General features: G+C 41.3%; 1 long non-coding RNA gene across 2 annotated transcripts; it reads right to left on the reverse strand.

The window, feature by feature from the left end:
• Positions 1–102,541: 102,541 nt before the first annotated feature.
• Positions 102,542–220,942, reverse strand: LOC126263101 (uncharacterized). 2 transcript variants are annotated; one of them, XR_007546835.1, is made up of 3 exons: positions 220,818–220,942; positions 219,871–219,992; positions 102,542–103,639 (listed from the first exon to the last, which is right to left on the reverse strand). It is a non-coding gene; the product is annotated as an uncharacterized LOC126263101 (long non-coding RNA). The 2 variants fall into 2 exon arrangements; XR_007546836.1 differs by lacking the exon at positions 102,542–103,639 and adding an exon at positions 113,126–113,571.
• Between the last annotated feature and the right edge of the window lie 67,416 nt (positions 220,943–288,358).

Genomic DNA, 288,358 nt, shown 5'->3' on the forward strand with positions numbered 1-288,358 from the left:
GATTTAGACTCTGGAGAAGCTGCCCAGAACAGATCATCACATTAAAATCATTAATGGATGCCTACAAAAGGAGACAGAAACAATTAGTCATAACCTTTACAGACTTCAAAAAAGTTTGTTTTTGCATCCATTCTATGCTGTACATATTAAGAAGTTTTTGACTTCATCCCAAATTAATAAAAATGATAAAATTAACTCTTAAAACATGAAGTCCCAAGTAAAATTCAGAGGCAAGGAGATGGTCTGTCACGACTGCTCTTCAGATGTGCTCTTGACTACTTGACGGGAGAATGGTACAAAGAGAATCCTAAAAACATAACAATTGGAACCAAGAAAGATGATATAAACCTAAATTGTTTGGGATTTGCAGATGACTTGGCATTACTAGCTAATAATGTACAAGAAGCTAGAAATCAAATAATGAGTCTGCAAAATATAGCACAAAAAGCAGCACTCCAGATATCTTTCAAAAAGTTCGAGATGATGGTAACACACCTGCTAGTAATAGACCATGTAACAGTAAACCAAATAAGATGGCAGAGATGTTGTGTGTACAAGTGAGTAGTGTTCCTGAGAAAAACGAAAATAATATCGGTAAAAGTACAGTGTGTGCGAATTGTAGGGATGAAATTATGAAGTTAAATGAGCATATTTCTAGCCTTCAGCAAATCATCAGTGTATTGAGTAGTGAGATGTCAGAACTTCGGAAAGAAATAAGTGGGTCATTAGTCAAACAAAAGGCCAGTTCTCTTCCGCAAAAAAACTAACGAGGTGTGAATACGAAAGCATCACCAGGGAGTAAAAACACCAAACAGTTGGCGGTTAAAAACAAATTTCAAGTTATTTCCGTGAGTGAAGAGGCGGATTTAGGCCTAACATCGGTAAGGGAACATGAACTTTTGAACAAACTTTGTAATCAGAATGGTGATACAGGCTCTGAGTTCTGCATTAATGCAAACAATGAAGGTGCGAAATTGAGCATTGTACATAATAACAGGACATCTATTGCACGTAGTAATGAGAAAGACACTATCGACCAAAACGTACAACAGTGCAAACATGAAAGTAATGTAGGGGAGAGTTAGGTTAACTGGTCCTTGCTTGTAAATTGTATCAGAATCTGTTTTCTGTGTCTTCCAGCAGATGGCTCACGTAACTACTCAGGTCAAAGATTTTCAGCTACCAGTAACAGCTGAAAAGCAATAAACAACTGTTTTGTGTGGCTTTCTTTGCTTACGAGGTCCCACATTTTTATCCCACTCATATTGTTTGTTGTTTATTTGTGACATCAGGAAGAGTTTTGGAGAAGTCAAATACACCATAGCAATTGTGTTTACCCTTTACCACAGATGGTTCTGTTTTTGACTAACGTTAGTTTAGCAGTTGTTTTAGCGACATTAAAAGAAAAATGTGTGGTTAGGTTAACTGGACACCAAGGCAGTTAGGTTATGTCGACCGGTCCAGTTGACCCCAACATAACTATTTACTTTTGTAACTTACACAGCTTTAAATTTCAAAATATTTCATGTAATATTTAGTTAGAATAGTGATGAACTGTACTTAAGGCCTGTTTTAGCTGAGGTGTAAGTTTTTCTTTCAGATGCCACGAGTTCGTATTCGTACAACTAACCACCGGTCCTATTCAGCTGAAGATCTTAAACTAGCAGTGACAGCTATCAAAGAAGGAACTAGCATTCGTGCAGCATCTAATTGGTTTCAGATTCCTCTAACAACGCTAAAACGTTATGTCTGCAAATCTGCTGATGACCGTGAAGTAAACTTCAGGCCATCAAATGAGCACAAAAGGGTGTTTACACCAGCAGAGGAGCTTTCTTTGTGTTCCTACTCAAAAGAAATTGCTGGTACGCATTACGGTTTATCATTCACAGTTACGAGGAAGTTAGCATATGAATTTGCTGCAGCTAACAAGAAGAAACTTCTGACAAACTGGCAACAACAAAATATGGCTGGGAAGGAGTGGCTTCGTTCTTTTGTGAAGAGGCACCAGCTCTCTCTTAGACAACTTTAAGCTACTAGTCTGAGTCATGCTACTAGTTTCAATAAGTCAAATGTTGGTAAATTTTATACCAATTTGAAGGAAGCTTATAGAAACTTCAAATTTGGTCCAGAAGACATCTACAACCTTGATGAGACTGGCCTCACAACAGTACAGAAGCCTGGAAAGGTAGTGTCTCAATGTGGCCAGAAGCAAGTGGGGAAGATAACTTCGGCAGAGAGAGGCACGCTTGTAACCATGTGTGGCATAATTGGGAGCACTGGAAAAGCTGTTCCTCCATTTTTTGTGTTCCCACGTGTCCATTTTCATGATAACATGCTCCACAATGCACCACCTGGAAGTGCAGGGGCGGCTCACACCTCAGGATGGATGACTGGGAACATATTTATGGACATATTGGCACATTTTGTCAAACATGAACGACCAAGCAAAGAAAAGCCAAAACTTTTTATCATTGACAATCATGAAAGCCACATGTCCATAAGGGCAATAACATTTGCCAAAGAAAATGGCATAGTTTTGTTAACAATACCACCACACTGCAGCCATAAGCTGCAGCCTCTGGATGTTGCCGTTTTTGGGCCTTTCAAGTTCTTTTACAACAAAGCTTGTGACAGATTGCAACTAAATCATCCTGGTCAGACACTGTGTTTCTGTGATGTAGCAGGACTAGTAGGTGAAGCATTTCCATCTGCTTTCACTCTGTCTAATATCAGCAAAGGTTTCAAAGCTACATGAATAATGCCTTTCAATGATGAAACATTTAGTGATGCAGATTTATTGTGTTCATCTGTGACAGATCGACCATTTGAGCTAACTGAGAATGAAGTTGTTTCAGAAAGTAATGTTCCTAATACAATTCCAGGTTCAGTTCCTCCACCTCCTCCTGCATCTGCTTCTCATCCAGTTCCTTCAACTTCTGCTGATAATCTCATTCCTGATTGTCCTCATGAACAAGAATTCAAAGTAGAACTGTTTGTGGCTCCAGAAGCCTTGCTTCAATATCCAAAGTGTGGTCCCCGAAAGAGAGATAATCGTGGCTGAAAGAAAGGAGAATCTCTTATTCTTATAAATTCACCAGTGAAGGCTTGCCTGGAAGAATAAGCCTCTGCCAGAGATGAAAAGAAGAATAAAAAGAATAAAAATAGAAACCTACTCCACAAGAACCAGATTCATCATCAGAAGACAGAACTCACTTGGTTGTAGAAGAATCCGATTGTTAATGGGATGAAGACATTGAAGCAGATGAGGACATTTCAGAAATTAAAGCTGGTGACTTCTTAATTGTTAAAAGTCCATGGAATTAAAAAAAAGACTCAGGTAGCAATTATGTAACTGTTGTGAAAGAAATCTCTTAGTTCTGGGGCTGAAGTGATTTTCTATAAGCGGCACAAACCGTCTAACAGATTTTCCATAACAGATGAAAATGCATTTGTTGCCACTGCAGACATTATTATGCAACCACCCCAGCCCCTTGAAGACTTCCGTCAAAGATTTGAAGACATGATTTATTTCAACGTCGATTTATATGAATACAGCCTTCACTAAGACTGCTTTTATTTAAAATTTCAATCAGTACATTTGACATGTAATGTAATAAAAACTAAATGTTGGTGAAATATACTTTAAAACATTGTAAAACTCAAAATTAAACGTATTTACTGTATTTCTATTGATTTTACTATCTGGACCAGTTAACCATACCACCTCAGACCAGTTAACCTTACCGGTTAGGTTAAGTGGTCATTTTGCAAAGAAGTTTATTACCTCAGATTTCACAAAAACTGGAAGTAATACAGTGTCCTTGAACACTACATTGCAAAGAAAACATGTATCCTAGGCTTCCCATAAAATTAAACAGTGATAAGTTGTACAGAAAATGATTCAGACCAATTTTAAAAAATGTGGCCCAGTTAACCTAACTCTCCACTATTATTTTTAACGGACAGTCACGGCAGAAAAATGACGAGACTATTCAAAGAAAACACGAAATACGACGCAACCGGTTTTGTGAAGCCAGGAGCAACAGCAAAAAACATTATTGGTGTTGATTTACAAGACAAAATGTCGGGAAAAGATGACTATGTCGTGTGTATAGCGGGTGCAAATCACATTGCAAAAAATGAAGCAAATAACTGTCTTACTGAACTAAGGAAATTCCTGGAATGCAGTAAACAAAAAAATACTATAGTTGCAACATTATCACACAGATATAATCTAATGTATCACTTCTGTGTAAACCAAGAAATTCGAAAAACTAACATTAAAATTAAGCAGATGTGTTCTTTGTTTGGAAAATGTAGGCCTTGATATAGGCAAATTGGACAGATGCCAGCATACCAAACATGGAATGCATCTAAATTATGAAGGAAAAAACTTTGTATGTAAAATGATAAATGAGGGTTGGGGTTGGGTTGTTTGGGGGAAGAGACCAAAATGTGAGGTCATCTGTCTCATCAGATTAGGGAAGGACAGGGAAGGAAGTCGGCCGTGCCCTTTCAAAGAAACCATCCCGGCATTTGCCTGAAAGGATTTAGGAAAATCACGGAAAAGCTAAATCACGATGGCCGGACCCGGGATTGAACCATCGTCCTCCCGAATGCGAGTCCAGTGTGCTAACCACTGCACCCCCTCGCTCGGTCCCAATGACAAATGAAATCATTGCAAACAGAGAGAGAGCGAACAGAAAAATTCCATGTACCGGTATGGGACCAGTCTCAGCAAAAGAAAAAGAAGCATCCTCAAAAGCAGCAGAATCGTCAGTGGTGGAACCAACAGCTAAAACAACATATTCAGCGGTAATTATTGCCCATCCTACACGCAACAGGAAACAAAATCAGCATTTTTTATTGTAACACAAGAGATGAGGATTCAAAGTTGCGTGAAGCATCTCTCTCGTGTGTTCAATATGAGTTTTCCACACCTCAAGAAATACTATCAACTAATGTACTGAAAAAAGCCACTCCTAGCAAACATCACGCAAATGCAGACGTGAAAAAAAATCAAACTTTGTCTTTATTCCACCAAAATATATGTGTAGCTTCAAGAATAAAATAGACCAGTTGCTAATAAATTTAAAAGACGAGTGTGAAAGTGAGCCTGATATACTGTGTTTCTCAGAACATCACGTTATGAGTGGAATCCACATGCTACAGATTGAGAACTTTAGTTCAGCTACTCATTACTGTACATCTGTTATGGAAAAAGGTGGCTATCACTAGATTTAGGCAAATACTGTGATGAACAACATTTTGAGGTGTGTGGCATCAAATTAACAGCAGACAGTACAACTGTTATTGTTCTGGCTTTTTACAGGGCACCTGCTGGAAATCTAAATGTATTTCTAAGACAAACTGAATCACTTCTGTCCCACCTATGTAGGGAAACTAAATCCATCATTGATATGGGTGACTTCCATGTGGACATTTTAACAGAAAATAGAAACAAAACAGACTTTGAATATTTAATGTACTGTTACAATTTAGTACCAGTGGTGGACACTCCAACTAGAGTAACTGCCAGCTCTAGCACTTTAATAGATAATGTATTTGTAGATAAGGATATTTGCAATAATTTAACCATGAAAAATATTATAAATGGTCTCTCTGATCACGAAGGGCAATCCCTCACCCGAAACCAAATTAATGTACAAAGAAAAGAAAATTTCATTTGGAAAACATTTAGGATTATAAACAGACACACCACTGAAACCTTTAATCAGCAATTACAGTTTGTGGACTGGTCTCCTGTATATGCTACAGTTGATGTTAATTCAAAATTTAAAAAATTTATCAATGAAGTTACAAGCCTTTTTGAAGAAGCATTTCCTAAAAAAAACAGTGGGAGAAAACCTGGTAAGATGGCGACGCATGTAGATGTGATAGTAAATCGGTCCATAAATTGCGAGTATTTAGCTTCTGTAAGATGCAAGTTATGTGACAAAATTGTATCAAGTGGCATTAGACGTTGTTCAGTGTTGCATATTCCGTATCATTCGCATTGCATCACGAAAATAAATCAAGGAAACATTTCGTGTAGGTGTGGAACAAAGTGTAACAGACATCTGGCAGCGAGTGAAATGTGCCTTGAAAATCGTGAAATCATAGTACTCGAATTACTGCAGAAAGAACTGAAAGCCACAAGAGAACATGCTCTGTTGTTGGAAAACATTATTAAAAGCCTATCTGACCCATCACATAAAGAACTCTGTGAACTTCAGGAGTACAGTGAACCAAAGAAATGTGCAAAACCTAAATTTGTTTCCAGTGAGTTAAACGTTCCGTTAAGAAATCGATTTCAGCATCTTATTACGGATTGTGAACTTAAAAATGTTGAAACAAGCAACTCACACCAAGACTACGAATCGGAATCGGTGGGCAGGATATTTACAAAGCGAAATAAGTCAGTAAAACGTAACTGTCTCGATGTTGCAAACAAAGTGACTCCTAAAAACTTTAGTAGGCCTACAGTCTTGCTTGCTGACAGCCACAGAAGAGGAATTGCAGGAATTCTTCATTTCCAGCAGGATCTCAATATTACAAGTGTTGTGAAACCTGGAGCAGGCCGAAAAGAAGTTTTGAAAGACTATAAAAACAATAATTACGTGACACAAAGTTAATGCATTGTAATATTGGGCGGCGCAAATGATGTGTATAAGAATGAACTAATAGTAGCAAACAGAGTGCTAACAGATGCGCTGTGTACAACAGAGGATCAAAAAGTTATTGCTGTAGGCATACCACACAGACATGACCTTACTGAGTCTTCTTGTGTGAACAGAGAATATCCAAAAAGCAAACAGGCTGTATAAAAAGATCTGCAAGACCACTTCAAATGCTTTTTTCCTCAGTATTGATGATCTTGAAAGACAGCACTTCACAACACATGGAATGCATTTAAATAAGTGGAGAAAATCGTTGCTCAGTCAAAAAATCAAAATGTTTGTGGATAGTGTTTCTCCCAGATGTAAGAAAAGTGATCCTATTCCACTACCACTGGTAAAGGACACCTGCAAAGTATCTTCTCTATCATGTACTCCAGTTGTAGCAGTAACACAACATCAGGTATCACTGATTACAAAAGAATGTGTTGGGAGAAAAGAAGCTGTAACTACAGTTACAACAGGTAGAACACCCCATTCAGGAACTCAGATAACAGAAACAACAAAGGTGGCAGCGTATTCAGCAACAAGTGTACCAACAGGTGATCCAGCTGTCCATTCTGCAGCAACTTTTGAACAACCTACAGTGGGAACCCAGCCACTTAGATCATGTCATGAAAAAGAAGAAGAGAAGAGACCTCCAAGAGTAGCAGCAGTATCAAGTGTAGCGGGCAAACTGAAAACTGTACCTCCATTACGTCTAAATGATTTTTTAGTAGAAGGCATCAAGGGGAAGAAGCCCATAAGATAAAAAGTGCCAGAGATTTAATAGCCTCTCAGCAAAATAGTGCATCTGTAAAGAAAGACAGGTTTGATTTTATAATCTGTTATCTTAACATTGAAGGAGTAAGGGATAAAGAATTTATTGTCAATGAATTTGGATTAGAAAATAAGTTTGATATCTTTTCTTTAAGTAAACACTGGCCAAGTGAGAGTGAACTTACATTACTTAAATTTGATAATTATAATCTAGCCAGTAGCTACTGCAGAAAATTGCATTTAAGAGGTGGTGTGGCAATATATGTTAACAAGTCACTTAGCGGCACAGTCAATAGATTAGATCTAGATTTTCTGTGTGATGAACAAAACTTTGAAGCTGCTGGTATAGTAATAGACAGTTTTAAGTTAGTTGTAATTTCCCTGTACAGGTCACCTAAGGGTATAACCAAAGTATTTTTAGAAAAACTGGGCCTGCTGTTACATGTACTTACATATACTAGATGGATTCATTATGATATTGTGATAGGTGGAGATGTGAATGCTGATTTCGATGTTACAACAGAAAAATGTACTGACACTGAACTCCAAAACCTACTAAGACAGTGCAACTTACATTCAATCAATAACAAGCCTACCAGAGAACATGCATGTCTTGACAATATTTTTGTAAATTTTAAAACAACAGAAGAATCATGTTGTGTGACTGTATTTCCATATTCTGATAATGATTCGGTATCTTGAAATTATACAAGTAGGTTCCCTCTTGATAAGAGTAATGTAAATAAGCCTGTCCCAGAAGTTGTGGTCACTAGACCAGTCACATATGAGAAAATTGACAGGTTTCGTATGTCCCTTTCTAACAGAGATTGGTTTGGCCTGTGTTATGATGACACATATTATATTCTAAACAATTATCTGCCACCAGAGGTACTATTTGATAGGTTTCTTAAAGCATTTTTGGGACACTTTAATGACTGCATTCCAATAAAGAAATGCAAAGTAACTGACAGAGTCCTAAAAGCAAAAGTTCCAAATAGACAAAATACATGGTATACAAAACAGTTGTCTACTATGAAAAATCAAGTTATGTTGTTGTACAATATTTATAGAAATCTGAAAACCAACCATGCTAAATTAGCCTATGTTAGATCTAGGAATGAGTACAAAAAAGCAATTATGGAAGCCAAACAAGCACACAATCTCAGAAGTATTGAGAAATTCACCAGTAAGTGCAAAGCAGCATGGACACTAATAAATAGTGTCACCAAAGATAAAAGAAGTGACAAAATTAGTATCTCTCCCAAGGAATTTAATGACTTTTTTATTAAATCAGTTGAAGTAGGAAGTGCTATAATTAAACCTGAAATCAGCTCATCACAGTTACTGTCAAAAAATGTTGCTAGGTCATCAACAAACCCAAGTACTTTCAATTTTTCTGATGTCTCACCTGATTTTGTGTTAAGAATAGTGAAGCAGTTAAAATCATCAGACAGTGTAGACATATATGATCTGTCTTGTAACATGTTGAAGAAAGTAATAGACTGTATAGTTTACACCCTAACATATTGTATAAACAAATGTATACTGGAGGCTTTTTTCCCCGATGAGCTTAAACTCTCTAGGGTAGTTCCAGTACATAAAAAAAGGATATAGAAATTCTGTCTTAAGTTACAGGCCAATATCCACAGTCCCAGTTTTTTCAAAAGTTCTAGAATGCATAATTTACCAACAATTATGTCTACTTTGATAACATAGGATTAATAAGTGGATCACAGTATGGCTTTAGGAAAAACCTGTCAACCATTGATGCCATAGACAATGTTGTTAAATACATCCATCAAGTATTTGAAGATAAATGCTTTGCTCAAGTGACTTTTTGTGACCTAAGCAAAGCCTTTGACTGTGTAGAACATACACTACTACTCGAAAAAATTTACTTCTATGGTGTTAAAGGTAACAGCCTTAAGCTATTAAGATCATATTTACAAAACCGTAAGCAAGCCGTCTGTGTTGGGAAAGAATTGTCCAGTATAGAACAAGTTAAGGTAGGTGTTCCGCAGGGATCCGTGCTGGGCCCATTCCTTTTCCTAATAATGGTTGGTTGGTTTTGGGGAAGGAGACCAGGCAGCGAGGTCATCGGTCTCATCGGATTAGGGAAGGACGGGGAAGGAAGTCGGCCGTGCCCTTTGAAAGGAACCATCCCGGCATTTGCCTGGAGTGATTTAGGGAAATCACGGAAAACCTAAATCAGGATGGCCGGACGCGGGATTGAACCGTCGTCCTCCCGAATGCGAGTCCAGTGTCTAACCACTGCGCCACCTCGCTCGGTTCCTAATAATGATAAATAATGATAAATGACCTTCCATCATTTATTAAATCCAGAACAGTACTCTATGCTGATGATACAACATTTCTGAACATCATTACTGATCTTAATAGCCTGAAAACATGTGTTACAGAGACAATTGAGCAAGCTTCACTCTGGTTTAAAGCAAATGGGTTCTTGCTTAATGAAAGCAAAACCCAGCAGATGGTATTTAGTTTAAAAGATAAGTTTCCATCAGATGATCCTAGTTGTGTTAAATTTTTGGGGGTATATTTGGATGATAAACTTTCTTGGAATCCACATATTAAGTATATTAGTGGTAAATTGTCAAGGGTAATATATTTGTTAAGGCGATTAATGCACTGTGTACCTAAAAATTATGTTAAGAGTATCTTACTACTCATTTTTCCAAAGCATCATATCCTATGGTATTATTTTATGGGGAAACTCCATTTGCGTGCATGATATACTTTTGCAGCAAAAGAAAGCTATTAGGATAATTACAGGCTCACCATGCAAGGCTCATTGTAAACCTTTGTTTACTCAACAAAAAATCATGACAGTAATAAACCTATATATTTATTATGTTTCAATCTACAAAAAAACAACTTACCTAAAGTAAAATGCAGGGCAAATATACATTGTTACAGCACTAGGACAAACAGCTATATCTATACTCCCTACCACAGACTGTCAAAATCAGTTAACAGTTATGAACTTATGGGCCAGAAATTATTTAACAAACTTCCACAAGCTACACAAAATTTACAAGAGCAACAATACAAACAAACACTTTATGACTGGTTAGTTGTAAACCCATTCTACAATATAAAGGATTTCATGACCTGTGATATTAAACTGTCACATTAATAACAATTCTGTTCTTTTATAGCATGTACTGTATCGTATTATGTGTATGACTTTATCTATAGCTGTAATGGCTTAAAGACAATAAAATTATTATTATTATTATTATGTTCAAATCTGGAAATAAGCATTGGCTTACTAAAGGCATCAAAATCTCTTGTAAAACAAGAAGGGAACTATATGCTGCAGCCAGGAGTTCAAGATTACACATTATAAAATCTACAATAAAGTTCTGAATAAGACCATTCAGGCAGCAAAGAACATGTGCTTGAAGGCAGAAATTGGCAACTCGAGCAATAAAGTAAAAACTATCTGGAAATTTGTAAAGAAGGAAACGGGGAAAAATTCAGTTTGTAGTGAAAATATCCAAATCAAAAGTGAGGGTAATCTTGTTAGTGACCCAAAAACAGTTGCAGACACATTCAACAACAATTTTTAACAGTAACAGAAAAAATGGGTTTACAAGGGTCCATGAAGCAAGCCATCAATCTTTTGAAAGCTAGAATACCTGGTTTAGTACAACACATGAAGGTAAAAGCAGTCACTGTTCAAGAAATTGCAGGAGTTATTAAATCCCTGAAAAGTAAAAACTCTGCTGGAATTGACAACATTTCTAACAAATTATTAAAATACTGCTCCAGCCATGTAAGTAAAGTCCTCTGCCACATTTTTGATGCATCACTTAAGCAAGGAATAGTTCCTGAGAGGCTTAAGTATGCAGTTGTAAAACCGCTGTATAAGAAGGGGGAAAAGACAGATACTGCTAATTATAGGCCAATATCACTACTGACAAGCTTTTCAAAGGTTTTCGAGAAACTAATGAATGCGAGGATAGTTAAGCATGTGTGTGAACACAATATCTTCAGCAAAAGTCAGTTTGGATTTCAGAAAGGTTTGTCAACAGAAGATGCAATATTTGCATTTACTGGCAAACTCTTGGAATCTATCAACAAAAACTGAAAGTGATTGGCATATTTTGTGACCTAACAAAAGCATTTGACTGTGTAAATCACCAAATTCTTTTACAAAAAGCTGCACATCTCAGTATAAGTGGTGAAGCAGGGAAATGGCTTGACTCATATCTGTCAAACAGGAAACAAAAAGTTGTAGTAGATAGTCAATATGGTGTCCCATTATCTTCAGAATGGGGTACCATCACATGTGGAGTGCCGCAGGGCACAGTTCTGGGCCCCCTACTTTTTATTATATTCATAAATGATCTCCCTCTCTGCACGGAATATTGTAGATTCACCATTTTCGCTGATGACAGTACACTACTTACTGATAATTCACTAGATAAACTTGAGGTAACAGCAAATAAGGTTTTAAATGAAACGGTGAACTGGTTTAACATTAATGGTCTTTCTTTAAATTACTGTAAAACAAACTACATTCAGTTCCACACAACATCCAAAGATGAGGAAATAGTAGTAAAAATAGGTGAACAGACAATAACCAGGGTAGATTCCTCAAAATACCTAGGCTTGCATATTGATAGCAAACTGGATTGGTCAAACCACATTCTGGATCTATGCAAAAGATTAAGTTCAGCAACATACGCACAGCGCATTGTTTCTTCTTATAGAAATGTGGAAACCATGAAGTCAGCATATTATGGTTACTTTCATGCAATTATGGCATTTGGAATTATATTTTAGGGACATCAGCCACTGGCTAAAAAAGTACTGTGTGTACAAAAAAGAGCCATAAGGATCATGGGTGGAGTCCATCCTAGAGCCACATGCAGGAATCTTTTTAAGAAGCTTGAAATACTTACATCCACTGCGCAATATATATTCTCTTTGATGTGCTTCATAAGGAAAGAAAAATCCATCTTTAAGCTGAATAGTGCATATCACAGTCACAATACTAGAAGAAAACATGATATCCACTATGAACAGCCAAATCTAAGTATGGTGCAGAAAGGAGTCCATTTCAGTGGCTGTAAGATTTTTAATTCCCTCCCTTCAAGAGTTAAGTGTTTGGTAGATGATGATCTCTTGTTTAAAAAAAACCTTAAGGCAGTTCCTATTGCAAGGATCATTTTATACAATAGAAGAGTTCCTGAACTACAGTGTTTAACATTTCTTGTATTGTAAATTGCAAATGTATGCCCAAACTTGTATTTGTAATACCGAATATTTTTATTGTAAACATATATTTTGCAATATTAATTTCTCTGTAACACTTATTATTTTGTAATCTTTATCTATCTCTAAGACGTATTTTTTGTAGTGGGACCTAAGTTACTGTTTACTGTCTTTGTTTTGTTTTATGTATTACCATAAATTCTGGCCAAAAGCTTGTAAAATTGACACGTTCCATATCCTGTGATATTGTGACAACATGGATCACCGGAACACAAGATAAATAAATAAAATAATAAAATAAATAAATAAAATAAAGACAACAGAAAAATTAAAATAGTGAAGCAATTTAAATATCTTGGAGAGATTATAACACACAACTTGGATGAAAAACCTGCTTGGTAAGAGAGCACCAATAAAATGATAAAGCTCAAAAACTAACATGATCTACATACAAAAAGAAATTCAAACAAAATTAAGACACTACAAGACAGTGGTAACATATGCAAGTGTGGCTTTTTTTAAAGTCAATCAGGGAAACAAAGTCAATAAAATACTAAAAGTAGAGAGAAGAATAGCTGTAACATGCATAAATAAAAATTACCAGATGGAAGGACAATGGCGGATAGTGCCGAATGAAGTAGGGTACAGGGAACTGGAGCCCATCACAGATATTATACGTAAAAAGAGGATTTCTTTCTTTGGCCACACGATGAGGATACCAGAAACCAGATTAGCAAGAAAAATTATGCAGAAAGTGTGGAATCTGAAGCAATAAGTAGGATGGATCAAGGAAATTAAAGAGGACATGGGAGAACTAGATATAACCTTGAATGATCTGCAAAACAAGACAGAAAATCTCAAGAAACTGAAAGACAAGAAAATATGATTTAAATCAAAAGTAGACAAACGACACACAATGAAAAGGGTGTTTACTGATGAGGAAAGATCAGAATGAATGAAAATTAAGAAAGAACAAAACATGAGCTTACTGAAGAAGGGGACCAGGAGATGATTCACCAAAGTGGTCCATTGAGGCCGTAAAAGCAAATAATAATAATAATAATAATAATAATAAAACAAACTAAACACAAAGGCTCCTGTAGTCCAATATTTCAAAGTCTTATTGTACTTACTTCACCTTGATTATATATCTATGAAACATCCCTCTTCACAAAAGGATGCACCTTAAAAGAAGAAAATATCTTTAAACATAGCTGTGACTTTCACACATGATACTAGCCAGAAACATGTCCTACACATAATACAGTAGGTATTTAGTATAAACATTCATAAAGGAGGAGTGTATCAACTACATATCATCCCATTTGAAACAAAAGTGAAAGTGAAGCAGTACTTGCTTGTCCACTGCTTCTACTCTGTTTCTGAATTTTTTGCAGCAGCGTACAAAAATGAGTATAATACTGATCATACTTATTGTTGTCAGTCACATTGTATGTTTTTATAATTGATACACATATGTGAGATGTACTGGATGATTATTTCACAATCATACTATATATAACTTGTATCTACTATCTCAAACACGACTTGCCCTACATCATATGTGCGAACCATGTACCAAATCACAATTAACCCTTTATAGGATACTGGTAAGTATACTTACGACCCACCTCTTTGTACAGAAGCATCTGTTTACATAGACCTTTATTGTAACAATTCACTTCCTTTAATGATCTCTGGCAGAAATACGTGCCACTTTTTGAATTCCTGCATCACCGTCTTCTAAATATGTAAAAAGAAGTGAAAGTGGTACGCATTCTTACCAAAGGGCGTCTCTGGTCGTAGTGTTGTTGACAGAAGTCAACAGTCGTCAATTAAATGTTCTGCAAGACAGAAACATTTCAGATTTGTGCATTGCAAGGTAAGGCAATAATTCTATGCTTAATTCTGTGTATATTGTGGTATAAATTATTCACTATCGTTATGTGCTGAAATATTTATTACGATAAATAGCTTCTGCTTTGTGCGAGCCAGAAAGAATAGCTGACAATGGGTCATTTTCAAACTAACATTTCCTTCTAATGAAATTGTCGATTACAATTACATTTTGTTAATACATTGAAGAGTATTTTCTTATGTGGTGGGTACAATTTCATTCTCAAAATCACGGCTGAGATGTTACTGCGTTGTAATCATACACGGGTCACCAAAAGGTAGGTTACACACGATTTCAGTGACAAATGTTAAAAGTTCCCCTTTATTTATTTACTAGTTGAAACACCATTAAAAATGTGTTAGTGTTTACTGGAGGGATTATTTCTTAGGTAACAGTCCCATTTTGATGGCTCTAAACAGAAGAGGTCTGACAGAGGAGGGAATTATAGACGAGTTAAATAGAGTGATGGATGAGATGGCTGACGATTCAGAAGAAAGTGGGGTTGAAGATGCAGATGATTGCCTACCAGTTCAACTACACACATCCACAACATCCAGCAATGATGTCCGGTTGTCATCTGACAAGGATGAAACTTACTTTTCAGTTGTTGACAAAACTGAAACAGAAAGTGAAAATGAAACTGGCCATGCTGTAAGTGAAACTTTCTCATGGTGCAGAGCAGGGCATGTACCCTAACTGTTCTGCAACACTGTTTTTTCAATGCCTTTTGGCATATCGAACATGGATGAAGTGAATGTGAGTAGCCCAATGGCAATTTTGAACCTAATTCTGACTGATGAGTTCTTGGAGCAGATCACTGCTCAGTCATATTTGTATGCTACACAGAAAAATAACCAATTAAATTTAACTGTTGATGAACTGAGAGCATTCTTAGGAATACTTGTTTTTATGGGATTCAATCCATTACCTAGTGTTGGACTGTACTGGAGTAATGACAGAAACTTTTATAACAGTAGAGTTGCACAAGTGGTGCCTGTAAAATGTTTCTTGAAAATTATGAGATTCTTACACCTAAATGATAATTCCAAAATGCCAAAAAAGTGGTTTTGACCAGTTATACCAGATTATACCAATGTTGGATCACCTCAACAGTTGTTTCAAGAGTTTGTCCCATCCTGCCAGATATCTGTCAATTGATGAATCTACAGTAAGATTCAAAGAAAGAAGTTCCTTGAAACAGTATATGCCAAATAAACCAATTAAAAGGGGGTTTTAAAATCTGGGTGATTACATGAGCTGGTACAGGGTACTGTCTAGGAATGTCAGCGTATGAGGGCAAAGAAGAGGGAGGCAACAGTAACAAGCCCTTAGGTGAACGTGTTATAGAAAAACTTGCAGCTCCTTATGAAGGTCTAGGATACTGCTTGTTCTTTGATTGATTGATTTATTTATTTATTTTTTTTTTCCAAATGTTGTAATGATGAAAAACCTGCTGAGAAAAAATCTGTTTGCTTGTGCCACAATCAGACAAACACGAAAGTTCTTTCCTAAAGATACATTAGCTGTTGACAAAACTCTAAAAATTGGAGAATCTGATATAGTTATGGCTGGAGACATGGGAGTATCAAAATGGAAAGACAGGGGAAAGAAGTATGTTATTGTAATAAGCACACTGCATAATGCTGAATCCAAATGTTTTGTTCTGAGAACTAATAACAAGAGTGTTAGGGAAAGCATTCCTTCTCCAGAATCAATCAGGGATTACAACTTATATATGGGAGGGGTGGATCATTTTGATCAGCTTCTCTGTACCCACAACATATCAGGGAAATCACGACAATGTTGGCTAAAATTATTTTATTATTGTATTGATGCAAGCATTGTAAACAGTTACATCCTCTACAAAGATACAGTCAGGAAATGTGTGTGTGGCACAAAACCTTTGAGTCACCTGAAATACAGGTCATAGTTAGCAACTGAAATGATTGGTTCCTTCTCTGCACGTATCAAAAAAGGTCCAGTAATTCAGATTGGAAGAGGAAGGAAGGGAAATGCTCCTGTTGGCCGAGCAACTGTAGCCAATACAATTCGTCTAACAAATGTAGAGCAGCATCTACCAGCAAAAGGCCCTACCTTTCGACGATGTGACCATTGCAGCACTACAAAGAATCAAAAATGCTCCACCACAGTTTGCATAAGATGCAATGTAGCCCTGTGTTTGCCATGCTTCATACCTTTCCACATGCCCAATTCGTAATTATGAGTAAAATTCCATTCAGTTGGTTTCCTCAGTGATTTTGTTCTTAACAACAACAATTATTCCCACATCATCCTTCAGCTATTTGTAACAGCTGTTCATGATGTAGATTTCTCAAGTATATCATTTTTTTATGTTTGAAGGTGCACATGGCTCCTCCTCCTCTGCCCCCCCCCCCCCCCATGCCACTTCTGCACAGGCTAACAGACAACTGTTGTGGGAGAAAAGTAATCCGGCCACAAGGTTAATATGTCAAATTCTGAAAGTGGTTAAGCCCACATGAATGGATAAATGCCCAGGTGGGTTAAATTACTCCTTTAGAATGTGTGTCATAATTTCAGTTTTGGAAAGTATTTTATTTGTTAAAAATAATTCAGTTAATTATGAATCATTTACGTATTTCACTAATACTCATGCATCTCACAAAAACTCTTGTTGTTTAAGACATAGGAGACTTTATCAAAAAGATTTTACAATCAGAAAGGGACTTCAACTGGCGTATGTACTGGAAGAGATGCAGTGTGAATCATTTGTATTGAAAGGGTTTTTACAATACTGTTACATCATGTTTTCTTTTATACATTTGTCACTGCACAAATTTTAATGACAAAGCACTGCTTTACAGGTATTAGTTCAATGGAACTAAAGGTAATTATCTGGTTATATGTAAATTAGTAAGTTGAGCATGGTGACAAAAATGAACTAATTTGTTTTAGTGTTACGGTACTTATAATGGATGTAAATCTGATACAATCATAGTATTTATTTTAAATATTTATGTTTTTTTTTCTAGAACACTATTACCCATTATATGTAAATTGCAGGTGGGGAGGGGGGGGAGGGGAGGGGGGGAGGAGGAGGAGGAGGAAAAAGAAGGGATTACCGATGTCAGCTGCAGTGGGACATTATCCGGAATCAGTGGTGACGAGTGAAAATATGTTGTAGACCGGGATGTGAAACCAGGATCTCCCTTAGGCGATAGTAGAAGCAGTAATTTACAAGATGGCATCTCGTATAGAAGTTCTTATGAACCGCTCTGTGGAAATTAAATTCTGTGGGTCTGTAAAGTGTATATCGTGCCGCGGAATTGTTCGTAAAGGGATCAGAATTTTTTCTACATTCCAAAACGTACCATACAGAATGTTTCAGCGTTGGTACCTTTAATAACTCTATTTGCGAGTGTGGTGTGTCGTCGTTAACGGTCGTCAGGCAGTAGTCAAAATGTTTACTGAGGGACAAAATGAAAGTGGATGGACTTCTCTGCAACGTGATATGGAAATGTGTGAATGGTATTCAGATATACTAAAAAAATATTATGAAAGCCCTTCATAGTAATTATGACAATATGAGAGACGATAACAACTGTGAATATGTTAATACAAATGACACCAACAACTGTGACTATGTTATGCATCGTAAACCGTGTGAAAACACATTCCATACAGTAGTAAACAGTCATCTCGGTGCACGTGAAACAGAAATAAGTGCACGGAAGACTGAAACATATACTGAAAGCAGTACAAACATACATGTGCAAGTGACCACAATGTTAAGTACGCAGAATGTGAAGAAGACAATAACACCTAAAGGTACTGTGAACTGTGTACATAAACAGGTTCAAATAACTTCGCAAGCTCCCAGATATAATGTGACTATACACTGATAGCCATGGATGTGGCCTTGCTGAAATTTTACGCAATGATTATTGTGTAAACGCTTCTTGCGTTGTAAAAACAAGGGCACCCATGGCAGAAATCACACGGAACATAAATGATGAAAAATTCTCCCACACGGAACATAAATGATGAAAAATTCTCCATGTCGAGTCAATACACAGTCATAATTGGGGGCGCTAATGATGTGTACATGAACAAGTTATCCAAAGACACTAAAAATTTGAAAAAGACTTTGAGCACTGCAAGAAGAATACCAGCAATTGTTGTTGTTAGAATTCCACATAGGCATGACCTTATGAACGCTTCTATCGTGAATAAAGAGATCACTAAGGCCAATCGACACTTTGGGAAGATCTGCAAAGCATTCCAGAATTCACATTTCCTGTCTATAGTTTCCCTGGAGAGAGAACATTTCACACAGCACAGTCTACATCATAACAGCAAGGGAAAAACACTACTAGAATGGAAATTTCAAAACTTACTTCACTCATTAAACAGATGCATGAACAGTGAACCTTTTGCTATTCTGTCTCTGATAGACCAGTCCACAGTCTTCTGCAACACAAAAATTGTCATCAGAAATGGAACAGGTTATACCATCGGTATCAGCAACGACAGTATCTACTACACCTCCAGAAGTGTTAGAAACCACCCGCCCCTTGAGCAAAAGAGGAGTACAAAATTGTTAAGGCTTTCGTGGCCACTTGTTGACAAACTGCCTATTGGCTTCTGTCTCGGGTTCTCCGGCCGACGTTCATCTAATGAGGAGTGTCTCCACCAGGCCATCTGAAGGATTTTTTATTCAAGACAGGCAGCAACCAAACAACAAGGTGAGCAGTGTGAGGGATTCGAAAGACAACATATCATTACTACATTATATCAAAATGTCCAGGGTCTAATTAGTAAGACTGCTGAACTAGATGTGCTTTTGATGGATCAGTTAAAGGATATTTCAGTTTCATGTATAAGTGAGCACTGGCTAAAAGAAAACCAAGCTTGTACAGCCAAAATAACAGGATTCGAAATGATCAGTAGCTCTGGTAGAGAGAATTTTAAAGATGGGAGGACCGTACATATGTGCAGCAAGGAATTGAATGTAAAGAAATTAAACTCAGTAAGATACAACACATTGAAAAAGAGTTCGAATACAGTATGTGCAAACTTACAGAACCCAAAATAATTATTGCGTGCATATATCGTTCCCCATCAGGGAACTTTATAACATTTTTAGACAGTGTTGAAAGACTTTTTACTGAATTAAGACATTTTACAGAGAGCATTATTGTACTTGGTGATTTCAATGTCAAAACTAAACAATTTGCTACATTCACAAAATTTAGCACCATCTGTCCATGAATGTACTAGATATAGAAATCACTCTGAAATGATGATAGATCAAATATTTTTTGACTTGCAGAAGTTAGATCATGTTATTGAAGTAACTGACACAGGGTTCTCGGACCACAAAGCAATAAAACTATATATAAATAATGTACTGGGCAAAAATTCTAGAATACATGAGAAATATATCTACAGAAGATGTATCAATGAGAACAATATTACGGTTTTTAATTATTTATTAAATAACTCAGACTGGGATTTAGACAAACTTTACACCGTGGATATGAAATCAGAGTCATTTTTAACTTGTTATAAACATAACTATGAAACTGCATTCCCTCTTAAGAAAATTAATATAAAAAGCAAGCCTAATACTTGGGTAACACAGGGGATACGGAAATCTGGAGAGCGACTTAAAAAGCTAAGTAAATCAGCCAGGCTAAATCCAGCTCTGAAACAGTATGTCACCTGTTACAGAAAATTGTACAGGAAAGTCATTAATGCAGCAACAAAGTTACATAATGACTCATATATCAGTAGAAGCAAGGGTAACGAAAATGAAATCAGTTTGGAATGTGATAAATACAACTGTAGGCAGAAGTAAAGTAAGAGACAGCAGCTTTGTTATTAAAAGTGAGGTCAGAACTATAAGTGATTCTTTATGTATTGCCAATATATTCAACTTTCATTATGCAAGTATTGTACAAAGCCTCATAAAAACCCAAAGACAAACAAAGATTAAACATAACATCTCCACAAATCCTAGAACTATGTTCTAATACCCTGGTAAGTGTACAAGAAGTACAGAATGCACTCAACAAACTAAAAAATTGTCTTGTGGCACTGATGGCATTCCAGATAAAGTACTTAAACACAGCATAAATACTGCTTGTCCCATTGTAGACATAATTAATGCCTCTTTCAACACTGGCACTTTCCCTAAAGAACTAAAGCTGTCAATAATAAAACCATTATATAAAAATAGTGATCCTCATAATATAAAAAACTTCAGACCCATACCCTTGATATCCTGCTTCTCAAAAGTTATTGAAAGAATAATGCATGAAAGACACTCTGCTTTCCAGAACACAAATAGAATATTAGTCAGTGAGCAAAATGGCTTCAGAAAAAATAGGTCAACTGAAACAGAGCTGTATATAATTTCTTAAAACTTCTCCTGATCTCTATAGATCATAACGAAGTAAACTGTGGGGTGTTTTTAGATTTATCAAAGGCATTTGATGTTACTGATCATGAATTATTGCTTGAGAAACTATATTGCTACGGTATACGTGGTACTGTCCACAGCTGGTTTAAATAATACCTGTCAGACAGATACCAGAAAGTAGAAATAGTTCACGAACCAACCTCTTACTTTTCAGAACATAAGAAAGTTAGTAATGAAGTGCCATAAGATTCGGTGCTGGGACCCCTCGTTCTTGATTTTCATAAATGACCTACCAAACTTTTTAACACTAGCTTAACACTAGCTAATGCTGTATTGTATGTGGACGATACAAGTCTTTTTATTAAAACTCAAAATCTGACTTGCAACACGAAGTAGAAATAACAAAAGAAGAAGCAGGAAAATGGTTTTGAGATAACTATTTATTTGTAAATGAGAAAAAAACATTATGGATGAATTTCAGCCACGAATCGAATAAAGTAAAGCCCAATATACTTTTGAAACTTCGTGAACAGAAGATTTTACAAACTTCAAACACAAAATTTTTAGGTATCTGGTTAGACGAGCATCTAAATAGGGATAAACATATTGAAATGCTCAATAAAAATCTAAGTAAATGCTGGTATATACTCAGAATGCTGAAAAACTGCTGCAGCGAAAAAACAGTAATATATGCTTATTATGCTCTTGTGCATAGTCTATTGCGGTATGGTGTCTTATTTTGGGGTAATTTGAAGGGGCAGAGGAGACCCTAACAGCTGACTTGGAGAAGATGGGAGAATATTTCCGAAAATGGCACCTGCAACCTAACGCCAACAAAACAGAAATATCATGTTTTCACCTAAACAATAAAGCGGCTAAGAGGGAGCTCAGAATAAAATTCGAGACCACATGGCTTACCCACAATAAAACTCCAAAGTACCTAGGTGTGACCCTCGATAGAACACTCTCTTTCAAAGGTCACCTAATGAAAACAGCAGAGAAACTAAAAACAAGGAATAACATTATAAAGAAGCTCTGTGGAATGACATGGGGAGCGGCAGCTACTACGTTACGGACATCAGCCTTAAGTCTCGTCTTCTCAGCTGCCGAATATTGTGCGCCGGTATGGCTAAACAGCCCCCACACCCATAGAATCGATGCACAGCTCAATAACACAATGAGAATGATCGCTGGTGTAATAAAGACTACACCCGTGGAATGGCTCCCAGTACTAAGCCACATACCACCCCCTAACCTACGCCGCACAAACGCTCTTATAAGAGAGTACAAAAAGATAATGAGCAATCGGAATCTACCCATCCATGAGAATTTTGAAGATGCCACCCAAAGCCGCCTCCACTCCAGAAGGTCACCCATCAGAACCGCAATAGCCACATCTGCAACAGAGGAAGAATTCAACATAACCAGTGCCTGGCACCAAGAATGGTCCTTAAAGAACATCAGCAAACTTCCATGTATCTCCCAGAAGCCTCCAGGTTTTGACTTATCACGCAAAACCTGGGCAACTTTAAACAGAATTAGAACTAAACATGGCAGATGCGCCTATTCCCTCTACCAGTGGGGCATGACAGAATCGCCGCTATGTCAATGTGGAGAAAATCAAACTATCCAGCACATAATAGAAGACTGCCCCAGGACAGCCTATGATGGGACTCCAGAAGATTTCCTGATGGTGACTCCAGAATCAATTGCATATATTAATTCATTAGATGTTTGTTTGCAATTACTTCCAAACTACTATAACTTTGTATAACTACTGTAACATGTGTATTATGTGTAATTTTGTATAATTTTGTATAATTCTGTATAACCATTGTAATAACTGTAAGAATATCTAATGCCAGATTATTACAATTTTGCATATTGATTGTAATAACAATTGTGTCTAAATGCCATACGCTAAATAAATTTGGGGTAATTCAAGTCTGGCAAACCGGTCATTCATTATTCAAAAACGAGCATTAAGAATAATGAAAGGAGCTGCACCAAGAGAGCCCTGCAGGGAAATTTTCAAAGAATTTCAAATAATGTCGCTTCCATCTTTATATATCTACGAAAGTAGATGCTTTTTCAAATCTCACCCCAATTTTCTTCTTTAAATAGTGAGTGCCATGACTACCCAACAAGACACAGGAATGATTTCCACAGAGAAACACACAAAACAGCCAAATGTCACAAAAGTGAAATATATCACCCCAAAATCCTTTTTAGTGCCCTTCCCTTAAGCATCAAAAATATAGAAAAGTTTTACATTTTTAAAAATGAGCTTAAAAATGTTAATAAGAGAATTTTTTGCAGTGTTACAGAGTACATGGATTTTCAGAACATAGTCATGTAGTGGTCAACGATAATGATAATTCATATTTGAACAAATGTATGAAAATAGTCTGCCTGTACACACTATAATTAATTAATTCTTGTTTGTTCTGTTATTCTCTACTACAGTGGTCAATGATAATGATAAGTCATATCTGAAAAACAAATGTATGAAAATAGTATGCACTATAAATAATTAATTATTGTTTGTTTTGTTATTCTCTACTATACGGTGCACAAGATGGCGCCTAGTGTACATAGGGAGTATGTTAGCTCCGTACAAAAGTCAAAAAATAACGAGGAAAAGTGTTCGATATGCAACAAATTCTGTGTGTATTATGACAGTGCATGTATGCCATGTTATATTATCGCAAAAGTAGACGCCAAAAAAACCTGGTAACAGGAAAATGTTATAATCAGGCATCTCATCCAGCAAGTACTTCGACTCATTCGTGGGAAATGGTGAACTCTGATACAACATGCCATTGCAAGAAACGTGTTGTAAAAGGTATAATGTGCTTAAATTGTAAAACGGTTTTTCATTATTCGTGTGTTAATGTCAGTCCTAAAAGGAAACTATGGTTCTGCAATAGCTGTTTCAAAGGCGACTTAGGCCAAAAACCTAATGTGAGAAACACCAAAGACGAAGTTATCAGTGCTCTACTGGAAGAGTTTTCAGTTATAAATCATCACGAACACGAACAGTATGAAAAAGAAGCAAAGAAGCTTAGCGTTTTACCTCAAGATACTGTAACTTTTGTTAATAACAGTTCTGTTATTTATGTTTGTAGAAAGTGAGGGAAAAACACAAACAGTGGTGTAACCTGTTGCGAGTGCGAAAGAAAACATCAGTCTAAAACTCCCGACCATGTTCCAAAACTTTACATTTTAGGCGATAGCCACAGCCGCGGTATTGTCTCACGCATAAATAAAGCTTCAAATGTGAAATCGATGAGCTTTGTAAAGCCTGGGGCGCCCCTCTCAGAAATAAGAAAACTAGTTTTTTCTGAAGAAATAAAAAAGCTGTCTTCGAAAGATTTTGTTGTTCTCTTTGGTGGATCTAATGACATTTATCAAAATGATACATCTAAAGCCTGTTGCGAATTAAACAAGTGCTTATCTGAACTAAGTCATACAAACGTTATCCTCGTAAATATACCACAAAGATACGACTTGATGTCCTGGTCGTGTGTCAACAAGGAAATTAGTGCCGCCAATGAACTTTTTTCCAGTATATGCAAACAATATAGAAATGTTTCTGGTGTTAATATTAATACCATTGGATGCAGATTCCACACTACTCACGGGCTGCACCTAAATGGCCTTGGAAAGCAACTTGTTACATTAAAGCTAATGGAAACTATTCAGAGACTGCAATACTTACCAACAACATCATCAGTGGTACCTGTATCATCATCACAGAAAGTATCTCTAGGAGTGACTAATGCAGAATCAGATACAGTAACAGAAAATGCAGCAGAAGTACCTAAAGAAGCAATACTAACAGAAGTAGAATCAACAGCAGCACCAGAAGAACCACACTCAGTAGCAGCAGAAGTAACTCCTCCAGCATTAGAACCAGCTCTTACAGCAGTAACACCATCTCCCTCACCAGCAGTAGCAGCACAAACTACTTCACCAGCAATAGCAGAAGAAACACCATCAGCAACAGCAGAAGCAACTCCTCCAGCAGTAGAACCAGTTCCTATAGCAGCAGCACCATCTCCCACACCAGCAGTAGCAGAACCAACTCCTTTACCAGTAATAGCAGAAACAACTCCTCCACCAGCAGCAACTAAACCAACTTCACCAACAGCAGAAACATCAGCAGCTCCTCCTCCATCACCTTCAAGAGTAGCAGAAAAGAATAGACCAGTCACAGTAAGTAAAGTATCACCTTTGTCTCATGATGAAGTGATACCAAATGATTTGGGAAAACATGTTCCTATAAAACTTGTGGACAGTAAAGTGAAACAAACTTCCAACCGTGTTTCAAACAGACCCAAAAAATTACCAAAGAGAAATGAAGATTTTTTATGGTTTATCCCAAGGAAGTCCAACCGCCACCTAACGTAGATTCCAGGGCTGAAAAAACAATTAAATGTCCTCCATTGTCCCATAATACTGTACTCCTCCCCTCCTGTGACATCGACAAAAACCACTCACCAACTTTGTCTTTCAAGATAGGTTATCTCAATATTGAAAGTATATGTGGAAAACACATAATTTTAAATGAATTTGCAAATGAGAACTTATTTGATGCATTATGCTTAAGTGAGCACTGGTGTAAAGGAAATGAAATATCTTTTCATGTACTAGATGATTTTCACTTAGCAAACAGTTTTAGCAGAGAGCAACATATTCATGGGGGTGTATCAATTTACATTAAGAAGGGATTAATAAATTGTAGTAATGAACTAGATCTAGGATTTTTGTGCAGTGAGATACATTTTGAAGCCACAGGCGTATATCTGGATCATTTAAAAATTGCTATTGTATCCCTTTATAGATCACCAGATGGAAGTCCATTAATATTTTTAGAAAAACTTGAGACTTTACTAAACTTCTTTCCTAGTCCTCAGTGGAAGAAATATAGTATCGTGATTGGTGGTGACATCAATGCCGCATTTGATGTAAACAAAGATGTGCACACTGTAAATGAATTTAAAAACCTGTTACGACAATTCAACTTCATTTTTACGAACTGCAAACCCACAAGACAGTCCGCCTGTCTCGACAACATACTTACAAATGTCAATAGAGAGTTACTGTCTTCAGATGTAGCTGTCTTCAATTTCTCAGACCATGACTCAGTTTGGGTAAAAATAGGTACAGATAGGCCTAACATGGAGTATAAGGAGTTTAAAGAGCCTAAAGTAGTCGTCACAAGACCAATAACGCAAGATAAATTGTCTAATTTTATGGTCTCACTCAGTAATTATGACTGGTCACATCTGTTTAACAATAATGCTCAGGACTCTGCCAATACATTGTTTGATAGATTTTTTCATTATTTCTTAAATATATTCGAGACTAACTGCTCTCAATACAAATGTAAAGTTAACCCTAAAAGTAACAGTAATAGACATAGGGATAAGAGTCCATGGTATACCGCTCAACTAGCCAATATGAAAAGAAGGGTGTTGTTGTATAGAGATTCTTACAGACTTAAGAAAACTGATATGGCTAAACAAAGGTACTCAAGAGCACAAAAAGAATATAAGTATGCTTTAAATGAGGCCAAAAAACAACATAACCTAGTCAGCATTGAGTCATCAAAAAATAAATGCAGAAAAGCATGGACTATAATAAATTCAGTGGCCAAAAGCAAGCAGAAAGTTGAGGTAGTAATTTCAGCAGACGAATTTAATAACTACTGTATAAAATCTGTTAACCAAATTAGGGAAAGCATTGTGAGGCCACAAGAGACTGTTGTTGATCTCATTAAATACCATAATGTGTTCTACACCCTGAACGATAAATTCCTTTTAACAGAGGTCACACCAGATGTTGTTTTAACTCTTGTAAATAACTTTAGACCCTCTGATAGTGAAGATATATATGGTATTTCTTGTAATATGTTAAAAAAGATAATTGGCTACATAGTATATCCTCTTACTAAATGTATAAATAGATGTCTAATTGAAGGAGTATTCCCAGAAGTATTAAAATTATCCAGGGTAGTGCCCATTTACAAGAAAGGAGACAAAAATTGCCCATCTAGCTATCGCCCAATATCCCTGACACCTATTTTATCTAAAGTTTTGGAATCCATCATCTACTCCCAGTTGTGTGATTATCTGACATGTAATAACATTATTACTCCGGTACAATTTGGCTTTAGGAAGGGCAAATCCGCAGTCCATGCCATTGACTCCCTGATTAAAAAAGTGTTTAATGCTTATGAAAGAAAAAATTTTGCTCAGGCTACATTTTGTGATCTGAGCAAAGCTTTCGATTCTGTGGAGCATATTTCACTCCTCAACAAACTAGTTTATTACGGAATCACAAACAGTGAAGTCGACAACATTTTTGAATCTTTCCTCAGCAACCGTAGACGAATTGTTTGTATTGGTAAACAAAGATCACAGCTAGCTGAAGTTAAGTGCGGTGTGCCACAAGGCTCAGTATTAGGACCTCTGCTATTTATCCTAATGACAAATGATCTACCATCCTACATAAATACTCACTCCATTCTCTATGCAGATACCACTTTTTTCAATATCAGCTCAGACATTGATATGCTCCAAACTGTGGCAAATGACACAATATCACAGGCATCAGTCTGGTTCCGAGCTAATGGGTTCCTGCTTAATGAAAGTAAAACTCAAAAGATTGTATTTAGTTTGAGAGATCCGCCAGCAGAAGACTTCAAGAATAGTGTTCAGTTCTTAGGTATTGTTATAGATACTAAACTGACTTGGGAGCCACATATTAAATACATGAAGAGGCAAAGTTAGTTCTCTTTGCTGATGATACAAGTATAATAATCACACCTGACAAACAAGAATTAACTGATGAAATTGTCAATACTGTCTTTCAGAAAATTACTAAGTGGTTCCTTGTAAACGGACTCTCACTGAATTTTGATAAGACACAGTACATACAGTTCCGTACAGTGAATGGTATGACGCCATTAACAAATATAGACCTTAATCAGAAGCATATAGCTAAGGTAGAATATTGCAAATTTTTAGGTGTGTCCATTGATGAGAGATTAAATTGGAAGAAACACATTGATGATCTGCTGAAACGTTTGAGTTCAGCTACTTATGCAATAAGGGTCATTGCAAATTTTGGTGATAAACATCTTAGTAAATTAGCTTACTACGCCTATTTTCACTCATTGCTTTCATATGGCATCATATTTTGGGGTAATTCATCACTGAGGAATAAAGTATTTATTGCACAAAAGCATGTAATCAGAATAATAGCTGGAGTCCACCCAAGATCATCCTGCAGACATTTATTTAAGGATCTAGGGATATTCACAGTAGCTTCTCAGTATATATACTCTCTTATGAAATTTGTTATTAACAACCAAACCCAATTCAAAAGTAATAGCAGTGTGCATAACTACAATACTAGGAGAAAGGATGATCTTCACTATTCAAGATTAAATCTAACTTTGGCACAGAAAGGGGTGAATTATACTGGCACTAAAGTCTTTGGTCACTTACCCAATAGTATCAAAAGTCTGACAGATAACCAACAAGTATTTAAGAAGAAATTAAAAGAATTTCTGAATGACAACTCCTCCTACTCCATAGAGGAATTTTTAGATATAAATTAAGAAAAAAAAACAAAAAAATATAAAAAAAAATTAAAAAATAAAAAATAAAGAAAAACAAAAAAACACAATAAAATAAAGTTGTTATATTAACTTAAGTATGTTGTCAAATTAACCTAACTATGTCATGTATTGGAAAATTCGACTCGTTCCACATCATTATGAAATATCGTATTCATGATCCATGGAACTAGTATTAATCTAATCTAATCTAATCTAATCTAATTAGTGCAAGGCTGTCTAGACTGGTGTATTTGTTAAAGAATTTAATAAACCATGTACCTGCGGCCTATGTAAGATCAGCCTACTTTGCTTTTTTTTTTTCAAAGTATTATATCTTATGGGCTTTTAATATGGGGCAATAGCTCACACCTTCAGGACATTCTGGTACTTCAGAAGAAAGTAATTCGAATTATCACAAACAGTGATAAACTGGCCCATTGCAAACCACTGTTTATCAACTTAAAAATATTAACTGTGATAAACATGTATATTTACACTGCCCTACTGCATATAAAGAGCAACTTATCAGAATACCAGCGTAGAAGAGATGTACACTTTCATGGAACCAGGAATAGTAGCAATCTTGACATACCTTACTACAGATTATCCAAGTCATTGAACAGCTACGAAGTGGTGGGTATGAAGATGTTTAATAATTTGCCACTAGAATGGGTAGAAGCTCCATTTGATGTATTTAAAGACAAATTGTTCAGTTGGTTAGCTGCAAACCCATACTACTCACTTCAGGAATTTTACGACTGTAAAATATCATAGTGGTACCGATATGGAGAGTGTAGCATAATTTCTTTAACTGAATCAGTTATGATGCAATGTTTTCATATTATTTCATTTTAAATATTGTATTTTATGTAAAACTTATGTCACATATTGATCTTTAACCCATGTATATATGCTGTATAACTTGTATATGTGTAACTTGACTTTGTCAATTGCTGTAATAGCTAAACGACAATAAAATTTCATTTCATTTCATTTCACAAGATATATATTTATATATTTTTTACCACCGTAGGCCTACATTATTAATTTACTGTATAATTACAAACTCATATAATGTAACGTGACAACTCCTGTATCATTGTATATGATAAAATGGATGCTCAATAAATAACAAATCTATCATGTAGAAGTGTGAACAAAAGATCTGTGCCTTCTTCCCATCTGTTGTTGTTGTGGTCTTCAGTCCTGAGACTGGTTTGATGCAGCTCTCCATGCTACTCTATCCTGTGCAAGCTTCTTCATCTCCCAGTACCTACTGCAACCTACATCCTTCTGAATCTGCTTAGTGTATGCATCTCTTGGTCTCCCCCTACGATTTTTACCCTCCACGCTGCCCTCCAATACTAAATTGGTGATCCCTTGATGCCTCAGAACATGTCCTACCAACCGATCCCTTCTTCTGGTCAAGTTGTGCCACAAACTCCTCTTCTCCCCAATCCTGTTCAGTACCTCCTCATTAGTTATGTGATCTACCCATCTAATCTTCAGCATTCTTCTGTAGCACCACATTTCGAAAGCTTCTATTCTCTTCTTGTCCAAACTATTTATCGTCCATGTTTCACTTCCATACATGGCTACACTCCATACAAATACTTTCAGAAAAGACTTCCTGACACTTAAATCTATACTCGATGTTAACAAATTTCTCTTCTTCAGAAACGCTTTCCTTGCCATTGCCAATCTACATTTTATATCCTCTCTACTTCGACCATCATCAGTTATTTTGCTCCCCAAATAGCAAAACTCCTTTACTACTTCAAGTGTCTCATTTCCTAATCTAATACCCTCAACATCGCCCGACTTAATTCGACTACATTCCATTATCCTCGTTTTGCTTTTGTTGATGTTCATCTTATATCCTCCCTTCAAGACACCATCCATTCCATTCAACTGCTCTTCCAAGTCCTTTGCTGTCTCTGACAGAATTACAATGTCATCGGCGAACCTCAAAGTTTTTATTTCTTCTCCATGGATTTTAATACCTACTCCGAATTTTTCTTTTGTTTCCTTTACTGCTTGCTCAATATACAGATTGAATAACATCGGGGAGAGGCTACAACCCTGTCTTACTCCCTTCCCAACCACTGCTTCCCTTTCATGTCCCTCGACTCTTATAACTGCCATCTGGTTTCTGTACAAATTGTAAATAGCCTTTCGCTCCCTGTATTTTACCCCTGCCACCTTTAGAATTTGAAAGAGAGTATTCCAGTCAACATTGTCAAAAGCTTTCTCTAAGTCTACAAATGCTAGAAACGTAGGTTTGCCTTTCCTTAATCTTTCTTCTAAGATAAGTCGTAAGGTCAGTATTGCCTCACGTGTCCCAGTATTTCTACGGAATCCAAACTGATCTTCCCCGAGGTCGGCTTCTACTAGTTTTTCCATTCGTCTGTAAAGAATTCGTGTTAGTATTTTGCAGCTGTGGTTTATTAAACTGATTGTTCGGTAATTCTCACATCTGTCAACACCTGCTTTCTTTGGGATTGGAATTATTATATTCTTCTTGAAGTCTGAGGGTATTTCGCCTGTTTCAAACATCTTGCTCACCAGATGGTAGAGTTTTGTCAGGACTGGCTCTCCCAAGGCCGTCAGTAGTTGCAATGGAATGTTGTCTACTCCGGGGGCCTTGTTTCGACTCAGGTCTTTCAGTGCTCTGTCAAACTCTTCACGCAGTATCGTATCTCCCATTTCATCTTCATCTACATCCTCTTCCATTTCCATAATATTGTCCTCAAGTACATCGCCCTTGTATAGACCCTCTATATACTCCTTCCACCTTTCTGCTTTCCCTTCTTTGCTTAGAACTGGGTTTCCATCTGAGCTCTTGATGTTCATACAAGTGGTTCACTTATCTCCAAAAGTCTCTTTAATTTTCCTGTAGGCAGTATCTATCTTACCCCTAGTAAGATAAGCCTCTACATCCTTACATTTGTCCTCTAGCCATCCCTGCTTAGCCATTTTGCACTTCCTGTCGATCTCATTTTTGAGACGTTTGTATTCCTTTTTGCCTGCTTCATTTACTGCATTTTTATATTTTCTCCTTTCATCAATTAAATTCAATATTTCTTCTGTTACCCAAGGATTTCTAGTAGCCCTCGTCTTTTTACCTACTTGATCCTCTGCTGCCTTCACTACTTCATCCCTCAAAGCTACCCATTCTTCTTCTACTGTATTTCTTTCCCCCATTCCTGTCAATTGTTCCCTTATGCTCTCCCTGAAACTCTGTACAACCTCTGGTTTAGTCAGTTTATCCAGGTCCCATCTCCTTAAATTCCCACCTTCTTGCAGTTTCTTCAGTTTTAATCTACAGGTCATAACCAATAGATTGTGGTCAGAGTCCACATCTGCCCCTGGAAATGTCTTACAATTTAAAACCTGGTTCCTAAATCTCTGTCTTACCATTATGTAATCTGCCTGATACCTTCTAGTATCTCCAGGGTTCTTCCATGTATACAACCTTCTTTCATGATTTTAAACCAAGTGTTAGCTATGATTAAGTTGTGCTCTGTGCAAAATTCTACCAGGCGGCTTCCTCTTTCATTTCTTGGCCCCAATGCATATTCACCTACTACGTTTCCTTCTCTCCCTTTTCCAACTACCGAATTCCAATCACCCACAACTATTAAATTTTCGTCTCCCTTCACAATCTGAATAATTTCTTTTATTTCATCATACATTTCTTCAATTTCTTCGTCATCCGCAGAGCTAGTTGGCATATAAACTTGTACTACTGTAGTAGGTGTGGGCTTCGTATCTATCTTGGCCACAATAATGCGTTCACTAAGCTGTTTGTAGTAGCTTACCCGCGTTCCTATTTTCCTATTCATTATTAAACCTACTCCTGCATTACCCCTATTTGACTTTGTGTTTATAACCCTGTAGTCACCTGACCAGAAGTCTTGTTCCTCCTGCCACCGAACTTCACTAATTCCCACTATATCTAACTTTAACCTATCCATTTCCCTTTTCAAATTTTCTAACCTACCTGCCCGATTAAGGGACCTGACATTCCACGCTCCGATCCGTAGAACGCCAGTTTTCTTTCTCCTGATAACGACATCCTCTTGAGTAGTCCCCGCCCGGAGATCCGAATGGGGGACTATTTTACCTCCGGAATATTTTACCCAAGAGGACGCCATCATCATTTAATCATACAGTAAAGCTGCATGCCCTCGGGAAAAATTACGGCCGTAGTTTCCCCTTGCTTTCAGCCGTTCGCAGTACCAGCACAGCAAGGCCGTTTTGGTTATTGTTACAAGGCCAGATCAGTCAATCATCCAGACTGTTGCCCTTGCAACTACTGAAAAGGCTGCTGCCCCTCTTCAGGAACCACACGTTTGTCTGGCCTCTCAACAGATACCCCTCCGTTGTGGTTGTACCTACGGTACGGCTATCTGTATCGCTGAGGCACGCAAGCCTCCCCACCAACGGCAAGGTCCATGGTTCATGGGGGGTCTTCCCATCTAAAGGATATTTTAATAGAAGGAAGGAAGAAGAAGCACCCAAGATAAGCAACTGTAATTATTTAACAATATTTCACCAGAATGTTCAGTCAATAAGGAACAAAGTGCACCAGTTACAAATTGAACTAGAAGTTCTGCATTACTGAACACTGGTGCGAAGGATCTGAAATTGAATACATAGTTTTACCTTCTTATGAATTAGCATGTTATTATAGCAGAACATTAAATAGGGGTGTGGCTCACGTATTTATGTGAAAAAAGGACTACAGTTCATAGTTAGGAAACATTTTGAACTTTCAGTAGTACAGTTAAAAGAACAAAATACCCTTAAAAATTGTATATACTGTGTTTATAGAGGTCTCCTAATGGTGATGTCGAAACCTTTTTCACTAAATTAATACAAGTATTGGACAAAATATGTAATCCTAAAGTACATATTATTATTTGTGGAGATTTAAATATCAATATGCTGAAAATGGGTGAAGTCAGCACGAGGTTCTTCAATATTTTGTACAGTTACGGTATCTCACAATGGGTAATAAATGCCACAAGAGTAACCAAACACTCATCTTCAATAATTGACCATATTCTAACAGATATTAACCATAAATGCTATGAAGTAACTGTTAAAAACCTTAGAATATCAGACGAATTTGGTCGAAGTGCAAAACTTAAAATATCTACAAAGTTACAAGTAAAAGTGCTTAGCTACAGAAGGGTTTTTTCTAAATCAAAAGGGTGTGAATTTGCAACACAGATGACTGACCAGACATGGTGAGAAGTATATTCAGGAACACATGCAAATGAAAAAGTCAACAAATTTATGGATATATTCAAGTTAAAATTTGAGGAAACATTTCCTAAAGTAGTACTTTCTGTTGGGGGATCTAGTATGAAGACTTGGGTAACAAAAGGTATCAGAAAATCCTCTGAAACACTCAAATATCTGAGATCTATCAAAAATGATAAGAGTGACCCAGCATTCTTACAGTTTTTTCTCAGGTACAAGAGGACGTACAGAAAACTGTTGCAGGAAGCCAAGAGAATCCAAAATGAAAAGTCCATACAGAACTCAAACAATAAAAGCAGAACCATTTGGAATAAAGTAAAACATGAAACTGGTAACTCAAAACCAAAGCAGATCAACATAAAAATTAGAAATAAAGGTAGTTTAATAGATAATCCTAAGAGCCTGGCAAACTTTATAAACAACTACTTTAGTAATATAGCAACAAATCTGCAAGAAAGGCTTCCTAAAACACAACACACAATGGGAAAGAACTATGTATCCCACACAATGCTACTGCTACCCAACAATGGAAAGGAAATCAGTAGCATTGTACATAAATTCAAGAGTAAATCATCCACAGGTTTAGATGAAGTTCCAATGTGTATAATAAAAGTTTACATTAGAAGCATATAAGAACCCTTAGCAGACATTATAAATGAGTCGTTCTCATCAGGTTGCTTCCCTAATTATCTAAAGCATGCAAAAATTCTTCCCATACACAAAAAAGGGTGATATAGAAAATATATACAATTGCAGACCAGTTTCATTGCTGCTTTCGTTTTCAAAAATAATGGAAACTATCATGAAAAACAGACTTATGGACTACTCCTCCTATGCAAAGAACAGTTGCTTTCAGGACTGGAAAGGGAAGAGAAGCAGCTATAGAAAAATTTACAAGAGTAGATCTAGAAGCCCTAGATAAAGGAGAACAAGTAACAGGCATTTTCCTAGATCCCAGTAAAGCATTTGATATAGTTGACCATGAAATACTACTAGGTAAACTTGAAGCACTAGGAATATCGGGTTGTAAATAAATGGTTTAGATCCTACCTTGCGGAGGAGGAGGAGGATATTAGTGTTTAACGTCCCGTCGACAACGAGGTCATTAGAGACGGAGCGCAAGCTCGGGTGAGGGAAGGATGGGGAAGGAAATCGGCCGTGCCCTTTCAAAGGAACCATCCCGGCATTTGCTTGAAGCGATTTAGGGAAATCACGGAAAACCTAAATCAGGATGGCCGGAGACGGGATTGAACCGTCGTCCTCCCGAATGCGAGTCCAGTGTGCTAACCACTGCGCCACCTCGCTCGGTTCCTACCTTGCGGGCAGAGTGCTGAAGGTGAAGATATCTCAAATTTCAAGTAGCTCAAATTATTTAGTGAAACATCTTTCAGATGAAGAATATTTCAATATTGGACTACCTCAAGGGAGTGTGTTAGGCCCAGTACTATTTCTTATTTATATTAATGACTTCCCACAGTGGGGAACGCAAGGTGAAACAGTGTTATTTGCTGATGACAGCAATATAATAATTACAGACAGGACACCAGAAATGTCAAATGTAAAAGCTGAAAATACACTAATGGCAGTTCATAACTGGTCAAATAGCAACAAAGTAACCCTTAATGTGAAGAAGACTAATAACAAAAACTTCTACATAAAGAAAAAACCGAATATGACAAAACTTAAAGTTCAAAATAAAACCATGGAGTGTGTAGCCAGCACAAAATTTTTGGGTATATATGTTGATCAACAATTAAAATGGGATGAACATATTAGGATGCTTGGGAAAAAAGTTAGCACAGCATGCTATGCCTTACAAATATTAGTCACTGTGTGCAATAGTTCATGCCAGAGAATGACATACTTTGCACACATAAATTCTATAAAAAGTTACGGCATAACATTCTGGGGTGCAAATGTCCAAAATGTGAAATATGTGTTCAGATTGCAAAAAAGGAGCTATCAGAATAATAAGCAAGAGTCACAAAAGAGCACACTGCAGTGAACTATTAAAAAATTTGGGTATTCTGACAATCCCAAGTGAATATATCTTGCCAACTACAGTTTTTATTCACAAAAATATTGAGCAATATTTAGCAAACAGCTGCATACATGATCACCAAACCAGAAACAGGGACTGCTTGTACGTAGACAGAATGAATAAAACTAAAGCCCAAACCACTATGTTTTACCAAGGTGTCAAGATATACAATAAATTGCCAAAAGAAATCAACATAAAGGAACTCTGTAAATTTAAACATTCCTTAAAGACTATTTATTAAAAAATTGTTTTTACACGAATAGAGAATTCATGCAGCATAAAATTGGCATAAATAAATAATCAGGTTAATCAATTACAAAGTGGACATTCTAGATTGTAATTTTCCATGCAGGTATTAGAGGAGTCTTGTGATCTATTTCTTTTGATTGAAGCAGGTTCCTCTGCAATATGTAATTCAATGATAGATTGTGTGTGTTATACTGAATTTATTATATATAGCTTGTATTTCATTATCTTATGTGACAAAATAATGTACATATGTATGTATAATGACGACATCAATACAAAGAAATTTGTTTACGGGTGTTATAGCAACTATGTGGACTATCTTGGCAAGCTTCATGGCTGACCCACATCCCCACAGAGCGCAACCTATCCGCAGTTCCTGTCCATTTCCTCCATGCTCGTTACTCAAATTCCTGCAGGTGGTCGGACATACTTGGGCAACTGCATTGAAGGGATCCATTATCCATCTAGGCAAATCAATTATACGAATTCGGGATGTCTGTTCTTTCGGACATGTTAAGTGCATGAACAGTTTGTAAATCCAGCACAATGTGAGACTTCAGTGCATTCTTCATGTCTGTGGCAACCTGGTGTTGGGTAAACGACAGTCAAACGACCTATGATTTAAGAAATTCATCACACATTCTCACAGTCGAGTTAGCGACGTCGGAAGGAGAGGACGTGCTACTCCGCGCACGTGCGCCAGTAACGCCCGTGCCGGCGGGCCTCGACTCGATGGGTCTTGGACCGTCGGCTGCCCCATCAGCCGGCACTTCTATGACGACCCGACCCGGCGCGAGGGGAAGTATTAGTACCCCCGCGTCGGAGCTGCCTATGGATTCTGATATGGACTGCACACCGGACCTGCCTGCTGATGATGTTCCACGGAACAAGCTGACGTGCCGAGAGACGGAAAACACAACAGAAGAAGAGAGAGTGACCTCTCGGAAGCACAAGCGGCGACGACTTTCAACTGCCACCACGTAAGAAGCAAGCCCGGCTACAACCGGTCATAGTCGCTCGAGAGCTGGACATTTCTAACAGATATCAGCCTCTACAAGGGACGGGGGCCACCCTGAACGCTGCAATAGCAGATCTAATTGACAGGCAGCGGCAACGAGCGGCGCAACAACGTGCGCGGAACGAACAAGAAAACCGACAAGACGACGAGTCGATGGACGCCGAACAGCCAGCTGCGCCACAACAGACAGCTCCTGCAGCACAGAAGAAGATTCCGCCAATAATTCTGCGCTTCAAGGAATCATACAAGACTCTTCATACGTGGCTGAAAGGGCATTGCAAGGCGTCATTTCACCGTGAAGCAGACGGGCGATGCGACGCTAAAACTCCTTCTCAACACCACAGAAGACTACGTAACGGTCGCCGGGAAGCTCGGGGGGAAGGAATCCCGATGTACACAGCACCAGCAGTATGACCACCGACGCTGAAGACGTTAATCAAAAGAATACATCTGTTACACATGCAGAAGTAAAAGAAGAGCTCGAAGAACTTGGGTTCGTCGCAACACTGACTGAATACCATAGAATGCCTGGAACAAATCAAATGACAGGACACCGGGTCGTCATTCTGCCAGATGCGCCGGATCACCGGAACATTTTCCAACTGACGCGTCTTTACGACCTGTCTATCAAGGTTGAACGACTACGCCGCTCGCGCGGCCACATTCAATGCTTCAGTTGTCAGGGCTGCAACCACGTCCCAGATATTGCACTATGCCACCTGTCTGTGTGAAATGCGGCGCCGATCACGATAGCAGGGAGTGCAAGAGGCCAAAAGAACAAGCTCCAACCTGCAAATTATCGCACCTGCCCTAAGCACAAGGAGTCCAGCCCAGAATTCCGTGGCCTTCCACCTCTGAAGCCTTCTGTTCGTCGGCAACGCCCGCCGCCTCCTCCAGCACCGACCACAGACCACAGACCTCAGAAGCTGGCCTACAGCAATCGTTTGCGCGCGGAGCTCACCGCAGCAGAAGCATTGAAACAGGGCCTCCATCCCGCTGCACCACCACCACCACCACCACCACCACCACCACCACCACCTCCTACAGCACCACAACGACAGGCAGCACCCATCACACATCGACAGCAGCCACCCTCAGCACCACGACCGCCGCCACCTACGACGGATCAACCTGGCACATATGTTCTGCTTGCGCAAATCGCATCATCGCTTGCGCAAGTGAGCAGGACGCTAGCTCAACTTCCAAACACCATCGCTGCCACTATCGAGGCAACGATCAGCAGGGGCTTACCGGCAACTAGAGATGTCACATCAGCGCACCAGAATCCCTAGAGCGCCACGACTTGACGAGCTACGCATCATGACGTACAAGGCGGACAACTTGACACACGACATTCCCGAGCCGCAACAACTCCTCATCGATTTCAACATAGACATCTGAATAGTTAATGACACGTTCTTGAAGCCAGGAATCCGATCGAACATACCAAACTACAGATGCTACAGAACAGGCAGACCGACGCACGGAGGCGGCACGGCCATTTTCATTTGCCGCTCCATCATTCATCATGAAGTATAGCCACCCATCTCTCGCCACATCGAAGCCAACGCTGTTTCTGTGGAGACGCAGACTGGACCCATCACTTTCATTGCAGTATATCGCAGCCCACGACAGCTTCTTGACCTGGACGACTCTCGAGAACTGCTCCGCGTGCCCGGAAGACTTTTCGTAGCCGGAGACCTAAATTCGAAACACGCAGCCTGGAACTCCTTGGTCACCAATATGAGCGGTCGCCTTCTTCTGCAGGCAACTGAACAGGCAAATGCCTATGTTTGCGGACCGCAGGAACCGACGTGCTACCCATCACGTGGACGCCCAGACATCATTGACATTTCCATCACGAAAGGGATCCCTCACTTTGACCGCAGAAGTCGTCCACCCGCTCAACTCGAATCATCTTCCAGTCATCTTTTACTTACACATCGCGCCAGAACATCACGCCGGCCGCCTCAACCTTCGACGTACTAATTGGGACGCTTTCCGAGAACACGTTTCCTTCTCTGTGGACTTGTTGCAAAACGAGGAGGACATCACAGCATTCACCGACTCCATCACTGAGGCTCTCACTCACGCCACATCGCCACCGAAGACGCCACATCTACCAACGCCGGGGCTGCCTCCAGAAATTCTAGCATCCATCCGACAAAGGAATCGGCTCTGTCGTGAATGGTGCGTCACACGGGATCCACGCCTCAAGCGGCAAATCAACCAATTAAGAAGAGGCATCAAGGCCGCCAGAGTCGCCCACAAAAACCAGCAGTGGGCCGCAAAACTCTGTGCATTCACTCCCGATCCAATGCACTGCCACATGATCCGATTCTTCACCAACCGCAGGACGACAATTCCACCACTTCAGCATCCAGACAGAACAGCTTACCGACCAGAAGATAAGGCCAATATGCTGGCAGACACATTTGAAGCAAACTTGCAACCGCTCAACGACAGGGCTGACCCGCAACGCATAGAAACCATCGAACGAGAAGCAGACGCAATAATTCAAGAACCTGACGACGACGACGAGGACGCAGACGACGACCACATTCCGTCTATCAGTGCAGAAGAAGTACAGGCAGGCATCCAGGTACTACCATCGAACAAAACTCCCGGCGTAGATGACATCCAGGGTCGTGTTCTGAAGCAACTACCAAGGACTCGCAGCCATATTTAACTGGATACTCACCACAGCCGTATACCCCTCACAGTGGAAGCATTCGATAGTTGTCGCCGTGCCTACACCAGGAAAGGATCGTCACCGCCGACAGAGCTATCGACCCATAAGCCTACTACCGCATATTAGCAAACTGTTTGAACGAATTCTCCTACCAAGGCTGCAGAACATCATCACCCGGTACGAAGTATTACCTCAAGAGCAGTTCGGATTTCGTAGCGGACATAGTACGACCCAACAGATACTGCGAGCTATCGAATATATCACGGAAGCTTTTAACAAGAAGGAATTCTGCGGCGCAGTACTGCTGGACGTTACGAAAGCCTTCGACACTGTCTGGCACAAAGGCCTTATATGGAAGCTCAGCCGTCTGCAATTTCCGAAGCCTTACATCAGATTACTTGCCTCCTTAAGATTCGCACCTTCGCTGTTCAGATTGAAAATGCACTTTCAACAGCTCGCCGTATCAACGCCGGAGTGCCACAAGGATCTGTCCTCGGACCTGTTCTGTACTCTATCTTCACGTCCGACATTCCATCACAACCACAGGTGGAGAAAGCCATATACGCCGATCTTCACGAGAAGCCGCTGGAGAGAAGTCCTCAGAGCGCTTTCAACCCCCTCGAGCAATGGGCTGCCAAGTGGCGCATCAGTTTTAATCCGACAAAAGCTCATGCTGTCATCTTCACCAGACGAAAAACCATGCCTGCACGTCACCTGCGACTGTAGAACACTGAGCTACCATGGGACGTCTCAGCAAGGTATCTCGGAGTCATCTCAGACAAAAGACTCACCTGGAAACTCCACATTGAAGACGTTCGTGCAAAAGTCAACCAGAGGACAGGGGCCCTGTACCCCCTCATCAATGAAGGCTCAGATCTTTCAATTGCAAACGGCCTACCGGTATTCCGGATGTACATCAGGTCTTTAATGGGTTACGCTTGCGAAGTCTGGGGATGCGCAGCCAGGACGCACATACGCCGTCTCCAATCACTGCAAAACAAGATCTTAAGACGCATATTCCATGTACAGACACAGTTTCCCCACCGTTATCTGCAAGAAGCAGCAGAGAAACTAGAAGTACTACAAAGACATCAAGGACTCGCAAGAAGATTCTTGAACAAGACTCAGGACGCCGACAATCCACTTATCCGAGCACTCTGAGCACCACAAGAAACCAAGACAACGTTACAGAAGACCGATTGCACTACTCGACCGATAAACTGACGTAACAAGAAGACAAACTATCTATCGCAGCCTTAAAAGGCTCCGGAGAAACTCGCCTTGAAGATAAAATAAGTTCCGCACAGCAAAAAAGCACTGAAGTTAAACCCCCGTCACACACACACACACACACACACACACACAAAGTTACACATAAAGATGAACAAACCCTACACGATAACCCCAGACGAAGCAGGCAATGCTACAAAGTAAAACCTGCACAATATAGCTGTAAGTTAGGAATAAGAAGGTGGACGGAGCACATTTTCATACGCAATGTAATTCATCTTGCGTAAAAGGATATTTACATTGACAGTGACGCTTTTCAAAACACCATTCGCAATATTTTCCCGCAAGCTATTAGAAACAGGTTCGTTTCATCAACTGCCATTGGCCGCCAGGAAACAGTTGTTACTGCCCGTACGCAGCCTGTATGTTCGTACGTTTAAAGCATTAAGAGAACTTACATAACATAATCAAAGAAACTGAATATCAAATGATAATGCAAGAGCATCGGAATTTCGTAAACCATACGAAAATACCCAATTCCGCTTAATGTGTACGTATGTCCAGATTCACAATGAAGTAGGCCCCAACTTGGTATTAAGCTTTCCAGTGTGGTTTTCTGGATGTAAATTTTCTTGGAGTACCAATAATGCATGATCTCGAGTTTGGTTCTTTATTATCGTGGCGGCCGAACTTCCCCGAATAGGGGCCTTCCGGCCAACGATGCCATACGCTCATTTCATTTTATCGATAATTCCATACGCGCCAGAAGATGAAAACGTACACTTGAAATCCAGCAAATAGTTGAACCTAGCCAATAGCACGATACGAAACACTTCGTTTCAAATAAATTGACTGCCTCAGCGGAAAAGATTAATAACAACCAAATTTCTTTAGCAAACCGACGAAAATAACTTCAACGTTCTGCAAGGCGATTAATGCTTGACAGTTAAAAACCTGGAAATAAAATAAAACCAAAAAACTGAAACAAATAACGTATTTTAGTCTTCCATAATCATGTGAATCTATTTTATCTATGAATTGATGGCTCCCGGCCGCAGAAATCCGTTTTGTTTCCATGACGTGAGATCTGTAAACGAAGAGGAAACAGCAAAATAACTAAATGTAAACACTGCGTGTCAGAAAAAATTTTCCGGGTAGAATATGGCTGCTTGCTACAGCCACACTTCCAAGTAGCCAGAAGCGGGAGAATGTACTGTTCATAAGCGACTGTCATCTTCTCTAACGAAGCTAACGTAAACAATTGCGACGTCACGCTCATCGCAAGCAGTTTGCTGAAATAAAGTACTGCATAGTCTTTCGTCCTCATGCCTTTTGTTGTTTTGTTGTTGGCAGACGTTTGCGTGTGCAGCTTGTTTTGTTGTAAATGACGCATTTCCTTTGCAACTTAAGTTTTACTTAATTTTCTTCTCTCGTTTATGTTTTACTGTTGCCATATAACTCTGCAGTAGCGAGGTAGAGTAATATTCTTTGTTAGACTATTAGTTATTAGCAATCAAAATTACAAAAATTTAACTGAAAACTAAAACTCTGAAAAATTCCCGGAGTTCTAAAAAATTCCCGCGTTTTTTCCGGTTTTCTCCCGGTTAAAAAAATTCCAGGATTTTTTCCGGATCTCCCGGGGCGTTTACACCCTGTTTTTTTGACCAATGCATCATGTTACACGAATTCTTTCACCATGGAAAAATAGCGGCTTTGTGTGGCGGAGAAAGGTTTGGCCGGATCCTCGAACGCGTTGTTCAGGACACTTGGTGGTTACGATAATTATTCATCGATTTTGAAGACTTGAGATCAAATTAAGAAGACAGATCTAAAGGTGAAGGCATTGCCAAGAGTGTCGGTAGTGAGAAATGTTCAATTTGGAATACCGAATTGGCATTGTTGTGGAGCAAAAAAAAAAGAATCTTCTGCCTGTAGACGCAGATTTACAAGCCCAATGCGCAGGCTTGAAAGACGCCGTAACAATCATAATTAATGATAAGATGAAACGTATAGCCATATTTCGAAAGCAGCTGAGTCTATGAAAAGTGGTGATTCGGAAAATAGAACCCAGACTCAGAAGAGGCAACTCAAAAAATCAAATCGGATGGATGTATGGCCCTTCCTGTTCCTCCGCAAGACACTATGCCCAGCCATTTAAATTTGAGACTTTCGGAACATTGGACACAGTATTTGCTGAATTACAACGAAAATTTACAGACAGCGACGATTTACTAAATTCACTGGCGTGTCTCAATCAATTGAATGCAAAACAAAATGGTACCACTGAAAAATTTAGGCAAGGATGAGAAAATTAAACAACACTATGTTGCTGCCTGTAAAATATTAGTCTTGTTTATTTATGTTCAATTCACAGTTTCAACTGATTTTTCAGGTCTAACAATTCTATCAAGGGAAGAGGCTGCTGTTGTCAAAGCTTACCTGAGTCGCCGTGAGGATAAAATGCAAAACGCAATGCAAGCTTTGTACAAGCAGCGAGAGGCATTCTCAAAGTTACATATAAAGTTTCTGTATCTGTGGCAATCATAGGATGTAGCACTTCCGTGTGCAAATCTATGTCTTCAGCTCTGACTGCAATCAATAAGCCTCAGAGACTTCACTGAAGGAAGTCCTCCGCATTTTTAATAATACGGCGGATTGAAGAATTCATCCGTTTTAAGGAAAGACTTTTTATTATTACACTGAATATAGGTTAAAATGTTTGGAGATGTAATCTAAACCTGATAAATGAATTTTTTGCCCTTATCCATAACCTCTCCCGTACTACGACAGTCAGTCACACTCACAGGTCAAGTGCGGCGAGAATCGATTGATCTGATTAGATCAAGTAAAATTTTTACTTCCGCCCTACCTGTAACCACCACTGCCCTACCTTAAATTCAAATCTAGTACAGTACGGCCCTGGTGAATATACGCACTACAGAATATACTAGCATGGATACAAACAGTTTCACAAACAAGGCCACTGCAATTACTAAACATCAGGTTGTCAAGAAGAGAGGCAGCAGGAGGCTGCCTCAGATTCACATGTTAGCTGCCGCAAGTGCCCACTTGCCAAAGCAAAAAGGACCTATATGTATGACGAGAGCAGTCTGCTGAAAATATCCACAAATGTCAGATGGCTTGCTCTACTGCCAGTAACTCGACACTGTAGAACTCATGAATATTTTGTAAATAGTCAATGGTTCCAATAGCACCCTCAGCAAATGACTGAGCATTACAACGTACTTTCAGCAAGCAGTAAGCACTCAATCTCAAAAGCAATAGTGTAATTGTTTTGCATTACATTAACAATCATAATACTGACAACAGGTAAAAAAAATTCTTCCCAACTGTAGAGTAAAACGCTAAGAGGTGAGAAAGCAGTGAGAAAAGTGCTCAACCAACTTCAATAACACACCACATTTACCTGATTGTAAGACGAGGTTTTTCCTGAACTCACCATTCGAAAATTACAAGGTTGTCTTACATTCATGTATTAAATTACTGATGCTGTGGTCACCATTTTTATGTTGTATACTCAATTAAGTACAGGTTTATATGACAAAGTAGTACTTTTTACCAGATTAGCAGAATAACAGTAACAAAACCGACGCGTTTTCAAGAGATCTCTAATGTGTTTCATTGAAACTGCATACTTTCGTAATACGCAAGTGCAAATACGAAAACATTCAAGTACGGCATATGTTAGCTTCATAAGCAATAAAATCAAAATGGCGGCTGATTTGTTTGTATCAGCCAATCACAAGAGAGGGCACGTGACCTTTTCAGCCAATCATATTGCAGAGCATAACGCATGCAGCACGAATAATGTACGGACCACAGTCTAATATATACAGTCGCGACACACTCGCTGATTTTTGTTATACACCGCGACAACAGCGCCACAAGCGGTGGAGAAGCTACGTTACTGAATACGGTATTCAGTAAATGTAAGCAGTATCGTTTATATTCATTTTCAACATGGTTTTTATGAAAGGCAGCGTATGTAGCGCAATCAATTGCAGTAATAATAGGAAGAAGACACCAAATTTGTCATTCTTCAGATTTCCTAAGGACCCTGAGAGGTATGAAACATCACATTAGAGCGTTACTGAATTTGTTTTTCCTTTTTTAGGAGTAAGAAATAGTCAATAAATGGTAGAAAACAGGACCTGCTGCAAAAAGATGTCATTTATATTCACAATAACGTGACGTTTTGTGCGTTACATTTCGAGTCAAACCAGTTCATGAGCGCAGAAAAGAAGATATTGGTATGGAATGTAGTTTCTACGTTATTTGACGTGCCGAATAAGCCACAACTAGTGACGATGAAGAGAAAAATGCCATACAAACGTGAAAGTGTTACTTCAAAAAAAAAATAAAACTGTCTCCTCACACAGAAGAAACAGCTACCACAAGTGTTCCTACACGAAAGACATATAAAATCACTAACAACGGAATCTGCAACACAGACATCTTTTGAAGATGAAATGCTTAGATTACATGAAATTATTCGCGTGTTGGAAAATCGTGTGAAATCTAAAAACGTGCAACTCATTAGACTTCGTACAAAATTACTACGTGACAAGGAAAGTGCCCATCGTAAGAATAAACTGCAACCACAACGTCACAAGATACAGTACAAAAGGGGACAAGCTCATTTAAAAAGTATTGGTTCCAAGTACTTGAAAAAAGATGCTCTCGATTTATTGATAAGCCAAATCAGTGTACCACTGAATGGAAAACGTGGTGCGAGATGGAAAGATGAAACTAAATTATTTGCACTTAATTTGTTGTATTATAGTACTCAGGCATACAGTTTTTATCACAATGTTTTATCCGTTCATCAGTACGTACCTTACAAAGGTATGTGGAAGATATACAATTAAATTGTGGGATAAATAATAACATATTTCATCTTTTAAAGCAGAAAGTGCAGCTGTTACCAGAAACTGATATAATTGTTAATTTGTCTATGGATGATATGTCACTAATGGAAAATTTGTTCTATGACAGCTCTAGGGACCAGTAGGAGCCACCCACCTGATGCGCATATTTTTTGAAGTTGTCAAAAAACTCACAGAGATTGGTTTGGGTGTAAAAACGTGTGGCTGACCAAGGCTCGAATTTTGTGGAGTGGAGGCACAGACTGGGAATCACACCAGTTAATCCATGCTTAGTACACGAAGGGGGTAAGATCAACTTTTTTATGACACCCCACACTTGATGAAAAGCATATGTAATAATTTATTCAGGTATAACATTATCCACACAACAGATGAAGGCTGGATGGGCACTGCTTCATGGAAAGACATTTTTCAGATGTACTCAAGTGATTGTGAAAGGAAGTACAAGTTGGCCCCCAAGCTAACTAAAAGAGCTGTCCAACTGCCAGCATTTTCAAAAATGAAGGTAAGCACTGCAGTTCGTTTGTTGAGTCATACAGTAGCAGCAGGCATTGAGACACTTGTTACTTGTGGCACCATATCATCATCCGCTACTGCTACTGCAGATTTTTGCCAAAAAGTAAACGATATTTTTGATATATTTAATGCATATAGTGTTAAAGGGCCTGTATCCTTAAGGAACTGTATTACAAGTGCCTCAAGACATTTGGAAATATTAAAGATATGGATACAGTCATGGAAATTTGTAGATGTTGATGGGAAAGATTTTTCATCTAGGATTAAGTGTGTTACGGACTTTTGGGTAACATAAGCGCTTTGAACATGTTTGTTGATGTTTTGGGAGGAACCAAGTTATATTTATTAACACGCAAAATTAATCAAGATCCACTGGAAAACGTTCTCAGTGATAAGGCATAAAGGTGGTTTTTGTAGCAACCCATCACCACGACAGTTTTGTGCTGTTTCAATAATTGTGCTTTAAGCAAATTAATGAACACACACAGTGTAGCTACCTCCAATTGTGAGGGGATCAACTGGGGTCAGACAATAGTGGATATGAAAGCAGCGTCCAAATTAATTGTTTCACCACTGTTGGACATCAGTGACACGAGTTCAGTGATCAGACTACCAAATGTGGAAGTCCAAGCAGGCCTCTGAGAGGCAAACAGCATGAGATACTTGTTTGGTTATGTATTAAAGAAACTGCTTACTATTCATGACTGCTATAAATGTAGGACGGTACTTGTAGACGGCAGCCAATACTTAGATGCAAATGACAAAGTTTATTGTCATTTTAAAAGTTACGAAGGCAGCTTTGGAAGTCTATTTATTTGTACAGAAGATGTCAAAGAATGTTTAACTCATTGTGAGACTAAGATGAGCAACTTTTGATGAATATGTAACTGTGGTGCTTTCTTTGAGAACATGTCGATGGACATCCCCAATTTTCCACCTGTGTGCTGTGCTAAAACCAAGCTGCTATTAATAAGACTGTTTGTGAAAGTGAGGCTCTTTTACATTATTAAATTCAGGAATCAAGACTTAGTCGGTAGGAGAAAGAGAAGAAATAAAAAAAAGTGATGAAGCTGGCTCATTTGGGTTGCTAAAGTGTTAGGACTGACTCATTCATTTAATTTTATTTTCCTTAAATGTATCAATGGGACATAACAAAGTTTTAAAAGTCATGCTTTTTATTGAGATAACCTGATACCACAAAAAAATAAGATGGAAATTGTATTTTTGGAAGCAGCCTTCCTGCAAAGCACAACGTAATGAAAAGTGGTGTGTCGCTTCAATTTTACACAAGGAAGAGCATCTATGTACTTCATATGTGGGATATACAGTGTGTATTCTCTTACTTTCTCTCATTTATGATCTAATGACAGTATGGTACCAGCTGAAGAGTGGTGTACTTATGAGACTAGGGGAAAAAGTCAAACCTTAACGTTCAAAACCAGATCAGCGTCCTCACTGCCTCGTGTGCAAACAATAACGATCCCGGTGAGCCACGCTTATGCCGTCCCAGGTGCATCAGGGAGCACTGGCTGTCATGTCGCAGACCCTCAAGGAGCAAGTGAAGGATGTCACTGGTCGATGCAGGCACTCCATTATATTCCATCAGTACTCGGAGCGCCTGAAACATGTTAAAGTGCTGAAAAGCTTTCAAGGTCATCTACCAGCTAACCCCCCTACTAGCATCTTCACTGTTGCATTTGGCTTAAAAATTTCTGCATCCCGAGCAATAATGTATGCATATGTCTACAAGCATAGTAATAAGATTGTTACTGTTTTGTCAGTAATAGCGTTACTACAAGCCACAAAAATTCATTATTACTAGTAAATCAAATAAAGCTAGCAGCATTTAGAAATATCTGTGTTACTACATTACCTGTGCATTATACGAACCAGAATACTGCCTGGAAGTCTACTGCCATCTTCAAATACTCTGTTTTACACGTTTTGCTGCATCTGTTGAGAAACTTCTAGCTGCAGACAATTACCCCAATAAAAATTATTATTGTAACACATAAAACGCCAATCATATCCAAATGCAGAAAAACAGAACTTATGATAGGAAAGTCTTCCTCCTACGAGCCAACGTGCTGTCATTTTGACAGCCAATGTACTAAAGTGTGCTCTAAACAATTGTGAGGAAACTCCTTTCACGCCCGACAGAAAAAATGGACAATAGCAACTGGCAAGGACTGAAGTGAAAAGCAGTCAAAACTAAATTATTTAAATCCCGGTACACATTGCTGAGTGAAGATGAAAATCAAAAAGGGTACAAGGTGACACTGACGTTGTCTGTAACAGCCATACGCTAAGGGCGAATACAGGCTACTCTGACGTGACGTGGAAACACGTGGGCTCACGTCATAACGCGCGTGGTATAAAAATCCACACAGGGTTTTCTGCGCTTATGTTTATATTGAGCTGACGTGACGTGGGAATGCGTTGGATGATGCAATCTGACGCTACACGCCTTATGACGCGCGGAAAGAATATGTAAAGTTCTAGATTTTCGTCAGTCGTGGGAAGGCGTCAGAAGTGTGAAGTGGTTTCTCCTCTACCGTTTGCAGTTATTATTTGAAGATGGAGGAGATGATTGAATACGTTCGGTCAAATCCGGTGCTGTATGACCCTACAAACCGGGACCGGGAATATCGTAACCAGCATTCAAGGAAAGATACTTGGGACGAAATAGGAGAAAAACTCGGCGTTACAGGTTAGTGAAAACAGTTACTTTTTCCATATTTATTAGTTTTTCTTTTTTACAATTTATAGTAGTTCAATAGGCGTTGTATTTTATATTTATAGGAAAAAAGTATCAATCCATAACAAGTATAACCAGATATGAATATAACAGATATCCATTATATAAATTGGATTATATGAATTGTAATTAAAAATAACACCCAATTGAACTTAAAACGGTCGGTTATAACGAATGCGCATATTAAGTAAATAATACTGGACGTGTAATGGAGCAACTCTACCCTTTCGAATGGAGTGCCATTGCCAAGGACAACTTGCTGAACCATAATCAGAAACGAAGTACTTTTTGAACTTATCTCTGGTGATTGCCGCTTCTCTCACGAAATTTCGACGAATGGGTTCGAGGTTGGCTACGCCATGAATGTGTTCGCTTTCCATTCTGATATGTTCCTCGAAAGGGGAGATATTTGTTGATGTATTCCGAAGCATGTTGTGTAGACAGGTGGAAGCTCAAACTATTAGATCGGCAGTTTCTGATTTAGTTTGAATAGGCTTTAGAAATATTCTCCAGCGTCCGGCTACAATTCCGAACTCATTTTCTACAGTCCGTCGAGCTCTTGAATGACGGTAATTGTATACCTTCTCTTCGTCACTTGTAATGGCTGCTTTGCTGTATGGACGCATCAAACAGATTTTAAGAGGAAAGGCTTCATCTGCAATAATTACATAAGGAATCTCCATTGCTGGTAGTAGCTCTTTGTCTTTTGGAACGGCGTATTTGTTGCTTTCAAATCTTTTCCCTATCTCATATCGCTCAAAAGTTCCTCCATCGCTACTTTTGCCGTAAGCTCCAACGTCAACAAGCGTGAATTTGTAAATTGTATCTACCAAAGCCAATAAAACAATGGAATATATTCCTTTGTAGTTATAGTACAATGAACCAGTACCAGCTGGATATCGGATTTGAACGTGCTTGCCGTCCAAAGCTCCTATGCAGTGTGGGTAATTCCACTTATCATAATCCTTGGCTATCTGTTCCCATTCATCTTTGTTTGGTTCTGGCATGTAAATCGGTCGTAGAGTTTTTCAAATTACCTCACAACACTCTTTAACTATTTCTCCAATAGTTGAAAATCCAATCCGAAAAGAAAAACCCAATGTTCTGTAAAAATTGCCAGTTGCCAAGTACCTGTGAACAGTGAAAAAAAAAGCCCACTTATTGAATTATTAATCTTCACGTTGTCCTTTGGCAACTAAGCGACCTTTGTCTTTGAGCGCCAAAGGAGAATAAATGAATAACTAATAGATAACTATGGTGCGTTTAAAATTACTTACGACTTTTGACAGTTCGGTACGGAGCGAGTGGAGGGGAGTGTTGTTTCCAACGCGTGCCAGCAGGCGGCGATATCGCCACGCCTAAAAGGAACCTGCCGCCAGGTAAACATTCTTTAGCGGTAGAGAAACGACAATAATGAACAGAGAACGTTCTTTGGCGGCAAAGAAACAATTGTGGTAGTGTTTACCTACGGCCTGGCGACAGGAATGCCTTACAGGCCGACACCGGTGGCGGCTCGGGGGGAAAGCCTGGCTCGCCACTGGTGTTGCCTGGGTAACGGAGTCACGTCACCTGCGACAAGCCAAACGTCAAAATTCTCAACTAATTTTAAACGCACTATAAAAACTAGCCTAGAATTCTAAACTAATTTCTCTGTTCTAGGTAATGAATGTAAAGACAACTGGAATAAACTGCGGAATGTGTACATCCAGGCTAAACACCGTAGAGGCACAAAATCAGGTCAGGCAGCAAAGAGTTTGAGCAAATGGAAATTTGTTCTGTGAATATGTGAGGCTGAATGCACAGCTTCAAACGTTGGTTCAAGATGTGGAGCAAAATTTTACATGCGTGAGATATGAGGGCAACAGTTCGGTAGCTGGAGTTACTGACAGACCCTTTCTTGTGTAAGAGGGATAAAGAGATACTTTGACCAGTCATCCGGCCACTACCCAGTTTCTTTTACATAACAAATGCAGCACAGCAATACCTTCCTGTCCCATTTCTTTGATCATTTCTCCAGATAATATACCGTCTACACCAGGGGCTTTATAATTCTTCAGATGTTGACTCGCATACTCTATTTCAGTGCGTAAAATTGTAGGTTCGTAAGTAAGCTGCTCAACTACTTGATTGTCCGTACTGTCGTTAATTCCAGAGTACAGCTTCTCACAGTACTGTTTCCACCTCGCAACAACGTCTTTCTTGTCTCCGATAGGATTACCTTTCTCCTCATATACCACCCACGTACCAGGATATATCAGACATATCCACATGAAAAAACCTGGACGCAGATCTCCACCTGAGTGGACTAGCGTCGGATCACCCTCCCCCCCCCCCTTCCAGTAAGTGGATATATCGGCGATGCGATCGAGCCACCAGGACTGGGCCAAAACACAAATATCGACTGGGAACAAAACAAAAGGTGGCTAAACAATCACTGACGTCAGGTCTCACCTACGAATCAAGGAAGCCATAGGAACGTTGACCTACAATAAAAACCGGCCATAAACGCGCACCATCAAGGTGATGTTTCAAGATCCAAAATTCCAAATTCCACACTTCCACCCCTAAAATCGAGCAAGCAGGATTTAGACCTGGGAGAAGTTGTAACGATCAGGTACTATCTCTCACTACGCACATTGAAAATGGGTATGAGAAGAAATCAGTAAGTGTGGCTGCCTTTTTGGATCTATCTGCTGCCTATGACACTGTCTGGCGAGAAGGACTCCTTTTAAAATTTGTGAGTGTTATCCCATGTCGTAAACTCACGGCCTTACTCAACAATATGCTAAGCAATAGGTACTTTCAGATCTACTCAGATAATGATAGGAGCAGAATGTTTAAACTAAATGACGGCTTACCTCAAGGGTCTGTTCTGGCTCCCCTCCTTTTCAATTTGTATACACACGACTTACCAGAAACATCTTCAAGGAAATTCATATATGCTGATGATATTTGTCTGGTGACTCAGTGCTCCAACTTTGCTGATGCTGAAACTATTCTATCCACTGATCTGGAAGCCTTAGACAAATATTTCAAGAAATGGTGCCTCCACCTAAATCCTCAGAAAACAGTTATATCTGCATTCCACCTACGTAACAGACAGTCAAATTACAAACCAGAAGTTGTATTCAGAGACCAAGTGTTGCCATACTGTAGTACACCAAAGTACCTGGGATTAACACTAGATAGAACTCTGTCTTTCAAGCAGCATTTATCAAATGTGGCTGCTAAAGTTAAAACTAGAAATAATATTCTTCAGAAGCTTGTTGGTACATCATGGGGAGCCAATACTAACGTCCTGAGATCTACAGCATTAGCTCTGTCATATTCTGTTGCTGAATATTGCTGCCCAACCTGGATCAACAGTGCTCACACTAAGAAGATAGACGTGCAACTCAATCAGGCAATGCGATTAATCACAGGATGTATTCGGAGCACAAACACGCTGTGGCTGCCGGTTCTAAGCAATATCCCACCTCCAGCCCTAAGAAGATCAGAAGCTCTCCTAAAGACGTGGAAAAACATTCAGCAGAACCCCCAGCTCCCCATCCATCAAGATATTGTACAAGGAACACACCAACGCTTGAAATCGAGGAAACCACCATGGCGCACAGCACTCGACCTTGAAGGATCTGCTTTCAACATTAACAGTTCATGGAAACTCCAGTGGGATCAGTCTTCAGTAGCCAATAAACATCTAGTCGAGGACCCTTCCAAGCAGACGCAAGGATTTGATCTTCCAAGGCGTCAGTGGAGGATCATTAACCGTATTCGAACTGGACAAGGCAGATGTGGCTATCTACTGCACAAATGGGGATGGGTTGGCTCTGCAAATTGTGACTGTGGTGCCCCCTCACAGACGATTCATCACATTGTTGCTGACTGCCCTCATCGTACTTTCAGAGGAACTTTAATGGACATTCATCGTACATCGGATGAAGCAGTCAAGTGGATTGTAGAACTAGACATAGAGCTGTAAAATTGTACGAACTTGTGATTGTACATTTTAGTCCTGAAAATATTGTATATAAATGTAAATCAATGTACACATCATATGATAAATAAATAAATAACCCCTAACCCAGGCGCTCAACCTCCTAAAAAACAGCGCAAGCTACAGATGGCTGCAAACTCGCAACTCACGGGACAGAACACAGGTGAACAAGCTGACCATGGAAATCCATCACAGAGTCAAAGAATGGAAAGGGGAAGGATGAGAGGACCGAATTAGTGCACTCCGGCTCGTAAATAGAGAAGATTGTAAACTCATTATAAACATCAGAGGTTCCAAACAAACAGAGAAAATCGGAGCTCATACGAAACAACCCTTCGACGCACATCATGCAGAACTGTTTGCAACAACATATGAGCAGCAAAACAAGATAGAGGATAATCAAAATATCCACGGGTGTGCTACCGGTCTATAGTGTCCAACGGGCACAATATTTCGGCGATCATACATGTCGCCATCATCAGGTGAACTGACGGACTGAGCTCCTGTGAACGTGCCCCTCTGAGCAGCCATAGCGTACGGATCTCCGTACCGGCACGTTCACAGGAGCTCAGTCCGTCAGTTCACCTGATGATGGCGACATGTATGATCGCCGAAATATTGTGCCCGTTGGACACTATAGACAGGCAGCACACCCGTGGATATTTTGATTATCAAATACGCCGGGAGAAACTCAAGAATCACAAGATAGAGGAGGTTTGACTCTGTAACTCACTCTAACTGCCATCTAGCGGCAGCTTCCAAACTGGGCAGGTCAGTATAGTCTGTTCCCTGCCGGAAGCGTGCAGAAGTGCATATCCCAAGTCCTTTGTGCATGCAGTTAAGATTAGCGCCGTTGTAACGGCCAAGCAGCTGGCTTCGATGCCCCGTAGCAGACGGGCGTGTATGTCGCTCAGCTAAGCCAGGAGCCACACACAGTTGGCGCGCTGCCTGTGCACATTGTAAAGGTTATTAGAATAAACATCTATACCAGATATTGCGTTCCGTCTAATTATTGTGAGCGGAAATAAGGGGAGGACAGTGCTCTCGCACTATACGCTCAAACTCGAATGTGCTAACATGGGAGGAAGAGCCCGTGCGTACATTTTTTGGTCCTCCGGGCCGGATACTGTGACCACGCGGAATTTACGTTGGCGCGGATTTTTTTCCGGTATTTGTGAACTTTTAAAAAATCACGAGTGAGTTGCGCACATTATCGGTTTCGTTGGTGACCGCTATCTAGTGTCCCTAGGCCTGGTTCAAATGGCTCTGAGCACTATGGGACTTAACTTCTGAGGTCATCAGTCCCCTAGAACTTAGAACTACTTAAAATTAACTAACCTAAGGACATCACACACACCCATGCCCGAGGCAGGATTCGAACCTGCGACCGTAGCGGTCGCGCGGTTCCTGACTGTAGCGCCTAGAACCGCTCGGCCACCCCGGCCGGCTCCATAGGCCTGTTCGGGACTTACACAATAACAGCTATAACAACAGTGATCGGTATATTTGTGAACGTTTAATGTGTTTCGAACTCGAAACGCGAGGAGCACAGAAACGTGTCGGTGCCAGCATCATTTACATCACCTGCTGCTCCCGCCGAAACTTCGCGCCGTCGGAGACTGCAGCGCCTGCCACGCCACCTGCCAGTGCCCGTGACGCCGCTGCAGCTCCAGTCCGTACTGCCTCGTATTGCCGCTGCAGCCTGGTAAGTGCAACTGTTGGCTTGTTTTGTGCAGTCTGCGGCCAGTACCAGCATCGAGATGCTGGAATCAAAACTAAGTCGACTGACTCGGATTCAGACTGATTTTGAGTCGTCTCAAACATGGCTAGAAACTGAAGACGAATCAGGAGATCATGGTAATGACTGGGCTGAATACGATGACTCGTGGGACTTCGTTTGTCTTTCGCAGCCTTTCGACTTGAATCCGTCAGGTTCAGTCTCATTATGAATAATAATTCAACTGATGACGTTCAAAAACTCCATTACCTTAATTCGTCTTTGGGAGGTGAAGCTAAAGACCTATTGAAACATATACCTGCCACAGCAGGAAACCTATCGATAGACTGAGGACTTATTACACAGATGTATAATAACCCAAAAATAATTGTAGCCAGACATGCTAAGGCTTTGTTGACCTTACCTACGGCCGGCCATGGCGCAGCGAGCGATTATAGGCAACTAATTAACCACGTACATAGCCATCTGAAGGCCTTAGAATCTCTCAAACCTGAAACTTCATGAAGTGATTCTTTCGGAAGAGATTCTGTCTAGTGTGCGACCCACGGATCGTCATGAGTGGGAGGTACAGATGTCTGGGTCGACATTCATCACATTAAATCAACTGATAGATTTTTTGGAAGCAAAATGTCAGGCCTTTGAGTTGATCAGGTTGAGGGATAACACCTCAATGGATCCGCAAGGAAATGCCAATAATTCAAATCAAACGAGACATGTGAGGAGGGCTCATCTGGCTAATGCTGATGCTGAGGAGTCATGCAATTTTTTTAGTGAACCTCATGCTATCACCAAATGCAAGGGGTTTCAATCACTGAATATCGATGAGCGGCGTGCATAGGTGACAAAAAATGAGCTTCGTTTTCTGTGCATCCACTTTGTTCATTTCTCGATTAAATGCAAGATTTCTCCTTGTAAGACCTATAAGGGAAAGTACAACATACTGCTCCACAAGCCTGCTGATCCACGGAATGGGCAGAATAGTGAATCCGGAGACCATTCCTTGGCCCATCAAGTTACGAAGGGGAAAGCAAACCTAAATTGTAATGTTTTGTTCGCAACAGCTGTTGTCAACATTAAGGGCAGCATGGGTAGACAGCAGATCTGCAGAGTTCTGCTAGACAGTGCGAGTCAGCTATCCTTTATATCTAAGGGCATGGCAGAGAAATTAAAACTGAAACGAAGAAAACATTCACTTCCTGTGAAAGGCATAAACAATACCTTTGCAGCCTCACTGTCTTACACCCGTAATGTTGAACTGTCGTCTAGGCTCAACAACTTTCATGTTAGAATCACTTGTGCTATCGTAGACAATGTCGCCAGTGACGTACTAGCGAGCAAGATAGACACAAGGTCCTGGAGAGTCCCATGTAATCTTCTGCTCGCTGATCCAGAATTCAACAAGCCTGCCACAGTAGATTTAATTCTTGGTGATCAGGTTTTCTTTGATGATGTATGTAAGGAAAGGCTGGTGAAACCAAGTCATCCTTCACTGATCGAAACAAAATTTGACTGGATTTTGTCTGGTAGGATGCCATCAGCTACGTGCAACATGCCTCGTTCTACAGTGACCTCGTGATTTGTAGAGGCGACACGACAATTTAGATGTCAAACTGCAAAGGTTTTGGGAGCTACATGAACTGTCTAGGAAAACGATGAGTAAGCAGGATAAAATATGTGAGGTTCACTTTCAGCACCACATGGCATGAGATGAAGAAGGGAGATTTGTGGCTCAACTGCCAGTGAAACCTAACTGTAAACCCTTAGGCGTATCACGACACCAAGACTCTCTGAGACTGGCTCATCTTGAGAGATTTAAAAGGCAACCGAATCTGCAGAAGGAATAAGCTGCATTCAGGCATGAATATGTTGAACTGGGACACATGGAGGTCTCTAATTCTCGATGTATTATTGGTCCAAAGTGTTACCTTCCACATCATGCTGTCTTCAAGGGATGCAGCTCCACTACTAAAGTTGAGGGTAGTATCTGATGGCTCTGCTGCCACTTCTAATGGAGCATCTCTCAATGATACCTTGATGGTTGGTCCCACTGCCCAGATAGATGTATTTTCCACTGTTATAAAATTTCGCTCCTTTAATGTGGCTCTGTTAGCTGACACCGCAAAAAATATATCACCAAGTGTGTCTCCACCCTGATGATAGGAACTTCCAGAGAATTCTGTGGCGGGAATCACTGTCTGAACCGATGCAAGAATATAGACTGTGTACACTAACTTATGGAACTGCTCCTGCTGCCTTTCTTACTACTAGATGTCTTCAACAGTTACCTTTGGAAAATCAGAACAGGTTTCCAATGGCATCGCAAGTGTTGATGTCTAGTTTTTATGTAGACGACTTCTTAAGTAGATCAGCTACAGAATCTGAAGCTCAGGAACTTCAAACCAAGCTGACTAAACTACTTGCTTCTGGAGGGTTTCCCACTGAGGGAATTGTGTTCCAATAGTTACAACGTCATGGAAAAAATTCCTGTGCAGGACAGAGAAACGTCTATGCCTTATCATTTTACTGGTGAACAAGCCATAAAAACGTTAGGGGTATTATGGCACCCTGGCTCTGACACATTCCAGTGTCATGTGCAGCTGAAGAGTCATTGGCTCTCAAAAGTTACCAAGTGCAGTGTCCTGTCTACAATAGCATCAATCTATGAACCACTGGGGCTTCTAGATCCAGCAGTCGTAAGAAGTAAATTGTTCTTGCAGCGCTTGTGGCAACTAAGCCTCGATTGGGATGAAATTCTCCCATCCGACCTCACTGATGAATGGAATGCCGTTTGTGCGCAACTGCCTTTCCTAAATGGTATTTTGATTAGCAGCAAAACCATTCCTTGCACCCATTACGCTAAATTATAAATTAGAAATACATGGTTTTTGTGATGCTTCACAGTTGGCATATGGTGCGTGTGTATATGTCAGATGTGTTCTTCCCAATCACAATGTGCCAGTCTCATTGGCTGCAGCCAAATCTCGGGTTGCCCCTGTAAAACAACATTCTGTTCTACAACTGATATTATGTGGTGCTCTGCTTCTTGCTCGACTTTTTCACAAGGTGGTCAATGCCTTAGACATAATAGATAGTGGCGACATTTATTTGTGCACAGACCCACAATAGTTCTGTTGGCTGCAGCGTAGTCCTGGACATTGGAAAACTTTTGTTCCCAACAGAGTCCCTGAAATTCAGGAACTTTCTTCAGCTGGAGACGTGTCAAATCAGAGGATCATCCTGTTGACCACTTATCATGTGGTATTAATCCAGCTGCTTTGAGTTCACTTGTTCAGTACTGGTCTGGACCATTATGGCTATCCACTTGCGACCTCAACTGCAACACCTGTACTTCCCTTAGTGTACAAAATGGGCCGGACAGAAGGTATATACAAGTATCCTTGCTGTCAGTCTTTAAACTTGATGATGTACTGCTGTGTAAATATTCGTCATTCAACAAAACTTAAATCGTTTTGGCCTATGCACTGAGGTTTGTTAATAATACTCGGCTTCAGCAATCAGACAGGATAACTGGGCCACTCACACCACAAGAATGCCAAAACGCTATCAAAAGGGCCTTTGGCACAGCTCAACATAGTGAATATGGTAATAGAGATCGCTTTGTTGAAGGCCAGTTTCCCTATTCCACATAATAGCAAATTGAGGGATTTGCCGGCCGGAGTGGCCGTGCGGTTCTAGGCGCTACAGTCTGGAGCCGAGCGAACGCCCCGGTCGCAGGTTCGAATCCTGCCTCGGGCATGGACGTGTGTGATGTCCTTAGGTTAGTTAGGTTTAATTAGTTCTAAGTTCTAGGCGAGTGATGACCTCAGAAGTTAAGTCGCATAGTGCTCAGAGCCATTTTGAGGGATTTGCACCCGTTTGTTGACGCCGAAGGTATTTTACGAGTGGGAGGGACATTAATGAATGCTGATGTACCATATGATGAGTTCCATCCTATTATGGTACCGACTAAGCATCATTTGACAAAAATTCTCATAATGTATGAACATGAATGTCTTGTGCACACTGGCTCACAGCTTTTGTTGGCTATGTTGCGTAGGAGGTTTCGGATCCCCAATGGGCAAAACACATCAAAGGGGTTAACAGGAAATGTTTAAAATGTTTTAGGCTTAAGTCCAAGACAGCAGTTCAACTCATGGGTCAGCTATCTGCAGCTATAGTAAACCAGTCTCGTGCATTCCAACACTGTAGAGTAGATTATGCAGGCCCTGTTGCTGTAAAACATGGTGGAAGACGGAGTAAGGTTACCAAACAAGGCTTATATTGCTTTGCATGGCAAACAAGGCCATCCACTTAAATTAGTTAGTTACTTGGTAACAAGTTCAATTTTGGCCACCCTCAGGAGATCCATTGCAAGAAGAGGGAAACCTCACATTTTCAGTGACAATGGCACCACATTTCCAGATGCAAACAATGAACTTAAACGTTTTCTCTCTAATGATGCTACTGTTGAAAGTGTGGTGAATTTTTCGACTTCAGAGGGAATTAGTTGGAGATTCACACCACCTCGTGCCCCTCACTTTGGTGGACTCTGGGAGGCAGGAATCAAATGTATGAGGTCACATCTCAAACACGTGATAGGCAATGCGGTATTGACATTTGAAGAACTGACTACTGTGTTAATTCAGGTGGAAGCATGCTTGAATTCAAGACCTTTGTGTCTTCTCTCTGAGGACCTAGATTCTCCTGCCACTCTCACTCCTGGTCATTTTATAATCGGACAGCCCCTTTGTGCTCATCCTGAACCCTCTGTCCTTGAGGTTCCTGCCAACAGGCTGCAGAGATGGCAACTTATACAACCCTCTGTCCTTGAGGTTCCTGCCAACAGGCTGCAGAGATGGCAACTTATACAACCCTCTGTCCTTGAGGTTCCTGCCAACAGGCTGCAGAGATGGCAACTTATACATCAGTTGCATCAGTCCTTTTGGAAGAGGTGGTCCACAGAATACATACACGATCTGCAGCAACGCAGGAACTGGACACTGGAAGCAGCATGGCAACCCCAGATCGGCGGTCATGTGCTGGTCAAGAAGGATAACTTGCCCCCCTTAGTGTGGACGCTGGGTATCACTGACCAGCTGTTTCCTGGGCCTGATAAGTGTGTGCGTGTTGGTGAAAACTGCTAATGGGAAGATTAAGAGGCCTATACCAAAATTGTGTCCCCTGCCTAAGCAGTGAATCAGGTAAATATTCCCTCAGATCTGTGGCCCACTGCCCACTGCCAAATTGCTATTTAGAGGAATAACCTTTTAATTCATAAGATCAGCTTGAGAAGCTGTGCATGTTTTCTTGTGGACTGACTGCTCTTAGTACTGATTTTCATGTCTTTATGCAATATGACATTAATATTTTATTCTTTTGTGTCACACTGTAACACCTATATCGATTGGAAGTAGATTTATACTATGTACATGTGTATCTATGATTATGAAGTGTCCGCGTGCATTCAACTTGGCAGAGCGATCAGCTGGCCGCCGTGAGGCTGCAGTAGCGGCAGTAGGAATAGATGACGTCGCATAGGAATTCAGTGGACCTGTTTCGGTGGAGAATATTACCGAAATGAAAAGAAAATCGGACAGAGTATTAAGTAAAAGTGAAAAGGTAGACAATTTGTGTGAAGGGGAGTCGTCAGGGATCGCAGAAGGGCGTTGTCCGAAAATGAAAAGGAGGTGGAAGCAGGTAGATTTAGATGAATATATATGCGAACCACTGAAATCCATGACGATTATACTAAATATTGACGTCATCTGAAGTCGTATTGAAGAAACGCCTGTGAGCGAAAATTAAACAGAAATTTTAAGAAGTGATCGTAAAAATGAAAATAACGAAAGATGAAAAGAAGAGCTGGCTTGTCGTCTTAGAGTAGCATTCATGCTAGAATCAGACAGTGAATGTGAAATTATAGTTCAGGCGAAGAAAACATAGAAATAGAGGAAAGAGAGCAAAGCATAACAGAAAATATAATCTGAAAAACAAAACGAGGGCTTTTCTAAACAAAATCCGGCGATAGATACCGAACCGGAAAAGAAAGAGCTACTCGATTATACGATACCGGGGCAGGATCTGGTTTAGAGTCGTGAAAGACTTCAAAATCAGAAAACTGAAAGAGCCACCAGATATGGATGACGGTTCGATATGGTGGCAAGAGTTGACAAGAATCGTGCAAGACGAAGACATTAGGAATCCGAAGAAGCCACCAGACATCGGTGATTGGTCACTAAATAACAACTTACTGCCACCACAATCATGAGGCATGGGGCAGGTTTATTGCAGACTTTGAAAATGTAATGAATTCTCTAATGAATTCCCTCCATCATGAAACTACACGATTTACACCTGAGGAAATTCTACTTAATTACAAGAGCAAGAGTATAATTGAAGAAGCCTTACAGTTTCCACCCTATGTAGAGCTAGATCTGAAAGAGAAAAAATACTTAGTAAGAAAACGAATGGAAGAAAAAGTGGAAGCCAGATCTAAAAGGCACGATAAGGGCCTTAAAGTGACCAAATTCAAAATTGGTGATTTTGTTATCGTAAAACTCACGAAAAATCTAGTGAAATACACCAGGAAATTTCTAAATTCAAATATATACTTATAATGGCCCCTTTGAAGTGCAAGGAACTCGCACACTAGTGCCTATTATCTTCTTCATCCCAAGTCAAAGAAGCCATTGGGTGCTCGTAATATTGTAGATTTAAAACTTTATGCCCACAGGAGTGAATAATAAGGGTCACAAGTAAAAAAGTGCCTATGTACTTTATACGTTTACTAAGTGTTGTCATGTTGGAAAAATCTTTTCTGTTGTCAGACTACTGATGCATGTCTCTAAGTTTCAGATTAGGTATAACATAATGATATATGCAGTTTATGTTAACTCCAGGCTATGATTTGTATGAGAACCGCAATAATGGAATATTGCAGTAAAGTGTTGATGATGAAAATAACAAAGGACTGCCTTGACTACAGAGTAGGCAGCATAAAAGACTTGCCAAACTGGGGCAAGAACGTATGTCTGAATATGGTAAAATGTTGTGAATCATGGACTGCCGTTCCTCAGTGATTGGCAGTGTTCGATATTGAAGTTTCCTTTTGTTTAAATTTGTGTCTGAAATGAACTGCCATAATATCCAAAGTGGGCAATCAAAGGTCTAAAGCATCCTGAATATACAGTAGTGAAGTATTTGCAAACAAGGTCTGGGTTGTTTTGCGGGAGGAGACCAAACTGCGAGGTCATCGGTCTCATCGGATTAGGGAAGGATGGGAAAGGGAGTCGGTCGTGCCTTTTCAAAGGAACCATTCCGGCATTTGCCTGAAGAGATTTACGCAAATCACGGAAAACCTAAATCAGGAAGGCTGGACGCGGGATTGAACCGTCATCCTCCTGAATGCGAGTCAGTGTGCTAGCCACTGCACCACCTCGCTCGGTAACAGCGACTGCAAAATGCTATTGCGGGCAGCAAAATTATTTGGTTATTATCTTAATTAATGTTCTGTGCGTTTTGCTATGGTTTTCAAAAATGGACTGTCTGGTTGAAGTGAGAAAATAATACTAGCTTCAATTTAAATATGTTTATATGTCTATGTAAATATCAAGGAATGAACTGCTATTATTAGAAGCTGCATTGAAAATTTCTTGCTCAATAATTTCAAAACTATGCTACAGGATGTATAGCGTGTACAATGTTAAAATTTCTTGTGATATTGTTATGCGTGTACTTGTATATGTATACATACATTTCTTTGAATGCTTACAACATGCTATGCAATATTCCTGGTGATGTAGAAAATCTTGATTACTGCTTATCTTATTGTTTCATAAAATAAGAGTCAATTATCATAGATCTACAGAACTGAATATTGATGCTTATGTCTTGTTTTTGGTACTGATGTGAATGAAGCGCATTGTGTTTTAGTGTATTTTGTGACTTTTTTTCTATGCCCAACTCCGGTTGGATTGATTATTTTTTTGACTGCTCGACACCACATAGGTGTTGGATTGTTGTATCCCTGTCAAGAAATCTCAATGAAACATGGGGCATGTGTAGCACGTATATCGATTGGAAGTAGATTTATACTATGTAAATGTGTATCTATGATTATGAAGTGTTTGTTCTTTCTTAGTTACGGTCATTGATTTGTGGCAGGAAAGTAAAAGTTCGTAATATATATATATTGTAAAAATGATGTTTAAAAAAAGAAATTTTATAATATATGTATGTTCACAAGGAAAAATTTGTATACTGGAAGTTAGTTCATGCTTAGGGAATTTGTATTGTGAAATGTAAAAGCTGTAGGGAAGTCCCTCCGCAAAGGAAGTGGCTTGGCGCCATGTAAAAGGTGGTTTCGGCGGTCGAACTGGGTGGCTACTTGGTGGGAACGATATGCAGTCAGTGGCTAGCCATTGTACAGTATATATCGAGGGTGCGTAGGGAGGCATTTGGAAGCCGCCGCTGTTCGCTGCGTTATTTAGGAAACTAGTAACACGTGTTTCGTAAATAAGGAATATGCGCGACCCTCCAAGTAAGTTTCTAAGTTTTCCAAGTTTATTGTTAAATTTTTATTGCTTATTAGTAGAGACCCGATTATACGCATTTGCATATTGAATATTTGGCTCCTTTTCACCGGTTATTGCATATTTTAACTAAAAACTGGGGCCGATGCATATTTTCGCTCTGTGTTTAGAATATTTTAAAAATTTTGGCGGGCTGTCTCTAGCTTGATCTAGTTTTGACGTCTCACAGATTGGCTGCGACCTAGAACTGCGTCCAGTCGCTAACCGAGAGGCCACAGCCTGGGGAAACCATTACAGGAGAGTGAAAGACGTGCATCTACCTTGCACTTTTTTCATTTATTTACGATACTGTAGTCACATTATTATCATTACTAATATGGCAATGGCATGCTTGCTATTCTGCTGATTTTTCAGTATCGACAGCGTAATGAAACTAGAGAGAGGACTGGAGCAAGTTACTTTTATTTTATTTTCATATTCAGAAGTCTCCATCAGTTGTCTTTCCGTTTCCCGTGCTGACCTCTGAGCTTGGAAGCATGGGCCGGTAGTTTGAATGACTTGGAAAAGCCAAAGTAGTCCTCCTCCTTATTCTTCTAAAACTTAGTTTCTCCTGCATGTTTGGCTCTGTAAAGAGGCCTCCCTGACTAAATTCTATCCAATCACGATTCACTCCGCCAAGTCAGGAGTGTCTGCTTGAACGGCAGCTAGTTCGGAGGCAGATCCCTGCCCCCTGATTGGCCGGCGAAATGTGCGCCAATCCCCACTCCCACAATGCCGCCTCCGCTGGAGCAATGGCAGTAAGCGAAATCCAGAAGAAGGCGGTTGCAAGCTGGTAAACATGCGTGCTCTTGCTAGGTTCAGAAGAGTGCATTTACGTATTAGCTATTGGATCCCGTCTCTTACCTTTCACTAATTATTAGAGTAAATTCTTCTCAGGATGGTCAGTCCCACCTTTCCTCGTCCATTTCGAACGCTAGTATTGTGGGTGACTGCTGAATTTAGGCCATATCCCCCTGTGCTCCCCAATCTTAACATCCATATGTAATGAAATATGTATACTCAAAAATTATACTTCGCTTGTACAGGTGTAACCTCGATTTATAATAAATTGGTGTGCTTTTAACCCGACTTTTAATGAAAATTGTTAACCCCATTTATAGAGAAATCAATGACATACTAGCATCGCAAAGCCCCCTGTTAAAAATGCTCCTCTTAAGAAGGTAAAATTAATTGTAAACTCAATGAGTAGTTTTTGTTTGATCGTGGTGGATATTTTTATGCAGTCAGACGATCCCTGCGCCAGGCCCTAATCCTTCCTGATGCGCCGACGACTCTTGCATGTGGTTATCTGTATGAAATTCAACTCCAGTCCTCCCTTCTAGATAGGGGAAAGTCACACTGATAGTACAGTTGTGAGCAAAATCCACGTTATGTGGTGAAAGGAGAGGTCCTGCTATTCCCAATCCCTTTTACTGGACAAGACACCTCTCTTAAACCCCGTCTTCGTGGTGCGGCCTCTGTGACGCGTTCCCGTCCCGCAGGCGGCACAATCTTTCACTAAAATTTTGCTAATCGTTCACACTGTCTCGCCTCTTCTCACGTTCATCGCAGTGTCTATTGGCGGCCGACATTCTACCCTGGACTGCCTCGCTACGCCCACACATCTGGTGCAGTTTATGTAATGCTCTTCGATTTGTTTTGTTAATTTCGTTTTGATCCTCCTTGACGCGAAGCAGCGACGGAATTTCTGCGCTGACTCCCGTTCCTACTGGCAGCGTCCTATCGCAGTCCTCACTAATTTTTGTGGACAGGTGTTCTAACGAGGCTGAGATCGATTTAACTGTTCAATGACCTTACCAACCTCTTGTTTGTTGCGTAAGACCTTTTGGCATATTTTCTGCACTAATTCAGCTTGTTCCTTTCTTACTTCTACTGCACTTCTCGAGTTTTATTGGAATCTACATCCGTCACTACTCCTTCACTGCCGCCTGCATTACTTTCAATGGCAGTTATACGGCTCTCCAGCAGTTGGTTCACGCTAACTTGCCCGGCGCATTCAACTGCTCTGCAGTCACACTGGAAGCAGTGAGGCAGTTTTTGTCTTGCAGCTCGTAGTGCACGTATCATGGACACTACAAAGACTTATAGAGGAGGTGAGAGAACCTTTTTGTATGATTCACGTGATCCTGATGACAAGAAAAGTCTGAAGAAGGCTGAAGCTTGGAGGGATATAGCCGCTAAGCTGAATCAAAATGGTAAATATTTTTGCAAAATTTTAAGTTCCACGGAAGCACAAATGTAGTAAAGTATATTATTAAGTTCTGGAATTCAAAAAAATTGGTTCAAATGGCTCTGAGCACTATGGGACCTAAGAGTTGCTAACACATGAGTATGAAGGAGAATCTCAGGAGCAGTGCACCGAGGTTTTGGAACCATCTTGTGCACGAAAGAAGCCAGCCGCTAAAAAAATGAGAAAGCAGGGACCAAGTGCTGATGCTGAGTGTGTGATTAGTTACTTGCAAAAGAAACATCAGTACAAAGATAAGATGACGAAGTTGATCACTTATTCTTAAGCTATGCAAAAACATACAAACGCCTTACAGTTAGATCACAAGCTAAGCTTAAAGTGCTACTGGCACAGTTATTTGCGGAGGCTGAGCTCGCGGAGTTACTGTAGATGAGCAACAGCGAACACATGTGTCTCATCAACGTTTTTCAGTAGACTAGTAGACTCGGCCCACGTTGATTTCCGTGAACCCGCTGCATTTGGTGGTGCAGAATACTGGCACATCATGTGAAGACGTCGGTCAGGACATGATTACCGATAAAATCACCCTCACACAACTTTGAGCACTTCCTCCTCTCTTAAGGTGGCCAAGTGGCGGCGGTGTGGCTGCATCCGGACTCGGCTTTTCGAAGCGCGGTTTTGATGTAGTCGTGCTGCTGCTGCGAGGTGCCTTCCTTGGGTTGTAGCTACAGGGAGAGTGATGCGCAATACATGGGCCTAGTCCTCTTAGCCTCTCCTCTCCTGCGGTCTTCTCCCCTTCACGTGGGCCCGCTGATTTTCGCAGAGTGGAAGACCGCACCAGGGGCTTGGGGGGTTACCAGCGCCCCCTCACATTATCCCTTATAGTTGGGGGCAGTCTACAAGGAAATAATAGTGGTAGCCCTTCCGCTGAAGGTGCCACCCCAGCTTCCCCAGCACCTATCCGGCCAACCGGCCCTGACGAAGATGTGATAGCACGTGTAGCTACTTTTGCCTGCAGTGAGTGCCACCGCACTTTCACCACCAAGAACGGTCTCGTGGTCCACCGCCGCCGCCAACACCCAGCGGCCGCCAACGCGGAGATCGTCACGGAGAGGCATCGCGCGAGGTGGACGGAAGAAGAAGTCCTATCGCTCGCCAAAGCGGAGGCCGAACTGTTCCTCGAGAGGGACGCACGGTTCTTTGTCAACCAAGAGCTGACCAGGATGTTCCCCGACCGAACGCTCGAGGCAATCAAGTGCCAACGGCGGAAAGCTGCCCACAAGCAGCTTGTCCGCGAATTCATGGAGGCGCTTGAGATCGGTCGGGGGGAAGAGCAGGCGTCCCGCCGGGGAGCGGCGAGGCCGCTGCCTGGCGCGGGCGATGGCGCTGCGCCGCCCGACGACGCAGCCGAGGACTTCGCGGCCGACACCACCGGGCCGCCGCCGGAGGGGCCGACTGACGCCGTCATCTGGGAGCATCTGGCAGGGCTACCTGCTTCTGCCCAGCGTTTCTCTGCTCTGGACCGAGTCATTGGTCTGGGGCGGGGCACGCCGCCCGAAGTCATCCTGGGCATGCTCCCGGATGCCCTTGCGTCGGTCGGGTCCAGAGGGGAGAGGACCAGCACGAGGACGCAGAGGCCGCGTCAACCACCGAAGCGGCCGCCTGCCGCTCCGCCGCAGCAGAGGCGCAAGCGGCACCGCTGGGAGTACGCCAGGACGCAGGACGCCTTCCGAAGGTCGCGCGCGCGTTGCGTGCGTGGCCTCTTGGATGGCACCCTGCTACAGCCGCCACCCGACATCCCCGGTCTGCTGGACTTCTGGGCGGACCTCTTCACGAAGAAGCCCATCTCCACCGCGGGCTTCATCCGTGACCGCCTCCTGCCGCACTCGGAGCCTGTCGCTCTTGAGTGCGTGTGGGGGCCGGTCACACGTGAGGAGGTCGCGGCTGCCTTGCCGCCCAGGGGATCAGCGGCCGGTCCGGACGGCCTTACTCCTTCGGAGCTGCGGCGCCTGCCGCATGAGGTCCTCGAGAAGTTGATGAATCTCTTCCTTCTGGCCCGTGCCCTTCCTCAGCGTCTGCTTCGCGCGCGCACGTCCCTTCTCCCCAAAACGGCTGCACCAACATCCCCCGCTGACTTTCGCCCCATTACGGTCTGCTCGGTGCTGGCGCGGACCTTCCATAAGGTTCTCGCGTCGCGTCGCGCCTGATGCGTGCTTGTGCTGTGGACGAACGTCAGCGGGCATTCATCCCCCGGGATGGGATGTTGGAGAACACCTTCATACTTGACACTGCTCTCACCGACGCAGTCCGCTCCTGCCGCTCTGTCTTTGTGACGTCGATCGACGTCTCTAAAGCATTCGATTCGGTGGATCATGCGGCCCTTCGCCCTGTGCTGAGGGCCCATGGCCTGCCGGATTGCTTTATCGAGGGCAGCAAGACAGTGATAGCGGGCGGCGTGGGCGTGTCTGTGCAGCCGTCAAGGGGCGTTCGTCAGGGCGATCCCCTCTCCCCCCTCCTTTTCAATTTTGCGGTGGACTATGTTTTAGGTCAACTTCCCTCCCACATCGGAGCTCGGATACTTGGTCGCAGAGTCAACGCTGCGGCCTTTGCAGATGACGTCTTGCTGTTCGCATCGACCGCGAGGGGCTTGCGGTCCCTCATCGACGCAGCCGTCGCAGCCCTCGCACACCTGGGGCTGCAGATCAACGCCCGGAAGTGTTTCAACCTAGCCTTGGTCGCGTCTGGACGCGACAAGAAAGTGAAGGTAGACGGAGACGTTACCTTCAAGGCAGGCAACACCACCATGCCTGCCCTACGTGTGGGTGAAACCTTCCGGTACCTGGGGCTGCAATTTTCCACCGCGGGTCGCTGCGTCTTCAACCCCCGACGCCACCTGGGGGAGCAGCTTGACGTCATCTCCCGAGCTCCGCTCAAGCCACAACAGCGCCTCCACACTCTCACCAATGTACTTCTACCTGGCCTGTACCATGGGCTGACCCTCAGCCGCACCCGAGTGGGTGCCCTGAAAGCTGCGGACGTTACCATCAGGGCCGCCTTCAGGAGATGGTTCCGCCTTCCGGCGGACACTCCCCTGGGCTACTTCCACGCTCCTGTTGCCCAGGGGGGCCTCGGCATCCCATCATGCCGATGGATGGGGCCAACCCTTCGCCGGTCCCGTCTCCTGGCTTTAAAGAAGATAGGGCCAGCCTTCGACGGTGCAGGCCTGGACGAGGTGCAGCGTGAGATTGAGGTGCTGGAGCGGCACCTTACGTGGGAGGGCCACCTCCTCAAATCGTCGACGCAGGTTGGAGAGATGTGGGCCGCGCGCCTGCATGTTGCCATTGACGGTGCGGCGCTGTCATCTTCCGCCGCCGTCAAGGGGCAACACCAATGGGTCGCCGACACCAGTCGCCTGCTATCTGGGCGTAACTACATCGACGCCCTCCGCGCCCGCATCAACGCCTTCCCGACGAGGGCACGGCGCAGTCGGGGGCGTGAGGCGGACACCAGATGCGCGGGCTGCCAAGCCGTGGAGACCGCCAACCACGTACTACAGGCTTGCTTCAGGACGCACGGGTCCCGAGTTAAACGACACGACGCGATCGTGCGCTATGTCGCTCGTGGACTCGTGCAGAGGGCCTTCAATGTCTCGGTGGAGCCCCACCTCCGGACACCTGAGGGAATCCGCAAGCCTGACGTGGTGGCGGTTAAAGACGGCATCGCCCGCGTGATCGACGCCCAGGTAGTCGGAGACCATCTCCGGCTGGACTGGTGTCACTCCCAGAAGGCGGCCTACTACGACACGGCGTCCATCCGGCGTGCCATCTCCAACCTGCACCGAGGCGTCGAGGAGGTTACAGTGTCCACCGCAACATTGAATTGGAGGGGCGCATGGTCTCCAGCGTCGGCGAGGGACCTCTCTGCACTAGGATTTCGACCCCGAGAACTGGCGGTACAAAGCACGAGGGTACTGCAGAGCTGCTGCACGAGCTATCGCATCTTCGAACATATGACGGCGCCAAGGCTGATGGAACGAGCCGGCGTCGGATAGGCTGCTGGATATCTCTTCGCCTTGACTCCTGGGGCCTGTCAACAGGAGGCAGACCCGTCTTTGTTCCTTTTCCATCTCTGTTCATTTGTGTTTTCTTCCTATACATAAGTTTAAGGTGTTCGCCCTGTAAGTCCCCACTTCGGTGGCGGACATTGGCGACGTACACACCACCTAATGTATCATGCTATTAATGTACTTATGTATTTACTTGTATTATTCTTCGGAATAAAGACGGCTAGCAATAGATGAGCAACAGCGAACACATGTGTCTCATCAACGTTTTTCAGTAGACTCGGCCCACGTTGATTTCCGTGAACCCGCTGCATTTGGTGGTGCAAAATACTGGCACATCACGTGAAGACGTCGGTCAGGACATGATTACCGATAAAATCACCCTCACACAACTTTGAGCACTTCAGATTTTTCACATGTAAAAGCTCCGTACTTGTGTAATTTATACCTGTATAGAAATAATACTTTGTAAACCAATTGCTGTAGTAAATGGAATACACAAAACATTGAACTTTTCTAAAGAATCTGTTAGTCTTTTTGTTCTCACATACTGGCCCTTTCATAGTTTATCATAACTTCATTGATTTTGACAGAAATGCGTTGTGTTGACAAACTGGTCGAAACACTTGGTAGGTATTCAAAAGTAATCTCACAATAATATGTTTATAACATAATTTGTAATTAAAATTTGAGGTAATCAAATTTATGTCCCTGTCGTGTAGCTTATCTTCTGTTGAAATAATCAGCAAAATGTTCACGAACTTGAAATGCAGCAATAGGTGACCTTCAATTAGTTGATCCAATATCTACGAATGCACGTATTGGCTTGCACTCTTCTTCACTTCCAGAAGGTGGGTATTCTTTGTTATTACTTGATATAATGTAATCGTACAAACAGCAAGCCGTTTTAACAATACGTTCTGCAGTTTCAACATCGGTTTCTATGGCTACTAAAAATACGCGCCATTTCATTGCCACCATACCAAAGGCTTTTTCCACTACACGACGTGATCGGCTGAGCCAGGCATTGAATTGCTTCTTCTTTGCATTGTTGATTACTGCAGGTTTTCGATATGGTCTCAGTAAATAAGTCTGAAGTGGAAAACCTTCATCACCAACGAAAACACGAGGAACAGGGATGTCTGTATCTGGTAGTGGCTTTGGTGGTAGAATACTTTTGTCCTCGATATACTCTAGATAGAAAGCTGAATTCCCAAAAATAGTGTCGTCACTGTGACGTCCATAACATCCAATGTCAACTACTGTAAACTTGTAGTATGGATCAACGATCGCCAGGAGAACTAGCGAAAAGAATTCTTTATACCAGAAGAAAAGGGACCCACTATCCTTTGGGCATTTTAGCCTGATATCGTCGCTAGGCAATGAAAAAAAAGTAGTTACTGTAGAATATATAGGATTCTGTTAAGTTCATCTGACGATGAAATCCACGTCAACTCCATTACCAAATATAGACAATTATGCCACATAGCCTGTTGAAACCTTCCTTCTTCGAGTTGTACGGTGTCGCCATCTAGCGGCAATAATGAAAAACTCACATCTCCAGCTATACGTAGTTTGTGCTGTAAACCTCGGATCTCCGGTAATCGCCATTGTTAGTGAGCAGCACGAACACATGTTCGGAAATGAAAACGTTTTTTGATGTGATAGTAACCTTTTTGACTGACAGACCCAACACTGCTTTATTGCTACAGGTACGTGTTAGTATTTCTAGGTATTTACGTATTGTATTTTAATATACAGGATTAATTATGACCTCGTTAAACACAATATTGATTTACGAGTTTTTCATCGCGCGTAAAGCAGACTGCACTCGGTACATACGAGGTTTTAATTTTAGAACTTAACAGAATCCTATACATTCTACAGTAACTACTTTGTTTTCAGCTATGGGTAAAATGAGTAAATTCACTCTTCACCTTGAGAAACCAGCCGACAACGGGTCATATCGTATAAAATCACTGGAAGAAGATTCTAGTCAGGTTCCTCCTTGTCCTGCACCAAAGGAAAGAGTAGACCCACAAAATGAAGGTAAACCGTAGTTTATATTGTTGTAACTTCAAGTAATATTCTTGTTTGAAAGTTGAGGTGATTAAATTATTTAAATAGTATTGATGACATTTACACTACAGATAAAGCGGAAAAAGAAGCCAATACAGAGGCGAATTCCACTTCTGAGTTTGAAAGTCGTTTTCGAACACAACGGCGAGGATGATATCTCCAGTGGCAGTTTGGAAGCACAGTATCGATTGTTACTAGGTCCTCCTTTCTGTCTTTGTACTGCATCCTTTTAGACTAACACTCTTTCTATAGTTTCCCGAAACTAAAAAATAAATCAGTCCGCTCCACACAACCACTGCTACCCGTCTAGCCACCTGCTGTGTGTAGCGGGCCAAAAAAAAAAAAGGTTCAAATGGCTCTGACTACTATGGGACTTAACATCTGAGGCCATCAGTCCGCTAGAACTCAGAACTACTTAAACCTAACTAACCTAAGGATATCTCATACATCCATGCCCGATGCAGGATTCGAGCCTGCGACCATAGCAGTCGCGCGGTTCCAGACTGTAGCACCTAGAACCGCTCGGCCACACAACCCGGCCGACTTGTCAGTATGTGACTTTTCTCTGTGGGGGTACCTTAAGAACTGTGTCTATAACCACAAACGACGAAATTTGGACGAGTTGAAGAATGCAATCATTCAAGAAAATGCTGCTATCCCTGCAGAGATTTTAGTGCGTGTGATGGAGGATTTTGAGAAGATTCTTGAGTCCTGGATTCGAAATATGGACATCACCTTGACGACATTATTTTTCACAAATAACTTTAACTAAAATGGCAAATAATGAGCTTTGATTTTGTGTAAATAAACATATATTAATTTTAAAGTTGGCTAGGTAATATTTCATTAGAAAACGTCCATCTCCCGTGTGTCACATTGTACATGTGGATTGTCAACGGGAGCGTGAAAGCAGTTGTATTTCTACCTTGTTAGTGAATCAGGGCAGAAGCTCAGTCCCCGCGTGAAAACGAGCGACTGTTTCGACCGCTACAGCGTTTTCTGTATAGTGTGCTTTCCTTTTGCGTGTGAAGTGACTTGTGTTGTATTTATCTACTTTTATATTTACGAGGGAGATAGTATTCGTGTACATTTGCTGGATTTGACTGCAAATTACATAAATATTGTAAGGTAAGTTAGTGGTACTATTTTTCCCACTGAACTTGTGTGAAGTGCAATGCATATGGTGGCGCAGTCGGCATCGTAGTTATTGTTTGTTTCTTATTGTTTAGAATGCCTGGACTGACTGCAGAAGAGGTTTTCAGAATTCAGGATGTAGAAGATACAGATATAGATGCTGACTCTGATGATGATTTTGAGTCGCCGAATACTTCACAGATTTTGAACGAAAATAGTGATAACATTATTGTTTCAAATGAAGACAACTGATTCAATGTGACAATAGACACTAGTGAAATTGGGAACATGTCTCCTTGTCAGACAAGTTTATCTGATTCAACCCCTAGAAACAGCTGCTGCAACATTTTCTTCAAGTGATAAAATGTGGAATGAGAATATTTCTTATTTTGAAAATCTTCCACTGAAACAAGAAGAAAGCGCAGAAAATATTGCAAATTTCTGAAAGTCTGATAAAGAAATAAAATACTTCGACTCTACAGAACAGCTGTTGCTTCATATTTGCAATCAGACGAACTTATATGCAAGACAGGAAAGGTGTGTTGTGAAGTCAGGGAAGAAAACAACCAAAGTATCTTCCAACTGGCAGGACATTACTGTTCCTGAGCTAAAAGCTTTTTTGGGAATACTTATTTTGATGGGTGCTCATCAGTTTCCACAACTCGGAAATTATTAGAGCAGTGATCCTATTCATGGAGTAACTGCTATCTCATCAGTCATGACAAAGCTTCGATACAAAAAAACTGTTGATAACCTGCATTGCAACGACAACAGCACGTGTGTCAAAAAAGGAAAACCAGGTTATGACAAGTTAAACGAAATTCGACCTGTCATCAGTGCAATATCAAATAAGCTTTGGAAAGTGTACAAACAATCTTCTGTTTTAGCAGTTGATGAATGTATGGTGACCTTCAAAGGACGGTCAACACTCAAACAATATATGACAATGAAACCAGTGATGCGTAGATATAAAGTGTGGTGCGTAGCTGATGCTAGTACTGGGTTCATCATAAATTTCGACATCTACACTGGAAAAAGAGATACAAATGATACGTCTGAATTTACTTTGGGTGAAGAAGTTGTGCTTACTCTAACAAAGGCAATGGCTGGCAGCAAAAGGCTGGTGGCATTTGACAAATATTTTACAACAGTACGAATAATGGAAGAGTTACAGTCTCGTGGACTTTATGGCATTGGAACTGTTCGTTCAAACAGGGAGGATTTGCCTGATATGCTGAAAAAAAATTCTAGACTTAGCAGGGGAGAATTTGAATATGCTGTCAGGTCATGTGTTGCAGTAGTTAAGTGGCAGGATAGTAAACCTGTTTGTATAATATCATATTACCACAATCCCAAACACATTACAACTGTTTTGAGAAGAAACAAAGATGGAAGCAGAAGTGAAATATTCTGCCCATTGGCTGTGTCAGAGTATAATAAAATATCGGGAAAGAGTGGATAGATTGGATCAGCTGTGTGAACGGTATGCTGTAGGCCGTCGTTCATGGAAGTGGTGGCACAGACTGTTTTTCTTACTAGTAGATTTGGCAGTTGTCAATTCCTACATTATGTGGAAGCTACAGAAGCAGACTAGCTAACATTTAAATTGCACTTGGCAAGAAAGCTATCTCTGGCTTCTCAAGTCGTAAGTGAAGAGGAAGACCCGTTCATTTTCAAACACCAAAAAGATATGCGTCTGGAGTACCAGATGAAGTTCGTCTGGAGAAAGTTGGAACACATTTGCCTACAAATGGTACGACAAACAGAAGATGCCGCCAATGTAGCACCAAGAACAAAGAAAAGAGAAAAAATGTAATGTGTAGCAACCTTTGTGTGTAGCACCATGCTTCTCTAAGTTCCATAGTACATCACCTTAGTGAACTCAAAGGACAATATGAACTGATACAAATATAAATGTAATGTTTAACATGTTTTTTGTACTAAAAAATAAAGGACATACATTTTTAGGCTGAACTCTCACTTTCAATATTTAAACTATGATTTTATGAATGGTTTCTTAGCCCAATAAAGTGTTCATAAAAAGTCTACAACTTCTGGAAATAATTTGGTCACTAAAGGGTTAAATAGAAAAGAGTTACTGATAAAGAGGAGAACGTATTGGAAAGAGATGGAGCTTCTGAAGCGTATATGAGTGCTCAGTCCAGTTCAGAAGATGAGAGCAGCCAGTCGACATTTCAAGCTGTTCACAGAAAAAATACTGTAAGAAAATAATCGAGATTTGACCACGGCAAAAAAACTCGAGGAACAGGCAGAGACTAGCTAAACAAAATATTTTACTTCATTTTCCCACAGTAATCGGACCAGAGAAAACCTTGACTAATATTCTTGATTCATGCAAATGCCTCATTTCTGAGGCAATGATTCAACACATTCTAGAAAACACAAACAAATTTATTCTTAAAGTACAAAGTAACTATTTTTGTTCAAGGAACAGTGGAAATGAAAGTCTTATTTGCGATACTTTATCTCTCTGTCGTGTGCCACGCGAACGGTCTGACTCTCGGCGACTCATGGAAGATGGATGACTTCCTAATCGTCATGAGTATAAAGAGATTTCAATTTTTAATGCGATCTGCTTGTTTTGATGACAGGGAAACGAGAGGAGAACGAAGAAAAACTGACCGCCTAACTCCTATAAGAATTATGTTTGACGACATCGCTTGGAACTGCCAAATGTGGTTTTATATAATAAAAACAAAACAAATATGGCTTAAAAATTTAGGCTTTGGTAGACTATCGACTATATTATACTTATAATATGGGAATATAGCCCGAAACCCAACCAAAACGCCCATTTAGTGTAAGCAACAAACCATACAACTTCGTAAAAAGGTTAGCAGCACCAATTTACTACAGTGGGAGAAATACCACTGCCGATAACTGGTTTACGGATCACGATTTGGTAAGGGAATTGGCATAAAAAAATTTCATAAGTTGGCACTTTACTTAAAAATAAGCCTCCGATTCCTCCTGAATTCGCAGCGACCATTAAGTGACGGCCCCACCCAAGTATCTTTCATTTTTGCAAGGAGGCAACACTTGGTTCAGACGTGCTAAAAAAGTATAACAATGTTTTGCTGATATCCAGCGTCCACACCGATGAAAAAATCGATGAAAAAACAGGTGATCTCAAGAAACCAGAAATTATTTTTTTATACGGTAATCACACACAAGGGCGAGTTGACAACGTCGACAAACTTTGTGGGTCCTTAATGTTGCGAGAAACATGGCCTCTGGTGGCGTTTTTTCTATGATGAAAGTTGCTGCCATAAATCCATTTTTGTTCTGGAAAGGAATCGCCAACAATTATCACAAGAGAAAAAAAATATCTGAGAAATCTCTCGAAGGAACTTGTGCTGGAACATGTAAAACGGAGAAGAACTACAGTAACAGGAGAACTCTGCAAGAAGTTATCAATGTGTCGCACACAGAAGACGAGCACCAACTGCAACAAGGAAGAGGAGAAGAAGATCAACCTTAGGAGCCTCAAAAGAAAGGATGTAGGCCACGTTTAGTTAGTATGGAAACGATAATCACCCGTTTCAAATGTGAAGTATGTAGACTGTTTCTTTGTTTACAACATTCAAGAAACGTTTGCAATGATTGTATTTCAAATTCTAAATAATATCCTGTTTCAAATGTGAGATATATATAGATAGTCTTTTTTTGTTTACCTCATTCAAGAAATGTTTGCACTGATTGTATTTAAACTTCTAAATACCTTAAGTATATTGAAAAACCAAAATTTCAAACCTAATCTTCTATAAATTTGACATTTGCGTATGGGAAGCATGTGTCTGTACCTCTAGAAGCTGTGGTAGGAAATATCTGTTATGAAACAAAGCTTTAACAGTGATTTCCACGTGGTGTTGTTCTTAATGCCCTTTTCACCTCAGCGAACGAATAACCATTCTTGAGCACCGCACTGGTGAGATGTTTTACTTCTGCGTCAAGCAGGTGTGGTTCGCAGATTTTCCTTGCCCCATCCGCCAACGTTTTTATGATGCCTCGTTTTTGCTGTGGTTGGTGGTTCGAATCCGGGTGTTAGGCAACGGTCTGTGTGCGTCGGTTTACGGTAAACCGTGTGGCCCAAGCTACCATCTTCTTTCTTGAAAACTAGCACATCAAGAAAATGTAATCTTCTGCATGCCTGCTCCTCTTTGGTAAACTCAGTTTTCGGATTGATCCCGTTCAGATGTTTGTGAAAACGATCCAGTTCCTCCCTGCCATGACGCCACAAAACAGATGTATCATCCACGTTAACGGAACCAAATATCTGGTTTCTTGTTCGCAGTTTCCAGTGCCTGCTCCTAGAATTTTTCCATAAAAAAGTTCACTATAACCGGGGTTAAGGGGCTCCCCTTAGCGAACTCTTCGTTCCATTTGAAATGCGGCAATATTTAAACAGTACTGCAACATTGGGAGGTCAAATCAGATTCAGCTGTTGCAACACTTGATTGAGTGGAACCATAGTGAATAGCGACGCAACATCAAAACTCATTATTACGTCCTCCGGCTGTACCACTATGCCATTTAATTTACTGATAAAATGTGCCGAATTCTTGATTTAGAAGTAAAACATCTCACCAGTGCGGTGCTCAAGAATGGTTATTCGTTCGCTGAGGTGAAAAGGGCATAAAGAACACCACGTGGAAATCACTGTGATGCTCAAGCGCCGGTGAAATCGAAAGTTTTCCTGCCATTCATTAAGGATGTGATTGACCGCAAAGGAAAAATCTTGAATAAGCGGAACATCGCAGTCATTTACACACCCAGACGGAAGATACACGATCACTTGGAAAATGCTGGAATTTATAAGATTCCGGGTAGTTGTGCGAATGTGTACGTGGGTACTACAAGGAGTATCAAAAAACGACTCGAAGAGCACAAGAGCAATTGCAGAAGAGGGGAAATTGACAGATCAGCTGTTGCGGAACATGCTTTACAACCAGGAGACCACCACATTTCTATTGATAAGACTAAAATACTGGCAGCACAAACGGATACCACGAAAGCCTATACAGAGAGGCCATAGAGATTGTGAAACACCCCTCGAATTTGAATCGGGAGGAGGAGGGCGTGAAAATGAATGAAATTTGGATTCCCGTGTTGAAGGTGTGTACCAGTCTTCCACCATGGGGTGATAGGAACAGCGGACGACGGCAGTCGACAACAGCCAATTGCGCTCGTGTATTCACAACATGTGACGTCATGCCACTGCCCGGAAGCGGAATTTTGGTGTAGTCTGTAGCAAGCCAGGGCGTGAATCGGACATTCCACAACGCTACGATTCCCCTTGAAAATGTCCTCCGCAGATGGGGGACTAAACGTCGAGTTTTAAAGTAAAATTCCATTCGACAACCGCATAATAGACCGGTATAATTTATTAACCGTGGTTACTACGGGAACTATACGACTTATGTCGGTAGCGAGTTGGATGTCTGATGTCGCAGAACTTTCTTAGGCCGATTGCCTGACGTGGAAGAATCCAATTCCATGCTTAGTAATGTAGAGAACTGTTTCAATTTTTGTCGGAAATATGGACCAATGCCGGATGACGAAAGGAGAGATTGTGCAGACTGCGGTGGGCCGAAGTCTATGCGAATTCGTTGTGTAAACTGTGGCAAAAGAACGAGTATCAGGAAAAATATATGGTTTGGCTATTTAAAATTACCGATCCGGACTAGCATAACTCTTCTATGTTGCTGGGTTAGAGAGCACACTCTGCACGCGACAGCATCAGAAACTGACTTATCTGCGACTATTTCGGGTTCTGCAGAGAAACCTTAAGTAATAGTGACGAACGATAGTGTACCCATCGGCGGACCAAATAAAGTTACTGAAGTGGACGAGTCGCACATAGCAAGAAGGAAGAATCAGGGAGGACGACCTTTAAATAATGAAATCGAACACATTTCGGTATTCAGTGGCATAGAACGAGACACATGGAAGTGCTTTGTCGTAAGAGTGTTCTCCAGTGACAAGATAATTTTAGTCTGTTTGATAAAGTATTTTATACTGCCGTGGTAGCAAAGTGATTACAGACGGCTTTCAATCCTACAAGGCATTAAAAGCAGCAGTATTCAACCACGAGTTCGTGAACCATTGTGTAGAGTTCGTGTCTTCCGATGGTCCAAGAGTGCACACGCAGAACATCGAGCGGCTTTGGAAATCAGTGAAATCTTCTATTAAAAGAAAAGGGCGTTCAGGTGAAAGAGACAAACTCTACTTGTTTCAATATTTGTATTTGCATAACTTGCGGTTGCAAGCAAAAGTTGACGCATGTGAAACTGTGTCCATAATTTTACTTGACATACGCAGGTTACGGGAAAAACTGAATGCTCCCAGTGGCATACACATGAAATTGATTTTTTGATGAGGTAAGCAATTTCCTTCGTAATTACAAGTCTTTTAGTCTACGTTCTTCTTCTGTCGATGCTTTAGTGGCCACTGCTCATAAGCTCCCGCCACCACAGTCACGAGGTCGATTTAGAATCGCACGTTCGATATCTATCATTTGGGACCCACAGCTTTGACAGGCGTTCTTGGAAACTACGTTTACATAACAAACATATATTTTACATAAGTTTGTTCGTTGCAGGTACTTGAAGCAAACAATAATGTTTACATAACATAAAAGTATTTAATCTATTTTTGTTTATAGCAGATGCCTAAAAGCACAACCGAAAGTGGATCGAGTTTGCGTGCTGTTTACAGTCCAAAGGTGTATTGATCCTATCTTCTGAAATTCTGGATCAGTCAAATCAGACAACAGCAACAGATGAGGATGTACCCAATGAGGAGCAACTTAAGGCTGCTGTGAACGTGGAACACTCATTTTCGAAGAAATTATTGAGGTAGGTGTATTTGATTACATTTAGTTTTAGGAAATGTGATTGTCTTGCCATGCCACTTCCCCAGTAGCATTGTGAAATGTTTTAAATTGTTCCCTAACCCGTCTCCCATGTATTGGACGTCTTGAGGCAGCTCGGCATACTATACGTTCCATTCGTTGTATGTTCTCACTGCTTTGTGAATCAAACTAAGTACAGTTTCCTGCTACTGCAGACACTGTTTCCTGCGAGTGTGCATGTGTGTTCTCCTCTTCGTGAGGAAGTTACACAGCGTGCAAACAGCTAGTGTTGTTGTACACACATCAAAACAAGTTTTGCATCAGCTCGGTTCCGAGAGTTCCGGAACCTGTACAGAAAACTGGAATAGAGATTAACATAAACATCATTTCCGCCCTTTTTATTGCTCATGAAAACCACACATTGCATGTTGTACCACCATACAGCGACACCTTCTGAGGTGGTGGCCCTGATTGCTGTCCACACGGGTACCTCTAAATACCTACAAGCACGTCCTCTTGAATTGATGCATGCCTGTATTCGTCGTGGCATACTATCCACAAGTTCATCAAGGCACTGTTGGTCCAAATTGTCCCACTCCTCAACGGCGATTCGGCGTAGAACTCTCAGAGTGGTTGGTGGGCCACGTCGTCCATAAACAGACCTTTTCAATCTATCCCAGGCATGTTCGATAGGGTTCATGTCTGGAGTACACGCTGGCCACTCTCTTCGAGCAATGTCGTTCTCCCGAAGGAAATCAGTCACAAGATGTGCACGATGGGGGCGCAGATTGTCGTCTATGAAAACAAATGCCTCGCGAATATGCTGCCGATATGGTTGCACTATCGGTCGGAGAATGGCATTCACGTATCTTACAGCCGTTACGGCGCCTTCCATGCCCACCAGCGGCGTACGTCGGCCACACATAATGCCACCGCAAAACAGCAGGGAACCTCCACCTTGCTGCATTCGCTAGACAGTATGTCTAAGGCGTTCAGCCTGACCGGGTTGCCTCCAAACGCGTCTCCGATGATAATCTGGTTGAAGGCATATGCGACACTCATCAGTGAAGAGAATGTGAGGCCAATCGTGAGCGGTCCATTCGGCATGTTGTCGGGCCCATCTGTTCCGCGCTGCATGGTGTCGTGGTTGCAAAAGTGGACCTCGCCATGGAAGTCGGAGGTGAAGTTGCGCATCATGCAGCCCATTACGCACAGTCTGAGTCATAACATGACGCCGTGTGGCTGCACGAAAAGCATTATTGAACACGGTGGCGTTGCTGTCAGGGTTCCTCCGAGCCACAATCCATAGAAATCGGTCATCCACTGCAGTAGTAGCCCTTGGGCGGCCTGAGCGAGGCATGTCATCGACAGTTCCTGTCTCTCTGCATCTCCTCCGTGTCCGAACAACATCGCTTTGGTTCACTCCGAGACGCCCGGAAACTTCCCTTGTTGAGACCCCTTCCTGGCACAAAGTAACAATGCGGACGCGATCAAATGGCGGTATTGACCGTTTAGGCATAGCTGAACTACAAACAACACTAGCCGTGTACCTCCTCCTTCCTGGTGTAATGATTGGAACTGAGGGCGGCTGTCGGACCCCCTCCATCTAATAGGCGTGCATGGTTGTTTACATCTTTGGGTGGGTTTAGTGACATCTCTGAACAATCAAAGGGACTGTGTTTGTGATACAATATCCACAGTCAAAGTCTAGCTACAGGAGTTCTGGGAACCGGGGTGACGCAAAACTTTTTTGATCTGTGTAGAAACTTTTTCTCGGAGGTACATTAAGGGTAGAAATAAAGATTCTGAAGCGACTGGCAACAATATCAAAGGTGCTTCCCATCAGTCGTCTTCCTCGTGACAACTTGTGGTTGAAAACCTTTTCTGTCTTAGTGTTACCCTTGAAGGGGGACAGCTTCATAGCGTTTTAACTCAGAGCAAAAGCATAGGCGACAGCAGAACCACTAGAGTTGTAATATTTGTAATCTCTAGTTTTTTGCCTTCATGAATATTCAAAATAGATCCGTCAATAAGACACTCCCATAGTCTGTTAACACTTCAGCGTCACCAACACGCTCATTAGTTCCTACACCGACAAACAACGACTTCTCGGTAGTATCTACCAGGGCACACAAAATTATGTTGTTGAAAGATTCGTAATTGTAAAGATTCACTAGAACTCTTACTTAAAAGTCTTTGCAGGGAACTGTGCAAGCCATGTTTGAAAAGCCTCTGCTGCTGGCAGCGGCGGACTCACATATTGGCCCACTAGGCACGGACCTAGGGCCGGCATTTTTTTGCTCTGTACACACTTTAACCTTTAGTTTTAACATAACTGCGCTTACAAACGACAAAAAATGTTAATATTGTTAAACAACTTTCTAGTTCAAACAAGTATGAAGAACGAAATTCCACAATACAAGCTTGAAAATATACATAGTTTACTTGGTGACTGAATGGAAATTTAGCATCTGTTTTCTGTCTGATATCATCTTCACGATTGTTCAAAATATTTTGAAGCAAGCTATCAGGGCGGCAATCTACAATACAATATTTGAAACGTTATTGTTCCGAGAATGTTGTTAACCTACCAGTTTCTTAAATACTGTAACATGTGTGGACCTCAGTATGTAAAACACGACACTACTTAAATTTCTTGTAGAAATTACGGGGAAGTATCAAGTCAACATTCCATTACTGTAATTAATATGAAAGCTCTAAGGTCTTCAATATCTGAGCTTTGATTTAATGACACCGTTTAACAAAATATGTTGATACTGGCAATGTTTTACATTTTTAAACACATGTTTACACGAAAAGAACATAAGCAGAATATCTAATAATGTATGAAACACACCTCACAACAGTTTAAAAATTTTATTTATTTGTTTATTTACTTAGTTACTTTTTCTGACGAAAAGAGATGAAGAAACCAACTTTCGTTTGTCTCATTTATAGTGCTGCAGCCTGTACAATGTCAAAGTTCTCACTCTGTGCAATCGAATAGTACGTGGCTTTGCATATTTTACATTAAACTTCTTAACTAAGCTTTTTTTTCTTCGATGAAAGGTTATTTTTATTTTATGTTGGAGCAAAAGGTGCATTTGCGTGTAGACATACCAGCAGTGTTCACACAAATGACAACACACATCAACTTCCTTTGTAGTCTATCTTCTCTACCTACAGAAACCGCTAAAATGGTGTAAGTGGGATAAGAGTCGATCCAGCACACCTCACTGCAAGAAATTTCAAAACTTATTTGCTTTTTAAATTAGATTGTCAAGAGTTTCCAGAACATATTTGCGTCCCAGCTAAAATTCCGGCGACGCGGGAAACAGAAGCCAAAAAAGGAACTGTCCCGTTTTCCTTACGAGACGAATTTCAGCCTGCAGGTGAGTTTCTACCGTTCACTGACAGCAAGGAAACAGGCGACAAGAAATTAAATTATTCTGCATTGTCGTTTTTTCATAGCACAGTTACGTCGAGTAATAAGAGTTGGTCAGTTCGTCGCTCCGTGTTTAAAGTAAAAGACTTTGTGCTCATGTGCAGTGTAGTAAGATTGGAACTAGATACAGTGTTTCTTTCCTTTTTCAAAATTTTTCTTTTGTTTTGACTGTTGGATGACAATTTTGTAAGTGCCTTAACATGAATAAGAGTGAAAAAAGCAAACGTGCAAAATTAAGTGGGGCGTCATTTCGGAAATTATCGAAGGAAAGGCGAGAACGAGAAACCTATGTTCTAAAAACGTTTGGCAGAGTAGATACATTTTTCGCAAGAAATGTTGCTGGTTCGACTTCAAGTAGTATGGATGATATTTCTGGCACTGCAGCTGTTGTAAAATAAGTAAATACAGACGAAACAAAAGTTAAAAATGAAGAAAACCAAATTGTTCCTGATTTCGAGTTTCACGAAAAGCTAAGTGTCTAGTCAGACATTACAAAAACAAAAAAACCTCGTTAGTGATGATCCTGCAGAATGGTGTTTCAATGAATCAACAATCGACAGTCTCTTACAACGTGGCATTAATCAAAATTGTAACGGTGATTTTTCTAATTCAAGAAGATCAAACGCGATAAAACCAGATATTCGAACAAAAATGTATTTTACCGTAAACTCCCTGTTCTTCGCTCATAGGCAGAACACCTCGCCTATTACACGCGGCGCTCAGGGACCACAGCATAGTACGACACCTGAGGAGGGGCTTGTAACAGTCCGAAACCGGTCGTGTGAAAATAAAGTAATTTACAACTTACGCGATGTTTTCAACCTCTGCAATAATGCTCAGTTGCGGATTGTTTATATAGTTTTTTTTTTAAATTTCCCAACAAACAGGTTTCTGGAGTTATTTCCTTCTTCCTACAGCCGATTCAATTATAAAAAGAAGAAGCAACGCTCGGAGGAGACCAATGACTATAAATCAACTGCGTTCCTTCCATATGCCGGAACGTGTCTTCTAAAATAGGCAGATTGCTTAGGAAGAATAATGTTAACGTCATCTTCCATCCACCAGCAAAGAGCAAGGCCTTAGTCGGATCCGTTAAAGACGATTTACATTTGAGGAAGGCGGCAGTGGCAGAACATTGCATTTCCATGGGACATTCAATGGAATACAATATTACCAAAATTTTAGCAACGGTTTCCAGCTTCTGGGACTCTGTAATTAACAATGCAGTGGTCGCGTGGATTACACATGTCATCCACCTGTGGAAATTCAAATAAATCTGGAAGTGCACAAGCGACAATGCTTCGAGCTTCTGTGTACTTTAACTCTTCTAATACCGAGTGTTTTTTGTTACACTGAGTACCATTGGGGTCTTCAGTGGCCCTAACAGAATTTATTTTTTATTGAGGATAGTTTTAATAATGGTAGAATAAAATCACATTCCTTATTTTTTCCACAATCTAAAACATGTCAGTGACATTACATTAAATTAAATTGAATATTTATTAAATTGTTTATTTCCGTAAAATGTACAAACGATTCTCATGAAACTACAAACATTTCTGATTAAATTACGAATTGATATTTATGACGCATTACACTTACAGCAATAAATTGCAGAGTGGTTTTTACACACAGGACATCCACATTTTGAACATTTATCGGAGATTTTTCTACCCTCAGACCTTTTACAAAACGGACACCTTCCCCCCTTTTTTTGTCTGTACTGTTGATGGAAGTAATGGGGAAATAATTTTGTCTGGCTTTCTTCCGACGAGCCGCTTTCCTAATTCTATGAGAAATCCCTGTCTCTTGTAATTGGTCCTTTCTGCCCAGTCTGGTGTAAGATGTAGCCATATGATAAATGCATTCAGTGAGCTGATATCAATCATGTTGTAAAATAATACCATTGGCCACCTTCTGCTCATCCTCTTTGTAGTGTAGTGTACCGGCTTGTCCATGGTATCTACTCCTGATTTTGTTTTATTATAATCCAGAATCGTTACTGGATTGCATTCTTCGTGACCTTCCACTTCCTTCCTTGAATGCATTGTACCGAGCAAAGTTACAACTTTTCCCTTTTTCGGACAATATGAAACAATTGAAGCATGCTCTTGAAATCCAAAAATAGATGAATATTTGACTCGACCTCTGTTCTGAGTGAAAGCTTGTGGTAGTTCTCCTTTATTTTTTCTAATTGTTCCTAAGAGAGTGAGATTGATTTTCAAAAGTTCTCTCGCCAACTAAGGCTAGTGAAAAAATTGTCGGTTGTTACATTACTAAGCCTTTCACAAGATTCATTTTCTTGTCGTCCGGTGTAAACTCGGAGATTGAGAATGTATGACGTTGCACTATCACATACAGCCCATAATTTCAACCCATATTTTCCTGGTTTTGAAGGAATATATTGCCAAAATGGACATCTTCCACGAAATGCCACAAGCTGTTCCTCAATTGTTACGTTGCTGTGAGGAACATATGCGTCTTGAAATGTGTGTACCCATATTTCAAATATTTCTCTAATGGGAGCCAGCTTGTCGAGAGCACGGTTGTGACGTCTCACATCTGCGTCATCAAATCGGATGCACCTTGAAATTTGCATAAAGCGATTTCTAGCCTTTGCTTCACTAAAAATGGGTCTACCATCCTCTTTGTTCCACAGATGTGTAACTGCTTCATTATGGGCCTTGTAAGCACCTGCTAGGATCAAGACACCGATAAAGCACTTCAGTTCAATGGCATCTACTGGTTTCCATTTACTACCGTAAACAAAACTAGCCTCTTTGTTAGTCCACTTTAGAATTACATCAACGTTTCTCCTAAGAAACAACTGAAAAGCTGATTCTATAGAGTCTACATTTTTCCCTGCGAATTTTGTTGGACCTAGCTTTATTCGCGTTATGCTCCATCTCTCTTCTCTTCCACAAGCTCTTCTCAACTCGTGTTTGTGCCACAATTCTTCTTTGTTTTTAGACCTACACAAAATAAAAAGAATAAAAAATAGAAAGGGTATATATTGGCGCTATACCCTAACGCACATTTACAAAAATACACTGTGTACTTACATATCACAGTCAGAAATATGTGTTACTTTCTGTTCAGCCTGGACATCAGTGCTGTTCAAATCTTGTTCTGAACTTCCGTCTGATTGAAGAATATTCTCTTCTAAGAGAAATCCACCTGCGTTAGGTTGGTGGCGGAAATGGCATCTTTGGGTTTTCCGGTCCACGCGGAGCGTGGAAGAGGCTGGAGAAGAAGCGGGAGGCAGTCTGCCGCCGGTACGGGAAGCGTCCACAGCTGTGCTCCAGTCGAAGAAGGGCGAGTTAGACCAACACCGACTCAAAGGAGGTGTTGGTTAGACTGACCGCGTGGCGCGTTGTTACTTGGCGAGAGGAGAGCTGTTAGCTTTTGGTCTCGCTTTTCAACTCTGAAAGATTGCTTTGCCCTGACGCAGCAAGGAATGCAAAACTTTGGCAGATTTTTCTTTTAGTAAATCTCTATAGCAGACTTGGATCCGCAAGAGGAGCGCCACACAAAGGTGTCGATAAGAAATGAGCACTCGCTTCTGTTTGAATGTCTGTTTGCCTTCAGCTGTGCCTGTATAAGCTTTTATTTTTCTAAATATTAATATCTTTGCCTTCTCATAAATTTTCCTTGCTTTATGTATCTTTCGTCCGTGGGGAGCCAACCACGTGGTTGAACATTAGAGTTTGTTGAGCTACCGTCATCACCAACTGTCTGATCTCATGTTTGTGTTGAAGAAAAAATGGTTCAAATGGCTGTGAGCACTATGCGACTTAAGTTCTGAGGTCATCAGTCACCTAGAACTTAGAACTAATTAAACCTAACCTAAGGACATCACACACATCCATGCCCGAGGCAGGATTCGAACCTGCGACCGTACGGTCGATCGGTTCCAGACTGTAGTGCCTAGAACCGCACGGCCACTCCGGCCGGCTGTGTTAAAGAATGTTAACTGTTCATGACTGTGTGATGTGATATTGTTGCAACTTGATACCAAGAAATTGCGTCTCCACAAACCACATGGGCACGCGGGTGTACTTCGAAACCGTTTCACGAGTTATTGCGATCAGTTATCAGGCAACAGCAGTTGTATGAATGACTCACACCAATGATTTTAGGTGTAGATTATAACGGTGAATGTATTGATGCTTTTCTTTAATGTTTTAGGAATTAATGTTATCAGGAATTGTGTACATGCCTCACATCCATATATTAGGAATAAACGATTTTATCGACAATTTTCTCTTGTATTCCGAGGTTACGTTTTTGCACCTAAGCTACTCACCTCATAGCTTTCCCGTTAGCACATCCAACGCGTTTCCTTATGCACAGGTCCAGCGATTAGTTTCCTCTTTTATTTTAAAACAAATGCATTAGATTAAGTCTTATTTTCATGCGCGTTGCTGGGAGCTGATCTTATGCACAGTGTTAATTCATTTTCTGTTTTATTCTAAATGTTTGGTTCTCGCGTACAGTGCACGGGCAATACTATTAATTACATCGCATCCGCTATAAGCGACATCACAACGTATGCATTTTTATGAGTTTTTGGTCTGTGATCAAATTAATTTATTTTCCGACTCGGCAAACCTTTGATTAGTTGTATGGTTAGAGGCGGTGGCGACCCTAATCTTAACGTAATAACCCGTAGAAACAGGTTAGTTACATCATCAACTCCTACTACACCAACACAGACTAGCATTTCCGACGAAGCTGTTCCATTGAGTTCTACAAAGACCTTTCCTCTTGCTTGTCCAGAAGGCGTTCCTTCTACATCCACACAGACTTGGCCAACACCAGAAGAAATTAGGCCTTTAGAGAAAGCGGCACCTAGGAAGCAAACACGACATGGAAGGAAAAAAAAGGAAGTCAGTTATATTGACTGATACTCCAATTAAAAATCACCTGAAAATCGATAACGATTTATCTAAGGCCGGCCGGGGTGGCCGAACGGTTCTAGTCACTACAGTCTGGACCCGCGTGACCGCTACGGTCGCAGGTTCGAATTCTGCCTCGGGCATGGATGTGCGTGTCGTCCTTAGGTTAGTTTGGTTTAAGTAGTTCTAAGTCTAGGGGACTGATGACCTCAGTAGTGAAGTCCCATAGTGCTCAGAGCCATTTGAACCATTTTTGATTTATCTAAACTGCAAAAGGAAGCAAATAACAGACGATAAAAAACAAAAGCGAATCCCAGCCAGGAAACAAATTGTATCATCCACTTCGAACGTAAAAGGCAGTAAAACAAAATCTCACGAAGGTATTGAAGGACTAAATTCCACTGATGATGATGATGAAGATGAAGATTGTTTATGCATTTATTGCCTTGAGTCTTACGCCAACTCTAAAGCAAATGAGAAGTGGGTACAGTGCATGAAATGCAAGAAATGGGCGCATGAAAACTGTACGAAAGGGAATATTGCTTTTTTTGTTTGCTTACATTGTGATTCACACAATGAGTATGAGTATAGTTAAAAAAAGTCTGTCTTTGTAAAATATGTGACATATTTTGTAAAACGTTGAACTAGCATTTGTTTTTATTTAATGTGGTTACTTTTGCTTTCCTTCTTTTGTAATGTATTGTAAATTCATAATAAAAATACATATTCAGTGAAATCAAGATAATTATCTCTGTTTTACCAATTAAAGTATAGTTGGAAAATTTGCCCCTGTACATTTTAAGTAAGTTGGAAAACTTGCCCCGCATACGGGGCAAATTTTCCAATGCAACATCGTCAGACAAAAATCATTTGCTGCCACAGAGGATATTTACTATTTTCAAAAATATTTGTACAAGACTGTAGATAAAGGTATAGGAAATACAATGATCCGCTGTTTACCTCAAAACTGATAAAAATAAAAAGTACAAAAATAAAAATGTAAAAAGGTGGAAAACGTGCCCCGGTCTCCCCTAGTTCTGTGGGTCGCTGCTACGACTGCGGAAGATCAAGAAATAGAAGTACAAGAAAAGAGTGTAACGCGTGTAAAAAATTTGTTTGTCCCGATCATTCCAAGATCGTCTGTATTTCTTCTTCAGAAAATCATGATTAGATTTGTTTTTACACAAATATGTGTTTTTTGGAAGTAAATCGAAGCTAATGATGCTATCAATCTTCCTTAAAATTGTGACTTGCTGTGAAAAGTTTTTTTTTTCTTCAATTATAAGGTCATATGTGTCATTTTTTTTTGATACTTTATAATAAACAATGCTATGAACACCGCCGCAAGCCGGTCCCAAGCCCGGGCCCATCTAAAAACAAGAGGATGGGGAAGTGTGGAGGGGGAGGAGTAACAACCTCGTAAAAAAACCAGGGTCCGTCCGGCTCCAGATGGTAGCACCCTGTCATAGGGCCCCTGCCTAGGGTTACTAGGTGAAACCCAGCCAACGGTCTCAATGGCGGAAGAGGAACATTTTCCCAACGGCAGACAGAGCGGATGAGCTAACTCCAGGGCTTACTACCTTGGTTTTAATTTCGGATTCGGGGCAACCCGATCCCCTAATTTATTATCCAACAATTACTGCAAAGCAAGATGGGAACGTCGTCAAAGATAGACACTACTCCAAGAGGTAGACCGAATGGCAAATCCTCCGTTGTTCGTAGAAACAATGCAAAGGGGTCAAAGGATTTTGGAGGACCCCGACCAACACGTATGCAGCCCTCAACACTGAAATTTAAGAAAGCAACTATGTTTGCAACCCTAAATGTAAACTCTCTAATTAAAGTAGGAAAATCGAAATTATTGATTGAAAAGCTGAACCAGAAAGAAATTTTAATATGTGCATTGCAAGAAACAAGGTTTTTAGATGAAACTGCTTTAGATTTTGAAAACTATCGTTTATTTAAAGGAAAACCAGGTAAAATCTTAATGAAACAAATGCCATACCTGGGAACAGCATTTCTGGTACATCATTCAATTTTAGATTCAGTTACTAACTTCTACTCGAGTTCTGAGAGACTATCCATTCTTGAGATTAAATGTAAAAACAAAGGATACTCTATAATCAACTGCCATGCACCCATAAACCAGGACAACAAAAATAACCCGGAGAAAGTTGAAGAATTTTGGGAGATACTTGAAATGGAACTGGATAGGTGCTCAAAGAAGAACATCAAAATGTTAGTAGGCGATTTTAACGCACAAATAGGAAGGGAGAAAAAATACCATGGAACAGTAGGCCTCTTCCCAGGTCACAAAAGAACTTCAAAAAATGGAGAAAGGCTTATAGAGGTATGTAGGCATTTCAACTTGAAAATAATGACAACACATTTCAAAAAGCTGAGCCGAAAAACTAAAACATGGAGATCACCAAATCCACTTCTCGGAGAATTCCAAATTGACCATGTGGCTATCTCACTTCATTGTCAAGAAGAAATTCAAAACACTAAAGTGCTGAAAAGCCTTGATGTTGATTCAGACCACTATTTGACTACGATTAAATTCAGACCACTCCCATTTCGAAAAGAGAAGAAAACCTTTTACAAAATTCCAAAATATAACACAGAAACTTTAAAAAATGAAGAAATTAAACAACGGTTTCAAAGAGCATTGCACAAAGATAGCGATGGCATATCCACAATAAATAAGGAAGCGGGATGGGAGGAGATCAAAAACGAAATAGTTGAAATAGCAAAAGAAAATTGTCTCGTGAAAAGAGTAAGAAGACATCCATGGTGGGACAATGAATGTGATGAGAACCTGGAGAAGAGACAGAAATTGTGGCAGAAATGGAACTCCACAAAAGATCCTCAAGATCTTGACAATTTTAAAATCCAGAGAAGAGAAACAGCTAAGCTTTTCCGTAATAAAAAAAGAAGACAATTTCAGGATAACCTAGAACAGATTGAGGAAGGCTTTAAAAGAAATAATTCTAGAGATTTCTACAAAACTTTTAGAAAACAGCTAACCAAATACCAATCCCCAAATTTATGTTTTAAAGATGAAGAGAACAAGCTAGGTTTGACAAACAAGACTAATTGTGAAATATTAGCAAAATATTTCGAGAATCTACTAAATTGTGAACCCCCCAAAGATAAAATGAGTTTTGAAAACCACCGAAATACTAATACCGAGTCAAAACCTCCAGACGCTGAAGAAATAAAACACATAATACACAGTCTAAAAAACAATAAAGCCCCAGGTGAAGACTCCATAGTACCAGAAATCCTAAAAATAATGGATACCAACCTCCCACAAGTTTTGGAACATATGTTTAAGAAGATCTGGGACGAAGAAAGAATTCCTGAAGACTGGCAGTGTGCCCTGATACACCCACTACACAAAAAGGGGGATAAGATGAATGTTAATAATTATAGAGGGATCTCGCTACTACCAGTAGGATACAAAATTTTGTCAAGGAAATTACTTCAAATCGTGGAGCCAGTTCTGGATAAAAAAATAGGTGAATATCAAGCAGGTTTTAGACAAGGTAGATCCTGTGTTGAACAAATATTTAACCTGAAAACACTAATTCGTTACAGAATCTCAAGAGGCCAGAGATTTGCAATAGTATTTGTAGATTTCAAAAAAGCATACGACTCGGTAGATAGAGAAACACTACTGAAAGTATTGGAAGAATTTGGGGTCGATAAGAAAACAATTCAAATTATCAAACAGACGCTAACAAACAGTAAGGCCAAAGTTAAATTTATGGGTGAAATTTCAAGGAAGTTCGAAATTAAAACAGGTGTTAGACAAGGTGATGGTTTATCCCCAATCCTCTTCAACTGCGTACTGGAAAAGATATTGAGAATATGGAAAGAAGAACTCAAAGGCACCAAGAATGACATCAGAATTGGAACAAAAAAAGAAAAAATAGAAGTGGACTGTTTAGCTTTTGCAGACGATCTGGCAATAATTACAGAAAACGAAGAAATAGCTCAGAATTACTTGGAGAAACTACAAGAAGTTTCGGCCAGAGCTGGACTGCAGATTTGATTTGAAAAAACCGTGTATATGTCTAATCATAGAAATAACAAGAAAAATCTTATTACTAAATACGGCAATATTAAGAGAGTAGAAAAATTTAAGTATTTAGGTGAAATAATCCAAGTGAATGGTTTAGACAAGAGTGCAAACCAGGCGAGAGCAAGGAAAATGGAATTTGCTTTTCAAAAAACCAAAGACATATATAACAAAAAAAACATTTCGATTCAAGCTAAATTAAGACATTATAAAACTGTCATTAGACCAGAATGCCTGTATGCATCGGAGTGCCTAACTCTTAACAAAAAGGGGGAAATAGAAAACATGGAAAGGAAAGAAAGGAAAATTTTGAGAAAAATATTAGGACCGAGAAAGATTGGAGAAGAGTACAAGCTAAAGAGTAATAAGGAAATATACAAAACTATTGAGAAAGTGAGTGATGCAATGCGTAAACGCAGACTAACGTTTTATGGTCACCTGTCGAGGATGGATGGAAACAGACTAACAAGAAAAGTGTTTGAAGATAGTAACAGGAACGAAAAAACCAACAATAAATGGATACAGATGGTGAAAAAGGATTTGGCCTATTTTAATGTCACCCGTGAGTCAATCAGGGACAGGAAAAAGTTTAGACAAATAGTGAACGAAATTAAGTGTTTTCCAGAAGAAACGAAACTAAAGAATAATAACAGGAAATGGTCGGAAGAGCGGAGGAGGAACCATTCGAAAATGATGAGGAAATATTGGGAAGAGAGAAAAAAGATCAAAAAGCCGGGCAAGTGAATTGTTGAACGTGGTCCAAAGATGGCCGAAATCGAAAGAAAAAGAAACAATGCTATGGGCAACACACAAAACACTCAATAAAAATATTTGAAAATTCAATGGACTCTATTTTTAGTTGAGAAAATGGCATACATATGTTATCCATGCAACCACTTACGCTTCTTTTTAGAGCGCGACCACTGCTGGGTTAAAGAATCCCTGGAAATACATCTTGCTGATAATTTGATGAATCGTGATAACGACTTTCATCTGGAAAAAATTGGAATCCAATAATTAAAATGGTTCGGTCACAACGGAATCGACATGCTCAGTCGATATTCAGCGATTAGTTTGTTCTTGCTTCACAACTGAGGGCAGCACACACAACTAGGGACAATGAAAAAGTATCGATACTTTACAGTTTCGAGTACATTTACATCGATACCTATAGTCTTTTAGTCGATACATCGCAATCGATTCTATTACCCAATGAGTACTTCATGGTAGGTATCCAGAATATTTTCTAGAGCTCAGACTGTTGACACTGGCGCGATTCGACTGCGGTGCCACAAAGATAGGCTGGCAACACCGTCGCGACGTTGCCGGCTACCGGCTGTTCGAAACGCAAACGAAATACTATACGTCTGCACGTCGTACTTAGTGTTAGAAACGTTAAACGAACAATTTGGCTTTCTTGAAAATAAACATTGGTTTGTCAGTTGTCAGTAAGTGGTTTGTATGTACGCCTACGATGGCGCCTGTGAAAAGTGAACTGTGGAAGTATTACACTCGATTAAACACCAATCAAGTTAAATGCAAAATTTGCTTCAAAACCTTAAAATCATCGGGGAATACGTCGAATATGAAGAAACATATTCAAAAGCATTGCACAAGTACAATATCAAGGTAAATTTACTAATTTTCTTAGAATATTATACTTTAGATTTTTACTTTTTCTGAAACAAGTTTATTTTGATTTAGAAAAAAAAACTAAACCATCGTCTACCTGAGAATACAGGAAAAAGCACATGTCTGAGGTGTTCTACACTGGAAGTTTTTATTTTTTGTTTCATAAAAAAATCACTCATTCTGTATTTTTCAGTGAAAAGGAAATCTGGCACAGGGACAAATGACAATCGAGTTACCACCAAAATGCCCGAAGATAAAAGAGCAACAACCATCATCGCCATCGCCCAGTGAGCCTATCGACATCAACGTCACTTCTGTGGATAAAGTCTTCAACGCTGTGCAATCATCAGAGAATTCAACGGACGCAGAAAGCAGACCGTCTAACAAAAAGAAGCAACTTTCCATCGAAGAAACACTACAGAGAAAGCTATCGTATGCGGAGCGAACCCTCTGTTATGCAAATTGTTGCTTTATTTTATTTGTGTGGACAAATGACCATTCGACATTGTTAAAGGTTGTTGATTTCGGAAACTGATGCGTCAGGTTTGTCCATCTTTTAAAATTCCGAGCGTAGACACTTTTAAAGAAAATCTAGAGTGTTTCTACAGCGTTATGCGATCGAAAATTGAACTGAAATTCGAAACATTAAATCGTATCTCGATAACCTGTGATGTATAGACCGAGATAATGACTTATGTGTCACTGTCCACTATTCCGATAACAATAAACTTATTTCACTCTGCATTGTTACTGTTGCGCTAGATCAACGGCATACTGGTGACTACATTTCTGAACAGATGCAAGAAATTTGTCGAGGAATTAATATCAAATCACCGCTATTATTACTGACAATGGTGCAAATATGGTAGTCAGTATTACGAAATTCATAGGTAGAGGGAAACATCTTGTTTTGCCATACCATTAATCTTACTGCTGAATCGACTATGTCGATGAACGATTTTAATTTATTGTGTAATAAAGGAAGATATGATGTTAAATATTTCAAGCCAAGCGTTATTCAAAGTGATTTATTAAGGCAAAAACAAACTGGAACTACTTTGAAGTTGATCTTAGATGTAAAGACTCGTTGGAACTCTGTATAATATATGCTTGAGAGGTATATCGAACTGGCTCCTTTCGTGCATCAAATTTGGATGCTTAAGGCGAAAGCACCGCCTACTCCATCGGTCATAGGAATGCAGAATATTACAGATCTGCTTCACGTTTTGAAGCCATTGGAATACGTTTCTAAAGAAATATTTGGAGACCAGCAAGTGACCATCAGTAAAATTATACCGATGCTCAACTGTTTAAAAGCGCGAATAGGATCTTTGAATCTGCCTAGTGAGTGTGGCAGGAGCCCTCAGAAGCGAAGTCATGAAACAGATTCAGCGCAGGTTTGTACAAGTGGAAGATAGTCATTTAGTAGCCATGTCTTGCTCACTCGATCCCATTTTCAGAACGCCAGAGCTAGTGCCCGAACAATATCTATGATAAGGCGACTGACAGCAACAAATCCTGTCACCACCAACACTAGTAGTGAGATAGATAGTGACTCGTCGGCTGACATCTTATGACTTTTGGAGCCATCACAAAACGTTGGCCTGTACAAAACAAAAAAAGCGAAGCCACTTCCTCTTTCACGAACCCCCAATCTTCAGTAAATCTGAAGGATGAAATGACGCTATATTTAGCAACATCCGCAACATCCGTGTCGCCACTATCTACGAACCCATTTGAACAGTGGGAAGATATGAAAAGTGTATTTCCACAATTATATAAGCTGGCTACAGGATACCTGGCAATCCCAGCTATGTCCGTGCCATCAGAAAGATTGTTTTCGAAAGCAGGCAGTACTATGTCTAAAACGCGAAATTGGCTATCACCAAGGCGGTTGGACAAACTATTTTTAAGTGATTGTACAGAGGAAGAACGGGAGGTTTCAAATATATAACCATAATTTGGATTTCATATTGTGAAACATTTATACTAAATAAAGTGTTTGATTACTTGAAATATTGCTAATTATTTTCGACGTTAAAACATTCATAGGGCTTGCAGTGTCTCTTCTACGTAGGTATGTATTATGCTATACGGAGCAGACTGTACTGTGCCAATTGTATCTTACGACTAGACTGTGTGAAGACATCGTTTTTTTTTTCTTTTTTCCGTCTGTTCATATATCTTTGATGTAGCGCATTTTTCGTTTGTTCCGTAATATACAGGGTGTTACAAAAAGATACGGCCAAACTTTCAGGAAACGTTCCTCACACACAAAGAAAGAAAATCTGTTATGTGGACATGTGTCCGGAAACGCTTACTTTCCATGTTAGAGCTCATTTTAGTACTTCTCTTCAAATCACATTAATCATGGAATGGAAACACACAGCAACAGAACGTACCAGCGTGACTTCAAACACTTTGTTACAGGAAATGTTAAAAATGTCCTCCGTTTGCGAGGATACATGCATCCACCCTCCGTTGCATGGAATGCCTGATGCGCTGATGCAGCCCTGGAGAATGGCGTATTGTATCACAGCCGTCCACAATACGAGCACGAAGTCTCTGCATTTGGTACCGGGGTTGCGTAGACAAGAGCTTTTAAATGCCCCCATAAACGAAAGTCATGAGGGTTGAGGTCAGGAGAGCGTGGAGGCCATGGAATTGGTCCGCCTCTACCAATCCATCGGTCACCGAATCTGTTGTTGAGAAGCGTACGAACACTTCGACTGAAATATGCAGGAGCTCCATCGTGCATGAACCACATGTTGTGTCGTACTTGTAAAGGCACATGTTATAGCAGCACAGTTAGAGTATCCCGTGTGAAATCATGATAACGTGCTCCATTGAGCGTAGGTGGAAGAACATGCTGACGAAACTAAAATGAGCTCTAACATGGAAATTAAGTGTTTCCGGACACATGTCCACATAACATCTTTTCTTTATTTGTGTGTGAGGAATGTTTCCTGGAAGTTTGGTCGTACCTTTTTGTAACACCCTGTAGAGATAAAAGTTGTTTTCTAGATGTAATATGTAACTGGAAATTATTTCTTTTTTGTAATTAGATAAACATGTTTAGCGTTTATTGATTGTGGAAAGCTTTAATTTTTTTGTTTATCGTTTACTGTAATAAGTTTGGTAGAAAATAGTTGTGTAAAGATATAAGTAATTTACTTTGATGTTGTATAAACTGTGGGCGGGAGTATTGAGAGAGAGCAATATCGATGGTCGATCCAACAAAGCGGGTGTGTGTTGTTAGGTAACGAGAGAGGCGGACACATGTTTTACTGTGGGAGTCGTGACTTTTACGAGCTGGTGGAGATTGAGTTTAGTACCAAGTTATGTACGTTTTTAATGACTGTTTTATACCAGGACGTGATATGATAATAGTGAGTGTAGAAACTGGGCGAAGTAAATACGGAGACTGTGCCGTGAGACGAAGTAACTATGACTATGCAACCGAGAATGGACGGTATTGTAGCTCTGTGCCTGTGAATTGAACTGCGCTTGTATTTTGACTGTGTTTTCGTACACTCAAGTACTGTGAACTTACGTATTTATTCGCGTTTCGATGAACTCAAAGGGGCTCTGAGCACTATGGGACTCAACATCTGAGGTCATTAGTCCCCTAGAACTACTTAAACCTAACTAACCTAAGGACATCACACACATCCATGCCCGAGGCAGGATTCGAACCTGCAACCGTAGCGGTTGCGCGGTTCCAGACTGAAGCGCCTAGAACCGCTCGGCCACACCGGCGGGCTTTCGATGAACTACTGGACGCCTATAATCAATAACAGTCGAACTGAACTTATGCGAACTGTCTATTGTGTGCGAGTACATTCCCGCCCAGGACGGTTTTTCGCGATCGTGCACTCATAATACGAATTGACTTTCTACAGAATTCGCGGTCGGCAAGTTTTATAAACTGAGTGTGGCATAAGTAAACTTAAATTGTGTGCGTCAGAAACATTAAAACTGTGCACATACGAACATCTGTAACAACAATTACATCGACCAGCCTGCGGCCTGCAAAACGCCATTGTAATCAGATTCGCAGCTTCAGGCTACGGCCACACGAGCGTTTTTTTTATTTTTTTTATTTTTTATTTTTTTTTATTTTTTATTTTTATTTTTTTTTTCACGCGCGTTTCTGCCACAATTCACGCAACACGCGCGGCCACATGGCCGCCTCTCTCACACATGCGGCGTGAAGCCCAGCGAAACGCCAGTAGTGCTTTGGTGCAAGCTGTGACATCTACTGTGCGCAGTTTAGTATCAACTATGAGCGGAAATACATTAAACAAAAACGCGGCTCTAGCAGTATGTGCTGCGTTAGTTGTACGTAGGCGTCGGAAACGACGGAAGGAAAAAAAATACTGGATTCATCCCATATTAAGCGACAGATCGACTAAAGGAAAGTTCGTGCTTCTACACAACAAACTGAAGGCAAATCCAGACAGGTTCTTTGAATACTACAGGATGTCTGTTAACTCATTTGAAATGCTTCTGAATATGATTGGAGAGAAAATTTCTAAAAGGAACACGAACATGAGGGAATGTATCAGTGCACAAGAAAAACTCGCAGTAACCTTAAGGTACGTTTTATTTTTTAATTCTTTGTCTGTTTAGACATTAATATTAATTAAAAATGTTTATGCCAAGGAAAAAATCTAGATCTGAAAGGCCAGTATGAGAAGACAGCAGACTTTCCTCATTGTGTGGGATCCATAGATGGAAAACACATTAGAATCGTTGAACCATGGACATCTGGCAGCGAATTTTATAACTACAAAAAGTATTTTTCTATTGTATTGATGGCCCATAGTAGACAGCAAATATTGTTTCAGATTCATAGATGTAGGGGCATTTGGTCATCAAGGAGACTCCAATATATCCAAAGCAACTGAATTGGGTAAAAAACTTTACCAACAAGCCTTGAATTTGCCAGAAGCTGCGCCACTTCCGAATGATCCTTGTGGACTGAAAATTCCTTGTGTGTTTGTGGCTGATGAGGCTTTTGCGATGAGTGACCATTTAATGAGACCATATCCCGCAAAAAACCTTACGAATAAACAAAGTGTTTAACTACAGACTGTAGCACGACGTTATGTGGAATGTGCATTTGGCATTTTATGCAATAAATGGAGAATTTTCCATCGTCCAATCGATGTTAACGTGGATGTGGCGAATACTATTGTTCAAGCATGTTGTGTACTTCACAATTTTGTGAGACAACATGATGGTTACAATTTTGGAGACACACTGACTTGCACAATGGAAAGTACTCCGGCACATGGGACAAAAGGAACGGTCAGTGCCAAAGTATCAGAGATCATTTTGCTGATTACTTCTGTTCCCCTCAAGGATCTGTACCATGGCAAGATTATGCAAACTTCTTCGGATGAAGACTAATTTTTGTATTGGCTTGTTAACATTTTATTCATGTATAAATTTCATTGTACACTGTTTATAGCAATTAATAAAATATTTACTATCTGTAATAACCTAGATCTGATTTTTGCTTGTTATCCATTCCATCCCATTTTTCTCCCAGAACGGCCGCTGTAAGTGCACGCCACGATTCTCTTTTTCTTTCTCTAATTTTGTATTCCGGATCCCTTGTATTGTACAGCCATGGATGTTTCTGCACTTCCATAATAATGATTTCACTGTCCAGACGCTCCCTTCTGGCACTTTCTAAAATACAAGAAGACTGCTACAATGACAACGAAGCGAGGAAGGCAAAGTCTGTCCGTAAACTGAACAGCGAGCTGCCGAGCAGGGTTGCCAATCATAGAACTTTTTTCCTCGTACATAAACAACTAAAATCTCGTACATTGGTTCTCAAACCACGTACATTTATCACATATTTGACATGTTATAAAACCAAAAATAAGACATGTGTGGCTACTTCATTATGAAACACCTCCTTTTTATAATATCGCACCACGCATTGTTAGACTGCATATGTTCTTTATTACGAAATTCCTATTGAAATAATACCGCTCCACGCATTGTTGCATATGTTGGCATCGCTACGATTTCAGTTCGGTAATAGTCGGTAATAGAGATGGGCAAACTGAAACACGTAACTGTTTCGAAACAAATGAAACAGTACAATGTAATGTTTCGATACGCTGTTTCGAAACAGTGAAACAATTTGTGTTTTGTAATCTAATAAACCTACACATTTTATCACCTTCAATGTCTACTGTATAAGTATGTCCATATAAACACAAATGAGGTGCGAGAGCACTAATCATGTCGCAGAAAGTATGAAACTATCACTTAGGCGTCTTGGCAGTTTCGTATTTCCTGCAGCAAATGCACTGCTTTCGTGTCGTGTGACTTTCATACTTTTCAATTGGCTGAGGACAGCCATAGCTGAAGACAGAAGAACCACCACGAACGGAACTGGAGGTGGGAGCAAACTGCAGAAACAACGGATATGCTACTGGGGTTCCCACATTCCATTAGTAAGGGTAATATACCCATCCTGCTTCTTTCCATGCACACAAAGGGAATCATTGAGGATAATAGGCACAGTCACTATAGACTCACAAATAACGCCAAATAATTCGAATAAATAACAAAATATAACAAAAAATTTTGTCTTTCAAGGTGTTTCGAACCGTTACTATACATTCACCATGCTTCCTAGTCCTTCCCGTTCACCATTACACTATCAGTGATATGTCAAACACATGCTTGCAATTATATCTACATCAAATTTATGTATATGTATAATAACTGTCACTCTACGCCTTTTTTATTCAAAATGTTGCAGGCTTACTTGCGTTTCTTAATATGATTACAGTACATGAACAGAGAAGAATATGTTATAAAAAATTGTAACTTAACTGAATGATTTTCACATATTTATTATTTTGAATGTGAATAGTATGCGTTGTTTTATTGTTTAGTTAGTGTTTATAAAGCAGATGTTACGCCATTTCGGAATAGGATAGTCAGCTAGAAACGAAGCTTTATTTTCGGACATCTTAAGCTTCATGCTATTGCTTGTCAAAAAGATTTAGACACTCTTGAAAGTGTTTCACGAAGTGTTATGCTGTGTTTCAGTACCTGTGCCGAGCCCGAATCTCGTCCGACACAGAGCGGAATGAAACATCACTGTTTCGATACAATCAGTCCGTTCCAAGCACAGGTGGACTGAAACAGCCTTATTTTGAAACAACGATACAGTTTCTGTGTCTGGCTCGAGATCGAGACAAGGGCGGAATGAAACACCGCTGTTTCGAAACAGTGAACCACAGCCGTTCCGAAACACTGAAACAGTTCCACGTATCGATACACTGTATCGAAACATAGAAACAGTGGCCAAGTCTAGTCGGTAAGCGTCGGAGGAAAGGGCTGAGGTTCCGGACTGCCGCAGCGTGTCTCCCGCCCGTTTGGCCAGCGCCCAGCGTGAAAAACACGCAGAACGAATGCACCCGAGAGCGTTCGCGCAGCGTGAACGCCGAAGTTTGCGGGCCCGCGGCGTGCGAAAACGCCTCGTGTGGCCAGCCCCATTCAACACGTAGTGGTCTATAATGTCGGTGTGAACGCCAGCAGAAACGCGCGTGGAAAAAACGCTCGTGTGGTCGTAGCCTAAAGCTCGTTTCACACTGGGACACTTGTGACGGTCACCGGTGACGGTCACTGATAGAGATACATTCGTTTGAACTGGAGCATTCACACCGGGACACTGCACTGAGTCACCGAGTCACGGTGACCCAACAGTGACTCACCCTCGCCACATGTGACGGACACCAACACTGTGTTCGCTGCGGTCACCGCCGGACATGCATTAGCTTGCATTGGAGTGTTCATACTGGGACACCGATCACAGACACAGCAGTGCAGAGTTGCCAACAGACAGGCAGCCTTTGCTGAGCCCAGTGGTTCTCCACACAGTGCAGCCATGAGTTTAGAGTTCATCAACACAGAAGATTTTATAAGTGAATTGGAAAGTCGTCCCGTTATTTGGGATATGAAAAGCGATGACTACAGTAACAAAGTCATGAAAATGAAAGCGTGGCAAGAAATTATTACGAAGTTTGTGCCTGATTTCGATGAAAAGAGCATAGATGAAATAAACAAAATTGGTAAGTTCTATATTCTTTTTTCACTTTAATACCGTATTTTTCGGACCACAAGAATAGCGAAATATATTTTCTACCCCTGTACGAGGCTAGGAGGTTAATAACCTACAAGGAGAATGCTATCCCTCACCCCTTTTCTTTTGCATTACCAATAGCAAGTGTACTGTTATGCAGTCTCAATGCGAGAAGAATGGACAAAATGGATGAGCGCAGAAACCATGTACTCACCCCTACAGGGCGAATGAAAGTAAAATAAAATAGTTTTACTTCAACATTTTCATAACAAAATTAAGGGTACGTCTTTTCGTAGTCTAATAAGGCGCTCCGCCTTATGGTCCGAAAAATACAGTTAAAATATTATTCAAAACAACAATAATTTACGCATATATTGTTACTATAATAATGAATTTTATTTATTTACCATAATACTATTGACTTACAAGTTTTTGACACCCGAATGAGAACAGTGCTCGTGCTTGGGTTCTGTTCAATTAGGTACACATAACTGTAATACAAAAAAGTGCATTGTAATTATAATTTTAATTGCAAGTTTTAATCAGTTCAGTGAACGCAACAGTATGGTTTGTTACAGTTAACATGGTAATAATTGAACACTGCACATTTCAAATACAATTCCAATGAACATTTAGGCCTAACGACATTAATGTTCACATAACATTTCTAGCACTTAGATTTTTTGCAGCTGCCATGGCACTTCGCCTTCAGCGGGCTGATGAAGTAGTTTGCGAAATCTTCTCTGGTACCGTTAGCAATATTTCCTCCACGGACCAAGCAAGGTGACATGTCCTGCAATCCCTGAATAGTTAACGTATCCTCAAACTGTATTCCATCACGATCATGCACAAAGTTATGGAGGAGGCAACATGTCTTCACAATAGACTCTGCCAAATCTAATTTAACATCCAGTGGTCGATAGAAAATGCGCCACTTGTTTGCAAGAATTCCGAAAGTACACTCGATGTACATTCTAGCTCTGCACAGTCTTTAGTTGAACACACGTTTTTTAATGTCTAAATGCTTTCCACCATAAGGGCGCAAAATGAATTTTGACAATCCGAAACCTTCATCTCCTACTAACATGAATGGCATAGGTCTTTCAAACGATAATGACAGTTGTTTTGGTGCAGGTAAATCTAGCGTACCATCTTGTAGTTTATTATTTAACACTGTAAATAAGAATTTGTACGTCGAATCACAAATAGCTAACAACAGAATGGAAAAATAGTTCTTATAATTATAGTAGAGTGAACCACTGGAAGTGGGTTTTACAATTCTGATGTGCTTCCCGTCCACTGCACCCACACAATGAGGAAAGTTGGCCCTCTTATGGAATCCTTCAGCTGAGGCAAGCCATAGATCTTTCGAGAGGTCGGGAAAACATTTTGACTTCGTTTTACGCCATATGGCAGAGCAAACGTCTCGTATAATATACGAGATAGTTGATACTCAAATTCTGTACTGAAAATGTAAGTCCATCATGGATGATCCGGCCGCCAAGTACCTGTAAAAAAAAGATAAAGCATACGGAGCAAAACTACAAAATTATGCAGGTTACACACAAGCATACACACGCACGCACAAGTAGACATTATAGGTAACCAGCTGAAACACCCGGCAACTATAATTTTAATAAATGTTAATAATTGTACTATGCCTATAACTTTCGAGCAAGTGACAAAGTTTCATCGCAATCGGATGAACGGTACGGCTGCGCATAAAATACGAACAAAACCAAACAAACATTCATTTTTATATATTAGATATTACAACACTATGGTGGTTTTTGTTTGTTGCAGGGACAATCCTTAAAAGGAAATGGAAGAGCTTAAGGGCCTGTTATACCAGAGAGTTATTAAGGCAAAAAACAGAAAAGAGTGGTTATGCAGCAACTGGTAGGAAGAAGTATATCTACTTCGATCAGCTGCGATTCCTAACAACTGACTGTAAGAACACTACTTCTAGTATTGACAATGATGATGATGAAGACAGAAATGAGTTTGATGAAGGAGAAAATTTAGAGCAGGAGGCAAGTGAAAAAACTGCTGAGCGACGGCAAAAAAGGCCACGTGAAAAGAAGAGTCTTGAAGAAGAAGATATCCTATATAACATTTTGAAGGGAAAGTACGCCAGAAAAGACAATTCATCACAGCAAGCCGACGAAGATAGCTTGTTTATGCAGTCTTTAGGACCTGAATTAAAAAAATTACCCAGTCATGCAAGACTGAAAGTGAAATCAGATTTGATGAATGTCATTATTAATACCCAACAATATTACAGCGCTTCTGCTTCCTCTTCGTCCCAAATAGGATTTGCGCCGGTACCAAATTACGTTACGGGGATCCGCATCACGACCGTGCATATCATGGAACAGTTCAAGGCTACACTGGATGACAGTCGAGGTTGTCCGACCAGTTACCAGCTGTGTGCTGGCCAGCGGCCTCCGAGTACAGTGACGAGTCCTTAATATACTTTTCAACAGCACAGGCAGAGAAACAATGAACTTAAAACTATCAGTGAAAGTTTTACAATATTTTGTAATGTATATTAATACCAGTTAAAATCTGTAAAATGTGCTTTCAATAAAATAAAATAATACTACAGTACCTACCTTAATGTAAGAGCAAGTTTTTCCTCTGGTGGGATAGCCTTCCTTAGTATATTGTCTTTTCCTGTGATTGTTTCTTTCACATTTTCTAGTAGTTCATCAAATGAAGTTTTTGACGTTCGAAAATACTGAAAAAACTTCTCAGATTGTCTCAGATCGTCATAAAGGGTGTAATACAATCCTTTCTCCAGCCGATTACGTAGCAGTGGATGTATGTGTAATGAACGTTTTGTCTTCATTCTCCTCCTCCTCCTCATTACAAGTACTAACAACAGTTCCTCCTCGCTCGAGTCCATTTCACCAACTAAGTCCATTTCACCAACTAATCAGTTGGCACCAGCTGCAGTGTGGGACACCAGTGACCCAGGAGTGTTCGCCACAGTCACCGGTGACCGTCACAAGTGTCCCAGTGTGAAACGAGCCTAATGAATACCACCGCCCGTCCGATTACGAGGAAAAATCATCAGCTGCAATCACACGACCGTGGGAGCAGATCTCAGCGTTCCACCAGGACCAGCAAGCTGCCGTCGATATCGCGACCATCGTCACAACACACAAGATACGATTTTAAAGCAGCGCTCTCCTCTCAAAGACTCAAAATTATTGCAAACAATTTTAATTTGTAATTTCTTTTCCTTTTGGCTGACATTCACATAACGTTTGTCTTCTTTAGAATAAAAGTGTTCTCCACGAAGTGGTGTGTTCTATGTAGACAGAGTTGACTTTCTTTAGCAGTAGCCATTTCCCTTTTAATTATTTCATTTTTTTTAAATCCGCTGCCGCTGCATGTATATTTTTTTATAACTTTTGGATGGTGTGTGTCTAAATTCGTGTGCCGTAACATTTACCAGAAGTATTGTAATGTCTTGCTACTTGGACAAGGGCGGCCGCCATTAATTTCTTAAATGTCGACCAATGACAGTGAAGCTCGCTTGCTATTGGTGCTAACATTCTATAGTGGGTAATTCAAAGGTGGGTAGCTGTCAAACAACACGGATTGTGATTACTTTGAATAAGAGTCGTGTAAAATTGTGGGTTCATCACTCAAGTTTGCTATTGTTTTGTTTATTGATGTTAGAAGCAAAATGTTTTTTTTTTGTCAATGTCATTAAATCATCTATAATATGGTTATTCTATGCTAAACTGGGATAAATGCACGGTCAAATATTGTGTTGGGAAGTAAAATTAGGGGAAACGTCTATTTAGATACGACCTGATTTTGACTGCATTAGTTAACACGGGACTTTTCGAGTATTTTGGTGATACTTAGTGACAGGGTAGAATCGCAGTCATCATAACTGGAAGTTGTAAAGTTCATTTAAATTTCTCAAATCTCAAAATATGGATAGATGTTGAATTTGTATGAGATGAAGTACAAATCATACAAAAAACTTCATAGAAAATTTGAAACCATATCCTGAAGTATTGATACTTTCAGTTTTTCTACGATGATGTTTTGTAAACGTTCGTATATTTTCGAAAAATCGATCATGCCCAAAAGTATCGATACGGATGTATTGATACTTCAGTGAGTACAATACTTTCCGACCGATACTACTCGTTCGTTCAATATCGATACTTTTCATTCGATACCGTGTCCCTACACACAACTTGGCTACCTCGCGCATGTCATTTTCTAACATATGCGCCGTAAACCGCCAGTACGATTCGCATGCGCAGAATTCGTTACAAATACCATGGGGGGAGGGGGGGGGGGGCAAATGGCCTGCGCAGATCGGCGAATATTTTGTAATTCTGCTCATGACGTCAGCATAGGAGCACGTTGTGTGGAGGTGCCAAAAGGGCTTTTTTTTCGTAGTGTTGTTTTGCTTTAGTCTGTGGTGTTGTTGCGGTGTTCTGTAAAAGTTTTGCTTTAAAATGCCTGGGTGTTCTGTAACTGTGTCTGTCGTACAGCAGAAAGACAAAAGGCGCGGATATTATTTATCATTCGTTCCCAAAAGATGACAAAGTGCCACCAAAATGATCGCTTCAATGTTGCGACGTCAACTGTTTGTTCGTTACATTTCACATCAGAGGATTAGCTCCGTGACTTGCGAGCAGAACTTCTTAATCTACGAGCAGAACTTCTTAATCTACCGCCGAAGAAAACACTTAAACCAGACGCAGTGCCGAGTGTAAATATACCAGGAAGTGTTCCCAATGTTATTGGAAATTCAGGCGCTGATGATATAGTTTCTCCGAATAGGGCAGACAGGTTGCAGGCAAGAAAGAGAATGAAAAATGTAATTGAGTAGCTGGATAGTGTGTCTCCGAAAAAATGAAAAATAGACCAGTCAACAGCGACAGATGACTGTTGCACTATTAGTAAACAGATCAGCGAACTCTGTAAACGTACAGAAGAATTAGAATACAGGAACTGCAGACTGCAGCTGTGTGTGCAAACCTCAGGTACAGTGAGAAGTGCTTTAAACTCAAAGTGAAAGCTTGTGGTGAGAAAATCAAATATCAACAAAAGTGTCAAAAGAAGCAAGTGCAGGAGGAAGTGACATAAATAGTGGGCGAATTGTTTTCAAAAACACAGATCAACTGCTTGTTGAGTGGAAAGAAACGAGTAATGTGGCAATGGAAAGATATTTCTAAAGCGGTTACACTTCGTGCTGTGTCTAGGAAGTGTTATTTGTTTTTAAGGAATCAGGTCGGTTTCCCACTTCCAGGACTGTCAACACTTAGAGCTGGACGTCACGTTCTTTCAGGTGCTTTCCTGGTGTGCTGACAGACGTTTTGCAACTAATAAAAGCCCACTCATCTGTATTGACAAAAACCGAAAGTGTGTGCCTGCTATCATTCGACGAAATGAATGTAGATAGCAACATTACTTATGATCGTGTTGTGGGGCCACACACTAATGTGCTATTTGTTATGTTACCTGGTTTGTTTTCTGGATAGAAGCAACCCATTTACTAAGATTTTGACACACAAATAACAGCTGATCGGTTAAACAGTATTATCTGCTCTGTACAAGATGTTGTTGCGGTAGTGTGCGACCTTGGAACAAAAAATCGATCTGTGTGGAAAGGTTTTAATGTGACAAATTCCTGCTTTTCCAATCTGCAGTATGAAAAGTAACGAATCTGGGTGTTTTCAGATGTTCCACATTTGTTTAAATTAATGAGGAACCACTTTCTGGATGACGGGTTAAAGCTTACAAGTGGGAACATTGTTAATAAATCCATTCTAGAAAGACTGCTTGCATTAGATAGGAGTGAAATGAAGTTGTGTCCTGAACTGTCACAGCTTCACCTCAGTGTTGGGAGAGATAGTCAGAGGGTTTATTTGGCAATGCAACTTATTTGGAGTACCATATCTACAGCCATAATGTGCCTAATGCTTGAAGGAGAGGAAGCAGCAAATTTTTTTGTTCGCAAACGACGCATTTGACATTCAGAATGCTTGTAGGTACAACAAGATTGCGTTATTATTTGGTTGTTGTTGTTGTGGTCTTCAGTCCTGAGACTGGTTTGATGCAGCTCTCCATGCTACTCTATCCTGTGCAAGCTTCATCTACCAGTACCTACTGCAACCTACATCCTTCTGAATCTGCTTAGTGTATTCATCTCTTGGTCTCCCTCTACGATTTTTACCCTCCACGCTGCCCTCCAATGCTAAATTGGTGATCCCCTGATGCCTCAGAACATGTCCTACCAACCGATCCCTTCTTCTGATCAAGTTGCGCCACAAACTTCTCCCCAATCCTATTCAATAAGTCCTCATTAGTTATGTGATCTACCCACCTTATATTCAGCATTCTTCTGTAGCACCACATTTCGAAAGCTTCTATTCTCTTCTTGTCCATACTAGTTATCGTCCATGTTTCACTTCCATACATGGCTACACTCCATACAAATACTTTCAGAAACGACTTCCTGACACTTAAATCTATACTCGATGTTAACAAATTTCTCTTCTTCAGAAACGATTTCCTTGCCATTGCCAGTCTACATTTTATATCCTCTCTACTTCGACCATCATCGGTTATTTTACTCCCTAAATAGCAAAACTCCTTTACTACTTTGAGTGTCTCATTTCCTAATCTAATTCCCTCAGCATCACCCGATTTAATTTGACTACATTCCATTATCCTCGTTTTGCTTTTGTTGATGTTCATCTTATATCCTCCTTTCAAGACACTGTCCATTCCGTTCAACTGCTCTTCCAAGTCCTTTGCTGTCTCTGACAGAATTACAATGTCATCGGCGAACCTCAAAGTTTTTACTTCTTCTCCATGAATTTTAATACCTACTCCGAATTTTCTTTTGTTCCTTTACTGCTTGCTCAATATGTGGATATGGGATACATAAGGATGTTCAAGAAAGAATATGAAGAGAGCTGTATATGTGTGCCGAAAAAATGCGCGTAGGCAATACAAATCACTTACTCCCATTCCATAAAGGCATAATGACAACTGTTCGGTCATTATTTGGACTGTTTTCAGACCTTCACCTACTACAAATGACATATTTTAACTGCGAGATTTAATCAGGATACACTGGAAAAATTTTTCTCAGAAATCAGAGGAATTGGTCATTTCCATTTGAAACCTTCTCCAACAGAAGTAAAATATCGACTGCGGCTGTTACTGCTGGGACACAATGTTCATGATATTCCTTTCTGTCAAGTGACATCAGTAGACGCAGATGAGTGCGACGGATTTTTGACGTCACATCTGTTCACAAGCATTTTGCCCGACATGAGTGAAGCACTGCAGATGGTAGATGGTGAAAAAGAGCTACAAGATTTAAACTTTCCTCTTCAACCTGCACCAGAAGAATCTGCTGTCAAAGAGGGATGTGACTGCTCTGGCTACATTGCATATTGTGCAAAGAAATGTGACAACACACTGGGAACGCCGTATGGTGATATTTTAAGTGCTCCAACAAATGAAAATTGTGGTTGGATTGAAGCCCTATCTCGCGGTGGGTTTACAGTTCCAAGAGATGACTGGCTACATAAGATGTCTCAGTGTGAACTAACTTTTAATGAATTTAGTGGCTTGGATAGTATTTCCAAGGAAAAAAATATAGTGAAAACAATATGCACTGCTGTCCAAACTAAATATCCGAAGTTTTCTTCAAAAGTTATAAAACTGCATGTCAGAACACGGCTTTTTATTCGGAGGCGGTTCCTCAATATGATGCATAAAATGCAGAAAGCACCAGCAGCACGAAGGTGAAAATCAAGACAGTGGCACTCTTCTTCCACGACAAACATCTAAACAGGTAAATCAACTGTTTTAAATAATTTCCTGAGAACTTATTGCTGTTATAATTAGTTGCTTGTCTTTAATAGGAGTCACTTGCTGCGCTAGCCGCTGCCTCGCTTTGCTCCTACAGTGTCGTCACTGCGCCAGCCAATCATAGCCGATTTAGCTTCGGGCCCAACCTCCCTTTTAAATGACCTTGGTACTTCGTCTACTCACCTGAAGATGGCCGGACGTCTCTGGGCCGAAATAACGTGGCAGAATGTTGATGGGATCCGGCTGCAAACCCGAAAATTACTGTAAGAAGAAAAACGCCGCGAATATGTCAGAAGTCACACGAAATGGGATTATTCAGAATGCAATACAGAAGGTCAAAGACTGAGTACTTGGGCTTATGGGAGAGATCGCCACCTCCTATGCGATCCAAAAGACCGAGCGACCGTTTCATCAGCAGCATGGGGATCACAAGCAACACCTGACTTGACTTTCGTTACAAGGGGAGCAACAGGAGACGTGCTCCAAGCGGAAAGAAGGGTATTATCGAAGTTCCCTGGAAGCCAAAACCGGCCTGTGATCGTCCAAGTGGGATTGTCAATTCCTGTCAAACAAAGCCCTGCAATCACACAATGGAATCTAAAACAGGTTGAATGGGAGACATTTCGGAATCTCACAGAGAGAACAGTGAACCATATTCCTCCACTACCAGTAACTATTTGCGGTTCACTGATCTGATATATAAATCTGCACTGAAAAGTATTCCGTGCGGTGTGAGGAAAGAATATACTCCGTGCTGGACGAGGGAGTTTGAATCAGTATTTGAAGAATACCAGGAGACTGAAAACTGTGAGGTTACGAGACAACTGGTTCAAACAATGAACGAAGAACGCAGGTGTAGCTGGATGGAAATGATAAAGAGCATGGATTTCACCCATTCTGGCCGCAAGAGCTGGAGTCTGCTAAGAAGATTAGGAGGAACTACAATCCTACACAGACCACAGACGAGAATGACACCCACCCAGATAGCATTGCACATAAAACAAACCTCGAAAATCCATTTAAGAACACCTGAAAAGAAAGACTTAAATCATATGATAAAAGAGGTAATGAAAAAGAAACAGGAAAACACAAATCCGATAAAGGATGAGGTGTTTCAAGAGATCAATGACGCACTGACATGAGTGAAAGCCGGCAAAGCAGCAGGAGTAGATGGAATCCTACCAAAATTCCTTAAAAATCTAGGACCAGCAGGAAGAAACCGGCTATCAGAACTATTCTCTGAGTGCATCAAGCAGAACAAAATACCTACTATATGGAAAGAAGCAAAGGTAGTCGCTGTCCTGAAACCATGGAAGACTGGGGAAAACCCCTAACATTTTAGACCAGTTTCTCTTTTATACACTGCGTATAAATTATTTGTGAGAATTCTGATGACCAGAGTCTCCCCACATGTAGAACCCTCCCTATCAATGGAGCAAGCAGGTTTTAGGCCTAAAAGAAATTGTTATGATCAAGTCCTTGCCCTCTCAACCTTTGTCGAAAAGGGCTCTCAGGATAAGAAAACTGTCGTTGTCCTGTTGGATCTAACCTCGGTATATGATACAGCATGGAGGGATGGCCTACTTTATAAACTGATGTAAAAACTCAGAGAAGCCAGACCTATAAATTCATGAAGAACATTTTAACTGGAAGAAATATTAGAGTAACTCTTAATGGCAAAACCACCATTTGCGCAGCGCTCAACAACGGACTCCCACAGGGCTCGGTACTGGCCTCCTTTTAACTTGAACACTGCGGATATCCCAGAAACAACGTCCCGTAAGTTTAAATACGCTGACGATACGACAATAGCTTATCAAAGGAAATATTTTGAAAAAATAGAGCGGAAACTGAACGAAGAACTAAACCTGTTGCATCTACACTACACCAAATGGCATCTACAACCGAATCCAGACAAGCAGTGCACCTCAATAACAGAGAAGCCAAGAGAAAGCTGAACATCTGCATGAATAACCAGACCACTAAACATGAAGACAATCCACGGACAATGCAACTGATGGCTTAAAAAAAAGTCATATTCTCTATAATTTTGTATTATGTAATTAAGTAATGCTGAATGTCTCATTTTAATGCTGTAACGTCCCAGTTTAATATTTCGCTTTGTAAATGCCGATCGAGTTAATAAATAAAAAAACAAAACCTTTATCACAAAAATTCTGAGTTATCACTCTTAGCAAGAAAAAAGTCACTTCGAACAATAGATGACCATTTCGAGTCTATGCTGAGGCAGAAAAAATGTACTGGAGAGTGTTTGCCGTAGTGACGAAGCTAACAAGTCGTGGACTTCCTTACGTGGACACGTTGAAAGATTCAATTCATTACATAATGGTCAATTTATGATGTCTCTTGAACTTGTAGCTGAGTTTGATCCTTTTCTCGCAGAGCACATTGAACGACATCGAAATCCAGGGCAGGGACATAAAAGTTATCTTTCTTCAACAATTTGTGATGAAATAGTAAAGCTTCTTTCTGAACGAATAAAAAGAATTATCATAAGTGAAATAAAACGGGCCAAATAATTCTCTATAATAGCAGATTCTACTGCGGACGTTTTACATATTGATCAATTATCTTTCATATTAAGATATGTGAACGAGAATGGTGAACCTGTTGAACGTTTCCTTCTGTTTTTACCAAACCCAGAACACAAGTCCGAAAACTTAGCTGAGGCCGTACTTAAAGTCCTGTCTACAAATTCCACTGATATTACTGACTGTAGGGGCCAGTCATATAACAACGCAAGCAATATGCCAGGATGGGTTGAGAAGTTCCGCCTTGTGCATGACACCTTTTTTTTTCTTTTATTTCACCCATACATGTTTCAGCACTTTTGTGCTATAGTCAGTGGGTTCTATTTTTATTTTTAACTGTAAATTTGTTGTTAACATATTAACATTTGTGTTGTTTACAATGTTATGTAGAAGTTGCATTTATAACCTAATTGGCGAAAATAGGTGTAAGCATTAGTTAACATACCTTAACATGATGTTATTGTTCACTTATTTTGGTAGCTGTTCTGCTACACAATATACAACTTGTCATCTGCAAACAGCAAAACGTAATCTATTTTCTGTTTGTTATGCATTTACGAACGGAAATAAGACTGTACAGAGCTTCATTCATCACAATTATTATTTTAATTTTTGTCTCCATTTTCCTTTCCTTTGGAATACCACGAAGGGGGTTTAACAGAGACAACAAAAACATTCTGTCTTCATCCTCTTCTGCTTGCCGCTCCCGTAATTCTCTTTGCTGAATACTCGCATTAAGTAGCTTAATCAGTTGTCTTCATCTTCTTTCCTCCTTTTTCTGTTTCTTCTTAACAGAACCGCACCTGCACGAGATGCAGCTTCTTCTTCTTCATTTTCGTGCGGATCCTCAGCTTGTTCAGATTCCCTTATGCTGACAACGGTCTGAAGGAACGACAGTTCGTTAAAGTAAATGTATTGGCTATTCCTTGTGGAACCCGATCCTGACTTTATGGATTTCCTGCGTTGTAGCACACGCGCAAAAGAGCCTCTGAGATTCTTCCACCTCTTCTGCAACGCCAAGCCTGCAACAAAATACATGCACGTTTTGTCACGATCCATGTTATTTGTCAGAAATAGTCCCATCATTTTTTTTTAAATTCAAATATACGGCGGAGACTGCATTATACGGACCTCAGTGATACGTATTCGTGATTATCCGAATTGTAACGGACATGTCGCGCTGGTACTACCCGTCTGAGATTCGTGCTTTTGATTATTGTTTGATTATACAGTTGGCAATCGCGGCGCCGTGTCGCCTTAGTTCTTAAATACGCGAAAGCGCAAGAGAATGGCGTTATCGCTTGAAGATAAACATTACTAATAGTTCATTAAAAAAAGGGGAGAAACTGGTCTTGAGTTAGTCGATAAGTACGATGTACAGTAGTTACGTTTCTACGATAAGCGACACTAAGATGAATACCTACTTAATTTTGATGTACACATGCAAACTTGATATTGTAGAAGCGAGTAAACATCGAAAAGTGATGAATAAAGAATAATTATCTTTTGCAAGAGGCTTTGTATTGTTGGTTTTTGCGTCCCATATTAGCACAGCTTTTAATGTTTCACAGAAAAGTCGTTTACTTTCATGTGGCATTTTACCTTATATAAAAAGAAAACTAATCATATGAATCGCTTGTCGTACTCATTGTTGCCTAATTTATTACAGGTATCTTGAGACTGGCTGTACTTTCATGGAACTGCATTATGGATACCGTCTCGGGCACACAACAATCACAGAAATTGTGCGACAAGTGTTTATCCTGTTATGGCAGAAACTGTATGCAAATAAAGCTATGCCGACGACAGAAGAATGGTTAAAAATAGAAAATACCTTCGAAAAGAATGCCAACTTTCCTCACTGCATTGGAGCAACTGATGGCAAACATGTACGAGTGATTAAGCCCGCTCACTCAGGTTCCTTGTACTACATCTACAAAAATTACTTTTCCATTGTTTTGCTCGCTGTGTGCGATGCTAACTATAACTTCACTTTCTTAGACGTCGGAGCTTATGGAAAAAGTAATTATTCGGCAATTTTCAAAGACACTTTGTTTTACAAGAAACTAATGAACAATTCCCTGAAGATACCTAAAGCTTCACCACTGACAGAAAAACATTCAGCTGTTTTTCCTTATGTGTTGGTAGGAGATGAGGCTTTTGGCACGAGTGAAAATTTGATGCGTCCTTACGGTGGAAATAATCTTAGTTACGAGAAGAAGATCTTCAATTACAGATTATCCAGGGCTAGGCGTTATGTGGAATATGCCTTTGGTATCCTCTCCAACAAGGGGAGAAACTTTCATCGTCCACTAAATGTGGGCACTGATTTTGCGCAAGATATAGTTACAGCTTGTTATGCTTTGCGTAATTTTTTACGTGCAACAGATGGATTCGTCTATGAAGACTCACTTGAAGTAATTGGTTTTGAGAACAATGAATGTGCAGGCCATTCATGCAGACGCGGTCGATCTGCATTTGCAGTGAGAGAGAAATTTTCAGAGTATTTTGTTAATCATGATCCCCTCGAGTGGCAAAGTACTTACGTTCAGTAAACTTTAGTAATGAAAAATAAAATGTTTTTGAAGCACTTACCGAGTTCTTTCTTCACTTCGAAAGACGATTCTTTTCCTCCGAAAATATCAACAACTTGTTCCCAACCCTTCCACGGGCAGCTCGTTTTGTATTATCGCGTAATAGGAGAGAGAGTGTGGCAGAGATGATACGCGAGTTGGGATGGAAGTCATTAAAGCAAAGACGTTTTTCGTCGCGGGGAGATCTATTTACGAAATTTCAAACTTTCTCTTCCGAATGCGAAAATATTTTGTTGAGCCCAACCTACATAGGTAGGAATGGTCATCGAAATAAAATAAGAGAAATCAGAGCTCGAACAGAAAGGTTTAGGTGTTCGTTTTTCCTGCGCGCTGTTCGGGAGTGGAATGGTAGGAAGATAGTATGATTGTGGTTCGATGAACCCTCTGCCAAGCACTTTAATGTGAATTGCAGAGTAATCATGTAGATGTAGAACACGTTTTTTTCAGTTCGCGGTTCGAATAATCCACGGATGGTGTGTCCAAAATTGCTGGTCTCGCCTGAATTTCACATATAAAAGCTTCCGTATCGAAACTATCGATGGTGGCACACATGCAAAACTGCAACAAACTGAGCACAGGTGAGCGGCAGGTAGCGCGTGGCAGGTCTGCTGGCGTGTGGGTGCGGGAGCTCCCGTAAGCCGCCTTGCATTTCTTTGGCAGCGCCGCCAGCCTGACAGCGGTGCCAGCAGAGGCTTGGAGCGGCGGGTCTGTTGCCAGCGTCAGGTGGATGCCAGGTGCAGGAGGCCCCATGGAGCCCAACGTATCGTATCGGGCGTCTCTGCCAGCAGAGATGCCGTGGCATCCCAGTGCGGCAGGGCCCTTAGGTAGCGAACGGAAGCAGTTGTTTACCTACTTTCGCGGTGTCTGTTATATCCGACATTACAGTGTAATTATGCTGTACTGTGCTATGCAAAAATTATAGCAAGTGGTCGTGGCTAAAGTCGAAGATATAACACAATGTAAGTATACAGGTCTGTGAAGTTTGTAGTGTTTTTACATGTATATATGCAAGTGTGCTACGTGAACGACTTTCGTCTACATAATTGCAGTAAAAGTTCTACCATATTCTAGATACAATTTGAAAATAAAGTTTATAATTCGTAAGTTTACTATCAGAATCTTCTCCTAAGCGATTCTGTGTTAATATTATGAATATTTCTACACATTTGATTCTATTTGTAGACTTGTGTTTCGTGATGTCCTAGCAGTAGAAAAAACCAGTCCACTCAAATTCTCATTTGCTATTTTTACATAATAGCATTTTGATTTAAGATGTTAGCAATTAATGCATCATTCTATTTGCAGATGCCAGAAAAATGTTGTGTTCCTGGTTGCAACAGCAACTACAAATCCAGCAAGGAAGAGGGTTACATCTCAGTGTTCAGATTCCCTACTGAAGAGGAAAACAGAAAACGATGGACAAGAAATATCCCCAGAAAGGACTGGACTCCATCAAATAGAAGTGTTGTTTGCATTAAACATTTTGAAGAATGTGATGTCTCAAGGGTGGAGATTTACAAGGACTCTGATGGGAACTGTCACGAGTTTCCTCGTCAAAGGCCATTGCTTTTACCAGAAGCTGTGCCAAAAATATTCCCTGAGTTACCATCGTATTTAAGTAAGGTGCAGCCTCCAAGAAGGTGTGCCCCAGAAATAAGAAGGAAGCGTGCACGCCACGAAGAGAAGCAGAAGAATAAAGCCATGCTAAATGAGGACATTATTGCAAATTTTCAGTGTTTGTGTGCTGAGTACCAGGATACAATAAACAGTGTAGGAAAGTGGAGTGTTACTGTTAAAGAGAATAAGATATTCTTTTAAACTATAGATCTTTCTGAAGACATTCCTCAGGTCAAAGTGAGTATGGAAATTAATGACAAACTCATTTCAAGTGTGTGCGTGCGTGCGTGCGTGCGTGAATGGTTTCATTCTGTCACATGAGCAGCTCAGTTGGATTTTACCTTCCTCACCTAGAGTAACCAGATGGTCGCAAATAGAAAATATTTTGAGTAGAGATATCAACTGTGATAGCTACATATCCGCTTTTAGTTCTCTTTTAAATGAATTAAAGAATATTGTAAAGAAACTTACTCTGCAATCAGAAGCTAATCCATTTTGCTGTGCCACACACTTGTTTCTGTTGGAACAGATAGATTTGTTGGCAATGAATAAGCGGACATATTCAGTTGATATGATGATGCATGCATTTATCATCTACAACCAATCTCCAGCATGCTATACAGCACTCCGGTCAAGTGGATTACTTACCTTACCACATGTGAAACACATTCAGCAGCTTTCATCTTCACTGAAGATTTGTCCAACCAATAAATCACAAAATGCCCATTTTCTTAAAATTGTTGTGGATAAATTGGATGAGAGAGAAACATTTGTAATTCTGCAAGTGGATGAAATTTATGTTAAGCCATGTATTCAGTTTAAAGGGGGGAAACTCCATGGATATGCAGAAAATAATGCCCCATCTGAGGCAAGAACTGTGCTCCCCTTTCTCACATCATCTTTATATGGCAGTTTCAAAGAAGTTATTCATTTGATTCCTGTCAAACAGTTGTCAAGCTCAGATCTCCATAAAATTAACACTTAATGTGTGGCAGTTTCTTTCCTCCTGTGGTCTGACTGTTGTTGTTGTTGTTACATCTGATAACAGAATTAATAGGAATATGGTTTCACTATTGGTAAATAATTCCAGCAGTCCATATGCCTTTCTGTCATGTGGTTCCCCTGTATTTGTAATGTTTGACACTATTCATTTGTTAAAAAGTATTAGGAACAACTGGTTGAACCAGAGGGACAGTGACAGAACATTTAAATTTCCCCATTTTGACTCAACATTCAATAATCTGCTAATGACAAAATTTTCAGATATTGAGAACCTATACAAAAAGGAACTCAACCAGCTTTTGAAATTAGCTCCTCAGTTGACTCACAAATCAGTGTATCCCAGTAGCTTAGAAAGACAAAATGTCAATCTTGTCTGCAATATTTTCGATGAGACAACTCTTGCAGGCTTAAAAGCTGAGTATGGTGAAAATTCAGGAACTGTACACTTTGTTGAAATCATTCTCCGTTGGTGGAATATTATTAATGTTAAGAAATGTACAAAGGAAATTCACAAACAACATCAATTGTGTCTGCCATTCACTAGTGCTTCTGATGACAGGCATGAATTTCTTGACAAATTTTTGGCATGGTTAGAGAGATGGAGGGCTTTGGACACTACCAGTTGTCTGACCACAGACACACATCAGGCATTGCATCAGAGTACTTCTGTTATTTCAGAAGTTGTTGAATATTCTTTCAGCGGTGTAGGTGTGCAGTATCTTCTGACGGGAAAACTACAAACTCATAATTTGGAATCACGGTTTAGTAGGTATCGTCGATTATCGGGTGGAAACTACAATGTTTCTGTGACCCAGGTATTTGAATCTGAAAAGAAGTTGCGTATAATGAGTGTTTTGGGAATAAAGTCTGCAAAATATTGCCCAGTAAAATTTTCTCCAGAAATAATGAATGACATAAGCATCTCAGATGTAATGTCTACAGATGTTGACGCGAATCTGTTTGTAAGTGTTTTGGACAACATAGGCAATGAAAATGTTGATGTACACCAATCTGTGCTTCTGTATGTTTGTGGTTATGCAGCACACAGAACAACACAATTGCTCAGTTGTACAACATGCACTGATTTTGTTTTAGGCACATACACCATAGATAAATATTTTTATAACCTTGTCCGAAGTGGATTGACTGTGCCATCAGATATTGTTGTGGAACTTGGCACTTTTGTATATACAGTTATGCAGCTTTTAATATCTGAAGAGTATGAAACAAAATTCCTTACTTGTCAAAATCAAAAGCAGTTATTACTCAATCTGGTTGGCCAAGGAGTTGAATCACATGTTTCTCTGCAAATATTTGTAACAGAATCATGTCGCTGTGGAAGGCCACTTACTGGTATCTACAAAAAGATGGTTTCCATTATGTGTAACATATTGTTCAATAATTATACCAAACTCCAAATTGATCATTTAATATGTTCCAAGAAGGAGAGAGTTAATACAAAATTAAAAACATTACGTAACTTTTGACACAAAATTATGAAACTTCTTTCTTACCCGTAACCTCAGTCCTTAAATGCTCTGATTAGTACTGGCAAGGAGGAGGTGGCCACCATGAAATAAACTTTAATGCACTGATAAATTTCAGTCATCCTTCTTATGCAAATCCTACAGCAAGGTCCCCAGTTCATTCTGACTCAGAAAGATGTGTGAAAGTATTTAAATAGATTGTATATGACCTGTGATTTAAAAAAAAAAATCTATCATACTAATGAACAATACACAAAAAACGTTCGTTAAAAATTATTATTATTATGCCGCCCTCATATATTAAGGTGTGAAAGATATGTTGCAGGTGTCAGAAACTTTTATATTAGTTTGTCATTAATACAGGAAGGAACATGATAATGCATTTCAAATAACAAACTGAAATAATAGCAAGTCTGCAAATAATGTTAGTAGGCACCTCACAATATTGTTAGCTGAAGTTGTATCTCCAAATCTCTGGTAAGAAATGTCAATGTACTGCTACGAAGCACATGTGAGTTATTGAAAAGTTCATCGTTGCAAGGAAACGAGAATAAAATGCGTCATTCCGACATAAAGTCGGCGTAATACTGCAAGAAATTAGCTTTTCTAGGTTACTGTGTTTTTTGTAGGGACCAAATCTACAAAACCAGAAAGTGATTGCTTATTTATATCTGACACGTCGTCTGCATTCGACGAAATCTAAACTTCAGTCTCGGCCTAGCTGGTCACGATAGCCGGCCTACTGACGTCACAGGCTAAGACGTTGTCAGCTTGACGACTCCGGCCTCTAATACAGGCGGCCGTGAATGGACCGATTTGTTGGCTGATAAAATTTATGAACATCACATAATTTCATGTGCTTTTCCTTTCAAATACGCGAAAGTGTGTGAAAGTTGAAGTTCAAAGTACTTCTTGAAGTACTTCCGAAGATCAAAGTACGTCTTGAAGATCAAAGTACGTCTTGGAGATCAAAGTACGTCTTGGAGATCAAAGTACGTCTTGGAGATCAAATGAAGATGTACAGAATGCTGAGCCACTTTCGAAGCGATTGCTCTGAAGAATCCAAAAAAGGACAACAATATTATTCTAAACAGCAGACTTTCAAACTTTTCAGACGATAGTAATCACCCGAAAAGAAGACAACTTTGTGGCACGAGAAGACAACAGGTAGCTGCTAAACTGGTTGATACCAGGATGCCTGCAGCTCTTTGGCGAAATGATGAAGCGAAAAATATGTCTTTCGGAGACATGATTCCTCCAAATTTACCAAATGCTGATGTCTTGAGAGAGAGGAAAGGGACAAACGATTTGGTATAACAACTAGTAAGCTTGTTGAAAACCTGCAAATCGCAAAACATACAACCCATTGGGACGAAATTCACGCAATCGGATTGAACCCATTCTTCTGTATATATTGACTGAAAGATCAAAGTCAGTTGCTCAAATATTGTCATCAAATCAATAGCAGTGTATACGATTCAGTAGATGCTACAGGTGGCGTTGCATTTCGAGTTATTTCACGATTTGGGGATCTATCGAACAGAACTGACTGTGTGGAAATTAAGTCGAAGTACATATACCAGTATCATTACATGTGCATCCGCGAAGTAAACGTCACTAGCAAAGATACAAATATCGTCAATCGATCATCAATCAACTGCCCAACTTATCAGATGATATCCTCTAGGCATGACGAATCATTCTTGTCATTTTTCTTTATGGAAACCGTCAGATCTGGAGCTCCCAGACCAAAAATCGTGCTAACTGATTTTGGTAAGGCTTTGTTGGTTTCTAGAGCAATAGCCAATTGCTCGGACTTAATAGATTATTTGAATAGGTGTTACAGTCATATTGTTTTGCATGAAACAGTAATTCTATCCTCGTATTGTTTGAGGATAGATTTAAACCATTTTATGGTCATGATATTGAGGTGGAAATGCTTCTCGAGAGGTAAATCACAAGTCGAACAACTTTATATTCGCGTTTTGGCCCATATTTACATGAGGACAAAAGGTACCTACAATGAAGCTGAAGTCATCGCGAATCAAACTAACGATGACAATCTCTTTGATGTGAATCCATACAACATTCCTAATGCTGCAGAGATTCTGAAAGAGTTGATGTACTATATACCACCATGGACAGCTGTGATGTACCCTTCTTTCCATATTCCTTTACCTATTCGTTCGTCGGCAGCGACTGAAGGACAATTTTCAAAATTAAAGACAATGGGCTTTGACAAGCTACCTTTACGACTATACAAATTCATTTTTCAACATTTGACCTGGCTGGGCGAGGAAACAAAAGTGTTAGCGCCACTTATGATGGAAAAACAAGATTCAAAGCAAGCTGTGAAGCACAAACAACTGAAGCAACACTGCCTTACCATGAAGAAGAAAACTGGAGAGGAAAAAACAAGAAGCTGAAGATAACAAACCCCAAAAACAATCTTCTACTCGATAATTCTGAGACCACACTGAACAATACCTTACGAAGTGAGACCCAACACGAAGATGGCAATGAGACAGTTAAACAAAATTTTTAATACTTTTGAATACAGATTTTCACCTACTTCGAGCTCACTTGCTATGAATGCGGAGAACAACTCAGTCAAGAGTGACAGTGTGTGTTTTCAACGCTCTTCAGATGATAATTTACTGCCGAATTTGGACTCTAAAAGAGATATTTCATTCCAAAAAAGACTATCGCGAATCATACCTCACCAGGGGTGTCAATGAAATTTCATCCTGTGCTTCGAAAACAGAAGAAAACCGAGAGACCTGTAACAATAAAATGGAGGAGGCTGCAATGCTGAAAAAGCTTCAAAATGAAATCATTGTCACATCGAGCACAAAAACGCCAAGTGTGTTCCCGGCCTTAGGAATGAGGAATATACAATAAAAAGCATTGCCGTAAACAATGGCTACACAGCCAAAACAACTGACAATTTAGACAGACAAATACGCGAAAGTAAGACGACAAATGGCGACACTGTGAAAGTGAAAATGTGCAGGGCAGCTATGTCACAAAAATCGCTACCTTTTCAAAAAACGAATCTAACAGTTGCATTCTCAATTAATAATAAACAGGGAAACATACTCGTCCATAACACAAAATCAAATACACAAAAGTAATACAGTAAAACTTTTTCCGCGGAAGGCACTCGTTGTTGGATCCAACCTCCTCAGCTTACCACAGTGCCAAACCTGATTAAATTCACCAGCTAGCGTCTTTTTTCGGCGAGTCTGACAAAGAGATGGCAGCAAACATCATAATCTCAGGTCACAGTTCCTCCGAGAATACAATAAATCTTCATCTTCGAAGACATCAGGATCGGGCAGATAAGATGGCTGCTAGTGTTGGTATACATAGTGTTCATACGAAAAACAAGTGGAACTTATACCGATAAAAACAGTGTGTGCGCAAATTGTAGTGACGAAATCAGAAAGTTAACTGATCGCATAAGTAGACTGCAACCAACCATCAATGCCCTAATGAGCGAACTAAAAAAACTTACGTCTGAAAAATGTGAACAGACAGCGAACTTGCATCACAATAACCTCCAAATTGCAGCAAAGTGAAAAAAAAGTGCCACTCTCCCAACGAAACTTATTAAATGAGCCTAATATCGTGTTCACAAGCAGATTCAGTGTGCAATCAACTGTGCAAGATAGGAAACATTGTGCATGTGATAAAACTCATTTGCGAGCTGAATGTGAAACTACAAATACTCAGAGTGATACATCAGAAAGAATGCTTAACAACTCAATATTATGAAAGAGTGAAATATCTGAACACCTGTGTGACTTAAATACCAAGTGTTTGTCCAGCGCTGATACTAAATGTTTTGGCTATAACTCTGGCGGCCCTTCTAAACATGCAAACAAACCCGAACGAAGAAAAGTAATTGTTATGGCTGACTGTCATGGGTCGTGGATTTGCTCGCCTTCGGAGCGGTCAATGCAGTGTACAAACAATCGCTTATATAAAGCCTCTTGCTTCTATGTCGGAAGTTTGCAAGCACAGACGTTGCTGACTTATCCTCTGAAGACTATTTGGTGAGTCAAATGCCTGTACAAAAACGAAACTCACAAAGCAAAACAAGAACTAAAAAGGTGCTTAGTACAGTTTACACACACACATCCCACATCGGCATAACTTACCGTCTTGGTCATGGATAAATAAAGAAATAATCAACGCCAACCAACAAATTTCATTCCTTTGCAAACATTTCGGAAATGTACAACTCTTAAGTGTTAGCAATATTTGGCGCTGATTCCACTCATTACATGGATTGCACATTAACAACATGGGGAAAAACTGCTTGTCGAAAAAATAAATTATCAACACCAGGCATCAAACACTCAAAAGCAAAATCATTCTGGACTGCCATCTCCTCCCCCCCCCCCCCCCCCAAAAGAAAATCCCCAAATGGTCAAAGGAAACAACGCCAACAAGACCTCAACCACAACCACCAACGACAACAAAAGAAACCAAATGCCATAATATACAGCAGAAACAACGAAAGCAATAACAGCTCTACCAATTTGAGACCCAGCTCTAACACCAGCAGCAAACTCATCAACAGTAGCATCAACAGCAGAATCAACAATTGGAGCAGCTGAACAAGTCACAGAGGAGCCAGACACAGAAAAAAATTTTGAAGCTGATGATAATAGAAGAAGTACATTAGGGAAAAGGGAAACAGTACTTCCAGTACACCTGGAGGATTTTTTATTGACAAGATAAAGGTAAATGATTAATTAAATATGCCAAAGACTAAAAAATCTTGTAATTTGATGCTCATTCACCAGAATGTCCAATCACTGCGAAACAAAGTGAACTTGAAATTTTATTTACTGATGAGTTAAAAAACGCTTCTGTAATGTGTATAACCGAACACTGGCTGCCTAAAGATGCAATGCCTGTCACAAAACTTGCAGACTTCAATCTTTCATTATCATTCTCTAGAACTACATCTAGCCAAGGAGGGTCTTGTATGGATTATTGTAACATAAAACCCATTGATTTATTAGCCGAAGAGAAAGTTTTTGTACAAAGTGACACGTGGGAGACGATGGTCGTGGTGGGTATAGTTCTGATCCAAACAAGACGCCATTTCATTTACTTAGTCACTATGGAGCAGTGGGACTTGCAACATCGAGTGTTTGTCTATGGCAGTGGGGAGCAAGGAAGGTGCCTCCACGTGTGCAGTTTACTTACATGCTACATAGAAGAAAGTAAAATGCCGGCGCTCCCCGGAAATGTTGCCCAATCGGACAACGGCCAAACCTTCCACCACCGGAAACCAATGCAATCAAAAGCCAAAAACAAAAACAGGTCCTCTTCAGGGCCAACCCTGACGATCGTCAGCCTGAACGTCGAGGGAATCACCAAGAATAAGGAGGATGTAATATCACAACTATGCCGATCAGAAAAGTGGGACGTACTGTGCCTGCAGGAAACGCATAGAGATGAAACGGCAAACAGACCCAATATCAAAGGAATGCGCTTGGCAGTAGAAGCACCTCACAGAAGGTATGGGAGCGTAATATTTACCAGACCCGAGATGCTGCTCTCTTCCACGAGTAAGACAACCACCAACAACATTGAAGTGTTAGCCATAGAGAGTGGATCATTTACAATATGCTCCGTATATAAACCCCCCGGCCAGAACTTACACATTTCAACGCCAGAAAGCTTCAACAACCAAAGGACACACTTCGTTGTGGGCGGCTTTAACAGCCACAGCACCACCTGGGGCTACGACGAGACACACGCCGATGGTCAGCTGCTAGAACAATGGGCTGAGCCAAATAACCTCTCACTTCTCCATGACCCCAAGCTCCCCTGCTCCTTCAACAGCAAAATTTGGAAGCGAGGTTACAATCCCGATATTTGCTTCGTCAGCCGGAGCATCTACGACACCTGCTGCAAAAGAGTATATGATGCAATCCCAGAGACACAACATCGACCTATTGGAATCCAAGTCTACTCAACAATCAAAACAACCAAAATACCTTTCCGTAGGAGATACAACTTTAAAAAGGCTAGGTGGTCAGAATATTCCCAAGCACTGGATGAGGAATTAGCTAGTCTGATCCCAACACCAAATAATTATCTTATCTTTGTTGAGACTTTGCGAAAGGTATCTAGACGCTATATTCCTAGGGGCTGCAGACAACACTATATCCCAGGGCTCTCAAATGCCTCAAAGGACATCCTGGAGAAGTATCAAGTACATGTCAGTATCAAGTACTGTTCGCGGAAGACCCATTCAGCGACGAAACCATCCCCTGTGGCACAGCTTTAATGTCAGCCCTCAGCGAGGCACGCGAGAAGAAGTGGATAGCAACGGTAGAAAGAATGGATATGTCCCACAGTAGCAAAATAGCCAGGAACCTGATTACGAAACTGGATGGTGACCCAAGGCTAAGCAAGGCACCGGCCAATGTAACTCCAAACCAGGTGGCCAACCGACTCCTCCTAAACGACAAGTTCAACTCCAAACGTCAGAAAACTGAAATCACACGCCTACTGCCAACGGAAAACAACTTCCAGAAACCATTTACAATGAGAGAGTTGAGCAATGGCATAAATACGATGAAGAATGGGAAAGCCGCTGGGTTTGATGATATTTGCGTGGAACAGATTAAAAACTTCGGCCTTGGCGCCTGGGACTGGATACTTTGACTTTTTAACGTCTGCCGTGAAACCTTTCAAATCCTGAAACTGTGGAGGAAGTCAAAAGTGGTGGCTCTCCTTAAACCCGGGAAGGACCCAGAGTCTCCGAAGAGCTATCGACCCATAAACCCTTCTCTGCCACCTGTTTAAGCTCTATGGAAGATTGATCCTCAACAGAATAGAGATCGTTGACTCGAAGCTAATTCCCAAGCAGGTTTTAGACCTGGAAAGTCCTGTACCAGTCAAATTCTGGCATTGACGGAACACATCGAGGATGGGTTTGAGAATAAACTAATCACTGGGCTGGCACTAGTCGACCTAAGTTCCGCCTATGATACAGTAGATCACCGGACACTACTGCATAAAACCTACGAGACTCTGAAAGACTACCAACTAGTCAAGATAATCGAATCCCTGCTCCAAAATAGACAGTTCTTCGTAATGCTTGAGAGGAAAAAAAGAGTCGATGGCGGAATCAGAAAAATGGGCTCGCCCAAGGGAGCGTGTTGGTGCCAAACCTATTCAACATATATACAAATGACCAACCAACTCCAAACAAAACCAAAACTTTTGTATATGCAGACGACCTGGCAATAACAGTTCAAGGCAACAGGTTTGAAGCCACCGAGGAGAAACTAGAAACCGCCCTTTCTACAATGTCAACCTACTACAAAAAGAATTCTCTAAAACCCAATCCCTCCAAAACTCAAGTGAGTGCGTTCCATCTGAACTCGAGGCAGACAAAGTGCAGGCTCAATGTTACCTGGGATGGGACATTACTAGAACACACAGATACTCCCACCTACGTTGGCGTCGTGCTGGACAGAACATTGACATACAAATATCGTTGCGAAAAAACACGCAAAAAAGTAGAAGCACGAAATTCCCTAATAAGAGAGCTGTCCAATAGCAAATGGGGTGCCAAACCTACCGTGGTCAGAACTTCAGCCCAAGCTTTGTGCTTCTCAACTGCCGAATATGCCTGCCCGGTATGGTGCAGATCCGCCTACGAAAAAAAGGTAGATATTAGCTTGAATGAAACATGCAGGATAGTGACAGGCTGCATGAAACCAACCCCCATAGAAAATCTTCACAGGGCCGCAGGTTTCACAAACCCTGACTCACGTAGGAAAGCCCATGAACATACCGAGAAGCTAAAACAAACCTCTGATGCCCGTCACTCAATATTTGGCCTAGAGTGTGGCCCCAGCAGACTCAAATCCAGACGCCGTTTCCAAAGTTGAGCCTTAGGTGAGCCCCCCATCTACTATCCACTAAGAGAGGACTCACCAAGCGGCGTTTCTGGTGATTGGAAAACCTGGAGAATGCTTAACCGCATCAGAACTGGGGTGGCTCCTGTGAAATCTAATCTGATCAAATGGGGTTTGTTGGACGACAATGACGACAATTGCGACTGCGGCACTCGACAGGATATGGAAAATCTCCTACAATACCCTGCCTGCCCCCACAGATGCACCCTCGACGATCTATGGCTGGCTAAAGAAGCAGCATTGGACATTGCCCAATACTGGGCAAGCAAATTGTAGTTTCCGGACACGAAAAAAAGTACGACAGTATCGTGAAAAATGGTGAGTCTATTATTGCTACGCAGCGATAGTTTCGAGCGCGGTTTAATGTCGGTCGACATGGAGCTGTTCCGAGCCGTAACACAACCCTCATGTAGGTGGAAAACTTCATATCAACTGGAAACATACTGGATAAGAAGCATCCTGGCCCGAGACGCAGAGTAACGACACCAGAAAATGTTGAAAGGGTAAGGCAAGCGGCAGTCAGAAGCCCAAGACGGTCAGCTAGACATGCTAGTAAGTTACGAATCAATCGTGAATCGGTTAGACGAATTTTGCATGAAGAATTAAAATTCCATCCCTACAAATTGCTCATTGTCCAACAACTTAAGGAAACTGATTTTGCTGTACGAGAAGACTTTGCTTACAGAATGCAAGTGATTTTGGGATCGAATGAAAATGAAATTTTATTGATGAGCGATGAAGCTCATTTTCTTTTAAACGGGACCGTGAATAAGGAAAACCTACGTTACTGCGCTCCAGAGCATCCACATCTTATCCACCAGCGTCCCTTACACTCAGAAAAAGTAGCAGTCTGGTGTGCCCTTGGTTCTGTTGGTATTATAGGACTTTTTTTTTTTTTTAGAGAGAGAACGGGGCCACAGTTACTGTTAATTCGCTTCGTTACATTCGTATGCTTCATTCTTGAAACCAGAACTAAGAAGACGACGAATCCCTTTAAAATGCGTTTGGTTCCAGCAGGATGGGGCAACATCGCACACCACAAACACTTCAATGGCAGTTCTTAGACGCATGTTTCCTGGCCGGATTATCTCACGTTTTGGCAATGTTCCTTGGCCTCTCAGGTCTCCCGACTTGTCAGTATGTGACACTTTTCTGTTGGGGTACCTTAAGAACTGTGTCTATAATCACAAACCACGAAATTTGGACGAGTTGAAGAATGCAATCATTCAAGAAATTGCTACCATCCCTGCAGAGATTTTAGCCCGTGTGATGGAGGATTTTAAGAAGGGACTTGAGTCCTGCATTCGAAACGATGGACATCACCTTGACGACATTATTTTCCACAAATAACTTTGTTAACTAAAATGGCAAATAATGAGCTTTGATTTTGTGTAAATAAACATGCATTAAAGTTGGCTGAGTATTATTTCATTAAAAACCGTCCGTCTCCCGTGTGTCACCCTGTAGTATCTGCAGCCGAACTATCCGCATTAAAATTAACAATCATCTGTGTATATAGGAGACCTGATGGGAACTTAAATGATTTGCCATCAACCAGAAGCAGCTTTAAGTACTATAAAAACCTTACAACAAAACAGTGGTCATATTTGGAGATTTTAATATTGATTTTCAGAAAACCTCAAAAGACGAGCAAAGCTTAATAGCCCTACTGGAATCATGTAACATGAAAGCCACCATAGATTTTCCTGCAAGTGTTAAATCAACAACAAGCTCAGCAATTGATCATAAACACAATTGCAGATCACAAATTCTGTGCCGGAAATCTTAAGACTGGCTTCAGTGATCACTATGCACAGTTCATTGTTTTTCACACCCCAAACGAAACAAATGAAAAAGAGGAACTTGAAAAAGAAACAAGGAAATTCAGTAACGAGCAAACAAACGTTTTTAACAGAGATTAAGTGAAGAAACCTGGTATGAAGTGTCTCTCAACAAAAAGTTTGAAAAATTCATGGAAATCTTCATGTCCTACTTTGAAGCAGCATTTCCACTGAAAAAAAAACTGAACTTCAAAAAGAACAAATGGATTACAACAGGTATTAGAATCTTTTGTGCCGAGAAGATTACACAATATAACGAAGACACATGCCTCTCAAATTTCATTTATGCCTTAAGAATTACAAGAGGATCCTCAAAAATGCCCTAAGGAAAGCTAAACCAATGGCAAATGACAAACACATTGAAAATTCAAAAAAACAAATCTGAAGCTATAAGGGAAGTTACCAAAAATCAAACAGCAAGTGAAACCAAACAACATAGAAATATAAACTTACGTTATGAAGGACAAATGATTTCTTGCCCAACAAAACTTCAGAGACTTTCAACAAGTATTTTGCAAGCACAAGTCAACAGTTAGTCAGTGGTCTGGAAGAACAAAACAAAATATCACCTCCATCATCCAACAGCATAAGATATGTCTACATCATTGTTCCTTTCACCCACAAATACAGAAGTAGTCTTATAAAAACCTTGAAAACAGGGTACTCATGCGGAATTGATAGTATGCCAGATGTGATTATTAAAAAATGCTGTCTTGCCTTAGTCGAACTCTTGACACACTTGTGCAACAGCTCATTGGCATTAGGAACCTTCCCTTCATGCTTAAAAATAGCAAAACAGAAACACCTGCTCAGAAAAGAACATCCAGAAGGCGTTTCAAATTATAAAGAGATTGTCTGATTTCCTAAATAAACATGGCATTCTCTCTCCCTCACAGCATGGTTTCAGGAAAGGCTATTCAATTGAGAGTTTGTAACAGGCATATGTCTTGATTTATCCAAAGCTTTCGACATTGACCGCCATGTGCTACTACAGAAGCTTGGCCAACTAGGAATTAGAGATACATCCAATGAGTGGCCCAGTCTATACTTATGTGGCCGCAAACAGGTGGTTGAAGTGCAATATACTGACCATAACAAAATCAACTGCTACTATTCAGGATATGAAAATGTGACATATGGCGACCGTTAAGGTTCAGTATTAGGACTCATTCTGCTTTTCCTCTAGTCAATGACCCTATATACAACAAGTATTGCCAAACTACCCTCCAATTTGCAGATGATACAAGCTTCCTTATTAGTGGGAAAACAAAAGAAAAACTAAAAGACTCTCCTATCCAAACAATGAACAGCATAGAACATGTCAAGCTAATTATGAACAAAGAAAAGATGGTAGCACTGAACTTCTAAAGGAAAGCACCACCCAAATATACAAATATAACTAAGGGAGAGCGTTCTTGAAAGTGTTGACAGCACAAAATTTGTGGGACACCAGCTCCAGAACAACACAAATTGGGAGGTACACGTTGAATATTTGCAAAGAAAACCAAGCAAATCTGCTACATGCTGAGGATCTTAAAAAGTTGGTGCAGCAAAGCCGGTCTGTTAAATGTATACTACTCCTATGTGCATTCTGTAATTAAATATGGCATAATCTTCTGGGGCAATGTAAAAACAAATATTAAACTTTCCAGGATGCAAAAGAGAGTATTAAGAATTAATGAAGGGGAAAACCATAGGAAATCATGCAGACAAAAACTGTCAATTCTTCGTCTTCCTTGCATTTTTACCTATGAAACGTCAAAACAATATACTGATAGACACCCAGATATCGTATTAAAAAACGAAGATGTACAGGACAAGACAAAAATCTGATCATGTGAAGCAGGTGAGAACATCGTGCCAAAAAGGCACTCTACATATTGGGATAAAAAATTGCAATAATCTCCCTAACTATATTAAATCAGTAAATAAACTCAGTAGTTTTAAGGTTAAACTAAAGGCATATTTAATTGATCAGTGCTTTTACAGTCTGCCACAGTACCTAGAAACCAAACAACAAAAATAAATATGCATTACGAATATTCTACTTTAAATGTTGTCTCTAATGTTTATTGTATATATATGATTCTTTGCTAAATTACTAAATATCTTGTCCCTTGGAATGCAACACAAACCGTATTTTATGTTGCAAATACTTAACCATGTCCAATATCCTTGTATATATTTTCTACATGTAGGATTAGAAGGACTAAATAAATAATCTCTCTCTAATCCAATGATGTGTACATATCTAAGTGGCATGCTTACAATTCACTTCTCTTCCTGAAGGATGTAAACAAACCAAGATCGAGTTTATCCACGTCTGAGGTAAGTTAGAGCATATTTATTTTACGTAATCTTGATCACAGATATGTATTTGTGTAACAGTGAAGAACGTAAATGTGTTGTTTGCTGTAGTGAACGAAAAGGAAAGCATTTTCAGTGAACTTTATAACTAGCACAGAACTACCACGACGCTAAGGAAATACTGGCGCTCCACTTTTCGTTTGTCCTTCGGCGGTGACAAAAAATGCTGTAAACGCATTCCTCTCTTGCTTAGCGTGTCTGGTAGCATTTCTACCGATTATTGGTAGCAATGTAAGTGAGGCGATCTCCTCATCTCCCACGTTCTACGTTTCCTTTTTCTACATTTTCAGAATCGAAAACGCCTGGTGGTGTTAAATTAGGCGAGCTTCCTGATTTCTTCTTAGGAAGTTATGAATATAAAAGCAGCACTAACTCACAATAGCTGCTTTATGGGGATCAAGATGAATTGGTATTCGTAACACGAAAAACAGAATAATAGTTTCGACAACTCTTTCGTCTCTACTGAGCCAGAGGCTGAATATTTTTCTTTACTGCATTTGTTATAATTACCTGGAAAGGGTTTTATGACATATTCTTGTCGTACAAAAGTATCGTCGGCAGCAATTACATAGGCGGAGGACACTGTTCTTCCAGACAGATTCCGGTCCTGGTATGTGCAGCTCACCTGGTTGAAGGGTTTTGGTTAAAAGTAGTACGGTCAAATACACCTCCGTCTGACACACGTCCCTGCACTCCCACATCTGCATAAAGAAACTGGTAATCGACATCCTCTAATGGCATTCCCACAGTGCTGAAAGTGTCTTTATAGTTGTAATAGTGCTTCCAGCATGGGCAGGATTAACAATTTGCATGTGTTTTCCACCTAAAGCCCCTGTGCAATAAGGAAAGTTCCATCGAATGTCCAGTTCTCGTGCAATTTCCTTCCGTTGTGCTTCAGGATTCGGTACCTGAAAAAAAAAGTCTGAAGACGTCTTACGATCTTGCAGAAGATGATACAGGACTTAATTTTTGAGGCAAAACTAGAAGAACTACACTAATTCCAGAACGAGTTAAGTTACAACAACAGAAACTTTGCACCAAATGACGAGAATGAGGGGCAGCCGGAAAACGTTTATATTTTAACTGGTTGAAACAAAAGAAATCATTAATCAATTTCTCTTGTCTCTATTATAGCTGAACACTTCTGATATTTCGTCACGGATTTCGGTTTGGAAATCCCAAGCATGTGCATTAAGAAGCAGTACGAATCTCCAGTAGCTAAAAAGCGTAGTGCAGCGACAAGCTGTTCAGTAGCGGTTACAGCTTCTCGAAAATTTGCATTCTTGACCGTGTAGCATGTTCAATATCTGTCGTAGACACACGAAAAAAAAAATTTTAAATCCTATCTTGAACTTTCAGGTCACTCATCACTGAACTGCAAGCTCCATGACTACACCGTTAACTGAGAAAGTTATGCACCCACAATCAACCTTCCTTTCCTGATTATTCTCCCTGTTTAGAATTATGCGCTAGCACATAGAAATAGAAGTTCTGGGTCGGACGCCATTTTCCGTGAAACTGGCCGCCTACAAGTCGCCAGAGAGAACGCTCACGTTGGCTTCTTGTACCAGGTACATGCCTCTGAATTGTGTCGCGATATACATGCGCCGAGATACTTCTCTTCGCTGCTTGTGTCGGCACAAATCTCCTAGACAAATCCTTCACACGGCAGTGATGGAGACGTGCGCGGTCTGTTATCTGTGGTCTACGGCCGCTCTCGCTACTGTTGCCGCTCTCGTGCTTCTGTAACTGCCGCCAGAGGGTGCGAAGACTGGCGCCTAAAGCCCTGTAACGAATAAATATCACAGGCCTACTACTTTCGACCATGAACTATACAAGTCGCACGGCTGACACTCATACGCAATTTTGACTTCACCTCAGAGGCTACAGGCATATGTGTAACGCTACCCATCGAACGTCACGTGGTACTCGGCGGCCTTTTCATAGGGCAACCTAAGCCAAGTACACTGAAAGGTCTCTGTGTACTGCATCGTTACAACGGTAATTAAATTACCTAACTGTTCACATGCAAGCCCTCAATGAGATTTACACTGAATATATTTTATGCTCCTAGAGGCTTGTGTGCCTCAGAGATACAGATAGCTGTACCGTAGGTGCAACCACAACGGAGGGGTATCTGTCGAGAGGCCAGACAAACATGTGGTTCCTGAAGAGGGGCAGCAGCCTTTTCAGTAGTTGCAAGGGCAACAGTCTGGATGATTGACTGATCTGGCCTTGTAACAATAACCAAAACGGTCTTGCTGTGCTGGTACTGCGAACGGCTGAAAGCAAGGGGAACCTACGGCCGTAATTATTCCCGAGGGCATGCAGCTTTACTGTATGATTAAATGATGATGGCGTCCTCTTGGGTAAAATATTCCGGAGGTAAAATAGTCCCCCATTCGGATCTCCGGGCGGGGACTACTCAAGAGGATGTCGTTATCAGGAGAAAGAAAACTGGCGTTCTACGGATCGGAGCGTGGAATGTCAGATCACTTAATCGGGCAGGTAGGTTAGAAAATTTTAAAAGGGAAATGGATAGGTTAAACTTAGATATAGTGGGAATTAGTGAAGTTCGGTGGCAGGAGGAACAAGACTTCTAGTCAGGTGCTTAAAGGGTTATAAACACAAAGTCAAATAGGGGTAATGCAGGAGTAGGTTTAACAATGAATAGGAAAATAGGAATGCGGGTAAGCTACTACAAACAGCATAGTGAACGCATTTTTGTGGCCAAGATAGATACGAAGCCCACACCTACTACAGTAGTACAAGTTTATATGCCAACTAGCTCTGCAGATGAAGAGGAAATTGAAGAAATGTATGACGAAACAAAGAAATTATTCAGATAGTGAAGGGAGACGAAAATGTAATAGTCATGGGTGATTGGAATTCGGTAGTTGGAAAAGGAAACGCAGTAGGTGAATATGCATTGGGGCCAAGAAATGAAAGAGGAAGCCGCCTGGTAGAATTTTGCACAGAGCACAACTTAATCATAGCTAACACTTGGTTTAAGAATCATGATAGAAGGTTGTATACATGGAAGAACCCTGGAGATACTAGAAGGTATCAGGCAGATTACATAATGGTAAGACAGAGATTTAGGAACCAGGTTTTAAATTGTAAGACATTTCCAGGGGCAGATGTGGACTCTGACCACAATCTATTGGTTATGACCTGTAGATTAAAACTGAAGAAACTGCAAGAAGGTGGGAATTTAAGGAGATGGGACCTGGATAAACTGACTAAACCAGAGGTTGTACAGAGTTTCAGGGAGAGCATAAGGGAACAATTGACAGGAATGGGGGAAAGAAATACAGTAGAAGAAGAATGGGTAGCTTTGAGGAATGAAGTAGTGAAGGCAGCAGAGGATCAAGTAGGTAAAAAGACGAGGGCTAGTAGAAATCCTTGGGTAACAGAAGAAATATTGAATTTAATAGATGAAAGGAGAAAATATAAAAAATGCAGTGAATGAAGCAGGCAAAAAGGAATACAAACGTCTCAAAAATGAGATCGACAGGAAGTGCAAAATGGCTAAGCAGGGATGGGTAGACGACAAATTTAAGGATGTAGCGGCTTATCTCACTAGGGTACGATAGATACTGCCTACAGGAAAATTAAAGAGACCTTTGGAGATAAGAGAACCACTTGTATGAACATCAAGAGCTCAGATGGAAACCCAGTTCTAAGCAAAGAAGGGAAAGCAGAAAGGTGGAAGGAGTATATAGAGGGTCTATACAAGGGCGATGTACTTGAGGACAATATTATGGAAATGGAAGGGGATGTAGATGAAGATGAAATGGGAGATACGATACTGCGTGAAGAGTTTGACAGAGCACTGAAAGACCTGAGTCGAAACAAGGACCCCGGAGTAGACAACATTCCATTGGAACTACTGACGGCCTTGGGAGAGCCAGTCCTGACAAAACTCTACCATCTGGTGAGCAAGATGTATGAAACAGGCGAAATACCCTCAGACTTCAAGAAGAATATAATAATTCCAATCCCAAAGAAAGCAGGTGTTGACAGATGTGAAAATTACCGAACAATAAGTTTAATAAGCCACAGCTGCAAAATACTAACACGAATTCTTTACAGACGAATGGAAAAACTCGTAGAAGCCGACCTCGGGGAAGATCAGTTTGGATTCCGTAGAAATACTGGAACACGTGAGGCAATACTGACCTTACGACTATCTTAGAAGAAAGATTAAGGAAAGGCAAACCTACGTTTCTAGCATTTGTAGACTTAGAGAAAGCTTTTGACAATGTTGACTGGAATACTCTCTTTCAACTTCTGAACGTGGCAGAAGTAAAATACAGGGAGCGAAAGGCTATTTACAATTTGTACAGAAACCAGATGGCAGTTATAAGAGTCGAGGGGCATGAAAGGGAAGCAGTGGTTGGGAAAGGAGTGAGACAGGGTTGTAGCCTCTCCCCGATGTTATTCAATCTGTATATTGAGCAAGCAGTAAAGGAAACAAAAGAAAAATTCGGAGTAGGTATTAAAATCCATGGAGAAGAAGTAAAAACTCTGAGGTTCGCCGATGACATTGTAATTCTGTCAGAGACAGCAAAGGACTTGAAAGAGCAGTTGAATGGAATGGATAGCGTCTTGAAAGGAGGATATAAGATGAACATCAACAAAAGCAAAACGAGGATAATGGAATGTACTCAAATTAAATCTGGTGATGCTGAGGGACAAGAAGAAAATAGAAGCTTTCGAAATGTGGTGCTACAGAAGAATGCTGAAGATTAGATGGGTAGATCACATAACTAATGAGGAAGTATTGAATAGGATTGGGTGGAAGAGAAGTTTGTGGCACAACTTGACCAGAAGAAGGGATCGGTTGGTAGGACATGTTCTGAGGCATCAATGGATCACCAATTTAGTATTGGAGGGCAGCGTGGAGGGTAAAAATCGTAGAGGGAGACCAAGAGATGAATACACTAAGCAGATTCAGAAGGATGTAGGTTGCAGTAGGTACTGGGAGATGAAGAAGCTTGCACAGGATAGAGTAGCATGGAGAGCTGCATCAAACCAGTCTCAGGACTGAAGACCAGAACAACAACAGATTTACACTGATAGATTTCCATCCTTCTCATTACCGTCTGTGTGAAAGTGAATGAGAATGTATTTTTCGTGTTTCCATTGGTAGCTAGTAGTATGCAATTTGCTGTCTGCTGTGGTCAGTCTGGCCAACTTTGGGTGTTCTGTCAAAGCAAAGTTGTTAGTGCCTTCAAAGTCGCCTTTATCAACAGTGGGTAGGTTGGTACCGGAAGTAATCCTTTCGGTCTGTTGTGGCTACCTGCGGAGATTCGTTGTTCTCGGGGCTGCTCAATAGCGATGGGCTAAACTGCCATTTTCGAGATATCAGTGATTTCTGTGAATGCTACTTCTCAGTTTGTTATTCTTGACTGATTTGTCGCAGTTACGAATCGCAGTTAACGAATCTAGGTCTTGTATCCCTCCGCCCTCTACCACTGCTGTTTTTGCGACTACTGCAACTTCTGCGATTTCTGTGACTCCCGCGATTTATAACCGTATGAAAAAGATACACTTGTCCAAACAGAAAATTGCACCTCAACAAAACTGTCATTAGTAAGTACCGGGAGATCAAAAAAGTCAGTATAAATTTGAAAACTGAATAAATCACGGAATAATGTAGATAGAGAGGTACAAATTGACACACATGCTTGGAATGACATGGGGATTTATTGGAACCAAAAGAATACAAAAGTTCAAAAAATGTCCGACAGATGGCGCTTCATATCATCAGAATAGTAGCATAACAAAGTAAGACAAAGCAAAGATGATGTTCTTGACAGGAAATGCTCAATATGTCCACCATCATTCCTCAACAATAGCTGTAGTCGAGGAATAATGTTGTGAACGGCACTGTAAAGCATGTCCGGAGTTATGGTGAGGCATTGGCGTCGGATTTTGTCTTTCAGCATCCCTAGAGATGTCGGTCGATCACGATACACTTGCTACTTCAGGTAACCCCAAAGACAATAATCGCACGGACTGAGGTCTGGGGACCTGGGATGCCAAGCATGACGAAAGTGGCGGCTGAGCACACGATCATCACCAAACGACGCGCGCAAGAGATCTTTCACTCGTCTAGCAATATGGGGTGGAGCGCCATCCTGCATAAACATCGTACGTTCCAGCTGGCGTTTATCAGCCAGGCTGGGGATGTTGCGATTCTGTAACATATCGGCGTACCTCTCACCCGTCACGGTAGCAGTTACCGTACGAAACCAGAATCATGCATTTCCTCGAAGAAAAGAGACCCGAGAACGGTAGATGTGGTAAATCCAACCCATACCGTGACTTTTTCGTCGTGCAATGGAGTTTCCACGACAGTTCTAGGATTTTCGGTAGCCCAAATTCTGCAGTTGTGGGCGTTGACAGACCCTCGGAGCGTGAAATGAGCTTCGTCGGTCCACAACACGTTACTCAACCAATGGTCATCTTCCACCATCTTTTGAAACGCCCACACCGGAAATGCCCTCCGCTTCACTAAATCGCCAGGTAACAGTTCATGATGCCGATGGATTTAGAACGGATAGCATCGGAGGGTACGCCTAAGTGCCAACCAAACAGTAGTGTATGGAATGCCGGTGCGACGTGCGACTGCACGAGCGCTGACTTCCCCGTGCATAGACGAACCCGCTACAGTCTCCATTTCTTCCTGAACTGTCTCAGCAGCTTTACGCCTTGTGTTCGGTCGGCCACTACGGGGTCTATCGTCTAAACAACCCGTGGCTTCGAACTTCGAAATCATTCTCGCCACAGTTGCATTTTTCAACGGACCTTTACCCGTTCGAATCCCCTTCCTGTGGTGATAGGATCGTAACGCTGACCTAGCACATTCCCCATTCTGATAATACAGCTTCACTAAACGCGCCTTTTCAGGTAACGTCAACACGCTGCGACTGCTGGCGCATCTGATTCTCTCTCTCTCATTACAGCTCCTTTTATACACGATTGTCATGCGCAGTCACTGACATTTTGCTGTCCAGCGCCATGTGTGAGACATTTTGCGAACTTTGTTTTTTTTTTTTTTGTTCTAATAAAACCCCATGTCATTCCAAGCATGTGTGTCAATTTGTACCTATCTATCTATATTATTCCGTGGTTTATTAAGTTTTCAAATTTATACTGACTTTTTGATCACCCGCTGTGTTTTACATTTGTTCTTCCGTTGGCTTTAATTTTGTATTAATCGATTGTGAAAATATTAACAGTGTAATTAATATGTAAGTAGCCATACAGTACCGAAATAGTTTGTGTTTATAAAACGAATTCTAACGTATTGTTGTGTTCACAGGTACCTGAACTACATTTCAGTCACTCAGTGTAGCGATAATTCAAAATATCATTGTCAGCAGATCTGGAGAAATTGCCACTGCGTCGTTAGACTGTCCTCGTCACACGGGGGGTTGGTTTCTCGAGTTTCGATGAACTTAAGTGAGATCGTTCTTGCAAATGTGAAACATCCCCCATTGAGTGGCTTTCATTACAGAATGTATTAGCAATACTACTCTGCCAATTACATTGCTTGTAATTAGCGACAGCAAAAATGTTTAATACTCCTTGTGATTTTGCAGATGCAGTTCCAACTCTGATGAATGGTTGCTGTACGTACCTATCCACATCAAGGCTCTTGAGAGAGAATCGTGAAGGTTCTAGACAACTTTTAGAGTATTTGCAGTTTATAAGTGCCATAATTATGAAATAAGTGTGCAGAATGAGTGATTGAACTGTGATAATTGAAGTTATTATGCGATTTTAAAGGAATGATAAATGTTAAATGTAGTGAGTGAATAATGAATATCTCATTTTCCCCATGTTAAGCCATCCTATACCGGTAAATTTTCCGCCTTAAAGTATTGGTAAAGATTTGTTGGAGAGTGACATGCCCCCCGCCCCCTTTCCCCGCAATCTTGAAGTGATGACTGACCTGTAACATAGCCCGAGATCTACAGTATGCGTATTGAGGGTGTTGATACGAGAGTGGAAAGTACGGATCTCCCAGTTAAATCAGGAATAACTGCAGTACTTGAAGGCAACGCATGAAAAGCTTACTTGTGTAGGTGGTTGTAGTGTCGGCACAAAGTTCTTGTGTGTGCAGTTGCCATGTAGAACACAAGGTGTAAAATTTTTCCCCAGAGTCTCGAATTGTGTCGGAACAAAAGTGAGGCATTCATATGACTCGATAATATTGTTTTCATTTCGTTACACTTGTTCTGTTTTGTTAACATTGCAAAGTTGTGTAGGCATGTGGAGTATTAACCACAACTGACATATTGGAAGCAGAATCAAACACATTTTTTAGGTTATTTGTCTCTAAATGACATTTTCAGGAGAAAAGGGCAGAGTTGCTTCTTATTGATATAATACATTCAGAGTCATGAAGAGAAGAATCGGAGCCTCTCAAAAACCCTCAAGATGAAGAAAGTATTTTACATGGGAACACTCAACATCAACACACTACTCAGGCCAGGTAAACTGAAACAATTAACGAACGCCATGGATAAATACAACATCAAAGTTATGGCAATACAGGAAACACGATTTGCAGATGAGAACCACTTTGATTCTGAAAATTACAGAATATATAAGGGGAAACCAGCCATAACCATCCCAGGAAGAAATCTCAAACTCTTCGGAACTGGTTTTGTAGTACATATATCGATACTGGACTCCGTAATAGATTTCATCTCAAAATCAGAAAAAATGTCGACACTCACGATAAGATCTGGAAACAAAGCCTATACATTAATCAATGGACATGCCCCCACAAAAAATTATAACAAGAAGAACCCAGAGATGATAGAGGAATTCTGGGAAGATCTGGAAGAAGCTACCAGCAAAATCCCAAAGAATCACATAAAAGTGTTACTAGGAGACTTCAATGCCCAGTTAGGCAAGGAAAGAAAATTCCGAGACACGACAGGGAAACACACGGCCCACATGAGAACAAACAAAAATGGAGAGAACTTGATAATCATGTCAACGCAATTCCATCAATAGAAACAACTGGACAGAAGTGTCAGAAAAAATAGAAGAACTGATAAAATTGGGGCAGCCACCGAGAAAAAGGAAACACCGATGGTGGAACATGACATGCGACAGGGCCATAGAAGACAGAATACAAGCCTGGAAAAAATTTAACAGCCATAAAACACAAGAAAAATGGGAGGACTTCAACACGATACAGAAAAACACTTCAAAAATAATCCGAAGAGAAAAAAGAGGTTACGAAAACAGCAGGTTGAAGGAGATAGAAGACGACTTCGCTAGAAACAACACACGAAATTTTTACAGAGTATTCCGAGAAAATATGACAGGATATCAGCCACCAAGCTTATGCTTCAAAAGACAAGATGGAACACTGGAGACAAATCCGAAGAAAAACTGTGAAATATTAGCCAGATACTTTGACACGTTACTTAATTGTGATAAACCAAAACAGAGATTACAGTTTACAAAACCAGAATCCAACCGGGACTCCGAACCCCCAACATATGAAGAAATCGTGAAAATAATAAAATCATTGAAAAATAACAGAGCACCAGGTGAAGATGGACTGATTGCAGAAATCTGGAAATTAGACCATGAAAACATTACACCCAAAATTCATAGTATAATGAAAAACATCTGGGAAACAGAAAAGATACCAGAAGAATGGAAGTCAGCCCTAATACACCCCCTCCACAAGAAAGGAGACAAAACAGACCCTAATAACTATACAGGAATTTCGTTACTGCCGGTGGCATACAAAATTCTATCAAAAACTCTGTTAAATCGCCTAGAACCTCAGATAGATCCACAGATCGGAGAATACCAAAGAGGGTTCAGGAAGGGAAGATCATGCAGTGGGCAGATCTGGTGTCTGAGAACATTATTAACAACGAGAAAGTCCAGAAACACCACAGTAACATTTGTTGATTTCAAGAAGGCTTACGATTCCATAGACAGAGAAACACTTTTTAATACACTAGAAGAAATGAAGGTAGACAATAAGACCAGAAAACTAGTTCAGGAAACATTAACAAATACAAAGTCAAAAGTGAAGTTCATGGGCGAGATCTCAGAATCTTTCGAAATCAAGACAGGAGTGAGACAAGGAGATGGCCTGTCACCCATTTTATTTAACGCTGTTTTAAAGAAAATAATCAGGACGTGGGACAAAGGAGTCAATGGATGGGGAGAGAGAAAAATAGAACCGTCAACATAAAATGTCTGGCCTTTGCCGACGATATAGCCATCATTACAAATGACAGAAAAGAAGCCAGAGAAGCCCTAGAGATACTGCATGAAATCGCAGCCAGAACAGGACTACAAATATCATATGAAAAAACCCAGTAAGTGGACACAAAATCTACAGACAGAAGCCCATTCTTAACAAAGTACGGAAAGATAACACAATTAGAAAGTTTCAAATACCTGGGAGAGATTATACAGAAAACAGGACTGAATTCAACAGCCAATGAAGAAAGGGTTACAAAACTACAAAAAGCATACAGATTTACATGGAACCATTACAATAAAAGAAATATTTCCGTCAATGCCAAATTAAGACATTACAAAACAGTAGTCTTACCTGAGGCCTTGTATGCCCCAGAAACAACAGTAATCAGAGGAAGAACTAAAATCAAGGAAATGGAAAAGCAAGAGAGGAAAATTCTGACAAAGATCTATGGGCCAGTTCAGAGACAGGGGATCTGGATAAAGAGACCAACAAAGGAATTGTACAAACAGGCAGAGACAAGTACAGACAATATCAGATAAAGAAGGGCAAAATTCTATGGGCACATTCATAGGATGAATGAAAATAGGCTGACCAAGAAGATTTTTAACATAGTGGTGACGAATAAGGTGAAAACTAACTGGGTAAAGGAAACCATGGAAGACCTCAAAAATCTAAACATCTACACAGAAGAAATATGAAACAGAGGAAAATACAGAGAAAAAATCAACAAACAGAAATTCGAAGAAACACGAAAAGAGAAGGAATCAGGAAAGTAGTGAACAGAAGAGAGGAAGAAGAAACACAGTGAATTTATGAGTGGTTTTTGGGAAGTGAAAAGAAAGAGACAGAAAAAAGTGCCATGAATTTGAAATGTACCAATTTATGTACCATATTGTCATTGTGAATATTGATTGTGTTTTAACGCTCTCCTTAATATTGGAATTAACGATGATAATAATAATAATTCAGAGTCACAATTGTGTTTGACCAACCATAACTGGTGCTGAATGTGCATGTTATATGTGCTACCTTTTTTAAAATCTAGTATCTACGTGGTCTCCCTCCCACTCCCCCCCCCCCCCCCCCCACCTTGGATCGGTTTTATTTATGTGAGAATATTTTAAGCAATTACATTTGTCGAGAGATTACTACTTGGAAAGGCACAAATCTCTTTCCCTGACTCTTCGGTGAAGGTGTAACGTGTCTTGAGTTTCGTTCTTTCGCATGTATTTTGCGTAAGTATGTGCATTTATCCTATCCTCTTCTCAGAATATTCACACACCTTCCCGTTCATGTGGTCTGTTAGCATGCACACTTTAAACAGTGTTAAATTTAACTCAATCAAAGGCAAGCGTCATTACAATCTGTTTATTGTATAGCGTTTAACTTGGTTTTTTGCTTAAAATAAATTGTGTTCATACTTCATGAGTGTCCACAACGCAGCCACCCCTTCCGAAATGGATCTTAGTTCATCCAACCTGTCGTTACCAAAGTGCATTATTCTGCCGGCCCAAATTCTGAATTTTAATTTGATTCTACAGAATTATCTTTTTATTTAACTAACTGCTTTCATTATGATCACGCTTTTGGGTAAATTAATTTCAGTGTTCATTTGATGAGTGTACTGACACATCTTAATGTGTTACTATGCAAGAAATTAATAATTCCTTTCATTAATTGTAATTAATTTATTCCCAACTTCTTTGGGTGGCGACCTTACATAATTTACTGTGAAAGAAAATATCAGACCGCTTATTTGCATCAGCATTCGGGAGTCCAATAAGTTTAAAAAGCCACGCATCCCATTTAACGTCTTTGGTTGAAACTTATTGATTTAAGGTTTATTTCATTATATGAAGCTACTTTTCTTGTGGTTCAAAATTCAAGGCTAGATACAACATTTTGAATTTAAATTATTGTGGAGCACCAACAAAGGAATGGTCCAGTAAGAAACGTCGAAACCTATCACGAAATTTTTTACACCGAAAGAAGACAACGAAAGAAATGCACTGTCAAAAATTTAGCTGCTAATCAGAAACTTCGTTAACACATACTGAGTTTGGAAAAAATCAACAACTCCTTATACTTTGACCAGCTTTTTGGGATTCTGACCCACTGTGTGGCGGTAAACAGGAAACGACACAACCCGATCGTATTTCGTAAAGGATATTTCAGGTTACCATTCGTTGATAATTTGACACTACAGTACACAGTTACTATTCCTTCAAATTAGCCACTCAAGTAACATCTATTACAAATTATCAGTTGCAGTCTGGTACGTATTGACAATACAGATAAAGCTGAATTAATATTTATTGCGGTTTCGTAAGGCATGCCTGCTAATAGTACCGTTTTTCCTTCCAGCTTCACAGTAATGTGGAATCCCATTAACGTTCTCAATTTAGCAATGATGAAAAATGATGAACGTGGTTTCCAGCCGAAATCAGCTACTTCTCCTGAGGACGCACGGATGTGTCATTTGTTAGTTGGTTTCTTTGACATTCATTCGAATGATATCAACATTTCCTTTGAAACTGTGGATACGTCAGAAGAAATAACTGTCACGATTCCATGAACTGTGGTTCGGACGACGTCAGGTGTGCCGGGAACGATTCTGAAGAATACCTTCCAAGCCTAAACAAACACGTACTGCAACAGCTACCAACGACAAAGAAAAGACAGGGAACTATTGGTCAAACGAAGAAGGGAAAAAACGCTTGAACTTAGGCAGTGTGTAAATGCGTTTTCGTTTCATAAAATCGGAGCGTGAACTGTACAAATGGAAGAATGAATTACATGAAGTAAGAAATATGCGCCAAACGGAAACCCCAAACCATCTGAATGAAAAACAGTTCGAAATATTTAGAGCTGTTCGTAAAGGGGATATGCACCGTCACCGATGGAGATCTACGAGACTGGGCCCTCCGAATTGCATCTGACATGAACATTGCTAATTTCCAGGCTTCGTCGACCTGGCTACGCAGGTTCAACAAATTGTCCAAAACAGGAAGTCGCAAAACTACAAAGTTTACGTCACGTAAATCTGTAGAGCAGCTGCCAGTGATAGTCAATGCTACAGAGAAATTCAAAGCTGACGTAAAGACGAAACTTGTTGCTATCCCCGAAACTGCTGTTTATAACGCTGGTCTGTCAGGTTTCGTGAAAGAACTGCGTGCACACTGCACTTTATCATTTCGTGGTGAAAAAAAGACAGAGTCGGTTGCCCAATCAATGAAAGCAAAGACACATTCATATACGATAGTGCTACTGCTAAGTACGAATGGTCTACTATTTCCGCAGCTGTATATGTCTTCGAGAACAGCAAGGCAAATTAGGGCCAAATATAAAAAATGGACTGTTTAGTTGCAAAAAATCTTATAATCAACGTTTCAAAATCTGGAAAAACGGGAAAGAATAATTTTCTACCTTTGGTTCGAAACGTACCAGCTGCAGAAACTAATTCATTGCTTTTGTTGGATTCATGGTGTGGACATAACGACGCCTCTGTTTTTGTGGAGGACGACGAAAGATTGGTAGATGTAATGTGGATTCCGCCTGGAACTACTAGTGCGATTCAACTTCTCGACAATGAATCTTTTCGACAGCGGAAAGCATTTTTCAGGAAATTATCGGACAACATAAATTCATTTCAGGTTTATCAGCGGAACAGTATTCTTAGCCGGCCGGAGTGGCCGTGCGGTTCTAGGCGCTACAGTCTGGAGCCGAGCGACCGCTACGGTCGCAGGTTCGAATCCTGCCTCGGGCATGGATGTGTGTGATGTCCTTAGGTTAGTTAGGTTTAATTAGTTTTAAGTTCTAGGCGACTGATGGCCTCAGAAGTTAAGTCGCATAGTGCTCAGAGCCATTTGAACCAGTATTCTTAAGCTCCAGTCATTTGTGCATTACCGGTTTCCTTCGCCACGCTTAACGAATGTGATGAAGTATGCCTGGTAGGCATGCAGAACAAAGGCCGAGCCAATTTCTGACTCCACCCCAGTTCAGTCAAAATAAAACTAGTGGTTATTGCGAAGTGCCTGACTCCATCAATTTTTCCGTTGTCCGGTGTGCTTGGTGCAAGCAAAATGTTTTTGTCATTCAATAGATACTTCGCATTTATGCGACGACTACAGGAAATAAACAAACAAAGAACTGTTTCACTGATAGTCACCTACAAAATTCAAACATTATAAGAATAGCTTACAGGAATCGTTGTAAAACATAGTATAGCAAGACATTTCAACAAATTACAAATCCTTGCTGATTGAAGTCGTTTGTGACATTCAACACTGCCATGATTTTATTTTCTCTGCTAGCCACCTTTATCAGACTTACATGTGCAAGAATTGAACTGTCGACATGAAGTTATTCAAAAAAATGCTTGAACAGTTTAAGCCAGGCTTTCACCGGAGCAAACAATCTAACAAGCTCAAGCAAAAAAGAATTCTGTCTGGTGTACTCGGTAGGCCTCTTGCAGGTTTTTCAACTGGACGCCACTACAGCTACTTACGTATCCCTAACCTTCCTCAGTTACCTAATCGGAAAATGGAGACCTGCAGTTTGACGTGCAATCCGAACCACGAGTTTCGTGGCCACTCCAACATCTGTGGTGAGTGGTAGGTTAAAAAACATAGTGAAAATGTTGTGGTCTGAACGGGATACGATCCAGCGCTCTATGGATCACGAAGCGCGCGCTTTAGCACTAGACATTTTTGCTTTCGAAAATAAATAAATAGAACACCATTAGACCTTATACGCGTAGTGGAAACGCTAGCTGTGTCATCCTTTGAGATGATGCTCGACGTCGGTAATTGGTGCTCTGTTTATAAACTTCCCCTTAATGGTAAGAGAAACCAGGGAAAAATGGCAGCCGACATACAAGGAAAACTTTGGACGAGTGCTAAGGAGAGATACAGATGCAATACCGTAGAAAGTGAACGATTTCCACGCATGCCACGGTTTCATACAAACTGACACACTTAAATTCTTCCTGCCCTGCGCCATTTTGCATACTCCATCAAGAACAGTGGGGTCGCCATGCAAAAATAATCCTCAATAGCAAAGTTTCGCATTGTGGCTCTAAGCTAAAAATCGACCACAGAATGTTGCCGACCGCGTCAGAGGCAAATTTTAGCCACTGTAGTCGTTCTCTTAAGTTTTATCTTTGGAAAAGTGTAAATAATGTCTTGAAATCGAAAGTTAGTAGTCTTAAATATGCCGAATAATAGCTCCAAAAACTAAAAACACAGCGTCCTAGGCTATGTTCGCGATCTCGTGTTCTCTTCAGTTCCCTCAAGTATAAAGGATTATACCCACATACAAACGAATTGTAGCGAATATTCTGCAGATTCTCATTCGCACATGTTCGGTTCCATTCGCTCCATTGTAAACCAGGCTTTAGATGATTGAAACTGGTGTCTGAACTACGGGGTAATTCCGCTACGCGGCACTGCGTGATTCGCCTATAGCTCTGCATGAAGCATGGCCATCCTATTCCCCTGCGTTCGCCGCCGTCCGCAATTCAGGATTGGCTGAAACAGCGTCACGCGACATTAGTAGCCATTGTGGGCCCAAGAGTTACTTTGTGAAGCATAGGAAGTGTAGCGTATTTTCTAAGCAGAATAATGTGTCAGTGGCGCGCTTTTGGCTGTTCGTTTCGAGCCGAAAATGGAGGAGAACTGTACAAAACTTCTTCTGAAGGGAGAGATGCAACAATGAGGAGAATACAAACTAACACTAAACTCCGTACGAACAAGCTTGGAACGCCCAACGGTACCGACCGGCTGCCGTGTCATCATCAGACCATAGGCGTCACTGGATGCGGATATGGAGGGGCATGTGGTCAACACACCGCTCTCCAGGCCGTATGTCAATTTATGAGAATATGGCTGATGAAAATCAGCAGAGCCAACTGGCAGCCCACAAAAGACTCTCGCTTGTTTGTGGTAGGTACAGTTTTTATTTATTTGTGCAAATCATCTTAAGGTTTAACCCTTAACAGGTCTGGTCGATTTGTCGCCCACATCACGTAGGGGGCATTTTCTCATTGATTTACGTTGTGATTTAGTCCTTATGGCTCCAGCACATCAGTGAGAACGTTTTGTGGTTGGAAAAGTGACCACAATGTAGATAGATATCTAACGATCACAGGCAGTGCAGACCACACGCTGTTTCCACAAACTGCCTCCATTGCTTCCTGTTTTGTGCCCGGTTCCTCCAGGTGTCTTCAGTCCCCAGGGCTGCTAGGTACTTCGCCAAATCGTCCATCCAGCGCTGCCTTGGTCGTACAATGGGGCGTTTGGTGTTTGGTTTCCCCTCTAGTGTCACCTTCGCCAGTCTTCCATCTGGTATACGGGCTAAGTGGCCCACACATTCTATTCTTTTGCTCTTTATCTTCTGTAGGATAGTTGGTTGTCGCATCAGAAGGTAGATTTCCTCGTTTTTCCTCCTCCTCCATTCTCCGTTATCAAAAACTGGTCCCCACGTCATCCTCATTACTTTTTTTTTTCTTCAAATATTTTCCTTTTCTGGCTTAGTCACGCTCCATGTTACTGAACCGTATATTGCTGCTGGGCGTATCACTGTGTTTTGGATTTCCATCTTAGTGTTCACTGAGGTCGATTTAGAGCCGAGTGTCTCTATGAGGGAATGCACGAATTTCATTCCCACTGCTTGCTACTCTTTCCTTGATGTCCATTTTTATGTTGTCCATGGTAAACCAAGATCCCAAGTATTTGAACTGGTGTACTCTCTTGAGCCTCTTGCCATCTATCTCAAGAAATTCTTCCTGTCCTTGTCTTCTTCCTAATTGCATGAACTCTGTTTTGTCTTTCTTCACTTTGAGTCCTACCTTCTGTGCATAATTGTCCATTTTCTGGTCATTACTTTCAACTCATGTTTTGATTCACTTAGTAGTACTATGTTCAAAATGGTTCAAATGGCTCTGAGCACTATGGGACTTAACTGCTGAGGTCATAAGTCCCCTAGAACTTAGAACTACTTAAACCTAACTAACCTAAGGACAACACACACATCCATGCCCGAGGCAGGATTCGAACCTGCGACCGTAGCGGTCGCGCGGTTCCAGACTGTAGCGCCAGAACCGCTCGGCCACCCGCGGCCGGCAGTAGTACTATGTCATCTGCATAAGCGGGACAATTGAAGTTACCGTCCATCTGTACTCCAGCGCACTCCTGTTGCCTACACTTCTATTACTTTCTCTAAGATGACATTGAAAAGAACACATTAGAGAGCATCCCCTTGTTTGAGTCCTGTCTCAATCTCGAATGTTTGTGATGTGGCTCCTCGGAAGTATACTGCTGTCTTTGACCCTTCTATACAAGTTTGCACCATTCTCACTAGCTTCTCAGGGATTCTGAAGTCACGCATTACATTGTATATTCCTGTAAATGCTGTCATATGCACGTCGAAAATCGACGAACATGCTGTAGATATCTTTACCATATTCCCAGTGTTTTTGAAACAATTGTCTTAGTGTGAATATGTGATGTATTATCGATCGGTTTGGTCGGAAGCCAGACTGGTACTCCTGTATGTTGTTCTCTATGTATGGTTGCAGTTTTATGAGGACAATGATGGGCAGTACATTATACGTTACATTCAACAAGCTGATTCCTCTGTAGTTACCACATTCCATTTTGCTTCCCTTCTTGTATAACGGGCATACTATTGCCAATTTCCATTCTTCTGGCAGCGTCTCCTCCCATATCAACTGGATCAGTCTATATATCTCTATGTGTAAGCTCTCACCTCCCTCCTTGATTAATTCTGATATTATTCTGTCCTCCCCTAGGGCTTTGTTGTTTCCGAGTCCTCTGACTGCGATATTCACGTCTTCTTCAAAACTTCCCATTCATCTTTCCCTTCCTCCGTAGTGTCTGCAGGTAACATCCCATCTGGGTCTGGGCGATTCAACAGTTCTGACAAGTATTCTTGCCATCTTTCTACAATTCTTTCCTTGTCATTAATCAAGTTGCCGTTCTTATCTCTGAAATCCACGTTTTAGATTTCTTATCAGGGTGTATACGGCCCGGGAGATCCGGGAAAAACTCGGGAATTTTTTCATCCGGGACAAATCCGGGAAAAACCCGGGAATTTTTTAGAATTCCTGGATTTTTCATTGGTTTTGATTTCAGTTAAAGTTTTGTAAATTTGACTTGTAAGATCTAATACGCTAACAAAGAACTCTAGTCCACTACTGCTGAATAATACTGCAGCAATGAAACATAAATCAGAGAATAACACCAAAATAAAAGTTTAGTTGCATAGAAAATGGGTAATTTACACAATGCACAGACCAGAGTGCCGACACCGAAAAGTGTCAAAGGCTTTAGGTCGAAGATTATGCAGTACGTCCGTAACAACTAACGTGCATTCGATGTGCGTGACGTCACAATTGTTTACATTTCTAACAAATCACCAGAAAATATTACGAATAGTGGCTTGAGATGCGTTACTTTCAAAGGAGATTTCCACTCAAGATGATTTATGTTACGTGTGAGAATGTGCAGTGAATTTCTTATATCACAGGGCGTTATAACTCTCATTCAAAACTTAACACTTTGAGGATCAGCCATTTTAAAATGTCGGGCCCAGAAGATAAGTCATTTATGCCACTATTTAAAATTTTTCCGGCACATTTGTATTTGATATGATTTAACGTGTAACACACGTTAAAAAAAGGCCGAGCTTCAAGTTAGTTTTCATATTTAATGTTGTTCTTTCATAGATAAAAAATTATGCAATCGATGGCAAAAAGTGTAATTGACCTTCAAAAAAAATGTGCATAATGTGTTACTGAGCAATGTCACAAATCTCTTCATGCCAGAACACTTCGACTTTTCTACGCAACTGATAATCATTTTGGCACGATTTTAATTGCCAAATTAGAGCCTGTTAGTAGGCCTACGGACTTCCTATCATTGTAGGACTAATAACGGTGGATGCCAATAGACGATGCAATTCTCGTTCGTACATACACTTCTACTTACGAGTTAACCGGAGTAGAAACGCACTTTGCCGAGTTGAGCGAGCTCGGCCTACCTTCGTAACGTACGCGCCGCGGCCTGTCTTTCTCGCAGGCCTCGTGCTCTGAATAACTGCCGTCATTCGCTAGCGAGATCACGTGACATGAGCTATGACTGGCTGACAAAAGTGCATCGCTCAACGCAATCTCTATTTTAGAGTTTCGGAAGCTACCATGCTGTAATTTGTGGAATTTGTGTATATACTTTCGAAATACGAAAGTAAACTCTGTGCATATTGTCTCGCATCAAACTACTTTCCAAACGCATTGTTTTTCCTGGATTTCGTTTCCTAAAGTGCTGGGACGTCTTCCGCCGGTATAAGACCTTTACGATTCAAAGGACTGATAGGTTTTATAGCTCCGAGGGAAAGTATACCGTTACTTAACACGGATGTATTTTCACCCGCTTTATACGTAATTTCATCCGGGAGAAATTGTGTTTTTAACCGTGAAATCCGGGAAAAATCGGGGAATTTTTTTTTGCTTGTCCACGTAGACACCCTGCTTATGTATTGGAAGAATTGCTTTGAATTCTCAGTTTGGCTCTGTACCTCAATTTGTTTTATCAAACTGGTTAGAGATATTCTCTTCTCTGCTCTTAGGATTCGCTTTGTCTACCTTCTGACGTTGATAAAATGTTCCCTTATCTGCTCGTTCTCCCTGTGAGCTAGCCACTTCTCCCTCACCTTCCTTCTCTTTCCTGTAGCCTTCTGCCATGTCTCACTGAACCATTTCCTCTTCATTATCTTCTTTCTTCCCAATGTACCCTCTGCTACATTTAGTACCGTGGACTTTATTTCTTTCCACTTTTCCTCCACATTCTCTCTTGCTTCCAGGGTCTCTAGGATCTCAAAACGATTTTTGATTTCTATAGCATATTGTTCTTTAATGGCACTTTCTCATCATTCAAAGCAGTTTCTAATGTCCCCTTCCTATGCATGTAGGTGAACATGAGTTTAAGCCTGCACACAATGAGGAAGTGGTCTGATGCACAGTCGGCTCCTCTATACGACCTGACGTCCATGACACTATGGCTACAGTGCTGGTACACCAAGGTGTGATACACCTGGTTGGTGGTTCTTCCATCCATTGAGCACTGTGTTCCCGTATGTATTCTCTTGTGTTCGAAGTAAGTCAAACTTACTCTCAGGTTCTTTGAGATAGCAAAGTTGATCATCTTCTGACCATTTTCATTGGTCTCATCATGCAAACTGTGCCTTCCTATAGTTGATATGTAGAATTCTTTTCCTGTTTTCCATTAAAATCTCCCAGCAGTATCCTGATATTTCTAGTTGGTGTGCTCTAAATTGTTTGTTCTAGTTGGTCATAGAACTCTTCCTTTTCCTCATCTGTTTTATCCTCAGTCAGGGCATGAACATAGATGAATGTGATGTCTGACACTTTGTTTCCAAGTACTATGTAGGGTATTCTCTTGAGAACAGCTTTGGATCCTCTAACCGAATTTGCTGCTTTGTTGTGTTTTACAAAACCAGTGCCGAATTCGTGTTTATCTACACATCCGCTGTAGAATAGTGTGTATCCATCCTCTTTGTGAGTTCCCTCTCCTAGCCATCTTGTCTCCTGTACCGCCACAAGGTCCAGTCGGCTAATTTCTGAGACCATAGTCTGGATGGCTCCTGGTCTATAAAGGCTCTGAACATCCCAAGATCCAAAATTAAAATTTCCATTTGCAGTTTTCCTATTTCATTTTATCCATCCATGTTCGAGGCAAGTTTGTGTTTTGTAACAAAGAGTTTTTTTAACAGGATTGGGTTGTTAGCCCAATGCCCAACGCTCCTCCTCTATCCCAGCTCGGGACCGGCAGTGGCTGTGGCCACAATGTAGTTCGCTAAATTCTCAACAGGTGGCAGGGGCACATTGTCACTGTGGCTGAAAAATCGACCACAGAATGTTGCCGACCGCGTCAGAGGCATTTATCGCCGTTGTTACTTTGCAGGCTAGCGTACTGTTGTTAACATAAATTTTACCTATTGTAGTCGTTCTCTGAAGTTTTATCTTTGGAAAAGTGTCAATAGTGTCTTGAAATAAACTATTTGCAATTACACTGTTCAGCAAGCTCTTCATTACTACTGTTCTGCCGAAACACAGGGCTGTCTGTTTTGTAAACCGTGACCCAGGAAGGTGTGATCATTTTCATACATGCTTTTTGGTAAGTGAAGTGTTGAAAGAACATCACAGAACGTGACATACAGCTAGTAACTTTTCCGGTGAGATGTTATTTTCAAGTTGTATGCACATTTGGCATGGTGCTGTACAGAGTTGGACATTCTACATTTTCTTCTGCTTGGCGTCAAGACAATATGCTTTGAAGTAGTTATTATTTACGAAACACCTATCGTAGCTGCTTGTACTATGTACTACATGTGCGTTCAATGTTTTTATGGTTATTTTATTTTGTGGTCAATAATGGGTACATTGGCGTAATTTCTTTTGTAATGAAATGGCTGGAAAAAGACTGAACGAAGCAGAGATACTGCAGATCCTTGAAGATTCATGTTCTGGTGTTTCTTCAGATGATTCTGAGTATGGGGGTGATACAGATGCAGAAGATACACGGATTCATCCTGAACCCAGGGCCAGTCAGTGCCTTCCTGATACATTTCATCTTGTGCAGGGTGGCAGTTCGACAGAGCAATTAGACTTGAATGATAGTACCTGTGATGAACGTAATGATCCTGCAGTTATTACTCAGCCCCCACATTTCTTGACAAGTTCTGCTACTCATTCCGATAGTGACTCAGACTGATGGCACAGCAATAACACAGGGGCAATATCAGTTCACTAAATATGGAGAAGCAAGAAAATTCAGAGAGTGTTTATAGTGAATATTTTGGGCTAAATGTTCCAGTAAATTTAAGTTCCCATTTGAGATATTTTCACTTTTTTTCCGACACTTTTCTCAATTTCATAGTTACTCAGTCCAACATGTATGCTACAAAGAGAAGAGCAGCTCTCAATATGAACTTGAGGAGCAGAAAGCTTTTATTGGCATACTAATTATAATGGGATTCCATTCTCCTCGAGCATTTGGTATTGGTCAATTGACCCCTACTTCCACGTACCAAGAACTGCAAATATAATGCCACTCAAACGATTTCTAAAAATTGTTCGTTATTTGCCTCTGAACAACAATGAAAAGATACCCAGTAAAGGCGCTCCAGGCTATGACAAACTTTATAAAGTAAGACCACTTTTGAATCATGTGAATAAAGCTTTTAGAGCATCATTGAGTCCAATTACATTCCTTTCAGTAGACGAAAGTATGGTAGCATTCAAAGGCAGGACCTATCTCAAGCAGTACATGCCACTCAAACCAACAAAGCGTGGCTACAAAGTTTTTGTTATATGCTCCTCTGTAACAGGATACATGTTGAATTTCAGATTTATGAAGGAAAGACTGATGAACATGATACATCCCTGGGAGAGAAAGTTGTACTGTCACTTTCATCACTCCAACACCATGGATACTGTTTGTATTAGGATCATTTTTTTCTCTCCAGCTTCCCTCTCCTATCTAAATTGTTGCATAAAGGTATTATCCGGTGCGGGACGATTTTATCTTCGAGGAGGTATTTCCCAAAGGGAGTTCTTTCAACCGATAAAGAACGAAGTATGAGGGAATCAGACTTCGCTTTGTAAGGAGATGTGTCTGGAACAAAATGGAAGGACAAGGGTAGTATGTCAGTCATTATTGCAAGCAGTATGCACAATCCTACAGAGAAAACGTTTGTTAGACGCCGTGACAAGAAGGGGAAGAAGCAAATGATCCCTTGCTCGCAAGCCATTGCTGATTACAGTCGTTATATGGGTGGTGTAGATAGAGTTGACCAGCATCATGCATTCTACAATGTACACGATTTGGTCAAAAGTATCCCGACACGAGGCTGAAAAGCACTTACAAGTGAATGGCGACCTCCATCGGTAATGCTGGAATTCAATATGGTGTTGGCCCACCCTTAGCACTGATGACAGCTTCCACTCTCGTAGGCATACATTCAATCAGATGCTGGAAGCCCATTCTTCACGGATTGCTGCACTGAGGAGAGGTATCGATGTCGGTCTGTGAGGCATGGCACGAAGTCGGCGTTCCAAAACATTCACGAGGTGTCCTATAGGATTCAGGCCCCGGACTCTGTGCAGGCCAGTCCATTACAGGGATGTTATTGTCGTGTAACCCCTCTGCCAAAAGCCATACATTATGAACAGGTGCTCGATCATCGGCAGTCTGTCAGTCAACAAACGAGGTCGGCCTGTGCACTTTTGTGCTGTATGTGTCCCTTCACGTTTCCACTTCAGTCTCACATCGGAAACAGTGGACCAGGGATGTTAAGGAGTGTGGAAATCTCGCGTACAGACGTATGACAAGTGACACCCATCACTTGAACATGTTCGAATTCTGTGAGCTTCCCGGAGTTCCCCATTCTGCTCTCTCACGATGTCTAATGACTACTGAGGTCGCTGATATGGAGTATTTGTCAGTAGGTGGCAGCACAGTGCACCTAATACGAAAAACTTATGTTTATGAGTGTGTCCGGATACTTTTGATCACATAGTGTAGCATGAAACTCTAGGCGTGGCAGGATGAAAATTTTTTATTATTTTATAGATGCAGAATAGTGAATGCCTATGTTCTGTACAAAGAAACTAGCAAACTACCCATGCACAGCAAATAGCAGTCACATTTAAAATTCCGGAGCATACTGGCAAATGATCTAACAGGTAGTTTTCGTTCCAAATCAAGGACGGCAACTATGCCACACCCAAAAGTCCTTATTAATAAGAATACATCACATATTTCCAAGGTCAGCTTGTCTCCTACTACTGCAGAAAACATGCCTGTGAAAGGTACTTCAAAGAGGTCTGCAATGTGCAGTACACGAACAAACCTGAAAAGAAGTTCTCTTAATTGTAGTTCCTGCAAGATAGCACTTTGCGCAAGCACTGCTTTGCACCATTTCACGGTATGAAATGATAGTGTGTTATTAGATTCACTTTCCTTAAGTTATCAAAATAATTTTGAAAGAGGGATATGTTTACACAATTTAGTTCGAAAGGTAATTTTTTTTAATAGAATAACTGTTTTGAAAATGTGAATTTTGTTCAAAGTATTTGTTTTAATGTCAAGACCAGGAATGAAATTGTTTACCTCCTTCAGGAGATGATTTCTTATTAATATATGAGTTAAATATATGAGTAAAGATTGTTGTCGAAAAATCAACCACAAAACATTCAGGTAATGTATGTCCCTTTAAGGGGACAGTGTATGTGAAATTCGTTGAACTTTGACATTTTCTGTTACTCCATAATGTACTTTGGACTTTCCTCAACATTTTGCTAGACAATACATTACAATCAGACAATTGTGAGACCTTCAAATTTCGCGGCTACGCATATACTGCCACAAATGAGCAGTCATATTTTGGGAACTACACAGTCTAGAAGGCAGTGAATTGCTTTGCTTTGTGCCTACTGCTACGTCTCTGAAGTTGGCATAACGAGTAAACAAATCAGTCCTTTGTTTCTGGTACTACTTTTCGTTGAAAGTAGTGTGATTATCGGCTGCTTTTGTAGTAAGCTAACTTCTATTGCTTTTTATACGTAAATAAAATGACTAGGAGTGAAAGTAACTTCAGGAAGCGCAAATCTGCGGGTAACATATGAGAGACCTGCAGTTTCTTCTGAACTACTTGAAAACACGTGTGCTGGCAGTGAAGGAAACCACGATAATGTTTCTGAAGTGACTACAACCCCTAGTGCATCGAAAAAGAAGTAATTTTAGAAACAGGTTACAGTAGTAAAAGTAATGATATTATGGACAACGTCATTATTGATCAGCACATCCTTGCACAAGTTCTTTCTGAAACAGTCCTTTGCTGTCTTTGTGGTGGTGAAGTTAAACTTTATGAGGATATTGGAGCTATGATAGGTGTTGTGTATAAATTAATTAATGTCAGAAGTGCAAAAACGAGAAAGCATTTCAGGTAATGAATTGTATAAAACTAATGTGAGACTGCTCTATGGCCGTAGATGCACTGGTAACGGTGCAAAGGCTGGTAATGTTCTCTGCACTGTGCGGAATTTGCCAAAACCAGCTTCTAGGTATGCTAAATATGTAACAGCAACTGGGGACTCTGTAAACGCTGTGACTGAATATTCAATGGTTGCTGCTACATCAGAAACAGTTGAACAAAATGAGGGTGGCACAGACATCAGCATTGCTGTGGATGGAGCCTGGCTAAAGCGTGGGTTTGGTTCTAAAAATGGTTTTACATCTGCAGTCAGTATTGACACTGGAAAAGTTTTGGATTTTGAAGTTATCAGTAAGTACTGCCAAAGCAGTACAGTGAACCAGAAGAACAGATTACCTCATAAGCAACAGTGTACAAAAAATTTTGATGGTAAAAATGGGGGAATGGAGGTAAAAGGAGCAGTTAATATTTTCCAGCATTCGCAGAAGGAGAGAGGCGTCAGATATGTGAATTACTTACGTGATGGAGACACCAAGGCTTTCATTGCAGTACAAAACAGTAAGCCATATGATGTTCCTATACAGAAACGTGAGTATGTAGGACATGTCAATAAAAGGAAGCGAACGCGTCTGCATAACCTAAAAACCAAGCTGAGTAACACAAAACTGTCTGATGGCGAGACAATAAAATGTGCTGGAAGACTAACAGACAAAGTAATTGATGAATTACAGGAATATTATGGGAAGGCCAGTAGAGATAACTGTGACAGTTTAGAGAAGATGAGAAGAGCTGTGTGGAGCGCTTTCTTTCATCGAATATCAACCGATGAAAAGCCATGTCATGCTTTGTGTCCACCTCAACCAAACACTTGGTGTAGATACAGGCAAGCTGAATTTACACAAACATTCTCTTCCTTTTGCAGTAATGGAGGTAATCAAACCTATTTACAGAGATATGGCACAACCTGAGCTACTAAAGAAGTGTTTACATGGGAAGTCCCCGAATGTGAATTAGTCCTTCAATAATGTTGTGTAGAGAGTTGTGCCTAAAAATGTATTTGTTGGCCTTAGCAGAGTCTGATGCTGTAGTAACTTTTAATGGTGGGAACTATGAAAGACTTAAATATAATGTAAGATATCAAACGCTTTGTACCTCGGTGTCGAATGTGTCCACGTGCAATCTTTTGCAGCATACATATAGAATGTCATGATTACCACGAGAATGAAGAAATATCTTGTTGGGGATGGAAGCAAGAAGACAGTCAACAAATATTCGATTCCTCATGGCATTCATTTGATGTGAGATGCAAGAAGAGGTAAAGCGGGATATTACTTGCGTTAACACAAAATAAAAGCCGCACATATGGATACCGAGGAAGTCTGCGTCTTCATACGTTTCCTCCTTGAAATCTGTATGCTCTATGATATACTAAATATCCTGATCATTGTTTCCGTAATGTTACCCTCTTGTTTGGCCCCTTAATGATAAACAGATTTCAAATGCATGTCACTGCATGAAAGTAGTTGTTTGAACCCTTCCTGCGTTGTTTTTTTTGTGTTTTCTTGCTTGGAATTCATTAAGGATATCACTGTGTCTACCCCCTCGAGGGTTAGGTCTCGAAACTAAATCGTTTCTTATCCACTGGCATAATTCATTCAGGCAGCATCAGCACAAAACTATCAAACAAAGCCCTCCATTTACAGTTACAACACTCTAACCAGCAGCTGACCCAAGGGTAATCCACGGTCATGGTCCCATATTAGCAGCTCTCCGCTACTGTGGCAAAGTCCGTACTACATTTTCGATTCCGCAGCACCAGTTTGTCTGGTAACGCTGTGTTAAATCAACAGGAGCAGTTGCAGAGTTGTGCCAGCATACCTGCCCTCCCATTTCAACTTTATGTATCTCACTTCTCCTGTAGCGTTGATCACGAGGAGCCTTAGTAGATGAGTGAATTCTGCATGACGTAACATCCAGTTTTCCCTTCTTTCATAGCCACTCTTTATGTGCATCGATACCAAATAGGGATGTGAAAACTCTTGCGAATGAGGAATGACAGTAATAATCGCAACAAGAACAAGCAAATAATGAATCTAATTTATTGCAATGCAGGACGAGAATGGCTGTGAAAATAAAAATGTATAAAAATATGTTGATCGTTGATCTGGCACAATGCGAATATCTTATCATTTTGTACTGAATTTAGTTCTGGACGTTTGCAGAGAAAAAGGAAAAGTCGGAACTTCTCGCTAGTGTAATATAATGTGAACCAGCAACTACCCTTTCCTTAGTACACGACTCAAGCAGGTCCCCAAGTAGCTACCAAGACACTGCTGCATTCTGTACCCTGACATTGCTCTGATGACGGTTAATGCATATATTTCCGATTATGAAATACAAAATGTATTGCAGATTGGTTCCTAGGATTGTTATATTAAATTTGCAATGCGGATGGCACATGAACGTAACGACTATCCAGCTTACTCGTCAATATAAAAAAGATATTTTCCTTCGCCACCAGTCCTGCAAGAGAGTGAATGACCACAGGCGCAAGTACCAAGAACAGTAGCAACATGAGTAAAGCACAGGACATATCAGAAAGGCCCCACAGCTATCCACGGCCTGTTTCTGTCAGCCCTAATGGACCTGCGCTGCCAGACGCCATACGTAGCTGACGTATACAGCAATGTGAAACATGAGCGTACGACCTCCTTTTGCGTGAAGCGACCATTTTGAACAGCAATACGTTTCCTAACTCAAAACCACTCCTCCTGTGGTAATTATTCACAATATTTGATCGAGACGGCAAGAAAATATTAAATGTATGTAGGAGACAACACGTCCCACAGCCGCAAATCATTCTCATACCAACACAGTTAACAAAAAGAGGCGTACGACGTTGTGAGTCCTACGTTAGTGGCAAAAAGATTCCATTTTCTTAGCAGGAATTCTTCACGCACGGATGCGGATACAATGCAATCCGATTGACAGATATGGCGGTATGCCTACGTGTCTAAAAAGAGCAGAAAATTTATTGTTAACCCTCTGCGCAATATTCCGAAGTCTGTGATTCGTATCATGGTTAAAGCCCAATGTATTACCACTGTTCATGCTTACCGACTATTACCTACATCATCAAATAACAGCAGGAACGGAGTGAAATACTTTCGGAGTAGACGCCTTGATATGTGAATTCATTTTTGGATGTAGCAGGTTTTCTTTTTCAATAAAGTTTTTGTTTCTATTTCCAGACAACATTTCATATCCTCCTTACTTCTGCCGCTGCAGTTATTTTGCTGCCCACATGGGAAACCACGCCTACGACTACCATCGTCTCATTTCCTGACCTAATACCCTCTGAATAGCCTTACTTAATTTTACTGCTGCTCATTACCCTTTTATTAAAGGCTATTCACCAAGGAAAGAGAAATACCATCTACATGTAATCTTTACCGTGATGCAATCAGGAAATTGTGCTTACAAAAGCGCTCAGAACCGCTAAACGAGCCTTTCAATTTGCAGCACACTCCACACCGAATGAAAGAAAATATTAAGAGGAGCAAGTTGACAATAGCGAGCGTGGGGAGGGTTTGATGAAGTGCCGTTAAGTTGGACCAGTTTCCGTCGAATTTAGTTCCTGATAGACCAAAATGTGATCTTGATACAAAAGCATCAGCGTACTCATATGGGAACTACTTCCAACGTGTAATTGATAGAATACCCTGTCTCGTTAGGTAGCGTTTCGATTGCGGCCATCACGAACTTTAATTTCAACCCATTCCTTGATGACGCACTGAAATGTTTTCGAACTTTTCTCACTGTTTCCAGCCTCAGACATTTCCTAAAGCGTTATAGCGTGTGTTAGTCACACCGTAAGTGTGAGCTGGTTGGTCCTCGTCCTGCCCCTTAATTACTATGCAAGGTGTGAATAGTAAACTCAACGCCAGCACCTAGCGATGACCGAACGCCTCTGTGCTTCCCAGCCTAGCCAGATACGCAAGAAGAAGAAGAAGCGTAAGCGCGATCATCACCAAGAAAAGGTGAAACACACACTGATTGTATGTCAAGTTAATATAGAAGGTTACAGTGGAGCGAAAGGAGATCTACTGTCCAAAATCATGAACGACAAAGTGGGCGTCCTTGCATTGCAAGAAACCCACTTAACGGATGACAGCATCTCCAAGATCAAAGTACATGGCTTCAAGACAGTTGCCCATGCTGGTACGGAACAACCTGTTGAGCAACACAACAAAAATAAAGAGTAACCACGACTTCACTTTGGGAATCAAGGTGAACGACATGACGATATTTAATGTGTACAAGCCACCCTCCAGCTCTTGGTCTCCATCCACGCTCCCTGTGACACTCCACCCCTCTGTCTATCACTTCAAGTGGGGATATAACAAGAACAACAGTGATGGTGTCTGTCTGGCAGGCTGGGCTGAAATCAACAACTACCACCTTCTGTACGATGCCAAAGATAAGCCCACCTTTCACTCGAGTGCATGGAAGACCAAAATTACTCCCGACTTATGTTTCGTGTCCAGCACAAATACAGGAGCAGCAATGACAGCATCACGGACAGTACTAAACCGCCTGCCTAGAAGCCAACACTGCCCAGTCTTAATAAAAATAGGCCTACAGCTACAAACTGTAACGAGCCCTCCCATCCCACGTTGGAATAAGAGAAAATCCAACTGTGAAGCATATCGAGAAAGCGTGGAGAAAACGATAATGAGAATACCACCTACTGCTGCAAATTATGCACGTTTCTGTAAGTTACTCATCCACGCAGCTCATAAAAATGTCCCCCAAGAAGCCAGAAAATACCATATCCCGTGCTGGTCTGTAGAATGCAGCAACCTACTGGAAGAATTTAACAGAAAAGAAGATGAGGGCACTGCAGATGGCACAAGCTGATTGAACAAATGGACTTCACACATTCAAGCCGTAAAAGCTGGAGTCTCATGAGAAAGCTGGGAGGAGCCAACCACAGGAAGTCAGCAGCGGCCAGTATCCACCCAAACAAAATCAGCAAGAAACTCAGGGATAACGCCAAGATAACAGTGACTCCTGAGCAAAGAAAAATCATAAAAGCTCAGATGGCTGTGGCACTGCAGGAATGTGAAGAAAAAGCCGACGTGTTCACGGCAGCAGTCCAAGAAGAAGAGGTGAAGATGGCACTCCAACACACATGGGCAGGGAAGGCAGCTGGACCAGACATCCTCCCTGAATTTTTAAAAAATCAGGGACCAAAAGCGCTGTAATGGCTATGCAAACTATTCACGAGAATAATGGAAACCTGTGAAATCCCCAGAGAATGGAAAACAGCCAAAATCACTGCCATACTTAAACCAGGGAAGAGTGGAACTGACGCAGGGAAGTTCAGGCCATTCTCATTACTGTACATAACCTACAAACTGTTTGAAAGAATACTGTTGGAAAGACTTAAACCAGTACTGGAGGGACAACTACCAGTGGAGCAAGCAGGTTTTAGACAAGGAAGAAGCTGCTGCGACCAGGTGGTGGCACTTACCACACACACTGAACGAGGCTTTCAGGAAAAGAAGAAAACAGGGATAGCCCTCATTGACCTGACATCAGCGTACGACCTGTATGGCTAAATGGTCTCTTGTTAAAACTGGCAAAGATAGTCAAATGCAAAACAACGTTGAAGCTCATGAACAACATGCTGAGCGAAAAGAAGTTGAGGGGTCAAATTAAATGGTGAAAGCAAGTGCGATACCTTAAAAAATGGTCTCCCGCAAGGATCAGTCTTAGCTCCCTGGCTCTTCAACATCTATATAGCAGATTTGCCTGATCTGCACTCACGTAAATTTGCCTACGCAGATGATTTAGCTATTACAGCGCAAAGTAACTCGTTTGAAAACCTGGAATCAACACTAAATGAAGATCTAGCCACACTGAAAAAATACTATGACACATAGCACCTAAAAATCAATGTGACAAAAACAGTAAGCACAGTCATGCATCTAAACAACAAGGAAGCGAGAAGGGAACTGCGCCTGGTTATAAATAGTAAAGCTGTCAGCCACGAGAATTTCCCAAAATATCTCGGTATTAAGCTACATCGCAGCTTGACTTTCAGACAACACCTAACTGATACTGCCAAAAAGCTAAAGACGAGAAATAACCTGCTCAACGGGCTGGCAGGCACCACTTGGGGCTGTGACGCTGCCACTCTACGAACTGCTGCACTGGCACTGGTGTATAGCGCTGCAGAATACTGTGCCCCAGTCTGGAGCAGAAGCCCGCACGCCAAAAAAGTGGATGTACAACTAAATGACACTCTGAGAACCGTCACTGGCACTCTCAGGCCAACCCCCGTTGAGTGGCTTCCGGTGCTGGCAAACATCGCTCCTGCTTCCATAAGTAGAGAGAAAGCAACCCAGGACATAGTAGAAAAAATTGAAGCAAACCCAAGGCTACCCATACATGCCGACATGGGAGGACCCACGAGACTCAAGTCCAGGAAACCTATCGTCTGGGCACAGAGGGTCTGGATGCTGAATGAAGAATGCATGGCAGGGTCTGAGAAGAGGCGTCGTGGAAAACCATCACCTATCCACGACCCAACCAAAAGGGTTGAAGGCTTGAATCGCAACAGGAAACACTGGTCGGCTCTAAACAGGTTTCGCACGGGAGTTGGACGATGCAGACAGCAAACAACCAAATGGGGCTATACAGACGATTCGTGTTGTGACTGTGCCGAGGTACAAACAATGGAATATCTTCTGGTTTGTAACATTCATGGTTTCAGAGACGGCTCTCTGATGTCGCTCCACAAGTTAACGGACAATGCCTCGAAATGGCTCCATAATCTTAATGTTACTGTGTAATTAATTGTCTTCAATTTATGTGATTTTTGTTCCATTTCATGTAATAATGTAGTTTCCCTGACATACTTGTAATGTAAAAACTGATCTAATTTGTTTCCACATTGTGAGTTCCAAATGTTTATTGTGATTTATATTAATCTTATCTGTTCTTTGTAAAATGTATCTGGCAGATCGAACGAGAAATAAACGAACCGTAAGTTAGACACCCATAAAGCTCTGACTTGCTTTAGAGCATCAAATCATTTGAGCAGCGATTAGAAAATAAAAAAGACTACTTCTGAAGAAGGGCCTGCTGGCAGCAGGTCCTGGAATGCAACACTGTAGACAGTAACAATGCCCATGTTTTGCGTCACAAGATGCAGTAGTGATTTATATACTTTTCGAAAAACTCATTTCATGAATGCCTTCGAATCTGGTAGGGAATGGGAAGGGTGTTTTTGTGATCATAAAAAGTTGGGTGACGCAGATGTCACTAGTTCCGTTGGATTTGAGAATGGGAATCAGTTTTTGGGTAGTCGAGTGATGTGATCATGGCCAAGACCGACTGCTCTTTTGACATCACAGTGGCTGCCGCGTCAACACAAACACCACGTGACCGGGCACACTGCTCATCACGCCACATGCTGCGAGAGACAGTGTGAAGAGGGCGCACTGTTTTTTCAACATGTTACTCGAGTAACAAGTCAAATGGATTACATGAATATTAGAAGTGGGACAGAAACCTTAATTTACCTGTTATTGCTTATTTGTGGTCTGACCTAAATGAACAACAGCATTGTTTAATATCTTGCCTAATGATTGTCGTTTCTTTCTTAATAGTGATTCTTGACAAAGCATTTTAACGAAGTTTATATTTTTGTGTGACAGATAACTGAAAAAAGATATTCTTTTAATTTGTCAGTCTTTGTTTCTCCACTGAGTTGTAAATGGTTCTCTTCATAAAACGCGTGGTAACGTCACAAGGGCGACAGCCGCAATGCATTCTTAGTGCAATCGAGAGAGTACAGCCGCAATGCAGTCGTAGTGCAATCGAGAGAGTAAGGTGCGTGTGGTTGCACTGATTGAGCATGGCAACTACTCATCATCACAAGCTGGAGAAAAGTGTGGAGTACCGGCAAGAACAGCTAGACGCTGGTGGAAAGAATACCAGGAAAGGGGCTATATAGGGCGGAAAAGGGGAAGTGGCCGGCCCCGTGTGTCTTCTGCAGCAGATGAGCAACGTGTTTTGGAGAATATACGTGCTAATCCATTCCTCAGTTGCCGTGGCCTGAAAGAGATATCTCAGTTTACCGGCAGTGGAATGACTGTTGTGAGGAGACTTGAAAGACGCCGGATTATACTGTCGGAGAGCTGCTACAAAGCAGCCATTGATCGACTATCAGAGGATTGACCGCATGGCTTTTGCAACAGAATATATCGACTTTGACTGGGGTAGAGTAATCTTTTCGGATGAAAAAATATTTTCTTCCTGCAGCGACGCCCTTGTTCAGGTGAGACACGAAATTTTCTCCATAAAGTTAATAGTTTATGCTGTTAGTGACTTTACATTTGTAGTAGGCACAAAATAATAAATATAAACAGTTCTCTACATCATGATTTTAGTAGTTCATCCCTCATCTGATAAGTAAATGTGAGTCCTGAATTTGTGAATATTTGCATTAAAACGCAAATGTTTTTTGCGTTAGGTATACCGCCCACGAGGACAACGCTTCCAGCCAATGTATCTTAACGAAAGACAAAGAAGTGGACGGTTCTCTGTAGCTGTATGGAGCTATATTTCGGCTCATGGGGCAGGTCCTCTCTGGAGAATACAGGGAATTCTCAACGGAGAGGCCTACATTAACATATTGAATTCAATAATGAGGCCGAGTGCTGAAATGCTGTACCCAGACGGTGAAATATATCTTCTGCAGGTAGGAACAGTGGACGTGTGGAACAATTAAGAGTATTTCCGGTTTTTCCTACGATTTATTCATTACTTTGATAAGCTCTACTTCTTATCGAAGCGACTACTCTACTTTGTCAGTCGTATAATTTTGATTTCTCCACCTTGCTTTGATATTGATGCCTGTGAAATATAGCTTTCCCGGGATCATCTTAGTTTCTTCCTTAGTGCTTCGTTCCATAATTGTGTGTGTAAGGAAGACGCCGTGTATAAATAATTGATATATGTAAATTTCATTTTCCTACTTTTCTCTTCTTAGGCTTCTCTTCACAGTTATTTCTTATACGACTCTGCGATTAATTTCTATCTCCTTCTACCTTGTTTTGGTCATTTTCCACCACATTCAGTGTCTTGTTACCTGTAGGCGGAGCACACTTTATTTTTTCAGATCCAGTCTTTGACTTCCAAAGAAAAGAGTACTCCACATCATCCATTTTGCAGTGCGTTTCTGTATTTCTATCACTTGTATGTTTACTTGAAAGAATATTATTCGTAAACATAAATGGTTAGCGCTGTTCTTCGCTTTACTTTTGTTAAGCATCTATTTCTCTCTCATTCTGACGTGGCTGAAGTGCTATACTCGTAATGCCATCAGTTTTTATTGCTGTGTTCATATGTTTACTACTTTTTCTCATTGCCATTACCATTTTTTGTTGTTCTTACATTCAAGTGTTATTTTCTCGATTTTCGGATAGTACCTGAAAATGTTGTTCATTTTGTTTCTAAATCTGGAACTATTAGGAAATTGTTACCAAACGTGGTGCAGCGTATCTTTTCACAATTGTATTTAACTGTTAATGTCAACCGTTCCGTTGTTTGTATTGCTTCTGTAATATATATACACTGTGTTAAGGAAAGTGGTATTCCATACTAAGAGAGTCAGTAGTATGGACTAAAACAAGGCAAACTGCATATCGTAAGAGCTACACGCGCTTCTACAGTACAAGAGAAGCGTTTTAAGTAGAACAGATGTGTTTCGCAGTGGTAAAGGTGAAGAAGTGCTCATTGCTTTTAAGATATTCATTTCACACTCATTGCTCTTGTTTACTGGATATGTTTGTCTTGTTTTCTGTCCATCCTATCAGCTCTCAAAATATGGATTACTTGTTTTTAATACCCAATATTCGAAGCAGATATGTAGACAAAGGACGTCCTCACTTATTTCCAGACGTTATATTCCTATTTTATTCCATTTGTATTGATTATTGGGCTGTACTGTATTCAAAAATTGGAACTAATCAACTCAATCCAGGCCAGTTTTTTATAACAGTAAAATTATACCTTCCATTTCGAACCATTCCTAAATCAATGAAGGAATTATTTCTTTATCGGCTCATTTCTTCTCTTTTAACTAGCAGCACATACAAACCTGTTATTGATTTGGTTGTTCTTACTTTGTTCTCGAATAGGCCTGCCCCAATAAACCGATCTATATTTCATTTTATTAAAATTGTACGATATTCGTACGTTTCTTGGAGGCATGCTGTACTTTTCACTGTTGACTGCCTTGGCTGATTTTTCTTTTAAAGTTAAGCATACGATAAAATATACCTCACAGTACTTTACTAACATTACAATCATGATCTATAACATATCCCTCAAGGTATAGACTCTTCTTCAGGTCACTTCTCGTAACTTAGAATGTAATTACGCAGTAATGTCCACATGTAAAATTAAAATGTGTTCAACGTTTTCGTAAGTGTATTTCCTCACATCCTGGCATGGGTGAATGATGACACATCTGTCAAACAGGCGAGGCGAGGTCTGTATCACCTAATCCTAGGTCGTTCTCGCTCGTTTCTGTCAGCCATTTTGACATGGGAAGTGCGTGGTGACGGGGCTAGGAATCGGAGAGTGAACGTGCTGGTGACGTAGTTTGAGGTTCCTGGTGTCTCAACCTAAAGCCGTTCACCCTAGTGTGCTTTCTGTCAGGAAATATCGTCCTCGAAAAGTGGACAGGATGGTTTTCTCATCCTTTGAAACTGTGAGATAGCCGAATTAGCACGTTTCCTGGATAGTACACAACTGTTCATGGGTTCGAGATTTGTTTCTCGTATATCGTTTTTCTTTATTCCTCCTTTACATTCAATTTTGATATCAGCTGGCAACTACCCGCATTGCCTTGATTAAAAATTATATGAAAAAGAAACAAATTGTTTTCATGTTAAATATTCCGTAGGTGCATGCAAATATATGACTTGGGTTACGATTTACAGATTTTATGATCTTAGTCATAACAGCAACGTTGCATACACGAATTGTTCTTGAGCAATGAGCATTACATAAAGATACGTACTCGTGGTGGTATTTAGTTCTCACTAATATGAAGGGGGGCGTAAGGTACAGTGAAGCGACTCTAACAGCCTCTCCTGTACAAATGTCAACCTCACCTACCCGAGTTGCAGCTAAGGATTGCTGCACGGTACACCCTGTTATTGCTAACGAGGCTCTGACGACCGAATGTTTCCCGGGATAAGGAAACCCCCCCTATCAAGTGCCAACGGTCTCAAAGAGAGCGGATGAGCGGATAGAGGCAGGGCACTCTCTTGTCCTTGGAGTGAGAAATTGCTCCTAAAGGCGGAAGAACTTCACAGTCAACGGCATAGGATGGAGAAGGCAACGGGAAACCACTCCATTAAAGATCACTCAAGATATCCCAAGAATCAGTAGCGCACCATGCCAGAATCTTCTGTTAAACATAAATCCGGAGTAATAGTCCCCCAATCGGATCTCCGGGTGGGGACAATGGAAGGTCAGGCAAAGTTGAAGAATACACTAAAAATAGCAACATGGAATGTAAGAACACTCCTCCAATGCGGGAAATTAGAGAACCTCAAACTAGAGATGGACAGAATGGGAACAGACATAATAGGAATATCTGAGATGCGATGGCCTGAACCAGGAGACTTCAGATCAGGAAATTATCGTATCATTCATACAGGTACTAACCAAGGAACAACTGGAATCGGTGGAGTTGGAATAATTCTAAAAGGAAAACTCGGGAATCTAGTCACAGGATATGTGCAATTTAACTCTAGGATAATACTAGTCAAAATTGGAACCAAACCAAAGAACACGGTAATAGTACAAGTCTATATGCCGACATCGGCAGAAGAAGACGATGTAATAGAAACAGTGTATGAAGACATCAACAAAGTTATAAATTATGTTAAAGGTGAAGAGAACTTAATTATAATGGGAGATTGGAATGCTAGTGTTGGAGAAGAGAAAGTTGACGGAATTGTAGGGAAATATGGTCTAGGAGATAGGAACGAAAGAGGAAGCCGGCTAATTGAATTTTGTGCCAAAAACAAGTTGGTCATAGCGAACTCCCTTTTCAACCACCATAAAAGAAGAAGGTACACGTGGAAAGCCCCAGGAGATACTAGAAGACACCAAATCGACTATATATTAGTAAAATCGCGTTTTAAAAACCAAATCAAGGATTGCAGAAGCTACCCGTCTGCGGATATTAATAGTGATCACAACCTTGTAATGATGAAATGCTTACTCAAACTCAAGCGATTAGAGAGAAAAACGAACAAAGTATGGAACAGAGATAACCTAAAGTCTGAAGAACTAGTGATCCCTTATGCACGGAAAACTGATGAGATGGCATCAAACATTATTCCCGGGAGTACTAACGAGGAGTGGAAACAAATCAAAGAAGGCATACATAAAGCAGCAGAAGAATTTATTGGGAAAGCCAAACCTGTAAACAGGAAAGAGTGGATAACACCTGAAATAATTTGTCTAATGGAAGAAAGAAGACTATACAAAAATGCCTCTGACGAGCAAAGCGAAAACAAATATAGAAAGCTTAGAAACCAAATAAACAGAGAATCTAGGAAAGCAAAAGAAAATTACCTCAACAGCATTTGTAAAGAGGTGGAGGAAAACATGGTTAAAGGAAAAACTGACTTGGCCTACAGAACAATAAAACAAAACTTTGCTAAACGGAAAGTAAAATCTTCAGGAACTATAAAGAACAAAGAGGGCAAGGTACTATTTGGATATGACACGCTGAAGAGATGGCAAGAATACATTGAAGAGCTATATCAAGGAGACCCTCTAACAGATAATATGATAGAATTAAGCGAAGAAGTAGAGAAAGAAGAACTAGGGGACACAATTCTGAAAGATGAATTTGAAAAAGCACTAAAAGAACTACCAGATAAGAAAGCGGCAGGTGTTGATGATATACCTTCTGAACTAATTAAGAAATCAGGAGACAAAATGAAAGCTACATTACTGCAACTCATACAGAAAATATACAAAACAGGTGAAGTTCCTGAAGACTATCAGAAATGCATCATATTCCCCATACCTAAGAAAGCATCTACTATGGACTGTGAAAACCATCGAACACTCAGTCTTCTTTCACACGCATCAAAAATTCTAATAAGAATAATTTTGAAAAGAGTTGAAAACCAATTGAATAGCACTCTAAGTGAAGACCAATTCGGTTTTAGAAGCGGTGTAGGGACGAGGGAAGCAATCTTATCTTTAAGACTAATAATTGAGAAACAAATTTCCAAAAACAAACAAGTATTTATAGCCTTCGTAGACCTCGAAAAGGCATTTGACAATGTTGTATGGCCAGAAATGTTTAGAATTCTGAAGAAGGCTGGTCTGAAATATAATGACAGAAGGATAATCTTTAAAATATACCAAAATGAAACAGCCTTAGTTAAGAAGGAAAACAAAGAAGAAACAGCAAGAATAAGGAAAGGAGTGAGACAGGGATGCCCACTATCTCCAGTAATTTTCAACGCATATATCCAAGAAGCAATAGATAAAATAAGAGAGAATATTGAAGTAGGAATAAAACTTTACGGAATGAAAATAGATATGTTGCGATATGCAGATGATATCGCCATAATTACAGAAAGGAAAGAAGATTTAGAAGCCGCACTCAATGAAATGGAAAACACCTTAAAAGAACAGTATGGAATGAAAATAAATAAGAAAAAGACTAAAGTGATGGTGAGTGGCGCCCTGAACTACAATGAACCCATACGAATAACAATAAAGGGAGAGAAACTAGGGCAGGTTACAGAATTTAACTACTTAGGTAGCAAAATAACAGCAGATGGAAGGAGCAAAAGTGACATTAAAAACAGAATACAACTTGCCAAAATAGCATTCAATGGAAAAAGAAACTTACTGACGAGTAGAAATGTTAGTTTAGACGTAAGAAAGAGAGTCATGAAAACCTATGTGTGGAGTACAGCCCTTTACGGATGTGAAACTTGGACTAGTGGAAAAGAAGAAAAGAGAAGATTAGAGGCATTCGAAATGTGGTGCTACCGGAGAATGGAAAAAATCAGCTGGCGAGACAAGGCTACAAACGAAGATGTCCTCAGAAGAGTGAAAGAAAACAGATCTCTTTGGCGAAATATACAGAAAAGAAGAATAACCTTCATAGGTCACATTTTACGGCATAACAATTTCATTAAGAGAATATTAGAAGGAATCATTGAAGGAAGAACTCGCCGAGGACGACCTAGATTAAGCTACATTCAACAAGTAATAAATGACATCGGGTGCCAGACCTATGCAGATATGAAGAAGAAAGTTGACAAAAGAACGGAATGGCGTGCTGCTGCCAACCAACCTGTGGGTTGATAACCGAAGAAGAAGAATATGAAGGGAAGACTTATTTTATTAACATTCCTGAAATCAGCTATTTATCTCAACTGTAGGCGTTTACTCCTAGCGCGGGGCCGCGTTGGCACGAGGTGTGACCAGGCGACGTCAGCGGCCACGGTCGCCTCCGGTAGCAATCGTTTTGAACAAGCGGATCAGATTAGCTTTACAACCATGCAACAGAGTCTTAACAGTTGAACAGACTGCTGCACTGTATTGAACAACTTACACCGTACCTCATCATCATTACCAAAGCATAGGAGGGCGGTATATTCTGAAAGAAGGCCTAACTGCGTGTTATAACTGGCGCCTTAAACTATATTACCATTCGCTCTGTACTCTGATCTCCGTCCCAGCACCCTCTCCATGTCAATGTAGGTTTTTGTCAACATCAGCGAAGTATTTTGGAATGTGGAATCCTCCAAATAATTTATAAACCTGCCGCTTGGACTACACAGCCATTGCAGTTGTCCAATTTTTTTCACAGTATGGAAATTAAGTATTCATAGTATTAGAAGTATTGAAATTCAAAGTTAATGGATGATCATTTCTTTACAGGACCATAGCCCGATTCATAACAGCAGAGCCGTCCAGAACTGGTTCAAAGGTCAGCAGAGAATAAAACTTCTTCCTTTCGTGCCAAAATCACCAGACCTCAACCCCATTGAAAATATGTGGGCGGAGGTTACGAGGTCGTTACCACCTGGGTCAAGGAATTCAGAAACTCTGTGGGGAAAATATAGAGAATACATGGTAGGAGATAAACGATCATCACAATGTCTCGAGGAATTTAGCCTTATCACTTCCCAGACGCCTTCGGGCAATTATAGAAAACGAGGGAGGATGAGTAGGGTACTGAAAGAAAAATAAAGGCCAAACCAGTTGCGAGGTACTAAAGTGTTCCGGAAACCTACTAAAGCTAAATGTTCCCTGTGTATTCTCATTAAACGTATCACTGCGTGATTCTTACACATAGTAACTACTAATTAAATTCTTTACTCAAAGAAATAATAAATGTATGCGCAACGGATAAATGTTTGATTTTGTAGTATTAATTCCAAATTTGGTACACTGTTAATTACCCGACTGTGTTTAAAGAAAATGCGTAAGTAACCGGAATCGTAACTGGACCTGCATAATAACTACTACTCCGTTCTGTAAGCTATTTCTTTTCATTGTCTTACTTTCATCTCTCAAAAATATAATAACGGTATTACCAGTAACAAACAGGATTAAATTGCCTAACAGCTGATCTTGTAACAGTATATATATATATAAAGATATTTCTACTTCCTATGGTCTCTTACGAAGATAACCTTTTTCTCACCCACGGGAAGGAATGAAGGATAGCCCACAATGCTGAATCATAACGTCACAGCAACACACTGTCACTCTTCTTACCACTGTGCAAAGCAATGATCGTATCTCCACACGGACTAGTACTAGAAAAATTCTGTAACTTCTTCCATCACTGTCTGATCGCAGAAACACCTCTCACTTATTGACGTCCCTCTATGTTAACCAAGTCTCGTGTGGTTGGAAAGTTAGTGCGGTCGCGATTCTGAAATTTACGTTCCCCTCATATTCGTGCGCGGCACGTTATTGCAAATGAATAAAAAAAAATCCTCCACAAGTTACTTCGGCTGATTTCCTAATTATATCTCGGCACCATTAAATAATATACCATCCAAAACCTCCCCTCCAAAAGATACATAAATACACACAGAACTTTTCACAATACTTGACAGTTCGTGTATAGCGTGCACAGCATGGCTACATGAATTACTACTATGCTGTTTCCCTTTTATTTAATTCAGGAAAGCCATCTCACTGATTCCCACGTATCTTTCAAATCCCGTTGTTCTAAAAATCAGTTTCACACGGAAATTTCTACTGACTCATTTCACAAAAGGTGGCTTCTCATTCTTTCATATTAAATTGGCAACCTTGCCTTTACCCACGAATTTCAGAAGCTCGTCAAAATACAAATTGAAACACATGCAAGCTACAAATGGCTTATTTGATAACTAATTCTTTCAGATCAAAATTAAGAGCATTACTTTCTACCATGAATTTCTGTTAGCAGCTCGATTAGTTAAAGCCACGAGGTAATATTTTCCTGCACTACCAGATCAGATTTTGAAACAAACTAAGCAAAATCATGAACTTAAATTTACCATTACTAAAAAGAATTATGGTTAATCGACACATTCCTACTTATAAACTAATGGTTCGGCAGGGCTTTCTCGTCAACCGAATCACATAAATAGGAATAACACTCAGAGGGTTATTTCTAAATTGTAGGCACATGGCCACACCACATATCTAAAATTTGGAGAGCAGAATCTCTCGCGATAGATTGGATGTCTGGATCCTATTATGAAATATTCAGGCTACAAAAACACGTTCTTATTGCTGACAGCGTGGTCCAGACTGCAACGTTGTAGTCATCTTTTGGCAACCCTGTTGGCATAACAATGATTTGCGGTTGTGGGGCAGATTTTTCCTGCTAAATTCGCCTGACATTTTCTTGTCATCTGTATGAAATATTCCGAATATTTTGTGAGTACAAGGTCATTTCATGCAGGAGCTTGTCTCATCCTTCAAGTTGCGAGTTATCAGTTATCTACTGCAGCCACGATTTTGGCAATGAGAGTGTTTATGCAGGAATTCCTTGACAGCGTAGCTGTGAAGTAGTGACTTTATAAAATGGTAGTTGCCACCGAAAGCAGTTCCAGGTTTGCGACAAAAGATGTATCAATTCCTTTCGGTAAGTTTTAAATCAGATGCTACCTGTCACATGTGTGTCCTAGCAAGCTCGCAGGAGTTGCCATGATCGTAGACCTCACTAATCATAGGTCACATCAAAATTACTGAACATATTCGAAGCATCTGTAAGAGTCACGAATTTGTACTTTTTTAATAAACTCGGTCTGAAATAAGACGGAAAAAACTACAGGGACAGTGACAAAGTTTGTTAGTATGCATTATCTGTGGTAGATCTGGAGGTGAAAACGTACGAAAATGCACAACTGCACTTTTGCGAACTTGTATTTTATTTTCGCATCAATAGTGTTGTGAACCCACCATCTGGTATCAAAGCATTACATTAGCATCCATTACATATAATCATTTTGATAGTACACCTGATATTATACACTCCTGGAAATGGAAAAAAGAACACATTGACACCGGTGTGTCAGACCCACCATACTTGCTCCGGACACTGCGAGAGGGCTGTACAAGCAATGATCACACGCACGGCACAGCGGACACACCAGGAACCGCGGTGTTGGCCGTCGAATGGCGCTAGCTGCGCAGCATTTGTGCACCGCCGCCGTCAGTGTCAGCCAGTTTTCCGTGGCATACGGAGCTCCATCGCAGTCTTTAACACTGGTAGCATGCCGCGACAGCGTGGACGTGAACCGTATGTGCAGTTGACGGACTTTGAGCGAGGGCGTATAGTGGGCATGCGGGAGGCCGGGTGGACGTACCGCCGAATTGCTCAACACGTGGGGCGTGAGGTCTCCACAGTACATCGATGTTGTCGCCAGTGGTCGGCGGAAGGTGCACGTGCCCATCGACCTGGGACCGGACCGCAGCGACGCACGGATGCACGCCAAGACCGTAGGATCCTACGCAGTGCCGTAGGGGATCGCACCGCCACTTCCCAGCAAATTAGGGACACTGTTGCTCCTGTGGTATCGGCGAGGACCATTCGCAACCGTCTCCATGAAGCTGGGCTACGGTCCCGCACACCGTTAGGCCGTCTTCCGCTCACGCCCCAACATCGTGCAGCCCGCCTCCAGTGGTGTCGCGACAGGCGTGAATGGAGGGACGAATGGAGACGTGTCGTCTTCAGCGATGAGAGTCGCTTCTGCCTAGGTGCCAATGATGGTCGTATGCGTGTTTGGCGCCGTGCAGGTGAGCGCCACAATCAGTATTGCATACGACCGAGGCACACAGGGCCAACACCCGGCATCATGGTGTGGGGAGCGATCTCCTACACTGGCCGTACACCACTGGTGATCGTCGAGGGGACACTGAATAGTGCACGGTACATCCAAACCGTCATCGAACCCATCGTTCTACCATTCCTAGACCGGCAAGGGAACTTGCTGTTCCAACAGGACAATGCACGTCCGCATGTATCCCGTGCCACCCAACGTGCTCTAGAAGGTGTAAGTCAACTACCCTGGCCAGCAAGATCTCCGGATCTGTCCCCCATTGAGCATGTTTGGGACTGGATGAAGCGTCGTCTCACGCGGTCTGCACGTGCAGTACGAACGCTGGTCCAACTGAGGCGCCAGGTGGAAATGGCATGGCAAGCCGTTCCACAGGACTACATCCAGCATCTCTACGATCGTCTCCATGGGAGAATAGCAGCCTGCATTGCTGCGAAAGGTGGATATACACTGTACTAGTGCCGACATAGTGCATGCTCTGTTGCCTGTGTCTATGTGCCTGTGGTTCTGTCAGTGTGATCATGTGATGTATCTGACCCCAGGAATGTGTCAATAAAGTTTCCCCTTCCTGGGACAATGAATTCACGGTGTTCTTATTTCAATTTCCAGGAGTGTAGATGAGTAGGACACAAGACAGGACATAGATAATGTCCGTTTGACGTCAACAGCGTGTAACATTTTACTTTTTTTGAATAGGACAATGTTCCTCTCCAATAATTTTTAGATAAGTTACAATAAGCTTACGCTGCAAGAGAATTCGCAATATATTCGATACCTCATCCAGAAACGCACCCTCTCGAAACCTGGCGAGCAAGCTACACCGCGATGCAGAGCGCCTCTCTTGCAGAGTCTGCCACTTGAGTGTATTAAACATCTCCGCAACGCTATCACGGTTACCAAATAACCCTGTGACGAAACGCGCCGCTCTTCTTTGGATCTTCTCTATCTCCTCCGTCAACCCGATCTGGTACGGATCCCACACTGATGAGCAATACTCAAGTATAGGTCGAACGAGTGTTTTGTAAGCCACCTCCTTTGTTGATGGACTACATTTTCTAAGCACTCTCCCAATGAATCTCAACCTGGTACCCGCCTTACCAACAATTAATTTTACATTATCATTCCACTTCAAATCGTTCCGCACGCATACTCCCAGATATTTTAAAGAAGTAACTGCTACCAGTGTTTGTTCCGCTATCATATAATCATACAATAAAGGATCCTTCTTTCTATGTATTCGCAACACATTACATTTGTAATGTCCATCTGCCATTCGACTACTCGGTCTTTACAGTAGTCCAGAAAACTGTTGTACAGTGATTGCGGTACCTCCAGATATCTTAGCCTCTGAAACAGTGCTGGCCACCAAAGATTTTCAAATGCTCCGGCAATGTCAATCATTATTGCCATGGCGTATTTCTGTTTTGTGGTGTTAAGTATGTGCAGGGCCCGGTTGATGGCATCATCTATTGATCTGCCAGATCTGAAACCGAACTGGTGTTGGCTCATACCCCCGAGAGCTCTGGGTGTTTGCAGGCCCTTACACAGTAGCTTCTCCTGAATCTTTGCTAGGTTGTTTATTAGGCATATTGGCCTGTAAGTCTTTGGATCTGAAGGATCCCTGTCCGCTGATTTCTTAATAATGACTGCTTTGGAGGTTTTCCATACTGTAGGTACCCTGCCCAGCCGTAAGGCATCGTTCAGTAACGTTGTTAGGAACGGGGTGATCTGCGGTGCTAGCTTTTTCAGTGTTTCCGAGTGGATACCATCTGGTCCAGGTGCTTTTTTGTTTTTGAGCTCTGAGATTGCTAGCGCAACCTCTTCTTGCGCAAAAGGACAGGTGACCGTTGCAGTGTTGTATGGTGTGTGTAGGTTTTCTCTTAGTGTTGCATGATATTGTGTGTCTGTATCGATAACGTCGTCAGGGAGCAGCAGTTTATACAGCAGAAACTCCGCTGTATTCCTCCATCCCCTCGTCATCCTGCCTTAGCGTTCCCAGAACTAGTGGGGTTTTTATCTTCTCTGTCATTATTTTGTATGGTTCCCCCCATATATTTTGCTCTGTTTGTGTTGTTACAAATAGCTCCCATTGTTGTCTACGCGTGTTGTATAGGGTCTGTCTGTATAAGTCTTGTGCATGCCTATATGCTTCAAGTCTTATTCGTCGGTCCCTATCGGCTATCGCCCTTTGATATAATTTTCGTTTGCGTCTTGCGTCTTGTTTGAGTCTCGTAAGTTCGTTGGCCCATGGTACTGGTGAGCAATTTTTGTTCTTTGCTGTCGGTATTGATGTGTTTTGTGCATGTTGTATCACCTGTGTTAACTTGTGTGCTCTATAATCGATACTTCCATTGATGTTTTCTAAATCGTGTCGTTGGATAATTTCCGTTAATTTGTTCCAGTCTGCTTTGTGCAACAGCAAGTGCCTGGTGTGTGATTTGGTCATTGTGTTCTGAGTGTGAGTTAGTGTGTATGTTATGACATTATGATCACTACTGGTTATGTTGTCGTGTACAGTCCAGTTTGTTACGTATGCCATTGCTGCATTATTTGCTAGCGTGAAGTCGATATTACTGCTCGTACCATCGAACCCTGCATATGTTGGTATAGGTCCTTCCGTATTCATTACATGTAATTGTGGTTCTTGTATTAGATCGGTGATTATGCGTCCTCTGTCGTCTGTTCTGTCTGAGTTCCAGAGGGTCGATCTGGAATTAATGTCAGCACTTATCACTAATTTTTTGCCTCTGGCATACATTACTAGGTCTCTGATGTAGTCTGCATACGGCTGTATTTGATGGCTGTATTGGGCGTACACGGATGCAATAACCCATGTGGCGTTCCCGTTAGTTATCTCTATGGTAACCAAGTGTTGATTGCATAACTGTGTTACCTTAACTATGTTATAAGTTCTATTTAGAATTACTATTGCAGCCATACAGTCATTGCTGCCTGTTATTGTGGTAGCATGTTTTGGTAGACATATCAGTTGCCCGTTTCTGTTATAGGGTTCTTATAAGCACATGATGTCTGCCTACAGGTCTTGTGCTATTTTAGGGATTTCCGCGCTGACTGTCGTACTGTTTTTTGTATTATGTTGTAAGATATTCATTTTTTTGTCTGTGTTTTCTGGGTGTTTTACGTGTACAAAACATTTACTGCCAGTCTGTGAGTAATCAAAATATGTTCGTCCGTGTGCTCTTACATGATCTATATATATTTTGTCCAAATCGAAAGATTCTGACCTGCGCAGGCAGACCTGGAGCATGAGACCGAGCAGCGGCTCTGCTGATGTAGGAATATTTTCTGTCTTTAGGATGATTCTGTCTGTCTGCTCAGTTACTGGAAAACAGAGAGAATCTCCCTTTGGATGGCACAATTTAAGTAGCATCCGCTGCGCTATCTGCAGTGTCTCTTTTTTCTCTAGCCTACTTAAAACTAAGTTAAGTTCTAAATTATCATAATTAGGTGCAGCTGGCTTGCTGTTGGTGCTGGTTTCTGTTGCGGTCTCTGAGGTGGTACTGGACGGATTGTGGCTTGGTGTTGGCCGCTGATTGGGGGACATTTTAAGACCTCTTTGGGATCTCACACGGTTACTTTTCTTTTTGTCACACGCCTCTTCAGTGCTGTTTGCCATCACACGTTTTTCACTGATGTTGGTGGTGCTTGCTGGCGTGGTGTCGGCGATGGTGGTGATTTGTATGGGACTGACTGTACGTGTTATGTTGCCTTTGTGTTTGGGGTGGAGGTTGTTGCTAGACGCACGTTGACATCGTTGCAAATGTCACATGTGTCTCCCTCAGATTTGTCCTCATCTAATTGGTCTACTTTTATAAGTCTGGGTCCAGTAGTTCTGAGTTTTGTATTGGTCTGCAGGCTGAGTGTTTCGATGTGTTTTGAGTCAGGGACTGCATGCCTGTCTGTTCCTTGTTCCTTTTTCCCGGGGTGAAGAGTGCCTCCCGAGACAAATTTGACTGGTTTGATGTACTGTTCACATTTACGTGTGTCTTAGGGTTTTCCATGTGATGATGATTCTGGTTTGTGTTCATCCTGTGTATGTGTGGTGTGATGTACTTCGGCTGGGAGAAATTGTGAGGGAGTATGTCGGTTTTGTTTGTACATTTTCTTGTGCACAATATATGTAAGCTCATCTTCCAAAGACATGCTGCCTCTTCAACTTCCATGGCTAAACTGGAGTTCAACGCGGCGTCAACGCCGTACGTGTGTACACGCCACTTTCTCTAACGCGCGATGCAACGCTATCATGTGTACATAGTCAAGTTACCGTCCAGCTGAGCGCGCCTTTGACGCGAACAGACGTATTTTAGGGTTCGCTCAGTTCATCCAGGAATCGTCCGAAATGAAAGCGGAAGCTTTTAATACCGAATTATTCATAGATGTAATAGAGAAACGTCCTGCGATATGAAACATGACAAGTAGCATTTATTCATATAAGAACTTAAAGAGAAGGACTTGGGAAGAACTCTTTCTCATATTCTGTGAGGGAGATGACAATGGAGAGAAGATGAAAGTAAATATGCTTATATTTTCAATAAGTCTGTCTTACAAATTAAATACTGAGATCTAGCCAATCAACTTTCCCTTCTTTGATAAAATAATTTGGTAAATGTACTCGAACATTGTCCGCCTGTTGCACAGCACGCCCGGTATAACGTGGGACTAGATTTTCCAGTTTCGGAGTATGAAGAGTATCTTCATAATTGTAGCCATCCCTCATAGTGATATAATTATCTAGTGTACACATCGATTTTGCGATCTTTTCTGCAAAACCGGTATTAACATCAAATGGCCTATGTGAAATACGCCATTTATTGCACTTTAGACCAGAAGTACATTCGACACACCGGAGTGCTAATGTCAAACGGTTACTAAATATGTTTTCAGCGTAAGTTAGTGACCTTCCCCCATACGGCCGCATTAAATTCTCCATCATGCCAAAAGCTTCATCAGCCACTATCACGTAACACTGTTTGTATATTTTGTATTGACAATGCCTTTGGCTCAGGTATATCTAATGAGCTTTCTGTCAGCTTCTTGTACAATGAAGAATTCTTGAATATCCCTAAGTCATTGTTCTTACCGTAGACACCTATGTCAACCCATATAAAACAATAGTTTGCATCCGCTAGCGCCAATAAAACTAGCGAAAAATAATTTTAATTTTTGTAGTTATAATACATGGAATCCACATGTTCAGGCTGGATTAACCGTATATGTTTTCCATCCAAGGCTCCCAAACAATTGGGAAACTGAGTTCTTTTCAAATATCGTGGATATTTCATACCACTTTTCTTTCGTTGGTTCAATCACAACAACGGGTCTCAATTTTCTGCAAATAGCTTCACATACATGTGGTATTATAGTCGCCGCAGTATATTTGCCAATTCTATAATCGTAGCTTAATGTCCCAAGTGAACATCCTGTGGCCAAAGGCCAAATATCTGAAAAAAACATCTATCTAAGAGGCTGGTCTACTGTTACTATATTTTTTTCTTTTTCTTTTCTTTTTTTTTTTTTGCAGCGTCATCCCCGCAAAAGAAATGGAAGAGTTTGCGAGATAATTATATGACAGAGGTAAAGAAAATGAAGACTGTTAAATCTGGATAAGGAGCTTCGAAAAATTCGTAATATATTCATTATAATAGACTACGATTTCTACAAGCATCTATAGCCAACGAAGATACAGAATGTACTTTCGACGCAGATAATGCATCAGCTTCGTCTGAAGTCGCTGACGTAGAAGTAAGTTCTGCCTTTAAAACGAATCCTAAGTCTACTGCACGAAGAAAACAAAATATAAGTTCTGCTGACGAAAGATTTACAAGTTAGAGCAAAGTTTAGCACAGAAAAATGTTTCGGAACAAAAAGATGATGACGGTGAAGACAAGCTGTTTTGCTTGTCACTCAAAGAGATTAAAAAAAATCCCGGAATATAGACGACTTCACACTAAAATTAGTATTTATAATTTAATCTTGCAAAACCAAATTTTCCTTCAAGGATGCGGGGCTGCTAGGATGCGGGGGGTGATGCTCACTTTATGTGCGACCCCTCTGCACTGGGCAGTTGCTGCTCATCTCCCTATCCGCGCAGAGCACAGACCAGCATGTGCTCTGCATACCGGCGACCTAGTTTGTCGGCGTGGGATCCCGGCGCGAGTCGGCAAGGGCACTTCGCCGCGCCCGTGCTCCGCCAAACCCAAGAGGTGGTGACATCGCCTGGGCCAGGTTGGCTAGGTCCAGACCGCTGAACGACTGGGTGACCGGCCCACCACCTGAGTAGGAGTGAGTCCTTGGCCGAGAGGTGGAAGCTCGGGCTAGTAGGCGGCGAAGGGCGAGAGGTGCATCCGCCTCTCCGGAGTGGGGGTGCACTTGCCGAGGAGCGTCGGGTGAAATCATCGATGACGGGGCCACCGAGGGGGACCAGTAAGTTGGCGACAGCGCGCTCGGGGGTGCCCTTGGCCTAAGGGCGAGGCTGGTGGGCGAACTGCATCGGTCTCCCCCCCCCCCCCCCATGCCAGAGGAGCCGGTCAGAGGCAAGAGACGGGCTCCCACCTTTTCTCACTCGTCTATACACCATGGCTGACCAAAAGGCGAGTGATGCAAGTGTGCCATCGAGGTGTTCGACACTTGCTGTTCCTACCCCAGAAGAGGGGCTGGGACAGAATGTAGACATTGTGACTAAATGGCATACTAGAGAATATCAGTTATTAGATTCTAGTATTAAAAATGGAAAGGTAAGTAATACAGGGATTTTGGCAATTAAAAAAGAACTCGCCGCCTGGGCCATCGCTAGCGCAAAGCTCGAAGGGCGATTGGAAGAGTTAGAAAAAGAAAATAAGCGACTGTGAAAACAACCTAAGAAAAACATGTGCCGGAGTGGTTGCGCAAGGGGCCACCAAGAGACAAACTACAAAAGAAACAATAGCTAAAGTGTCTAAAAGACCGGACACAGCAGTCTTCCTGAGATCCCTGCCCAGTCAAGATATTAAAAAGGTGCAGGATATCTTCACCACAACTGTGAACCCTGCAGTAGACAAAAATCAACAAGGTCAAGGCGACCAATAATGTTATATTGGATATCGCCACTGAAGGTAGAAGCAAAATTCTCAATCACTCAAAACTAAATAAAGTAATTAAATATGAACTGCCCAAAAAGTGGAACCTCTTGTAATACTATATGACGTACCTACTGCAATAAACGAAAATCACATACATGAATCAAACTATCACCAAAATTTTGAGGATATCAGTTTAGAAACAGACAAAAATGAATTCAAATTTCGCTTCTAAACTGGACCCTGGGAACACGATGTCATGCATCACATTGCCGAGGTCTCGAGGAATATGTGGCGCAGGCTCACCACTATGGGTAGAGTTTACATGGGTTTCAATACGATTAAGGTTAGGGACTATTTAGTAGTTCTCCAGTACCACAACTGTGGCTACTTGGATCATGATCATAAACATTTTGAGCGAAAGCCGGCTTGCTACATGTGTGGGGCCGAGGATCACACAAGAAAAACCTGCGGCAGAACTGGGATATGTATCCCATGCACGCGGAAAGAGAAGCTGGAACACCACAGGAAGAAACTGCCCTACCTACAAGATGCTAGAACAGAGGCTAATTGCAAGAACGGATTATGGCTGAGGCCAATCCTGCACACAGGTAGCCTAAAAGAAAGTCCCCGAGCAGAAGGTTGAGGGATGCACTAAGGGCCGGCAGATTCAGGGAATTTATACAAAGATTCACCAAGACACAAACTGAAAGAGTGAAAATGAAAGATGCATGTGTGCAAATGGATCCCTACGGTCAGACAGTTGCTCCCTCTCCCCCAAACCGGTGACTAAGGTCGCTTGAAGTTCTAGAACGACCGAAAGGGCATCCAGTGGTAGGAAGTCTCTCGATGATAAAACAAAATGGCACAATCAATAATGAGGAAGTGCAGGTTAGCATTGTTAGCAGTACGAGCTCATCTATAAATCCATCTATCCAGAGAGGTTTGGGCATAGACCCCAAAAGGGCATACCCAACCACAGAACACGCAATACAACTAGCGCTCCTGGAGGAGCCGGCTGTCCTCACTACAGCCCATGTTGGACATGAGTACGGCACGGACGTCACCTTCTCGGTAATGGAGGCTGTGGACAGAATACAGCTAAAGAATATGGATGTCCCCACCAATTTCGGAGCCCTGCGAGACTTAGCGAAAAAAGTTTTAGAAAGACGAAACGAAAAATTTGATTTAGATGACTTGCAAAATCAATCTGTCATCACAAATGGTAGATTAGCGCACGACTGGAGCAAAAACTCGCCAGAATTTCACATTAGAACGTATTTTGCATGTGAGCCAATTAAACATAGGACAGATTAACTCACATAATAGTAATCTAGTCATGCAGGAACTCCGAAGAGGGGTGGAGGAGAGGAGATTGGATGTGCTCTGTTTGCAGGAGCCATACTCCCAAACTGGCCGAATCCCCTTCGCAGCAGCCAACTTGCAAGTAATCCACAGTCATGACTACCAATAGAACGCTGAGAGCTACGGTCCTTGCGCAGTTCAGATGACCACTGCAACGTTGTGGAATTACAGCCGACCGTTGGAGTACTGTACATTATAAACATGGCTGGTCGGTTGGTTTAAAGGCAGGAGAAGGGACCAAACGACGAAGTCATGGGTCCTTTGTTCCTAATAAAACAATGCCACAAGTGTGAAAATAAAAGGGACAAAACATATAACACAAAACAGAAAGAAAGGAAAAGCCACAAGAACGAAGGGAAGGTAATGAACACTAAAAGGAACAAAAGAGGAAAAGAAAACAGCAGAGGGACGCTAGAAACAGAAGAGAGTAAAACATGAAAGCAGATTACAGTGGCTGGCCAACCACGAGAATAAAAAGGGAAAGCCAGCCACTCTGCAACGCATTAAAACCTTCTCCACCCTAAAAGCACTAGGGTGGAGGACACACAGGGACAAGGGACATGCACTAAAACCTACATAGAAGTATAAAACCCACTCTCACGGATAAAACATAAAAGTAAAGCTGCTGTGGGGGCATTGTCGCCCAACACCTAAGGTAGGGTGCTGGGAAAGTTAAAAAGTCTGCCGCAGAGTGGCTAAAAGTGGGCAGTCCAGCAAGACGTGGACGACTGTTATTTGGGAGCCACAGCTACACTGAGGTGGGTCCTCGCGATGGAGTAGGTAACAATGCTGAGCCTGCAGAGGACAACTGATTCCATGCAAGAGGCCTGCATGGAAGACTTCCACACAATCATAGTCTCCTTAATGACACACAATTTGTTGTGCGTGTTGATATGCCATTCCGTCTTCCAAAGCCGGAAAACACTGCAGTGTAAAGCCGTCAGTACACGGACCGTGCTGTCGAACGTTAACGTTGAGCGTGCCAAGTTCAACGTGCTGCTGAACGCTCAGGAACGATGCGACTTGTGCATACGGTCAGCACCCCTCTATAGGGGGTGCTGATACGGTACGTGGGCCCCAACGTGGTATACGCGATTGCAACGCACTCCAGCGGCAGTTTGAGGGATGTTTCTAGTTCGTAAATCACACTGTTTACTCAACAAGCGCGCGTAAAATTCCCCCGTTAGTTCTATTAAAACGCACATTTCCTCCATCGTCCACGAAAAGGAAAGTACCATGTCCAATCAATAAGGACGCAAACTTATTAAAAGTTCCATTACGAACACTGCGTTACAAATTTGGAATAATTCTCCAGATAAGATAAACATTGATTTCATCATTCCCACATTTTAGTAAAACTCCAAGGTCAGTCTTACTTCATCACTGTTCCTATCCAGTAGCAGAATCTTTGGAATATGTGAATTATGAAGCGTAAAAGAAAAAGGAGCAAAATATCTTTATACAAGTAGCGCAAACTGTCTTTTAGATTAAGCCACCCCTCAAAAAAAGGTGAACTTATATTTACATAACATCAAATATTATAGTACATACTTATATTAAACTAATAATAAAGTATCAGAACCTAATAAAAACGCGAATGTTAGGGAAAAAAATTTGGTTGTGTCAAGACGCGAACCACCGCCCCAACAAAAAAACTCAATGCACGACAGTGCCGCTACTCATTACGCTAAACCCACATCACACCTTTCGTTGCTAATCATAGTATCTTATCCTTGCTGAAAACCTTAATCGTAGATGTTACTAACTGAAATTTAATTATAACAAATTGTACTAAGAACAATGCGTTTTGCGTGGATCTTCAAGTGTGTCGCTGCCTTCAGACAGCCTACTCTCATAATACGCAAGTTACAATAATTCTTTTGCCACGAATATGATGTTTCTCATTATTTTATTGGAACGAATCACAGAGTTAACAACAGGTTTTGCAGTGATTCTCAATTTGCTGGTGCTCAAAACGGCATATATACACATAGGCTTGGAATGAATGCCAATATGGTGCCTCACAACTCTGTACTGAAGGGAGACTGCGTGCACGTGACGTAGGTGGCGTTGTGTCATCTCATTGGTCAACGCTCAGACGCACGCTCAGAATATCTGACATGCTAGATATTCCTCTGCACGTTCGGAAAGACTTCCGAACGAGCTGTTCCACGCTATGACGTCAGAAACTCGGCACGCTCAACGTTCGGATGCACGGTCCGTGTGCCGACGACTTAAGACAGAAGGCAGGTCAGCTTCGGAGATGCCCATCTCCAGAAGTGGTTTCCGCATTGCCTGTTTGGCCAGCCTGTCGACAAGTTCATTGCCGGGAATTCCGACATGTCCTAGGGTCCACACAAACACCACGAAATGGTGGGACTGTTCCAGAGCATAGATGGACTCCTGAAAGGACGCTACTGGAGGGTGGCGAGGGTAGCACTGGTCGATAGCTTGTAGGCTGCTCAATGAGTCAGTACACAGGAGAAATGACTCGCCACGGCATGAGCGGATGTACTCAAGAGCATGAGATATGGCCGCCAGCTCTGCAGTGAAAACACTGCAGCCAACTGGCAAGGAGTGCTGCTCAATATGCCCTCCATGAACATATGCAAAGCCTACGAGACCATCAGCCATTGAGCCGTCGGTGTAAACTGCTTCGGAGCCCCGGAACACAGCGGAGAGTGGCAGAGTTAACGGAGTCCTTAGGGCCATGCAAAAGGTCCAGACGAAGCTGTGGCAGAGGCGTACACCATGGAGGCATACGTGAACGGACCGCAAGTAGAGGTGGTAAAGCGAAGGACTCCAGTTCAGAGAGAAGGGACCGCACGCGAACCGCAATCGTTAGCCCCAATCTGGGCCGCCACTGCGGGAGATGGACTGCCGCGGGCGGGAAAGGGAGCCGGAACTTCAGATGCTCAGGGGAACTGTGCATGTGTGCTGCGTAACTGGCGAATATTTGCCCATGTCTGATTTGCAGTGGAGGGACACCAACCTCCACCAGTACGCTGGTCACCGGACTCGTCCTAAAAGCTCCTGTCGCTAATCGAACCCCACAGTGGTGCACAGGGTCGAGTAAATGCAATGCTGAAGGCACTGCCGAACCATAAACCACACTCCCATAGTCCATTCGGGATTGGACAAGGGCTCTGTAGAGCTGCAACAGCATACAGCGATCTGCAACCTAACTGGTGTTGCTCAGGCAACGGAGGGCACTGAGGTGCTCCCAGGAATACTTCTTAAGCTGACAAAGATGAGGGAGCCAAGTCAATCGAGCATCGAAAACCAATCCCACGAACTGACATGTCTCCACTACAGTCAGTGGATTATCATTAAGGTAAAGTGCGGGTTCGGGACAAATGGTACAACGCCAACAGAAGTGCATGACACACGACTTTGCGGCTGAAAACTGGAAGCCGTGGGCTACAGCCCATGACTGCACCTTGTGGATGGCTCCCTGGAGGCGCTGCTCAGCAACAACAGTACTGAAGGAACAGTACGAAATGCAGAAGTCGTCTGCATACAGAGAAGGTGAGACAGAGGGCCCGACAGCTGCTGCTAGACTGTTAATGGCCACTAAAAATGGAGACAGACTCAATACAGAGCACTGCGGGACTCCATTCTCCTGAATATGGATGGAACTATGGGGGTCACCAACTTCGACATGGAAAGTACGGAGCAACAGGAAGTTTTGGATAAAAATCGGGAGTGGTCCCCGGGGACCCCACTTTTACGATGTGGCAAGTATATGACGTCGCCAAGTCGTGTCGTATGCTTTATGTAAGTCAAAAAAGACAGCAACCAGGTGTAGCCATCTGGAAAAGGCTGTTCGGATGGCAGACTCGATGGACACAAGATTATCAGTGGTAGAGGGACCCTGGAGGAAGCCACCATGACATGGAGCCAACAAGCCACATGTCTCCAGGACCCAACCCAACCGCCAACATACCATACATTCCAGAAGCTTACAAAGAACGTTGGTGAGGCTGATGGGCCAATAGCTATCCACATCAATCAGGTTCTTACCGGGTTTGAGCACCGGAGTGATGCTGCTCTCCCGCCATTGCGATGGAAAGACGCCATGGCGCCAGAGCCGGTTGAAGATGACGAGAACATGTCGCTTGTACTCAGATGAGAGGTGTTTTAATCATCTGGCTGTGGATCTGATCAGATCCAGGAGCTGTGTTGGGGCAATGTGCAAGGGCACTGAGGAGCTCCCACTCTGTAAATGGGACGTTATAGGATTCACGGCAGCATGTAGTGAATGAGAGGACGTTCCCTTCCAGGAGCTGTTTGAGTGTGCAAAAGGCTGGGGTGTAATTCTCCAACGCAGAGGCTCCAGCAAATTGCTCGGCAGTCGCGTTTGGGTCAGTACATAACTCGCCATTTATGGTAACACCGGGGACAGCTGTTGGGGCCTGGTACCCAAAAAGAAGTTTGATCTTTGCCTAGACTTGGGAAGGCGATGTGTGGCATCCAATGGTGGAGACGTATCTCTCCCAGCACTACTTCTTCTGTTGTTTGGTAAGGTAGCAAACATGTGCTGCAGGGAAGTGTGCCACTCATGCCGTTGTAGAGCTCGCCGACGCTCCTTAATTGCTTCAGCGACTTCCGGTGACCACCAAGGGGCTGCCTTATGCCTCGGGCACCCTAAAGAGAGAGGGATCGCGTTTTCTGCTGCAGGAACAATAGTGCTAGTCACCTGCTCAACCAATACATCGATTTTCCCATGTGAGGGAGATTCAGTGGTGACAGCAGAGGTGAAAGTTCCCCAGTCCGCCTTGTTCAAAGCCTATCTGGACAGGCGTCTGTGTGCCTGACGCTGGGGCAGTGACAGGAAGATGGGGAATTGGTCACTACCACACAGGTCGTCATGTGCTCTCCAGTGGATAGATGGGAGAAGTCCTGGGCAGCAAATTGATAAATCAATGGCCAAGTAACTACCATGAGCCACACTAAAATGTGCGGCGGCCCCAGTATTTAAGAGGCAGAGGCCGAATTGCGACATCTCTGCCTCGCCCAGTAATCATGGAACCACCCCACAAGGGGTTATGGGCACTAAAATCTCCAAGAAGTTGCAAAAGTTTAGGGAGTTGATCAATCAGCACAGCTAATAAATTCAGAGGTACTGCACCATCTGGAGGAAGATACACATTGCAGACAGTTATCTCCTGCGTCGTCGTTATTCTGACAGCCACAGCTTCAAGACTGAGTATAAGACTAACGCAAACTCCATCTGACACTCGATTTTAGTCACTACGGTTCCTGTAATATCCTTTATAGCCGTGGAGGGCAGGGGTCCGCATTGCTGGGAACCAGGTTTCCTGGAGGGCAATGCAGATAGCAGGTGTAAAGCTTAACTGTTGCCGCAGCTCAGCCAGGAGGTGGAAAACCCCCGCAATTCCACTTGAAGATGACATCTTGAGACTGGGAAGGCATGGAACATTCAATGAGACAGTTTAGGCCTCAGAGTCACCTGCTGCCACCAACGTATTACCTAAGCAGTCTGTATCCATTGTGTCTGAGGGTCTGGCAAGATCTAGGTCCTCAGCGGATGCCCAAATCTCCACCCTATCCTCAGCCACAGAGCTTGTAGGTAGCGGTGGTGTGGGTGCCACTGCAATTTTGTTGGTCTAAGGGGTTTTCTTTTTGGATTTCTCTAGCTGCCCCTTAGGTTTCCCTGGCTGGGAGGACTTCACTTGCTCAGTCTCTAGGACTGAGGATGAGCATGAAGCCCTACAACCAGCTGCTTTTGGGAAGAGAAGTGCAGAAGACTTACGCTTCTCCAGCTTAGAAGTGGGGACGGACGTCCCCGACGGTTGGGTGGGTGTTGTTCCCGAAGTAGGTGGTGCAGGAGCAACAGGGAGGGAAATGGCCCCCACCATCAAGGTGGCAGATGTAGTCTTCCAGCTCTGAGAGGTGACCCGGGTTGGTGGAGCTGATGGTGCCAGAACTGTTGTAGCAGCGGCGTAAGATGAGTCATACGCACAGGATGCAGGCGTTCAAATTTTCTCTTAGCCTCAGTGTAGGTCAGTCGGTCCAGGGTCTTGTAATCCATGATTTTCCTTTCTTTCTGGAGAATCCTGCAGTCAGGTGAGCAACGCGAATGGTGATCTCAGCAGCTGAGACAGATGGGAGGTGGAGCACATGGAGTATTGGGATGTGACGGGCGTCCGCAATCTCGGAATGTAATGCTGGAAGTACAGAGGGACGACATGTGGCCAAACTTCCAGCACTTTAAGTACCGCATAGAGGGCATGGCTTTACATCAAAGTGGCAGACCTTCACCTTGACCTTCCCAGGTGATGTATCACCCTCAATGGCCAAGATGAAGGAATCAGTGGCAACCTGATTATCCTTCAGACCCCAGTGGAAATGGCAAACGTAATGTACACCTCGCCGCTCTAAATTGGCACGCAGCTCATCGTCATACTGCAAAACAAGGTCCTTGTGAAATATGATAGCCTGGACCATATTTACACTCTTATGGGCCGTGATGGTTATAGTAACATCCCCCAGCTTGTCACAAGTGAGTAACTCCCGTGACTGGGAAGAGGATGCTGTTTTAATCAAGACTGACCTAGATCTCATTTTGGACAAGCACTCCACCTCCCCGAACTTGTCCTCCAAATGCTCAACCAAAAACTGAGGCTTCATCGTCATGAAAGATTCCCCATCAGCTCTCGAACATACAAGGTACCGGGGCGAATAAGATCCGTTGCCATCCTTAGCCTGACATTCCTCCCATGGTGTGGCCGGGGAAGGGAACAATTTGGGGTCGTACTTCTGTGCGTTGAATGATCGCTTAGGGACTGCTGGTGTTTCACCACCAGCAAGAGATGCTGGATTACGCTTCATTGCGTGTCATCTGCCCTGATGCCACCCACTCCGACCAGGGACCCTCACCACAGGTGCCACCAAGCCACAGCAAATGCCACCTGGCAGGATGGTCATTGACGGGAGCCCTGATGCCACAGAGGGATGGGTATCTACCCCTTGGCTTAAGTGGGGAGTTAATGGTGCAGGCATCAGCAGAGCACTCCCTGTGTGGTCAGGGGGCTACAACCAACAGGGTACATGGTGGCCCCACCACAAGGGACTGGCTACCGTGCTGGATATCAGGTGCAAAGAAGTCCATGGTCATCGTCAATGCAGAAATCTACACTGCATAGTGCATGGTGGAAAATGTACCCAGGAAGGTGTCCTCACCCAAGAGATGGAGAAGGGGCAGGGCTGCAATGTGATGATGAGAAAGTGGGCTAAAGATCTAAATGCACGATGGGCACGATGCACCTTGTAAGGCGACCTTCCCCAATTGGCTCACTCTTTGAGAAAATTTTGAAGAATGGAGGTCAAACCCTACAGGGGACCATCACATAACAGCTGAAATGAGTGAAACTCCTTTTAGTCGCCTCGTACGACAGGCAGGAATACCTTGGGCCTATTCTAACTCCCGGACCCGCAGGGGGAAAGCCTTGATGTGCAACACATGTGCCACTATGAGCTCTGCAACCCTGAGAACTAAGACAAATGGCAAAGCTAAATCTGCCAAAAAAAAAAAATTAGGCAATAAATAGCCATACAATTCAAGGGCTTTTCAAAATCATAAAATCACCAAGTAGACACAACTATGTTGTGGAGGTCAGCAATAAGACATATGCCCAACTGGAACAACTTCAGTTTTGACCTTTTCATCCCCTTCAACAACAGGAACATGAACAATCTGACAATATATACTGTTTTCATACAAAATCTGGATCCATACATGACACAGAAATCTCTCCACTCTATCCTAAAAATTCTCAATGTAAAGTCATATCTTACTGAAACAACAATGTGGAGATATTAATCTGCAGTGCTCAAAAGCATCCATGCAGAGGGCACACTGACTACAAAAACCTATGCATTAACACCAATTCTAACACAAAATGCCAACTACTTACAATTTGCATGATCATTAAGGGCACTGATTTCAATATTACACCACAAGAGGCAGAGGAAGAGCTGACCGAACAAAATCTATACCTACCAAAGGGCAGTTAAGGCTGGACTCCAAGGATACTGGGTGAAGCTTCCCTGATGTGAGTCACTACAAGAGACCTGTCAAAAGTAGATAGTTTACTCAGTGAACATCTTTAACTCATATGCCACCATCACAACCAATCCAGTGCTCCAGATGTCAGGGCTTTGAACACTCCAGAGAGATGTCAGGGCTTTGAACACTCCAGAGAAAACTGTAACCAAAGTCCCAAATGCGGTAGACGCATGCACACAACCTATCTATGGAAGCACAGTTTGTGGTTTTCAGATATGATGAAAACTGGTACATACATTTCCTCATATTGAATGAATTTAAAGATGCTGAGATTAACTGCTTTTCTCCAGATGAATCACAATTCCCATCCTGGGCCCGTAGGAAAGATGCTGTGCAAGTCCCATTCTCCAATGTTATATGCAAGGTCCCATCATTGCACAAACATGACAATAAATGCTATGAAAAGATCTGATCTCTCACCCTAAAGTGAACTTATTTCATTTCTGGATCAAGATGTCATGGAAAACAATGTTACATGCACAGTAGATGATGTGTATTTATTACAGTGAAGTGCCAGAGAAACTGTTATCGGCGTGCGTATTCGAATACAGAGATATGACAACAGGCAGAATATGCCACTGCAGTCGGCAACACTGGTGCAGGCATCAGCAGAGCACTCCCTGTGTGGTCAGGGTGCTACAACCAAGTATCTAGTGCAGTTGTTAAATCAGTTACTGCTGCTAAAATGGCATGTTATCAAAATTTAAGAGTGTTTGATCATAGTGTCATATTTGACGCATTAGTGATGGGACACAGCATCTCCAAGGCAGCAATGAAGTTGGGATTTTCCAATACGACCAATCACGAGTGTACCGTGAGTATCAAGAATCCCATGAAACATCAAATCTCTGACATCGTCGAGGCCAGAAAAAGATCCTGCAAGAACAGGACCAACAACGGCTAGAGAATTGTTCAACGTGACATAAGTGCAACCCTTCCATAAATTGCTGCAGATTTCAATGCTGGGTTATCAACAAGTGTCAGCGTGCGAACCATAGAATGAAACATCATCGATACGAGTTTTCGGAGCTGAAGGCCCACTCATGTACCCTTGATGACTGTACGACATGAAGCTTTATACCTTGCATGGGCCCATCAATACCGACATTGGACTGCTGATGACTGGAAACATGTTGCCTTCTTGGACGAGTCTCATTTCAAATAATATCGAGCGGATGGATGTGTATGGGTATGGGGACAACCTCATGAATCCACGAATCCAGCATGCCAACATGGGCCTGTTCAAGTTGGCGGAGGCTCTGTAGTGGTGTGGGGTGGACACAGTTGGTGTGATATGGGACCCCTGATACATCTAGATACGACTGACAGGTGACGCATACGTAAGCATCCTGTCTGATCAGCTGCATCATCCATGTCCATTGTGCATTCCGACCGACTTTGGCAATTCCAGTAGGACAATAATGCGACACCCCGAACATCCAGTATTGGTACACTGTGGCTCCAAGAATACTCTTCTGAGTTTAAACACTTCCACTGGCCGTCAAACTCTGCAGACATGAACATTGTTGAGCATATCTGGGATGCCTTGCGACTTGCTGTTCTGAAGAAATCTCCACTCCGTCATACTATAACAGATTTATGAACAGCCCTGCATGATACATGGTCGCAGTTCCTTCCAGCACTACTTCTGACATTAGTCGAGTCCCTGCCACGTCGTTTTGCAGCACTTCTGCATGTTCGCAGGGGCCCTACACAATATTTGGCCGGTGTACCAGTTTCTTTGGCTCTTTAGTGTAAAATTTCCTTCCTTGTACTTTAATTTCTTTATGAGACTGTTCTTTGCAGAATCTTTGAGTCTATATGCCATTATAAGCATAAGAAATATTAATGTCTCTCAGTACTGCTTACATCTCATTCCATCCCCCTGGCATCTTTCTAATTTACAGTAACAGAATAACAATGTATCGCCACACTGAAAATGACTGATACCTAATTTCAATTCTCACACCCGTTACAGTTCTGACATACAAGGACAACCACATATATTTCACGAAGAATTGTTCTAAGAAAACATATGGATTCTATTTGCTAAGCTAGGAGAGAAATCTGGTGAGCAGCCTTGTGCTTAATGTTTATGATATCGTATCTCTCAAACTATGTTTCATACAATGATAAAATTTTGTAGGTATATTCAGTTGCATATGTGGATCCTGTCTTCAAAATGTGTTGTAAATTGAGTTACTAACAACAAGACAATAAATTTAAACATTATGCATGGTGCATTGGTTTTTCACTCATCTCATTGTTTATGATGATATATCTCCTGAATTACGTGTCGTACGCACATATAATTTTGCAGTTACAGTAGGTGCTGTATGTGCTTACTGTCTGCAAAATGTGTCGCAATTATGGTTATGATTAAAGTAATAATAAATTATAATGTCATGCCTCTTGCAGTACTTTTACTGCAAGAACATCAGAAAAGCAGTAAGTGATGAACTTTTTTTACTTTCATCATTTTGTATTATTCACAAGAAAAAATTTCATATATGTTTTAAACTATGTGTAAAGTTTGTTGGAAGTCACTGAGTTCTCTAATTCTCAAGTACTTAGTGATTAGTCTAGGAATTCATGTTATGAGCTACACTTCTTTTTCACCCCCATCTACACCCCTTTGATAGGTGGGTGAACCTTATCCCCACAGTGATTGCCGCCTGACAGTAGGGTAAATGCGTATCAAGTTTGGTTGAAATCAGTCCAGTGGTGGAACGCACACACACATGTATATACATCCATTTTTGTAGTATGTATGGATTCACTGTAGTGGTTAGGTGGATGATATGTGTAAGTGGTTTATTTTTTGCCAATGAATAAAGCAAGCCAGGATATTATTCTCTGCATGTAAGGTTGCTACCAGATACATAAACATTTCAGCAAAAAAACTTCAAAGTTAGTCAAGTTTCATGTTTTTTTATGGGGTCACCTTTAAGTGAAAATAAGAGCTATTAATTGTGATGTGAAATGCTTTGCACTATTGTTAAAAACTTAATACTGGTACTAAAGAGTTGCAGTGCGCAGGCTGATATCTATACTGTTTCCCTGTACAAAATAGTATTAAAAAAATCACCAATTTAAAGCACAGCATGGAAAATGAGTATTTCAACATTTTTTATAAAAAATCCAAATTTTGAACCCCCTTTTTGTATGTTACACCAACTTAGTAGCAAGTACTTTACGTGCAAAAATCTGAGGGCTGTAGGTTAACTCATTACTTAGTAGTAGATCTCTCATAATATGGAAATTGGTGCCTGATTAATGATGAGTACATACCGATGAGAATTCAAACCCGAATTGATCAAAAGCGCTTAGACTTAGTGCAATGCAACTTGGCAGTTTTACTATTAATACTTAGCGAGTGGCCAACATAATATTACATCCTCAGAAGGAAACAGAATTGTGCGACCAACGTAATATTATGTCTCGGCAGTTACAATGTTTCTCTGTGGCATCAAATGTATATTTACGACTCCCACGAAGTCTGAGTGGTCTCCAGGCTTCGTAGTTTCAACCGCAAGCGCTAGATGGCAGCAGCGAACTCAGTGGAATACTTTGCGTTTATGGAAGACTTCATTATTGTATCTTACTTCGTAGACATTGTCTGGCATTGGCATCCTCTCAGTTTCACTCATTTTGAGCATTTTCTTGTTGATTTTATTTTCGATATGTGCAGTGAATAGGGTAAATGTTTGGAGCAAATGATTTATGAAGTCCTTGACGAGTTTTCAGATGGTGAAATAGGGCAGTCTGATGACGATTGGGATTATATGTCATCTGAGAATAGCGGCAAGTCAAGATTTATTTCAGATTTAGTTGCTGCATACGGCTTTTTGTTGTGCTGCCCAGAATTTTATATTAGGAATTATGTTCCTGCAGGTACTTCAGGAAATGTAACAGATCATGTTTCGCCTTCTACATCTATGAATACTCAAAGTAGAAAAAGAAGTACAAGTGACTTTGATGGTGACTGGACAGATATTGACAAAACTCCTGACGTAGCTGTATACACAGGACCTCACGGATTGGTACAGAATGTATCTATTGATTAAACAAGTGATTCTTTAGATACATTCTTCTATTTCTTCGACAATACTATCATAACAATGAAAGCACAGACAAAATGTTATGCCAGGCAAAAACTTGCTTAGCTGTGGTCTGACAACAATCTTCTGCCTAATTCTAGGTTCAAACAGTGGGAAACTGTAACAACTGCAGATAAGAAAAAATTCCTTGCTGCATATGGCAATAAGTGAGAGGCCAAACATGAAGAGCCACTGGAGTATTGATCCTGTCGTCAGTTGTAATTTCTGTACCAGTGTTTTGTCAAGAGACAGATTTATAAACTTTTATCTATGTTTCACCTCAATGATAACACAAAAGCAAAAAAGAAAAGTGAAGCAAGTTTTGATGCACTTCATAAAGTTAGACCTCTCTTAAATTCATTGAGAGAGAAATTCCAAAATATTTATTATCCAGAGAAAACAGTAACAGTCGATGAAGGAATTTGTCGCTACAGAAGAAGAGTAGGCTTCACGTTTCATATATGGCCAATGAACCAAACAAATATGGTATGAAGCTGTACATTTTGGCTGAATCCAGAACAGGATGTATCTGGAATTTTGAGGTATACCATGGAAGAGATGAGCCAGTAGACACCAGTGCTTCTAGTGTCATAAAGCATTTGACCAGTAAGTTTCGTTTCAACACAAGTGTTCAATTAGGTAAAGAATTAGCTGACGATAATATTGATCTTGTTGGGACAGTGATGAAAAACACAAAAGGACTTCCAAAACCACTGAAAGATGCAAAGCTGGAAAAAGGAGAACAGGTCTCCCGCAGCAAAGGGAATGTGCTCGCCTTGCACTGGAAAGATAAAAGAGATTTCTGGATGATCAGTACACGGCACACAGCTACAATGCAGAGTGTCAGAACAAGAAGAGCAACAAAGGAACTGAAACCTGCAGCAGTTGTTGACTATAGTAAAAACAAAGCTGAGGTGGACCTATTTGGGCAACGACTTGTTGTAACCGCAGGAACAAGCCAAGTCTAATTGCAGTACCTTAAGAATAGTACGTAGGAAGAAGTTAAAGTTGTAGCGCTGGACGCCAGGCGTGGCCGAGGGGTCAGCCGAGGCGGCAGTCAAACTGCTGGCCAGCGGCGCTTGATAAGAAAGTAAACACCCAGCAGATACAAACGAAGGTCTGTGTAGGGACTCATGACAAGCAATCAATTAAAAAGTATCAACAGTAAGCATTCCTGGCTAGAGAGAGAGGTCTGGGAGCGGAGAGAGAAAGAAAGAGGGCCCTTGGTGGGGACAGCACTACGTCATGAGGAGCCAATGAAGGGCTCAGGACGCAGTGTGTGACCATATAGGGAGAGGTGCCTCTGCCCCTCCACTCAGCCTCTGAAGAACAATAGCAACAACAATGCTTTAACAATACCAAATAAGGACACGTTGCCTTCGACGCTACGTCATGCCAAGCGCTGGCGGGGTCGAAGGGGAAACGCTAACAAAACCCGAGAGCACGCCGCTCTGAGGTCTTGTCGTGTCTTGTCGGGTCTTGACGTGTCTTGTCTGGTCGGGTCGAAGAGTTAGAGAGTGATAGCAGCAGCCGACTCGGGCTGGGGAACGGGCTGTAGGCAGTCAGCCGGAGATAGTCGCTGGAGAGCGTTAAGGCGTAGCCGCGGGACTCTAACGTAGGGTGTTAAGAAACATTGCAGAACTTCTAGTAGGCAGTCGGAACGGTGGAGTCAGTCACCGTCTCTGTATTAGACTTGGCCTTCCTGTGAGTGCAACCACCGTCAGATAGGGCGAGCTGTATTCACTTAGAATAAACTGCAATTCGTTAAAGTTATCACGACTTTAATTTCTACCACCTTCCTAGCCTTGTGAACACCAGGGATTTCTACATCTTAGCCAGATCAAAAAGTCTCCCTCTCACTAAGGTCAACCGGCTAAAATCCCATCCACGAACCGTGTCACTCAATCCCTCGCAATACCCACGATTGGGACGCGACATAAATAAAACTTTTGGTGCCAGGTGTGGGGTTATCACAAAGGCGCATAGGCTCCTACCTCCAGAAGCCATTAGATTTTGCTACAGCGACTGTGGCAATTGGCAGGAAGTTGTGGCGACTCGCAACTTTCAGCATTAGTAGCAACAGTACGTCAGAGTCCAGAAAGGTAGTCCTCGCGGGTGCAGGGCAACGCAGGACAGCGGCAGCGCGACGCAGAGCGACGAGGCACAGAGGTGCCTGAGCAGCCAGCGTTCGAGTCCGAGGGTCCGGGCCGAGCAGCAGCAGAAGCGGCAGCAGCCGTAGCAGCGGCAGCCGAGGAGAGCGACGGGGTCGGCACAGCCCAGCAGAGCGGCGGCCGGCGCATCGCAGCAGCGCGGGACAGCGCGGGCGCAGAGACAGCGCGGAGCAGCGCGGGCACAAAAAGTACGCGAAGCAGCGCGGGACGACGCGGATCAACAGAGCAGACGGTGCACCGCAAGAGAAGCGGTAATTGTAAAACTGTATTAAGAATATTGTACTTTGTTGTGTAAAGTGTTAACTTAGTTAAGATGCCCCTAACTAATGAAGTTGCGTCATCCTCCACTAGTGGTAAGATGTCAGTGAAAGAGGCCCTATGTATTGTGTCGAAAGTATTCGAAGGGAACAAGAAAGATTTAAGGGAATTCATCGAAAATGTAGATGCAGCTTTTGAATTAGTAAAGCCAGAGGAACACGAAACGTTATTGAAGTTCGTTAAAGCAAAAATAACCGGTGAGGCCAGGTCGAGATTGCAGGTGCGTGAACGCACAGGTACGTGGCAAGAGGTGAAACGCGTGTTAGAAGAAAACTATGCCAGTAAGCGTACTATAGACTACTACGCATGTAAAATTTTCCAGGCAAGACAGGGACTAGGGGAACCAATAGCAATGTGGGCAAGCAGAATTGATGAAATGCAGAGAGACTTTCGAGAAGCAGTAAATAGAGTTACGGCCAGAGAAAACTTGAAAGGTGCGATAGAACTAGTTGATTCATTAGGAAGAGCGTGCTTTATACAGGGTTTAAGTAATGACAGAATACAAACAATAGTGAGAAGCAGAGGCGATGAAATTACGTTGGCAGCAGCAGTGGAGTTGGCACTGCAGGAGGAGAGTGCGATATTGTCCATGAAAGAGCGGGGACTAGCCCCGAGGGTAACGTACACTCGAAATAAGGAAGCGGTAAAAAACGTGAGAGAAAGTAAAGAGTTGAAATGTTTCAATTGTGGGCTGAGGGGTCACATAGCCAGCAAGTGTAGGAAAAGCAGGCCAGAGCATAGAGTACGAGCCATGACGGGTAGAGAATTTACAAACTTTTGCTATGGGTGTAACAAGCCGGGACACACAGACATGGAATGCAGGGTGTGGTTAAGGAAAGTTCACCCGATAGATGTAAGGGAATTCAGAGGAAATCACAGAGAAACCGATGGAGGGTTACGAGAGTGGAGATGTCCACAGTGTAATTTACCAGGGAACTGCGGAGTTCCGTGCACAAGAGTAAAAGATGTTGCGTGCTTTAAGTGTAAGCGGCAGGGCCACTACGCGAAAGATTGCCACGAAGGGCCCTGGCACGCCTGGAGAAAAGGCAGGGTGCCAGTATCTAGCAAAACAGGCAAGGTGGTACAGAGAAACTAAGAGGCGGCAAGGCCGCGCAGTCGGGCCTTGTTGCGATAGGTAAACCCACAGTGAGGGTAATCGACTGTGCAACAGAAAACGACGTGGTAATGTTGTACTGCGTAGAACTAAAGAAGTATTTAAAGTTGCTAATAGACACAGGAGCACAATTGTGTTTGCTAAAGAGGACGAGCATTCCGGTAAAGAGTATGCTGGGAATCAATGAAACAGAAAAGCTTCGGCTAAAAGGTGTAACGAGTGAAGCCGTTAGCACAATAGGCACGGTACAAATAAACTTAAGTATAGACGGATCTGAAAAGGTGAAACAGAAATTTCACGTGTACGGTAGAGGTCTAGACATTCCGTACGACGGATTGATAGGAAGAAATTTCTTAACACAGCATAGAGCTAAACTGGACTATGCAGGTAAAGTAATAAGACTAAAAGGGCGAGATATACCCTTAGTAGTAGAGGAAGAACCAAAGGGACAAGAGATAGAAGCAGATTCAGAAATAGGTGGGGAGATAGGGCCCCGGGAAGAAAGAATAATGTTGTTGAAAGTGGACGGAAAGGTACCACGGGGAATCGAAAGAGAAATGGTCATACCGAGGCAGGAGATTGCACGAGGGGTGCATGTACCTGAGTCCTTAGTAAAAGTGCGAAATGGGAAATGCATAGTAAGTGCATTGAACGTGTCAGAGGACAGAGTTCGACTAGGAAGTGTCAGATTAATAACGGAAGAAGTAGAACGAATAGCGAAAGTACGCGAAGTAAAATGTAGCACTGATACAGTAGGTAAGACGGAAAGTCGTGCTAGTGTGTTGCGAAGGCAACTCAGAATGGATCAGTTCAACGTCGAAGAAAAGAGCGCTCTAGCAGAGGTCTGCACGGAGTACGGAGATGTATTTCATCTACCAGGGGACAAACTGTCCTATACTTCTGCAGTGAAACATAGAATACCGATTGCGCCGGAACACGCGGGGAAGGTAGTGAACGCTAGACCGTACAGGATCCCTGAAGCGCAAAAGGAAGTGCTAAAAGAGCAAATAGAACAGATGCTCAAGGATGACATAATTGTCGAAAGCAAGAGCGCATGGAACGCACCGTTACTGTTAGTTCCAAAGAAGTTAGATGCCAGTGGCAAGCAGAAATGGAGAATAGTAGTGGACTACCGACAATTAAATGACATCACGGTAGGCGATGCATTTCCACTGCCGAATATCTCCGATATCCTGGATCAATTAGGGCAAGCCAAGTACTTCTCGACGCTTGACCTTGCAAGCGGGTACCATCAAATATTGACGGACGAGGACAGAGAGAAAACGGAATTCAGCTCAAACTATCAGCATTACGAATACAAAAGAATGCCGATGGGACTGAAAGGAGCCCCAGGATGTTTCCAGAGACTGATGAACACAGTATTGGCAGGTTTACAAGGTGTTAAATGTTTTGTCTATTTGGACGACATAGTATGTTATGGGAAAAACCTGCAGGAGCATAACGAAAAACTGCGGGAAATATCTGACAGGTTGCGAGAGCACAATTTGAAGTTGCAACCAGACAAGTGTGAATTTCTGAGGAAGGAGGTAATATTCCTAGGTCATTGTATCACGGACAAGAGAATATCACCGGATATGGCAAAGGTGGGGAAGGTGAAGTTCTTCCCACAGCCGAGAACAACAAAAGAACTAAAAGGGTTTCTAGGATTGATAGGGTACTATCGACGTTTCATTGCAAATTTCAGCAAAATTGCGAAACCTCTCCATGAGCTCTTAAAGAAAGGAGTAGAGTACCAATGGGGAGAACGATAGAAGAATGCGTTCGAGGAACTGAAAGAGAAATTAGTGAATCCTCCGTTACTTCAGTATCCTGACTTTACGAAACCGTTTATAATCACAACGGGTGCGAGTAACGCAGCGTTGGGCGCCGTGTTATCGCAAGGGAAAAAGATTGGCGAAGACTTGCCGATTGCATATGCATCCAGAGCACTGAACAAAGCAGAACTGAACTATAGCACAACGGAAAAAGAGTTGTTGGCCATAGTGTACGCGGTAAAACAGTTTAGACCATACGTGTATGGGCGAAAATTCACAGTGGTGACAGACCATAAGCCACTAACATGGATATTTAGTGTGAAGGATCCGAGTTCGAGGCTCCTAAAGTGGAGACTGAAGCTCGAAGAGTACGACTACGAGGTAGTATATAAGCCAGGAAGGCTAAACAGTAATGCGGACGCGTTAAGCCGGATAAGGCATGAAGGAAAGGAAGAGACAAGTTCAAAGCGAAATGTGGAGGCAGAAAGAACCTCCGTAGCACAAGCAATGGCGGAACAGAGTTCCGTAAACGTGCGGCAAGCGCAAGTGTCAGGTGAGATAGACCAGGAAACAAATAGTAATGAGGAAATTAGCCCCGAAGAAAAGTAAAGTATATTAAAAGAGATGCACGATAATCCTTTGGGAGGGCACCAGGGAATGCATAGGACATTCGAGAGGATAAAAGCGTACAAGCAGTGGCGCGGAATGAAGCGGGACATTGAAAATTATATTAGGAAGTGTCCATCATGTCAAAAGAACAAAAATACACAAATGAAAACAAGGATGCCCTTAGAAATTACAGACACAGCTGAAACAGTATTTGCAAAATGTGCAATGGATATAGTGGGTCCACTAGATGTATCTAGTACAGGGAAAAGATACATGCTAACATTCCAAGACGATCTGAGTAAATTCACAGTAGCAGTCCCGATTGACAAGCAAGACGCTGAAACTGTAGCGGAAGCATTTGTAGAAAATATAGTACTAAGATATGGGATTCCATCAGTTTTGTTAACAGATCAAGGATCGAATTTTCTGAGTGATGTGTTTAAAAGTGTATGTAAATTGTTGAAGGTAAAACGTATAAATACCACAGCGTACCACCCTGAGTCAAATGGTGCTCTAGAAAGGAGTCATAGAACAATTGTAGAATATCTCAGACACTTTGTAACAGGAGACCAAAGTTCATGGGACAAATGGGTGCCGTATGCAATTTTTGTGTTCAACACTACACCACACAGCAGCACAGGTTATACACCATTCGAGTTAATGTACGGAAGGAAGGTTAACATAACAGGAGTACTGCAGCAAGAAACAACGCAGGTAAGTTACGATTATGATTCGTATGTCAATAAGCTAAGAGCAAGAATGCAGGAAGCTCATAGAGTGGCTAGGGATTCTATTATAAGGAGTAAGGTAATCAGTAAAGGACAGTATGATCTGAAACAGAACCCAAAAGAATTTAATGTAGGGGACAAGGTGTTATTACACGACGAATCAGTGAGACGTGGGAGATCTCGGAAACTAGATTTGCAATGGAGAGGTCCATTTGAAGTGTTAAAAGTGGAAGGTCCTAACGTAGTTATAAGAGTTAAGAGAAATAAGGAGACAAAAGTACATGTCAACAGGCTGAAACAGTTCTTTTAAAATTCAGGTATGGCACTCAAGTGGCAAGTTGTGCAACTCATCATAGTGATAACAACATACAGCTTCGTTGCATCAGGATACGAAACGAACGATTTCAAAGTAACCTCAATACCAAGTTCATCAGGACTATATTACGATCACGTAGGACAAATAGAGATATACAGTACCACATGGAGAATAGTCACATACGTTAACTTAGATGTAATAACAGAAAGATTTCAAAAAGCAGAGAGGTACGGTAAGGCAGCGGTACAGAGGTGCCGTGACACATTGAACCAATTAAACGTTGGATTAATAGAATGTAGAGTACTAGATCAGCAAGTTACACATCACGTGGAAAAGATTACAGGGCTACAGCAACTCGTACAACAACTCACAAAACACGAAACCCGAAGAAAGAGAGGAGTATTCAACTTCGTCGGACAGGTAAGTAAGATACTGTTCGGAACATTGGACGAGGCGGACGCAGCGTACTATAAGGAAAGAATAGATGCTATGGAAAAGAACTCTGAAGGGTTGCTGAGGTTAACTAAGGAACAGGTGGCAGTGGTAAGGGCCACATTAGCAGGAGTAAACAGAACAGTATATACACTAGAATCAAATGAACACATTCTAAGGACAGGCATGCAGAGACTAGAAAGGTTCATGAAGGAATATGTGAAGGAAACAGATATGGGTTTCAAATGGGTAGCAACTTTTGCCACTGTAACGGAACAAGTATTACAATTAGCGGCAGTGTTTGGCCAAATCGAAGAAGAGTACGAGCAAATGATAAATGCCATTGTAAATGCTCAAAACGGAAAACTTCAGCCCCACATCATTAATCCAGTGCAAATTGTGAAGTACCTAAGTTTAATCCGAGACGAATTAAAGGACGTGAAGTTTCCTGTTCCTCTCGCGGAGTCATCAGGCTACCTCTTGTTAAGAATAATCGATCTAGATGTTTTCATTTCCGGTAGCATACTAGGGTACATAATTAATATTCCTTTAATAGATAATAATAATTTCAATTTGTACAGAGTTCTCCCATTACCAAAGGAGATCCCAAATATGAAAGGAAGGTACATATACATACAGCCAGAGAAAGAATTTCTACTGATAGATGAATCCAAAAGGCAGTACGCGAAACCTTCTGCGGATGATCTAAAATGTAAAGAATTGAGTAAGAACAGAAGACTGTGCAGACATTCATTCGCATTGCTATCGACATTCGACCATGAGGAATGCGAGGCCAAATTATTACAACCGGTAAGAGAAATTCCGGAAGATTGTGTGCGAAAAAATAGTCGCACTGAATCAGAGCCTTTGGACCCATCTAAACAGCAACGAATGGCTATATGTAGCTCCTAAGGAAGAAGGACTGACAGTATCTACATCTACATCTACATCTATACTCCGCGAGCCACCTTACGGTGTGTGGCGGAGGGTACTTATTGTACCACTATCTGATCCCCCCTTCCCTGTTCCATTCACGAATTGTGCGTGGGAAGAACGACTGCTTGTAAGTCTCCGTATTTGCTCTAATTTCTCGGATCTTTTCGTTGTGATCATTACGCGAGATATATGTGGGCGGTAGTAATATGTTGCCCATCTCTTCCCGGAATGTGCTCTCTCGTAATTTCGATAATAAACCTCTCCGTATTGCGTAACGCCTTTCTTGAAGTGTCCGCCACTGGAGCTTGTTCAGCATCTCCGTAACGCTCTCGCGCTGACTAAATGTCCCCATGACGAATCGCGCTGCTTTTCGCTGGATCATGTCTATCTCTTCTATTAATCCAACCTGGTAAGGGTCCCATACTGATGAGCAATACTCAAGAATCGGACGAACAAGCGTTTTGTAAGCTACTTCTTTCGTCGATGAGTCACATTTTCTTAGAATTCTTCCTATGAATCTCAACCTGGCGCCTGCTTTTCCCACTATTTGTTTTATGTGATCATTCCACTTCAGATCGCTCCGGATAGTAACTCCTAAGTATTTTACGGTCGTTACCGCTTCCAATGATTTACCACCTATGGCATAATCGTACTGGAATGGATTTCTGCCCCTATGTATGCGCATTATATTACATTTATCTACGTTTAGGGAAAGCTGCCAGCTGTCGCACCATTCATTAATCCTCTGCAGGTCTTCCTGGAGTACGTACGAGTCTTCTGATGTTGCTACTTTCTTGTAGACAACCGTGTCATCTGCAAATAGCCTCACGGAGCTACCGATGTTGTCAACTAAGTCATTTATGTATATTGTAAACAATAAAGGTCCTATCACGCTTCCTTGCGGTACTCCCGAAATTACCTCTACATCTGCAGATTTTGAACCGTTAAGAATGACATGTTGTGTTCTTTCTTCTAGGAAATCCTGAATCCAATCACAAACCTGGTCCGATATTCCGTAAGCTCGTATTTTTTTCACTAAACGTAAGTGCGGAACTGTATCAAATGCCTTCCTGAAGTCCAGGAATACGGCATCAATCTGCTCGCCAGTGTCTACGGCACTGTGAATTTCTTGGACAAATAGGGCGAGCTGGGTTTCACATGATCTCTGTTTGCGGAATCCATGTTGGTTATGATGAAGGAGATTTGTATTATCTAAGAACGTCATAATACGAGAACACAAAACATGTTCCATTATTCTACAACAGATTGACGTAAGTGAAATAGGCCTATAATTATTCGCATCTGATTTATGACCCTTCTTGAAAATGGGAACGACCTGTGCTCTCTTCCAGTCGCTAGGTACTTTACGTTCTTCCAGAGATCTACGATAAATTGCTGATAGAAAGGGGGCAAGTTCTTTAGCATAATCACTGTAGAATCTTAAGGGTATCTCGTCTGGTCCGGATGCTTTTCCGCTACTAAGTGATAGCAGTTGTTTTTCAATTCCGATATCGTTTATTTCAGTATTTTCCATTTTGGCGTCCGTGCGACGGCTGAAGTCAGGGACCGTGTTACGATTTTCCGCAGTGAAACAGTTTCGGAACACTGAATTCAGTATTTCTGCCTTTCTTCGGTCGTCCTCTGTTTCGGTGCCATCGTGGTCAACGAGTGACTGAATAGGGGATTTAGATCCGCTTACCGATTTTACATATGACCAAAACTTTTTAGGGTTCTTGTTTAGATTGTTTGCCAATGTTTTATGTTCGAATTCGTTGAATGCTTCTCTCATTGCTCTCTTTACGCTCTTTTTCGCTTCGTTCAGCTTTTCCTTATCAGCTATGATTCGACTACTCTTAAACCTATGGTGAAGCTTTCTTTGTTTCCGTAGTACCTTTCGTACATGATTGTTATACCACGGTGGATCTTTCCCCTCGCTTTGGACCTTAGTCGGTACGAACTTATCTAAGGCGTACTGGACGATGTTTCTGAATTTTTTCCATTTTTGTTCCACATCCTCTTCCTCAGAAATGAACGTTTGATGGTGGTCACTCAGATATTCTGCGATTTGTGCCCTATCACTCTTGTTAAGCAAATAGATTTTCCTTCCTTTCTTGGCATTTCTTATTACACTTGTAGTCATTGATGCAACCACTGACTTATGATCACTGATACCCTCTTCTACATTCACGGAGTCGAAAAGTTCCGGTCTATTTGTTGCTATGAGGTCTAAAACGTTAGCTTCACGAGTTGGTTCTCTAACTATCTGCTCGAAGTAATTCTCGGACAAGGCAGTCAGGATAATGTCACAAGAGTCTCTGTCCCTGGCTCCAGTTCTGATTGTGTGACTATCCCATTCTATACCTGGTAGATTGAAGTCTCCCCCTATTACAATAGTATGATCACGAAACTTCTTCACGACGTTCTGCAGGTTCTCTCTGAGGCGCTCAACTACTACGGTTGCTGATGCAGGTGGCCTATAGAAGCATCCGACTATCATATCTGACCCACCTTTGATACTTAACTTAACCCAGATTATTTCACATTCGCATTCGCTAATAACTTCACTGGATATTATTGAATTCTTTACTGCTATAAATACTCCTCCACCATTGGCGTTTATCCTATCCTTGCGGTATATATTCCATTCTGTGTCTAGGATTTCGTTACTGTTCACTTCCGGTTTTAACCAACTTTCCGTTCCTAATACTATATGCGCACTATTTCCTTCAATAAGAGATACTAATTCAGGAACCTTGCCCTGGATACTCCTGCAGTTTACCAATATTACGTTAACTTTTCCTGTTTTTGGTCTCTGAGGACGGACGTTCTTTATCAACGATGATAATGTTCTCTCTGGTAAGCCGTCAGGTATTTTATCGTTTCGCCCAAGGGGGGGTCCCTCTAACCTAAAAAACCCCCGTGTGCACGCCACACGTACTCTGCTACCCTAGTAGCTGCTTCCGGTGTGTAGTGCACGCCTGACCTGTCTAGGGGGGCCCTACAGTTCTCCACCCAATAACGGAGGTCGATGAATTTGCAACCATTATAGTCGCAGAGTCGCCTGAGCCTCTGGTTTAGACCCTCCACACGGCTCCAAACCAGAGGACCGCGATCGACTCTGGGCACTATGCTGCAGATATTAAGCTCAGCTTGCACTCCGCGTGCGATGCTGGTTGTCTTCACCAAATCAGCCAGCCGCCGGAAGGAACCAAGGATGGCCTCAGAACCCAAGCGGCAGGCGTCATTCGTTCCGACATGTGCTACTATCTGCAGCCGGTCACACCCAGTGCGTTCAATAGCTGCCGGAAGGGCCTCCTCCACATTACGGACGAGACCCCCCGGCAAGCACACCGAGTGCACACTGGCATTCTTCCCCGACCTACCCGCTATTTTCCTGAGGGGCTCCATAACCCGCCTAACGTTGGAGCTCCCTATAACTAATAGGCCCGCCCTCTGTGACTGTCGGGACCTTGCCGGAGAATCGGCCACTGGCCCAACAGGCGAGGCATCCTGTGGTGGCTCGGAAACGATGTCATCACCACTAGGAAGCACCCCGTACCTGTTGGAAAGGGGTAAGGCAGCCGCCACGCGGCCAGATCCCACCTTCGCCTTTCGGCCAGGCACGCGCGAGCCCACCACTGTCCGCCATTCACCCTGGAGTGATGGCTGACCGGTAAGATGCTCACTGCCGGAAGACGCAGCGACATCAGGGGTTCCATGTGATTCCAAGGCCACCGAAGTAGGCATAGGTCTCACCACAGTTGCCCCAACGCCACTACGAGCCGACGCCTGCGCCTCGAGCTCGATGAGCCTAACAGACAAAGCCTCCACCTGTCCCCGAAGAGTGGCCAATTCTCCTTGCGTCCGCTCACAACAACCACAGTCCCTACACATGACTATGTTTACCCTACTCTATACGGTGACAAATTCCCAAGATAATCTTCTGATGAGCTACTCTGATAATCAAGAAACACTCACTGAAATACGAGACGCGAAAACTACGCTAGGTTTTCCCACAAAAACTATTTAAAAGCTAAGCGCAGCAAATAAGTACAAAAACACTGTTATTGAAATAAAAGGTTCTACCTAGTAAGCACTCGAACACGCAAGAAATTACAAAAATAAACTAGTAATTACACAGATAACTGAAAATAAGTCGCTGCTGTTTGTAAAATATGTAAGAAGCAAACGGTGTACTCGCCTTAGTAGTAGCAGGAGCTAGCGATGCGCTCTCGCTGACGGTCTAACTGACACTGAGCTGCTCTAACCAAACATACAAGCCTGCACGATACGATGTGGAAAGGAACCCCCGAAGGAGTTATTAATGAAAGGGGTAGGAAAGATAAGTTTTTATAGTAAATGTAAAGGGTATGGAACGAGAGTGTTCATACAAACAGATAGAGTAATTCATAGTAACGTAACAAAGAAGGATATAATACCTCAAATTAATTAGAATTTGACTGTTGTGTAGTAAACGAGGAAAAGAAAAATGTCTCAATGCTAACGTTAGATTTACCATTGGAGCAGGTAGTAACACAATTAGACGACTTGAAAGTCGCTGGGAAAAGGTTGGACGATGTCCAGCGGATGGCAGAAAGGCAGGAGGAAGAACTAAAATACTCCAGATACTTTACCCATTACTCAGTAACTACATACATAGCTATAGCAATAGTCATTTTTTATTGTAATAACATGTTGTTGTAAAAATTGTAAATGCTGTAAAGAATGCTTCAAAAGTTTATGGAAGTACTTCGACGATAGTAACTGTTGTGGAAAAGTATGTATAAGAAACACTATAGTAAATCAATATCCAGAGACTAGCTTAAGTAGAAGACAAGCTAATAAAGACACTGAAGATATAGTAATATATGAAAGATGTGGGAAAAACCAAGAAGAGTCAGTTATGTTCAGAAACAGGCGTTAAGTAAAATCAAAAGTTAAAATATATTAGAAGTGTCTTATGAAAAGGTGTAATCTATTTTAGTGTTTTGTCAATTTTTGAAACTGTACATATTTGTAATTACCAATGTTGAATGAAAATTATATTTTGTATCAATGCTTTTAAAAATGTACCTTGATTGTAATTGTATCAATGATTTGGAAAAAAATGTACCTTGATAAATGTATATTTGATAAATAATTGTTGTAGCAATGATTTGAAAAAAAAAAAAAAGAAGAAGAAAAGTGTATCTTGATAAATGTATGTTTGATAATTGTTGTAGCAATGATTTGAAAAAAAAAAAAAAAGAAGAAAAGTATCTTGATAAATGTATGTATCAAATGATTGTGTCTCTCGAAGAACTTAATGGAATTAAGTGTATGTGAAAGAAAAAGAAAACATATGAAGTGTTGATGTAACAAAAGAAAATGTAAGCAAATAAATTGAGAGAATCACAATTGACGGTACTCTGAGGACTAACGCCAATTTCCCTGGCGGTGGAGGTGGTGTAACCGCAGGAACAAGCCAAGTCTAATTGCAGTACCTTAAGAATAGTACGTAGGAAGAAGTTAAAGTTGTAGCACTGGACGCCAGGCGTGGCTGAGGGGTCAGCCGAGGCGGCAGTCAAACTGCTGGGCAGCGGCGCTTGATAAGAAAGTAAACACCCAGCAGATACAAACGAAGGTCTGTGTAGGGACTCATGACAAGCAATCAATTAAAAAGTATCAACAGTAAGCATTCCTGGCTAGAGAGAGAGGTCTGGGAGTGGAGAGAGAAAGAAAGAGGGCCCTTGGTGGGGACAGCACTACGTCATGAGGAGCCAATGAAGGGCTCAGGATGCAGTGTGTGACCATATAGGGAGAGGTGCCTCTGCCCCTCCACTCAGCCTCTGAAGAACAATAGCAACAACAATGCTTTAACGATACCAAATAAGGACACGTTGCCTTCGACGCTACGTCATGCCAAGTGCTGGCGGGGTCGAAGGGGAAACACTAACAAAACCCGAGAGCACGCCGCTCTGAGGTCTTGTCGTGTCTTGACGTGTCTTGTCTGGTCGGGTCGAAGAGTTAGAGAGTGATAGCAGCAGCCGACTTGGGCTGGGGAACGGGCTGTAGGCAGTCAGCCGGAGATAGTCGCTGGAGAGCGTTAAGGCGTAGCCGCGGGACTCTAACGTAGGGTGTTAAGAAACATTGCAGAACTTCTAGTAGGCAGTCGGAACGGTGGAGTCAGTCACCGTCTCTGTATTAGACTTGGCCTTCCTGTGAGTGCAACCACCGTCAGATAGGGCGAGCTGTATTCACTTAGAATAAACTGAAATTCGTTAAAGTTATCACGACTTTAATTTCTACCACCTTCCTAGCCTTGTGAACACCAGGGATTTCTACATCTTAGCCAGATCAAAAAGTCTCCCTCTCACTAAGGTCAACCGGCTAAAATCCCATCCACGAACCGTGTCGCTCAATCCCTCGCAATACCCACGCTTGGGACGCGACAGACTGTCATATGGGGCTATGGATCACAGGACTGTTAAGTGGTGGAGGAAACTAGCTGTACATTGCATAATAATGGCAGTATCAAATGCCTGCATACTGCATAACATAATCAAAAAGAAAAAAACTTGTAACCTCTCTCAGTTTATTCAAGAAGTATGTGCAGGATTTGTGGTGTCTGCTGGGCCTTCGACAGAGAGCTTTCCACGGGGATCATCAAAATTAGCACAACTCTCACAAAAGCACTTCCCTAATCATGTCAACATTCCAGAAGGGAAGAAAAAAGGACAAAGGAGTGTGGTGTGTGGCAAAAAGGAGAAATGTTCAACAGGTAAGGCTGGAAGAAAGGACACTTCATATAAGTGCACCAAATGTAACGTCGGGTTGTGTATCTCCCTCTGCTTCAAAGTTTATCACACCGTTGTCCACTGTAGAATGCTAATTGTATACTGAACTTATGCTTATTGTTACTGTTCTTTATTTCAAATGAACTGTAAATACTTTTAGTGGATAAGAACATATTTCATTGTATATTGTAGTGTAATTCTTTTTCAATTTTTTCCGGCAATAAATATCACTGACTTGAAATTTCATTGGTGCCTTCCAATTTTAAATTATTGACCCCAAAATTTGAGTACTTGATGTAAAAAATCCAATAAACATAAAAATGTTTTGGAATTAAAGTACCAGAGCTGTACAGTAACAAGAAATTACAGAAAAACACTGATTTTACCCAGTCCGCAGGTGATGGCAACTACAAACCACATAAGCACTGTAAGTGTTAAGAGACGTAGGTATCCATGAGCCAAATGTGACTTAATTCTGAAATGGTCAACTGGTCACCCACTGTGAGATTTCATGGAATGAGCCTGTATTGTTTGGATACAGTATGATGAGCTTTCTCATAGAAAATGACATCTCCAAAGAGTTGCAGTACTACTGAAGTACATATTGACTTAGTTCTGAAAAATAACTAATGTCACAACAAGACAACAAGTGTGTTGTTCTTGAAGTTGTAACTGCATACTGTATACGTGACCACTATCAAAATCCATAATCACACAGATAGTTACTTTTATTTTAAATCACAAATATCTGTGTGTGTGTGTGTGTGTGTGTGTGTGTGTGTGTGTGTGTGTGTGTGTCAATGCTGACTTTCCATTTCGTCTAAGAAAGTTGGATAAAAATACTGACAACTTTTTAGGATGTAGAGAAATAGGCCTTCTAAACACTCTGAAAACAAATGCCAGGAAATTAAATACATTCTCATGTGTTGACCTCTGCTCAATCAATAATTAAACACTCTTCCTAGCAAACCCTTTGGGTATGGGTCTGGATCTGGGAGGGCTCCATGAGGTTTGGGCCTAGTGCAAATGTGTCATCTGTTACCTATGCAAAAGGAGTAACCACTTTGCTTTTCTCTGATATCAATGTCGGTTATGGAAGTTGCAGTTCATTTTCAATAACCTTATTCATTCCGTCGTCTGAGATTCTCTCCTGGCATTCCAAACTGGCATACTGAATTCTGTAGTGAGCATCTGCAATAGCCATCAAAACAACACCACATGTTAGATAATAGCTGTGTTGATTGAAGCACCAGAAAACAGTGGCAGTCTGTATTGTGTGATTCTCGCCAATTGCATCAATGCAGTGGATGAAATTCAAGTTTTAAATCATACCTGTTTGCAGTTTCTCACCATTCTTCCTCTGCACTTGGTATCTGCTTACAATACAAAATATCAGAAGCCACAAAGCAACCACCTTCTCCCGTGGCAGACAAAGACGACCTGCCCCCAGTACACATCCAACACACCGACAGCTCCATGGGTAAGATGTGCCAACTAACCTTGCACAAATCATTATCTTGCATTTTAGTGCAAAGACAATCAGTTAAGGGCACAGCCTAGAATTACATGCCACAAATGGCATGGACAGAGCGTCAGAGACTACATCGTCACAAAACCAATTTCGTGTTTCTGTTGAATCTTTGGACTTGATATGACGTCACTGGCCAAAGTGATAGTTAGCATCAAGCACCCTGGTTTGTCCTAATGATTTATAAAGACAATTCTATCAACAAAAATGCTTTTGAATTTAACTTTGGTTCAAGGGAAAATTGGAATTCAGTAATTCTGAAGCACACATTAAATAATGAGGTCATTGGTCAAACAGGTGATGAAATGGAAGATATTTATTTAGTTTCTTTTGCTGCTATTAAAACTGTAGCTGCAAAGCCTATAAAGTGCACTATTGGACAAGTTATAACAGTAGATATTGATGAATAAGAAGTGATCTCCTTTAGGAAGAACAAAGCAAGACAACCAATTTAGCCTACATTTAAAGGTGGTAAAAATGCACTGGTAAAATGATCTCAGATTCTTCATATTCATGTTATGCCAAATATTGACCACTGACAAAGAATTCAGTAATTCCAAAGAATCATTGCCTATCAAACACATGGGCTCTGAACAATATATATTGAATGATGAAATACACTAAATGCACAGCTGTTGTGATGGGAGATATGGAATGTTTTGTGAGTGCCATGGAAACATTATGTAGCATTTAGCATTGTGAATTGGAATGAGTGAAGCTGTTGGCATCTCTAGTCTCAAAACTCTTACCTGGTGAAACTCAATTCCTCAATTGTGCAGCGTGCAATCTTATTTTGATGTCTGTTGGGAATACAGCTTGCTGCCAAATGATGATTTCAGGAATTGTGTCAAGTGTCGTGGAGACAGCTGAGTGAAACTTCATAAGAATGGCGTGAATCCCAATTTCCCTCTTTAATTGTACTGTGCATGGTGTCACAAAATGATATTGGCAAGGAGAACACGTGGTTTGGTAACTGTAATCTTACCATTGAAAATAGCATTATTTTAGTCTAACACTGGGTAAGATAACACGTACTACACAGTACCACTTCCAAAACTGAGTCATCGGAAAACATCATTTGGAACTGCTACAGGTTCTGTCAAGAAGTCTGCTACTGATAGTCAAGAATGACAGCATTCCTATCAGTGGACAAAACAAGACAATGAAAACATATGAATTACATATAGCCAATTAGAAATACCAGAATGGACAAATACTAAAAAATGAAACTGAAGCACACAAAGATCTTCAGAGCCATTGAAAGGGAATCTTTAAGTGCTTCATAATTCATGTAAATTTGAGGGACACGAAAACTTGAGTGTCTCTCGTAAAGCACTTCACCTTGCCAAGAATCAGAGAGTTACCAGACAGATTTTATTTTCTACAACACAACGAAGAAAAGTTTCCAACATGAATCTGTAAATCGTTCTATGGAATTTGTCTCTTTGGATGTGTCATTCGTCCACACACAGAACATAAGAGTGCTTGTGGAAATCTGTCAAAGTGTTAATTAAAAGAGAGGTCCTAACAGGGGAGAGGGAGGGACTATATTTCTTCCAGTAACTGTACTTAGACAACTCGCAGTTTCATGGTAAAATTCAAACTTCTGAGACTCTCCCAGTATTCCTGAGATGTGTATCTAGAGTGTACCCAGATTAAGGGAAACAAGGACTACTTCAGGTGGTGCATGAAACCCTTAGAATAGCCCATGAATAAGACACTGCTGCCGAGTCATGTAAACATGATTACTGGTTTCATTTGTAACTAATGATAACTTAGTAAACATTCGTCTTTTGTCACTGATCTCGTCAACACAAAATACAGTATCCATGTTTGTGCAGTTGGTATATATTGTCCGGGGCCAACATGTTTAATACACAACGCTTCTTGGAAATTAGCACGAATTCCATTCCCCGGCTTGGACATAAATATTTTTCGTCTGATCTATTTCCATTCAAATATGTAAACTAGTTCAGAATGGAAATCTATATTTTTCAAAATAAAAACTGTTTTGTAGTAGTCCCATTGCACCACTTGAAAAAATAGTTTTAATATTAAAATACCAGATAGGAATGAAAAACATAAGAAATTAATATGCAGAAAGGACTACTGACTCAAGAAGCACAAAAAGTTTAGGAGTCCAGTTGGTTAAAATTGCGGGTTATTCCATGCCAAATCAACACACCTATTTTACCACACCATTTTAGATTTTGCTAAAATTTAGTATACTTATTGTGGGTGCTGAGTCTAAGAAAAATTCCAAATCTCAATTTTTTATCCGAAACCATTCCTGAAATATGGTTATGTAAATTTTCCAAAAACCAGCCAAAAATGTGTGAACGGACTTTTTTTAAATTGCCATAGGAGCTGCTGTAATTGAGATAGCGGGCTGGGAAAGGTGTCATTTTTGTATGCTCTATCCACGAATATACAACAAAACATAGCTTTGAATTAATAAACTATTTCAGAATACTAATTAATATTTTGATTTAATTTTTTTTACAAAGTACATATTTGAAAATTTTCAAAATATTCTACTTCATACCGTTGTAAATCATATGGCAAAATATAAATGTGGGATGATGATGGGTTCATTGTTAAAAACAATTATTCTGGACTCTGTTTTTTCACTAACAGCCATAGTTTGAGGAAACTAACCTTTAACAAACAGGAATTTCATTAAAATATACTGAAAGGTAAGTAAAAAAAGTATTAGAAGTATCAAAACATCACCTTATTAAAACAAAACTAATCAGCATTTTTATAGCTGATTGCTTATTTTAATTTCATACAACTTTAACAGTATATTAACTGATAAAACAAAAAAGTTTGAACATTTAACTACAAACTGAAATAAAGTATGAAAAAGTACAAGTATTTACATAATAGTTCAGGTCCATGATGTTTGGAATGAAACTAGTAAAAAAAATTAAATACACAATGTTTGTTTTTGAGTAACAGGTATCTATCTATACATAGCTAAATTTAACACAATCGGTACTAACAGTAATTTTGAAACAACTTTCTATAAAACACACATTAACACTAACCTCAGACAAAAATTAAGTTTTGAGTTGAAAGCAGTTTCCCAACAAATTGTCTTGGAACTTCACAGATTACATTTTAATAAAGCCGACTGGGTTCGGTTTACATCACATTCAGTAAGAATGTAAGTTTCCCTCTGTCGCAGTAAATGGATTTACATTTGTGAGGACATCCACAACGGATAGGACATCTGCTTGTGCAGGGCAGAAGAATGACTTAGCTGGTCCACATGGATGAAGAAAAGTTATTTTCACTTCATCAAGTTCTTTGTTTTATGTACCCACCCAAGCCACCAGTTTCTGCCATATACAGTGGTGACATAGCCTGATACATAAACTTCAGTTTGTCTGGTGATGTTACTTCCCTCTCCCAACTCTGCATATCACCTGAAAAATACCTAACTATTAATTTTGATGTAGTGTTGGGGAATGAAAGGTAATGACAGTGGCACGTAAAGTGCCCTCCGCCACACACCGTTGGGTGGCTTGCGGAGTATAAATGTAGATGTAGAAATTGCTGTGTTCCTTTGATTGTCAATGTCTCTTCAAGCCGGCTATTTAATAATATTTCTGAAGCAGCATAGTCTTATTGAGTGGAATATGCAAAATCAACACATGTGAAATTATCCACTGCCCACTCAAATAGATCTCGTGGGGTTTGGATCTGATTTTGGTATGGCCTTTGCAAACTTACACGAGCTGCCAGTCTCTTAACTGAACACCCTACTCCACCACAAGGCCCTTTCCCATGTGTTGTGGCTGAAAAGTGCCACTCAGATTTTATGTTGAAATCTTCCTAGCAAAGGCAAAAGTTCAGGAAGTTTTTCTTATTTTTGTACTGAGCAGCAGAACCATCAGAATAATAGTATATATTTTTTGGAAGTTTTGAAATTTATTTGTCAGATAAGAAAAGCTTCTGTTGAAAGGCGTAAACCGCAACTGTATTGTGCTCCAGGCAATCTGAAACAATGACAAAGCTCATATGCTCAATTTTGTCTTACTGTTTGTAATATAGCTATAACAAATGGATGAACAGTAATCTGTTGTCTTGTCTCTGAGCTTCATCCTATAAAACTATACTATAATTTTCCAAAAAATCACATATGATGACAAATTCAGATTCCATAAAGTTTTCTCTTGTGGAGACATCTTACTACAAAATAAATCTATGAATTCTTCAGAAGTTTTCTGAACAATTTCCAGATTACAGCAGTCAACTGACATCCACTGTCGAAACTGAACTAGATCAATTAAGTTTTCATCAAAGAAGTCTCGTAAAATTTTACGTATGACAGTTTCTCCTGGGCAATATTCACAATTTCCCATGTTGCAATCAACTGATGATGGGTTGCAAAGCATTTTTATAATGCACTGCTTATAATTGTTTAAGCTGCTGTTTGTTACTGTATTTAGTTTGGCATTTTCTATCATTAATTTTATGTTTTAGTGAGTTGTGCACACACAGACAGTGTGTGCGCCACTCCAGCCAGCAAATACACAATGTTTCAGTCTCAACTCGGCAAATTTAGAGAAACCTATTTTTATGTTAGGAAACTTGTCTTTAAAATGTTTGTAAGCTTCTGTAAGGTTACACAAATTAAGTCTTTTTGATATTTTTTTTTACTTCCACTTGTTTCTGTAATTGTCACACAATCTTTAATACCTGGCATTACCCGGCTAACTTCATCATTTTCATAAAATGAATGTACAGTTTTGACAGTTTCTGTTGGTAAACACTTCCCTGATTTTGGGTTTGGATCTTCCATGAATCGTTTCTCTTTCAAAACTTTTTTGGACTGCCGAACAATGTAATTAGGAGCATTAAATTCCCTCATTATTTTCCTGACACCCCACTTTTCAGGTGAACTTTTAAGAATCATTAGTTTTTTGCTCTACTTATAGAATTATTACAGTTTGTTTCGATTTTTTGAAGAACGGATTCATCAGTATCAGTATCTGATGAAGTTTCAGCTGCAACAAAAAGTTTACATGTCACTGATGAGATTTTTTCCACTTTTGATTTACTGTATCGTCTAGATGTTAGTTCTTTCTTATCAATTGGGGACTCACCTAGTTCTTGAAGTGATGTGTTAAGTGTCTGAACAACCAATGAACTTGCAGTGAAGTCAGGGTCTTGGTCTGGGATGATTATCTCTGATCCAAAAGGATCTTCTTCAACACTTATAACTGATGGGCTCTGGTTTATTTTTCAATGTGGTTACATATTTCCTACATTTCCCACAAATCCTGCCACCATTAGCTATTTGTGGAAATAATTTGAGCATTCATGCTGTGACATTTCTCAGTTTTTTCTGTCTCTAATAAAATGATTTGACTTCTTCAATGGATTACAACACTGCACTCTTACAGCACTGCACTTTTTATTTGGTTCCATATTGATACAAAAACCACTTACAAACTCTCCTTCAATTTATAGATTTACTTGTAAATGAACTATTAAATATACTTGATACAAACTGGTCAACACAGAGTTAACAATTGATTTGCACAAAAACCACAGTGCACAATAATGCTATAGGCACACTAAGCCTTAGAAGGTAACAGTCGTATATCCTCTTAACAATGGCTCCAGTCTCTCAATGATTGTACAGACGTCAAGCACGGTGTGTGTTTCAACTTGTTCACAGCCTGCTACATACATAGATGGGAACACAGGCATGCTCAGCCTTCATACAGTGGCTAAAGTCTGTGCTAATGAAATGTGCATTTTTGGACCAGAAGTATTACATCAATAGTCTACTTCCAAGTTTTTCACACCTTATTTAAATCTTAGCTATAGGTCCTACACTCAACATTTCGTTTTGCCGGTTAATAGACTATTAGTTTAAACTGTAAGAAATTTAAAAATAATAATAATAATAATAATAAGCAATCAATTATAGAAAATATTGTTTGGTTTTGTTTCAAGAAGGTGATACTTTGATATTTCTAGTACTTTTTTAATTACCTTTCAGTATATTTTAATGAAATTCCTGTTTGTTAAAGGTCACTTTGGTCGAAAAACAAGTATCCGGAATAATTTTTTTAAACAATGAACCCATCATCATCCCACATTTATATTTTGCCATGTGATTTATAACAGTATGAAGTAGTTATCGAAATATTTAGAAAATTTTTAATTATGTACTTAATGTGAAAAAATTAAATTAAAATATTAATTAGTATTCTGAAAAAGGTTATTAATTATAAGCTATGTTTTGTTGTATATCACTGGAAAGAGCATGAAAAATGCTGCAAAATGACACCTTTCCCAGCTCTCTAGCTCAATTAGGGCAGCTCCTAGGGCAACTTGAAAAAAGTCCGTTCACACATTTTAGCCAGTTTTTGAAAGGTTTACATGACCATATTTCAGGAATGGTTTGAGGTAAAAAACTGAAATTTGGTATTTTTCTTAGTTGCAGCACCCACTATAAGAATACCAAGTTTCAGCAAAATCTAAGAGAGTGAGGACAAATTTTTATTTATAGTGCGTTGATTTGACATGGAATGACCCTTTCACAGAATTTTTATACTATGTCACCTAAGGTGGATTTTACATCCTACCTAAGTCCCATTCCATTACACATGTATTTGTACTCATTCACACAATAGTAAATATTTCTAAAATCTTATTTTTCTAAAATTATATTTAGAGCAATATCATTTTATGGTGACACAAAGAGAGTTCCTGATCCAAAGTGATCAAACTTTTGAAATGTAAAATTAAAAAAAGAAATAAAAATGTAAAAAAATTTAATTTTACACTGATGACGAATTCTATTACACAAAACGGCTTTCATCCCATATTGTAGTTAAGTCTTATTAAAGAAAACACTACACATCAAAAAAACTGTAAAAGTTACCTACTGGACCCACCTGCTCTCTTCACTGAGCACAGTGCACAAGAAGATGCAAAAATACCAATGAAAATGATTGATATCAGTGTCAACAGACTATAAACATTTGTTTAACAATACAAACAATGCTCACAACATGGCAACTTGAAACTGTGTATGAATGTGCTGGAACAGTTTTACTGCAATGGATTTTTCAGTGATTGTCCTCTGTCAACACACATTCTTTGCAGGTAGCAGTTTTCTCTCTCAGCAGTTTTTCCTTCTTTCACTAAGAAGTTTGTTATTCTATCGTTTTTGCTGTTTAAATGTACTGGCACAAAGCGTAATTAACTTGAAGCTTCTTGATTAAATTGATAAAAGTTTCTGGAGCACGAGAGATTACCTAATGAAATAGACTGCATGTATTACATAATCCGTCTAAAACCGCAATGAGATACCAGACAATTACTGTGCTGCTTAACACGGTATACGGATGTCCTAAAGACAAAATATGTGTTGGGTACAATACCTGAGCTGCTCCACAAGCACTTACGGCAGAGATGAGTACTGTTCTTCATTCAGAGCAGCTGCTGTTGTAGGAGCAGATGACTGTGACAGCAAGACATTTCCCTGCTCGAGCAGAGAAGCAATCTGCAACAGTTAAAATCATGCACCACACTTATAATCTAAACAAATTAAGAATAATAATGGAATTCTAAATCCATACTATCCACCTTACTACTTGGTATTTAACAGAAAATTAGGCATGTCGTGTCACCCAAACCACAACATTACAGTAAAGAGCCAAACAGCACGTAATGTGGAGGAGAGTGGGTGAAGGTATAAGATACTTCCGTAAGATGAGGCCAGAGAACCATATTCCGCTTAAAATTCACAATTTAACTTTTGCTGTTAACAAAGCAACTTGTGGAACAATTTCAGTTTTCGTTACGAACATCTGTACTCAACTGCGGCCTGCGGCATACCAAGGCTTGTCTGCTACTAAATACGGGCCAGCAGTCACATGACGCGAAAGAATACTGTCTATTAATTGTGTAGGCGTAATGCCTAAACATAACCACTTGGTGTATAGCAAAAGCATCGAGTGGCACACTGCTAATTGAAATACCTGAAACGTGGTAGTTATATGCAAACCAAATAAACACAGTACTTGCGTTACTACCTAATAGGTGGACGTTGTTTGACTACCGGAATCTTAGTATTTGTGGTTGTTTCACCATGAACGTAGACTCTCTACATAATGTCATTGCTGAAAAACTTCGTCACTATCTAGTGCTTTTATGCTGATAATTCAAATTTATTGGATGTGAAATTGCTTCTATCCTTCGATAAATTCGTAACTTGTATCTTCCGCATAATTATTTGTTTGGATACTTTATTGAAAGTAATTTTATATAATGCGGCAGTAACTACATAACACGCTATAAAGTAAGAAAGAAACAATGAAAACCTTACCACAAAGGCTAAAAATCAGCTGCTTTGAAACGCATACAAATCGCTATAAACTTTTCTACACACAACATCTAACTCACTTCTTTGAATGGCATGCCGCTAACCCGCTGACAACAAAACAAATGTTACCACGCCAAAGATTTTACATGAACCACGCACAACGTGGTCTCTGGGTAGGGGTGCAAAACCTGCACCCACTAGTGCGTCTGCAGTTCCACTGGCATGAAAACTTGCACATGTATTCCCCTCTCCAGCACCCTCGTAGAAAAGTGTTTTCACTCTAGCGCTGTATTCAAAATGGCATCACGTGAAATACGTCGTGCAGGAATAATCGTGAGTAAACAGATTTTAGTTTAAGATCACCCAGAAACGTTACTGAAAAGAACATATTCTCACAAATATTGGGTACGAAAATGGATTTTAGATATTATTTTTGGGGCGTCTGACACTCCAGTAAAAATGTTGTTGAAAGGGGACGAAGCGTCGCTCGAAGTGTAAGTGGAGTTAAACTGTTTTTCATGTCGTTTTGAGTTACATTTCCCGCTTGCTACAGAAGCTGGGTACACACACATGGGCTGACATGGCAGTTCACCTGAAGTTAAAAATAACAGTGAGATGACAGCAACTGTAGACCACGTTATTATGACTGTAGTATGCTTACAGGTTTCCTAAAAGCACAATTTATAAACTTTTAAGTACAACAGTTTTGCTTTGTTCTTACTTTTACTGTTTATCAAGTTCTGTAAACATGCTTTACCTCATTTTATAACAACTATTTATACTGTTCAAACTATTTGTTTTGAATCTGTATTAGGCCAACAGTAGATTTAAATGCCCAAAAACAAAAAGTAATTTTCTATTTCCACTCCACTGCAATATTTACGCTCAATGAAAAAAAGCAAAAAGTTATCACAACTATGATAAAATTAAAACACCTTCATAATATATGATCTGTGGCATTATGGACCTCTGCAAGTCCATTCTCATTAATAAAAAATTAATTTCTGATATTCATGCACAATCAATGGGGATAATTTTGCGAATATAACTGCCTTGACAAATTAGTAAATATTTTATAGCCCATTTCATTTCCTGTCTTCATCCGATATCTGCCGTTAAGGTTAAGGCTACACAAAGAGTGATAGGCATTTGTACTACAGCATCAAGCTACAAAAGATTAAAATTAAAAGGTAAAAGATATTTATAAAAATTCACTGACCTAAAACCTAAGATTCAGTGTCATTATTAAAAACCCTGTACCTACTTGGGGCGTCAGTTACCAATTTGCCTTACAAATTTATGTATGCTGCAATTTTACCACCAGTTGGCACTAATGTAGCAACATTACATGCAAATTTCACATATTTCATTCCCCTCTCTCCCTTTTTGCCTCCTCATACTTATAAGAAGACAGACACTCTGTGAATTAAAAACTTCCAAACAAAAATTCGCTGGAGCTTCTGTAAAGTTTGGAAGGTAGGAGACGAGACGAGATACTGGCAGAAGTAAAGCTGTGAGGACCGGGCGTGAGTCATGCTTCGGTAGCTCAGATGGTAGAGCACTTGCCCGCGAAAGGCAAAGGTCCCGAGTTCGAGTCTCGGTCGGGCACACAGTTTTAATCTGCCAGGAAGTTCTAAAAATGATAAAAGTAGAAAACATGATGTACATGAAACTCTTGCATACTCATAAAATCAGCCTTTACAGATGGCAACAATTACCCTTTGTGGAGTTCATCTAAATCTGACAATTAGTTTCCACGAGTATATTGCACAATAACATCTATACAACAGACACATGAACTTTTGTAATAAATAAATGTAACATTAACATGATATTGTAAGTTTAAATTTATTACTTTATAACAGACATTGTAATCTACCGAGGAACCCACACACTCATTGTCAAGAAATGTAGGCATTGTAGCCACAATATATGAACACATAGTAAGTAACCTTCTCCAGTTTATTCCCAAAAAAAGCTACAGTAATGCTGATGGTTTGCTGGCCTGTCATCACTGTGTTTGACACCCTAGCACCAGATAACTACAAACTAACAGAGACTCATTTGTGAACCGAGAATGATACTTATCTTGTATCTGTGCACCGCTCATTTACACAGCTTTACTGCATGCAGATGACAGCAACTCACTCCATATGTTGTCTACAGTGGCCAACGCTTGTACTGTCATAAAGTTCATCAGCATTCTCAGATAGTGACAACTCATATGTGTGTATGCTTGAAGCCACTGCAGGCAACCATATAACCCTTGCATCACTCATCCCCAGAGTAGAAGAGCTACCAGAGATCTCTCAAGACGACCACTTGGTAATCATGAATCCGTATCGTGTGTTGCGGCATCAGATAGCATTGAAACGTTTGTTTCATTTGCAGACACAGTAACAACTGGTACTGATGAGTGCACTTTTAAAATAACAACTTGGTACATGACATGTGCTATACACAAAACACAAATTAATGAAGGTAATAAGAACACGATACCGACAGTGTAGATCTAAACTTTCACAGCCCGAACTGTCACAATTAATAAAATATTCCGGGCTATTATACTGTGGTCGAATGGATTTCACTTTAAAACCCGACGTTTCGTCCCCATCTCAGGAGGACATTTCAAGGCGGATTGCAGCTTTGTAGAATGTCCGATTCACAACCTGGCTCGCTACTGACCTCAGCAAAACTCCACTTTGGCGAGTTTCCTCACACTAGCGTGACATCACATGTTTTGAATATGGGAAAGCAATTGGCTGTTATCGACTGCTGTCGTCCGCTGTTACTATCATCCCACACTGGAAGACTGGTACACGTCTTCTTCAGCACTGGTATACAAATTTCAATCAATTTCACGCCCTTCTCCTTCCTATTGAAATTACAGCCAGGTGTTTAACAATTTCTATGGCCTCCCTATATAGCCTTTCGTGGTATCCACTTGAACTGCCAGCACCTGAGTCCTATCAAAATGAGCGTGGCGGTCTCTTGGTTGTAAAGTATGTTTTGCAACAGTTGATCTGTCAATCTCCCCTCTACTGCAATTGACCTTGTGCTCTTTGAGTCATTTTTGACACTTCTTTTTGTAGTGCCCACATACACCTCTCAGCAACTACACGGAATGCTATAAATTCCATCATTTTCTGGGGGTTGGCGAGCATCCTTGGACGTTTTTATGTGCTCTTGTATCTTCCGTGTGGGTAACTAGATTACCACTATGTTCTGCTTTCTCAGGAATTTTCCTATGCTATCAGTCATGTCCTTAATAAATGGCAGGAAAACTTTTAATTTCACCAGTGCTTGAACACCACTATGATTTCTACGCAGTGGTCTTAATGCTCTTTTCACCTCAGTGAACAAATAATCATTCTTGACCAATGCATTGGTGAGATGTTTTAATCTTGCGTCCAGCAGCTCTGGTTCGCATATTATCCTTGCTCTTTCTGTAAACTATTGTATAATGTCTTGCTTTTGTTATGGGTGGTGGTTCAAATGCCAGTGTAAGTAACGATCTGTGAGCCTGGGTTTTCCGTAAACTGTGTGACCAAAGCTACCACCTTCTTTCTTGAAAACTAGCACAGTAACAAAATTTAATCTTCTGGCAGCCTCCTCCTCCTCCTTGGTAAACTCAGTCTTCTATACCGATTTCTTCTGCCATAGCCTTGTCCACACTACGAATGTCTGCTTCTATGCTGGCTATTATCTTTCCTGTGGGTGCAAGAAATCGGCAAAGGATGGACGCCAACTGCCGGAAAAAGCTGAAATTTATAGGATTTCGTGTAGATGTGGGAGATGTACGTGGATACTACAAAAATAGCTGTCAAAAAACGACTTGAAGAGCACAAGGGCTATTGCAGAAGGGGGAAGACTGACAGATCAACTGCTGCGGAAGTTGCTTTACAACCAAGAGACCGCCACATTCATTATGATAGGACTAAAGTACTGACAGCCACAAGTGGATTCCACGAAAGGCTATACACAGTCCATAGAGATATGAAACACCCCTGGAATATCAATAGGAAGGAGGAGCGCCTGAAATTGAATGGAATTTAGATTCCAGTGTTGAAGAAGATGTGTAGCAGTCTTCCACCATGGGATAATAGTAACAGCAGATGACAGCAGTCGACAATGGCGAATTGCACTTGTGTATTCAAAACACGTGACGTCACGCCACTGTGCGGAAGCAGAATTTTGGTGTAGTCAGTAGCGAGACAAGGTATGAACTGGACATTCAACAAAGCAACGATTCCCTTTGAAAATGTCCTCTGCAGATGGGGACGAAGCGCCAGGATTTAAAGTGAAATCCATTTAACCACGACATAATAGCACAGAATATTTTATTAACTGTGATTCTGACAATGAAGTATGGATTAACATTACTGAAAGATTCAGAACACTTGATGTTACTTGCATCTTGAAAGAAATTAAGTTCATTGTTAGTAGTCATTACATTTTCTTGGATATTCGAAATTAAATCATTATCCTTGGGGAAACTGGACAAGGAATGGTTTTCATATGTTAGTAGGTATGATTCGTTATAGTAAATTGGTAACATTCTTGTAACATTCTTGTTAATGAAAGCTTTCCAGCTGCATGAAAATAGCTGGCAATACGGAAGACATATGAAACAGATCTCACAATAAATCACGGTGAGTAGCATTTAGAGTTAATCTACTAACATTTAATTTGATTGTCAAAGTTAGTGCATGCAAACCAAAAATTTTACATGAACTTGACATCAAGAGTCGAACTGAAGGATAAAATTATACCCTCAGAATATTGTTTAAGAAATGGCATGTGCAAATGCATTAAAATCGTACATCAGTCATCTCTCAGAGGATTATCTATACACAATTCTTTCTCACAGCTGTACACTCTAGTATCTAAGAATTCTGGACTAATAACTACTATCTAAGAATTCTGGACAAATAAATTACGACGACATTTACGAGGGCTATTCCGAAAGTAAGTTCCGATCGCTAGCGAAATGGAAACCACTGTGAAAAATAAGATGAAGCCTTGCCTAGATGTGTTGGGCAGTATGTCCAATATGTCCATCGATCGTGTCTTGTTGCTCTTTTCAGTTCTGAGCTCACAGTAAGCACATAAAGAGGTCTAGAAAGTACTGTATCCCGCCAAGTACGAGGGCCTGGTGAAAAATTTCGCCTCAAGCTGTGCATAACCGTCATGCATTTCCTTCTTCAAGACAGTTCTCAGCCGTATTATGGAAGGGCAATGAAGATGCTCCTGCAGCGTTTTCGTTGGGAAGTGTTTCATCATCCGCAATAAAGCCTGTAATTGGCTCCCTCTGAGTTTCATCTCTGCTCACATGAATTACTGGCTATGAAGACAGTATTTGGGCACAGACAACTAGCTGTAGGCCAGTGCAGAGAATTGGTGGAAAGCACTGGTGGGTGCCTTCTATGACAAGGGTACTGGAAAGTTGGTACAATGCTGTGAAAAATGTTTAAGAAAGGCGGCAACGATGTAGACAACTAGCTGGAAGTTGTAGCTAACTGTTGCAAATAAAACATTTTTTTTTATTTTCACAGTGATTTACAATTTGCAGCTGATTGGACCTTACTCTCTGTATAGCTTTGTATGTATATGCAGACCATGCTCATTCAGAGATAAAAGATACCTTCCATCCCTACTGATCAATAAATAATATCAATGACAGGAATGCTGGCCCTTCGCCTCTTCACAGAGTTAAGTACAAACCTTATACAATTCAAAATTATACTTTGATCTGACAACAAAAATAGAAACAATATCAGTTAATTCATCTTCAGTCATTACAGAGCTTGTGGTAGTTAACATGTTTGTAAGCATACAAATTACAAGAATTAAAAGGATAAACCATAATACTCATTGGATTTAGTTTACATTCAGTTAACATTAGAATCTGTAAGAACTGTCTGGATGCAATAGAACACAGCTTAAACAGTCATTTGAACCACTTTCTAAAACTGTTCTTAAATTGTCACTAACAACATGGTGTTTCAGGCGACCAAACCCTGCCTATCTAACCCATGTTAATTTAGGCAAGTGTTTCACCCATTTCTGAATAAACTATTTGATGCAGCACCTTAATATTTTTACTGTATGTTACATGATGCTAACAGAGTCAACTGTACTAAAATCTACTTAATCCATTTCATAGTTTCTAAGAAATACTTTTTTAAATTTATTAACAAAAAATATTAAGTTTTTTCTGCAGAAAATATTTTCTTGTGATCTTTCTGATGGGGGTAGATTAATGAATGTCGTACCAGAGGTGGCTCTTTATGTTATGCAGAGTCTCTGAGAATTTCATTCATGTATCTATGATAGTTTCTGATATAATGGAGCATAAGTAGTGAAAATTTTAGTTTGCTGGAAATTGACTTTAAAGAAAAAACTTTTGAAATTTGTTACTTACAATTAATTAAAACTGTCCTGCTGCATATGATGGCCCTTCTTTGGCCTCTAGCAGGTCTTCCAGCTTCTTTTTCACCTTACTGGATATTTGTCTTGCTTTCTTGGCCATATTAGATGCAGACCTGTCTGCATCGGCTATCCTCATTTGAGCGCAATGTTGCAGCCCACTGATCATATTTTCACCAGGATTAATTCCCAGCTTTTTCAGTACCCAACACTTCCCAATATTACCACAATTGAATGTAATAATAGCATTATGAACTCCTAGTTTCATTGTATGCATGCCTACAAATACAGTTTTAGGAAGGCGGTTCCAAATTATGCTGTTGAAACATTCATTTGGGTTACATGTCTGCCCACGCAGACATTTCCTTAGAAGATCAGGATGAGCCAATTCTCTGAAAATAGATTTAATTGCTGTAATAACAGCAGCAGGAAGAGAATGCTAGTGAGAATAAGATTCTCCAGTTGCCTGAGCCCCATTGTATTTGCACCACAAATTTTCTCCTGATGGACACAATCCATGAAATGGCTTATCATCAGTAGAGGACTTATGAAAGAATATGGCCCAAACATCTCTCTTCAATGCCTCCAGATTTTCTTTATTTCTCCTAATTGCCTGCCCATAGTATACCTGCAAGTTTTCTATTTCAGTTTTAGTTAACCGACCCTGTCCGGTCAACAATATTCTATCTTCTAATTTTTTTTCCTCTTATATGAACAGTTAGTTTTCTCAGCCTTGTTCCCAAACGTTTTTGAACATGGCCTACACATTCTATTTTGCTAATAATGGCATCTCCATATGCCTTAGATTTCACCACATTGTTGTATGCCTTACTGTCACCATTGCCCAAATTTTGGTGTACCGTATGCCTCTTGCTTCTACGGAGTGATGAAATACTTGCTGTACTCCATGAACTTCCATACCACCACTTGTTCCTCTAAAATTAACCATACAGTTGTGTTCTTTATGTTCATTGACTTTACAACATTTGCAATATTTAGACACTATCTCCACATCTAACACTTTACCAGTGTCTACACTTGTGGCAGTAACTACTACATTCTGACAAGTATGTCCTCTTTTCTGCCAACTTCCATCAAGTGCAACTGCAATATCCGAACATCCATCATTTTCTTCCACTGCTTCCCTAGCAGTCAGTTTCATGCTTTCCTCAGCGACATCACATACAGCTTTCTCTAATACTGCAGTCGGTTTTTCAAATTTAGTTGGTGGTTGATGTAAGTTCATCTCTGAACAAAATGTTTTCCCTGACGCCATGGCCTTGCCAATGGATCGTAAGGCATAAACTAGTCTAATGTTGGTTTCATAAGGGCCACTAGCATCTGGTTTTGAAGAACTCATAAATGAAATCACAGCTGAACATTTAGTGGAAATTATATCCAAAGCAATAGCTAGGCCTTTTCTCCCACTGGCACTCTCACAAATTTTCACACTCTGTGACTGACCACACTGTTTACATTGTACAAATTAGAAATTACATCTGATAATATTCTCAAATTTGAACAAAACTAACTACGTGTTTGAAAGTGTGTTGTTTACAAACAGCAGAAACAAAAGAATACCGACCGTTGCATTCCAAGGATAGCCAATACAGTCGGGAGTAAAAAAAAATCCCTAACGTGCAATGTAGGGGATATAAAGATCTAAAATATATGCAGAAAAGTGAGTGACAGAAAAGTGGGTGTGGCACATAAACACACGTGGTAGGAAAATGCTCCTTAAATGCTCGAAAAAATTTTTTTTCAGAAAAATCCTTTTCAGAGTACTTAAATAAAACCTTAATCTATCGAAATATGATGAAAACCGAAAATCTATATTTTTCGACCTGAACCACGGTGTGGTCCTCTTAAGTGAGCATTAAGCAGCTTTCAGGTGGTTGCATTCATCATAACACGAATTATGTTGAGATGTGTAATGAACTGCTTTGCAATCTGCTCAATAAAACCTGTATGCTTGTTCTATGCACTTCCTTAATACAGTTATTTCATTAGAGAGGTTAACTGAATCGATCTAGACTGTTGTTGAAGAGTTCAAAGTTTGTATTTAATGTTCAATAGATCTTAGCTGGTTAAAGTACGAAATACAGTAGAAAAGACACTCTCACCAAAATCAAACCAGGCATGCTTCTGCCTCATCAAGGTTTTGCGTGCAAAAGACACAAGAAACAGTCATATTTAGCAAATGTGGACTCTACGTAAATTTTGGCGGCAATCCAGTCGTTATACCAAAATTTTCCTGTTTAAAAAAGTATATCATTTTGCTCCTTAACAGAACTGAATTTTTGCTGAATCTAACTCAAGCTGCATTTAAACAATATTTTAGCATCACTGATATATAGTTTAGCATCCGTTTAGCATGTGTTTAGCAAACATATAGTTTAGCATCACTACCATATCTGATTATTGTTCAAATAAAACACTTATGTCTTCTGTGTTACTATTACTAAACCATTAATGTCATATATAAAATGCTATAGTAATGTAATGCATTACTATTTCATTAATTTAGAACTATAGTAAACATGGTGAATTAGTTCTAAGCACTACAGTTAGACAATGAACTTAATACAAATTCATCTCTTGTGGTAACCCAAGAAACAAGTTTTAGTTACACTTGTGCAATCCACGTAATAACTGCTGTTTATATTTGTGCAACACATTCACATATGCATATAACTGAAAAATAAACACAAGCCTTCCACTCACTCACACTACACATATCTACATATATTGTAGGAGTGTCTGGGACTAGATTGCTTAGTGTATAGTGACTCTTTGGCCTTGAAGTCGGGATTGCAACCTTGTGCTGCTTTCTTCCTGGATTCAGGTACGGTTGGTCTGCTTTTCAGCCTGTCCTCAATGTCGACCTGCGATGCTACAGGAAGCCTACCTAGAAATGGCTTTACATGGTTGACATGAATGAACATTTAACTAAAAGGCTATTGGAGCTTAAGAGTGTCTAGCAGCAACACCTCCAAATTCAGGTGTGGTCTCTTCCAAAATTTCTTAAACTTTTTGACCTGACTTCTTTAATATTGCTTTGCTCAGGTATACAGGATCTCCAGCGCAATACTGTGGCACAACTGCTTGGCAATTGTGTTGTTTCGGTTGCTGAAGAAAGGACTTATGTATACACTGTTTCACTCCCTTCCATACCTCATCTGGCTTGTGTGCTAATTAATTTACGTTCTTGTTACTGATTCCAGTGGTTAATTTGGCGAAGTCCGAGGGTGAATGAATCCTTCTTCCATGTACAATTTCATATAGATTTATACATCTTTGCATTGTAGGCATTTACTACATACATGAGACAAACATAATAGTTTTATGTGTGCTGCTCATGTAGTGGCTGATCATCTTCATGACTGTTCTATGGACTCACTCGATGCAGCAATTTGTGTCAGGGTGTGCTGGTGTAGATCTTAATTGGGTTATTTGTATCAGCTTACAAGCCTGTTCAAGTAATTCACTCATGAGATTTGGACCTTCATCACTGCTTGTGCTTAGTGGTGATCCAAACTGTAGAATCCACTCTTTTACAAAAACTTCAGCCAGAATCTCAGCAATCTGTTCAGATGTTGGTATCATAACAAGATGTCTAAAGAAATGATCCAACTTGATCAGTATGCATTTATTCCTGCCTTTTCTCTTGGGTAATGATCCAACAACATCCAGTCCTACTGCTTCGAACCTTTCACTAGTCCCTAGCAATTTTTGTAATGGTGCCATATTCTTTCCCAAATTTTTCCATCTTTTACAGAACTCACATTGTGAAGCAAGCTCAACAACATTACTTATAAGACTTCGTCACCAATATATTTCGGTTGTTTTAATGTCAGCTGCTTTTTCACTGCAGTGTCCAGATACTAAGGAATCATGGTGCTAACATGATTTGCTCTCTCATGTCTTTCTGGAATTATTAAGCCGTTTCCTTTACTAGTGATTTTGTACAACAATCTATTTATTTTGACAAAACATTGTTCTTTTTCCATGTTTTTCATTCTGGATCGTTCTCTTGGTCTGCATGTAACTCTTCCTTGTGACTTACCATAACTCTAACATGCACTTTTTGGTTCATCACATCAGCATTCACATGTTGTTTACCAGGTTGGCAAATAATGTTAAACTGGATCTCAGTCTCAAAGCCCACCTAGTTAATCTCGAACTTGGCTCCTTTAAGCTTAAAAACAATTTCAGGGTGGCATCATCTGTGATCACTGCAAATTCTCTTCCTGTCCAGAAACATCTGTTATGTGTTTTACAAAAAGCCAAACGAAATGCGTCTTTTCTGTGTTGGCATAATTACATTCACTTTGTTTAATTGTTAGGAAGCAAATAATATTGGATGTTCACATTCTGCTTTGTTTAACTGTCTGGAAGCAAACGATATTGGATGTTTATGGCTGTCAATTTCTTGACACAAAACAGCACCTACAGCAAAATGTGAAGCATCGGATGAAAGAATGAAAGTCTGGTTGACATCTGATAGCCTAACATTGGAGATGTGGGTAGGGTGGATTTCTTTTTTCGTTCTGTCAACCACGTAAATACAATTCCTTTTCTCAGAAACTGTGTCATTGGATATACTATACTTGCTTAACCAGCTATGAAACGTCTGTATATATGCACTGATCTAAAAAATGATTGCAGTTCCTTTAAAATCTGTGGTTTAGAAAAAATTCTGGACAGCTTCAGTTAATTTTCGATCATGGTGTATGCCTTCTCTGATTTTAAAATGTCCAAGATAGTTCAACTGACTTCATGTAAAACAACATTTATCTATTCGTAAGGACAGATTTGCATTTCTTATGTACTCAAAAACTGCTTAAAGCTTCTCAGCATGCTGCTTCACGTTTTCACCAAAATCGTTTAGGTATACAGGAAGTTGTGCTGGTATGAGCCCTTGTAATAGTGGATTCATTAGGAGCTGAAAAGTTGCTGGTGCATCGCAAAGTCCAAATGACATACAGAAGATTTCTATACTCCTGCTGCAGTAACAAATGAAGTTTCAGATGATATCCACTTGTTAGATCATAAACCCGAAAAAATGTCTTCATCTTCCCAGTTAATCCAGTGTTTCTGCAAAGTCTGGTAAGGTGTACATGTTTGGTGGGGTTACTGCATTCAGTGATTAATAATTAACGAAATAACATACCTGTGGTTCTCCAGAAACAGATTTCTTCTTAACAATAACTATTGCTGAATCCATGGTGGTTCCACAGGATCTCTTGGTTTTATAATTCCAGCTTCTAGTTTTCCTTTAATCATTTATTCTAATAACTCTCTTTGACTGAATGGAATCCAATAAGTTTTTTGAGTAATCGGTGCTGAATGTATACGATGCTGAACCAAATGAGTGCCAGGTATATTTCAGCATTCTGTGAAAGTATCCGTATACCCATACAAAACAGGTGCTAAATTCTTCTGATCATCAACTGTCAAATGTACTATCTTCTGCCAAATATTGTTCTTTAGTTCATTATTAGAATCAACTCCTTGTTGCAATTTTGCAGTATTATCACAAAATTCTGTCTTCATGACTGTGACATTGCAAGCTAGCCTATGGTGGCAGCAGTTCTCCATCTGCCAAAGGACTAAAAAGTCATAACCACCACACCCAGGAGTTGCCAGGTTATCAGTAGTGCAAGGAAATCTGACATAGTAGTGGCCCCTGTGTGTATCATTTAATGAGTTGACTAGCCTGACATAAAATCAATTTAATTCCTTCGAACACACAACAAAATAAGTGAAATTATAGGGAATGAGAATAGGTGTCATTAAAAAATTTAATAAAGAGGACCTATAGTATCGAAAATTAACTAATATCAAGGTCAACAGAGAACAAACATATAACTGCTTTACTTTATGTTCTATATGTTTTCGAATTGAAGGCAAAACCTTAGTAATAACTAATTTTTTTAAATAATTTAGCTTTCTCCTTTTATGATTTAAAAACTAAATCATATAAAACAGATTCATTGATAAATGTCATGTGCATATTTCTAAAAATTTGTTTATTTTTCCATATATTACAGCACAGTTGATTGCAAAACTATCCCAACTGCCCTAAGCTAAGGCAGAATTATACCTGAAACATTTTGTACTCGATACCAGACATGTACAGTTGTCTTAAAATTCGTAAAATTTCAATTTCCACGCTACCCTCACCACCGACTTTGCTTCTGCCGTGGATGTGCTTCTATGGTTGTTGATAGAATTCACTAGGTAGACCATATCTGTGGTTAATTTCAGAATTCTTCTGTTTATGAGTACATACACATTAACAACACATGGGTCGAAATGTGGAAATGTTTGCAGCATTACAGCAAATAGCATCTTTGAAGTAACAAGAGAAACTGAGAATATTTGACACAAAACGTAAGTACATTTTACTGAGATAGATTGTGATCATATATACAGCAAGATGAAGTACATCAATGGTGACAGAGTGCGGCCCATCACATCTTCCTCTAGACATCAACATCCTTAGCAACACTACATCCATCTTCAGCACGTATAGAGCTCCTACATTGGAGTCAACATCTGACAACCCATCACAGTGCACTTATTTACATCATTCAAGTGCTGTGGAATTGCACTGGCTATACAGTGCATTATGGATTGTAACAGTGAGACTGTGTCAATAGAACCTTGTATCAAAACACTATTTGATGATGATGTGGTTTGTGTGTGAGGAAATGTGTACATGAGCATTTAGAACAATGTATAGACATATATATGAATGCACTGCCAAAGTCAGGTGTTATCACAGCTATAAGTCTTAAATCTATATGAGTTGAATTTACATGTGTAATTATACAAATCAGCCATTAAAACAATATTATAGGATGTAAGAAGAAGTAATAACATTCAATCCTGCAGGAACGGGTTCCTGACTAGAAATTGAGGAAAAAAGGTCCAGAAATGGATCATTGTCATGCTAGATGGCGCTAATGAATGACAGTTCCTCTGACCAGATGCTGTGTGTTCCTTGTGTGTTGCAGGCTGTGTGATGCAGTTCACTGTAAGTGGCAGAATGGTCCAGTATTCATGTCGGGAACAAGCTGAGATGGTGAAACTTCCTAGCAGATTAAAATTGTGTGCCAGAGCGAGACTCTAATTCGGGACCTTTGCCATTTGCGGTCAAATGCTCTACCATCTGAGCTACCCAAGCATGACTCACGACCCGTCCTCACAGCTTTACTTCCGCCAGTACCTCGTCTCCTACCTTCCAAACTTCATGAGTTCGAATCTCGGTCCACCACACAGTTTTAATCTTCCAGGAAGTTTCGTATCAGTGCACACACTGTTTCAGAGTGAAAATCTCAAGCTGAGATGGTGTTTGTCTACAACCAAGCAGATGGAAATGGTCGAGGGGCAGCACAGCTGTACCAAAACAAGTCCCCTCATTGACACCAATCACATCACACAATTACACGGACTAACATGCAGGGAGATAGCGGACTGTGCATGCTCCAGATTTGGAAGACTTGGTTCTACAGGCTGTTGAGATGAATCATAATACAAGCTCCAGGCAAGTGGCCCACCAACATGGTGCAAGCCAAAGCTCGACTATATATATGCTGCATGACAAATGCTACTACCCCTGTCATATGCAATCCTACGGTGGCATTAAACATCTGTTGTGATGTGGATGCAGTGCAGCTCTGTCCTGTGTTCCAGGACGATTTGTTGTCATTGCATGCAGACCGTCCATTTCTGGACACATATTCTGGAATACATCCCTGCAGTTTTAGCTTTCATTAATGTTCTCCCTGTATATAAAGGGTGGTCACAAACTGTCTGCAAAGCTTATAACACTGTTGCACGGTAAGCTGTGCTGAGAAATAAATTTTAAGAAAAAGAAGTTCTATACATTGCGCCATTTCCAAGTTAATTAGCTTTTAAATTAGCCAATCAGACTGTTATGCACACAAATCAACTGGACTGCCAGAGATGCTGTTGCCAGACATGTTCTTCACTCACTTTCCTAAAACTGAACAAGAGAACAATACAAAAATTGGAGATAGTATGTTAGTAAGGATCAAACCAGATCCGAAGGCTTCTATGATATGAGAACAACTGACACCAATTATATCTGGTAGTCCGCTCGGATCCGCACACACAACAGCCTGATTGGCTAACTTCAACGCTAATAAACTCAGAAATGGTCTAACATATCGAATTTTTCTCATAAAATTTATTTCTCAAGAAGCCCAACTTGCAGCACCCTTACAAACTTTCAGACTCTTTCTGACCACACGCTGTATGTATTACTGCACAAAAACGTCTATCATACAGAGATGTTTACAAAGGAGTATTTATTTGCATTATTTATTTACACATAAAACTAAACTAATATCACTCCTGCTGACTAAGAGCCGATGGACATATGCATGAATATACGCTGATGTCCAAAGTTAAAGCAATGAATCGCTATTTCACCTTCCTGTGTCTAATACACGATATGATCATACAAACTGTCAACAGGTGTCCGTACAATTGTTCTCTACGCGGAAGATGGTATTCCAGCCAACACACAACCACAAAGGTGATGACTTCAGGGTACCCATCAAATGGCCGTAGTATTTGTTGGGTAGTCCCACATCCACAATCGCTGTGTTCACAGTCACAGACGGTGTAATATAGCACAGAAAAGACTCCTGCCAAACCCTCTGCAGTGAAGAGGTGTAGGAAGTATGGAAGCAGGACAGTCGCAAACAGATTTGGCCCAATGGCTTAAACTGAATCTTTCTGTTGTTTCTCGGATGTGATGACAGTTTATAGAGACCGAAACTGTATCCCAAAGACCAGGGCAGGGCTGACCATGTGTGACATCAGAAAGAGAAACCATTATTTGGCTTAAGGGTACGACAGTCCCACCTTAGTAGTGCATGGCAACTGGCATCTGATCTCACAGGATTCCCTGTGAGATCAGGGCTTTGGCAGAGACTTGCTGTGTGTGTACCTCTGATGCATCTTCACAGAAAAGAACGTCTAGAGCAGAGTCATCAACATGCTACCTGGATGGTCGAACAGTGGTCCAATGTTATTCTCACAGATGAGTCCTGATTTGGTACGGAGAGTGATTCTCGATGGAGTCGCCTGTGAATGGAACATGGAATACGATTTTGGAACCCAAACATTGTAAAAATTAACCAATATCAAGGAGGATCCATAAAGGTGTGCGTAGGGATTATGCTGCCTACTCGAAGAGCTCTTCTTAAAACTGTACGGTTAAATTGGTAAGGTTCAACTGCTGTCAGGTATCATGATGCGATCTTGGGATCTCACATGTGGATGTTGCAAGGTGCTGCGGGCCGAGATTTTGGATTGATGGACAACAATGCTCGACCTCATAAAGCATGGGTGGTTGATGTTTTCTTGGGAATGGAAGATGTTGCATGCATGGCGTGGCCTATTTGCTTTTCTGATATGAATCACATAGAGCATGTCTGGGATGCACAGTGGAGATGGGTTGCATCACATCAGCATCCACCAACCACTCACCAAGATTTGCGAGCAGCTCTGCACGAAGAATGGGCTTTATTGCCACAACATGAGATTGGTGACATCATTCACTGTGTGTCCTGTCACTGTCAGGCCTGTGTTGCTGCCAGAAGGTGGTCACACCCCATACTGAGCACATTAATCAGTTATCAGAATGTGTGTGCAAATCTGTTAAATTGGAAAAAAAGGAAGAAAATTTTATCTTCCGGTATACATGTAGTAGTTGTTAATGTTCTGTATTCTTTACATTGGTTCTACTTTACTGTCACCTGTTCATACTGTTTTATGGATAAATAATGGCAACCTTCAAAAAATTCCATTTTAGGCTTTAATTTTGGACACTAACGTATGCGTACGAATCATATACACTATGATAATTAGGTCAATAGGTCATCACACACACACACACACACACTAAATACATTCGATCTTTCAGTAAACAATGTGTGTATGTTAGGGTTATAATTACATTTTTACCAGTGGCTCGTTTCTCATCATGTCGTGGCAGTCCAATTTTCAGCTGTGCCGCATTATGCACAACTTGGCCTCTTGGTTCAAAACTGACTAGATGCAACATATGTGTAGGAGAAGAAGGAGGAGGAGGAGGAGCACCGACACCAATGCCATCATAAATGCACTTCAAGTAATCATCAGCGATGAGAATCTTGCAGCCCCACAATGCACAGCCTTAGTCCATATAAGGTTTGCAACTCTGTCTATTCAGTACTTATATATTTTTGAATGGAGACTTGCATACTCCACTATCTGTGACCCACTAGACGCATCTTTCATCAGAGTTACAACCTCATTTTTTGGTAGCATAATACCATAAGAATTATCAACTGCATGTTCAGATGTGTCTCATTCGATGGGATGACATCTTATCACTCAATATGAATCTGATGGTTCAAATGGCTCTGAGCACTATGGGACTTAACATCTATGGTCATCAGTCCCCTAGAACTTAGAACTACTTAAACCTAACTAACCTAAGGACAACACACAACACCCAGCCATCACGAGGCAGAGAAAATCCCTGACCCCGCCGGGAATCGAACCCAGGAACCTGGGCGTGGGAAGCGAGAACGCTACCGCACGACCACGAGATGCGGGCAATATGAATCTGAACCTTTTACCCAATAGATGACTGGTTGGAAGCTTTAGCTGCTCAGCGATTTTTCATAGGACCAGAACTGTCTAGGGTTCTCAGCCAGATCTTTTGCTACCGTATGAGGGTGGTATTTGTTGTGTGCTTCGCTCATAGATATTTTCACAGGTGCAGTATTTCTACTAACCTTTGCCTGTCGTCATTTGTGATTTCTCTTTTGAACCGAGAGTACAACAGCCTTTGCCTCTTCAGTATTTTCCGAATTTCGTTGTTAGTGTAAGTTGGGTCTTCTCCGACCTTAATCCACTTATAAGGAACATAGTTCTCCACACCATGATTTACATTCTGTTTAAACTGTACATATTTCCTCTACTTCCATATTCCTGGAACAATGTGGTGTCAGTTCATTGTCAAAGTAAGATGCTAGCAACTGCTTAGCTGCTCTTTCTAGCAGAAATACTCTCATCACCTTCTTGAGTAGTTTATTAACTTTTGTAAACACAGTTGCTATAATGACATCATGATCACTAGTTCCCATCTCTACACTGGCGTTGTCAATAACATTCACTCTTTTTGTAGCTACAAGGCCTAAGATATTTTCCTTGTATGTGGGCTGTCAAACTAGCTGCTAAAGACAGTTTTCGGAAAGTGTGTTCAAAAGTACTTTGCCTGACTCTATTTGCAACCCCTTCAATAAATCCATAGACATCCTTCCATGCTAAAGTTGCCTCCAATTAGTATTGAGCGATTCGGATGTTTATGTTGTACTGAGAGTACACTTTGTAGGCGACTTGCCTACAGCAAATAATTGCATAGCCGTCCAGTATAATGTTGTTGTTGTTGTTGTTGTTGTTGTGGTCTTCAGTCCTGAGACTGGTTTGATGCAGCTCTCCATGCTACTCTATCCTGTGCAAGCTTCTTCATCTCCCAGTACCTACTGCAACCTACATCCTTCTGAATCTGCTTAGTGTATTGATCTCTTGATCTCCCTCTACGATTTTTACCCTCCACGCTGCCCTCCAATGCTAAATTTGTAATCCCTTGATGCCTCAAAACATGTCCTACCAACCGATCCCTTCTTCTAGTCAAGTTGTGCCACAAACTTCTCTTCTCCCCAATCCTATTCAATACCTCCTCATTAGTTACGTGATCTACCCACCTTATCATCAGCATTCTTCTGTAGCACCACATTTCGAAAGCATCTATTCTCTTCTTGTCCAAACTGGTTATCGTCCATGTTTCACTTCCATACATGGCTACACTCCATACAAATACTTTCAGAAACGACTTCCTGACACTTAAATCTATACTCGATGTTAACAAATTTCTCTTCTTCAGAAACGATTTCCTTGCCATTGCCAGTCTACATTTTATATCCTCTACACTTCGACCATCATCAGTTATTTTACTCCCTAAATAGCAAAACTCCTTTACTACTTTAAGTGTCTCATTTCCTAATCTAATCCCCTCAGCATCACCCGATTTAATTTGACTACATTCCATTATCCTCGTTTTGCTTTTGTTGATGTTCATCTTATATCCTCCTTTCAAGACACTGTCCATTCCGTTCAACTGCTCTTCCAAGTCCTTTGCTGTCTCTGACAGAATTACAATGTCATCGGCGAACCTCAGAGTTTTTACTTCTTCTCCACGGATTTTAATACCTACTCCGAATTTTTCTTTTGTTTCCTTTACTGCTTGCTCAATATACAGATTGAATAACATCGGGGAGACGCTACAACCCTGTCTCACTCCTTTCCCAACCACTGCTTCCCTTTCATGCCCCTCGACTCTTATAACTGCCATCTGGTTTCTGTACAAATTGTAAATAGCCTTTCGCTCCCTGTATTTTACCCCTGCCACCTTCAGAATTTGAAAGAGAGTATTCCAGTTAATGTTGTCAAAAGCTTTCTCTAAGTCTACAAATGCTAGAAACGTAGGTTTGCCTTTTCTTAATCTTTCTTCTAAGATAAGTCGTAAGGTTAGTATTGCCTCACGTGTTCCAACATTTCTACGGAATCCAAACTGATCTTCCCCGAGGTCCCATTCTACCAGTTTTTCCATTCGTCTGTAAAGAATTCGCGTTAGTATTTTGCAGCTGTGACTTATTAAACTGATAGTTCGGTAATTTTCACATCTGTCAACACTTGCTTTCTTTGGGATTGGAATTATTATATTCTTCTTGAAGTCTGTGGGTATTTCGCCTGTCTCATACACCTTGCTCACCAGATGGTAGAGTTTTGTCATGACTGGCTCTCCCAAGGCCATCAGTAGTTCTAATGGAATGTTGTCTACTCCCGGGGCCTTGTTTCAGTATAATGAGTTAACGACAAAATAATTATTCGCAAAAACTCACAATGGGAAGAAACCAAAAAAACAACAGGGAAGTAACAAAAACTAGGAGACTCTATAGTCTTACGCAGGCGCGGCTCGTAATTAAAGGCTCTGAGGCGGAGCCGCCCCAAAATATATGTTAAAGTAAATTTCGCAAGAACGTATTACATAATTTAAATGATCAGGACGAATTTCGCATATTTCCCATTCCGATTAAAATAACGACGGTCAACGTTTTTGAAACTGTTTGTATCAATGAATGTTTTCCGAACGGTTAATAGTGTTTAGGCTGCGCCTTGGAAAGTCCGTAAGCTACATGTAGTAGCGGTTTGGGGGCGTGGCTTCTACATAGCACTGCTCGTTATGGGCGATCCGAAGGCTCAGAGCTTGCAGCCTAAGGGTGTCATACCAACCACCACACGTTTTTCACGTTCCACTATCTATGTAATAAAGGAATGTAGAGTGGCCGAAACTTCGCTATCCAATCTCTGTCTCTGCACATCTCTACTACGTACTCGATTCGTCATTAATCGACGTTTAGTATTATTGTTTTGATAATGTTTTACATAGTAGTTTTGTTTCTACCATTGGCTATTGTATCCACATTTAGAGTAAGTTTGCAAATATCCCGCCAGAGTGCACTAGACTACAGTAACATAACAGTACTGCCATCTAGCGAGAGTTTCGTAAGTGATTAGAGGACAAAGCGCGCGAAATTTGTCCCGTTACTTTATTTTCCTTGCTTGCTGATGCTGACTGCTTTTGTTGATACCGTGTGATATTAGCAAGTTTCTATTTCGGAGTGTATTTTGCAAGATTTTAGTGAGTTTTATGTTGTGTCGATTCCCTAAGGTCTCGACACAATGAGTGGCTAGGTGCACGCGAAACTAACGCAGACGGGCGTAAATTCTGAAACAGGAGACTGGATGAAAACTATAAAGAAAAGAAGAGAGATTTTAATATACTTAACTTTAATGTAGTCTTGTTCTTGTTGAAATACATCTCTTGCATAGTAGTAAGCAATTAGCAATGATACACATGGCGCCTTGCTAGGTAGTAGCGATGGACTAGCTGAAGGCTATTTAATCTGTCTCTCGGCAAATGAGAGGAATACTTGGTAGGTCTAGTCGCAAGCTATGTCGTCCGTACAACTGGGGCGAGGTCATGTCCGTGTCTTGTGACCTGCCATGTGGTGGCGCTAGGATTGCGAGTACACAGTGGCGACACGCGGGTCCGACATGTACTACAGGACCGCGGCCGATTTAAGTTACCACCTAGCAAGTGTGGTGTCTAGCGGTGACACCACATTTTACTTCCTTGTGAATATCTGCGACATACGGCGAGTGTGAAACCAGCGCAATATGAATTCAGTGTGCAATTTAATAGGTAAAAGCTTGGAACACGGCCACAGGATGAAAGTGAAAGAACTTGGTGCACCCAGACCCGATCTAACGATCAATCAAGAGCAGAAACAGTGCAAATCTAGGCAAGGATACAAACGCAGTTTTAATAGAGCAGTGTACGATGCAGCTGAGTGGCTGTGTGGTTGTGAAGTGAAAAATGCATTCTTCTGTTTCACCTGTCTTCTTACAAATAGTACTGATAGTGCCTGGACTGAAACTGGTATCGCTGACTTAAAGAATTTTCACGCAAAGGTGAAAAAACATAATTCCAGCGAAAAACATTTAAATGGGTTCATTGAGTTTTCAATGCTAGGGAAAGTGGATATTATGTGCCAATTAGACAGTGCTTACCGCCGTAATATAAAGATATATAATGAAAATGTATCCAAAAAATCGGTATATTCTGGGTAAACTGATAGACTGTATTAAATTTTGCGGCAAATTCGAGCTTGCCTTAAGGGGCCACGACGAAACAGAAGATTCCAAAAACCCAGGAATTTTTCGAGGATTAGTCAGTCTTATGGCAGAACTGGACTTCTGTCTTGAAGCAGCACATTGAGAAATCAGAAAACCGTGTTTTCTTAGGCCTATCGAAGACAATTCAAAATGAACTCCTGGAATCAATTTATGAGGTATGCCTCAGTCTCATCAGGAGTGAACTGTCGAAGGCAAACTTTCTCACAATAGAAGTTGATGAAACTACTGACTGTGCAAATTTGTCACAATTGGTACTAATAATTCGCTATGAGCTACTGGGACAAATAAATGAAAGATTTATTTCCTTTGTACGCCCAAAAAGTCACAGTGCAGACGATGTAACTGCAGCTGTTCTCTGCGAGCTAGAGAAAATGAATGTACATGAAACACCTGAAAAACTGATAGCTCAGTGTTACGACGGTGCTCCTGTTACGAGTGGCCATAAAAGTGGAGTTCAAACTAGAATTAGATAAGTGTACAGGAATGCTAACTTTATTCACTGTTACGCCCATCAGTTAAATTTAATTGTTGAACGTTGTGTGACAGGCAATAAACAAGTTCGGATCTTCTTTAGCAACTTGGAAGGAGTTTCCACCCTTTTTTTCCCGGTCTTCTACCCGTACAGCCATTCTTGACGAAGTAGTGAAGAAGCGTATTCCTACCTGTCCTCAGTCCATCAGATGGAATTTTAAATCACGGAGCGTAACCACTGTGTACAAATACCAAAAGGAAATTGTTGAGTGCCTAGAAAGAATTATTGATGATGATGCCAGTGATTACAAGACAATAGACAAGGCCACGGGACTGAAGGGTTTCCTGCAAGACGAAGATTTCCTCTTCTGGTTAAATTTTTTTAATACAGTCATGCCACACTGTGACATTCTCTTTAATCAACTGCAGCAGAGGAATATTGATGCAGTGAAAACTGTTGAATATGTTTCGCACTTTGCAGATTCTGTCCAGCAAATTAGGGCCTCACTTGAAACCGACGATCACTGGGAACAGGTAGAACCAACTGCAAAACGGGGACGTTTCACAGAATCAAGAATTGTGTGTGCACGAAACGTTTGCGACCTCATCATAACTCAGATCAGAGAACGATTCAGTTTCAATGATCACTTATCGATTGCACAGCTGTTTGATCCATCGTTGTTTGCAAAACATCAAACTATTTTTCCGGAGAAAGAGTTTAAAATAGCTGTTAATTTGTTCAATTTACAGTCTTCTGATCTACGTCATGAGCTGAACGTGTTGTACAGCCGAAAAGATTTTATGAAGGCGTCAGGTGCTTTCTTTACGATAACAATCTGGCTAAAGCTTTTCCTGAAAGTGTAAAACTTCTGCAAATAATAGTAACCTTCCCTATGACGACCGGCGAGGCAGAACGCTGCTTCTCGACGTTAAAGCGAGTGAAAACATTCATGCGCAACACTATGAATGAGGACAGACTTTGTGCGCTTGCAATGTGTTCCCTAGAAAAAGAATTATTGAATCGGCCAAATTTCAATGAAATGGTCATAGACCATTTTGCTGCGCAGAAGGGAAGACGAGCTGACTTCGTCTATAAACAAATGAATTGAGGTAAGCGAAAGTGCATTCATAAATGATAAGAGGTAATTTCTTTATATTAAGTCCTACTTAGCCTATTAAGTGAAGTGAGTAAAAAAGTGTAGTGTCATGTTTAGCCAGTCATAAACGTGATGACATTTTCCGAAACGAATCACTTTTGGTACCGGTACAGTGTGTTGCGCTACAGTGTCACATTTTGTGTACTTTAGCACAACAAACCGTACTAAAAATGACGTATTTTGGAGAGATCTTTAGTGCGCTATTTCATATAAATGCATATTTTCATAATACACAATAAATACGAACTGTTCGCTTCTCAAACATGTGAATTAATATGGCAGTTGCACGGATTGCTCATGCCACCCAATCACAGCACAAGACTTGTGACGTCACGAAAACATCACAGTATCGTCATGCGAACTCGTAAATTTCGAGCTTTGGAGGTTAACCACAATAAACGCCTTAAGTTTAGTACGGAAAACACCAAAAATATTAAGCAACCGCAAAGTTAACATTCATCGCATTAAAGATCTCTCCAAAACGCGTCTTTTCATATGATTTGCTGGAAAGTGTCAGAATATGTAATGATGATGTACAAAAACACTAACCAAAGATTTTAATTCGAAGTTAGCTTTTAATCATATTTAATACCTGATTATAGAAGATGCAGTACGTAAAATTATGGGTAGAGAGTGATCTGCCACCCCCCTCCCCCTGAATTTTTAGTTGTTTATGTTAGACTAATCTGTAGTGTAACCCGAGGTCTATGTTGGCTCCGATCGATAAATGCCGCAGCCTTCCCCAGTATAGAAACCACGAGCCGCGCCTGGTCTTACGGCAAATATAAGAAACAACACAGGACCAAAGAAAAACTCTCGCGCACTTTTGATATCACTTTGCACCAGACATGAAAAATATCACTGCCACAGAGCCCCCCCTTAAAGTGCGGAGCCCCAGGGATATCTTGATACTTGAATTTTATTCGACGTCCAGCTCTGGTGTGCGTCGGGTATCTCGGGGGCGCTGATGTTGTTGTTTGTGGTGGTGATTCACCTGTCTCGCACGATGTACTGAGCGGTGTTTCGGTATGCTCTGCGTCATGTGTTGATGCACAGGCGTGGTGTCAGAGGTCGGAGAGGGTAAAACCCATGCTGGCTTGACACGTTCAATCGATACCTTTGTCGGAACACCATTGTACATTATGTCCAAGGTATGCTTATTTCTACTCAGCACCTGAAATGGGCCCGTATATGGTGGTTGTAAAGGCGATTTGGCTGAGTCTGTTCGCAACATTACGTGAGAGCAATTGTATAAGTCTTTGTGTAGAAACACCTTACGGTTGCCATGGCGGGCAACGTATATTTGTGCAGTGACGTTTTAGCTGCTGCACCCAGTGTGTGAGGCCCTCTGATCCAGGTAGTGAGGTTGGTACTAAATTATCTGCAGGAATCCGTAACGGCTCGCCGTAAACCATCTCGGCAACTGATGCACCAATATCGGATTAGTGAGCTGTCCGCAGGACTAACAACACTGCGTTGGAAAAACGCACATTTTGGATAGCTCGAGGAACAACGTAGATTCGAACTGACGTCCTTGGTCAGTTGTGACATGAAGGGGGCATCCAAAATGGGCAACCCACGTAGTTTCGCCTGAAATGTCGACTATTGGAGTTGCTTCTGCCCATCTTGTGCACCTATCTCTGGCCGTAAACAAATATCTGTAACCCTCTGACTGTGGGAGAGGTCCAACCAGGTCCACGTGAACATGTGCGAATCTAGCAGAGGTACCTTGAAAATCTCCAATATCAGCACGCACATGTCGTCCTACTTTACTCTGTTGACAAGGAATGCAGGAACGTACCCAAAGGCGCGCGTCTCTTTCCATAGAAGGCCACACATAGCGGTCTGTCAGCAGCCTGATTGCAGCGTTGGCTCCTGGGTGCGATAGTGTGAGGACCCTGTCGAATGCCGTCTTGCGCAATATTTCTGAAATGAATGGTCTTGGTCTGCCTTGAGAAAAGTCGCACCACAGTTTCCGCTTAGAGTTAGGCACCAGAATTTGCTCTAACTTCAGACATGTAGACGGGTCGTTTAACAGCTGTCGTAGCTCTGCATCCTTGGTCTGTTCCACTGCAAGTTTATCATATAATTTCTGAAATCCCGCAAATACGTGAAAAATTTTCTGCGCCTCTTAAATGGCGTATATCTGTCGTGAACTGACTTATGAACTCAATATAACGGAACTGTCTTGGTGAGCACTTATCACTGGTGTTTTTAAGAGCCGATGTTATGGGTTTGTGGTCTGTAAACACAGTCACTGGTCTAGTCTCTATTTGTGGGCGGAAGTATCGAACTGCTTCGTAGACCGCGAACAATTCTCTGTCATACGCGATCCACTTCTGTTGTGCAGTCTGTAACTTTTTAGAGAAAAACCGTAGTGGTTGCCATTGCCCTTCTACACGCTGGCGCAGCGCCGCCCCTATTGCTGACTGGCTCGCGTCTACAACAATAGCTAGCTGTGCGTAGTGAACTGGGTGAGCTAGCAACACTGCTTTGCTGAGGCTTGCTTGAAGATCACTAAATGCTTTGTCCATTTCTTGTGTGCACTTAATTATTCGTCCACCTTTGGCGTCGGATCCCTTGAGTGCGTCAGCGAGTGGTGCTTGCACCGTAGCCGTTGCTGGCAGGTGTCGTCTGTAAAAATTTATTACTCCCGGTTTCGGAAGGGCCTGTATCGCCGCGATCTTCTCTGGCAGAGGCAAAATACCTTCTGATGACACAATATGGCCGAGGAAAGTGACTTGGTTCTTGTGCATGACGCATTTATTTTCGTTTAAAACGACTCCTTAGTCAGATAGACGCTTGTGAAGTTGACACAGATGCTGTTCATGTGTTTGACTATCTGGAGAGAAAACCAAGATGTCATCAAGATAAGCAAAGCAAAATGTTAATCCCTTTATCACCTCGTCGATAAAACGCTGCCAAGTCTGTACTGTGTTCTTAAGGCCAAAAGGCATAAATAAAAACTATAATAATCCAAATGGTGTAATCACTGCTGTCTTCTGAACATCTCTTGGAGCCACCGGTATCTGGTTGTATGCTTTCTTGAAATCGAGGACGCTAAAAATTTTCGCGCCGGCCAAAGCACATGTGAAGTCCTGTATATTAGGTACTGGGTGTCTCTATCTGGAATGGTTCTTGAGTTTAACGCTCGGTAATCCCCACACGGGCTCCATGATCCATCTTTCTTACGTACTAAGTGTAGGGGTGAAGACCACGGACTGTCTGACCGGCGAATTATTCCCGCCTGTAACATTTCCTCAAATATCGCCTTTGTTTCTGTCAATCTCTCTGGTGCGATTCTACGTGGTTGTCGTGGCGTGATACGAATATAGTGAACCGTACTATGTTTAACTTCTTTTGTCTGTCTGTCAGAACATCTCCGATTCTTCTCTTCGTCATGTAGCTCTTCGGCTACAGAGTTGTCAATCGCCTGTAGCTTCTCACAAGTTGTATGCCCTTTAGTGCTTGATATTGCACTGTTGTCTGTCAGATTTAACAAATGTTTTCCTTGTAAGTCGACCGCCAACTCGAAATGTGCCAGAAAATCAGCGCCCAAAATAGGTTCTGATATACCAGCTATCACAAAAGACCAAGTAAACTGTGTGGAAAAACCCACATCAATCTTGCACACTTTACAACCGTACGTGTTAATCACCAGGTTATTCACTGCCTTCAGACGTGGCTGTATGTCTTTCTCGTTGTGTGGCGCATGGCTGACAGGAAGCGAACTAATGTCTGACCCGGTATCCACCAAAAACCTTGTACCCGTAAGTACGTCTGATACATATAATCTTTTCGAAGCAGGAGACATATGTATTGACGGTTGCTGTCGCTGAAATGAAAACACTGCACTGTTTCTGTACATACCTTGGTTGTCTGAGTAGGCGCATCTCTCCCAAAACGTTTATGGTACCAACACACCTTACGCTCGTCCTCTTGCTGACTTCGTGTTTCACGCCCAGCCCGGTCTCTTTTGCGCTTAAAGATAACTTGTGGTCGCTGTAGCGTTCGTAGTTGCGCTCGCAAATCCTCTATTGCAGTTTTTAAATCTCTAATTTCGTTTCAACTTTTTGTTGTTTGTCGCGTTGCGACCGCGGCACAGTTAACTGTTATATCGTCAGTTTGGTCTTGCTGGTAATGGTACTGTACGTGACATCTGTCGACGTCATTGCGACTGTTGCAGTTGGCTCGTGCGTCTCGTAGGTTCTGTCTGCAGCGAGCAGCAGTTTGTCAACTGATCTTTCGTCGTATATAGCTAGTGTAGTTCTTACTTGCGTTGGTAGCTGTTGTTGCCATACGTGGAGTAACAGTCTTATCAGAGACTGTCGAACTATCTACCAGGCTGCGTAAATGACGCCAGTATTCTGACGGGGTCCTATCTCCCCGTTTCTCTTGGTACAGTACTTGTTTCACTCTGATATCGACTGACTTCACACACGGATAAATTAATTCTTCTTTCAGTCTACAGTATGCTCCTTCAGTAGGCGGGTTCACTATAGTGTCAGATATCAAAACCGAGGTCTGATGGTCCAAATTACTTATCACCAAGGTGAACTTCTCCTGATCACTGACTATTCTTTGTTGTAGAAATATATTTTCCATTACCGCGAACCATGTGTGTGGCTAAGAAGATATGAATGGGGGCGCCCGTAATTGCAACCGCTGAGTTGGTGAAGCGTTGAAACCAGCGGGTAGTTCTATTGCTGTTACTTGCTGTGGTTGTGCTGCAGCAATCCCAGTTTCCCATGATGTTGCCTTGCTGGTGTGTGCCATCGTTGTTGAACCAACGTCATTCCTTTGGTCCGGTATATGCTTGAAGTTCATATTTTTCGAAATATGCAACTGTAAAGTTTCTATCTCATTATGAAGCCTATGAATTTCTTCCGTTATCGAACCGTATCGTTTGCCGTCGTCGCTCATTGCTTTTGCAGTTAATGTTCGACGTAGGTAACGAAGGCTTTAAAGTTCCTTAATCGGAGGTCACCAATTATGTAGGCGACTTGCGTGCAACAAATAATTGCATAGCCGTCCGGTATAATGAGTTAACGACAAAATATTTATTCGCAAAAACTCACAATGGGAAGAAACCAAAAAAACAACAGAGAAGTAACAAAAACTAGGAGACTCTATAGTCTTACGGCAAAGATAAGAAACAACACATGACCAAAAAAAAAAAAAAACTCTCGCGCACTTTTGATATCACTTTGCAACAGACAAGAAAAATATCACTGCCACAACTTCCTGTGAGTGACTTAAGAACTGTATCAGCGAAATGGGATCCGGTAAAAACAGCCAACAATTAATTTGGTTTCATCTAGACCTGTTACACATGGCCAGATAACTTCACTGTCACTCTCAGCTGTGACCTTAATAGACAAAATATTTTTGTCAACTGCAATGAATATTCCCTCTTCTACGGCGTCTAATCTGTCTTTTCAGTATATATTTGGTTACTCGCTAAATATCCCAGAGCTTTCTACTTTGGGTTTCACCCAGTTCTTTCTCCCAAGCATAATTCGAGCGTTAGCACTTTCCTGGAGGACAGTACATTCGTGAACTTTGTTATGAATACTTCGACAGTTTACTGATAAAATTTTGACAGCAGAAGTGTCTTTACTCTGAACAAGTCTGACTTCCTTTTCTTCTTATCAGCTGGTGGGTTCTAATTAGAGTATCTCAAAGTACTGCCTACCTCGCATGCACTCCACATGAGTACTCTGCTACCAAGTAGGTGGTGCACACCTGACCTATTAAGGGGTGTCCTGCAATTTTCCACTCGATAAGGCAGGTACAGAGTTGATGAAGCCTTTGACTGAGACCTTCCTCTCCCCTCCAAACTAAAGGACGACAGTCAACAGGGCTGCCAACTGTGAACTCCATTTGTACCCCATGAACGAGGCCAGCAGCCCTCGCCAGCTCGGCCAGCTGCTATTATGAACAGAGGATGGCTCCAGAACCCAAACACCAGACCAGCTTTCGTAGTCCTGGTTTCAAAATTGCCGTAATAGAGACATATTTTAATAGAGACGTATTTTCGAAAAACCTTTCATCCCTTATTTCACCCCTTTAGTGGCGGAATTTTGAAAACTGCCTTCTTATATTATGCTTAAGTTCAACAGCCTATATGTTTTCATACAACGAAATATTTCATAAAAATATTATCCCCTATTTCACCACTTTAGGGGTTGAATTTTCAAAAATACTGAAACAGTTTTTTAATTTCTGACCAAGAAGTCAAATACAAAATTTACATATATTTAGCGTCAAAAATGCTTTCATAAGGAAATATTTCCATAAAACGTTTCATTCCATGTTTCACTCCCTTAGGGGATGAATTTCCAAAAACACTGAAAGATATACTGGGTGATCAACTAGTCAGTATAAATTTGAAAACTGAATAAATCACGGAATAATGTAGATAGAGAGGTACAAATTGACACACATGCTTGGAATGACATGGGGTTTTATTAGACAAAAAAGAAGACAAAAGTTCAAAAAATGTCCGACAGATGGCGCTTCATCTGATCAGAATAGCAATAATTAGCACAACAAAGTAATACAAAGCAAAGATGATGTTCTTTATAGAAAATGCTCAATATGTCCACCATCATTCCTCAACAATAGCTGTAGTCGAGGAATAATGTTGTGAACAGCACTGTAAAGCATGTCCGGAGCTATGGCGAGGCACTGACGTCGGATGTTGTCTTTCAGCATCCCTAGAGATGTCGGTCGATCACAATACACTTGCGACTTCAGGTAACCCCAAAGCCAACAATCGCAATGACTGAGGTCTGGGGACCTGGAAGGCCAAGCATGACGGAAGTGGCGGTTGAGCACACGATCATCACCAAACGACGCGTGCAAGAGATCTTTCACGTGTCATCTGTCGGACATTTTATGAACTTTGCTTTTTTTTGTTCTAATAAACCCCCATGTCATTCCAAGCATGTGTGTCAATTTTTACCTCTCTATCTACATTATTCTGTGGTTTATTAAGTTTTCAAATTTATAGTGACTTTTTGATCACCCTGTATTTTTTGTTTCCAACTGAGAAGTTGAACACAAATTTTCATTGATTTAGCTTTAACAATGCTTTTGTAGTGGAACGTTTTCATAAATCTTTTCATCCCTTATTTCACACTCCTTAGAGGTTGAATTTACGAAAAACCAATACTTACTTTCTTTTATTTTTGTCAAGAATCAAATACCAATTTTCATAAATGTACCTCTAAAAATGGTTCAGCATTTCTTAAATAAAGATTTATTTCGAAAAAATCATTCACCCACTACTTCAGCCCATTAGGGGTTGAATTTGTAAAAATGCTAAAACATTTAGTTCTTTACTTATGACCGATTTGCAAAAATAGGGAAATGTTTTTAAAATCTTCCAACCACTACTCCAGCCCCTTAGGAGAGAAAGTTTGAAAAGTCCCTTCTCGAACGATTCCTGCAGTATAAGGTCAACAACCTCTTCAAATTCCAAGTTTCTATCCTTTGGGGTTTGGGTTGGGCAATGATGAGTCAGAAAGTCTGAACATTTTCTTTTGTATACAGTATAGAGATTAATAAATGAAATATTCGTTTGGTATATGAATGAAAAAATTCAACTAAAATGAACAATAACACACTTTATTTCTTATTTAAAAATGCATAACTTAGACTACTTGAAGTTTGAATATAGTGCTATGTAGATGTATAAAAACTTAGTACTCAAGGTTGAAGACTCCTCCTTATGTTTCAGTTGTTTTCTAAACACTTAACCAAATTGTAGAGAACAAAACTAAAAAATACAGGATGCAATATTATCCAACCTTGAATTTATTAGTAGTTGTAGTACTTGAATAAAGGCAAATGCGCCTCAAAATTGAAAGAATTAATACTATAAATTAATATGTTCAAAAGAGATAACATTCATTAACTTTTTAATGTTGAAACGTTAACTCTGAACAGAAAGTGACTGAATGCTTATAACTGTTCGATGTATGCACTACTGTTTTGCATCCTCATCAATAAACTTAACTGTTTATCCACAGAAAATAATTAGTAAACTTATAAATCGCATCTTATCCTGGTAAAAGAGAACCAATCGAAAATAAATCATTCATGTAAAAATAAAATAAAATTAAAAGAATGGCCTTCAGCCACAGAATTTGTGGAAATTGAATAGAAGCAGCAATTTTTAAAAGTTTACGATTTCTGTTCCCATTGGCGGCTTTGTATTGTCTCAAAAGTATATTTCGCCATGAGAAAGTCAGAGTAGCTGTTATGTAAACAATAGCTATTAGGAGCGCTCAGATGTATGTTGTTGTCACTGCTTCACATTAGGTATTCCATACTTTATTACTCGAAATTTGTTTGGTAAAAGATAATTCTCATCTTGTCTTTTGAACAGAAAAGACGAAGATGATTATTCAGGGCAAATTGACCCATTTTGTGTCTTGCAATTCGATATATCGGCATGAATATACACTGACATAACAAAAGTAATGGGATAGCAATATGTAGACAGTGGCTGTTGGCGGAGCAGCCATTTGTACTCAGGTGATTTATGTTAATAGGATTCTGACGCGACTGTGACTGCACGACGGGAATTGACAGACTGTGAACTTGGAATGATAGTTGGAGATAGGTGCACGGGACATTCCACATCGGAAATCGTTATGGAATTCAACATTTCGAGATCCACCGCGTCATGAGTAAGGCCCGGATTTTAATGACAAGTCATATTTTTTTCTGAACTACAGGATTAATTTTAGAACAATTTATACACAAACATAGGCATTATAGTGTCGAAAAATGCATTTTGATTGTGCATATAAAGTCATATTTCAATCTAAATGGTTCAAATGGCTCTGAGCACTATGGGACTTAACATCTGAGGTCATCAGTCCCCTAGAACTTAGAACTACTTAAACCTAACTAACCTAAGGACATCACACACATCCATGCCCGAGGCAGGATTCGAACCTGCGACCGTAGCGGTCGCGCGGTGCCAGACTGAAGCGCCTAGAACCGCTCGGCCACACGGGGCGGCTCATATTTCAACAAATTTTAGTATACGCTGCGGCTAACTTTTAATATAATAGGTCACATTTCCGTCAACTTTTGCCAAAAATGCATATACCGTTTTTCTCGTATCTTACGGGACACACGAATAAGAAAATGAATATGTTGCTCACGAGACAATATTTAACGTGCTATTATGAAATATAAACAGATAAATTAGTACACAGCTTTATTTCTCAGGACTGTAGCAGAAAATCGGTGTATCACAACAGAGGAGGAGGAGGAGGAGGAGATTAGTGTTTAACGTCCCGTCAACAACGAGGTCATTAGAGACGGAGCGCAAGCTCGGGTTAGGGAAGGACGGGAAGGAAATCGGCCGTGCCCTTTCAAAAGAACCATCCCGGCATTTGCCTGAAAGGATTTAGGGAAATCACGGAAAACCTAAATCAGGATGGCCGGAGACGGGATTGAACCGTCGTCCTACCGAATGCGAGTCCAGTGTGCTAACCACCGCGCCACCTCGCTCGGTGTGTGTATCACAACAGTCGTTTCGCGAACATAAAACATTGTTGCGCAGAGTCGACAGTACGCTCTCAGAACCAACAAAGGCGGCTTCTGCCGTAATAACTATCGCAGTCGCACAAGTGTTCCCAGTAACCAGTTTGAATACAGCCTTTGTCTTGTTCAATATGCCTAAAGCAAAGTGCTCCGTCAGTGTGGAGTTGCGAGGATATGTTCGAGAATTTGGAGAGAAGTTCTTTAGTACTGATGGGAAAAATATTATTTCGTAAACTGTGTGAAGTTAAAGTTAGTGCAGAAAAGCGATTTAATGTGCAACAACACTGTAATACCGCTAAACACAGCAGCTGTGTGAAACGAAGTGCTGAAAATAACAGCAGGCAAACGCTGTTATTTGAACAGACAGGTCAATCGTCAACTGTGCAATCATTCTGCAAGGATTTGTGTAAGATGATGATCTCCTGCAACATCCCATTGGAAAAGCTGAAGAATCCATGCTTCAGACGGTTCTTGGAGAAGCACACAACACATCCAGTTCCAGATGAATCTACACAGAGAAAGAACTATTTATCCTTATGCTACAATGATGTGCTCAACAAAATACGAATTACTATTGCTGAGCAAAAGATCTGGCTGTCGATAGATGAAACTACGGATATTAGTGGGTGATATATTGTAAATGTTGTTGCTGGTGTTCTAAAAGTTGATGGCCTTGGAGATATGTTCCTACTAACGTGTGAAGCTCTCGATAGAGTAAACAATTCGACGACTGTTATTTTGTTTAACAACTCTCTGAAGCTACTATGCCCGGATGGTGGGAAGAGAGACAGCGTTTTGCTGCTTGTAACAGATGGTGCTTCGTATATGGCTAAAGCAGCCAAAGGGCTTCAGATTCTCTACCCCAGTATGGCGTACGCCACTTGCCTTGCACATGCGCTGCACAGACTTGCCGAAGAGGTGCGATCAAATTACCCTGACGTGGACAAATTAATTTCCTGTGGCAAGAAAATCTATGTGAAGGCTCCGCTACTGGTGCAGAAATTCAAGGAACAAGCACTTTCAACTCCCCTCCCACCTAAACCTGTTCTTACACGATGGGGTTCTTGGCTTAATGCTGCTGAGCATTGCTGCACCAACTACACCCAAATAAAGACAATCTTCTGTGAGCTTGATAACGATGAATCAAGTGCTATCAAAACTGTGAAAGAAGTTTTTACAGATACATTGTGTCGAAACTTGACATACATCAACACCAATTCTTCAGTGATATCAAAAGCCATCAAACGACGGGAAGCTGTTGGCACTCAACTACGTGAGGCCCTGAGTATTGAGGAACATGTGCAGAGTGAGTTGGGTCGAGCTCGTGGTCATGTTGCTGACAAAGTGAAAACCAAATTGCGAAATGTTCTCCAACGGAAACCTGGATATTCTATATTGCAAAATTATGACAGTCTTTCAGGGAATGCCGCAACATTTGAAGATACTGAAACAAAGCTGAACTCCACTGACCTGGGTGCTTCAAATACGCTCCACTGACGTCTTGTGAAGTGGAGAGGAGCTTTTCCAGATAAAAACTATCCTCAGCGACAACCGTAGATCTTTGACAACGGAAAACCTGAAAATGCACCTTGTGATGCAGCGCAACTTTGCAGATACTGAAGATTGACATACGGTATTAAATAATGTGAAACGCTTTAAATACTACACTCCTGGAAATTGAAATAAGAACACCGTGAATTCATTGTCCCAGGAAGGGGAAACTTTATTGACACATTCCTGGGGTCAGATACATCACATGATCACACTGACAGAACCACAGGCACATTGACACAGGCACTAGTACAGTGTATAGCCACCTTTCGCAGCAATGCAGGCTGCTATTCTCCCATGGAGACGATCGTAGAGATGCTGGATATAGTCCTGTGGAACGGCTTGCCATGCCATTTCCACCTGGCGCCTCAGTTGGACCAGCGTTCGTGCTGGACGTGCAGACCGCGTGAGACGACGCTTCATCAGTCCCAAACATGCTCAATGGGGGAGAGATCCGGAGATCTTGCTGGCCAGGGTAGTTGACTTACACCTTCTAGAGCACGTTGGGTGGCACGGGATACATGCGGACGTGCATTGTTCTGTTGGAACAGCAAGTTCCCTTGCCGGTCTAGGAATGGTAGAACGATGGGTTCGATGACGGTTTGGATGTACCGTGCACTATTCAGTGTCCCCTCGACGATCACCAGTGGTGTACGGCCAGTGTAGGAGATCGCTCCCCACACCATGATGCCGGGTGTTGGTCCTGTGTGCCTCGGTCGTATGCAGTCCTGATTGTGGCGCTCACCTGCACGGCGCCAAACACGCATACGACCATCATTGGCACCAAGGCAGAAGCGACTCTCATCGCTGAAGACGACACGTCTCCATTCGTCCCTCCATTCACGCCTGTCGCGACACCACTGGAGGCGGGCTGCACGATGTTGGGGCGTGAGCGGAAGACGGCCTAACGGTGTGCGGGACCGTAGCCCAGCTTCATGGAGACGGTTGCGAATGGTCCTCGACGATACCCCAGGAGCAACAGTGTCCCTAATTTGCTGGGAAGTGGCGGTGCGGTCCCCTACGGCACTGCGTAGGATCCTACGGTCTTGGCGTGCATCCGTGCGTCGCTGCGGTCCGGTCCCAGGTCGACGGACACGTGCACCTTCCGCCGACCACTGGCGACAACATCGATGTACTGTGGAGACCTCACGCCCCACGTGTTGCGCAATTCGGCAGTACGTCCACCCGGCCTCCCGCATGCCCACTATACGCCCTCGCTCAAAGTCCGTCAACTGCACATACGGGTCACGTCCACGCTGTCGCGGCATGCTACCAGTGTTAAAGACTGCGATGGAGCTCCGTATGCCACGGCAAACTGGCTGACACTGACGGCGGCGGTGCACAAATGCTGCGCAGCTAGCGCCATTCGACGGCCAACACCGCGGTTCCTGGTGTGTCCGCTGTGCCGTGCGTGTGATCATTGCTTGTACAGCCCTCTCGCAGTGTCCGGAGCAAGTATGGTGGGTCTGACACACCGGTGTCAATGTGTTCTTTTTTCCATTTCCAGGAGTGTATGTAGAAATAAAAACATAGTTTTACTGTTTCGATAGATGATCTTTTCACTGTACTTTGTGTTTATAAAATAAAACATTCAGACATTCAAAAAACAGGTGCAAATTAGCCACAAACCCTGCAGAAAGAAAGAACTCTACTTACAATATTTTGAGAAGTGAATTTTGTATTACTTTATGGTGAATAAAAAATTAAATAAACAACCAAGAATGCTTTAAATAAACTTCTATTATGTCATATTTTATTTTTAAGGTCATATTTATGTAAGTTTTAGGTCATAAATGCTTGCATATTTCACTGTTTTTCAGGTAATTAAAATCCCGAGAATACCAGATTTCAGGCATTACTTCTCATTACGGACAGCCCACTGGCCGAAGGCCTTCACTTAACGATCGAGAGCCAGCGCCGTTTGCAAAGATATGTCAGTGCTAACAGACAAGCGACACTGCGTTAAATAACCGCAATAACAAATATGGGACTTACGACAGAAGTATCCGTTAGACAGTGCGACGAATTTCGGAGTTAATGAAATATGGCAGCCTTTGCTAATAGGACAACATCGCCTGCAGTGCCTCTCCTGGGCTAGTGACTGCAACGGTTGGACTCTAAACTACTGGACAACTGTGTTCTGGGCAAATGAGTCCCAACTTCAGCTGATAAGACCTGATGGTAGGGTTCGAATGTGGCACAGACACCACGAACCCAACGACCCAAGCTACCATCATGGCGTTGTGCATGCTGGTCGTGGATCCATAATGGTGTGGGCTACGTTTACATCGAATGGAGTGTGTCCTCTGGTTCAACTGAACCGATCATTGACTGGAAATGGTTGCGTTTGGCTACTTGGAGACCATTTACAGCCTTTTATGGACTTCATATTCACGAACAACGATGGAATTTTTCTGGATGACGGTGCACCATGAAGTCATTCGTGGACTTCACGTTGCCAAGCAACGATGTCATGCCACTGGACTACAACTGCTCACAACTGGTTTGAAGAACTTTCTGGACAGTTCAAACGAATGACTTGGCCATCCACATCGCTCGACTGTGATCCCATCGAAGCCTGTTCACCTGGTCCTCGATCGCCATGTAGCCAGCCGCTTTTGTGGCCTTACGACCTCATATTGATCACCTTCTCTGTGACTGCTAAAGTCATTATTGTGCCAAAAACAGGCAACATCTCCAACACAACTGTTTTACTCAAGTGCTGCATATACTTGACAAAGCCTACGTGCCCTATTATTAATTATTCTGCAAACTTTCCTACCGATTTTCTGCACATCTACAACCCAGTTGAAACAGATTTTTACTGTATACTCGGCCTTATCCTAAACTGTTTACCAGACACAGAGCTCATCAGGTTTTAACATTTCCGATATCGTCTTGTGGTCAGGTTAATTTACAATAGTTGTGTTGGTGCAGATCATAACAAAATTATATAGGCAAACTATCAGAGAATATGGGATGACAAACCTTACCTGAGAATGTACAGTCATAAATAACTATCTATTGTAACATGGAACAGTTTATATGGATGTGTGGCACTAGTTTAGTACTGACCTACCTACCAGTATTGCAGCCTTGCTGGCCAGATGCACTGCTCCAACCTGTGAAATTCATCCGACCTTACCTCTAGTATGGTTATCTGCACACTGTTCTCCGACATGTGAATTCTGCCTAATGAATTTTTCAACACAACTACACTAAGGGATTCATCGTTGGCACAAAGGGAAACTAATTTTGGTAGAATCATACTATACTGCGCAGTGTCCTCAAATTAACTGGTTGTACACTCAATACATCAAAATGCGTTCAAAAATGGCACCTATCAGACTCCACAGAGCTTACTCAAACATGAGTATTCCGTTACCAGTGGTACAACGGCCACACATGAAACTTCATTCACGTAAAAGTTTGTTTTATAAATATATCACATCTAATATTTGTTGGCAAGATGAATTAATACTCTTTGCCATAAGGGACTTCTCACACCTTGCCACAAAACGTAGGAAAGCTGTAAATACATAATCTGATACTCTCCACGTCCAGAAGTCCACAAATTGCGAGTGGCGGTGAAAGGACCATTTGCACTGACAATACAACACTTCGGTATCTAACAGCTTACCAATACCTACCATCACACACACGGGAGTAATGCGTCGCATATGACGTAAGCTATGAACTGTTCACTTCTAATCCTCAACGGTTTGTCATCAACAGACAGAGTTCAACCACGTTATTATTATTATTATTATTATTATTATTATTATTCACAGCCTGCAAGACTTTATCTCCTGTTCACCACAGTAAAATGTACAATGTTTTTTTTCCTTCCAGCTGAGTCATTTGATGGATGCATCTACTGGGACCAAAGTGAACATGTGGCAGCCCCCGAGAAATGTGTCTTCACTTTTACATTTCACCTCTGCGACACGTTCTACCCTTTCCAAGCCCTGTTGGCTGCACCCGCCACGATGATTGTTGATATTAGTGGGCCACTGGTTGTGTCTGCCTCTGAATACACTATCCAGTCTCTTGTGTTTCTGTCACCTTTGTGTCAGTTCTGATAGGCTCTCTTAATTATCGTTCAAATATCTCCGTCTTGTATATTCCTACAGGGTGTATACGTGGACAAGGGAAAAAAATTCCCATATTTCCCAATTAAAACTAGTTAAATGATAGTGTAGCTTACCTTGGAACAGTGAAACTTCTCAGTCTTTTGAATGGTTAAGTTTTATACACCAGCGTAGCACTTCCTTGCACCATCGCTTAGGTAGTACGAAAACACGAATAGGAAAAGTTAATGATTTAAATTAATACCCAAGTGCAGCTTCAAGAAAAGCTAAGCTTTCACATATAATATTGGTCTTTTTCGCATGTATTACCATTTAAGAGACATCACACAAATGTGCCAGTAAAATTTTAGATAAGGACATAAATGTCTGGTCTTCTGAGCTCGAAATCCTTCAAAGTGGCTCGTCCTCAGAGAGTAAGTTTTAAATGAGAATCAAACGCTTTATGATTTAAGAAATTCATCGCACATTCTCACACCTAAAATAATTCATCTTGCATAAAAAGAAATTTATTTTGAAAGCAACCATTTTTCAAACAATCATTCGCAATATTTTCCTGCGACCTGTTAGAAATTGGTTCTTTTCAGCAATTGCCAGAGATCGCCAGAAAACAGGCGTGTGCAGCTGTGATGACGTAGGAAGCCCATATGTTTGTAAGTATAAAGAATTAAGAGCTCTTACATTACGCCATAAAAGAAACAGGACACCAGAGAATACTCCACTAGTATCAGAATTTCGTAAATCATACCAAAATGCATAATTTGGTTTAAAGTGCACATTCGTACGTCCAGTTTCACAAGGAAGTGGGACCAACCTGCTAATAAGCTTTTCAGTGTGGTTTTCTGGATGCAAATATTCTTGGAGTACCAGTACTGTGTTATCCCATGTTTGGTTCTTTATTATGACATAATGTCATATGTGCCAGAAGACGAAAATGTGCACTTGAAATTCAGTGAACAGTTGAAACTAGCCAACAGTGTGGAATGAAACACTTCGTTTCAAATAAATTTACTGCCTCTGTGGAAATGCTTAATAAAAGCCAAATTTCTTCAGCAAACCGACAAAAATAACTTCATTGTTCTGCAAGGCGATTAATACTTAATAGACAAAAATGTAGAAACTAAATAAAATCAGAAAATTGAAACTATTAACTTATTTTAGCCTTCCATATTTATGTGAACGTAGTTTAAGTCACTTGATAGCTCCCTGCCACAGAAATTCGTCTCATTTTCATGTGATGTGAGTGTTTTAAATGAAGAGGAAACAGCAAAATCACTAAACGTAAGCACAGGTCACATGGAGACTACTACTCCCAACTACAACTCAGTCTGCTCTGCTCGCATGAACGAAATCTGGAAGCTTTGTCGCACCAGAAAAATTTTTCCGGTAGCACCTGGCTGCTTGTTGCTACTACTGACACAGGTAACAGCCTGAAGCGGGAGAAGGTATTGCTCATTCGTGACTCAACTGCGCATGCACATGAGCCCCCTGGCAACTGGTTCTAATGTTAACAGTTGTGACGCAACGCTCATCGGAAGTAATTTGTTATTATAACGTATTGCATGCTCTTTGTCAAAAAACCTTTGAAACATTTTACTGGTGGCAGACATTTGTATGGGCAATGTGTTTTGTTGTTGTAAATGGCGCATTTCCTCTGCAACTTAAGTTTTATTTTATTTTCCCCTCTCGTTGATATATTATTGCTGTAGTATTGTTCTGCAGTAGTGGGACACAGTAAAATTCTTTGTTAGAGTTTCATTTAGAGTATGCCGGGTTTTTCCTGGATTTCACGGAGCATATGTAACATCATCATTTAACAGATATTCCCACTAATTACTTTTCTGAATTATTAGTCTTTTTTATGGTAGCACATTGACAGGTCTCCAAAGTAATGGTATTGTAATTGGGAAATGAATGTTTTTTTTTCTGCTTTGAACTGCTTCCACTCTTCGCATTTATAACTGAAACCTCACACAACACCAAATGTCAGAATATGTGCTTCAGGACCCTCAAAATGAATTCTCATATATAGCACGACCAGTCTTTGTTTCTCTCAAATGAGAAGAAATACATGACAATGTTGGAGTGTTGCGTATGGAATTTACATGAGGAACCTCAGTTTTGAAATCTTTATGTCTTATGGAATAACGATTTATTTCGCAAAAATTAAGATCAGGAGCAAAAAGTAACAACTGTATCCGACTTGTGTTAAGCAACACACTGTTGTTTCCTCACAACCAGCGTGTATGAAAATGAAAGAAGTGTTTGTGTCTCTTTTTTATGAGGAATGGCTGCTGAAGTGAAATTGGTTGATAAAACATGAATCGACATTGACAAAAGGATTAAGTATCTGTGTAAAGTCATATACGAAGGGCAAATGTGAAAAATAGTCATGTATTGAAAACCTCATGTTTTAAGTGACCTGTGCCATCACCTACCTGTCTGTACACGTAGTGGCTAAGTAATCTGACTCAAGGAAGACAATTCAGTTGAAGGTGCTTCATGCAAATCACACTAAAGCAGGCACACAGGATCAAGTACATTTGTACTTTATTTTGTACTATCATGTCGAACCATAATCAAGTCGAAATTAAAAGCAGAGTTGTCAGTGACGTTCAAGACAATACTGAAGGCATGTTTATTACTGACACTTACCCAACATGAAGCCAGAAAAGAACTGACGCACTGGACAGAAAGCACAGTTATTTATATGCACATCAAATATTTCAGAATGGTTTTATTTTTACAATAAGGAAATATTTTAGAATACACAAACAGTAGTGACATAACATATTTCGAGAACCTTCGAGAAATGGAAAAATTTTAAATACCAAATAGTGATGGTGGTACAGTTTGAACAGGCGACCCACACAGCACACCAGCCAGTGATGCTAACCGCTATGCCACACTACATGACCACCATAACTTCTGGCATTGTTCCCTCTCACAGAGAGACAGCGACATGCTGTCCCAGAACACAACTCGATCTAGATATTGTCTGTGGTACTCTGTATGGTCGCACTGGCAGATCCTCAGAATGGTTCAAATGGCTCTAAGCACTATGAGACTTAACATCTGAGTTCATCAGTCCCCTAGCCTTAGAACTACCTAAACTTAACTAACCGAAGGACATCACACACATCCATGCCCGAGGCAGGATTTGAACCTGCGACTGTAGCAGCCGCGTGGTTCCGGACTGAAGCGCATCGAACCGCTCGGCCACAACGGCCAGCGGAAGATTCTCACTTTCTGGTCGTGTTGTTACATACTCTTTCCTATGATGAGCATCTAAGGTAGCTCCCCCACGCACAAATCGAAATGTCACGCTAATTGAGTGGATTTTCAGTCTCCTTCAACCTCCTATCATCAATCTGCGCTTCTGGATAGAAATATGGTTTCATACAGAAGATATCAATGACATATCTGTGCTTTTATCTACCTGGTGTAGGGTCATAGTCCTTTACTTCATGTGCGATGTCCGACAATCGACAAATGATATGTATGGCCCATAATATCGCTTCAGTATGTTTTCCAGTAGTCCCACTTAGTGCACAGGCGTAAAAATACAAACGAATCTCCTGGGCAGTATCTCACCATCTGATGATACTTGGCAATATAAAGCCCAATGTCTTTATGCAAGCCAACTGTATTGCTTCTTTGGTGAAAGTAATGAAATGTTTCACATAGTCTGAATATTGTCCTTTTGAAATGGGAATAGTGTATCCATTGTCGTTTTCGCCTCGTGACTGTGGAGCAGAATGATTGGGGCAAAGCCTGTAGTGTCTTGCTTTGCTGTGTTGTATATGGATCTCATGTCAGGCAGTATTGTGTCCCAGTCTGTTTCACATCTTCATACATCAAGAACATGTATCTTCCGTGTCTTATTAAAGTGTTCACCTGTGGATCGCAGGCAGTTACCGTTTTGTGGGTTATGTTGCATAGTGAAATTACTAGTCTTGACTGGAAACTTTCCCACAATTAGAGATAGTCACACGAGGCACTCAATGGTTCAAAATGATATCTTTGGCAAGGGATGTCGGCACAGCTTTAGTGACAGCATAGCATGTGAGGTAGTCATTGTAGACTTCTATTTGTCAACTTCAGGAGCCTCCCCAAGAGGTAGATTCCAATTCAGAGGAATAGCTCCGCTGTAGACACACTTGGTACCAGATGTCTCACAGGCAATTTTTGCACTTGTTTCTGTCACTGATATTTTTTACAGAGGCTCACGTAGTGTAACAGATCAGTGGAGACCTGGTCAGTGAACCTGTGTCTGACTGTTTACAGTCTTCACAAATCCCAGGTGACCAATTGTTGAAGAGACATTGAAATACTTCAGGATAACGCGCTGTAGGGAGCTGGTTGACGAGCAACGATTTACACCAACTGGATCATACAATACTACACTTACTAACTAAAACTCCCCTTTCTTCAGCTCCAGCTCCTCCAAAAATTGTATGGTTTCAAGCAGTATCACTTCCTCATGTTCAGTACCAATGTCAGTCAATGCAGCGATGACTGACATTTCATCAACACTGCTGTGTTCTGCCAAAGAATTCCTTAGTCCTAAAGATTTAGTGCCCTCTCGCCAGTCCACCCAATGGATCCTACAGGCTAGTGAGCCAGTATAGAGAATTGTGGCCCACCACAATGATGAGAGGTTTGCTAAATAAATATGCCCTGAAGTTGTTGATCGGCAAAACAATTGCCAGACTTCTTTCTCGGTTGCAGAATAGTGCATCTCAGACTTGCCACATCATTCCACAAAATTTGGCATTTTCCTGCAGTAGTTCTTGCAAGCTGTGTGCCTTGTTACAGCACTACTTTGTGAATCATTGGTAATACAAACACATCTCACTAGGTGCACAAAGATTTTTATATCTTAGGGGATGAAGAGTCACTTTTTCAGATTTGGGTAGAGACCTGCAGTCTGAACACAAATCAACAGGATTGCCATGATGCCTTAGATGTTCTTCAAATATGTTTCATAAAGCAACAATGTCATCCAGATAGCAGACATGTCATCCATTTAAGGCATTGAAGCAGATTGTCCATCACATTTCTGAAGGTGAGTAGTGGAGTGTTACACAGTTCAAACAGCAAAACTTTAAGCTCACAGAGGCTGTCAGGAGCTATGGAGGCAGTCTTTTCCCAGACAGCCTAAACAACCTTGATATTCCATTGCCATATCTGCATTTTCCATCGCCGAGAAACACTTTCCTTCTTTCAAGCAGTTTGGGATGTCATCAATGAATGGCAATTGGTAGACATCTTTCTAAGTAACTAAAGGTTGAGGGGGGGATTGTGGATAGGTGGCGACAGGTAGAGGTATGGGTCAGCCAGGAAGCATACTGAGATAGTCTGCACACTTGCGATAAACACTATATCTGGGTAGCGCAGTGGTTAACGCAACTGTCTAGTAATCAGGAGATCCCAAGTCCGAGTCCCGGTCTGGAGCCCTTTTCACTCATCACCACTGATTGTACATTAGCCCTGGGCAGCTAATATCATTAGCTCCTTCCCTTTCTCCCACTCCACAATCAATTACATAATACATATTACAGTTTCAGTTTCTGCTAGGTGTCTGTTGTTTCGGACAAGTCCAAAAAAACTTACATTGCGCATTGCTATTATCTTTCTCAGTGATTTTGTTCAGTCATGGGTAGGCAACACTAAAACGCCATGTGTTATCCTTCTTCACCAGGACCCCAGGAGAGGACCAAGGACACTCTGGGGGTTCACTGATGTCATCTTTCAGCATCTTCTCCTCTTCCTCCCAGATTCTCCACCATTCAGCTGGCGATGCTCTATACAAACAGTGCTGACTAACTGGTGCATGATCTGGACTTGAAGACATTCAAAAAAACAGCTATGACTTGCCAAAATTCTTCCTCAGTCATGCCAGATCCCATTGGAAGTTCAATAGTAGCTTCCTCCACTGCCATTGTCCATAGTGATAGCAGATCATAATTCTTCATCAATGACAATAATCTGCCATCAGTGGACTGGTTCAGCTGCGCCTATGCATATACTTTTAGAGATGAGTTATGGCTACTGGTGGCAATTAGCGATCTAAAGCTCCCTTTGACCATCTAAAATGCTTGTTACTATTGCTGGTATGTAGATTTCTTGTGAGCCTGAGAAGCTTTTTGCAATTGACAAAATATTCATAGTTTAACTGAGCATCTTGACTGATGATTGGACCTTGTCTCATTGACAATGGCAGGGTAACACAGTCTTCAGTGGCCAACAACCTCCCAGAGCTATCTTTGTTATGTGTGTTTGTTGGAATAACTTTGTCAGTCTGCAGCTCTGATCTTCCACAGTCTATGCTTGCAAGAAGTCCCACCTGAGAATAACATTATGACAACATTCTGATAAAATGACAAATTCGAAAACCTGTGTTCTGGCAAAGATAGTTATTCTTAGAATATATATTCCTGTTGGCTGGATGTATTTCTTATTTGTGACTTCCAGCACAATTGCTTTTGTATCACCGAACATAGTCTTCTTATCTGTGTCACAATAGCAGAAAAGGAAGTCCAAGTTGACTAGTGCTCCGACAGGTTGGGTGCTGATGATCATGTCAATGAGATTTTCTGACATCTTTGTGATTGTCATTGGTGGCTAAGTGAGCAGCTGGTACCCCTGTAAGGTGATAGGGAACAGTTACAGCATGTTGAGAACTGAAAAATATTAAATATTAAATTTCTGTGATTTTCTTGTCTTTTGTTAACTTAAACCATAACAGAGTTCACATCCATGAAGTGATGGTATCTACAAAACAGCTCTAATGACCTCATTCTTGTGGTATATTAAACTCTAATCTTTACAGAAAATGATCAGTGAGTGAATGAGTGAACTGAATTCTTATAAAATGCCTGTTAGTAACATATGAGCGATTGGTTCTCTGTGCAAAGGGATTTTTAACACACATTCCATACCCAACTTAGCAACTTAGGTGTTGAATTTCCTAGTGGGTACATATGCACACATGTTCGGAGAATTTAAATTTATCATCACACAGGAAGAGTTGACTAACTTTGAGGTGGCGTTCTACGAGTTTTTTGATGTCATTTCCTGCATTTCGTGTTGAGGAGCCATTTCACCACATGAAAAACAAAGTAAGTTCAGTAATAGTTTGGCAGTGTGCCACATAAAGTAGAACCTATAAGCAGCAAGAATGTTCCATACTCACTAGCAGAGTTTTCAAGACGCCATGTTGTCTTTGTCAAGTTCTACTGAAGTGGATATTTGTGGGTTTTATGATATAATTTACACCCTATGAGTACATGTTCTTTCTGAGCACCATCAGTATGAACCTCTCCATAAAGCGACGTTATTGGTACGACCTCTTGTAACAAAATTATGGGAACATTATATTGGTGGTTAACGACTTTTCTTATTTGGCTACTTTCGTGTTACTACTCGCATTTTATGAAACTACGCCCTTTTAAGACAAATATACATCGAAGATTTTCATGAAAAAAATGTCGTTCTTGTTAGGACTTCTTTTCATTAAATGCCAATTAATGACATATGAGTGATCAAAGTCTTTAGAACACTATAATACACAACACAAGAGTAGGCGGGCAAGGGGGGTTCTGGCAAACTTGTTAGTGTAGGTTGCCTACATCAGATGCCGGTATGCAATCAGGGGCAAACCTATTGTTCTCCTTTCATTGACAGGTACTTAACCTATTGTTCTGTTAAGTGGTTTTCCATATCGCTGCACTTAACCTATTGTCCCCCACACCCTTCCCCTCCCCCCTCCCCTCGCTGCTACAGGTACACTTTAAGGTCTGAGTTATTGGAATCGACCCCTCTCACTCTAATCAATTTGATTGACTGCTTAATAAAATTGATCAATTAATTAACCTCTCTGGTGGGAAAGTGCCAGGCCCCCTCGCGGGAAGTTCAAGTTCCATCAGGACAATGCAACCTCTACTAACCTAAGAAAATGGCGGGAAGATAGTCACAATGACTACTTAATTAAATTGATCAATTAATTAACCTCTCTGGTGGGAAAGTGCCATGCCCCCTGACAAGCCCCCCTTCCAATCTGGAAATTCAAACTGTATCAGATTTTCGCGATCGCCACGCCCACCTGGACTTAGAATGAAAAGGTTAAAGTCTCCACCATGATCCTCAACCAACCGACATGCCCCCTTACCAACCCATGTTGGTGGACTAACGTGCAATAACGTGTACTAACGTGCACATACACTTGACCTCATCCCAGATGCCCCCCCCCCCCCCCCCCATGGCACGAAGTTTGAATTTCGGTGGGAAAAAAGGGCAGTTTGGCTACCTCCACTAACCTAAGTCATCCGACCTCCACCTCTTCCTAGGAATTCGCAGGAAAGAGACTCAGTTGATCGATCATCTGAAAGGAATTCGATTGCTCTGTGTGGAATATTGTTTAAACAGTTTAGACAATGTATGGAATATATGGATATCGTATATTGTTTATTTATGAAAAAATCAGTCTGTGGCGGTTCGATTTTGCTTGCTCATCATTCTCGGCTGTTTGGGAGAATGTAGGTCTCACAAGAGGCAGTTACATGGAGGGGACATGTTGCATAGCCTAATGTTACGCACTGTACTCTGGGTGTCTTAACCTAATGTATGGGCCTTTGTCGGCACTTAACCTATTGTTCTGCTGAGTGGTATTCCATGTCACTGCACTTAAACTATTGTACCGCCTTTGATACCAAATTAAGAAATCAATTATGACCTCCCACCATTTTCCAGTACACTTTTCGAATTTCACATGCGTTTCAACGCCATTTCTGACGCATTCTTCTTTGTCACCCACCCCCTTAAACTATTGTACTGCGTTTTACATAAAAATTATGCAAATTAATGTAGTGTTCTGCAAATAACCTGCTCTTCTGCTCCAAGTCACCCACTCATGCACTCCCTCTCATTACCTACTGTACCGCTAACACAATGTTGATATAAAAAATTTACGCAAATTAATTAAATCAGTATTCTTCACATCTATGCAGTAGTTTTTCTTAATTGGCAGCATCCGACTGGTCGGTGAAATCGATGGAATATAGTTTCAACAAAAGATTGCTCATAAAAAAAAACACATCCCACCACTCGATCCCCGGCGCAGCCGCCGCCACCACCGCAAGCCGCCACTGGACGCATGTGAAAGTTGCATCTATTTTCAGCCACTGTTATACTGACGTCACAGAACTCCAAGGTACAGCCCCCATATGCGAGACATCTCCAGACAGCACTCGTAAGAAAATGTACACTAGCTTCCCATATCTCTAGTGTTACGCTATCCACTAGAAATGATGTCCATGATTTTGAATCGGGTCTTTCATTCAAGCACATACCTGCGTTGGATCCTACTGACAATTCCTTTAAAGATTACAACCACTATCCAACCATACTTCTGTCACTCCCATATCTCGAAACAAGTCACCATTCCCGAACCTAGCTGCTACAGTAAAATTCCAACACGGTTTTAGTCACTCCCTATGCATCTCCCAACCACTTCCATTTCTACAGCCTTCCCCATGTGATCGTTCCAATTTTAAGTTGGCACTGAGCAGAACTCAGAGAAAGACATATCCACCACATTCTGCAACCCATGTATAAACAGAACGACCTGAGTTAGTCCAACAGGACCATGTTTGGCCATTCAATAGGAAATGCGCGCAATTTGGTACGTCTCCAAACTAGATACAGATACTACAGCCCGAAGCAGATCCGCATTCACTCAGATCAATCAGTCCAACATGCTATCATCGTTATTCTCTACCTCCCAACAGAGAAAAAAAATTACGAACTATAAAAGCTCATCCGATTTAGAAGTCAACTAGGCACCGATGCTGGCGCAATGTCACACAGCTGCGATGCAGTCCAGCATGGAGAAGGAGATTTCACAATGCTCCCGGACACATACCTGCGGTACGGTCCAGTGGGGAGTAAAGAGATTTCGCAATTCTTCCTCAGAATAGCGCAGCCATCCAATAATTCCTAATGGTGTACCCAGTCCCTCACCGAATTTACACCTCAAACTGCTGCTGCTACTACTGCCTGTCTGGCATGATCCTATTAAATATACAGAGGCCACTTTGAAGTTTCACCTATACTGCAGGCGAATGATGATATCCCACAGACTATACTAAATCGCATGAGATGCTCACTCCGGTCCTGTTTAGTTGTTTGAAACACTGTTTTCTAACACGCTTTTGTACAATGCCAAACATTTCCTTTTTTCTGCCTCGACTACGAGGCCTGTGCCTGGTTCTAAACTGACATTAAGAAGTTCTTGTCCAAGACATTTCGCAGGAAACTATACGTTCCACTGCATAAAACATGTTCTTACCGCCGATAGCATAACACTCCACACATCAGCTGATATTAAATAACAGATATTTACAACATAAGGAAACTGTAAGAGTTTTATGGCGTTGGCGTACGTTTCCAAATTACAGTTTGGAGGTGATTCACGAGTTCTACATTTAGCAGTGAACACACAGTGTGTTGTGGGGCGATCACTCTTTTGTATAAATAATTGAAAAGCCAATATAGCATAAACACTGTTTACTAGATGACCAGTTTCAACACACTAAAGGTGCCATCATCGGATCTATGAAGATATAACATAACAGCTTTGAGGGAGGGATTACATCAGTTACACTGTATACATTACTATTAGTACAGCAGCACATACCTGAACGTAGCTTAACATGCATAAATCATTTAGATATAATGATACACGAGGTAGACCAGCTGATATAAAATCATTGTCGCAGAAATAAAAATTAAAAAACAACTGTTCTCATGGTCATTCTATTCCATCAGATATACAAAACTGAAGTCACAAAATAAAACATGACACATGACCACAGCTCGACTAACAACGGTCGACATCACACTGCCCTCTTTCGTGCTGGTTTGCCTGCTGCGAGTCTAGTGGTTCACAACCAGACTCTAGATAGTGCTGTCACAGCAGTGCACACACAGTCCCGTGGTATACCCTCTGATTACTACTACAGTACAACTTTACTATTATTGCTAATCAAATACCCATGCAAAGAACACTTTGTATACATACTATATATACTATAAAGTATGACAGGCCACGCCCCACAAAAAGAGAAAAAAATTACCAATGAACTACATGTTAATTAACCCTTATTCATATTTGGAAGTCCGGAATTTACACATAGTAAGCTGCTCATAACACGACTTAGATACAATGTGACGAGTGATGAAACCTATATGCTGGGGTTTACCTGTCTGGGCACTACAGTCTTAGGTATTGTAAATGCTAAGAAAGTACTAATGTGCTATAAAAGGCTCTCACCATCTATACACTCATTATGAACATAGTACAGACCGACTATGAAAACCTGCATAGGCATATGAAATTAAGGAAGGGCAGGTCAGAAACAAACCGAGGAGGCACAGGAACAGGGGAGGAAAAAACCGATAAGCGCACCAAGATGCACAGCCACTCCACGTGCGCTCCCATTGGTATGGAACAAGTTCCATCCATTCAACTCACCGAATTGGAAGTAATGGAAAACATCAATACGATACTATTTTTTTTAAATACAGAAACGTGACAAAGACATACTTGGCGGGCAATGGTAGTCATGAAGCAAAGATTTACTGTCGAGTCTGACCAACTACACGTTAGACCTCATAACAAGCTTCTACCATAAGATGGCAGGCCACAACTTACAAAATGAGCAAAAAGGAGAAAAGAAGAGAAAAAAATGAGAGAAAAAATGACCAATAAATGACATCAGCAGTATTCTGTTGATGGTTTTCCGAGCGTAAAAGATACTCCCATTATAGTATGTGAATAGGCCGTACAAGATCTCAAGAGCACCGCATCAAGTATGTAAAAGAAATTATGGTCCACCGATTCAAATTGGTCGTTCAACAATTTGCATGGAAACCTCTTTCTGTTTTTGTAAAGTTCGATGTTTTTCAAAACGTTCAGTTTGCTTCCTTTAGGTGCTTTATGCAAGATTTTCATTTCTTGTTGCATATCAGTAATTTTATATTTCGAGTACCGCAGATGGTCACCCAAAGAATTATGTGTGTCTGAAACGTCTTACAGTTTAAAGAATAGTTATGAGTTGGCAAGTTGCTGTAAGGATGTAGCAGTACCAGAGGGCGCATGTCTGGTATCTTTTGATATAAAAAATTTGTATACTAGTATTCCAATTTAAGAATGTCTTGAAGTGGTTAAGAATAATTCGATAAAGCATTGTAAGCTGAGCCAGATTAAATTTGTGGAATTTGTCGATTACTAGAAACGTCACTATCATTTAACTGCTTTCAGTTTAATAACAAGTATTACTGTTAGCGTGACAGCTTAGCAATAGGCAATTGCCTAGCTAGTATGCTGACCGATTTATTGATAATAGCCTGGAAAGTAAGTTAAGGGATAATGTAGCGCTAAGAGAAAATGGTTCAAATGGCTCTGAGCACTATGGGACTCAACTGCTGAGGTCATTAGTCCCCTAGAACTTAGAACTAGTTAAACCTAACTAACCTAAGGACATCACAAACATCCATGCCCGAGGCAGGATTCGAACCTGCGACCGTAGCGGTCTTGCGGTTCCAGACTGCAGCGCCTTTAACCGCACGGCCACTTCGGCCGGCTAGCGCTAAGAGAGAAAACGGTTTATTATAAGAGATACATAGATGACATTATAGCCCTCATGATAGGTGATAGAAAAGACGTCAATGATTATTTAAATGCGCTGAATGCTATGCATAAGCAGATCATATTTACAGTAGAAGTTGAAAGTAATAACAGTATTATCTACCTAGACCTCACTATTACAAAAGCAGCCACCCATCATATGTTTAGCATTTACAGGAAACCAGTATCTACAGACCTTGTTATTCATGTGCAATCCAACCATCCATCTAAGTATAAAAAGTCCTATTTTTGCTCAATGATACATAGGATCTTAAAGCTGCTGCTGCCGGCCGAAGTGGCCGTGCGGTTAAAGGCGCTGCAGTCTGGAACCGCAAGACCGCTACGGTCGCAGGTTCGAATCCTGCCTCGGGCATGGATGTTTGTGTTGTCCTTAGGTTAGTTAGGTTTAACTAGTTCTAAGTTCTAGGGGACTAATGACCTCAGCAGTTGAGTCCCATAGTGCTCAGAGCCAGCCAAAGCTGCTGCTACTGCAACGGAGCAGCGTTAGGCAAGAGATAGATGTTCTTCAAGCATATAGACTGTAGCAATGATTATGATGCGGCCGTGGTGTACAGGTTGTACATAAAAATGAAAAAAAAAACAAGGATAAGAAGGAAAAACCATCCAATAATAGTAAGGGTAAAAAGTATGTTCCAATGGCATATCAAGGCCCGTTTTCTGACATAATAGACCGACAGTTTCGTAAGGGCGGCGTGGTCCTGGCATTTAGCACCAAAAATAGTTTGCTCTCGAAACTTAGGCCTACGATTGAAGACAGCAAAGATAAATTTATAAACAAAGAGGTATACAGATTACAATGTGGTGGGTGTGAAGGCTTTTATGTGGGGAAAATGGGGAGTTCGTTCTTTACCCGCTTTTGTGAGCACACGGGTGCCCACAGTAAGTCCCCTTTGCGTGACCATCTGCCGGACACGAACCATAAGATTACTGATATGCAACAACGAATGAAAATCTTGCAGAAAGCACCTAAAGGATGCAAACTCAACGTTTTGGAAAACACCGAAATTACAAAAACAGAAAGGGGTTTCCAAGCAAATTGTTGAACGACCAATTAGAATCGGCGGACCATAATTTCTTTGACATATCTGATGCGGTGCTCTAGAGATCCTGTGCAGCCTATTCACAAACTATAATGGGTGTATCTTTTATGCTCGGAAAACCATCAATAGATTACTGCTAATGTCATTTATTGGTCATTTTTTCTCTCCTTTTTTCTCTATCTCTTTTTTCTCTTTTTTGCTCATTTTGTAGGGCGTGGCCTGCTATGTTATGGTACATGCTTCTTATGAGGTCTAACGTGTAGTTGGTCAGCCTTGCCAGTAAATCTTTGCTTGATGATTACCATTGCCCGCCAAGTGTGTCGTTGTCACGTTTCTATATTAAAAACAAAATAGTATCGTATTAATGTTTTCCATTACTTCCCATTCGGTGAGTTGAATGGACGGAACAAGTCCCATGCCAATGGGAGCGCACGTGGAGTGGCTGTGCATCTTGGAGCGCTTATCGGTTTTTTCCTCCCCTGTTCCCGTGCCTCCTCAGTTTGTTTCTGACCTGCCCTTCCTTAATTTCATATGCCTATGCAGGTTTTCATAGTCGGTCCGTACTACGTTCATAATGAGTGTATAGATGGTGAGAGCCTTTTATAGCACATTAGTACTTTCTTAGCATTTACAATACCTAAGACTGTAGTGTCCAGACAGGTAAATCCCAGGATATGGGTTTCATCACTCGTCACATTGTATCTAAGTCGTGTTATGAACAGCTTACTATGTGTAAATTCCGGACTTCCAAATATGAATAAGGGTAAATTAAAATGTAGTTTATTGGTCACCTTTTTTTTTCTCTTTTTGTGGGGCGTGGCCTCCCATACTTTGTGGTATACAGGGTGGTCCATTGATAGTGACTGGGCCAAATATCTCACTAAATAAGCATCAAACGAAAAAACTACAAAGCACGAAACTCGTCTACCTTGAAGGGGGAAACCAGATGGCGTAGTACAAAAGAAATAGGAATGTTTTAGTTGGACTACTTTTTTCGCTTTGTGATAGATGGCGCTGTAATAGTCACAAACGTGTAAGTACGTGGAATCACGTAACATTCCGCCAGTGCGGACGGTATTTGCTTCGTGATACATTACCCGTGTTAAAATGGACCGTTTACCAATTGCGGAAAAGGTCGATATCGTGTTGATGTATGGCTATTGTGATCAAAATGCCCAACGGGCCTGAGCTATGTATGCTGCTCGGTATCCTGGACGACATCATGCAAATGTCCGGACCGTTTGCCAGATACTTACATTATTTAAGGAAACAAGAAGCGTTCAGCCACATGTGAAACTGAAACGTCAACCACGACCTGCAACAAACGATGATGCCCAAGTAGGTGTTTTAGCTGCTGTCGCGGCTAATCTGCACATCAGTAGCAGACAAATTGCGCGAGAATCGGAAATCGCAAAAACGTCGGTGTTGAGAATGCTGCATCAACATCAATTGCACCCGTACCATATTTCTATGCACCAGGAATTGCATGGCGACGACTTTGAACGTCATGTACAGTTCTGCCACTGGGCACAAGAGATATTACGGGACGATGACAGATTTTTTTCACACTTTATATTTTGCAACGAAGCGTCTTTCACCAACAGCGGTAATGTAAATTGGCATAATATGCACTATTTGGCAATGGAAAATCCACGATGGCTGCGACAAGTGGAACATCAGCGACCTTGGTGGGTTAATGTATGGTGCGGCATCATGGGAGGAAGGATAATTGGCCCCCATTTTATCGATGGCAATCTAAATGGTGCAATGCATACTGATTTCCTACGTAATGTTCTACCGTTGTTACTACAAGATGCTTCACTGCATGACAGAATGGCGATGTACTTCCAACATGTTAGATGTCTGGCACATAGCTCGCATGCGGTTGAAGCGGTACTGAATAGCATATCTCATGACAAATGGATTTGTCGTTAAGCACCATACAATGGCCCGCACGTTCACCGGTTCTGACGTCACCGGATTTCTTTATGTGGGGAAAGTTGATGGATATTTGCTATCGTGATCCACCAACAACGCCTGACAACATGTCAGCGCATTGTCAATGCATGTGAGAACATTACAGAAGGCGAACTACTCGCTGTTGAGGGGAATGTCGTTACACATATTGCCAAATGCATTGAGGTTGATGGACACCATTTTGAGCATTTATTCAATTAATGTGGTATTTACTGGTAATCAGGCAGTAACAGCATGCCTTCTCAGAAATGATAAGTTTGCAAAGGTACATGTATCACATTGGCACAAGCGAAATAAAATGTTCAAACGTACCTACCTGTTACCAACTGTTCATCTAAAATTGTGAGCCCTATGTTTGTGACTATTACACGGCCATCTTATCACAAAGCGGAAAAAGTGGTCCAACTAAAACATTCATATTTCTTTACGTTCTACGCGAATATGTAACAAAAAATGGGAATTCCTATTTTTAAAAAACGCAGTTGATATCCGTTTGACCCATGGCAGCGCCATCTAACGGGCCAACCATAGCGCCGTTTGGATTTAGCCTTCAAGCTAGACAAGTTTCGTTCTTCGTAGTTTTTTCGTTTGACACTTTTTTGGGAGATATTTGGCCCAGTCATGATCAATGGACCACCATCTTTATAGTATGCATAGAATGTACACTCCTGGAAATTGAAATAAGAACACCGTGAATTCATTGTCCCAGGAAGGGGAAACTTTATTGACACATTCCTGGGGTCAGATACATCACATGATCACACTGACAGAACCACAGGCACATAGACACAGGGAACAGAGCATGCACAATGTCGGCACTAGTACAGTGTATATCCACCTTTCGCAGCAATGCAGGCTGCTATTCTCCCATGGAGACGATCGTAGAGATGCTGGATGTAGTTCTGTGGAACGGCTTGCCATGCCATTTCCACCTGGCGCCTCAGTTGGACCAGCGTTCGTGCTGGACGTGCAGACCGCGTGAGACGACGCTTCATCCAGTCCCAAACATGCTCAATGGGGGACAGATCCGGAGATCTTGCTGGCCAGGGTAGTTGACTTACACCTTCTAGAGCACGTTGGTTGGCACGGGATACATGCGGACGTGCATTGTCCTGTTGGAACAGCAAGTTCCCTTGCCGGTCTAGGAATGGTAGAACGATGGGTTCGATGACGGTTTGGATGTACCGTGCACTATTCAGTGTCCCCTCGACGATCACCAGTGGTGTACGGCCAGTGTAGGAGATCGCTCCCCACACCATGATGCCGGGTGTTGGCCCTGTGTGCCTCCGTCGTATGCAGTCCTGATTGTGGCGCTCACCTGCACGGCGCCAAACACGCATACGACCATCATTGGCACCTAGGCAGAAGCGACTCTCATCGCTGAAGACGACACGTCTCCATTCGTCCCTCCATTCACGCCTGTCGCGACACTACTGGAGGCGGGCTGCACGATGTTGGGGCGTGAGCGGAAGACGGCCTAACGGTGTGCGGGACCGTAGCCCAGCTTCATGGAGACGGTTGCGAATGGTCCTCGCCGATACCCCAGGAGCAACAGTGTCCCTAATTTGCTGGGAAGTGGCGGTGCGGTCCCCTACGGCACTGCGTAGGATCCTACGGTCTTGGCGTGCATCCGTGCGTCGCTGCGGTCCGGTCCCAGGTCGACGGGCACGTGCACCTTCCGCCGACCACTGGCGACAACATCGATGTACTGTGGAGACCTCACGCCCCACGTGTTGAGCAATTCGGCGGTACGTCCACCCGGCCTTCCGCATGCCCACTATACGCCCTCGCTCAAAGTCCGTCAACTGCACATACGGTTCACGTCCACGCTGTCGCGGCATGCTACCAGTGTTAAAGACTGCGATGGAGCTCCGTATGCCACGGCAAACTGGCTGACACTGACGGCGGCGGTGCACAAATGCTGCGCAGCTAGCGCCATTCGACGGCCAACAGCGCGGTTCCTGGTGTGTCCGCTGTGCCGTGCGTGTGATCATTGCTTGTACAGCCCTCTCGCAGTGTCCGGAGCAAGTATGGTGGGTCTGACACACCGGTGTCAATGTGTTCTTTTTTCCATTTCCAGGAGTGTATAATATGCAAGTGATTGTATGCAAAAGTGTTCTTTGCATGAGTATTTGATTAGAAATAATAGTAAAGTTGTACTGTAGTAGTAATGAGAGGTTATACCACGGGAGTGTGTATGCACTGCTGGGACAGCACTATCTAGTGACCAGTTGTGAACAACTAGACTCGCAGCAGGCAAACCGGCGCTAAAGATGGCAGTGTGATGCCGACCGTTGTGTCGAGCGGTGATGTGTCAACAAGTTTTATTTTGTGGCTTCGGTTTTATATATCTGATGGACTAGAATGACCATGAGAGCAGTTGTTTTTTAACTTTTATTTCTGCGGCAGTGATTTTATATCAGCTGGTCTGGCTCATGTATCGTTATATCCAAACGATTTATGTATGTTAAGCTACGTTCAGGTATGTGGTGCTGTACTAATAGTAATGTATATAGTGAAACTGATGTAATCCCTCCCTCAAACCTGTCATGTTATATCTTCACAGATCTGATGATGGCACCTTCAGTGTGTTGAAACCAGTCATCTAGTAAACAGTGTTTAAGCGATCTTGGCTTTTGAATTATTTACTCTACATGTAGACTTGTTTCTCACACTGAAGGAATAGCTGATGGCCCTACATTCCATTCGACTGCTTCCCCATATTGCACTCATGTACCTGATCAGTGTTTCAGTGCTATCCACCCCTGAAGGTGCTGCCCATACAGCAAAACTCTTTCCTCAACTCAAACAAGCGATATCAGTCAATCATTATTTGGTAACCAATGGTGTGCCAGTGCACAGATGGGTTGGAAAAGACACCATCTATGTACTCTAATAATAAGCATCGCAGTTAATAGCGCGAACAATTTTAGCAATTTTACAGTAATTTCAATACAGGTCAATGATGTGACGGCAAGTTTCCCCAGTTTCAGTATCATAGATAAACCACCCCTCTCCACCTTGTGAATATCATTGCGAACATGGATAGATGACTGAGCAGTACATCCATTCAGTGCTAATTCTCAAACACATAAATCATCAAAGAATACCAGACAGCACTCCACATATTTCTATCACCTCGAGCATGGTGTTTAATTTATGATCTATCTCTCTGCGTATGAAAGTCACAGAACATTCTCGCTGTCTTAGGGTAAAATTAGAGAGTGAAAGAACCTCCTCACACTACCATTGACAAAACCCGCCCTGCAGCACCGTTAGCGAATTTATCTTCGACCTACCAGAAGAAAACCGCACATCTCGTGAATGAATGAGACAGGTGGTGAGCCCAACTATAGTTGATCCGTCAGAACGCAACCAGGGGATAGCCATAGACCGACCGACACAATGACTTGCATGCCGTCAATCAGTACATGAGAACTCAAACAGAAATGTTACAAACGTGATAATCCACAATGAAGTATGTATTAGCTGTCAAAATTACACACCATGTTGGACAGCGACAACATGTGAGGAAAGGACGCTGCCTGAAATTACGTTAGTGGCCAGGGCAGGTAACCAGAACACTAACGGCCACAAGGCAGAAAATTCCGCTGGCGCAATCAAATTGTAGTCAACCAATATAGTTAATTGCACCGCATGACGGCTAAATTTCAGCAACAGAAACACATGGCGTAGCACAAAGGAAAACCTCCCAAACAGCGAACCACCAAAACTAACCAAACTACATGGATGGCCGTGGCTTGGATAGTCGAAACCCTTACTCAACTTTGACGTCCTGGCTTGGTAAACCACGAAGCTCGTAGCGGTCGGACAGCTCCACACACGCTCCAACACTGCGCATGGACCAGCAGCAGACGCAGCAGACTGCACCGCACAGAGACCCTCCCTGATCTGCACCAAATAACCGACTGCCCGCTGCTCCGTCTGTGACTGCTGCTCCGTCGCGACTGCACTGCTGCTGCGTCTCCCACTCACTTCCAGACACACGACGCCGGAAATACTGACTCGGACCCAAACATGCAGAGGAAACACGCCCACTGGCGAAACGACATCCCTGCACCAGGAAAGGACTGACCCAAGCTCCACAAGATGGTAACTGAAGGGATCCAGAAGCGCTCGGAGGGAGAACCAGTTACAAGTCACCCGATGAGACGACCGACCTCTCAGAGGCAGTATGTCGTCAACATTTAAAATAACCTGTCTATGGAAATAACCCGAACTGCACACACAACCTGACAAACTCTTGCACGAAGACCTGAACGATACGCAACAGTAACTAAGCACACACGGAGACAAATCGGGAGTCGATGCGCGCGCGCGCGCACACACACACAGCCGACTCATGAACGATCGGCGAGCCAAAACGCGTCTTCCGGTAGGACGACCGACCGACGATCCACCAAGACCGCGGCCTGGCTCAAGTGAAGCGCGGCGGGAATGGACGGGCGAGCCATGTCGACACAGACATCACTGCTCCAACTCGACTGCACTAGTGCCGTATTGCAACTTCCCGACGTCCAGAAAAAACGACCTCATTGAGAGGTAATTTCGTACATCGATTCATAATGCGAGTATAGGTTTTAACACTGATACTTGCGTGCACCTGTAGAACGAAGACTTATTGTGACAGTAACATGCGCTAGTTGCTGGGACCGTTTTTCTCTGCAGCATTTCGCCGATTACGTCTCTCTTTCTAGGATACAGTGGTAGGACTCGAAAGAACTTAAGAGAGATGCATATCCATCACTGATTTTCGATCAGTATTATTTGGTATGGTAGGCAATCAGTTATTGATGAAGTAATATACTTCGTGGGTTCGCATTTGAGCATCAGTTTTATAGAGTATGTGTCTTTGTGGAAAGGAGGTGACTATGTCCTGTTGTGTGGAAGGTAAGGATTTGACTTTGAGTACTGTGGTAGCAATGGGGGGAGGAGTATGCCTAGTTGTAAGGAAGGTACAGCCATATCAAGAGCCACTGCTGATAAGAGTGTGTATTTCCGATACTTTGCTCATTCTCGAATGCTGGTCAATTGAGAGCGCGATGGTAACATTTAAGTGTAAGTATAATGATAAATCTATATGGGAGCGATTTTCTGCAAAGTTCGTGGTGTGGTGGTAACGATACACGTTTCCTGTTAATAGCAGCATCCATGCGAATGCAGAGGCCTGTTAGACTGTAGGAATGTATATAAGTTAACTTTGCCCTTGTCTAGACGGCCAGATAGCGAACTAATACTTAGTATCAGTTGGGCGGCTTTCGTGATCAAGTGGAACTTTGAGAAGATGGGATGATTGTTGAGAATTATGTTGTGTTAGCTATCGGGTGGCTACTGCTGTGTACTTGATATCGAGACATATAGCGAAAAATTGTATAGTATTATGGCGAAAGTAGGTGTGTTCCTGTAATCCCTGACTCTGGAGATGTGCATAGAAAAGAGAGCATGCAAGGAAGCAGAGACAGTAACACGATCACGAATTTGTACAACAGTTCTGAGAGTGGCTTCAGTTCACTGATGTAAAAGGGGTGATTATGTATGATGGGGGATGTGAACTGCATGTTTACTAGGTCGACGAGGTACTCGTTCATATATTGCTGGGATGGTGATCGCTTTCACCCTCCAATATTCTTGCTAGTCTGGTATGTATTTGATGATCTGTTATGTGGTTCGTTTCAGTGGTTTGCTGTTTGGGATGTTCACCTTTGAGCAACACCGAGTGTTTCTATTGCTGAAATTTAGCCGTGATGTGGTGCAATTAACTATATTGGTTGACTACAATTTGATTGCACCATCGGAATTTTCTGCCTTGTGGTCATCAGTGTTCTGGTTACCTACCCTGGCCAATAAGGAAATTTCAGGCAGTGTCACTGTCCAACGTGGTGTGTATTTTTGACAGCTAATACATACTTCATTGTGGATTATCACGTTTGTATCCTTTTCTGTTTGAGTTCTCATGTACTGATTGACGGGAAGCAAGTCGTCGTGTCAGTCAGTCCGTGGCTGTCTCCTCGTTGGGTTCTTACAGATCCAGTATATTTGGGCTCACCACCTGCCTTGCCTAAGTGAACAAGGGCACACTGACCACCCTGGAGAGTTCTGAGTGCCACCAGTGTTTAATTATTTGTTGTCAGCTACTTTAAATTAAAGGCTTATGGTTATTTTTTTATTTTCTTAAAAATTTTGCAAAGTTAATTTTTAAATGTATCTTTCAAGCTTAAACATTGCGGCCATTGCCCTTTAAAAGATTATGGTAATATATTGTAAAATTTTGAAACCTAATTGTGGCCCTCAGCCATTTGCATTGCACTTTGCATATGTTTGCTGTTCTTTTAATTATTTTATTATTATCTTAATTGGATTTTTATCTTGTTGATTTGTTAAGATTTCTTGTTGCAGGTCTTCAGCCGTTAAAGAGTTGCATATCGTAAAGGTCCAGCTATGTGCCCCTTTGGTTGTAAAGGTTATTAAGTTACAATAAATGACAATTAGAAGGAGAAACTGACCTCCACCTTTGACCCTTTCCACAATCCTATTACCTGTTCTGCCAAGCAGGTTTAGAGGACGTATCACTTGCATTATCACCTGACATCTCGGTGGCGTCCTCTGGTGGCACCAATATGACCTAAGCCAGTTGGGCTTTGGAGCTAGTGGTAGATAAACCAGGTGCAGCCATCTTGAATGACGGTACTTTCGTCATCACCTGACGTCATGGCAGTGCCCTCTGCTGGGACGGGTACGAATGAAGCCAGTTGGAATCCAGGCTCATTGGAGAACACACATGCTTGAAATTGATTAAATAATAAAGACAAGTCCTTTTTTCCCGCCATTATCGCAATGGAATTTGAACTAGACGACATTTTTCTGCCAAAATTCAAACTTCATGCCAAAATCCACCATCTTGATTGACGTCGCTGGAGGGGGGGGTGACGTCACGGCCGCCATATTGGATGACGTCATCGCCGCCATCTTGGATAAATTTGGCAACAATGGAATGTGGGGCCACGTCCTTGTTGCCCCCCTACTATCATAAACACATACACTCCTAAGGCTACATTGTTCTCCACTTAAAACGGGCTATACTATTAGATTGCCTGCGTTTCTAACCTATCAAGTCATATGGAATATAGCGTTGTTAATATTCAATTCTGAGAAATGTATTTCAAGTGCATGACATACATCCTTCTTCCCAGTTTCTCTAAGATAAACTATGTTATTGATTCGTAAAAACGAAAAAACTACTTCCATAAAAGACTGGCTCTGCGTGATATGAACACAATATAGCTTTCCAGAGACGTGTAGTGTCCACTGTTCACATCCGACCACAGTTCAGAAATTATGTGATGCCTGATCAGGCCAATATAAAATGATAGTAACTGGGGATACATCCTACAAGGAAACAGATAAACGTATTGCAGCAGCGTCCAACATGTTAAAATTACAAATAATTCTGTCACTAACTCTGTAAACACCACATCTGTCGGTAAAAAGTGTACACCGGGATTGCAGTGCCTCACAAGCTCCTATCACTAACTTAGTTATGATCTGAAGTCTCGATTTCACACCAAAAATACGACATGTGGCTTCACTTAAATCAAAGTTCGTTTAGAGGAATGTGTCAAGTTTCATCACACATGAGTGGAAGTCCTCTGATGACCGACAGGTTTACCATTAACGATCGCAAGTAGACAGTGCTTTAAACCACATTCAGAACACATGGCTGTATATGAGTGGAACACAGGCTATGTCATGTGACTGATGCACCCAGACAGAACACTGGAAAAAAAGATATACAAAACACAGCGCTCTCCAAATGTGTAGGTGACTGGATACAGTCGAGTACACCTCCCGACCAGAGCGTCTGGGCTAGTTGTTGGCAGCTGTGCTACATTTACAAGCAATTTCAGAACATAGAACGAGATGTTATGTCATGATCGCATGGATAGATCTGACATAAAATCGATAGAATTGCGAAAAAATGACGAGGGAATAGGTATAAATTGATCGAATATACCCCGAAATGCGGGGAAACTGAGGATGTACTTGTCTATCTTCTGGTTCACGTTGAACAATTTGTATATGGGAACAAGTATGCGGCATGAAGAGGAATCCCGGTAAACGTCGACATCGAAATGAAGGGAATCAGGGAGGCAGTCAATTTTTTTTCCGTCGACTGTGTGTCTATTGAGGTACCAGAGATACACGCGAGTTGACTACTACATTTGATGCTATTCAGTAGGTCAGAGAACCATTCACCTCTAAACTGACTGGCATCTGCTCAAATGGCTCTGAGCACTATGGGACTTAACTTCTGTGGTCATCAGTCCCCTAGAAAACCTAGAACTACTTAAACCTAACTAACCTAAGGACATCACAGACATCCATGCCTGAGGCAAGATTCGAACCTGCGACTGTAGCGGTCACGCGGTTCCAGACTGTAGCGCCTAGAACCGCACGGCCACTCCGGCCGGCACTTGCATCTGCGTTAAAGAATAACAGAGAGTGGACGGGGTGATCGATTAAGATAAAGCTGTAACGAGGTACAATTTAATGCTTTACTGATGCATTCTAGAGAAGGAGAAGTTGCTGCAGGTCAATTTTTTTCCAGTGTTCTGTCCGGATGCATCAGTCGCATGACATAGCCTGCATTCAACTCGTATACAGCCACATGTTCTGTACGTGGTTTAAAGCAATGTCTACTTGCGATCGTTAATGGCAAACCTGTCGCTCATCAGAGGACTTCCATCTCATGTGTGATGAAAATTGACACATTTGTCTAAAGGAATTTTGATTTTATGCGATCCCCCTGTCGCATCGAGACTTCAGGGTCATAACTAAGTTAGTGATACCAGCTTCTGAAGCACTGCAATCCCCGAGTACACATTTTCCCTACAGATGTGGTGTTTACAGAGTTAGTGACAGAATGACATGTAATTTTAACATGTCGGATGCTGCTGCTATGCGATTATCTGTTTCCTTGTAGGATGTATCCAACACTACTAATGATCATTTTATATAGGCCTGATGCAGGCATCGTATAATTTCTGAACCATGATCAGATGTGAACGGTGGACACTATACGTCTCCGGAAAGCAATACTGGGCTCGTATCATGGAGAGCAAGTGTTTTACAGAAGTAGTTTTTTTTCGTTTTACAGTTCAATAAGATAATTTATGGTAGAGAAATCTGGGAGAAGGGTGCATGTCATGCCCTTTAAATATATTTCTCAGAATGGAATATTAACAATTCTACATTCCATATGACTGATAGGTCGGAAACGCAGGCGGTCTAACATTATAGCCCGTTTTAAGTGCAGAACGTTGTAGCCTCAGGAGTGTGAGTGTCTATGTTCTCTGTTACCAATGCCTTCCAGGTACCGATCCCAGACTCTACAGCAATACTTTAGAGTTGATGGCTTGGTTGATTGAAGTAAAAATGCGTTGAACTCCATCCATCAAGAGCTCCATCGCATTTGTTTCTTGTTCTTCTTAACTATCTGCTATTACACCACGGCACTTTGAAATCTGTTTCTATACACTGATAAGGAGTGCTAAGCTCCTCAACGTGGATGCATCTCGAGATGCGTAAGAGCTCAGAAAGCTCCATTCATTCACGAGATGTGGAGTGTAGCGGTCTTCATCTGGTCGGTTGGAGATTAATTTGCTAATCGTGCTGCAGGGCGGGTTGGTCAATGGCAGTGTGGGGAAGGTCTTTCACTCTCTAATTTTACCCTAAGACAGCGAGAATGCTCTGTGACTCCTATACTCAGAGGCACTGATCGTAAAATAAAAATTATGCTCGAGACGATAGAAATATGTGGAGCGCTGTCTAGTATTCTTTGATGTTTTGTGTGTTTGAGAATTAACACTGAATAGATGTATTGTACAGTAATCCATCCATGTTCGCAATGATACTCGCAAAGTGGAGACGGGGTGGTTTAGCTATGATAGTGAAATTGGGGACACATGCTGTCACATCATTGTCCTGTATTGGAATTACTGTAAAATTGCTAGTGCTATTAACTGTGATGCTTATTATTAGAGTACATAGTGTCTTTTCCATCCCATCCATGCACTGGCACGCCATTGGTTACCAAAGATTGATTCACTGATATCGCTTGTTTGAGTTGAGGAAGGAGTTTTGCTGGATGGACGGCACCTTCTGGGGTGGATAGCATCGAAACAATGATCGCGTACATGAGTGCAATATGAGGAATCAGTTGAATGGAACGTAGAGCCATCAGCTATTCCTTCAGCGTGAGATACCAGTCTGTATGTGGAGCTTGTGAATCACCTTTAGACTGTAGTTTGGAAACCCACGCCAACTCCGTAAAACTCTTCCAGTTTCCTTATGTTGTAAATATCTTTTATTTAATATCAGCTGATGTGTAGAGTGTTATGCTATCCCCAGTAAGAACATGATTTATGCAGTGGAACATATACACTCCTGGAAATGGAAAAAAGAACACATTGACACCGGTGTGTCAGACCCACCATACTTGCTCCGGACACTGCGAGAGGGCTGTACAAGCAATGATCACACGCACGGCACAGCGGACACACCAGGAACCGCGGTGTTGGCCGTCGAATGGCGCTAGCTGCGCAGCATTTGTGCACCGCCGCCGTCAGTGTCAGCCAGTTTGCCGTGGCATACGGAGCTCCATCGCAGTCTTTAACACTGGTAGCATGCCGCGACAGCGTGGACGTGAACCGTATGTGCAGTTGACGGACTTTGAGCGAGGGCGTATAGTGGGCATGCGGGAGGCCGGGTGGACGTACCGCCGAATTGCTCAACACGTGGGGCGTGAGGTCTCCACAGTACATCGATGTTGTCGCCAGTGGTCGGCAGAAGGTGCACGTGCCCGTCGACCTGGGACCGGACCGCAGCGACGCACGGATGCACGCCGAGACCGTAGGATCCTACGCAGTGCCGTAGGGGACCGCACCGCCACTTCCCAGCAAATTAGGGACACTGTTGCTCCTGGGGTATCGGCGAGGACCATTCGCAACCGTCTCCATGAAGCTGGGCTACGGTCCCGCACACCGTTAGGCCGTCTTCCGCTCACGCCCCAACATCGTGCAGCCCGCCTCCAGTGGTGTCGCGACAGGCGTGAATGGAGGGACGAATGGAGACGTGTCGTCTTCAGCGATGAGAGTCACTTCTGCCTTGGTGCCAACGATGGTCGTATGCGTGTTTGGCGCCGTGCAGGTGAGCGCCACAATCAGGACTGCATACGACCGAGGCACACAGGGCCAACACCCGGCATCATGGTGTGGGGAGCGATTTCCTACACTGGCCGTACACCACTGGTGATCGTCGAGGGTACACTGAATAGTGCACGGTACATCCAAACCGTCATCGAACCCATCGTTCTACCATTCCTAGACCGGCAAGGGAACTTGCTGTTCCAACAGGACAATGCACGTCCGCATGTATCCTGTGCCACCCAACGTGCTCTAGAAGGTGTAAGTCAACTACCCTGGCCAGCAAGATCTCCGGATCTGTCCCCCATTGAGCATGTTTGGGACTGGATGAAGCGTCGTCTCACGCGGTCTGCACGTCCAGCACGAACGCTGGTCCAACTGAGGCGCCAGGTGGAAATGGCATGGCAAGCCGTTCCACAGGACTACATCCAGCATCTCTACGATCGTTTCCATGGGAGAATAGCAGCCTGCATTGCTGCGAAATGTGGATATACACTGTACTAGTGCCGACATTGTGCATGCTCTGTTGCCTGTGTCTATGTGCCTGTGGTTCTGCCAGTGTGATCATGTGATGTATCTGACCCCAGGAATATGTCAATAAAGTTTCCCCTTCCTGGGACAATGAATTCACGGTGTTCTTATTTCAATTTCCAGGAGTGTAGTTTCCTGTGAAATGCCATGGATCAGAACTTCTTAATGTCAGTTTAGAACCGAAGTCGAGGCAGAAAAAAGGAAATGTTTGGCATTATACAAAAGGGTGATAGAAAACAGCGTTTCAAACAGCTAAACAGGACCAGAGGGAGCATCTCATGCGATTTAGTATAGTATGTGGGATACAATCATTCGCCTGCAGTATAGGTGATCAACTTTAAAGTGGCCTCTGTATATTTAATAGGATCATGCAACAAAGGCAGTAGTAGCAGCAGCAGTTTGAGGTGTAAATTCGGTGAGAGACGAGGTATACCATGAGGAATTCTTGGAGGGCTGCGTGCTGCGCTATTCTGTGAAAGAATTGCGAAATCGCTTTATCCGCACTGGACCGTACCACAGCTATGTGTTGGGGAGCATTGTGAAATCTCTTTCTCCATACTGGACCGCAACACAGCTATGTGGCATTGCGCCAGCATCGGTGCCTAGTTGACTTCTAAATCGGATGAAATTTTTTATAGTTCATAATTTTTTTTCTCTGTTTGGAGGGTAATGAATAACAATGATAGCATGTTGGACTTATTGATTTGAATAGATAACGATCTGCTTCAGGCTGAAGTATCTGCATCTACACTCCTGGAAATTGAAATAAGAACACCGTGAATTCATTGTCCCAGGAAGGGGAAACTTTATTGACACATTCCTGGGGTCAGATACATCACATGATCACACTGACAGAACCACAGGCACATAGACACAGGCAACAGAGCATGCACTATGTCGGCGCTAGTACAGTGTATATCCACCTTTCGCAGCAATGCAGGCTGCTATTCTCCCATGGAGACGATCGTAGAGATGCTGGATGTAGTCCTGTGGAACGGCTTGCCATGCCATTTCCACCTGGCGCCTCAGTTGGACCAGCGTTCGTGCTGGACGTGCAGACCGCGTGAGACGACGCTTCATCCAGTCCCAAACATGCTCAATGGGGGACAGATCCGGAGATCTTGCTGGCCAGGGTAGTTGACTTACACCTTCTAGAGCACGTTGGGTGGCACGGGATACATGCGGACGTGCATTGTCCTGTTGGAACAGCAAGTTCCCTTGCCGGTCTAGGAATGGTAGAACGATGGGTTCGATGACGGTTTGGATGTACCGTGCACTATTCAGTGTCCCCTCGACGATCACCGGTGGTGTACGGCCAGTGTAGGAGATCGCTCCCCACACCATGATGCCGGGTGCTGGCCCTGTGTGCCTCGGTCGTATGCAGTCCTGATTGTGGCGCTCACCTGCACGGCGCCAAACACGCATACGACCATCATTGGCACCAAGGCAGAAGCGACTCTCATCGCTGAAGACGACACGTCTCCATTCGTCCCTCCATTCACGCCTGTCGCGACACCACTGGAGGCGGGCTGCACGATGTTGGGGCATGAGCGGAAGACGGCCTAACGGTGTGCGGGACCGTAGCCCAGCTTCATGGAGACGGTTGCGAATGGTCCTCGCCGATACCCCAGGAGCAACAGTGTCCCTAATTTGCTGGGAAGTGGCGGTGCGGTCCCCTACGGCACTGCGTAGGATCCTACGGTCTTGGTGTGCATCTGTGCGTCGCTGCGGTCCGGTCCCAGGTTGACGGGCACGTGCACCTTCCGCCGACCACTGGCGACAACATCGATGTACTGTGGAGACCTCACGCCCCACGTGTTGAGCAATTCGGCGGTACGTCCACCCGGCCTCCCGCATGCCCACTATACGCCCTCGCTCAAAGTCTGTCAACTGCACATACGGTTCACGTCCACGCTGTCGCGGCATGCTACCAGTGTTAAAGACTGCGA

The sequence above is a fragment of the Schistocerca nitens genome, chromosome 6 (assembly GCF_023898315.1).
Source record: "Schistocerca nitens isolate TAMUIC-IGC-003100 chromosome 6, iqSchNite1.1, whole genome shotgun sequence".
Lineage (NCBI taxonomy): Eukaryota > Metazoa > Arthropoda > Insecta > Orthoptera > Acrididae > Schistocerca > Schistocerca nitens.